General features: G+C 38.0%; 1 protein-coding gene across 3 annotated transcripts; it reads right to left on the reverse strand.

Moving 5' to 3' along the window:
- Window positions 1-33,264: 33,264 nt before the first annotated feature.
- On the reverse strand, window positions 33,265-219,653 carry ARAP2 (ArfGAP with RhoGAP domain, ankyrin repeat and PH domain 2). 3 transcript variants are annotated; one of them, XM_043871268.1, is made up of 34 exons: window positions 219,513-219,653; window positions 219,151-219,230; window positions 203,045-204,093; window positions 194,302-194,360; window positions 193,167-193,243; window positions 192,412-192,503; window positions 190,334-190,687; window positions 175,804-175,873; window positions 168,828-168,948; window positions 159,353-159,531; window positions 147,785-147,900; window positions 143,775-143,974; window positions 137,342-137,427; window positions 136,385-136,567; window positions 133,900-134,074; window positions 133,292-133,426; window positions 125,184-125,328; window positions 120,269-120,371; window positions 118,891-119,089; window positions 118,423-118,486; window positions 104,815-104,978; window positions 99,896-100,108; window positions 96,545-96,650; window positions 93,006-93,153; window positions 91,461-91,529; window positions 88,764-88,838; window positions 84,556-84,673; window positions 74,958-75,086; window positions 61,710-61,849; window positions 53,719-53,801; window positions 52,229-52,264; window positions 50,309-50,372; window positions 43,951-44,085; window positions 33,265-35,742 (listed from the first exon to the last, which is right to left on the reverse strand). In XM_043871268.1, the coding sequence occupies exons 3-34, from the start codon at window positions 203,947-203,949 to the stop codon at window positions 35,362-35,364; spliced, it is 5,124 nt and encodes a 1,707-aa protein (XP_043727203.1). In that variant the 5' UTR covers window positions 203,950-204,093; window positions 219,151-219,230; window positions 219,513-219,653; the 3' UTR covers window positions 33,265-35,361. The 3 variants fall into 3 exon arrangements, with proteins under 3 accessions (XP_043727203.1, XP_043727205.1, XP_043727204.1); XM_043871270.1 differs by lacking the exon at window positions 91,461-91,529; XM_043871269.1 differs by lacking the exon at window positions 219,151-219,230 and having other exon boundaries at window positions 219,513-219,650.
- Between the last annotated feature and the right edge of the window lie 26,097 nt (window positions 219,654-245,750).

A 245,750-nucleotide genomic window follows, 5' to 3' on the forward strand; every position in this document is an offset into this window, starting at 1 on the left:
TGGAAGACTTGGAATAAATTCTCAGGATGTCTTACTGCAGAGATTTTCTATTTCAGTTTTACTCTATGTTGTCTTTCCCTGAAGAGGGGAGAGAATAAATAATCAGCTCACTATAAGCTGGGTATATGCCCCAAAACACTTCCTAGCAGCCTAAAAGTAAGAGAGTTCCTAATATTTCCTACCATACATTATTTTATAAACCTCAGGAGAGAATTCCTATGTGGATTTTAGGAGAAAACATTATCATGAAGACCAGAGGAAAAAAATTTTTTTGAAGTTTTGTGGGAAAGCATAGGCCACTGTTCCCAAAGAGTTAGCAATGATGGTGAAAGTTCTATCTGCAGGCCTTGCCCGTAGGCATAAGAAAAACCCTCACTAATCACAGTATTGAACAAGGAAACCAGAAAGTTTAAGCATTTCCCTCTGCTTGTCCAGGTCAAAACAGAACTAATTCATCAAGTTCAGCAAAAATCCAAAAACAGTGAACGAGAGGCACAGAGTTTGTAATATCTTTAGGTCGGGAAGATGACTTTCATTAGATAGAAATATGTGAAGAAACTATGTTCTGATCATATTAACATATAAATAAATTCACTGAATGCAAATAATTCTTTTACATGAATAGTCAAGCAGCAGACCATTCAGGGACCCACCTCTGTGGTGATCCTGTTCAAGCTGGCAGCACCTACAGAGTCTTACATGACTTCAGAGATACATGCTGGAACTCTCACGCCATCCAGGTGATGTGGATTTCTAGGACTGACTTGGAATGAGTGAGTCTTCATCACCTGTAGATTCTTTCCACCAAGGTATGTGTCTCCCAGATCAGCATATGGAGGTCAGGTCTGCAACTGCAGACTGCAGTAAGCATTCTCCAGCCTGAAACAGCTCCCCAATACCTAGACAAGAAATGCAGCCTTTCACTAGGTGTCCCTCATCCAAGAAAATCTTAACAGTTTTGAGAAGGTATAGTCTATTCTGGACACAGCTTAGGTCTAAAGCCAGATAGGTCTAAACTCATTCCAGTGACTATATTAACATTAATATGTTTTCCACCCTCATAGTTTTGATCATAATCAAAATTATAAACCACTATAGTCATCTGTTCAAACAGGGCTTCCAAGATGGTGCTAGTGGTAAAGAACCCACCTGCCAATGGAGACTTAAAAGAAGTGGGTTCAGTCCCTGAGTTTGGAAAATCCCCTGGAGGGAGGCCTGGGCAACCCACTCTAGTATTCTTTTCTGGAGAATCCCATGAGAGAGGAGCATGGAAGGCTGCAGTCCACAGGGTCACACAGAGTCGGACACGACTGAAGTGACTTCGCACGCACTAGTCATCTAGTCTATTCAATACAAACATCCTGTTTTGTATCAGTTTTACTTTTATACTTTCCCTGTTCAGTTCAGTTGCTCAGTCGTGTCTGACTCTTTGCAACCCCATGAACCGCAGCACGCCAGGCCTCCCTGTCCATCACCAACTCCTGGAGTCTACCCAAACCCATGTCCATTGAGTCAGTGATGCCATCCAACCATCTCATCCTCTGTCGTCCCCTTCTCTTCCTGCCTTCAGTCTTTCCCAGCATCAGGGTCTTTTCAAATGAGTCAGCTCTTTGCATCAGGTGGCCAAAGTATTGGAGTTTCAGCTTCAACATCAGTCCTTCCAATTAACACCCAGGACTGATCTGCTTTAGGATGGACTGGTTGGATCTCCTTGCAGTCCAAGAGACTCTCAAGAGTCTTCTCCAACAACACAGTTGAAAAGCATCATTCTTCTGTGCTCAGCTTTCTTTATAGTCCAACTCTCACATCCATACATGACCACTGGAAAAACCATAGCCTTGACTAGATGGATCTTTGTTGGCAAAGTCATGTCTCTGCTTTTTAATATGCTGTCTAGGTTGGTCATAACTTTCCTTCCAAGGAGTGAGCGTCTTTTAATTTTCATGGCTGCAGTCACCAGCTGCAGTGATTTTGGAGCCCAAAAAAATAAAGTCAGCCACTGTTTCCACTGTTTCCCCATCTATTTGCCATGAAGTGATGGGACCAGATGCTATGATCTTAGTTTTGTGAATGTTGAGCTTTAAGCCAACTTTTTCACTCTCCTCTTTCACTTTCATCAAGAGGCTCTTTAGTTCTTCTTCACTTTTTCCATAAAGGTGGTGTCATCTGCATATCTGAGGTTATTGATATTTCTCCCAGCAATCTTGATTCCAGCTTGGAATCTCTGGAACCAGTCTGTTGTTCCATGTCCAGTTCTAACTGTTGCTTCCTGACCTGCAAGAGGCAGGTCAGGTGGTCTGGTATTCCTATCTCTTTCAGAATTTTCCCTATACTAAATTCCAAATAGGTTCCAAATAGGAAAAGGAGTATGTCAAGGCTGTATATTGTCACCCTGCTTATTTAAATTATATGTAGAATACATCATGGGAAATGCTGGGCTGCATGAAGCACAAGCTGGAATCAAGATTGCCAGGAGAAATATCAATAACCTCAGATATGCAGATGACACCACCCTTATGGCAGAAAGTGAAGAAGAACTAAAGAGCCTCTTGATGAAAGTGAAAGAGAGTGAAAAAGTTGTCTTAAAGCTCAACATTCAGAAAACTAAGATCATGGCATCTGGTCCCATCACTTTATGGCAAATAGACGGGGAAACAGTGGAAACAGTGGCTGACTTTATTTTTCTGGGCTCCAAAATCATTGTAGATGGTGATTGCAGCCATGAAATTGAAAGACACTTACTCCTTGGATGAAAAGTTATGACCAACCTAGACAGCATATTAAAAAGCAGAGACATGACTTTACCAACAAAGATCCATCTAGTCAAAGGTATATTTTTTCCAGTAGTCAAGTATGGATGTGAGAGTTGGACTATAAAGAAAGCTGAGCCCTGAAGAATTGATGCTTTTGAACTGTGGTGTTGGAAAAGACTCTTGAGAGTCCCTTGGACAGCAAGGATATCCAACCAGTCCATCCTAAAGGACATCAGTCCTAAATATTCATTGGAAGGACTGATGTTGAAGCTGAAACTCCAATACTTTGGCCACCTGATGTGAAGAGGTGACTCATTTGAAAAGACCCTGATGCTGGGAAAGACTGAAGGCAGGAAGAGAAGGGGACGACAGAGGATGAGATGGTTGGATGGCATCACTGACTCAATGGACGTGAGTTTGAGCAAACTCCAGGAATTGGTGATGGACAGGGAGGCCTGGAGTGCTGCAGTCCATGGGGTCACAAAGAGTTGGACATAACTGCGCGACTGAACTGAACTAAACTGATACTGTCTTATTGAAATTTCCATTGTGCTAATATGTACATCAATTCTGTGACCAATTCCTCTACTCCTCAGTATCCCTTGACTATTTCCTACTGGCCTAACTGAAGTCCATCTCATTTTTGAGCATACTGATTTTTCTCCCATCTTCCACACATGAATACTGCTAATTCTCTCGTGAATACCTATCTTAAGACCCAGATAATAATAAAAACTAACCAGTCAATCTTAAGGAAATCATCCCTGAATATCATTGGAAGGACTGATGCTGAAGCTCCAGTACTTTGGCTACCTATGTGAAGAGCGGACTCATTGAAAAAGACCCTGATGCTGGGAAAGATTGAAGGCAAAAGGAGGAGGCAGCACAGTATAAGATGGTTGGATGGCATCACTGACACAATGGACATGAGTTTGAACAAGCTCCAGGAGATAGTGAAAGATAGAGAAGCCTGCTGTAGTCCACGGGGTCGCAAAGGTTTGGATATGAATTAGCAGCATGACAACAACAATAATGTTTAATAGGCACACAGTGTAATGCATATTATGAAAATTTACTTTTATAATCCTATCAGTATTTTGATTCTCAATTTTCAGATGAGAAAATGGAAGCAGACACATGAAGTGAATTTCGAAAGCCACAGTTGGTCAACTGTGGAACCAAAAGGCTCAAAGTGCCTAAGACCAGACCTTGTGGGCAGTCAGAAACTTTTTTGTCAACATGTTCTTCCTTTTTATACAGACTATATTAGAATATATATTAAAGATGCCCCTGAAAACTCAGTGAAAATGGATCAAACAGTGGATATTTCTGGATAATGCTATGTCTGTCTGATATATATAACATATATGAAAGTAAACATTAATCAGAGTTTACTAGATATATTTATCTATACCTGTAATTTAAAAATATCATGCTGGGAAAACATCCATTTCCAAATAGAGGTTAGGTTCTTGGGCTAGGTCTCACCTCCCCCTTTTCTCTACTTTCATGATAGGCTAACCCCTGACTTGCATATTGTTAGATATATCAAATACATTTTTCTTTTTTTTTAAATGGAAGTATACTTGGTTTACAAAGTTGCTTTTTATTTCTGCTGTACAGAAAAAAATGATTCAGTTTTGCATATTCAGTGATTTACATGTATATGTAAATCATATTTGGGGATTTACATGCATATATGTAAATCATATTCAGGGATTTACATATATATGTACTTTTTAAAAATTTATACTGGAGTATAGTTGATTAACAATGTTGTGTTAATCTCAAGTATACAGAAAAGTGTTTTAGTTATCTGTATACATGTATCTATTCTTTCTCAAACTGTTTTCCCGTTTAGGTTCAAAATATTGAGCAAAGTTTCCTGTGTTATATAGTAGGTCCTTGTTGGTTATCTATTTAAAATATAGTAGTGTGTCTGTGTCAATCCCAAACTCCCCATTTATCACCCCCCTAACTTTCCCCTTTGTAACATAAGTTTTACTGTTTTTATTTTGTAAATAAGTTCATTTGTATCAGTTTATTTTAGATTCTTCCTATAATCATTTTCATATGATATTTGTCTTCTCTATCTGACTTACTTCACCTAGTATGAATATCCATGCTGCTACAAGTGGGAAGCTTTCATTCTTTTATATAGCTGAGTCGTATTTAACTGTGGCTTCCCAGATGGCTCAATGGTAAAGAATCCACATGCAATGCAGGAAACACAGGTTTGATCCCTGTGTCTGGAAGATCCCCTGGGGAAAGAAAGGGCAGCTCACTCCAGTATTCCTGCCTGGAGAACTCCATGGACAGAGGAGCCTGGTGGGCTACAGTCCATGGGGTCACAAAAGAGTCAGATACGAGTTAGTGACTAAACAGCAGCAACAATATTCCATTCCATGTATGCACCACATCTTTATCCATTCCTCTGTGGATGGACATTCAGGTTGCTTCCATGCCTTACTATTGTAAACACTGCTGCTGTGAACATTGAGGTGCGTATATCCTTTCAATCTATAGTTTTCTGCAGATGTGTATCCAGCAGTGAGACTGTAGGATAATATGGTAACACTGTTTTTAGATTCTTTTTTTTAGGAATCTCCATAATGTTCTCCTTAGTGACTGCAGCAATTTACCTTCCCACAGCAGTGTAAGAGGGTTTCCTTTTCTTTACACCCTCTCCAGCATTTATTTGTAGACATTTTTATGTTGGCCATTCTGACTAGTGTGAGGTGGTACCTCATTGTAGCTTTGATTTGCATTTCTCCAATAGTTAGCAATATTGAGCATCTTTTAATATTCTTTTAAAATATTCTTTTCTATTATGGTTTATTATAGAATATTGCTATATGGTAGGACTTTGTTATTTATACATTTTATGTATAAAAGTTTATACCTGCTAATCCCAATATCCCACTCCCTCTTTTCCCCAAAACCCTCCCCCTTGGCAACCATGAGTCTCTTCTGTGTCTGTGAGTCTGTTTCTGTTTTGTAGGTAGGTTTGTATGCTCAGTTGCTTAGTCATGCCCAGCTCTTGGCAACTCCATGGACTATAGCCTGCCAGGCTCCTCTGACCATGAGATTTTCCAAGGAAGAATACTGGAGTGGGTTGCCATTTCCACCTCCAAGGGATCTTCCTGATTAGGGGTCAAACTCACATAGATAGGTTTATTTGTGTCATATTTTCAGTTCAGTTCAGTCACTCAGTCGTGTCCGACTCTTTTCAACCCCATGAATCGCAGCACGCCAGGCCTCCCTGTCCATCACAAACTCCCAGAGTTTACTCAAACTCATGTCCATCGAGTCGGTGATGCCATCCAGCCATCTCATCCTCTGTCGTCCCCATCCCCTCCTGCCCCCAATCCCTCCCAGCATCAGAGTCTTTTCCAATGAGTCAACTCTTTGCATGAGGTGGCCAAAGCATTGGAGTTTCAGCTTCAGCATCAGTCCTTCCAATGAACACTCAGGACTGATCTCCTTTAGGATGGACTGGTTGGATCTCCTTGCAGTCCAAGGGACTCTCCAGAGTCTTCTCCAACACCACAGTTCAAAAGCATCAATTTTTTGGTGCTCAGCTTTCTTCACAGTCCAACTCTCACATCCATACATGACCACTGGAAAAACCATAGCCTTGACTAGATGGACCTTTGTTGGCAAAGTAATGTCTCTGCTTTTTAATATGCTATCGAGGTTGGTCATAACTTTCCTTCTAAGGAGTAAGCATCTTTTAATTTCATGGCTGCAATCACCATCTGCAGTGATTTTGGAGCCCCCAAAAATAAAGTCAGCCACTGTTTCCACTGTTTCCCCATCTATTTGCCATGAAGTGATGGGACCGGATGCCATGATCTTAGTTTTGTGAATGTTGAGCTTTAAGCCAACTTTTTCACTCTCCTCTTTCACTTTCATCAAGAGGCTCTTTAGTTCTTCTTCACTTTTTCCATAAAGGTGGTGTCATCTGCATATCTGAGGTTATTGCTATTTCTCCCGGCAATCTTGATTCCAGCTTGTGCTTCCTGCAGCCCAGCATTTCTCATGGTGTGCTCTGCATATAAGTTAAATAAGCAGGGTGACAGTATACAGCCTTGACATACTCCTTTTCCTATTTGGAACCAGTCTGTTGTTCCATGTCCAGTTCTAACTGTTGCTTCCTGACCTGCATACAGGTTTCTCAAGAAGCAAGTCAAGTGGTCTGGTATTCCCATCTCCTTCAGAATTTTCCACAGTTTATTGTGATCCACACAGACAAAGGCTTTGGGTTAGTCAATAAAGCAGAAATATACGTTTTTCTGAATCTCTCTTGCTTTTTCGAAGATCCAGCGATTGTTGGCAATTTGATCTCTGGTTCCTCTGCCTTTTCTCAATCCAGCTTGAACATTCACAGTTCACGTATTGCTGAAGCCTGGCTTGGAGAATTTTGAGCATTACTTTACTAGCATGTGAGATTAGTCTAATTGTGTGGTAGTTTGAGCATTCTTTGGCATTGCCTTTCTTTGAGATTGGAATGAAAATGGACCTTTTCCAGTGCCGGGGCCACTGCTGAGTTTTCCAAATTTTCTGGCATATTGGGTGCAGCACTTTCACAGCATCATCTTTCAGGATTTGAAATAGCTCAACTTGTATTCCATTACCTCCACTAGCTTTGTTCATAGTGATGCTTTCTATGGCCCACTTGACTTCACATTTTTTAGGTTCTCCATATTATGTGTCTGACTCTTTGTGACCTAGTGAACTGCTGCATGCCAGACTATTCTGTCACTATCTCTTTGAGTTGCTCAAATTCATGTCCATTGAGTCAGTGATGCCATCCAACCATCTCATCCTTTGTTGCCCCCTTCTCCTCCTGCCCTCAATCATTCCCAGCATCAGGGTCTTTTCCAATGAACAGTCTCTTCACAAGAGGTGGCTGAAGTATTGGAGCCTCAGCATCAGTCCTTCCAATGAATATTCAGGGTTGATTTCCTTTAGGATTAACTGGTTTGATCTCCTTGCTGTCCAAGGACTCTTAAGAGTCTTCTCCAGCACCTCAGTTCAAAAGCATCAATTCTTTGGTGCTCAGCCTTCTTTATGGTCCAACTCTCACATCCATACATGACTACTGAGAAACCATAGCTTTGACTATGTGGATCTTTGTCAGCAAAGTAATGTCTGCTTTTTAATATGCTGTCTGCGTTTGTTATAGCTTTTCTTCCAAGGAGCAAATGTCTTTTAATTTCATGGTTGCAGTCACTGTCTGCATTGATTTTAAGAGCCCGAGAAAATATAGTCTTGTCACAGTTTCCATTGTTCCCCTGTCTATTTGCCATGAAGTGATGGGACCGGATGCCATAACTTAGTTTTGAATGTTAAATTTTAAGCCAGCTTTTTCACTCTCCTCTTTCACCTTCATCAAGAGGTTCTTTTGTTCCTCTTCACTTTCTGCCCCAAGGGTGGTGTTATCTGCATATCTAAGATTATTGAGATTTCTCCTGGAAATCCTGATTCCAGCTTAAGGTTCATCCAACCTCGCATTTCACATGCCAGGACTCTGCATAGAAGTCCATCATGTTTACTGATTTATTTATGCATCATAGCCTTGTTTAAGCAGGGTAACAATATAAAGCCTTGAGGTACTTTTTCCAATTTTTAACCAGTTCGTTGTTCCCTGTCCGGTTCTAACTGGTGGTTTTTGATCTGCATACAGATTTCTCAGAATGAAGTTAAAGATGGTCTGGTATTTCCGTCTCTTTAAGAATTGTCTACAGTTTTTTATGATCCACACAGTCAAAGGCTTTAGTGTAGTAAATGAAGGAGAATTAGATATTTTTCTGGAGTTCCCTTGTCTTTTCTGTGATCAAACGGATGTTGGCAATTTGATCTCTGGTTCCTCTGCCTTTTCTAAATCCAGCTTGAACATCTGGAGGTTCTAGGGTCATGTACTATTGAAGCCTGGCTTCAATGATTTTGAGCATTACCCATGTAAGTGATATCATACAATGTTTGTCTTTCTCTTTCCTACTTACTTCACTTAATATGATCATGTCTGTTGCATCCATATTGCTGCAAATGGCATTATTTCATTGCTTTTATAGCTGAATAGTATTCCATTGTATTTATGTGTCTGTGTGTGTTATTTGCTCAATTGTGTCCGACTCTTTGAGACGCCATGGTCTTTAGCCCTCCAGGCTTCACTGTCCATGTAATTATCCAAGTAAGAATACTGGAGTGGGTAGCCATTCACTTCTCCAGGGGATCGTCCCCACCCAGGGATCAAACCCATGTCTCCTGCACTGCAGGCAGATTCCGCACTGTTTGAGCCATCACAGAAGCCTGTATGTGTGTGTATGTGTGTGTGTGTGAAAAGTGAAAAAGTGAGTTAGTCACACAGTCATGTCTGACTCTTTGCAATCCCATGGACTGTAGCCTGCCTGGTTCCTCTGTCCATGGACTTCTCCAGGCAAGAATACTGGAGTGGGTTGCCCTCCAGGGGATCTTCCCTACCCAGGGATCAAACCCAGGTCTCCTGCATTGCAGACAGATTCTTTACCAACTCAGCCACTGGGGAAGCCCACACACACACACACATATGCCACATCTTCTTTATCCATTCATCTGTCAATGGACATCTTGGTTGTTTCAATGTGTTGGCTATTGTGAATAGTGCTTCTATGAACATATAAGGGCATGTATCTTTTTAAATTATAGTTTTACTCATTATATGTCCAGGAGTGGGATTCCTGGATCAGATAGTAATTCTGTTTTTAGTTTTCTGAGAAATCTCCATACTGTTTTCCAATGTGGCTACACCAACTTACATTCCCACCAAGAGTGTAGAAAGGTTCACTTTTTATCCCACACCCTCTTCAGCATTTGTTACTTTGTAGATTTTTTTTAAACGATGGCCATTTTGACCTGTATGAGGCGGTACTTCACTATAGTTTTAATTTGCATTTCTGTAATAATTAGTAATGTTCAGCATCTTTACATATGCCTATTGGCTATCTATATGTCTCTCTGAAGAAATGTCTGTTTAGGTCCTCTGCCCATTTTTTGATTGTTTTTTTGTTGTTGTTGTTGAGTTGTGTGAGCTGTTGTGTTTTGAAATTAGGCCCTTGTTGGTTGCATCATTTGCATACATTTTCTCCCATTTTTTGTTGTTTTGTTTGTAGTTTTCTTCACTGTGCAAAAGCTTGTAAATTTGATTAGGTCTCTCTTTTTTTTTTTTTTTTTCTATTGCCTTGGGAGACCTACATAAGAAAACATTGATATGACTTATGCCAGAGAATATCTTTTGCCTGTGATCTCTTTTAGGGGTTTTATGGTATCATGTTTTATGTTTAACTCTTTAAGACATTTTGAGTTTATTTTTTATTTTCGTGTATGGTGTGAGGGTGCATTCTAACTTCAGAGATTTACATGTGACTATCTAACATTCCTAAAGCCACTTGCTAGAGAGACTGTCTTTTTCCCATTGCATTTTTTGCCTCTTTTGTTGAGGATTAATTGTTAACCTCACATAGGTTAAGTGAAGTGAAGTGTTAGTCACTCAATCCTGTCCAACTCTTTGTGACCTCACAGACTGTAGCCCACCAGGCTACTCTGTCCATGATATTCTCCAGGCAAGAATACTGGAGCAGATTGCCGTTCCTTTCTCCAGAGTATCTCCCCAACCCAGGGATCGAACCCAGTCTCTTGCATCACAGGAAGATTCTTTACTGTTTGAGCTACAGGGAAGTCCTGACCATAGGTGTGTGGGTTTATTTGGGGGCTCTCAATTCTGTTCCATTGATCCATAAGATCTGTTTCTGTGCCAATTCTGTGGTTTGATTACTGAAGTTCTATAGTATTGCCTGAAGTCTGGGTGGGTTATGCCTCCTGCTTTTTCTCTTTCTTCAGGATTGCTTTGAAATTCTGGATCTTTTTTGGTTTCACATAAATTTTAGGATTATTTGTGCTAGGTCTGTGAAAAATGTCATGGGTAATTTGACAGGAATCACATTAAGCCCATAGGTTGCTTTGCATCATGTGTCCATTTTAGCAGTATTAATTCTTCCAAATCAAGAGCATGGGATATCTTTCCATTTCTTTTAATCATCCTCATTTCCCTTTATTAATGTTTTATAGTTCTCACCATGTAAGTCACCCTGTTGGCCAGGTTTATTCCTAAATATTTTATTTTGGGGGATACAATTTTAAAAGGTATTGTCTTTTAACATCCCCTTTCTGATATTTCATTGTTAAAGAAGTGCAACCAACTAGTTTATGTTAATCTTGTACCCTGCTAATCTTGATACTGTTAATCTTGTATCTTGCTGAATTTGTTTATCACTTCTAGTAGTTTTTGTCTGAAGTCTTCAGGGTTTTCTATATATAGTATCATGCCATCTGCATATAATGATAATTTTACATCTTCCCTTTCAACTTGCTGTGGCTGTGACTTTAGTACTTATGTGGAGTAGAAGAGGTGAGAGTGGACATCCTTGTCTTGGTCCAGAGTTAAATAGGAATGTTTTCAGTTTTTCACAGTTGTCTATTATATTGACTGTGGGTTTGTAATACATAGCTTTTATTATGTTAATGTGTTCACTCTATACCTACTTTGTTAAGAGTTTTTGTCATGAATGGGTGTTGAATTTTCTCAAATACTTTTTCTGTATCTATTAAGGTGATCATGTGGTTTTTGCCTCTTCTTTGTTGTGTTATATCTCATTGATTTTGCATATATTGAGCCACCCTTGTGAACCTGGGATGAATCCCACTCAGTTGAGGTATATGATCTTTTTTATGTATTGTTGGATTCAGTTTGCTGATATTTTCTTGACAATTTTTGCATATATATTCATCAAAGATATTGATTTAATTTTCTCTTTTTGGTGGTGTTCTTGTCTGGTTTTGGTCTCAGGGTGATGGTGGCTTCATAGAATGTCTTTGGGAGTGTTCCTTCCTCTTCAGTATTTTGGGAGAGTTTGAGAAGGGTCATTATAAGTTCTTTGTATGTTTGGTAGAATTTGCCTGGGAAATCATTTGGTCCTGGACTTTTGTTTTTAGAGGGTTTTAAAAAATTACACATTTTATTTCACTTTACTGATTGGTCTGTTCAAGTTATCTATTTCTTCTTGATTCAGATTTGGTGGGGTGTTTATTTCTAGAAACTTGTCCATTTCTCTAGGTTGTCAAATTTGTTGGCATATTATTGTTCATATTATTCGCTCATGGTTTTGTATTTTTGTGGTATCAGTTGTTATATCTGTTTTATTTGGGCTGTATGTTTCCTTCTTGGTAAACCTGGCCAGAAGAATGTCAATTTTGTTATCCTTTCAGAAAAAAAAAACAAAAACAAAACCAAGCTCTTGGTTTTACTGATTTTTTTCTATTGTTTTTTAATCTCTTTTATTTATTGTCTCTCTGATCTCTATTATTTCCTTCCTTCTGCTGACTTTAGGTTTTATTTGTTCTGCTTCTTCTAATTCTTTTAAGTGTTAGGTTAGATTATTTATTTGAGATTTTTCTTGTCTTTTGAGGAAAGCCTGTATCACTCTGAACTTTCCTCTAAGAACTGCTTTTGCTGCATCCCACATATTTTTTGTGGTTGTGTTTTCATTGCCATTTGTCTGAAAATATTTTTTAATTTCCTCCTTGATTTCATCATTGACCCACTGGTTTCTTAATAGCATGTTTAGTCTCCATGTAATTTTTTCTCATTTCTTTTTGTGGTTGATTTCTTGTTTCCTGCCATTGTGGTTAGAAAAAATGCCTGAGATAATTTCTATTCTCAAATTTTGGAGTTATTTTGTGCCTTTGTATGTGATCCATCCTAGAGAATATTCCAAGTACACTTGAAAAGAATGTGTATTCTGTCTGTTTTGGATGTGATGCTTTGAAAATATCAATTGGGTCTAACTGTTCTGTTGCATCACTTAGGATCTCTGTTGCCTTATTGGTTTTTTGTCTAGAAGATCTGTCCTTTGATGTGCTGCTGCTGCTGCTGCTAAGTCGCTTCATTTGTGTCCGACTCTGTGCAACCCCATAGACGGCAGCCCACCAGGCTCCCCCGTCCCTGGGATTCTCCAGGCAAGAACACTGGAGTGGGTTGCCATTTCCTTCTCCAGTGCATGAAAGTGAAAAGTGAAAGGGAGGTCGCTTAGTTGTGTCTGACTCTCAGCGACCCCATGGACTGCAGCCTACCAGGCTCCTCCGTCCATGGGATTTTCCAGGCAAGAGTACTGGAGTGGGGTGCCATTGCCTTCTCCGCCTTTGATGTGAGTAGGGTGTTAAAATCTCCTAGAACTGTTGAATTCCCATCAATTTCTCCCTTTATGGTGGTTCACATTTGTTTTATGTATTTGGGCACTGCTATATAGGCACTTACTCCTTGGAAGGAAAGTTATGACCAACCTAGATAACATATTAAAAAGCAGAGACATGACTTTGCCAACAAAGAGTCTGTCTGGTCAAGGCTATGGTTTTTCCAGTGGTCATGTATGGATGTGAGAGTTGGACTGTGAAGAAAGCTGAGCACCAAAGAATTGATGCTTTTGAACTGTGGTGTTGGAGAAGACTCTTGAGAGTCCCTTGGACTGCAAGGAGATCCAACCAGTCCATCCTAAAGGAGATCAGTCCTGAGTGTTCATTGTAAGGACTGATGCTGAAGCTGAAACTCCAATACTTTAGCCACCTCATGCAAAGAGTTGACTCATTGGAAAAGACCCTGATGCTGGGAGGGATTGGGGGCAGGAGGAGAGGGGGACAAGAGAGGATGAGATGGTTGGATGGCATCACCAACTCGATGGACATGGGTTTGAGTAAACTCCAGGAGTTGGTGATGGATAGGGAAGCCTGGTATGCTGTGATTCATGGGGTCTCAAAGAGTCGGACACAACTGAACTGACTGACTGATATTAGGTGCATATATGTTGAGTGCAAAATCCTCTCCTGTTTTGATTCTTTTATCATGTAGTGCCCTTAATTATCTTTCTTAATGACCTTTATTTTGAAGTCTTATTTTGTCTGATATGAGTATTGTGACCCTGCTTTCTTGTCATTTCCATTTGTGTGAAATACCTTTTTCATTTCCCTCATTTTCAATATATATGTGTCCTTTGTCTTAAAGTGGGTTTCTTGTAAGTAGCATATTGTAGGATCTTGGTTTTTATACAGTCTACCCATTTGTGTTTTTTGATTGGAACATTTAGTCCATTGACATTTAAGGTAATGATTGATAAACATGTATTATTGCTATTTTAAACCCTATTTTCTCAATGATCTTATATTTCGCCCATTCTTTTTCTTTTTTCCTTTTGTGTTTTGATGATTTTGTTTTGTATTATATTCTCTTCTGTGGGCTTTTGTGGATCTTTTGTATGTTTTTAATTTGTGGTCACCTGTTTTTCAAGAATATAAATTCCTTCCTATATCTATTTCCCTTATATTGGTCATCATATAGGCTCAAACACATGCTAGGAAATGAAACTCTCTTCCTACACATCTTATGATTTTGATGTCCTCTTTTACATCTTCATGTTCATCCTTTTGCTCTTCATTGTGGTTATCTTCAGCATCACAAAAATATTTTTTCTGTAACCTGTGTACTGGCTTATTTAGGTGATTTGCTTTCCAACCCTATAGATTCTTTTTTTTTTTCTATTTAGAGTAGACCTTTCAATATTTCCTTTATGATAGCTTTAGTATTGCTGTACTCATTTAGTTTTGGCTTGTCTGAGAAATTTATTCTCTCCTTTTATTCTGAATGATAATCTTTCTGGTTCTAGATTTTTCCCTTTTAGGGTTTTGAATGTATCTTGCCACTCTCTGTGGCCTGCAGCATTTCTGTTTAAAAAAAAATCAGCTGATAGCCTTGTGGGGGTTCCCTTCTAATTGTTTTGTTTCCCTCTTGTTGCCTTTGGAACTCTATTTTTAACTTTTGCCATTTTCATTATAAAATGGGTTGGTGTAGATGTGTTTGGGTTCAGATTGTTTGGGACCCTCTGTACCTAGATCTGTTTCCTTCTGTAGTTTTGGGAAATTTTTAGCCATAATTTTTATCTCCTCTTCTCTTTCTTTCCCTTCTAGGATCCCTATTATTAGTAGATTGGCACACTATATTATCCCACAAGTCTCTTATATTGCTTCTGTTTTTTGGTTTTTCAATTGGCTTTCTGTCTGCTGTTCTAATTGGGTTGTTTCTATTATTCTACCTTCCACAACACTTATTCATTCTTTTGTATTATTCATTCTGCTATTCACTGCCTTTACCTCAGCTTTCAACAAATGAATTTTCTGATTTTTCTTGGCTCCTCTTTATATTAATAGTTGGTTTCCTTTTATAGGTCTCTGCATTTCTGTTGATAGCCTTTCTTAATTCCTTCAGTATTTTCATTATCTCCTTTTTGAAGTTAGTATCTGTACAACTGAAAATGTCTGTTTCGCAGCTTATTCTTTCAGGAGAACTCTCAGTCTTTTAACTGGGAGTAGTTCCTTTGCTTCTTCATTTTGCTTACACCTCTGTGAGTGTAGGAGAAACAATGATCTTCTGTGGTCTTTGGGGGTTATTCATATGTGTGGTGCCCCTGTGTAGTTGTATGGATTTAATAATTTTGGTGCAGGAGCTATTTTTAGTACAGATGCATGATGCCTCTTTCCTCAGAGTGTGAAAGGGAAAGCCACTCAGTCATGTCTGATTTTTTGCGACCCCATGGACTGTAGTCCGCCAGGCTCCTCTGTCCATGAAATTCTTCAAGTCAGAATACTTGAGTGGGTAGCTGTTCCCTTCTCCAGGGGATCTTCCCAACCCAGGGATGGAACCCAGGTCCCCCCAGGGCAGGCAGATTCTTTACTGTCTGAGCCCCCAGGAAGCCCTTCCTCAGAGTGTACTGGCCATTATCCCCTTGATCGGGGTGTGTTGATGCAGCAGCTGCTGCCTGCTTCTGGGGTTCTTGGTGGTGGTGGCCGCTTATGTGTGCCCCTGGAGCCCAGGAGGCTAGTGATGGGGGCTCATGACCACTCTTATTGCCCAGGAGGTTGTAGTGGCAGCTTGTGACTACTCCTGAAATCTGCAGTGGCGACTCATGCCTGTTTCCAGAGCTTACGCGGGCATCAGAGCACACAGGGAGAAAGGCGATGGCAGGTCTTGCCCTCCCCTCACTCACCTCCCAAGCAATGGTTCTTGGTCTCTAAGGCAGGCCAGGCTTCCTGCTTGTACACCCTCAGTTGTGGTCACACCAGATCCATCCCCTTCAGGCAGTTTCTGTGCCACCAACCTCAGTCCCCTCCTGGGGTTTGACCCGCAGCACCTAGCCCCCATCCACACTGGTGGGCACACCTCCCAGTCTGGGGCGTGCAGGGCGGCAATCTGACATCTGTGCAGGTTTCCCTGTGTTCTGGCAGCCCTAGACTATTTGCTGTGCTGTCCTGGATGCTCTGAAGCTCTCCTTCTGTCCCAGCAGTTCTCCCTGCCAGTATGGGAGATCCCATGGCGTGAGAACCTTTCCTCTTTTGTAGCTCCCTCCCAGGGATGCAGGTCCCAGCCCAACTCCTTTTTCTATCTCTTTTTCTTTTCTTTTGTCCTACGCAGTTATGTTTTCTTGCCCTCTTTGAAGTGTGAGGTCTTCTGCTAGTGTTCAGTAGATATTTGTTGAGAATTATTCCACATAGAGGTGTATTTTTTACAGATTTGTGTTAGAAGGTGAGCTTCATGTCCTACTACTCCACCATCTTGAGCATATAATACATTTTTTCACATCAAAAGGCTTGACAAATCTACCTCTAAAATATATCTCTAATCACATTTTTTCCACTGCCACTGCAACAGTCTAATCCAACTCTGTATCATTTCTTTTCTACATTACCATAATATTCTCCTTTTATTTTTCTCCCTTTCTTATTCAATCCATTCTCCATATAGTAGCTTCAGTAGTATATTCTGAAATGGGCTTCTCTAAATGCTTCATTGGCGTTCAGTTAACCTAGTGAAAAATTCAAAAGCTTTAAATGTGTAACATCAGGACCTTCATGACTGAGCTACTGCCTATCTTTGCCTCAGCTTTTATAAGTCTCATCATGGATTCCTAGGCTTCAGACACATTGATCTTTCAGATTTTCTAATAAAATAATTTCCGGTTCAGGATGCATTGATCTTTGGGGTATGATAGCTAATATATTGATATATGAAGAGGAAACATGCAAAACATTTTTATCTCATCCTTTATTAGTGCCTATTTTGTTGAAACATAGTATCTGTTTCACTAATAAATAATACGTTTGAATTGAAGTAAGGAGAAAGAAAGGAAGGGAAGCAGGGTGGAGGAAGAGAAAGAAAAAAAGGCTAGCTAGCTGTTGGCACTGCATGTTCACAAATTTTTTATAAGTAGAAGTGTAAAATTGAAGAAAGTTGAAGGAAATTATCCTAATGCTTCAAATTCTTTCCTTTTTCTGATGTTTCAAACTTGTTGTTCTCTGCCTGGAGCATTCTTCATCTAATTTTCATCAGGTTAACAAATTTCTCACGATCACAACTCAGATGATCATGATGGTGTGATCACTCACATAGAGCCAGACATCCTGGAATGTGAAGTCAAGTGGACCTTAGGAAGCATCACTATGAACAAAGCTAGTGGAGGTGATAGAATTCCAGTTAAGCTATTTCAAATCCTAAAAGATGATGCTATGAAAGTGTTGCACTCAATATGCTAGCAAATTTGGAAAACTCAGCAGTGGCCACAGGACTGGAAAAGGTCAGTTTTCATTCCAATCCCAAAGAAAGGCAATGCCAAAGAATGTTCAAACTACTCCACAATTGCACTCATCTCACACGCTAGTAAAGTAATGCTCAAAATTCTCCAAGCCAGGTTTCAGCAATACATAAACCTTGAAATTCCAGATGTTCAAGCTGGTTTTACAACAGGCAGAGGAACCAGAGCTCAAATTGCCAACATCCGCTGGATCATCGAAAAAGCAAGAGAGATTCAGAAAAACATCTATTTCTGCTTTATTGACTATGCCAAAGCCTTTGACTGTATGGATCATAATAAACTGTGGAAAATTCTGAAAGAGATGGGACTACCAGACCACCTGACCTGCCTCCTGAGAAACCTGTATGCAGGCCAGGAAGCAACAGTTAGAACTGGACATGGAACAACAGACTGGTTCCAAAGAGGAAAAGAAGTACATCAAGGCTGCATATTGTCACCCTGCTTATTTCACTTATATGCAGAGTACATCATGAGAAATGATAGGCTGGAAGAAGCACAAGTTGGAATCAAGATTGCCAGGAGAAATATGAATAACCTCAGATATGCAGATGACAGCAGCCTTATGGCAGAAAATGAAGAACTCAAGAGCCTCTGGATGAAAGTGAAAGAGGAGAGTGAAAAAGTTGACTTAAAGCTCAACATTCAGAAAACTAAGATTGTGGCATCTGGTCCCGTCACATCATGGCAAATAGATGGGGAAACAGTGGAAACAGTGTCAGACTTTATTTTGGGGGGCTCCAAAATCACTGTAGATGATGATTGCAGCCATGGAATTAAAAGACCCTTACTCCTTGGAAGGAAAGTTATGACCAACCTAGAGAGCATATTAAAAAGCAGAGACATGACTTTGTTAACAAAGGTCCATCTAGTCAAGGCTCTGGTTTTTCTGGTAGTCATGTATGGATGTGAGAGTTGCACTATGAAGAAAGGTGAGCTCTGAAGAATTGATGCTTTTGAACTGTGGTGTTAGAGAAGACTCTTGAGAGTCCCTTGGACTGCAAGGAGATCCAACCAGTCCATTCTAAAGGAGATCAGTCCTAGGTGTTCATTGGAAGGACTGATCTTGAAGCTGAAACTCTAATACTCTGGCCACCTAATGTGAAGAACTGACTCATTGGTAAAGACCCTGATCCTGGGAAAGATTGAAGGCAGGAGGAGAAGGGGACAACAGATAATGAGATGGTGGATGGCATTACCGACTCAATGGGCATGAATTTGAGTAAACTCCAGAAGTTGGTGATGGACAGGGAGGCCTGGTGTGCTGCAGTCCATGGGGTTGCAAAGAGTAGGACCTGACTGAGTGACTGAACTGAACTGATTTATTATAGAGTTTATTTTCAAAACTTTTCAGTGACATTGCTCTTAGGATTTTGTTGTTGTTTAATCCCTAAGTCGTGTCCAACTCTTTTGTGACCCCATGGACTGTAGCTCGCCAGGCTCCTCTGTCCATGGGATTTCCAAGGCAAGAATACTGGAGTGGGTTGCAATTTCCTTCTCCATGGGATCTTCCCAGGGATCAAACCTGCATCTGCTGCATTGCAGGCAGATTCTTTAGCACTGAGCAACCTGGAAAGTCCCTTCTTAGGATTAGTTATGGATAATTAAAACAATTAAGGAAGAGGAGATAATAGCATTTTTGGATTATATTTGAAACTGTATATTAGTTGTTAATTCGTTGATTTGTTCATTGATTTTAACATGGATTTATTCAGGGTGTACTTTATGAGAGCTTAAAGGCTGAGAGTTCTTTTCCATGCCTAGAAAGGAATCTCTGATGCTTGGTTCTGTAGGTTGACAGAGTTGCTATATTTTAGAACTCCCTCACTTAAAACTCTTACCACAACAGTGTAATCATCCAACTGCTTTGTTTTGAACACATAGGACTGTGATCCACAAATGTTTTCACACAGAGTATCTGTAGCAAGACTCTGGAGACGTTGCTCCGGTCAGAAAGTCAGAACCACCTCAGCTGAAACTCATGACTGATAATGTTTGTTGGAAGTTTTCACTTTTAGGTTTAGCCAACTAGTGTAAAATTAATGTGAAGGTAATTTTGCAGTATTTCTTTAGAATTCCATCACAAAATGAGGGCATTTCCAGCTGAAGCATATCCACCCAAAATACATATCCCAGTGCAAAATCTTGTCTCTGAAAAAGGATGAAATGAATTCATGTGTGATTCTCTCATCCTGGACTCCTCTCTTCATTACAATCAAATATGCTGCTCCACGAGCACTTGTAGGTATTTCAAGAAAGATGGATTTTATTAGAGCCATTATTTAAGATCTATTTCTCCTCTATATTTTTCTTTAGAGGATCACAGAAAGTGTAGTTCTTTATGTATTTCATTCAGTTCAGTTCAGTTGCTCAGTCGTGTCTGATGCCTTGCAACTCCATGGACTACAGCATGCCAGGTCTCCCTGTCCATCACCAACTCCTGGAGTTTACTCAAACTCATGTCCATTGAGTCAGTGATGCCATCCAACCATCTCATCCTCTGTCGTCCCCTTCTCCCCCTGCCTTTAATCTTTCCCAGCATCAGGGTCTTTTCAAATGAGTCAGTTCTTTGCATCAGGTGGCCAGAGTATTGGAGTTTCAGCTTCAACATCAGTCCTTACTGAAGTGAAATCTAGAAAATACCATAAATTGGATTATAATTGAAATATGGATATTTTCATCAACTAACTTCTATCCCTGCCACCCTTGTTTGTTCAGATCTTCTGGAAATTCATTTTGGTCTTCTAATTAAATGCATTTATGTTTGTTTGTCATGTATTACTCCAGCCCTCTACCACAGAAGAACAAGTCTTTGTTCAGTTTTTTGGCAGTTTTCATATCTTTCACTCAAAAAAGGCTTCTAAAAATTTACAATTTATGCTAAATTATGTAAAGTACAATATTACATATCAAATGACTTTTAATATCCCATTTAAAAATTGCAGACCCGGTTGTGGAGGGCATCATGATGGGCGGAGTGGGGCATCTGTGGTCCTCCTGGAAATATGGATTCCAGGCAGTTTTGCAGAACTCTGATGTACATGCTAACGTTTACTTCATTTAAAGAAATCCACGGACAAAAACATGAATCAGTTTGTATTTTGGATTCAAATCCTAGCACTTCGGGAAAGCATCAAGTACAAGTCTTTGAAGACACTGGGGCCTACCATGATTATGTGTTCAGGATTTGAGTTTGAATCACTTCATCAAGACTTAGATCTGCTTCAAAAGCCTCAAGTGTCACCTGTATTAAAGCTCTTCTTTGAACACTCTCACAAAAATAAAAGCTTAAATGACTAAAAAAAAAAATTGCAGAGATTTGTCTTCATTTTCTCCATGCTTAAAAAGTCTTGATCCCATGAACACTTTATACTATTATTAGTTATTATCTCACGACATGAAAATTCCTTTAGGGCAAAGTTCATCATTAATGGTAGTGCATATAATTTCAAATAGTCTTCTTCTTGATAACTATACTTTTAGGTGACTTTTGGTCAGATCACTTTAGAATATCATCTTTATTGCATAATGAGGCTCTGAAGTGCTCCAATTTTGTGGCTAGGAAGATTAGTTGGTTTTATCATTTTCTCATGTTCACATTTATTAATATTACTTTCATTTCACAGATGGTTTTTCCTTCATTTCTTGCCTGCTTTTTAAAGAAATCTTTTAAACCAAGTGTCTTCTATGAGTTTTCTTAATTAAAAATTAATATTTATAAATCCATTTACAGTCAATTATGAACTACAATATAAGAAAATAACATAACTGGCAACTCTTCCACATTGCATATCATTCTTTTGCAAGGAAATTCAACTATCTGCATGTGATATATGACTGATAAAGACCAAGCAAGCATGTGCTGGTCAATCAATAGACTAGATGTGAATAAATATTTTTTTAATATAAATAAATTCAGATAGTAGTTTTCATATGTTCTTTGGACACCTTCAATGAACCTAACCATTTTCTGGATCATTAGCTAGTACTTCGTATTAGAACAGTTCATATCTGAAAAATAGGGCATGGTAGATTGTTGAACTATGATTTTTTTTAAAAGTTAAGTTTTGAACATCCAAGTAGAGTCATTAAACTCTTAAATAGAAATAACAGACAATAAAATCTGACATTTATTAGGAAATATATACTTTTTAGTAATGTGGTAATTTGAATATGAATGAAAAAATAAAATTGCCAGGAAATACAAACATTAATAGCTTTTAATTAGAACACATTTAAAGGAAGTAGAAATGAAAGGAGCAGGTTATTGAACTTATTCATACAGAGCAAACACTAATTTATTCTAAGTTGTTAGTATTAATACAGTCTGCAGCAATGGAGAAATCAATGTTAATTGAGTTCTAAAAGAAACCCATGCAGGTAACTGCTTTCACTATTATGAATAGTGGGTACATATGAAAAGGCAGAATTGAAATTAAATACAATTTAATTCAGTCTCTATTACTTTCATTAACATCAAAAATGCTAGACAGACTGAATAAATCACATGTGCCTTTTATGCTGCATTTTTCCACCTCCTTATTATGCAAACTCTTGAACATGTCTCAAAGTTGAAAAAAAAATATTTCAGTGAACCGCCGCCCCCGAAAAGCTACTACCTAGCATATGCCCATTACATTTTACTATGCTTGCTCAACTATCCTATCTGTCCCTCTCTATTCATCTGTTAATTCACCTTATTTTCTACTCATTGAAAGAATGTTGTAAACATCTCACCAACTTCCTCAAATATTTTAGCATGCATTTTATATAAAACTTACATAAATTGCACATATTTTAAGTGTATCTTCCATGAGTTTTGATAAATGCATTCACTTATGCAGCCTAAACCTCTATCAAAACTATAGAACATTGTGGTCCATCCATTCCAGAAAGTTACCTCATTATCATTTCATGCTCTCTCTGCTTTCTCCATGCCTTTCACTATGGATCTCTCTCATTTGGCTATTCCTAAATTATGTCCCTCTATAATTAATCTAGTAAGTAAGTAGTTTAGACAGCTAGTTCTTTATTAAGTAAAATATTTGAGTTCTGTATACAACCCAGGGAATGGTGTCATTTGAACTTTCAGTCTTTAGCTCATGGGTCAGAAGTGTACTTGGTCACTTGGTCTTATGACTTATCACTCATCTGAAGCAGAGAGTGCGAAGCAGTCATGTGGGATGAGCACTCAACTTGTGGGATCTGATGCTATCTTCTTTGGCTAGATAGTGTGGGCATTGAGTTGAATTGCAGGACACCCAGCTTGTGTTGGAGAACTGCCTCTTGCTATGGGGAAAGCCTGTGACACACTCACACACTGGGAATCGGTGCTCTTGTTGCTGAGTCGCTCAGTTGTGTCCAAGTCTTTGCAAACTCATGGACTGCAATACGTGAGGCTCTTCTATCCCCCACTGTCTCCTGGAGTTTGCTCAGATTCATATCCATTGAGTTGGTGATGCTATCTAGCCATTTCATCCTCTGTTGCTCCTTTCGCCTTTTGCCTTCAGTCTTTTCCAGCATCAGGGTCTTTTCCAGTGAGTTGGCTATTTGCATCAGGTGACCAAAGTATTGGAGCTTCAGCTTCAGACCTTCCAATGAATATTCAGTGTTGATTTCCCTTAGTATTGACTTGTTTGACCTCCTTGCAGTCCAAGGGACTCTCGAGAGTCTTCACCACCACCACACTTCAGAAGCATCAATTCTTCAGCACTTAGCCTTCTTTACGGTCCAACTCTCACATCTGTACATGACTACTAGAAAAACCATAGTTTTCATTATATGGACATATCTCAACAAAGTGATGTCTCTGCTTTTTAAAATGCTAAGTTGGTGGTGGTTTAGTCGCTAAGACGTGTCCTACTCTTGTGACCCTATAGACTGTAGCCTGCCAGGCTCCTCTGTCCAAGGGATTCTCCAGGCAAGAATACTGGAGTGGGTTGCCATTTCCTTCTCTGGGGGATCTTCCCAACCCAGAAATTGAACCCAGGTCTCCTGCATTGCAGGCAGATTCTTTACCAACTGAGCTACAAGAGAAGCCCTGCAATGCTAAGTTAGTCATAGCTTTTCTTCCAAGGAGCAAACATCTTTTAATTTCACAGCTGCAGTCACTGTCAGCAGCAATTCTGGAGTCCAAGAAAAGAACATCTGTCACTGCGTACAGTTTTCTGTTTCTGTTTGCCATGAAGTGATGGAACCAAATGGGTTGACCTTCATTTTTTGAATGTTGAGTTTTAAGCCAATTTTTTCACTCTCCTCTTTCACCCTCATCAAGAAACTCTTTAGTTCCTCTTCTCTTTCTGCCATTAGAGTGGTATCATCTGAATATCTGAGGTTGGTTATATTTCTTCTGGCAATCTTGATTCCAGCTTGTGGTTCATCCAGCTTGGCATTTCACATAATGTACTCTGCATAGAAGTTAAATAAGCATGGTAGCAATATACAGCCTTGACGGACTCCTTTGCCAGTTTTAACCCAGTTCCATGTCCGGTTCTAACTGTTGCTCCTTGACCTGCATACAGGTTTTTCAGGAGGCAGGTAAGGTGATCTGGTATGCCCATCTCTTTAAGAATTTTCCACAGTTTATTGTGATCCACAGCAGTCAAAGGCGATAGCGTAGTCAATGCAGCAGAAGTAGACGTTTTACTGGAATTCCCTTGCTTTCTGCATTATTCAATGAATGTTGGCAATTTGATCTCTGATTTCTGCCTTTTCTGAATCCAGCTTGTACATCTGAAAGGTCTCAGTTCACATACTGCTGAAGTCTAGCTTGAAGGATTTTGAGCATAACCTTGCTAGCATGTGAAATGAGCTCAGTTGCATGGTAGTTTGAACATTTTTTGGCATTGCCTTTCTTTGGGATTGGAATGAAAACTGACCTTTTCTAGTCCTGTGGACACTGCTTCATTTTCCAAATTTTCTGACGTGTTGAGTGCAGCACTTTAACCACATCATCTTTAAGGATTTGAAATAGCTCAGCTAGAACTCCATCACCTCCACTAGCTTTGTTCTTAGCAATGCTTTCTAATGCCCACTTGACTTCACACTCCAGGATATCTGGCTCTAGGTGAGTGACCACATCATAGTGGTTATCCAGGTCATTAAGAACTTTTATGCATATTTCTTCTGTGTATTTTTGCCACCTCTTCTAAATGTCTTTTGCTTCTGTTCAGTCCTTACCATTTCTGTCCTTTATCTTGCCCATCTTTGCATGAAATGTTTCCTTGGTGTCTCTTATTTTCTTGAAAAATCTCTAGTCTTTCCCATTCTGTTGTTTTCCTCTATTTCTCTGCATTGTTCACTTAAAAAGGCTTTCTCACCTCTCCTTGCTATTCTCTGGAACTCTGCATTCAGTTGGGGATATTTTTTCATTCTCATTTGCCTTTCACTTTTCTTTCTGCAGCTCTTTGTAAGGCCTCCTCAGACAATCACTGTCTTTTGCATTCTCTTTCTTTGGAATGGTTTTGGTCACTGCTTCCTGTACAGTCTTAGGTATCTCTGTCCTTTGTTCCTCAGGCACTCTGTCTTTCAGATCTAACCCCTTAAATATATTCGCCCCTCCACTATATAATTATAAGGGATTTGATTTAGGTCATACCTGAATGACCTAGTTGTTTTCCCTATTTTCTTCAATTTAAGCCTGAATTTTGCAATAAGGAGCTCATGATCTGAGCCCCAATCAGCTCCGGTCTTGTTTTTGCTGACCGTATAGAGCTTTTCCATCTTTGGCTGCAAAGAATATAATCAATCTGATTTCAGTATTGACCGTCTGGTGATGGCCATGTGTAGAGTCATCTCTTGGGTGTTTGGAAGAGGGTGTTTGCTGTGACCAATACACAAAACTCCATTAGCCCTTGCCCTGTCTCATTTCATACTCCAAGGCCAGTCTTGCCTGTTATTCCCGGTAGTTCTTAACTTCTTCCTTTTACATTTCAATCCCCTAAGATCAAAAGGACAACTTTTTAATTTTTTTGTGTGTGTGTGTTAGTTCTAGAAGATGTTGTAGATCTTCATAGAACCATTCAATTTTAATTTCTTTGGCATCAGTGGTTGGGGCATCATTCAGTTGCTCAATTGTTTTTGACTCTCTATGACCCCATGAACTGCAGCACACCAGGCTTCCCTGTCCTTCACCATCTCCTGGAGCTTGCTCAACTTCATGTCCATTGAGTTGGTGATGCCATCCAACTATTTCATTCTCTGTCATCTCCTTCTCTTCCTGCCTTGGATCTTTCCCAGCATCAGGGTCTTTGCCAGTGAGTTGACTCTTCACATCAGGTGGCCAAATATTGGAACTTCAGCTTCATAGACTGGGGCATAGACTTGTTTTACTGTGATGTTGAATGTTTTGCCTTAGAAATGAACTGAGATCATTCAGTCGTTTTTGAGCTTGCATCCAAGTACTGCATTTTGGACTCTTTTGTTGACTATGAAGGCTACTTCATTTCTTCTAAGGGATTCTTGCCCACAGTAGTATGTATAATGGTCATCTAACTTAAAATCACTCATTCCCATCCATTTTAGTTCATTGATTCCTATGATGTTGATGGTCACTTTTGCCATCTCCTGCTTGACCACATCCAGTTTATCTTGATTCATGACCCCGACATTCTGGGATCCTATGCAATATTGTTCTTAGAGCATTAGACTTTAACCACCAGATACATCCACAACTGAGCATCATTTCTGCTCTGGCCCAGCCTCTTCTTTCTTTCTGGAGCTATTAGTAGTTGCCTTTTGCTCTTCCCCTGTAGCATATTGGATACCTGAGGACCTGTGGGGCTTATCTTCTGGTGTTATATCTTTTTTGCCTTTTCATACTTTCCATGGGATCTCTAAGCAAGAATACTGGAGGGGGTTGCCATTTCTTCCTCCAGTGGACCAGATTTTGTGAGAACTCTTCACTGTTACCTGTGCATTTTGAGTGGCCCTGCATGGCAATGCTTCACTGAGTTAGGTAAGCCCCATTGCCATGACAAGGCTGTGATCCATGAAGGGGACCTACTTCACATATGATGTTTTTCCACCACAATGCTGTATATTTCTAAAAGTGAATGCCATTTAAAAAGGTACTACCATACATTCAACTAGCTGATGTTTCATTTACCAAAGACATTAACAAAAATGTCTCTCTAATTAAAAGAAAAATATAAAAATATTTCAAATTGTACTTATAAAATATTTACACACCTTTTGAATAGCTGACTAAAACTTGAAGAGTTCTTAAAGTAAAAATAGTTTCTTTGAAGAGAGTTTGCATTTACCTGGAGGTGGAGTGGATCATCAGGCAACTTACCTCAAATTTCAGAGAGCTGGCAAGCTATCAGCATTGTGGATGAACCCTGGTCCCATTTCTTGTTCTTCACCTGGTTGATTATCTTATAAATTTATATCCAATTATGGGATTGCTAACTAGCTTAATACCAGCTATAAAGTAGATATCATAAATCATTGTTAAGTGGAATAAAAAAAAGTGAATACAATAGAATGAATAAAATGGAAACTAATGTTTCCTAAATATTGGTATTTGGGAATGTGACTAGCAAAATGTTAACCTTATGTTTTATGAAAACAATCTTGCAAGTTATATATCCTTAGCTAATGCTTTGCACTTGGTAAATGCTCAGTACATGACTGTACTGATGAAATGTACAACTTTACTAAGGGGTTTTCATCCCCAGAAACATCAGAGCAGCACCTGGATTATTCGTCTGCAGTAGTTTTAGCAATAACCTTTTTATATCCCCAAATTCTCTTTGTCTGGAACAGAAAGGCATAGCTCATGTAACTGTTTATGAATATAAACCATTGGCATTTGATAGTCAGTTATTGCTCTATTATTCTAAAAACTGGAAAAATTAGCAACTATATTTCACAGTCAAATTTTTTTCTATTATAATTGGTAAGTAGAAAAGCTACTGAATTTCTATTAAGTGGGACATTTAAGTTAAAGACAAATTTTAATCTGTTGCAGAAGTACAATAACAATTTATAAGGATATATATCTTCAGAAACCAAGCTGAGAAGTGAATTTTAATCAAAATTGAGACCAGATTTAGACTTCCAATATAAAATGACATTTATATAGAACAAGTGGAAGAGACTCTCCCAATTTTCTATTTAAATACCATTAACAAATGGAGGGAAAAAGCCAGCAAAAAGGCAAAATAAACAACTGAATAGGCAGAGTAACACTAACCAAAAAACATTACATGATTACCACAAACTGTTAGATAAACATTTATCAAAATCTGGAAATAATTTTCAGTGTAAAGCTGATGACTGTTCTTATCCATGCAGTCATTCAAGAAATATTTATTAAGCACTGTCCTGCAGCAAAATGGGAAATCCCTGAGGGATTTCGGGCCTGTAGGCTACTTATAGGACATTTCTAATGACTGCTGATTGCAGATGAGGACAGGAGTTTGTTTTGCAGTAGTATTTTAAAATGTATATCACCAGGAATTTAGTATTCAAGTTTAATGACTTTAACTGATTGACAGGTTACCTTTTAAAATATACAGTAACTCCTGGTGTTGATTTTGTCATTTGAACAGTCAACTGATAGAAATGATTTAAATGTTTCTGGTATTTAAATTGTATTAATTGTGTAAGAGCTCATTCAAAATATTTAAAAAGTGTTTGAATCCCTCTGTAGACATGAGTACAACATCTGCCAGTAAATTAGGTTTATTATTCCACTAAAATCTTAGGAAGAAGCCTCAGCTCTGATAATTCTGTAATATAATTTTAGTATCTTAGTTAAGATCTGATTTATCTGGAATGAGTACATAGCATTCTTTGGCTTTCAGTTCAGTTCAGTCGCTCAGTAGTGTCCAGCTCTGCAACCCCATGAACCACAGCACACCAGGCCTCCCGGTCCATCACAAATGCCCAGAGTCCACCCAAACTCATGTCCATTGAGTCGGTGACGCCATCCAACCATCTCATCCTCTGTCGTCCCCTTCTTCTCCTGCCCTCACTCTTTCCCAGCATCAGGGGCTTTTCCAATGAGTCAGCTCTTTGGCTTTGTGCACACACTATTCTTCATGAGGTGAAGTAAAAGAGGTCATTATGTTTTATAAAATATCTATAATCATAATCACATCTTTATAAATTTGATATAGCATATCAAATATGTTATTTCTAACTTGTTCTAAACTACTAGTTAGATGTGTAATTTCATTATTCAACTGGGTAATTTTATGCATTTGGAAGATTACCGATTACCATTCTATTCCATTTGCTTGTGTAATTTCACAATTCTGTTTCACGCAAACAAAAGAATTGGTCTGTAGTTAGAATGTGCTGTGTGTCACTTAGTCACTTAGTGGTGTCTGACTCTTTGTGACCCCATGGACTGCAGCCTGCCAGTTTCCTCTGTCCATGTGGATTCTCCAGGCAAGAATACTGCAGTGGGTTGCCACACCCTCCTCCAGGGAATCTTCCCGACCCAGGGATTGAACCCAGGTCTCCTGCATTGCAGGTGGATTCTTTACTGTCTGAGCCAGCAGGGAAGCCCATAGTTAGAATGATGCATTAAAAAACACAAACCAGACAGATTCCTTGGAGGCAAAAGTTAAGTTCATCTGCCAAAGAATAAATCCTCACTAAAGGATTCCTAGTCTCTTTATTAGCTAGTTGAGCAGTTGGGCAGAAAATGATTAGAAATATTAGGATCAATACAAATTTACTCAGGCATCTTGGTTACTTCCAATAGGTTCCAAACAATTTTCAATTAAAAAAATAAAACATAAAAATCCTTTCATTGGGGGTAAGCATCTGTAGAAAGGATGTGAAGGTACAGATTACTGCATTGGAACCAGGGCTCATTTATGCTATTTGCTTTTGTTGTAGGCAGCACTTGTAGGAACAAGAGCCACGGACACTCCCCTGTGGGAGCTATGAGGAACCTGATAAAGGATCCAACGTGTAGAATGAAGTCTTAAGTGAACTGTTGAACAATGTGTTGGCTTATGTTGCTAGGATTTAATAAACAAAAGGGACTCAGCAGAAATGAGCTGAAAGTGCCAGGTTTTGGTGTTTGTCCAGAGCTTTGGGTGTTGTCACCAGTCATCTCTATTTTTGGAATGGAAATTTTTATGTTTCTGGAGTGGGAAATCACTTCTTAGCCTTTCAATGCAATGGCAGCAACATAGTGTGGGCTTGGGAGGATGAGTGTGTCAACCACTGAGGTTATTGGTTATTGCAGTGCATGGATGATCCCAATAGTTGTTAGGTGGTAAGTCTTTCCTCAAAAGAGGAAAGTCATTGCCTAATTGTTCTGTCTTTATTCAGGTGTGTCCCTAGATCATGTATAACTGTTAGAAAAGGGTTCCAAGACATTGTCTGTCAGTGGAGAGGTTAAGAGTACGACTACTTTCTTATCATCATAATCCCTTGTCCATGCTTATGTTATTGTTCAATCGCTAAGTTGTGTTCTACTGTTTGGGACCACATGGACTACAGCATGTCAGGCTTCCCTGTCCTGGAGGTTGTTCAAACTCATGTCCATTGAGAAGTGATGCCATCTAACCAATTCATGCTCTGTCAGCGTTCTTCTCCTGCCCTCATCTTTCCCAGCATTGGGGAATTTTCCAATGAGTTGGTTCTTCACATCAGGCGGCCGAAGTATTGGGGTTTCAGCTTCAGCATCAGTTCAGTTCAGTCGCTTAGTAGTGTCCCAACTCTTTGTGACCCCATGGACTGCAGCATACCAGGTGTCCCTCTCCATCAGCAACTCCTGGAGCTTGCTCAAACTCATGTCCATCAAGTTAGTGATACCATCCAACCATCTCACCCTCTGTCATCCCCTTCTCCTCCTGCCTTCAATCCTTCCCAGCATCGGGGTCTTTTCCAAAGAGTCATTTCTTTGCATCAGGTGGCCAAAGTATTTGGAGCTTCGGCTTCCACATCAGTCCTTCCAATGAATATTCAGGACTGATTTCTTTAGGATGGACTGGTTGGATCTCCTTGCAGTCCAAGGCACTCTCAAGAGTCTTCTCCAACACCACAGATCAAAAGCATCAATTCCTCAGCACTCAGCTTTCTTTATGGTCCAACTCTCACATCCACACATGACCACTGGCTAAACCATAGCCTTGATGAGACTGACCTTTGTTGACAAAGTAACGTCTCTGCTTTTTAATATGCTGTCTAGGTTGGTCATAACTTTCCTTCCAAGGAGCAAGTGTCTTTTAATTTCCTGGCTGCAGTCAACATCTGCAGTGATTTTGGAGCAGAAGAAAATAAAGTCTGTCACTGTTTACATTGTTTCCCCACCTATTTGCCATGAATTGATGGAACCAGATGCCATGATCTTAGTGTTTTGAATGTTGAGTTTTAAGCCAGCTTTTTCACTCTCCTCTTTCACTTTCATCAAGAGGCTCTTTAGTTCCTCTTCACTTTCTGCCATAAGGGTGGTGTCATCTGCATATCTGAGGTTATTGATATTTCTCCCAGCAATCTTCATTTCAGCTTGTGCTTCATCCAGTCTGCATTCCTCATGATGTACTCTGCATATAAGTTAAATAAGCAGGGTGACAATATACAGCCTTGATGTACTTCATTCCCAATTTGGAACCAGTCTGTTGTTCCATGTCCAGTTCTGTTTCTTCTTGACCTGCATACAAATTTGTAAGGCAGCAGGTATGTTTGTCTGGTATTCCCATCTCTTTAAGAATTTTCCGCAGTTTGTTGTGATCCACACAGTCAAAGGCTCTGGCGTAGTCAATAACACAGATGTTTTTCTGGAACTCTAGCTTTTTCTATGATCCAACGGATGTTGGCAATTTGATTTCTGGTAGCTCTGCCTTTTCTAAATCCATGTTCTCAGTTCTCAGTTCATGTACTGTTGAAGCCTCGCTTGGAGTATTTTGAGCATTACTTTGCTAGCATGTGAGGTGAGTGCAATTGTGTGGTAGTTTGAGCATTCTTTGGCATTGCCTTTCTTTGGGAATGGAATGAAAACTGACCTTTTCCAGTCCTGTGGCCACTGCTGAGTTTTTCAAATTTGCTGGCATATTGAGTGTAGCACTTTCACAGCATCATCTTTTAGAATTTGAAATAGTTCAGCTGGAATTTCATTACTTCCACTAGCTTTGTTAGTAGTGATGCTTCCTAAGGCCCACTTGATTGCACACTCCAGGATGTCTGGCTCTAGGTGAGTGATTACACCATTGTGGTTATCTGGGTCATGATGATCTTTTTTGTATAGTTCTACTGTGTATTCTTGATACCTCTTCTTAATATCTTCTGCTTCTGTTAGGTCCATACCATTTCTGTCCTTTATTGTGCCCATCTTTGCATGAAATGTTCCCTTGGTATCTCTACTTTTCTTGAAGAAATCTCTAGTCTTTCCCATTCTGTTGTTATCCTTTATTCATTTCACCCAAGAAGGTTTTCTTATCTCTTCTTACTATTCTCTGGAACTCTGCATCCAGTTGGGTGTATCTTTCCCTTTCTTCCTTGACTTTCACTTCTCTTCTTTTCTCAGCTATTTTGTAAGACCTCCTCAGACAACCATTTTGCCTTCTTGGCATTTCTGCTCTGTATACTAAAATCTGAAGATACCCATAGTCAGCTTTTCATCCTCACGGGTTAATATCTGTAGATTCAGCCAATTATTAATAGCATGTTAAGTCTGCAGTCCACAGTGAGCTGAATCTGCTAATGTGGAATGTGTGATTACCAAGGGCCTACTGAATATTTATTGAAAAAATACACAAAAAAGTGGACTGTGCAGTTCATTCCCTTGAACAATGTGGGGGATAGGGACGCTGACCTCTACCCAGTTGAAAATCTGTATATAACTTAGTCGCTCCCCCTGTCTGTGAAATCAATCAACAGTAGATCATGTAGTCCTGTATTATTTACTGCTGAAAGTAATTCATGTATAAATGAACCAGCACAGTTCAAACCTGTGGTGTTCAAGGGTCAACTGTATATAAGTCATCATAAAAAGCCCACAAGATTGGTTATTCCCACTTCTCAGATGAGAACATTTAGATTCTGAACTTTAATCCAGTAATTCACAAAAAAGTCTCAAATCTATACAGATATGTCAGTTATTAAAAACTTTACATTAAACATTAGTAGCCATGCCAGAGGAGATAGGTATATACAAAATAATTTACAACATTTTCAACACAAAATTGTTAAAAATAATAACTAAGGGATGTGAAGAAGATAAATTTTAGTTAACTACAGTATTCATTTCTGTGCTGTTTTCAGATGATTAGAAATAAATTTGATGATTGTACACATAACAGGATATTGTTCACATTTTGTCTTTTGTTGAGCAAATAATATGAAAGTTTTGGTGCAAATTTTGATGAGCTTATGTAAGCTTTCATCATCTCCTCAAAGTAATTATCAGAAGTGTGAGAAATGTGCAAATATTTGGATACTACAGTCTATCCAAATAAATTTGGTGAATTTTCAAAAATATTACTTTCACAATACAGTTTGTATATTTTAGCATTAAAAATTATCAAATATAAATCCAACTTAGCAAATAATATAGTTGTATGGACATCATATTTTTGCTTCAATTACTTTTGCTTAATTTTATTAACTTTAGGGCTACAGAAGTGAAAGAGTACCACCAATTTGTTTCTTCATGTCTGCATATATTCATCATTTAAAAGAGAACAATATTCATACCGACATGTTAAAAAACTAACAGTTTGAAGTATATATTGAAAAATTTTTAAAAATGCAATCTATTTATTTATTTTCAAAAGATGAAGGTGGTTAATTTGAAAAAAACAGTCACATTCAGGTGGACTTGAAAAACAATTTTAATTTTTACTCAAAATATATGAGATGTCATCATTAGCCCTTATCTTACACTTGAAAAATGGAGACAGTTGTACAGGAAGGGAAATAGAAGTTATTAGATTTTAAGCTCAAATTTCAAAAGTATTCAAATAAGGCAGGTAAAAAAAAATCCAGATACTGTTCCATTATCCAGCATAATTTTCATGTCCCCTTATTTCATAAAACATAAATATTACCATTTACTAGAAATAATAGTTTTAGTTTTTTTTTTTCTAAACACCATGATTCTTGCTTTATAGCTATGAAGGCTTCCCAGCGGTGCCACCTATTTCATAAACTGACCAGCAGTTTCTCTCTTAAAAAGAAAATTCCAACCTATGTGGATTTAAAGAATAAATATCACATATCCTTGGTAAACTATTTTGTCACCACCAGGTATAAGAGATCAGTATTTTGTAATGAAGAAATTCAGAGCATTTAACAGCATATTACTGCACTATGATGGGACTGAAAAAAGTACGGGCCTTTGTATACTGATAAATTCTGACAAGACACCTGAAAAACAGAGGTGGGGGTAGGAAATGGTAGGAATAAAGCTTGGCTACCTACTAGTAAAATAATTTTGATCAAAACTCACCAGACCTAATACAATTCTAAAGAAACTGATGAAAATGCTACCCCTGCCAACTATAATTTAGATGGTATTGTTTGAGAAAAACAGCCAACCTAGTAGCTGCTCTTTATGTGGAATTAAAAATAGAGGGCTTTGTCATTATTTATTAGGCACAGGAAGAAGATTCCTGCTTTATTAAAAAGAAAAAAAAAAAAAAGATTAGGTTAAAAGGGAACTAGTAGCTCCCAAAAGTATAGTAATTAATCTAACTCCTACCCCCAGATGGCCACATGTTGTACAGTTTCAGTAAATTGCGACTCAGTCTTACTTCAGAAATGAATATACAAAGTAAAACAGTAATAAAAAAACAGTAAAACCCTGTGAGGATGACTGTTGCTCGTACCAGAATGACCAGAGTTCCAGTAAGGAACTCTTTATTTGTTCGTACATAGCAACAGTGCAAGTGGCATCCATGCCCGGTCCCCGATTCATGATCCCTTCAATGCAGTGTAAGTCTCCCCTCGGCAGCCACCTGCAGAGAACTGAAGTGTAGTGAATGGGCTGGTACTGCGTTTGGTTCACTGACACCACGGGAACAGTGGCCAGTGCCTTTATTCATGTGTGTTGGCTGAGTACTAATCTTGGGAAATACGTAGTCCTAGATTATTTTCTTAACAAGCAGTTTCTCATGAACAAGGTCTGGTCAACAGTAACCTAGAATGAATTTCAACCTGACCTCCTTGGCTTTTAGGACGTGTTAATTCTTGGCCTCTTTTTTAAAACCTCAGTGTTGTTTGATAGGCAGCCACTAAAATAAATCCTCCCCCTTTTCAACTCACTTTCCTTTCTTTTCCCTAAGGTTGGACCCTATGTAAACCTAAAAACGTATGATAACTTTAAATACAAGGTTTCTCAAAGTGCAAAATGTGTTACATATAGTTTCATAGGCTTCATTTACACACAGCATTTTATATAATACAGTACAGTTTGCAATTTCTGTTCATAAATTTACACCACTTAACAGACACCTACAGTTGACCCTTGATCAATGTGGGTTTTGAACTGCATGGGTCCACTTATATGTGGATATTTTTAAAAAGTGAGTCCTATAGCACTACATGATCCACAATCAGTTGAACCTACAAATGCAGAGGAATTTCGGATACGGGGGCTGACTATAAATTATACACAAATTAACACACTAACCCCTGCCGCATGTTGTTCAGGGGTCAACTGTACTTCAAAAGGTTGGCCACTCAAAGTAACCCAGTGCCTTCCTACACAAGGTTAACAGAGCCGAACTGTACAAGCTTTGTTCAGATCACAACACAGTGAATCTTACACTTATCGCATATATACAAACATATTAATAGTTTAAAATTGCTCTTTAAATGGTTAAGGATAGCTAAACACATCTCACCCAGCATGAAATAGTTTGGTTTCAGATACTGTACACAATATTTAAAAAAATTATTTGTAGGACAAGTCATTTTATTTCCTTCTGCACCACCTGCTCAGCCTGTACCTCTTTGGGAACAGTTCTTGATCGCTGGAGAACCACGCTAAGCTCTTCGATGACTTTTGGTGGTAACTTATTATTGCAGTCCAAAGTATCTTTGCCATTCCTGTCCTCAGTCTTCCTCAGTGTCTTTAGGCCTTTATGGCCTTTCTGTCGCCCTGGAAAGACCTCAGCCTCTGTGTCCTCCAGACAGTTGAAACTCCGGTGTTTTCTGGTTCGATTTCGAAGTTTCTCGTCCTTCTGCTCCAGGCACTGGGCCACGATGGACGCTTTCTCCTTTAAGGTGCCATCCCCACCTTGGTCACGCTTGGCCCCGAGCCACAGCCTTTCAAGTTCTGCTTTTGCACTCTTGAAATAAAAGAAAACATCTCAGAGGGAAGCAAGATCTGGCCTACTCTGCCTAAAGAATATATGGCACGTAAAAGTTGATGCTGCTTTTATTAGTTTATTTCTATGACTTAGGTTCTAACTTGACTTTTGGCACTAGCAGCAGGTCTGAATTTATAGATGGATCTCAGAGCTACAAAACCAACTGAAATGGAGATCACGGAAATTCATTTTAACAAGCATTTAACATACCACTTCAAAGATGTCTTTCAAGCTAGTTATTCAAATTGACTCCCATTTTAAACTTGCCTCTTTCAATTCACTGCTGCTTGGATGTGTCACATGTTCATGCATCTGTAATTCCTACAGTGCTGTACCCAAAGTACAGAGGAAAACGGGGGTCTCTGTGGCCATAAGTCCAGGAAATACACTTTGTAATAGATCCCTCTTTGAGATTCACAATACATATTAAGGAAGCTGAGAAATACTTTATAAGAAAAAGCTGTTCAACTTACTTTTTTTTTTTTTCTCTCCTCCAAAAATATTTGACTAGTGCAATCTTTCCCCCATATAATGCCTATTAGAATCCTACAGATATTTGTGAAAACACTGAAAGGAATATATAGTTATGTATTAAAACCCACTTTTGTATCAGTGGACTAGAGTACACCCTGTCAACTGTGTCTACAAGCACCAGAAATCCAATGAGACAACCTGCATTGGGACAGAGGTGTGCTTTCATAACCAGTCATCCATGGCATCTTGTGACTGGGCAAGTATTGTCATCCAGAACTCTCATCAGATTCTCAAAGGGGCTTACAACCTAACCAAATGTGAGATAAAAGAACCAACAACAGAGAAGCAAGCATCTCGTGGGTACAGAGCCACGGGGAAAGGCTACGCAAAAAACTGAGTTGGGGCAAGTGGGAAGGCATAAATCGTTTTCCTTTTCACAAGCAAGAGTTGAAGGAATTTCTTCAAAATTCCCTCATAAAAACTGCAAAGCACAGAAGAAATCCAAGGAAAAATTTTTATTGTGTTATAAACGAGAGAAAGATGAAATGAAAATGGTGATGTAACATGAAGAATGGGACTATTTTGCAGATGGCAAGTAGAAGTATGTGTGCTTACTCATTCTTATGACAACGCCAAAAAACTGAACAGCCACTGACAAAAACACACACACACTCTGAAACCTTTAAAAGATACCTACAAAAAAAAATAAAAGATACCTACATCCAAAGACAAAAAGCCACGAGATGGTAGGAAGAGTATAATCATGATAAAATCAAATCTCATATCTACTGGGTGGGTGATCCACAAACTAGAAAATAACTATACCACAGAAGTTCTCCCACAGGAGTAAAAGTCCTGAGCTTCACATGACGCTTTCCAACCAGGGGGTCTGGCAATGGGAAGAGGAGCCCCCAAAGAATCTAGCTTGGAAGGCAACATGTTCTTGGGTTGGAAGAATCAATATTGTTAAAATGACTATACTACCTAAAGCACTGCTGTACTTAAAACAGATGACCTGTATAGCAGAGGGAACTCTGGTCAATATTCTGTAATAACCTAAGTGGGAAAATAATTCGAGAAAGGATAGATACATATGTATGTATAGCTGAATCACTTTACTGTAGACCTGAAACACAATACAGTGAATCAACTATACTCCAACATAAAATAAAAAAATACTACTTTGAATAAAATGGAACTAAGTAGCATAAGCAGTGTTTTGACTAAGGATGTCCAATGTAATGTTCAAAGGGCAACACCTCACCTCTTTATTTTTCTCCGTCGTGCTCTTTCTAGTATTCTAGTAAGCTATTCATACCTCTTGTGATTGTCTGAATGCTGCTGGAAACTCAACACACTGCAAGGAGGGTTTTGTTTTTAGCTTTTGTTTGATTTGTTCACTAATAAGTGAACTTATCACAGTGGCTGCAGATGGGAAATTACCAATAAATATTTTCTGAATAAGGGATGAAGAAAGGTTAAAAAAATTCAAATGTGTAATATTTTACCATATTCTGTTTTATCATATTCTGTTTTATCTTCCTAAAGTCCAGCAGACTGGGACATAATTTTACAATTTGGAATTTTCTGATAAGCTCATGATTATACATCTCAGAGAAATACTTCTACTCTAAACCTGAGAAGAAGAAATAGTTAGTTGTTTAGGTTTATCTACCTTAATTCCAAAGTTTCATTAGAATAGGTTAGAATGGCTCAACAGCCATGTGAATGTAATTAATGAATTGTGCATGTAAACTGCTTAAAATGGAAAATGTATTTTATCACAGTACAAAAAGAAAAATGAGAGAGGATTAATAAAAATGATGGCTATTTAAACATAGGGATGTGATGGGGAGTTTATAAATCAATATGAATCTTATTAAAAGTTTCACTTGGTATCTACTACTCAGGAAAATCAAGGATCAATATAGAGTGGTTTTATATATCATAATGGCAGTTCTCTTTTCAACTATTGGCAGAGAGACATGGGGATTCTGATGTAGTAATTTAGAGGCCAATTATGGGCTTCTCAGGTGGTGCTAGGGGTGAAGAACCCACTTGCAAATGCAGGAGACATAAGAGATATGGGTTCGATCCCTGGGTAGGGAAAATCCCCTGGAGGAGGGCATGGCAACCCACTCCAGTATTCTTGCGGGGAGAATCCCCATGGACAGAGGAGCCTGGCGGGCTACAGTCCATAGAGTCGCATAGTTGGAAACGACTGAACTGACTTAGCATGCACTAGTCATCTAGTCTCTTCAATACAATCATCCTGTTCTGTATCCATTTTACTTTTATACTTTCCCTTATACTACCTATAGATGACAATATACTACTATAGATGACAAGAGTGAACATCAACATTCTAGGAATCAGTGAACTAAAATGGACTGGAATGGGTGAATTTAACTCAGATGACCATTATATCTACTCCTGTGGGCAGGAATCCCTTAGAAGAAATGGAGTAGCCATCATGGTCAACGAAAGAGTCCAAAATGCAGTACTAGATGCAATCTCAAAAATGACAAAATGATCTCCATTTGTTTCCAAGGCAAACCATTCAATATCATGGTAATCCAAGTCTATGCCTCGATCAGTAACGCTGAAGAAGCTGAACTGTTCTATGAAGATCTACAAGACCTTCTAGAACTAACACCCAAAAAAGATGTCCTGTTCATTATAGAGGACTGGAATGCAAAAGTAGGAGTCAAGAAACACCTGGAGTAACAGGCAAATTTGGCCTTGGAATGAAGCAGGACAAAGGCTAATAGAGTTTTGCCAAAAGAACACACTGGTCATAGCAAACACCCTCTTCCAACAACACAAGAGAAGACTCTACACATGGACATCACCAGACGGTCAACACCGAAATCAGTTTGATTATATTCTTTGCAGCCAAAGATGGAGAAGCTCTATACAGTCAGCACAAACAAGACCAGGAGCTGACTGTGGCTTGGGTCATGAACTCCTTATTGCCAAATTCAGACTGAAATTGAAGAAAGTGGAGAAAACCACTAGACCATTCAGGTATGACCTAAATCAAATCCCTTATGACTATACAGTGGAAGTGAGAAATAGATTTAAGGGATGGATCTGATAGACAGAATACCTGATGAACTGTGGATGGAGGTTCGTGACATTGTACAGGAGACAGGAATCAAGACCATCCCCAAGAAAAAGAAATGCAAAAAAGCAAAATGGCTGAGGAGGACATACAAATAGCTGTGAAAAGAAGGGAAGCAAAAAGCAAAGGAGAAAAGGAAAGATATTCCCATTTGAATGCAGAGTTCGAAAGAATAGCAAGGAAAGACAAGAAAGCCTTCCTCAGTGATCAATGCAAAGAAATAGAGGAAAACAATAGAATGGGTAAGACTAGAGATCTCTTTGAGAAAATTAGAGATACCAAGGGAACATTTCATGCAAAGATGGGCTCAATAAAGGACAGGAATGGTAAGGACCTAACAGAAGCATAAGATATTAAGACAACGTGGCAAGAATACACAGAAGAACTGTACAAAAAAGATCTTCATGACCCAGATAATCACGATGGTGTGATCACATAGAGCCAGATATCCTGGAATGTGAAGTCAAGTGGGCCTTAGAAAGCATCTCTATGAACAAAGCTAGTGGAGGTGACGGAATTCCAGTTGAGCAGTTTCAAATCCTTTTAAGGTAATGCTGTGAAAGTGCTGCACTCAATATGCCAGCAAATTTGGGAAACTCAGCAGTGGCCATAGGACTGGAAAAGGTCAGTGTTCATTCCAATCCCAAAGACAGGCAATGCCAAAGAATGCTCAAACTACTGCACAATTGCGCTCATCTCACATGCTAGTAAAGTAATGCTTAAAATCCAGGCTTCAGCAACATGTGAACCGTGAATTCAGATGTTCAAGCTGGTTTTAGAAAAGGCAGAGGAACCAGAGATCAGATTGCCAACATCCACTGGATCATCAAAAAAGCAAGAGAGTTCCAGAAAAACATCTATTTCTGCTTTATTGTCTATGCCAAAGCCTTTGACTGTGTGGATCATAATAAACTGTGGAAAATTCTGAAAGAGATGGGAATACCAGGCCACCTGATCTGCCTCTTGAGAAACCTATATGCAGGTCAGGAAGCAACAGAACTGGACATGGAACAACAGACTGGTTCCAAAAAGGAAAAGGAGTACATCAAGGCTGTATATTGTTACCCTGCTTATTTAACTTATATGCAGAGTACATCATGAGAAACGCTGGGCTGGAAGAAGCACAAGCTTAAATTAAGATTGCCAGGAGAAATATGAATAACCTCAGATATGCAGGTGACACCACCCTTATGGCAGAAAGTGAAGAAGAACTAAAGAGCCTCTTGATGAAACTGAAAGAGGAAAGTGAAAAAGTTTGCTTAAAGCTCAACATTCAGAAAACTAAGATCATGGCATCTGGTCCCATCACTTCACGGGAAATAGATGGGGAAACAGTGGCTGACTTTATTATTCTGGGCTCCAAAATCACTGCAGATGGTGATTGCAGCCATGAAATTAAAAGACGCTTGCTCCTTGGAAGAAAAGTTATGACCAACCTAGACAGCATATTAAAAAGCAGAGACATGACTTTGTCAACAGAGGCCCATCTAGTCAAGGCTATGGTTTTTCCAGTGGTCATGTATGGATGTGAGAGTTGGACTATATAGAAAGCTGAGCGCCAAAGAATTGATGCTTTTGAACTGTGGTGTTGGAGAAGACTTTTGAGAGTCTCCTGGACTGCAAGGAGATCGAACCAGTCCATCCTAAAGGAGATCAGTCCTGGGTGGTCACTGGAAGGGCTGAAGCTGAAGCTGAAACCCCAATACTTTGGCCACCTGACGCGAAGAGCTAACTCATTGGAAGAGACCCTGATGCTGGGAAAGATTGAGGGCAGGAGGAGAAGGGGACGACAGAAGATGAGGTGGTTGGATGGCATCACTGACTCGATGGACATGGGTTTGGGTGGACTCTGGGAGTTGGTGATGGACAGGGAGACCTGGAGTGCTGCGGTTCATGGGGTCACAAAGAGTCAGACACAACTGAGCAACTGAACTGAACTATATTACCTTATTGAAATTTCCATTGTGCTATTCATCAGGTACCTCATTTCTGTGACTAACTTCTTTACTCCTCAATATCTCTTGACTATTTCCTGTTGCTGTAACTGAAGTCCATGTCATTCTTGAGCATACCAATTTAGCGCATACACATTCATTAATACATATAATGTTAAAATTTCAAGTAAAACTATGATATTAAAGTAAATAATATAACTTTATATGAAGGTGGGGAGGGGTGGTGAAGTGAATTGATAAAAATCAAGAGGATGTGAAAGTGAGTGCTTTGTATGATGATATGGTATGTGGAGTGCCATGTGTGTTGTGGGGAAAAAGGCATCCTTTATGTGCTTCACTGTCCTTAAGGTATTAATAATTCAAAAAGAAATACTGATAAACTATGAAATTAGGAAAGCAAGAGGTGGCTTGGTCCAGAGGATGCCAGTTTATGTCAGAGAAAGCTGTTTGAATGGAAATGAGGATCTGAAATGGAGTTCATCTCCCAGCAGAGAGAATACTACCCTATGTAGTAAGGGCTTTTTATTATCCCTAGGAGCTTACAGATAAAAGCTGAGCACAATGTAGACAAGTTAAGAAGGAACCCAAGAAGTAGGAGGGCCGATCATCGGTATCATTTAGCTTGTGTGTTCTTAAGCACTGTTTGCCTCTTCATGTATGATTTGTCAACAACCTACTTCCTCTAACTCACTACTAATTTACTCAATTAATTTTAGAAGTTACTGCCTCCAGGAAGCCTTCCTTGCTTGGAGGGGAGGTATTCTCATACAACTTTTAAATGAACCTCTTGAAAGCAAGACAGCTCATGAAATGGGAAGTCACCAAATGCACCAATCTGTCAACAATTTTAGAAGCAATTTTCTTGACTATATCCATTGACTGACTTTAGACTGTATATTAAGCTAGCTAGTAATATTGTCATTTATTAATACACTACCTATTTACATAAGCTCAATAAAAAATACTTTATTTGGTTCATGTGAAAACTTGCAATTTTAATTTTTCTTTTTTTAAACTTTAATGGTTTTCAGTGAAAAACATTACCAAATAAAACTTATACCAATTAAAACATTATTTATCACTGAAAAACATCAAACATTTAAAATTTTTCTTTGTCAAATTTGTTTAATTCCCACACTTACGAAAAAGCTTGCTTTAGGTTTACTAACATTTTCTAGAAATTAATATTTCATAAAATTGTTTTCAAAACCTTTGAAATCAATTTGGTTATAGCTTTTGTTCATCAGTTTTCTGATCTCAAGAATGTTAAAAAAAATTGCCTCTGAAATTCTGGATTTGAGGTTAAGTTACAAACAATTGTGTATTCAGTCATCTCAATTCTATACTGGATACTGGTTAACATATTTTGATCCTAAAATTTACTTTTGCTTTGCTCCATAATTGATCCTGAGGCAATGTCAGGAGAAGCTACGGTCACAGCAGGGCATATCTATTCCCTACATTTCTATGTCCCCTAAACTGGGTTCCCAAACATGACTCTTAAAATGAAGATTCTAGATTATTTGAGGAATCCACAGTTCTGCAAAGCAGTTTATTAGGAAGAAAAACCTTTTAAGTGCAGAATGGCAGAAGGGACAAGCTCCTGAGTTTTTGCTGTCTTAATTCTTCCCTTTGATTACATCAGCACAGAAGGCAACAAAGTAAATAAACCATTATTTTCAAAGCTTTTATCTTTTAGAGAAAAGGGATAGTACAGTGGGATAAATGTTTAAGGAAATAAAGTGATGGAAAAACACTTTTTAAAAATCTGATCACTAAAATGGCTTTTGTCTCTCAAAAGTTATTCCTGTTACACTTGAAACTAACACAACTTTGTAAATCAACTATATTGCAATAAAACTTAAAAAAGTTATTCTTGTTTGGAAGGCAAGAAACTCATACAGCTTAATGCCAAATCTGGGCTCTAAGAAGAAACAACAATGTCTTTTGCGTGCTTTTCTTCTTCTTTTGAAAGACTCATTTAATGTTCTGAAATGCACATTAGCTGCAAATTGTCTAGTGAGTTTCGAGATGTACAGCGTGTGTCTTTGTCTGAATCAAGACCATTGCTACTTATGTTCACCCTACCCTTCAAAGTGAAAAGGAAAACATAGTTTTCGTGAAAGATGCCAAATCTTTATTGATGCTCAAGGGTCGTCCTGCCCCTGCCATTCCTTAAATTAACTGAGCTACCCCATGGGTTCCCAAACCACTGGAATTTGATTGTGTTACTGCTAAGTCTTGTTACCATGGCTCCCGACATATTCTGCTCTGGGCTCATTGTAAGGAGGTTACAAGTGTACTTGTAAGGCTAATTTGAGACTGATTTTTTACCACCAGAAACTTCTGTATACATATTTAACATTCTTGGCCACTTTAGGGATAAAAAAAATCTAAGTGGTATCATGCATATTTAATTGAGTGATCAATAACATTATTAAAATTACTTTTATTTAAGTTAACAAAATATAAAACCTCAAAGAGTGGCATAGGATTATTCATACAGTTTCTTGATGGATGTGATTTTTCCTGTGCTCTTGAAACCAATGAGGTAACTGATGCCTTTAACCACATTAAGACATAAGAAAACACATGTTATTATGACTGATGTAAAAACAAACCTCCTAATCTTACCTCAATCTCTCTCCGGGCTTGCGTTGCATTTCTGTCATGCTGGATGGGAATCAGAGGCAAACCTCCAATTTTGGGATTTTTGGTTATAGAACGTTTTCGTTCCTTTCCAGCTGGTGGCCATATATCATTTTCATGCTGTGGAAACACAATTTCTTGCTGTGGGTGTGTGACTTTATTATGTGGTCCACCAAGTTTACAGTCACTGGGCTCCCTTCCCATCTATCCAAGTCAGGTGATCTGCTTTTCATGAGAAGGTTGTTTGTAATTATGATGTTGATTCTCGTGGTAGCACCGCTTGAGGACGTAAAACTCTTAAGTGAACTGAGCTTTGAGGTCTCAGTTCAATTTCTAAGCTTCAGAAATATGCGTTCTGTACTACTTATCAAACCAAAAGGGGGAAAATATTTACAGAAACCAGTAAATCTCTTTGTAGAAGAAAAATAATATACCTGTCTACATTTCTAGGCCCTGTAATCAAAATGACTACACATTCATTTTCTCTTGCCACTGAAGATAACTTTCAGTGTCAAAATAATTTGACATTATATATACCCTCAAGTCAACCTAAGGCATGGCTAGCAGAAAAATTATCTTTATTTTATGACCTTTTGAAAAATGTTTCTTTTTCACCTAATTGAATTCCTAAGAAATGTTACCTTGTACACAAACATTTCTACTGAAAATCATTGTACAACAGAGAGTGTGACGTTATTTGTGCTCAAAGTGTTGACTACATATTCTGGCCAGTGAGCAATTATAGATATGACTGGAAAAAAGGTAATTTTGCAAAGGGGGTAAACACCCATGGGTAAAAATATAAGCTCTTGAATGATAAATCCTTAAGATACACATACAAAAGAAAAATCTTTTAAAGACTTTTTATACTCCTCAGGGTAGATTAATTTTTAGAAGCTGGGAGAGACAAATCGATTTTCAGACAGCAATCTATGAAAGAAATACAAAATATCAACCACACACAATGAGAAGTTTACAGATGTTATGATGAAATGAAAACCATCTGGTAAACCATATAGCTAAATGCCTACTCATTCTTTTCCTCTACTCAAGACTGAACAGAGTCGTATTCTTATGTTGCAATTAGTATTTTAATGTCGTGTTTTATAGCAAAAGAACTATTTCAACAAACTTTATACTCACTATAAAACAGCAGCTAAGTTATATTGAAGGGCATTCTGCTACACTGTGCTTACCAATACACAAATATTATCTCATCCCGTCCGTAAGGATCCTACAGTGTATGTCCTGTCATTAGCAGTTATTGCCTTGGCATCAAATCTACCCTTGAGTGTCAGTGGAGTGCTTACTTTGGTTCAGCAAATCTGCAATGGTTATGCAATATTTCAATCAGAAAGTTATAAGTTTCATATTTTTATATCACAGTCTTAAACTCAGTAAAACAACTCATATTACAGAATTGGGACATTCCCAACATGTAAAGCTGGGAAAAAATGGATGGGAAGGAATTAGGTAACCCTATGAATGAAGGCCTAGGCTTTTACTGACTGGTATATAGTATATGTATTAAATGGTATTGCAAGAAATCTAAGAGCAAATGTAGTTTCTAAACACACTATTTTTTTTCTGACATGATATATATATATATATATATAATGCTGTGAATACTGGCTAATTAGTTCTCACTGGATTGATCCAAGAGGTAGCAATATTTTTCCCACCATAAATCTTAAGACATAAGTAATATGTTCTGATAACATTTATAGTTATGTATAAGTGACTTCAAAAAATCATCTTTCATGGAGCATACAGATGAGGATCTCATTATTATAACCAGTGATCACACCCTCAAATCTTCATTCCTGCCTCTAACTGTCTTTTATAATTTTCCTCCATGGCTTTACTGAGGTATAATTGACAAATAAAAGATGTTTAAAGTGTACGGCATGATGACTACATGCATACACTGTGAAAGGATTCACCCCATCGAGTTAACCAACACATTCATCACCTCACATATATGTATTTACCCCAACCCCCCAACTGCCTTTTTGGTTAGAATATTTGAGTTCTATTCTCTTAGAACATTTAAGTTTTATAATACAGTGTTATGAACGGCACCCACCATGTCACCTATTAGATCCTCAGATTTTATTCATCATGTATCCAAAAGTATATACCCTTTCACCAACCTTACTCCCTACCCCCCACACATCCCCTGGCCATCACTGTCATATTCTATGAGTTTGACTTTTATATGGGATACCATGCAATAATTGTCTGGCTTAATTCATTTAGCATAATGCCTTCCAGGTTCATTCATATTGTCCCAAATGATAGATTTCCTTTTTTAGGGCTGAATAATATTTCAATATATATATATGTATGAATACACATTTTCTTTATCCATTCATCCATCCATAGGTTATTCCCATACCATGCCTATGGTGAATAATGCTGCCATTAACAAGGTTTTGCCTCTCAATTTCTGACCTTGGCATCTTTCCAGATAACTTAGTTTAGCTTCATTCACTCTGAATATACCTTAGACTTCTTCAGACCTTCTATCCATTCTACTTTTCACATTTTTCCCCACTTCTTTTACAGTCTGGCTTAGGTTTAATGGTCAATCAGTATACTCACATCCTTATAAATCAAGGCTGGGCTGCTTCTCCTATCACACTTGCCTGATAAAACCCCAAGGATAGTAAAACCCAATTCTACTTACTCTGTGGGTACCTCCAAATTGATGGAAGCAAAAAAAGAACAGATCAGTCTGGAGATTCATCTCACTTTAAACTTATCCTAAAATTTCAAGTGAGCCTTCAGCACTCCCTGGACTTTCTACTATAGTACAACTAGCTTCCTCACTCTCTGAAGGTAATTTCTCACCTTTTATTTTGTCTCTGTATATGTAATATCCCTCCCAGACTCACATGTGGTGACCTCACTGATATAATTGAAAAATTATTAGTAATCATTCAATTTCATTTTCCCACCATGAGATGTACCAATCTCTCTGCATCTCTAGCCATATAAACAAGGCTTCCTTCCCTTCCAATAACTATTTCCTCTGATTATAAATAACTCTTCCCCAGTCATATCTATAATTGCATAGTGGGCCAGAATATATAGTCAATAATCCGAGAACAAATATGTCACACACTCTGTTGTATAATGAATTTTTTCTGCAGTGATGAACACATGCACTTGATCACATTGCTTCCCATCTGCTCAAGGCCCCTGCTGCTTTAATATTCTCTCCTCTGATTCCTTGATAGAATTCTCTGCACCTATCACCTGGTTTTCCTGCTTTCTCAAAGCTACTCATTTCTTTTGCTCAATTTTTCTCTTCTGTTTGACCTTTAAAGTTTGGGATGTCCTAGGGCTTATTTGTCTGTCCTTCCTCTCTTGCTACAGCCCTCCTCTCTCCAATTTTGTATTCTAATTCTCTCTGTATATTCTCTCTCTCATCTCACTGGATCCTCTCATGGCATTTAATATAATCCAAATGCTGACTTCTGTCAAATTTACATTTCAGCCCCAAAGTTTTGCCTGAATTTTTGATCCATACATCTAAACCTGCTATTCAGCGTATACACTTGTATGTCTAATGCACATCTCAAATTTCATGTGGCCCAAATTGAACTCTGTCTTCTTCTGTACTTCTGATAATATCACTTACATTCACCAGTTGCCAGAGGCCAAACAACTAGGACTCTTCATTTCTACTACTCTCAAACTGTACTCTCAAACTGTATAGCTGATCAATTTTTAAGACTTACTGGCTCCACCTTCAAATATTCCTGAATCTGAATATGTCTTACCAGACCCCCCGATACCTAATCTGAGCTGCTGTCTTCTTCTACATGGCTATTCTTCCTGCTTCCATCTTTGACCCCTAAAGTGCAGCTCAGCAAAGGAACCATAATTACTTTTTTCCCGTAATAAGAGCTGATTATATCTTTCCCTTGTTTCCCACTAAAACTCCTAAACTGGGTCTACGTCATCTGTCCCCTGCCTTCCTCATCTCTTATGTCCTCTCCAAGATAGGCTTTCCTGATGTTCATGGAATAAGTCAAGATTATGTCCTTGCTGGCCCCACCCCCTGGAATGGTCTGACTGTCCTGCATACTTGGCTTCCTTATTTCACACAGGTCTCCGCACACCTGTCAGCTACTCACAAAGGTGTCCCCTGAGACTCCTTCTCAGTTAATGTCCTCCTTACGTCAGTCACACTGGTTTTCCTTTCCCTAGCTTATTTTTTTATTTTACCACACTAATATCTATTTGAAATTTTACCTGATTATTCTCTTTACTAGTTTAGAATACTAACTTGAGCATGTACCTTGTAAGATGTACTGGATCCCGTGATGCAGATAAACATGTAGTTCTAGTAAGATTGAGTCCTTCCTGTCATGGGGTTTACATTTTAGTAGGAAAGACAGACATAAGAAACTTAAATACACAAATGCTTTTTAGTTAGTATTACAATGTTCAAGTCCAGGATGCTGAGGGTTCCTATAGCTCTAAGGTCTAATTGTTCTGAAGGTCAGAGAAGTTTTTTTCTGAGGATGTGACAGACAAGCTGAAGACTTTTGTTGAGGCAGGGGTGGGAGTGGGGATGGATATTAGAAAAGTATCTGGGCACCAGAAAGAACTCATTGTTCACTGTTGGGTTTCGTGTGTGTGTATTAACATATATATTAACGTTTGCTACATTCCTGTCTCTTTCCCCATGGAGGTGAACCATTAAATCCTCAAATCCAAAAGGACCTTTGTGTTTACCTTAGTCCTAAGAAGTGGAATGAACTGAAGAAATATAATTGGACTGAGTCTCTGGGGCCAGCAAGGCAAGGAGAAATAAGTTGGTGGTGAGAGCAACCTCGGTTTCCTGGCTATTTACACCTTGATTTTCAACTACAGCATCTAATGACTTCAGTCATAAAAACGAAAACATCAATTCAGTTGTGCCATAACCAGATACTGTAACAGTTTTAGACTCTGTGGTTCTAATTTTACTATTACTTCAAGCCTTCTTTCTTTAAGGTAGGACTTGAATATCTAAATTTTTAAACAGTCACAAAAAAAAGAAAAGGCTCTAAAAAGCTAGCCACTGGACTTTTTCTGGAAATGTATTCCCAGGTAGTAGTAGTAGGGTCAGGCTGAGAAAAGCAGTGTTTATTAACCACTGGAAAGGTTAATAAATTAAATGAACAGAGAAAATGGTTTTCAAAACAAATAAGGACAAGATTTGAGGGTGAATTAACTTCTCACTTGTAAGAGAAACAGGGAAGCACACCCTTGGTAATAAAGAGTGGCAACTTAATCGTTACCAGTGAATTTCAATGCTGGAGAAGCGCTGCTGGGAGTCTGGCCAGACAAGGTTGGGGAAGAAACCAGTCCTATTAACGGGACTATCTTATCCTTCACTGCAGGAGTGAGTCCTCCAGTAGGGAGGAGACTAAATGGGGAACTGAGGGTAAGTGTTGGCCTCTGGGTTAAACCACTAACTAAATGTATGGTCCTAAGCATCATGGAGCCTTTTGTAAACTTTTGTTGTCTTATCTATAAGCAGCGTCATGTACAATTCATCGTGAGGAAAATACATGAATTACACAGTATGTATTAAAGAAATGTAGGTTCCCATCCTTGTTTTAGAAAAAGCAGGAGCACATGGGGAGAACAGGAAGGAAAAGAGCAAATAAGATCATCTATACCATTTTTCTAGATGATCTTATTTGTAAAGCAGAAATAGAGAGGCAGACACAGAAGAAATACATGGATACCACGGGGGAGATGAGGGTGGGCTGGAGCGGCATGGGAGGAATTAAGAGATTGGGATTGACGCATATGCATGGGTTTACTGTGTGTAGAGGAGATAACTAATGAGAACATCCTGGATGGCACAGGGGACTCCACTCAATGCACTGCGGGGCCTGAATGGGCAGGGAGCCCAAGAGGGGGAAAGTGCATGTATGGCAATTAACTCTGCTATAGTGGAGACTAGCACACATTGTAAAGCAACTATCCTCTAATAAAATTGGGAAAAATGAACAGAACACATTTTCTAAACACAGATCCAGTGGGACTCTGAAGGACAAGAGCTCAGCAAGACCCTCTTTCTTATTCCACCATCTTGAAGCCAGACGCCACCCCAAGCTAAGGAGCCGCTGGCTGGGGAAAAAAGATGCCTCAAGAGCTAACTCTATCTTATAGAGTAGTGGGTAAATCTGGGTCCTCGTGTATTTAAAAAATCATGAATGAGAAAATAAAAGTATACACAAAAGACTCATTAAAATTCTTTGAAAACTACCACCACACTAACATTTCCTATAAACAGTTGTCACACTTTACTAGATAGTTGAAATAGGTATCATACCTGGGCAATAAAGATATTGGCCATCCACTCCGTTTGAGTTTGTGAACTCTCACAACACAGGTGCCTGTAAGACAAGGTTTATAAAATATATAATTCAAAAGGACAAAGGAATTTTCCAGTGTATTTATTTGGCAAGTAAGTGATTAAGTGATCAGAAATCTCTCTGGGTTTCTCCCAATTAATGACATAATGCAATCAAAATGGAAGTATTTCAGTACAAGTTGCTTCTGCTATCAAAACAGTAGTATAAATATGCTAGTTTAACCAAAATATAGCTAAAGGCTTTGATAACTGCCGAAAAATGATAAGCAGTATTTTTTGGAAATGCAGAAAGGTCAATGTCATTTATTTTTTCAGGTACATGATGGTAAAAGATGTTTTCCCCCAGAAACTGAGCCTAAGAAGAAAAAATGTGTATATTTTCTTAAGAGCAGATTTTTTAGACAGTCACAGTCCATGTGATTATAAATATTAATACCCAACAAGACTCCTGAAAAATGAGCTAAATAAAAAAAAACCACTGCATGTCCAGTAACATTGATTCAGCAACCTACTGAAAACCTATGCAAAACAGAGGTCTTGCCTTCAAGTTTCACATAGTCTATTAGGAAAGGCAGGAATGTAAACAAACTATAACAAGTGAGGGGAAAAAAATGCAAAGTTGAACATAAACACAGAAACAGCACAATTGGGGATGAGGTGGGAAATCTTGCTAACTGACGTTAGAATTTCAAAGTAGTTATTTTTATACCCTTATTAATAATTTAGAAAAATGTTAGAATGAAACGTCTAAAAATAATCCTTGCTTCTGCCATTAGATTCTCATGAAGACAGTATCCTTTCCTATTGCCATGTCCAAGAAAACTGTTCCTTCTACAAATCATGTTAGTTATGGATCCACCAGCACAAAATACCATAGATGTAAAGAAGAAATAAATGGATTAGAAAGGAGAGTTATCTGATAAGACTTTCTCCCTCATTTCAGCTATGGTTTGAATAAAAAGTGACAGCTGAGTCTGCCAGATCAGCAGGAAGAAGATAAAAGGGATGAGGGAAGGGGAGCATACACTATGGAAGAAGGTATAGTGAAGACAGCACGGATATTAAACATATGATATGAAGCAGCAAGGCACGTATAGTGAATTAAAAACAGATTGTTTTATCATTAAGTAAAAATGTGGGAAAGTCACGGGAGATACATATTAAAGGACTTAGTATGCTGTGCCAACAACCCTATACTTTACTCTACTTTTTAGGATTCACAGATGAGTTAAAGCAGAAAAGAAATATGATACATTTTAGAAAATCTCTTCAGTGCTGGGTGGAGAATGTGCTGGAAACAAAAATCAAAGTCAGAGGCATGAAGAGCACTTAGGACTCCTGGACTGATCCAGGCAGCTGGATGAAGGATCCAAAGATAGAGGGTATGGAGGGATCAGAGAATTAAGAGGCAGATTAGACACACGGAGATGGGGGAGAAGGAGACATCTAGTCCAATCTCTGAGAGTGGCTAGATCCTGGTGACATCAATGGAAAGAAGTACTCTACAGAAAGAACTGGTTTGAAGCCAAGGTCTTTTCTTTAAATTTGAGTTTTAGAGAGTTCTTATCCTTAATTTAAAACTGAATTTTGTCTGCTTATCCCTTAAAACCAGAGATTCCACATTTATATAATAACTAGTAAGAAATCATGTGTAGTTTTTCTTGAAGTGTTGGCAAATAAGATACATGAGACTTAAATAGACCTAAACCCTGAAGCAAATCTCGTATTCTCTTTTTATGCTCAAGGTATTTAGAAAAGAGTTTAACTTCACTTAAAAGAAATGTTTCTTGTCTCTAGATCTATCTGTCAAATAATAACATTATTTACTGTTGTTATCATCAATATATCAAATCCAAAATCTGTTAGCTGTTAACTTACCAGTGATGTTTCTCAGAATATGCTGTCAATCCCCAGCTGCATCATATGGGGGGAAAAAGAAACAAATATACATATTAAAAATGATCCATTTTACAAGATAATACACAGGATGAAATTTTAAGGAGGTAATATTTAATGGTGGGAAAGCATAACAGAATTGACACACACAAGTGATGATTCGCTGGGTATGATACATCTAGAGATAAATGATGGATATTGAGGGATTTGGCTATAAAATTATAGATATGTTGAAAGAACACAGGGGGAAAGGGTCTCATGATGTTATGAGGCAGTGGGGATATTCTGGGCTGAGTAAGGACAGATGTCTAGAAAAATGGCCAAAATAAAATACACATACTGACTTATTGATATTGTGAGAAATTTGAAAGAATGTACTAGTCACAACACAGATACATGTGCTGGGCTAAGAAATTAAGCACAGAGGCAAAAGTGAGTACATTTTCAGTAATACAATCTGAAATCATATACAGTTCATTAAAATGATGTTTCATGATATTAAAAGTATTAGTACAAACTTTAATTAGCTAATCAAAGTAATCCATGATGAATAAGTATGGTATAACTCAAATGCTGGGTTGGTTCAAGTGCTAGTGAGAAGCATGATGTTTAAAGAGTGCACTTTCTACCACCCATGTGCTGTGAGTTTATTACCAAGTTCAGTAAAACAAAGAGGGCAAATTATAGATCCAGGACCAAGATGTCCTAAAAGCAACAAATATCATATATTAATGCATATGTATGGAATCTAGAAAAACAGTATTGATGAACCTGTTTATGAAGAAGAAATGGAGACACAGATGTAGAGAATGGACCAGTGGACACAGCAGGGGAAGGAAAGACAGAATGAGGAAGTAATATTAACATATATACACTATCATGTGAAAAATAGATAACTAGTGGGAAGCTGCTATGTAACACAATGAGCCCAGCCTGGAACTCTCTGACAGCCTAGAGGCATAGCATGGGAAAAGGAAATATATATATATATATATATATATATATGTATTAATATACAAAAACAAATATATATATGTATTTCTGATTCACGTTGATATATGGCAGAAACCCCCACAACATTGTAAAGCAATTATCCACCAGTGGGGAAAAAAAAAAGCCAAGAAGGATGGAGGGCAGCATTTTTCTTCCTCTGGGTAGACTGACAGACTGGAATATTCTGTGACTGAGCAGAGAATGGGATGTGGAAAAACCCATGTACTTCCCAGTCCTGAGGGCCTTCTGGGGATTTCTCGTTCTACACAGAGGAGATGCAGTTCCCCAGGAGCTTGACTTGAGTGGAAACATCATCATCTCTCCATATCCACCCACCCAGGTCCCCTGCCACATGTTCGTGGCAACTTAAGGAATCTAAAGCTTAGCTTATAAAGAGTCAGACTAATGCCATTGATCCCTAAATCCTTGGACAGGTTTTCCTGTAACTTTTTCAACAGCTCTGCCCTTCCAAACTTTACCTTGTTGGAGGCTTCATCTTCTTTTTCACTCCAAGATAAAACTTCACAGAACTGAGAGAAAACATTTTATCAGGTTTGCTACTCTGTAAAGGAAAACAAAATAATTTGTAATTAAACAGATTTTATAAATGTCCTGTTATTTTCCTTGAGTATTAAGAATAGAATTTAGAATGTTTAGTTTCACAAATGTTTCATGAATGTCATACCAAATTTTTGGTAAATGAAGATTGTGTTGGTTGCAATGTTGTAAATTTAAATAAATGATCCTGGATATATATATGATTATATATGTGTGCATATGTATGTACAAACACACACAGTAATTCCTTATTCAAAACACTTGGGACTTATGAGAACTGATGATAGTTTTTTTTTCATATTTAAAAAATACATATGCAGTATATTTTGTTAACTCCACAATATCATCAGTGTTGCCTGGGGTAGCACCACCCTATATTCAAATAGATTCATATTTCTCTACAAAAATGCATGAAGTTTCATATAATGTGAATAAGTAAAGGCCATAAGTATTGTTATGGTCTGAATGTTCATATCACCCCCAAAATGAAATATAATCCACAGCATGAAGGTATTTGGAGGTGATGGTTTTGGGTGGTGAATAAAGTCATGAGATTAACTCTCTTTTCACCCCGTGAGGATATGAGAAGTGGGCAGTCTACAATCCGGAAGAAGATTCTAACTAGAACCTGACCACACTGGCACCCTAATCTCAGGCCCTCGGCCTCTGGAACTGGAGAAATAAATTTCTATTTTTATAAGCCACCCAGTCTATGGTAGTTAGCCTGAACAAAGACAAATATCTTCATGTTGGTGTAGGTCAGGTTTTGCCACCAAGTAAGTTATGATTTTCTATACTTTTTGGCTTTTGGAACTACAAATCTATGTAGGCATAGACTAAACTATCTCAAATATCCATACTGAAAATTTTCACTAATAACTCACAAAAGGAGACTATTAAAAAGAATATACATTTGCTTTTAGGTCAATTATATATTTTCTGTACACATCCCAACATATTTATCTGATTAATATGAAAAAATTCAAATCCTTAAACCATCAGGAAAAGTATCTGACAGAGGCAAAACTTAAATCATTATATTCTAATGTAATATCAAAGCATATACATATATTATTGTTGGAAAGCCTGCAATAGATTTTATAAAGATAATAGCCATGAAAATAATACTTAGAAAAAGCTTTCCCAATATCCTAAACATTTTTCAAGGAAATCACTTTTTTCAACCTGGGGGGCAGGGGGTCTTGGGTCGGAGACCGGGGTGCAAATCTGGCTTGCTACCGACTAGCTCACCTTCTCATGACTGCTCTCTGCTCTTGTATCTTACTTGTAAACAGGAATAATAAATATACTGACTATCTCACAGAGTTATTATGAAGATTAAATGACAAAGGGTTACTGTGAAGGGTTATTGTACAAAGTAAATAAGAAAAGTGCTTTTAAAGAGTTTAGTCCAGTAAACAGCCAAATACTCAGGGCACAGAGCAAATTACAGCTATTACTACAAATTTAGAATACATTGCTTCATAGAAATCGATAGACAAGTTGTTAGAGCCCTATATAGCTCAAATCAGTCTTAAGTTTTGTAAAAGTTAAACTATTACTATAAAGTCTTTTCCTTATGAAAGCAGTTGAATTTGAAAGCATAAAGGGTGGAAAATATGGCAATTTTTATAAAATTAAAAATTGGTTTCCATGGAGAAAACAGGTTAGGAGAATGCAGAGGAAATGTAGAGAAAAAAGTGAGCAGGAAGAAGGTCTGGTGACCAGTGTTCTCTGTGGCAGCGATGATAAGGCTTGAAATTTACATGGTGAATTTATCCCTAGTCACCCTTATCACTGAGTTTGCTATTATCATGGCACATAATTTAAAAAATACTTTGGTTCCCGCCCCTTCCCTCCCCCCCCCCCCCCGTATGGCTAGATTTCTTGAAATGGTATCACAGGGTCAAAGGCTAGGAACATGATTAAGAATAAGATTTTGCAAAATTGATAGGGTATATTTACTTACAGTTAAATGTATATTTCTGCCTTTGCTAGCAGTTTTCAGTTTTGACTTGATGAACAATTTATCCATTTATTTATGCATTTACTTATTGACATTAGTTTTTTATATATCAAATAGGAAATTGCCTTATCTTTTTTTTAAAATTTTTTCATTTATTTTTATTAGTTGGAGGCTAATTACAATATTGTAGTGGTTTTTGTCATACATTGACTTGAATTGGCCATGGATTTACATGTATTCCTGAAATAGTCTACACTAATTGGTCACTGTTTACTTTTATTTTTATAAAGTCAAGTATGTTGATCTCTTTTGAACTATTGCTTCCAGTTTAAAGGGTTCCCACATAGCTGGTAAATACTCAGCTGCATAGCCATGGAACTTGAAGGGTTGCTATTTGTCAAGTTTTAATTCTTTTATCAATCTGGTATATTTTACACACAGAATAGATGAGAATTTAAGTTGAAAAATTTTTGTTAACAATTGGGCTTCCCTGGGGGCTCAGAGGTAAAGAATCCACCTGCCCAGGCAGGAGACTATGCAAGAGACACAAGTTCAATGCCAGGATCAGGAAGATCCCCTGGAGAAGGAATTGCAACCCACTCCAGTATCCTTGCCTGGGAAATGCCATGGGCAGAGGAGCCTGGTGGGCTCCAGTCCATAGGGTCGCAAAGAGTCAGATATGACTTAGCCACTGAACAACAAAACAACTTATTATAATAAATTCTCTTTGGACATGCATTTATGACAGTTATCAAAACAATTATGATAAACAATTACATTTTTTTACCTCACTTTATGTTACCATTGCTATCTCTGTTCATTTTTATGCTACAATATGATCTAAGCTATTTTAGTTTTATTGTATGAATAAACAGTCGGGTGCAAAATACTTGAGTTATTTTACCTTTTATATCTCTAAAACGTTTGCAAGTATTCCTATCTGTTTACCCATTGAGATGAGCTGTCAAATAATTTCTTCCAAGTTCTAAAAGTTATTCTCTTTGGGATATTGAAAACATTAATAATTACATTAAACCTACAGATCAATATTAGTAGACTTTACATTAATTTTCACCCATTTCTATTAGTGTAGTTCTGTAGCTTTCTTCATGTCAGCCTCTTCTTGTTAGGTCATTTTTCTGGCATTTTATGTGTTGGTTTTGGGGTATTGGTATTTTAGTCTGCTACTTTACTGAATATTAAGGAATAACACTTTAAGACTGATATGGAAGAGTGAGGTAGTTTTTTAAGGCAGTAAGTTTTCTACACGGGAAACAGTCAAGGAGAGGAGAAGATAGGCGTGTACAGGGTAGCAGAGACTCCTGGACACCTTCCTCAGAGGTTCAGTCAGATTATAGCTGAGGTTCGCGTCCCTCCTCAGGGACGTGACTGCTTAGACTGCTGGTCCCTTGGGCTCAGTCCCAGTGGAGGCAGCAGCAGAGCCAGGCGAGAGGCTGCAGTTCTGGCAGGACAGGTGAGGAGGGACCTGCACATCTGAGAAAGAGAAGCACTTGTGTCTGATCCAGGTGCGTGCATGTGTGTGCTCAGTCGCTCCGTGGTGTCTGACTCCTGGCAGCCCCATGAACTGTAACCCGCCAGGATCCTCTGTCCATGGAGAGTCTCCAGGCAAGAAGACTGGAGCAGGTTGTCGTGCCTTCCTGCAGGGGCTCTTCCCAACCCCGGGATCAGACCTGGATCTCCCGTGTCTCCTAAACTGGCAGGCAGATTCTTTACCTCTGCACGAGCAGTCTTATTTATACTGGACATTGGTAAGCCCAGGACTGCCTACATTTTCAAATACTGTTGGCAAAAGATTGAGAGTCTGAAGTGATACAACTGATTGCCAAGCCATTCTGGACACTCGAGCTCATTACTTTATGTTCTATCCTGTGCAGAGAACACAGATGACAAAATTTGAGAGGAGTTCAGCCATGGTCGAAAGAAACCCTTTTCAGTTTCAGTCTTCAAAATGAATAAGCATAAGCAGGACCTGTTAGGATCCTAATACAAAGTTTTTTAAAAGAAATCTCATTTACCGTGATAACTTTACTATTGGTTTATTACAACTCTTTCGGTATATGTGCTTTCTGGAGAATTTCTTCAAAAAGTTCAAGTGTTATAAAGTATGTAATATGTTGCTTCAGGCACTGTATTTCAAAGTAAAATTTTTAATTGAGCCAATTAAATTAGTGTGCTTAAAAAATTATCCTTGTTACTAAGAAGAATTTGCTTATTAGTGCATGTAACTTTTAACATCCGTCCCCTCCCCATTTGCTTTTTTTTTCACACCATTAACAGTGTAATGGTAATATTCTTTGAAACTTCTCACCTTTTATGTAAATCAAGTCTGGAAACATTTTAATTAATATTTTCTGTGCAGGAAAAACTCTCAAAACAAAATATATCTCCCCCTGTGTATTACTCTAATTTGTTGTTAATGAACATTCATAAATTATCTCTAATTAACACATAGTCTCTTTAAATATACTTTTCAATTTGTAATTTCTGCTCCCTTCTCAGTAAATCATTTTCTAAATATATGCAAGCACACATATATTAAGGGCAACTGTCAAAACCAGAGCCAAATCTGTATTCAGATAAGTTTGAGGATTTTTACTATTGATTATTTACTGTAAACTCATTTGAAAAGCAAACATTGCCGATGACTTGGCCATCAATATTAAAAGTGAAAGACCAACAACATGCAGAAATAACCAACAAAATAACACCATATGTTGAAAATAATAGTGGTTTGAGTTTAAAGGAGAACCATAAGCCCCTCATCTGCCTGCTTTACTGTGCAAAATGAAACTATCAGTCGCTTTAATTGATTCTGACAGATGCATAAAGACAACTTTCAAACAGTTAACACTATAATTCCATAACCTGAGGTCACTGTGATAGAAACAAAATGTGTTCAGTGTCTTTAAAGAACACTCTTTCTGAGAGATACTATATGATCTCATTTACATGTACTGAACAGAATCTAAAAAAAGTCAGACTCACAAAGAAGCGGGGAGTAGAATGGTCGTTTCCAGGGACTGGGAGAAATGGGAAAGTGTTGATAAGTGGGTACTAAGTTTCAGTTATGCAGAAAGAATAGGTCCTCGAAATCTAAGTGTAGCATGGTGACAACAGTTAATAGCACTGTATTGTATACTTGAAACTTGCGAAGAGAGTAGATCTTAAATGTTCTTACCACAAATACGCACTAAACTATATGAGGTAATGACTATTAATTCATTAATTAATTAGCTTAGATTGTGGTCATCATTTCACAATGTATATGTATATCAAAAGCATCTTATTTTTTATAACAAATGCAATTTTTGTTAATTATACTTCAGTAAACATGGGGAAAATATTTCAAATGTCAAAAAAAAAGAACTTCTTTCAGACATGCACTCAGTCCTACTACTGTCTACCAATTTGTATGAATTATTTTAGATTAAGCAGAATGATCCTTTCAAAAAGATACATATTCTTAAAAATCATTCTGTTAAGGGATGAGATTCTTTAACTCAATTATAAAATCATTTCATCTAAAAAAAAAAATATCTCCATGTACAGGCTTCCTTGTGGCAGATTTTGAAATTTACACCAGCTTGGGGAAAAACATTATAAGAAACTGAATTGTATGAAGTGTCATATTTGAAAATAGTTGGTACTATTAAAATGAAAAACACTATCCTCTTTAAAACTCTGTCAGAAAAAAACATCAGGCTAAAATAATACAAACATTTTTTTTAGTGAGTCCATGCAGAAAACCTTTAGAATTAGACACCAGGGAGTGAATTCTGACTCTATGACTTACTGGCTATGTGATCCTGAGCAAGTTATGTAATATCTTGGTAGAGTACATTTCTTCATCTGTCAAGGGAGATAATTATAGTACTACTTTTATAGGATTATTGAAAATATAAAGTGAGAAAAGTGAAATGTATAGAACTCTTTGTGGATTTTTGTGGCTTTTTGTGGATTAACCACTTGAATGTTCGTTGGGGCCATTATGACTGCACTTCTATTGATACTAGTGGTTTTTAGAACTGTCTGTTGCTACACAGTGGGTGTGTCAGTTCCTTAATGAAACTAAAAAGTCCAGGATGATTTTAAGGTACACTAAGTAAATATCCAACTACAAAGGTGACCATTAACCAACATATAAATGGAAGGAACGGGATGAAGGAAATGAGTCTAAGGAAGATGAAGGTGGATGACTCATTGAAGAAACCCAAACAGAATTCAACCAGATTCAGTTCTTAGAGGGCTGGAACTTCAGTTGTGAGGTCTAGCATTTCCTTTCACAAACACAAACCTACAGTTCATGAACTTTAAAATGTGATGTGTTGGGGGCTTCCTGGGTGGTCTAGTGGTTGAGAACCCACCCGCCAGTATGGAGGACACAGGTTCGATTCCTAGTTCGGGAAGATCCCACATGCCACAGAGCAACTAAGCGTCTGTGCCACAAGCACTGAGCCAGCGCCCTGGAACTCACGAGCCTCAACTGTTGAGCCCACATGCCACTACAATCCAGGCCCAAGCATCTAGAGCCTGTGCTTGGCAACAAGAGAAGCCGCCACAGTGAGAAGCCTGCGTACCACAACTAGAGAAAGCTCACACAGCAACGAAGACCCAGCACAAAAGCAATAAATCAATCTTTAAAAAATGTGATGTGTTTGTTTCACATAACTTAGAATTCTTAAGTGCCTTATTTCTGCAAACTTCACTCTTCCTACGCTGAAGAATGTGAATAATGATATCAAACAATAATAAATGATAACAATCACTTGATACCTACACAGACTCCCCACCAACTCTATCAGCAGGAACGACAATGTGGGATTTCCAGTATATAATACAGCTCTTGGAAGAGAGGGATAAGGGCTGCAGAATTCAGTGCTGTTTTGTTAGCTAACTGCCTGGACATTCTGCTGTCCTTGAAGAATATGAACATTAAATGGATAAACAAAGTAGGAGGCTAAGATTTATTTATGCCCACCTGAAGGCTTCCTTGCTAGAGGAACATATAAGACAGTGGTCAGTGTGTGGAGAGCTCAATAAAAGCCACAGCAAAATGGGGCTGTGTAACTTTGGAAAGCTACTTAATAACTCTTCCTTCAAAACAATATTAAATGACATGTTGCTAGTCTGGTCCTTTTTTATAGATCTCCAAAACACAACAGAGTAAAGCACCATACACCTGAAGTATGCAAGCGGTGTTTATTCCAGTGAATTTTATAATTCAGTGGAAAAAGCATCTTTGGGTCCTGTGGTTATTCCACATTCAAAATAACTGCTTGGATATTTCTTGAATCTCAAGTAGAGATGTTATCCATGTAACAACCACCCAAAACTGGATAGAGAACATTTATTTCTGTCATCCTAGAAAATACCCTACTGACTGTATCTCTGTGCTTCTGTAGCAATGTTACTCCATACCCCAGGCAAACACTTTCTGACTATTATCACCATAGAGGATTCTGCCTCTCTTTGGAATGTTTATGGATAGACTCATATGGTACTATTTTGTGTCAAACTGTTTTTACTCAAAAAGGATTTGAAGATCCTCCCATGTTGCTACATTCATCAGTTTTATTGCTGAGTAGCATTCTGTTGTCTGAATATGTCATTCTCCCATTGATGGACATTTGGAATGTTGCCAGGTTTTAGCTTTTATGAATAAAGCTGTTTATGAATATTCTTGAACAAGTGCTCTAAGAACAGAGTTGCTGGATCATGAGTCAGAATGAATAACTGTTTTAAAAGCTGCCCAAAACTTCTACATAGTGACTATGTGATTTTACCTTTCTGCCAGCATCCCAGAGGTTGAATGCAGTTTATTTACTATAGGCCTTGAACTCCAGGAGACAGGGCTTAGAGGTGTGAAATAAGAATGTTAACTCACACAAAAATATACACATATTCAATTAATATATAAATAAATACCTTCAGATCCTTGTAAAGAAGGAGGTACCCATCTCGTAAAACACAATACCGATCTTGAAACTTATTTCCAGAGAGTATTTTAGATGGTTCTTCTTTGACTTTCAAGACTCCCTCTTTGATATTTTCCAGGGCCTTCCTCTCTGTAAAGTACAACATTTACTTTTGCAAGTTAGGTATATTTTCATTTATTTGGAATAGAATATAAAACATTTCTGTATTTTCAATTTTGATGATACAAAATAATAAATTCTTTCCTACAATTAAGAAGCCTCTAGTTAATTTTTGGGAACACCTTGTATCAGGGGAGTGTCATACAAGCTACAGATCCAGTGACCAGATCTATTTATATCTCTTTATAATATACAGGCCTGCCTATGCTGTTCAATTAGCTACTGGCTAATGAGCACCTGAAACACAGCTAGTCTCCACTGAGATGTGCTGTGAGTATAAGATATATACCATATTTTGAAAATTAGTACCTAGAAAGGTAAATTTATTACAATTTTGTGGTACCAGAAAAGGTAAATATATCACAATTTTATAGTATTGATTACATGTTGAAATGATATTTTGGATATGTGAGTTTAAACAGAAGACATAAGTAAAATTAATTTCACCTACTTATATATATGTGTATTTATATATGTATATTTTAAATGTGACTACTAGGCAATTTAAAATTATATCATCAGGTTGCATTTTACTTCTTTGAATGAATAGCACTCATATAAACAATGCAAAATACACAGGTAAAAGAGAAATCTCTTCTGGAATTCTGACTCAGGAATTCAGTAATTCTTCAGACATTAGAAAAATTCCTATATCTATGAAACAGGTAAGGGTAAAGAAGGCAAAATGTCCGATAACACTTATGCAATAATGCGTCTACCACACTTAGAAATCATTTCAACAGTTCCATTAAAAACCACATTTTTGATAATAAAATCATGTTGAAATCTATAAATTTATCACTATATCTCCAGTTTACAACTTTCTTTTTGAAATCTCAACAGTATTTCACTGTCTGCTTGAGAAACGAGGAACAAAGGAAAGAAAAGGAACCTGAAGCCAAGCAGTCATGGCATGCTCATTCCGAGGTCAACTCCTGCTCCTTCTGTGGCAGGAGTAATGACACTTACCCTGCAGACTGCTGTGGCCCTCACATTAGATGGTGTCCTCAAAAGATGTAGGGAGGGACACCACATCAGAATCAAGACCTTCAGCAATTTCCTGGTATTAAAGTGATGCAACTCTTAAATATTCACTCATAGTTTCTAAAATTTATAGGTAACTTGAATGATTTTAGAAAAAGAACTTTTTTAGTTTTAAACCTAGCAATCCCTTGGTTAGGGAAAACCTCTACTCAAACAGCAAATAATACACAGATGTTCACAGTTATAGTTCGTATAAGAAAACAAGTTAGAAAAATTTGAAAGTGCCTTATAACTCAGATACGAGCATGGGATGACAACCTGGAAGCAAAAATCAACACGCTGAGTCACTTCACTGATTTTAACCATAAACAAACAACAGTAGTTTTCATGATCTGCATACTACCACAGATAACACTCTTTTCATCATGATGCCACACTAAAATAGGTTCTTTTAGGGAGTCTGTGGTTTTAAAATAATTTCTGAAAAATACACTGCTAAAATTTGTCTTCTGGAACAATCTCTTAATAGTCACTTTCATAGAAAAAATATTTCAAGTAGTATTTTATAGCTAACTAGCTTCTATTTAAATTAAAAATAACACTTTTCCAATTAAAAGACTTGAAAGATTATTTTAATGCAATGAGAAAATAAAGGAAAAATATACATATAACTAGTGTTAAACAAAATTCATATGACATCAATTCATTTCTTCATGAAGTATTCAGAGTCTAGTATGCATTTGATTCTAATTATATATAATATTACCCGAGGAGATGGTTTCTGGACTTGCAGTGCAGTGTTAAGAGGCAGAGTAAACATAGGTTAACAAACAATGCTTATACATCCCGATAGGAGAAATACAGTAAGCAATTTAGAAAACACTGGGTGGGCTTAGAGATTCCGCTGACTTAGAATAAGAAAGTGAAAGTGGAGAAAGATATTTATAATACTATTGATTTAGAAATAGGTAAAGTATTTTAAAAGCATTAAATTACAATGAACTTGTGAGATACAGATGTTACATTTTGCTTAAGCCAAACCAATTCCATTTACACCTTCTGATTATACCTTAAGATTTTTGTTCAGTTTAATAAAGCTTTCTAATTTTACCCAATAAGAAATAATCATATGTCTAGTGTTTAAGTAAACCACTCATAGGTCAAAAAGAAAATAGGCTCAGGACAAAAACATTGTTGTCACCTTTGAGTGCATATTTATTAAAATTTATTTTAATAAACCATATGTAATTGAGTACGTACGGCTTCCCTGGGTTTCCCTGGTGGCTTAGTGGTAAATAACCTGCCTGCAATGAGGAGACCCAGGCTCAGTCCCTGGGTTGGGAAGATCCCCTGGAGAAGAAAATGGCAACCCACTCCAGTACCTTTGCCTGGAAAATCCCATGGACAGAGGAGTCTGGTAGGCTACAGACCATGGTGTCACAAAGAGTTGGACGTGACTGAGCGACTTCACTCACTTCAAGTATTCTTGCCAGGAAAACTCTATGGACAGAGGAGCCTGGCAGGCTATAGGCCTTGGGGTCACAAGAGTCAGCCATGACTGAATGACTAAACTACCATTACCAGTTGAGTATCTTAGCTAAATCTTCACCTTCAATTTTTTTTTTTTTTTTTTTTGGCCACACTCCACAGCATTTGGAACTTCCCTGACTAGAGGTTGAACCCAAGTCCCCTGTAGTGGAAGTGTACAGTCTTAACCACTAGACCACTAGGGAAGTCCTCTTAGCTAAATCTTGATGCATATATTATTAAGGGACTCATAAAGAAGGAAAGAGCAAAAAGAAACTTAAAATATAAAGTTCTATGATAAATATAGAGGGCCTAAAAGAATTTCTAAAAGCTCTCATGACAGAATTTCTGTATGCTCTAACAACGTTAAGATAAGCAGTAAAATTATCCACCATTTAAGGGCCAAGATGAGACTATACATTTTGGGGACATAGTGAGTGACTCAGTGTGTAACATAACGAAGGGTATAAATTAAATGGCTTTCAACAATTCACTTTTCCAAACTTCTAGTACTACGTGGTCTCTCAATCATGGGGTACTTTGCTTTTATGTTTTCACTTTCTCAGCCTCATCCTGGGCAAAAAAGCTTATTAAGATCTAGGAAGCCTGACGTGCTGCAGTTTATGGGGTCAGAAAGAGTTGGACATGATTTAGGAGTTGAACAAAAGAATAATAACCAGAGAGTCAAACCCCTCCTGGTGTCTGCGAGGGCAAGAAAGGATCAGTAGGGGCTCAGTGAGGGTTCTTTAGAGTTAACCCTAGGTAAGAGAATAGACTGGTATCCTTAGTTATATTGGGCTGTACTTCTGCTATTAATTAGAAAAACCCTTGTATAAAACAACACAGAATGGTCAAATTTATAGTTATTTAAAAAGAACAGACATATTACTAGGATTATGAAACAGATGCCCCTCAAAAATACTTTTCCAAACCATTTGAAAACCTTAAGTTCTTACACTTTGCAATCCCATGGACTGTAGATTACCAGACTCCTCCGTCCATGGAATTTTCCAGGCGAGAGTACTGGAGTGGGTTGCCATTTCCTTCTCGAGCAGATCTTCCTGACCCGGTGATTAAACCTGGGTCTCCCACATTGCAGACAGACACTTTACCCTCTAAGTCAGCAGGGAAGCCCTAGACAAAAACAGTATTTCCTAACTAGTGGTCCCTGATCCCAATAAAAGCTCATCTGTAGAGAAGCTGGGAGGGTCTTGGGAAGAGAGACAGAGACAGACAGAGAAGTAGTAGGGGTAGGGGAGAGGGGGGAACACAAACCCGAGAATATTTCTAAAACACATACTATGCTTTTATCCTTCACGTCCAGTCAGATAGCTCAGACCATTGTTCTCTCAGATGTTTTCTCTGGGGTTCAATTCCACTTCTTTGCCATTATCATCTCTCTGACCCCTGCCTTTTCTACTTAATATCTAGATTCCAGGTTTCTAAAACTTCATGGCCTGCTTGTCTAATGACTCCATATAATTCCAGATTGGTGCTATTCAAATACTGTTTTATCATGCTAATCCCCTTTCCAAAGCTCTATTTTTCTACTGCTCAATATCTCACTTGCTTAACATGAAAAGTTTAAATTTCTCTCCTTGACTTTTCAAGGGCTAAATAAATTAGATTCCTTCTACTCATCTCTATAAACTATTAAGTTAAAATGATATTTATTTGTAAATCAGTTGATCACAATACACTCTTTGGAAAGCTGATCTTTGTCTCTATGGCATGACTTATGTTGATCAATTTCCCTCAAGTTGGATGAATTTGAGGGAAATTCCATTCTTGTTTTATGCAAATTCTATTCCTACTTCTGGACCCAACTCATCCATGAAAATGTTTTTCTAACTACTCCCAGTCCATACTTGTTATTCATGTCTCTAAAACTCTAAAGATAAAATTTAGGCATTGAATACATGAAAAGTCATGTTTGTCTCATAATTTAGCTCTTAAAAATAATAATTTCAGTCTCTGGCCATACTGCCCTGAATGTACCCAATCTTATCTGTTCTTGAAAAAATAATAATTTCTTGTTTGCTTTTTTAAATAATATAGGTTTTGAATTTTCCTTCACAACCTATGTGAGAACTAACATAGCAAGTTAGTTAGAGGCTTAGAGAATACTTATAAAAAAGCTCTTAAGACTATGAGGAAGATTAAATGAGATGCCATATGCAAAGCCATCAGCCCGGCATCTAGTGCCCAATAAATATTATCTCTTATCTATGATCTGAGCAATGACAAGGGAATATACAACAAATGGGTCTATTTTCCGTGGTCTCTATGGATCTCCCTTCTTCTTTCACTGGCAAAGACTATTTCCTCAAGCCTACATATTATCTGAAAAATCAAGTTCCATCCCTGCTTGTGTATGCTAAGTAGCAATTTCATGAGACTTTCTTGAAAGTGAAAGTCACTCAGTTGTGTCCGACTCTTTGTGACCACATGGACTATACAGTCCGTGGAATTCTCCAGGCCAGAATACTGGAATGGGTAGCCTTTCCCTTCTCCAGGGTATCCTCCCAACCCAGGGATCCAACCCAGGTCTCCTGCATCACAGGTGGATTCCCTACCAGCTGAGCCACAAGGGAAGCCCTCTTTTCTCTTGAAAATATTCCACAAATTTGGCAATATTTGCAGCCTGACATCTAAAATCGCTTTCAAATTAAAAATTATTTGCATTCTTTGTTTGATATTGATTATACAGAACACATATCCTGTAATTTGGAAGAAGCAGAATTTGATATAGTTCGCTCATGACATTCATTCACAATACATTCAATAAAACTTAGTTCTATGACTGAGTAGAAGCCAAACTCAAGAACTGTTTGAACATAATCTAGAAAAAGTCAAATATCCCCCTACTTCCCAGTGTGTTTCCCTTTGTTACTTGTATTGAAGAAGTAATGCTTAATAGAACAAGCACCCTGAAGACACCCTTCTGTCATTAGATTATTCATAAGCAGTAAAACTGTAAATACGGTTTCTACTGGAGGATTTACTAGGAAAGTTCCAGAGATTCCATGACATTTTGATGACAACACAGCATAATGTAAAAAGTAGAGCACTACTTACTTTTCTATTCTGTTATCAATTTCTGAGAAAATACCTCCACTCGAAGTAGACTGGATTTACTTTCAACTTTTACACATCTTTGGCTTTGAAAAGATTCGATGAGGAATGGAATATAAATTATTTCAGCTAGACTAAGATGTATGAACTCCTGCTATTTTTGCTGGAATATTCTTTTATTTTTTAAGTCAGTCCACAGTGGATGGCTCAGCTTCCCAGGTCTGAATTTGCCAGAAACAGTTGCATTTTGATCTATTCTATTCTAATGCATATTTGATTCGAAAGCATCTGTCATAAGTAAAACCCACAGGCATCTGCATTTGGGTTACATCTTCTATCTTAAAAGTAGTTCTTAAAAAAAAAAAAAAAGTAGTTCTTCCCCACTGAAATCATTAAAACTTGATTCTGTTGTTGTATATAGACTTCTATTGGGGTAATATTAAAGAAGTTTAGTGCTTAAAGTAAGACTCCTGCAACATAAAATTAGTTAGTCTGGAACCTTACAGAAGCTATAAATGTATGCCTAACTTGTAAAAGAGACGTTAAAACTAATATGTGCTTTAAGTAGAGACAACAGACAATTCCTTTACTTTCATATACTTCCATAAAAGTAAAGAATATTTCCTCATTACCTTAAATGAATTAGCAGAAATTAAATGTTGGATGCTTCTAAAATCTATTCTTTCTTGTGATGTCTATATTTTAAACTCTTGAGATAAAGTGAGCAAATTGAGAAAATTAAATCCCCTAAACAACTTCAATGGAGAAGGCAATGGCAACCCACTCCAGTACTCCTGCCTGGAAAATCCCATGGACAGAGGAGCCTGGTAGGCTGCAGTCCTTGGGGTCGCTAAGAGTTGGACATGACTGAGCGACTTCACTTTCCCTTTTCCCTTTCATGCAATGGAGGAGGAAATGGCAACCCACTCCAGTGTTCTTGCCTGGAGGATCCCAGGGATGGGGTTGCACACAGTCAGATACGACTGACATGACTTAGCAGCAGCAGCAGCAGCAAACAACTTCAACCCCCTAAACTTATTATTTGATAAAATTCTCCATTAAGCAAAAAGGTAGTGAAAATATAATGTCAAACAAAAGTATATGCCTCTAATTTGTTACATAAAATCAGAAACATCATCATATAATTAATGAAATGCAAGTCATGAGTGTGTGTGTATAGACAGGAGAGATACGGATAGGTAGAGAGGCACTAAAATTTGTGGCAACTTGGTATCAGGTATGATGGGACAGGATGTAAAGGTGGTGGCAGAGCTACTTTATGTTTTAATGAAATACTAACACATAAGCAATTCGTTATTGGGAGGAAAATGTGGTTGTAACCAACCACCCTTGTTTAAAACTCTCCTAATTTCTACTTGGCCTGCAGGTTAGAATAAGAAAATCTTAAGAAAGGAAAAGAAATCCTTAACCAATGTGTTTCTGAGATGATTTCAGTTTTTCTGCTAACAAACTGACAGAGGAATCACACTTACTTTCATTATTTTCCTTTTGGGATTCCAATCTTAAGGAGTAGTGCATGTAATGAATGAAGCAATAATTCTGGAGAAAGTGGTCCCTGTGATTGATTTAGGAGACATTTGCCAAGACAGAGGCAAGTAGACTGCACACCTAGCCAACCTAAAATCTACAACACAGGGCACCCCATAAGTAGTACTTGCAAGCCCAGGATGCTGTGAGACACAACTGGGAAAAAAAATGATGGCTGAAGAAATTGTTTTTAAAAACAAACAATAGGCCAAACCTTCTTTAAAATGACAGTCCTAAAAGAAGATAGATGCAGAACCAACCATAATGAAAAAGATTATTTTACTTCAACAATCTGAATATAAATCAAGCTCTCATTAAAAACACCCTGTTTTTGACCAAAAATATACATAACTACTAACCTGAAACAGCCTAATAAATGTATTTCCTGAAGGGGTTACTCTAAAACTTTTTTTTTTTCCATGCAGAGGGACATAATTTCCTGGTAGAAAGAACTGTAGCTATCATAATAGCAAGGTGCATACTGCTTTGCTGAACGGAGGGAGGAGAGTGCAGGGCAGAGGTAACTCTAGAGAATATTCCACCATCCAAGTCGCTGAAACTCTCACGTAAGCTGCTTTCCATTGCTTGGATTCCCAGGTTTTATGAAAGTTGCTTTATCTAGACCTTACAGAAGCTTTATGCTTTCATGACAGGATGCAGTCATAATCCCCAGAAGAGGAAGTATACAATAGGTGAGGCATCCCATGCCCAATCTTCCTACCCAGTTTGTAGGTAGAGCCAATTAACAGTCTGTCACTCAACCACTTCTTCTTGCCCTTAAACAACAGAAAGATTTTACTTATATGTGATTGCTCTAAATTCGCTCAATCTAACATTAAGATCTTATTCTCGTCTGGTTTTATTCAAGTGGCTAGTCTATTAGCATTCAAGTAAGAACTAAGTTATTATGTCTGTGTGTATGTGCCCAGTCGAGTCTGACTCTTTGAGACCTCATGGACTGTAGCCCGCCAGGCTCCTCTGTCCATGGGATTCTCCAGGCAAGAATACTGGACTGGGTTGCCATTTCCTCCTCCAGGGGATCTTCCTGACCCAGTTATTGAACCTGCGTCTCCTGCATTGGCAGGCAGATTCTTTACCGCTGTGCCACCTGGGAAGCCCAAGTTATTATATATAAGTGTGGGATTTTAAATATTTTGCAACATGGAGAATTTAGAGACATTTTAGAGGAATATTAAAACATTAAAATTCTCACCCCAAAATATGAAAATATCACTTATTTTCTAAAAGAAAAGCCATGAGAACCTTTAATATATTTTATAATGTTGACAGGACTTCGTTCATAAGGTCAAAACATTTATCTCAACATTAAAATGAAAGAATTACCGAATTTATGAGCTAGACCAGATTTCATACATTATCTAAATCAGAGATTCTCAGCATGACACCACTGACTTTTTCGGCCAGATTATTCTTTGTTGTAAAGAGATTTCCTGTGTATTGTAGGATGTTTAGCAGCATGTCTGGTCTCTAACCATTATATACCAGAAGCCTCCCCCCCGCCTCAACCCAGTGTGACAGAAATATCTCCAGATATTGCCAAGTGTCCCTGGAGGACAAAAGCGTCCACCACCCAAGGACCACTGCTATATGACAGGGAAGACTGTCATATGACTAGAGAGAACTTCTCCTGCAATCCTTAAGCAGTATGTGGAGGACGTAATCAAAATCATATGTAGGAGGAAGAAAGAAATTAAATAAGGTAAAGGTGTCTAACAGGTTAATTTCTACAGCAAAATGAACACCTGTTCTATTTAGATGCTAATAAGACCAGAATGACAAAGAAGTTTGCATTTTGTAAAAATACTTTTATATAATTATAAGATATGAAGGGTAGAGTTAGGACCCAATATTTATGCTTCTCCAAATTCATGTGTTGAAATCTACCTACACAGTATTAGGAGGTCTGGGGCCTTTGGGAGGTAATTAGGATTAGATGAGGTCATGAGGGTGGGATCTTCAGGAATGGGACTCACGTCCTTGAAAGAGTCACAGAGGGGCTTCCCTGAGGGCTCAGTGGTAAAGAACTCGGAGCCAATGCAGGAAATGCTGGGTATACCTGGGTGGTGGGGGGAGATCCCCTAGAGTAGAAAATGGCAACCCACTTCAGTATCCTTGCCTGGGAAATCCCATGGACAGAGGAGCCTGGCAGGCTACAACCCATAGGGTCACAAGGAGCTGGATATGACTTAGCAATTAAAGAACCACCACAACAAAGAGTCACAGAGAACTTGCTACCTCCCTCTGCTCCCCACCCTGGGAGGATACAAGAAGTCCCCATCTGTAGCCTGGAAGAGGACTCTCACCAGAACTTGCCCAGGCTGACATCTGACGTTAGACTTCTAGTCTTCAGAATGTGAGAGATTAATTTCTGTTTATAAGCCATCCATCTGCCAAAGCAGGAGATGCAAGAGACTCAGGTTCGATCCCTGAATTAGGAAGATTCCCTGGACAAGCAAATGGCAACCCGCTCCTGTATTCTTGCCTGGAAAATTTCATGGACAGAGGAGCCTGGTGGGCTACAGTCCATGAGGTCACAAAGAGTTGGACACGACTGAGCACACATATACCGTGAGCCACCCAGTCTACTGTAGTTTGATGTAGTAGCCAGAACATACCAAAGCATCATCATGAAAACAGAAACGTATCAGACTAGTCTGGTATAATTAAGAACTTGCTGACTTGTCACTACTAGTTAAGAGTCTGCAATAGTACCAGTTAGCTTTACCACATTTAAGAGCTGTACCAACCTCCCCAACTTAGTAAAACTAACCTGTACGCAAATCCAGTATGGTAAGCCACTACATACAAAGGGGCTCTGTTCCCAGAGCACATTCATAAGTCCAATTTGTTCATAAGCCCAACAAAGTTAGCCTAGATACCCAACCCAATGAGCTATGCAGGACTGTGCTATAATAGGTGTATAATATTTTTGACACAAATCATACATAAAAAACAAAGTCAAAAATAAAACATTTTTAATCTTACAGTACAGTACCTTGAAAGGTACAGTACAACGGCTGGCATACAGGGGCTGGCATGGAATAAACAGGCAAGAAGAATTAACTAATGGAGGAGGGAGAAGAGGTGGGAGATGGTACAGCTGGAGGACCATCAGCAATAGGAGGCAGAGGGAAAGCTGAAATTTCACTCATGCCTGATGATGGCACAGGTTCTGCTTCCTTGCTGGATTCAATTCCATCTACTCTCTTGAAAAAACAATCCAGTAATGGCTGGGTGGTAGCTCTTTTTTTTTTTTTTTCTCATCATAGGTGGCATGGTAGCCCTGCACTGCATTCTGAATGGCTGTTGCAAGATTGTGTACCATTCTATGTTGAGTCTGGTGCCTTAAAAACTCCTCAAATAAAGAGAACCCCTTGCCATTTCCTGAATTGTGACTCTCTTCGGTTCTTCAATTACTTTTTCTTTCCCTGGTCTCTCTTCATTGTTTTTCTGGGACTCCAATTCCATCAGGTCTTCATTAACAAGCCCCTTGCGTTGCACAGCAAGTTCAGTGAAGTTATCTTTTTGCAGATCTAGCTTCAGCTTCTCACTGAGGGTCACTAAGTTGCCAAAGATGGACTCCTCATCTACCTTCTCAAATCCAAGAAAATCGTCAACAAATTGTAGGCAAATGTTCTCCCAAAACCCATTCACAGTGACAGCAGTAACCTCACGCCAAGGGAAGTAAAAACAAATTAATGGCCTTGTAGATGTTAGAGTCCTTCCAAAATTGTTTCAAGGTTGTCCCTGATTCATCATTTACCTTACTGCCTGATGAAGACTGTGTCATAAGTAATATTTCTTGAACGTTGCTATAATGGTTCACAGGTTGGGTGAGCAACATAGTATTCAGTGGAAGATGCACTGCTTTGAAGATGGGATGAAAACTGTCCATGAGTGGGGAGTGGCCTGGAGCACTGTCAAGCCACAAAAGAATGTTGAATGGGACGTCCTTCAAGTAATATTTCTCTCCCTTTGGGATACTGTGGTGGAAAAATCTATCTTGGAAGATGCCCTGTGTAACCCAGGCTTTGGGGTTACTCTTTCACACAATAGGAAGAGAGCCCCTGGCTATGTTTTTAAGGGCTCTTGGTTTCTCTGAATGATAAACTAAGAGAGGTCTCAGCTTGATATCAGAAGCATTGCCACCAAACAACAGAGTTAGCCTATCCTTTGCTGCTTTATAGCCTGGCATCAACTTTTCTCCGTACAGATGTAACTTCAGTCTGGCATCCTCTTCCAGTACAGCCCTGTCTTGTCCATATTAAAAACCTGCTTGGGTAAACATGTGTCTTCAGCAGTAATTCCCTAAAGTATTTCAGGAAATTCCCAGAAAGCTACAGTATCTGCACTCACTGCCTAGTCACTTTTATGTTGTGAAGGTTGGCTCTAGCCTTGAACTGATGAAACCAGCTGTTGCTAACATTAAAAAATACACCCTCTAATTTTCACCGTATTTCTTCTTCAAACCTTCATAAAGGCTTTTCACTTTCTCTTGAATCGGCATTAAACTGCGTGGCCCTCCACGCTGATGCTGATCCTGCATCCACACACCGAGAAGGTTCTCCATCTTCTCCATCCCTCTTGCCCGTTTCCTTGGTATTATCGTTGACATCATCGCACAGCAGACTTCACATGTTCCATGATCTTGTCCTTGCTCTTTAGAATTGTGCCAATGGTCAAACAATTCAAGTCATAAGAATGAGCAATGTCTATCATCTTTTCACCTCGCTCCACTCTCTCAATTGTTTTCACTTTTGTTTCCATGGTTATCGCTTGGCACAGACTAGCAGTACCGTTACATCACTGCTGCTTTTAGGCTTTGCTTCCAGACACCGTGGGCTTGAAATAAAGATGCTGTACTGCTTACTCTATACAGTACAGTAAAGTGCACAAAAGCAAAGCCAATGGTAGAGGTTGTATGCATGGGACAGTGTATGCCAGACGCAGGAACTAACTTACGTGATTGGACATGCAAAGGCACATTCACATTTTTGAAAGTTCGCATCTTGCACATTCATATGTAGGAGACTTACTGGATTTAATAAATATGTGAACTGGAGGCAAGTTACTTAATTTCTTTGAGCTCTTTCCTCATTTGTAAAATTCAAATGATAATATAACTCATGGAAAGGTTAAAAAAAAAGTTCTAAATGAGTTTTGGTATGTAAGGAGCTCAGTTAATAAAATACATGATTAATAAATAGTAATGGTTATTATGAATGTGAATTAGAAAAGCTGTGGTAAATTTCATCTAATAAAATTTGAATCCTCTGCTTTCGGAGTTGGTTTATAGACTGTGCCAGAAAATCTCTTTCTAATCTGTCAGCTAATGTCAACATAACAAAAAAAGTTTCAAAATGAAAGTTTTCTGATATGTCAAACATCGTTCCCCCATGTTAGCTAACTTCTGACTTAACCTTACATGTGTACATGTCTTTTCCCAGTTGGATGGCAAATACCATTATTAAAAGTATTTTTTTATATTTGTTTTCCAATATTATGGCAAAATAGGTGAGAATTTTAACAAGCACACAATCTCAGAGCTTGCACTTCTTGAGTGCCCAGAGAACTTTCAAATGTAAACATAACTCAGGATGATTCACCATCTATCCAAAAATTAGGAAAACACCCAAGCATGACTATAAAACAAACAAACAAAAACTTAAAAAGAATCATTCCTGCAGAATGTTTAACGTGATACTATCAAATTAACCAACTAATATCATGGTGCTACCCACCGGGAAAATCTGATCGTGGCACTTGGTCTATATATTCTTTCTATTCTGCAATAACATGTTAGTAGATTCTGCATTTAGCTACCCATTTTTTACATTTTCAAGTAAGACTTGTGCCATAGTAATTGTCCTTTAACCACTTGAATTTTCAATCATAGTTGGACATGTGAAATAGCAGCACCTACCATTGTAGTGCTTAATCGTGTCAGTGGTTAAGAATCTCTTCACTACAAGATAAGCAGAGCCAGGTTCAGCTAATGAGCTCCATCGAAGCACCTGTTCCAACACATTTTCCGTGTAGTGAAGAGGACGTTCTGCAAAAAAAATAAATAAAACAAAATCAAGTTACCAAAAAATGTTACCATTTTTTATTATAAAATTTAAAATGTCCTTTTAAAAAGCTCTGTGCATTACAACAAGCATGACTGTATCTTATAGTACACAAGAATAGTGCTAGGACTACAGACAGGATACCCTAAGACCTGGAACAGCATTAATCATGTAATAAAATTCACTGTGTAAATAAATCTGTGCAGAGACATCTGTGTGTTATTAAACTACATTTAAAAAAATTCAGAGGTGTTATTCTTTAGATGGGGCTTCCCTGGTAGCTCAGCTGGTAAAGAATCCGCCTGCAATGCAGGAAACCGGGTTCGATTCCTGGGTTGGGAAGATCCCCTGGAGGAAGGCATGGCAACCCACTCAAGTATTCTTGCCTGGAGAATTTCCATGGACAGAGGAGCCTGGTGGGCTACATACAGTCCATGGGGTCGCAGAGAGTCAGTCACGACTGAGCGATTTGGCACAGCAGAGCAGAGCATTCTTCAGATAAAAATCTCAGTTAGTGAATTACTCTACTTTTTAATTTAAACAACATTCTGGTTTGCTTATGCAAAAATGCCTGTTTGCATATACAATTAAATAATTGTAAAAGTACTAGTAATTGGTCCAGTACTAAGTATAAATCCTTTGTGTATCCCAACAGGACTAGCGTAATTTCTGATCAACACTACTGAACAACTTATAGCTGATAATCAACTTGTATGAAATTATAAAGTATAACTTCAAAAAGAACAGAAGATAATCTTTAGCAAACAGTACTGAGTAATCTCTGTTTATTAGTGGAAATATCAATCAGAAACATTATGCAGCAATATTATCCATTAACAGTTCATATAATAGGATAACAAGCAAAAAGTTGATCACATCTTCACAATTTCTCCTTGATAAATACTCATCCATATATATTCTGTTTTATGCAGCCATACTTTCAAATATATCACAAGTTCTTAGCATAGAGTTAACTAACCAAAAAACCCCACAGGTTTTTAGAATTACAATCAAAATTTCATAGGAAAGTTTTTTGCTGATCAAAATATGCATGTGTGCATACATGCGTGCTCAGTCACGTCTGACTCTTTGCAACCCCATGAACTGTAGCCAGCCAGTATCCTTTGTCCATGGGATTTTCCAGGCAAGAATACTGGGGTGAGTTGTCATGTCCTCCTCCCAACCTAGGGATCGAACCCGAGTCTCCTGCATTGGCAGGTGGCTTCTTTCCCACTAGTGCCACCTGGGAAGCCTAGTCAAAACATTCCAATCACTTAATAAAATCTTGTAACAGAAGCATATGCTGGGGGAGAAAAAATCAAGTCTTTTCATAGTGTACTGAGAAGAGCAAGAACATAAGCTCTAGTGTGAAGATGCTGATGTAAGCTTCCTGGTACCACAGCCTTTATAAGTCAACTCGACTCTTTCATGACCTCCTACTAGGGCTTTTGTTTTTGGTTAAAGTAGTAATGCCAATAACAAACTTCAAAGTCTATGTCAACAGCATCACATTTGTATATTACCCATGCTATACACACAAGTCACAAGTAATAAAAAAGACCAATTGTATCACATTCTCTTTAGTACTGGTCTCCCTTTTATTAGCACAGCATTCTGGAACTTGTTTTTTTTCCTTCCAGTGTAAATAACTAGATTTTTTGCTTCCTCTTCAGTACAATGAAATGCAGTTCTGCATTCTGTGCATCTTGGTGCAAGCCTAGGCATTGTGATGGTGATTGCAAACAACAACAACAAAAAAACCAGGGCAACTAAGTCATACATCTTGGAGACAAACCTATTTCTTATTTATAAATATATCCCTTTCACAAAGCAGAGTGCTGAGTACATAATAGATGTTCAATAATAAATACTTGGGGGATAAAATACCTTACAAATTTCTATGGTAATCCAGAAATGAACAGTAAATAATTGTAAATGGACAAGCAGACATATATACTTCTTTGAAAATCAGGCAAAATCTTTTGTGCTACATTAATCCTGTTTTTTAAAATAAATTTATAAACAGTTTGGCAAAAATCATGGGACACTACTTATCCTGTTAACAGTTGCCATTTCTAGAATAACTATGTATCAACATAATATATACTGGCTACCTTATATCAGCTGCTGTTTTCAACTCTTACAACACACTTCATTATAAATTATCATTATTTATATACATGTAAAAGAACCCAAGAATCAGAGACGTTCATCTACTTGCCTAAAATCAAACAGCTGCTTCAAGTGAGGGACAGAGATTTGATTCTCAAATCTATCTGACTTTATAGCCCCAAGCTCCAAATCATAAGTATTACACTTGGTTTTACTTTGTACAGATATGTAAACCTCCCCATGATGATTTTCACATATGTAATTTTGGGGAAAAAGTATCAACTCACCAAGATATTTCTGAGGACAAAAGGTAATATAGGCAAAGTGAAAAACAATGTCAATTCACACTTTGTCCTTCACTTTCCTATCCTTAGTGAGAAGATAGTAAGGAAATAAGATAGTTTTGACATCCTTTATGTCAGGAAATTCATCATACTGCAGTTGGCTTGGAGGTAGGAATGCTATTCTTAACCGCAAAACTACCTGGATTGAAATAAAAGCTTACTCTCCTTTATTATAAGAATTTGTAATGAGACCTCCAAATATTAGAACATTTGTATTGAAGAGTGTCACTGTTACCAGTAGATAGAATAGTGAAACCTCAAAGGTACTCCTAGGTATACTGAAATATATCACAGCAGAGAGGCAGGCAAATATAGATTTACAAAAATTAGCCAAGTATGTTTTTCACATCAATATTAAATAATTCAAGGGAATGAAAATCCTGAAGACCCAAGTTCCTGCATAAAAACTGAGCTGAAAAATAGGATGAAAAGATAAATACTTATCAGACTGTCAAATGACACAATTATAAAAGAGGTAAGAGGGAAAATGGACTGAGTCATCAAATGTTGTTGGAATATAAATTCCTATAAGTAAACAAGTTTTTGTTAATAGTTACATTTACAACCATCTGTCATGATAAATTACATAAGTCAGCTGGCATTAGGGTATTACTAGGGGAAAAAAAAAAAACAAAACAAAACCTGATTTGTACACTATTTATCCCCGGAGGAGGGAATGGCAATGCACTTCAGTATTCTTGGCTGGAGAATCACGTGGAGACAGGAACCTGGTGGGCTACAGTCTACGGGGTCATGAAGAGAGGGACATGGCTGTAGTGACTTAGCATGCATGCACTCACACTATCTACAGCATTAAATTTTTTTTGCTGAAAATTCAGCATAATTATTTAAGAACAGGGTGTGGAGGTGGTTCTTTAGCTAGGTAAGTCGTGTTCTCAATATTTTAAAATCTTGTCCGTAGAATTAAACCTGGCCTCCCTTGTTAAACAGAGAACAGTGCATTTCCACCTGAAACAATTGGTATTATCCTTAAATTTCTGGCAGTAATGACATAGGATTTCCAGAGACAATTATGACTTCCTTAATAATTAAAATTTTAGTGTCAAATCTAGAGCCATGCAAGTCTCTCAGAGGATGACAGCACCCTGTCAATCAAGAGAAGGACCAGAAAGACTCTGAATAAAAATGAACTGATCTTCCATGTCACGGTAGATATGAGAAGAAAGAGAGCTTTTGTTATGATGCTGCTGTGTTGAAAGTAGCTACTTCACCAACTTGAGCCTCTCGGTGAGGAAGCCCACCTAAACGAGGCCCCATGAGCACTTAACTTGTTTCAGCATGTGAAGGATCTAAGGGGTAGAGTGCTACATTGGTAGGGTACCGGTTCATTCTTAAAGTGAAGCATTAAGATACCGGAAGTATGGTAAAAAATGATACCCCCTCCTGAGGTGGGTTTCAGCTTGTCTCCATGGCCGCCATCAGGACCCACTGGTGGCAGTGGGTCGAGAACGCTTGGCATCGTTCAAAGGATGAGACAGAGAAAGACTAGTTTTCTGTCTAGTACACGTTTCCAATGCCTCAGACACTCATTTCAAAGGAAATCCTACTTATCAACTAATAGCTTAGACTCTAACTAGCCTTAATATAAATTCTCAAAATATTTTATATGGATTTAACATGATGTATTTTTTTCCATGAATCTTGACTACTACAAAAGCAAAAAAACAAAAAATAATAATCGTGCTTTGTCAGAATTTTGCTAAGAGTTGTTCACCTGCTGTGGCTTGGATGTTTCCCCACTCCCCCAAGTCACAGGTTGAAATCATTCCCAATGTGACAGTATTAGATGGAGGGGCCTTTGGGAGGTGATTAAATCATGAGGGCAGAGTCCCCGCTAAATGGGTTTGTTGTTTAGTTGCTAAGTTGTGTCTGACTCTTTGTGACCCCATGGACTGTAGCCCACCAGGCTCCTTTGTGCATGGGATTTCCCAGGCAAGAATACTGGAATGTGTTGCCATTTTCTTCTCCAGAGGATCTCCCCGACCCAGGGATTGAACTTGTGTCTCCTGCAGTGGCAGGCAGATTCTTTAACACTGAGCCACCAGGGAAGCCCCAATGGGCTCGATGCTCTTATATAAAAGGAATCCCACAAAGTTCCATTTCATCATGCGACGATTCAGTGAAAAGCTGGCCATCTTTCATCCAAGAAGCAGGTCCTCACCAAGCAACAAGTCTGCTGGCACTTTGGTCTTGGACTTCCTAGCCTCCAGAAATGTAACAAATAAATTTCTCCTGTGTAATTCTGTTATGAAGTGAAGTGAAGTCTCTCAGTCATGTCTGACTCTTTGCAACCCCATGGACTGTAGCCTGCCAGTCTCCTCCATCCATGGGATTTTCCAGGCAAGAGTACTGGAGTGGGTTGCCATTTCCTTCTCCAGGGGATCTTCCCGACCCAGGGATTAAACCCGGGCCTACCCACCTTGTAGGCAGATACTTTACCGTCTGAACCACCAGGGAAGATCCCAATTCTGTTAACAGCAGGCTAAACAAACTAAGACACCATTTCACCAGTGATGGCAATTCTGCTAATGATACATGAGTCACAAATTGACATGCTTATATCAGTCTGAATTTGTAGCTATCCCATCTATGATAATTCCAATTATAAACTTAAGAATCTGTTTTCATTATATTCAATCATATAGGAAGCCCAGAGCACTTATATGGGCTTCCCTGGGGGCTCACATGGTAAAAAAATTCTGCCTGCAATGCAGGAGACCTGGTTTTGATCCCTGGGTCAGGAATAGCCCCTGGAGAAGGGAATGCTACCCACTCTAGTAGAGTCTCTCAAGATAGTAAAGGGAACAACAAAAAAAAATCTATTATACAAAGGAGGCATTGGAAATGACTAGGTAGAGAACTGTTGTTTTAAAGTTTACAGACAGTGAAAATAAAATCAGCACTTCTGGTTCACTTGCTTATTTATTCATTTACTTATTTATTTTTGGTTGCTTTGGTTACTTGGAGGGTTTATATTTACATTAGAAAAAGCACCAATTCCCTGCTGACATTCTTCCTATCAACCACAATCTTATGGACTACCAATGCCTTCACTTTTATCTTCTTTTTACATTTCACTTTATCTTCCCTGCATGTTACTAGAAACAAAGCTCTTAACATTTCAGAAGGTCAGGTGGCTCCACAGGTCCCATCTGCTCCAGTAAGTCAACATAATCACAGGTCCCTTTGTTGCTTTCTTAGCTCTGTTCCTCTAAAAGCAGTAAAAATAATCTTAGTTTTCTCTTCTGGCAATTTCAACTTGAATGGCTGACCAAACATTAAGACCATGCCAAATCTGAATTCCTAACTCCATCAGATGTACTCTTTCTTGATGTACATGGGGTGTTCCTTTGATTATATACCTGGACATTTACCAGTCAAAACAGCTTGAAGCCTCCTAGTCTTTTTATATTTTCATCAACTTTTCTTTAACTAGTGAGAAGGAACCAAAAAAAAAAAAACAAAAACAACACCTGACTCCAATGTTACCATTTGTGATATACTAATTGGCACATGCAAGCTGATAATTAGTCATTTTCAGGATAAGCATCCCTTCATTTTCCCAGAAGAAATCTAAAAAGAGTGTTTCCAGATATAGTGCAATCTCTGTACCAGCTATATATATATTTCCTTCCTATCCTCACCTATCTGGCTTATTCCTCTCATTTTGGAGGACAAATGCCCAAAGGCACAGACCTCCAGAACTGAGACATGGGGATATCCTTTAACTCAACCCTTGAGAGAATAAGGGGTTGGGAGAGGATGCCTACCCCAAATCCATGATTCATTGTTCTGCTGTTGACTTCCTAAAAAATCAACAGCAACAGAAGCATAGAGGAGACCATCCGCTATCTAAGAGCTAAGGAGGCCTTTGAGATCTCCCAGCGGTTCCTCGTCTACAAGCATATTTGTAAATAATGCCACTATCAACATTGGGTAGCATGTATCTTTTCAAATCACATTTTTTGTCTTTCCCAGATAATGTACCCATGAGTGGAACTGCTAGATCAGACAGTAATTCTATTCTTAGTTTTTCTGAGGAAACTCCACACTGTTTTCCATAGTGGCTGCACCAATTTAAATAATCAACAGTATACTAGGGTTCTTTTTTCTTCACATCCTCACCAACATTTGCTATTTATAGACTTTTTGATGACAGCCATTTTGACAACTGTGAGATGATAGATCATCGTGGTTTTGATTTAGCAACACATTTCCCTGATGATTAGTGATGCTGAGCATCTTTGCATGCGCTGGTTGGCCATCTGCATGTCTCCTTTGGAAAAATGTCTATTCAGATCCTCTGCCCATTTTTAATTGAGTTGTTTGTGGATTTTTGTTGTTGTTGTTGTTATTGATTTGTAGGGGTTCTTTAGATATTTTGGCTATTAACCTCTTAACAGATGTATGATTTGCAAATACGTTCTCCCATTCTGTAGACTGTCTTTTCATTTTGTTGATGGTTTTCTTTGCTGTATACAAGCTATGAAGTTTAATACAGTTCAGTTCAGTCGCTCAGGCATGTCTGAATTTTTGCAACCCCATGGACTGCAGCACGCCAGGCCTCCCTGTCCATCACCAACTCCGGAGTCCACCCAAACTCATATCCATTGAGATGGTGATGCCATCCAACCGTCTCATCCTCTGTCGTCCCTTTCTCCTCCTGCCCTCAATCATTCCCAGCATCAGGGTCTTTTCCAGTGAGTCAGCTCTTCACATCAGGTGGCCAAAGTGTTGGAGCTTCAGCTTCAGCATCAGTCCTTCCAGCGAACACTCAGGACTGATCTCCTTTAGGATGGACTGGTTGGATCTCCTTGCAGTCCAAGGGACTCTCAAAGAGTCTTCGCCAACACCACAGTTCAAAAGCATCAATTCTTCAGTGCTATTTATTTTTTCTTTTATTACTTTTGCCTTGGAAGACAGACCCAAAACATATTGCTACAATTTATGTCAAAGAGTGTTCTGCCTACATTCTCTTCTAGGAGTGTTAAGGTTTCAGGTCTTACATTTAAGTCTTGAAACCATTTTAAATTAATTTTTGTATACAGTGTAAGAAAACGTTCTAATTTTATTCTTTTACATGCGACTGTCCAGTTTTTCCAGTACAGCTTATTGGTGAGACTGTCTTTTCCCAATAATGAAAGGGTTTTAAATGATTTTACAACAATATGAACCTATTTGTGATTTACAAAGATAATTTAGGCAGTAATGCTGACAGTTATCTTTTACTCACAAATGAAGCTGGTAACCTACCCACTTCTCCTTAAAATTAAACAACCAAAGTCAAGACTTTACCACGACTGAACTATACAGTAATACAAAATTGTGCTTCACTTATGCAGAAGATTTTAATTGTATAGCAACTGTTATTAGGCACTGTTGTCAGAGATAAAAACTGTCCTAGAGATAGAAACAGAGTCCCTTGTTCCCTCTAAAGATCTCTCATCAAGAAAGACAAAAATAAATCCATGTGATAGGCACCATAAAAAACAAACAAAAACAACAAGACAAATGCGATGGAACCTTAGTCTGGGTTTTAAAGGAAGTAAACTAGGGGCCAGAGGGGCAGGAATAAAGGTGCAGTTGCGCAACACCTTTTTGCATGTTAGTCAAGCACGAGGTATAGAAGTGATTGTCTTCTTTAGTGACTGTCTTCTAAAGAAAGCAAAAGGAGAAAAGATGGTAAAAAAAAAAGATCAGCGCAGCAGCAGAAACTCACTATTTGGGGATAGACAGAGGAAGAAGAATTGACAAATGAGATAAAACAATTCCAGCACTAGGAAGAGAATCAAAGCAGCAACGAAAACAGAGTGAACGCGTTTCAAGTAAAAGGGAATGGTCATTAGCAATCAATGCTACAGTGAGAACAAGCAAAGTCAAGCCAGAAGCAAATCCACTGGACTTGGCAGGCGGAGGGTTGTTGGAATCATTGGGCAAAACACCTTTTATGAGAGGCCAGACTGGGCCTGACTATGGGGGAGACAGTGTGAACTGACGCCAAAGGACCAGTGTCACTGAATCCTGGCGATGAATACTGGAAAGTAGTGTTTTAAAACAAATTACATTTTTAAAGAATAATGCACAATAAAAAGAATAAAGGAATAAAAACATCAAGGTGGAACAATGAAAGACAAAGTATTTGATAACCCCATTTCATTCTAACACTGATTATAAGACTCTTAATAATACACAGTGAGGTATTTTTAATGTTCAATTTTCATTTTTGTATTGAGCTTGCAGGTGGCAAGATTTTACTTTTGGCAGTTTGACATCTATACTTGAAAGAGTCCCAAGACCTAAGCAGGTATCAACTAGACTAGATGGTCAAGATACAAAGACATTCTGCATCTTTTTTTTTTTTCCCTAGAGGTCTTTAAAACCAGATGGTGTCGTAAGAATGTTAGGCTTATTATTCTTGGGGTGGTCAACGCATTCTAAAAGCTCTCTTTATTCTTCTGTACCTGAGATTAAAAAAAATGACAAAATATCTGATCCATTCCACTAAAGATAGATGAAAAAGAAAAAAACTAAAAAGGAACCTTCTGCTAGGCTTAAAACAAAATTAGCTTTTAAAATAATAATCTTTTAAATCTGTATCCTTGTTAAATAAGCAACATACAGGAATAAGGTGGAATAAGCTAGATGGTGGTGGTAACATTTAGAATATTGTTACAAATAACACTGCCTCTTCTTAAAAATGAGGCCTTATTTCCTGAGGCAGCAACATACATGACTAATGTTTTACACTATAAACTTACAGTCAATAAAACAATCTAATTATTTTAATAATGAAATCATAGGAGGGCAACCTCAAGTAGCATGAACATATATCAATGCATGCACTGAAGTAGAAGGGGAGTCATAATAGGGTGTGAAACTTTAGAAAAACATAAAATGTTAGTAATGATTTTTCACAAAAGTAGCATTTCTTCACACTCTAAGGAATTTAAAAATTCCTAGCATGAGAACCACTTACCAAGCTCTTCATTTTCTATGACTTCAAATGTGGCCCAGATATCATCTTTTGTAGGAATTATGTTTTTTATTGCTAATATGTCATTAGTTAACTCTTCTGCTTCCATCACAGGAGATATCTGCAAGAGAAGCACAATTTCTTCAGAACATACGTCAAACACAGAAGTGGCCTTATGCTAGGGCGGTAACACCTGCCCACCATCTACCACCTAAAGATACTACAAGTGTCCTCTTAGTACATTTAACTAGTTTCTCTAAGCACCTAGGGGAAACAGCATATTCAGATCTTCTCCATAATGTAATGCATTTTCATGTATGTGTAAAAAGTGCCCATATAACCGGGAAGACTTTTTTTTTTTTTTTAACTCAGTGAACAATTAAATAACTCAAAAAGGGAAGAATATACCTATTCATACTCAGAAAGACCTTCCACAGATATTGGATCCTATGGCCTTCTAGGCAAAAATCTTTTCACTCAGTTCTATAACTAGGAGTTCAGAACGGCTCAGTTATTCAGTTTGGGCTCTAAATTATATACACACAGCTGACTGCTGTCTACCATGCCAAAAGCCCCAGGTTTAGCGGTGTGGCCCGCCATGCCAAGTGACAGATGCTGGGACGCCAAAGTCTGCTTTCAGGCCAAGGGCAGAGTCTTCAGCGTCAGCCTGGGGGCCGGCTCTCTGAGAGTCTCAGAGCCCCGGGCCACTGCATAAGCATACCACCTTCTTCAGGGACTTTGGGGATTTTTCATTTGTTTTCTTCCTGTTTTCGTTTCTACCAGTCTTACAGGCATGCTGGCCACAAGCAAGTTGGCTTTCTCCAATCAGAATTTAGTTACCATGCTAAACAAATAGAACATGATTTAAGCATTAGAATACTGCAGCTGCAACCTCATTTCCACATTTTCAGTACAAGTATGTACCTATTAAAAATTTCTTAGAAAATGTGCTCATTTACATTTCTCCTGTCCTTTATTGATCATAAGCATATTGCACATATATAAATAACATAAAACATCTTTCATTAGAGGTGACTCATATAGTCTGTCTTTTGGAGTTCGTGGAATTTCGTGATACCTTTGGAATATATTAGGCTTCCCTGGTGGCTCAGATGGTAAAGAATCTGCCTGAAAAGCGGGAGACCTGGGTTCAATTCCTGGGTCAGGAAGATCCGTTGGAGAGGGGAAGGGCTACCCAGTCCAGTATTCTTGACTGGAGAGAGCCTAGTGGGCTACAGTCCATGGTGTCGCAAAGATTTGGGACATGACTGAGCGACTAACTGACTTGGAATATATTAATGATGCAGTTAAGTCCATTATTTGCTGTTTAGAAAAGCTCAATGTAGCACAACCTTAAAAAAAACTAGCATATGGCAAAAGCAGAGAATTTTAAGGAGTAGAAACCTTAGTAGATGAATGACTTCAGTGATGTCACTCATCAGAATGGCTTCACAATTTTTTAAGATGTATAGCCCTTCCTTAAAAAAATAAATTACTGAGAGACCAAACTAGTGAAATAGTCAGCAGGGAGGTCCTCAGGGTGACATAGGAATGGAAAATTGGAACTCATTTCCTTGTTCCAGGTGATACCCAAGGCACCTCTTCAGAACACCTAGAAGTCTACAAAGCACACTTTGGAATTAATTACTCTAAGTGATACACAAACCGATATAATGAACATCAGACTTGGAATATCATGACTAATGTTTGCATCCAGGCCTTAGTGTTATAGCCTTTAATTCCCATTTCTACCCATATGAACATGAGACATCACCTGCTTCACCTACCTCCTTGGGTTGAGGTAATGACTGGCTGAAATAAATATAAGAGCTATGAAAAGTCTTAAGCACTAACCGGATGTTTATTTTTGTATAGTTTTTGCTGTTTTTCAAGAGAATTTATAGAGTTTTTGTAGGTGAAACTAGATACTCTTTTATGTGAATATACTTAAAGTATGAATTTTGCTCAATTTTAATAACTTGTTATGGCTGTATTAGATAAAATTAAAATGAACTAGTGAAGAGTTTATGGGTAAGTGGACTTAAGTCATGTGCTTCGACTGTCCCTTTCAGCGTAAGTAACAGACTTAGGCCGAGATATCTCTACCACTTCCTCATGTCCCCTGTGATCAACATCACATGTTCAGCATAACAGACAGATGTGGCCGTGGAGCGCAAGGCAGCTCCTGTCAGTTCCACAGCTGAGTGACCATTGTGAAAGAATCACACGTAATCATCTGTGCGTGTGCGTGCTTAGTCACTCAGTCTGTCCAGCCCTTTGCAACCCCATGGGCTATAACCCCAGCAGGCTCTTCTGTCCATGGGATTGTCCAGGCAAGCATCCTGGAATGGATTGTCATTTCTTCCTCTAGGGGATCTTCCTGACCCAGGTATCCAGTCGAACCTGCGTCTTCTGCCCTGCAGGTGGATTCTTTACCGCTGTGCCAACTGAGAATATCCCCGTATGTAATCATTAAACATATATAAAATATTACAGTGTCTTTGACATAACTAGATTCCAGAAATATTTAATGTTAAGACTCTGTTTTATCTTGCACTTTAAAAAAAGCCAAGAAGCTAAAGCTGAATTCCTACTGTTAGATGGCAGCATGTCTATCCTATGCACAAAGAAAGCAGTCTTACTCTCTTAAGGCTGACTAAGTACAGACTATGGTAACATGAGAAGGATCTTTTAAATTCAAAACAAATAGTTAACTAAAGTTACCAAGGAAAAGAAGAGTTATTTCATATTCTAGTACACTGAAATATTGGAAGCTAAAGTCTAGGATCGGCTTTCCTGGTGGCCCAGCAGTAAAGAATCCACCTGCCAATGCAGGAGATGCAGGTTCAATCCCTGGGTTGGGAAGATTCCCTGGAGAAGGGAATGGCTACCCACTCCAGGATTCTTGGCAGGAGAATCTCATGGACAAAGGAGGCTGGTGGGTATGGGCCAGGGGGTTGCAAAGAGTCGGACACAACTTAGTAACAAAACAACAACAAAGTCTAGGATACAGGGGTGGGGTTTATACTAGTTGTTGTTTATTAAGCACTTATGTACCATGTGGCCATGGTTTTTCCAGTAGTCATGTACAGATGTCAGAGTTGGACTATAAAGAAAGCTGAGCGCCAAAGAATTGATGCTTTTGTACTGTGGTGTTGGAGAAGACTCTTGATAGAGTCCCTTGGACTGCAAGGAGATCCAACCAGTCCATCCGAAAGGAAATCAGTCCTGAATGTTCGATGGAAGGACTGATGCTGAAGCTGAAACTCCAATACTTTGGCCACCTCATGCCAAGAACTGACTCATTTGAAAAGACCCTGATGCTGGGAAAGATTGAAGGTAGGAGAAGAAGGGGATGACAGAGGACGCGATGGTTGGATGGCATTGTTGACTCAATGGACATGAATCTGAGTGAACTCCAGGAGTTGGTGAGGGATAGGGAGGCCTGGTGTGCTGCAGTCCACGGGGTCGCAAAGAGTCAGACACGACTGAGCGACTGAACTGAACTGACTATGTACCATGATATCTGCTAAGCGTTTTACCCGCAGGATCTTACCAAGTCCTCAAATTAATGCTATTACATAAATACTGTAATTTTCCATTAGAAAGGTAAGAAGATAGAGACTCAGATGGGAGTATATCCGTGGCCTCATGTCAAGAAGGTAGGACGATGAGTAGCAGATGTTAGAGCTCAGGCTGTTCTATAGAACATCCTGCTGCTGCTGCTGAGTCGCTTCAGTCGTGTCCGACTCTGTGCGACCCCATAGAGGGCAGCCCACCAGGCTCCCCCGTCCCTGGGATTCTTCAGGCAAGAACACTGGAGTGGGTTGCCATTTCCTTCTCCAATGCACGAAAGTGAAAAGTGAAAGTGAAGTCGCTCAGTCGTGTCTGACTCTTAGCGACCCCGTGGACTGCAGCCCACCAGGCTCCTCCATCCATGGGATTTTCCAGGCAAGAGCACTGGAGTGGGGTGCCATTGCCTTCTCCGATAGAACATCCTAACCGCAACCAAAAGAACATAGGGTGGTCTCCAAATGACTAAAACATGGGATTCCCAGAGGATATTGGCAGGAACAGTCAAACTTGTCATGATTTGAATTGGACATATAAAATAAGACAGAAAAATACAATGGAAAATTCAAGATATACAGACTAATGCTAACATTTATGATTTTCAACAGTATTCTTTGCATTCCGTATCTGGGACTCACCCGAATTATGATACTGCAGTCAGGCTCCTTTCTTTCTACATATACTTCAATTAACAAATCTCCGGCCTGGGAAACCTAAAAAGGGCAGATGCAAAGACAGCAAATGTAAGTATGCTGCAAGAACACACACAGTACTTAAGATGGCTCAAAAGTCCTAGTCATATTTCTAAAAATTTTATAATAATGAAATGGGATCAATCTCCCTATTAACAACAACATAATACCCATTTTCTGGGTATAGTTAAGGATGTGGAGTCTACACACATGTATAATCAGCAAACACAATCACATACCATTTTTCTTATCTTTTACTCAAAAGGATAGTGTCCTCATATACCCTTAACATTCTTATTGAAGTAATGCATCTGGCTACAGGAGAAACTGAGATGGTAAGGCCAAAAATTGAAATCTGAAGATAAATTAGGTCAGAGCTGTATTAAAACTACAAATAGAAAATGTATATTTAGCAACAAAAATTAAAAGTGAAGTGACAGAATATAAGAAGATAATAAAGTTTTTATTTTAATTACCTTTAGCCAAACATCAAGTGCTAGGTTATCTGGGTCACTATTATACCTAAGAAGACACATTATGTGAAGAAAACAGAAGGCAGGGAATACAAAGCGTTAAGATGTCACCATGTAGATTGACAGAATAATGTGAAGAAGATTAACAAAGAACCAAACAAATCTATGGAAAATATTCTGAGTTGCTTTTTTCAGAAATTCCCTTAAGTTATGTAATCACTTCGAAGCCACACCCATCACTCATTTTTAGAAAAAGATCATAATGGAGAAATGATCATTTCAAAGTTAAATTTGCCTCAGAATAAAACCTGCTGAGTAAATTTATGGGGCAAACATTAAAAACGTACTTTGAAGAGCTGTTCATAGTTATTCTGACACTACAGGCTTAGAAAAGCTTATTTCCGATTTTTCTTCCTTATGTTTAGAGCTACATAAAAATGCTACGAGAGAAAAGATACAGTTGACATTTTTACTTTTCCCTGTGTTTGTATAAACAACTCTCCGGGAAGGACACATTTTAAAAATTAAAAAAGCAAACACAAAGAATTCATAGAGTGTAGCCAAAAACAAGAATAGCTCAGAAAATCAAACAGGGATAAGACTTAGAGTCTGTCAGAAAACTACTTCAGAGAAGTTTTGAATGGACTGGAGAAAAACTCCAGCAAAACAACAGATTTTTTCCAAACTGTTCTACTTTTCTTCCAAATTGCTTTATTTTATAGACAATTCTTTTCTTATTTTAGCAATACTTACTTCTACTTAATTAGAAAGTATTCAAGACTCATTTCTTTATTGTAGTATGAATACAAATGATAAAACTGCAGAATGGTACTCATACTTTATCCAATAACAATACAGATAGTGCTGCCAAAGATTACCCTTAGGCTCACACAATCCTTTGTTTCATATCTGAAACTCTCTCCAAAAAGCAAGAATCCAAGAGATCCAACTGCTAATGAGCCACATTTTTTTAGTGTTACTGCTAAGTCCTCTGGAGTCTGCATTAATTACTTTGGTTCAAAATGGAGGAAACACTTTTTTACGCAATTAATCTCACAGTAGTGGGCTTCCCTGGAGGCTCAGACGGTAAAGAATCTGCCTGCAGTGTGGGAGACCTGGGTTCGATCCCTGTGTCGGGAAGAATCCCTGGAGGAGGGAATGACTACCCACTTCAGTATTCTTGCCTGGAGAATTACATGGCCAGTGGAGCCTGGCGGGCTATAGTCCATGGGTTCACAAAGAGTCAGACAAGAGTGAGTGATGAACACTTTCACTTTTCACTGGTACTAGGGGATCCACGCATTTGAATGAACCTTTCCTCATCTCCCTCATATGGAATGACAGCTCTGACAATTTCTCTGAATTAGTTGTGTGTATTTCAGGAATGAAGTGAACTTGGGGGTTGACTAATAAGAAAGCATTCACCTCATACTCCGAGTGTACCTACAAAGAGAATTTCTTTGACCCATTTGTCTAATCTACATTGGTACCCTGAATCCACTATAATTTCTAGTTATTAGAAGACAAAGCCAGCTTCAAAAAAGTCCAGTGACTATTCATCAAACAAGGACAGGTACCCTGGAAAAGCAGTAGTGAAACCTGAACACACAAACCCAATGTGATGCAACCGAGGAAAGTAAGGGAGATCTAGAAAAGTCAACTTAAGACATAAATTAACATGTCACGAAGTGCAGAACAGAAGCAGTCCCACTAGTGCAATCATCCAAGAGCATGCAGAGCAAAAGCATGTAAGAAATAACTTACAATTTCAAAAGCATAACAGAAAGAATCATTAGGGAGCCTGAATTTTCTGTTTATTTTAGTATTTGACTTTAAATGCTTCCTTTGAAATCCACTAGTATTTTCAATAGTGCTTCATAAATGAAAACTGATTTCAATAAGGACATTGTGTTAAGATTAGAACTGACTTTTCCATCTATGTTTTGAAAACATTACATTAGCATACTTTGGCATCTCGTTATGTGTCATGCTACAGAATTTCATAACTGTTTTATCTAGGTTTTTTCCCCCATTAATTTTACTTTGCTTCAAATAGGAATTTGAAAATAACACAACAAATGTTTACTTACAATGAAAGGTTTTGTTTTGTTTTGTTGTTGTTGTTTTTTTTAAATTTTTTAAAATTGGAGATCTAACTATTACTACTCACTTGAGTGTCTTTCCACTTGGTAATAAAGCTATTCTCTATGTCCATTTGTTTGACTTGGTCTTCTTTAACCTGTTTAAAATATAATTTGGGACATTCTAATAAAATACACGGAGTGATGGTACTCATCCTCACATAACTTTCTTCAGGAATTTAAAGACTGACATGTTCAAAATAAATGAGAATGGCCATCTTCATCAGCGGGGGCCCACACAGCTGGGGCAGATATAAAGCCAACAACATAGAGGCTCATAAAGTTCAGAATATCTTATGATGATAGCACTTTAGGCTACACATTCCATCAGTGGCATCCCCTTTGCTGAGGTGCATTAATAAGCAAAGTGGCTGATGAAGGATTCAGCAGAGTTTATGTACGTTGAGAGTAAAGACTTCTTTTATCAGAAATGTTCATTAAGGGCTTATGAAGTTTCCACCATTTGGTTAAAGCTGGACTTAACAAAACTATGTAGATAAACATTTTTCTACTATAACAGTACAAAAACAGAAAATCAAGAGAGCATGCAAAGCCACACATTTATTTTTCAAAGTCTTTCATTTCTCAGCATCAGAACTATTGTAAAGATGTTGCTGTTGATCAAAAACAGTGGACACATAAAGGAAGAGATAAAGAGGAGATCAAGGAACAAAGAGAATTCAACAATTGTTCATTCCTACATAAATTAAGATATGAACTTTGTTATTTTATTTAAATATACTTTCTTTTCCTTTTTTAAGCAATCTTGTGATGAGTTATTATAAGAATGTATGAACTACAAAAGTTAACCTATTACATTAACCTATTTGATCATCTGGTAAAGACACAATTCTGGAAAACACGGGATCTTGTACAAGACTATTGAACAGAATGCCCAGAAAGGTTTAATAACAATATTGAGATGACAGAATTAGTCAAGCAGTGGAAATGGACCTTTGACCCAGGTCCCCTATATCCACCCCACCATATTCAAATCCTAGGCTTATTTCCTCTGTTTTTACTCCTTTGAAATAAAAAATTATCCCTATTCCAAGAGTTTTTTGATGAAACATGAAAATATGAACTTCATAAAATAGCAAATTGAAAAGTCAGATAATTAGAATAGAGATGACTTAATAAAAACCACAGAATATTACTTCAGAATTTTTTTTCCAATTCATGCACAACTAAATGAAAACTCTAAAATGCTTTCAACTGCAAAATTTATCAGTCTGATGTAATTTACTGAATTTTTGAATTTCATAATTTCACACCTCTAAATAGACATACTTAATGCATACACATACTGAGAAAAAAAACATAAAAACACTATAAATAGAAATATTCTGTGCAACAGACACCAGATGGTAAGAAAGCTTTAGAAGCAGCCAAATTTAAATGAATGGCTATAGCTTAAAATGTTAGTTATATCTGAAAAGTGAAGGATCATGTACCTATCCTTCATTTTTAAAAATTCCTAAAGACGTGAATAAAGACATTCTAAAATACATATTTTTGTTTGCAAACAATAACATCAAAACTATTTTAACAAGGGCAGGATATAAGATATTTACCTCAAAAATTTCAACATAATTATTAATTAAGTCCTCGATTACATTCACTTCTTCACTAGTTTGTCCCTTAGTTTGAAACAAACAGGAGGAAAAAACCAAGGCCAAATTGTGGGCACTCATGTGATTGATTTCTGAGCATTTCTGAACCCTGTTAGAAAAAAAGCAGTGCTTGTTACAACACATTTCTGTGTGAACATTTCATAAAACTTACGGCTTCATGGTCATTTATCCTCTTTTATTTTTTAAACACAAACATATTGAAAGTTACTGATACTAAAGGTGGAGTGGTGATCTAAAGAAAAATACACAGTTCTTTCTTCCAAGTTTCCTTCAGGTTTAAGAACATTAGAAAAGACTACTGTCAAAGATATCACTACAAGTTACAAAGCAGTTCTTGATCATCGCTTTAGAAGAAGGACCCCCCTCCCCAATATCCAGACAGTTCTACAGATGGGACAACCTGTAGCTAAGGCACAAAGGTGTGCTTGCAGAAAGGTGTCAAGTGACTTGCAGGATGGAAGCATAAATAAAAGAGGGACAGGGGGCAGTAGGTAAGCAGGAAATAAGGCAAGAATGGCAAATTGGGAGGCATAAAGAGTTCCAAATTCAAGGTTCAGGGCAACTGTTGAATTTCCCAGCACATCCTTATCAGGTGAGAAAACGCCTGGTCGAAAGTGTTTGAATGGTTATTCAAAATAAGACACCTCTCAGAAAGCAATCACTTTTTACAATGAACAGACATGAAAAGAATCAATTCTCCCAATCAGTAGGCTATAACACCAGTTTTACAAAGAACTTTCAAGTGTTCACAAATGTTTAAGTTCAAAGTAATTAAGGAAAAAACCACAGCCATCACCCCAATAAAAGGAAATTTACAATGATAAAAATGCAGAACTCTACCTGATGCCCATGGAAATATCAGTTAATTTTATCACTGACTGTAGACATAACAGCTGCTTAATTGACTGTCTAATTAATTACATTTGTGAATTTCTAAAACACATGCTAAAAAGGGAAATCAACTCTAAGGAATAAAGCAAGACTAGGTAGGTACACCGGACTATAAAGGGCAAAGATTCTAGTAGGTACAAGAAAAATAAGGAAATATGACAGCAATATATATGATAGTGTAAGAAACTCACAATGAAATACCAAATTGCATAGGGGAGACAGAGCCAGTTTGATCATCATGTATGATTTATAAAATGCAAAAGGCATTGCAAGTTAATAGAGGAGGATGTCATAATTGTGGGCATCCCTCTCAAAACCACTCTGTACTTTTTTTTTAATCACACTAAACTGTAAATATTTGGAAATTTTATCTGCAAGTCTGCCTCTGTTACTATTAGAATCTAAGCATCTCACAGTCAGAGACTTCGTGTTAATCATACTGTGGTGGTGGCGGTTTGGTCATAAGCTGCATCCAACGCTTTGTGACCCCATGGACTGTAGCCTGCCAGACTCCTCTGTCACGGGTTTTCCTAGGTGAGGACACTGGAGTGGGCTGAGGAGTGGGTTGCCATTTCCTTCTCCCTGGGGATCTTCCCGACCTGGGGATCGAACATGCCTCTACTGCTTGGCAGATGGATTCTTTACCACTGAGCCACTAGGAAAGCCCCTAATCACACTGCAGTGCATAACATAAATATATACAGTGAAGGGAATTAAGTCAATATCAGTCATGGAGGAAGTGATCTGTTATCTAGGGCACGGATAGAAGTAAATGCTAGATCAATCTGACTTTATCCACACTGACCTCTCAAACTTTGATGACACTATCAAATATTCTCATCTCTCCTGAGCATTCTCCTCTAGCACTTATTTATCACCTCTTTGGTTTCTGTAGCTGCCTGAATTACTGACATAAATATGTCCACTATGTATTTTCCTTTTCTTCCTGTATTTCCCTGCTCCCACACTAGTATATGCAAGTGTCCCATATTCAGCCAGGTTACTCTCTTCCCACTCAGCTTTTCTCATTAGAAGTCCACAGAAATTGTGTCTTAAGTAGGTTTCTCTGTCTCTGTTCTAACCTCTTCCCAATCAATCCCAGGACATGGGTTATTATCCTAAAACAGATTGGATCAGTCACTCCTTATTATGTAAAGGAATGAAATCCAAATGTTTTTGCACAATGAACAGAGCCTTTCACAGCCTGATGCCAGCCAGCTACAAACCATCTCATCTTCTAGCACACATGTTTCCTGAAAATATCCCTCACTCATGTCTCGTACTTAATTTTCTGTCATGCCCAGTTCATTTATCCTTTTAGATCTGAAGCATCCCCTGGATCTCAACACACAATGATGTATCACTCGATCCTTCCTCTTTAATTTCATGTCATATGCTAAAATTCTGTTTCAAAATCTGTGCTGACAGGGTTGTGTTTTCCTAATATGTATAAAACGCCCTGCAGCATCCCTGCAAGTCCTCATCCCCACTGTGATATCTCAGGGTTCCTTGGTGCTATTTGGAAACTGCAGTCTTAAGACTATTTTTGCTATTCATGCACTATTAGCAATCATTTCTGTTCACATGGTCTCTTAATGGGCATTGTATATAGTAGGAGCGAAAATAAATATTAGTTAAACAAAGGATAGGAAGTAGCTCATTATCTGAAATTCAAGTATGCATTAAGAAGTTTAAGAATTATATGCAACTCAATGTTTTAAAATATTAACTGATAATTGTAGCAGCAGGTCACATATTGAAATTTGTGAAGAAAAAAAAAATCTGTCCCAGTGTCTCTTGGGCATAGAGGTAGGACCGTACGGTATATCAACTATATTTGTGTGACACAATAAGAAAATCAGATGCATAGTAATGGAGTTTACATGCATGAGAAGCAGTGATTGGAAAAGTAAGATAAAGACAAAAGACAAATTGTGGAGATTTAGGAATCTAAACTTCAACTAAGGTATTTTCAGTAGAATTCAGCTTCACAGAAATTTATTCAAGGGAACATTTCATCCATGCAGAAAGCTGCCAACAATATATTCCTTAAGCAATATTTACTCTGATTTAAGTTTTTGTAATAATTCTTGCTCATAGCAAAATAAACAAGCCTAAGTTTGTTGACTTAAAATGTTATTCCCAGACACCCTGATTTTTCAGATGTCATTTCTCAAGCTACCGTTTTATTCCTCCTAGCCTCCCAAATGCAGGGGACTACATGCCCTGACACAGAAAATGGTTTTGGCTTTTGAAATTTCCCTTATCTAATCAATAGTCTGACATCAAAATGTTTTAAAATTCTTAGTTTTAAGTACTGGATGTATCTGAGAAGGTGATATATGATTATTTCTAATCCATTTAAGAAATTCTCCTGGGCTATTTATTTGAAATGCTTCTTAACTGCATTAAGAGACACTAAACTGACAGTTTATGGGAATTCCATTTTGAAACCATTCTTAAGATATGGTGGAAGATTTACATTCACAAATAGAAGAAGGTTAACCACAGTACTTTAAATTAAAAAAAATAATGACTTACTGAGTGCCATATCTGAAATATCTAGAAAAGTTTATGAATCTACCCACCTGTAAAGGTGTTCAATTATAGCTGCCAAGGTTGCTTGGTTCACCCCAGGAAGAGTACGTATAAATGCTCCATACTTTTTAATTCTCTCCTTGTCATCTTGGGTATCTAGAGGTTAAACACACACACGTGAAACTTTAGGTCTAACTAATCATCTACATACCAATTTGCCTTTTATCAGTATTTTAAAACAATATTCACAACTGTATTTCACTGACACAATCAAGTTTCAAAACAGAAAACACTCAAACTTCTCTAATCCTGGAAAAATATTTGGTATTTACATAAACATTCCACGGCTATATGTCATAGCTCTTCTATTTTGTAATTAAAAATAAAGTACTTTTAAAACCCAGGTCTGTATTTTATCTTCAATGCTACATTCTACTGAACTTCAACTAAAAGGACTATTTTCAAGTAGTAACAAATTAGCCTACAAATTGAAGAGATGAGCCAAAAGTATTTTAACTATAGCTATGGAAACATCTCACTATTTGTTATTAGAAAATGACATGTGTGACCATTTTTCCTTGTTAGCATCACAAAAATCTTCCCTATACCAAGAACTATGAACTGTACATTAACCCCACAGATCCATGCAAAGGGCCTTTGGCCAGCCCTGGAAATTTCAGTTCTTTGGAGAGGGTCAGGGGGGCAGTGGAATAAGTCATGTGTAGGCCCCGGTAACAGTGATACAGACTGAGAGGAGGATAGAGAGATCCTCTGCTTTTGGCATGGTTAGAACTTAGGCATGAAGAGGAGGACAAGAAGGAACTACTCTCCTCCACTCTCCGAACCCCAAGAAGTCAAATGCTTAAAAGCAACTGCACAGGAACCCCAAAGTTCTAGAGTCCGGAGGCTGCGCAGTGTGGTCTGGTCTAACCTATTCTTTCACAGGGGAAATAAGAGACCTTCCTTCAAATAAATAGCTTGTGCTGACTCTGTAACTCAAGGGGACTGCACTTATATAGTCCCTCTCAATTCCCAGCTACCTTTGGAAACAAGGCTTTTTTATTTTCTGCTTAGCCCTACGCCTTCTATTCACAGAAAGCCAGAGGCACATTAGTGATTCTTTCAAAGTACACAGTCACTTGTAAAGGGCATTCAGATCCCTGGGGAGGTAAGAAATTCTGTGACACATTTCTGAAGCACACTCCTATTTAAAACAGGAACTCATAGCTCCTTTGTACTGATTTCACCTGCACCCTAGATCTATAAAAGTAAACATGGTTATATTGACTCAACCATGCTGATGGATGACTGTCTAAAAGCAAGAGGGGAAGACACCCCAGTAACATTCAAAGACTAGAAGTGAATTAAGAATTAGCTGTCATTCTTGGTATAATCCAAATGTTTCCCCTCATGTCTTCCAGTTTCTAACTGTAGAGGTAATTGTATTTATTCAATTAAATGTAATTAATACTACACTACTATGCTTCTAACAAGCACATGCTAGTATAGCCTATTTTCACAAATCTTATAAGAATAAAATAGATGATATTTTCAAAATGAAGTTTGAGTAACTGGAAAGGAAACTGAAGATAGATTTTAGGTCATATAGAAAATACAACTATTCAACAAGTCACAGCCTTCAGACAATTTAATAGCATTCTTAGAAGAAGTCATGTATATCCTATAAACATGTACTATGCAACTGTAGGATTTTCTTCGCCTTGGGCACACAGGACCCAAGAGAGCTCTCCAATGAGGTCATCCAGTAAGTTCTGGTTGACTTTTGTCAGATCCAACAAAGGGTACTTTCTGACAGGTCAGGGTGAGCTACAACAGATCTGAAAGCAAAGAACTTTCAACACTAGTAGTTGAAGCCTTCTCAAAATAATTTCTCAAGGATTCACATCCAAATGGAAGGTGAATACACTCCTCTCTGACACATGCTGTTTCTCAACTACCTTCTCCTGTAGTTTAACAATGAAGACCTCTTTGCCATTAAATTTGACAACTTCAGCAAAAGCATATTTGTCATAGGTTTTTGATGACTGATTTTACAATAAAGGCAAATTTTAAGTCTTTATAAAATAGAGGTACTATAAATAATTTCATAGTTATGAAATACAATAAAATCTTAAAACAAAAATGAGGGTGACAGGGCAATTGTGCTTAAAAAGATGTACTACCTAATTCTATATTCCAGAAAATTATACAATCAACTCTTATTGTGATTAGAATTAAAACTATTGATTTGAAAAACATAGGCAACAAGGAAAAGACTTCTGAATTAAGTAGTTACATTGTGAAGAGTTTTATTTTAATAACAATACTACTCTCTTCTTGCTGAGACAAAAAGGGTCAATCTTGGGATTATTTTTCAACTATAGATGTTCTGTGGCATTTCAAAATTAATCCCTTCAAATTTCATATTTATGTTTTAAATTAAACAAATACTTTCAACAGAAGAAACTATTTCTCAACAGAAAAACATCATATAGTCAATAATGTGAAAAATGAAAATAGCTCTATTAGAAATCTGGGATTAAAGGCAAAATTTATATTTTAAAATATGTATTATCATGTTTCTAAAAAAGGAGTTACTTTGAATTAATGGAGGTAAATATAGGTTTTACTGAAATCAATTTGACCAATTATCTGATTTAATAGGGCTTCCCAGGTGGTGCTAGTGGTAAAGAACCCACCTGCCAATGCAGGAGACATAATAGATATGGGTTTGATCCCTGGGTTGGGAAGATCTCCTGGAGGAGGGCTCGGCAACCCACTCCAGTATTCTTGCCTGGAGAATCCCCATGGACAGAGGAGCCTGGTGGGCTACAGTCCATACGGTCACAAAAAGTCTGACACAACTGAAGTGATTTAACACACATGCAGCTGATTTAATAAACTGTTTTTCTAAGATTATTTCTTAAATAAGTTCTCTTAAGAGTGTAGCAAAGATATTTTACTTCATTAGACAGAATCTGAAAAAAAATGAAGAGTAAAAAGGTCTTTTGTCATGTAACTCTAAAGAGACAGAATGAATGAAAAAAGAAAGCCAAAAAGCTATATGTTAAAACCATGTAAAACCAATGTTGTAATAAACCTTTCATTTTAATCTTAATGAGAAATTAATAGCCTACACGGACTTGACTAGTAACACTTCCAAAGTTAAGGCAAAGTAAGCACTAAGAAGTCTACCAAAAACTAAATATTATCATAAAAGACTTTAGCAACTACCACCATAAGTTTCTTTTGAGGCATATATAACAGCTATTTTACAATTCCTGTTCTAAGCCATTATGTACACTGTTCCTTTCAATTAAATGTTCAGATTATCAGAGGTGATTTTAAAAATCTATTATCAAATGAGAAGGCAAGCCTTTATTTTGTAATTTATGTATTACCTAAGGCAGAGATCCAATACGGGTAGAGCTCCTTAGTGAGAAGTGCATCATCAATGTCAGAGAGAAAACTCTTCAATACGCCTGTCACATCTTCAAGTTGATGTTTTCCAGCCCTCAATTTAAAGCTTCTTGCATCCTTTTTGAAACTCTCCAGGAGTTCACTTACATGTAATGGATCACCATTCTTTTGATAGATATTTTTGTATCCTAAACCTTTGTTAAAAAAAAAAAAAAGAAAGAAAAAGATTATATGAAAAAAGTCTCAGGTCAAAATCCATTTTACTATCTCAAAAAAAGAACTAATTTCTGTGTTCGGATGATGCACAAGACAAAGTCATCATCTAAGAGTTTATATAAACATGCATGAGAGTAAAAATCTCCCCACCTTGCAAATTTTATAATGTAAAATGCAAACCTGATGAACAAACTATTCCATCCTCAATTTTGAGTAGGCCCTAGGCCAGTCCTTCCTCCAGTTCTTCATAGCATCTTTCTCAAATGATCTTTTACTGCAGGTGCCCTTTGCTCAGTCTCTCAGAGTACAGATTTGCCTTCAGTTTCACTGACAAAAGTAAGACTCTGGCATAAATTTCCTTAAGTCTCTACATTCATATGTGCATATTTAATTCTGTCTGTTCCACACCTTCTTCTAGATGGAAGAGTTGGGTCATAACTTTTCAGAATTACATACTGATCAAGTTTCCCACATAAAATAAGAATAGCAGCAGTTAACAGGAGGAAGAGGAGTGGTGGTGGGGATGATGATGATATGCAAATATTTTTTAATCCTTTTTTGCCCCCTCCCTTCAGGCCTCTTGTTTTTCTTTCTTCCAAAACTAATCTGAGTCTTCTATATTTATTCTTTCTACCATCTTGCATCCCTGTTGATCCTTTAACTACTTACTCTTGCTTCAGGCCTAATTCCCACTCTGTTGGGACCATCTTCCTCAAGAACATGCTTTCTAGATGCGTTTCAATTTTTATATAATAGGATCCCCTTGCAGTGTCTAATACTCCAGTGAATCCTGGTTAAAATTCTGTTAATCTCAAGCCTTTCATGATGTTATGACCTCATCTCTTTTGACCCCTTTCTCTATGACTCCTCTTCTAGTCTTCTATTTATTCTGCTATCCAGTCTTTACTGATGATTCCAGGAAACTGTCCTCAACTCTCTTCTCTGATCCCCTACAAAATTTTCTAGATGAACCCATCCATTTTCATCACTTCAACTAAGACATGTATATTTCTACTCAGCTTTTAATTTTGAAAATTTCAAATGCACATGTGTGTTATATATCTAAATCTATATATAAATACAGGGCTTCCCAAATACAAGCCACACAGACTATACTTATGCATATGAATGAATTAATTTTCCTACCCCATTCAGTACTTCACCTCCCAATCCCAACATGCTTTTTATCTTGTTCTATACCTCAATATGTGGCACTGCCTTCTCCCCAGTCATTTATAAGCCAGAAGTTCTCTTTCTCACATATCACATCAAAAGAATAAAAATTTCAAAAAAACTGTCACATATATTTTTCATCATGACTTCTCTCACAAAACTGTCCCCTTGCTCCATCACCTGCACTATTATAATTTCAGGCACCCACTTCCTCCGTATGTTATTGCACCTCTGTCCCTGTTTCCACCGAGCCCTCCGGTCGGTCTTGAAAATGATAATAGAATGATCTGAGATACAAGTCTGCTGATGTTACCAAAATGCTTAAACAATATGGATATAGCCCCCTACCACTGACTAGAGGGCGAGTTTTTGGGGAGATTGAAGGCATGAGGAGAAGGAGACAACAGAAGATGAGATGGTTGGATGGCACCTCCAACTCAATGGACATGAGTTTGAGCAAGCTCCGGGAGATGATGAAGGACAGGGAAGCCTGGCGTGCTGCAGTCCATGGGGTCACAAAGAGCTGGACATGACTGGGCAACTGAACAACAACAGAGGCCAAGTTTAAGGCTTTTATTATGATACATAAGACCCTGGGCTTCCCAGGTCGTGTTAGTGGTAAAGAACCCACCTGCCAACGCAGGAGACATAAGAGATGTGAGTTCGATCTCTGGATTGGGATGATCCCCTGGAGGAGGGCATAGCAACCGACTCCACTATCCTTGCTTGGAGAATCCCATGGACTGAGGAGCCTGGTGGGCTATTGTCCATAGGGTCACAAAGAGTTGGAAACAACTGAAATGACTTAGCATGCAGGCATACATACAAGACCCTATATGAATGTCCTAACTAGTCCTCCAGCTTCTTTTATTTTCCACTCTTCTCACACTAAGTTCTGACCACACTTAGCTACCCAAAGTTCCCTGACTAGACAACTTCCTTCATGACTCCACACCTGGCATACACAGTTTCCTCTGTCTGGAATCCCTACTCCTTCCTTCTCCCAACAAGCTCCCATTCACTCTTAAAACACATGGCAGGTTCCATGCGTGACCCATGACACCCTCCGTGACCACTGCTACACTGAGTGAATTTCACCTCTAAGCCATGGACACCTGGACCAACCCCTGAACCTCTCTGCCACGGAATTTTATGCAATTGAGATGTAAATGCCCACTTATTTTGATCCACAATCTATAAGCTCCTAGAAGGCAAAGATCATGTCTTATTTTCTGTATACAGTAGTTACACAGTACCTCAAAGAACTCAGTGGATACTCAGTAAATGACCACAATAGAAGAATAAGCAAGTTCTACCAAAAAATTGATTAAGTTTCTGAGATATCATGTTCCTAGTTGAGTGAATTTTTAACAACTGGTACAAGGTAACTAAATGTGAATCTGAACACAATTTTGTTTACAAAAATTAAATATATCCCCCCAAGAACTAACTGCTGTAACTCATTAAAAAAATTAACACTCTAAGAATTACACTGTGAATTTTGTCAGGTTCAGATTTTGATACCATGAGCACAAAAATTCAGCTTTTAGATTTTATACCAAAGATTAGGAAATTCGAAATAATTATGATCATATAGGCCCTGAGTCAATCACTTGCATCCTAAAATCACTGGGCATTTTCTAAGTTCATATAAAATCTTCCCTTCTACACATACTGGTAATATTGAGGTTTTCACATGTTTTACTCATTAAAAAAACAAAAAGCTGGAAAAATCATTAAGAGTCTTTTATTGGCTTTATTACTTTAATATGGAAGCTAATGTACCTTATGCTAGAGCTACAAGGTAATTATAATATACGAAATTTAGTTGAAAAACAATCTAATGCTTAATGATTTTAAATGCAAATAAACACCACAAAGAAACTTCTGATTTCCCTAGAGAAACATTAAATTGGATACACTGGGAGCTAGTCAAGCTATTTTAATCATTTGTCAGCTTAAGAAAGACCTTATACCATTATGAAACTAACAAGATGTGAAAATTCCCAATGAGGTTATGATCTTGCTAAAACATAAGATGTGTGCAATTTATTTATACCTGCACAATGCAAGTGCACCAATACTGAATTACTACTAAATGAAGATGATAACTTTCCTCCCCCATTTTCAAACAAACAGATGATGACAGTTGATAAGAAAAATATAACCAGACTATCAAGGAACTTCACAGAATAATCCCACATAATGTGATTATATACATATTTGTAATGTATATAATTCAAACACAAATTAATATTCAAACTTGAATATTAATCGTAATTTTACTTGGATAACTTTACTTGGATAATGAAATGAGTGAAATACTTAAAATGGCACTCTCCCTAGGAGAAAACAGATTAATATACACACATTCTAGACTTAATTTTCCCTTATTTTTTTTCATAGCATTTGTTATTTCTGGCTTTGTGTTCATAATAGTTCACTGTTAGTTCTCATACTGGAAGTCAAAATTTATGGTTCTTTCACTCTTTACTACCACTGCTCAATTTCCAGTGCTAAGCTCAGCGGCTGGCACACAATAGACAATAAATAAGTAAAAAAAAAAAAACAACTCATAAAACAGTGTTTTTCTACAGCTCTCTCACTGATTACACTTTCTTTTCAAATTAAAAATACCCAAAGATATATTTAAGACTAGGAGAACAATGAAAAGCTAACACAGCTTCCAAAATATAAGATAAACCATTTTACTTTTTCTCTGCATGTACAATCTAAATCAATGCTTTTTATAGACAGATTGAGAGAACACATTTTTATATTAAAAATACAGTTAAGCAATTTATTTATCTTTCAGCGTATTAAGGGAACATGTAATAGAAGAAATTTTAAGAATGAGTAGTAATTTGAAAATAAGTAAAAATAATAAAGATATACTTCATTTACTTTTTAGGCATGTGTAAAATACTACCACAGCATGTTAAATTAAAATGAAGCCTGATTCAAGTTGGTTTTAACCTGCAAACTATTCATAAAAATGTTACAATTAAGTCAAACCAGCAGAATTAATGACCACGTTTCTTAATATAAACATGTGACCAAAAACATGCTAAAGGGAATAAATACACAGACACTTTGCATGCAGGCCTACAAAAAAGTAAAGTCTTTTACACATTGTCCCATCATTTACCACTTCTAAAACACAGTCACCACTACATTCCCCAAGACTTTACTGTAAAGTTAGAACCTCTGAAAAGTACAACCTTTAATCATTTTTTAAATATACATTTTACAATATAGATTCTTCTAATATGTCATTTAAAAATTTTATGCATTTAAAGGAAGAAGGAATTTGTAAGGCATGTGATATCATTTAAATGAACTTTACTGTGAGAAGGAATGGCATTTAGGCTGAAGAAGGACTACACTTTTAATTTTCACTGATGTTCTTAAAATACAAAGGGCTCTCCTTCAGTCCAATGGAGGTACTATTTCAAAACTGTAAGAATGCTACTATAAGTTCTTGGGGTTGAATAAAAACTCTGATACTTACCATACTGTGTAACAAATGCTATACAGCTGTTCACGATAATGGGAACGTCATTTTTGCTGAGCTGCTGGTCTTGTAATGCATTCCCATCTGTACCTGCTGCTTTTTCAATTGCAGTATGCCAGACTGTGAAATCCAACTTGGTATGCCCATGGATGTATAATGTTCTGTAAAGTTAGAAAAGTATTTCAAATGATAATTTTGTTTTTTTTTAAAGCCTTACTTCTACAGAGAATATCCTTAAATCCATATAAATGTGATCTGATCTCATCCATCAGAAGAAAATCCCTCTGTCTACCATCAGCTTCCACTCACTTGATCCCTTTTTTGCTTTGGAGTCACACGTCTCTCTCCATAGAGCCCAGAAAATTCCCTGAACTTGTGGTCTTAATGTCCTCGCCTCTTTTTTCATTCCCTCTTTCATTCTGTTTCTGAATAACTGAACTGAAACCCTTCTGGCCAGCATCACTTGTAACTTCTCATGGATATTTGGGGGTTTATTTTTTAAGATTTTAGAACTGTTTGATGACTTTAGGACTGTTCTACCTTTTAAAGGTTAAAGAGAGAGAGAGAGAGAGAGAGAGGGAAAACAACCACCCAAGTCAGCTTTGGTAGACAGTTCTTCCTGACTTTTCCTCCTATCTTTCTGGTCCCTCAGTTCTTTCCCAAACTCACTTTCTCTTTCTAAAAATGAACTTGTAACTTCCGTGCACTCACTTGAACTCCAAAGACTCTCCAAGAGACATGTCATTCAGGCCAGTGATTTCATCTCCCATATATATAAGCTAGTAAGTCTCACATTCCTATCTCTGGTTGAGAACTGTCTCACAAATCAGATCTCCACATGATTGAAAAGCAAGAGCATAAAGAAGTTAACAGAAAGGAAATCAATTCCTGAACTCAAGTTCTAGCTCGCACTCACTTCCTTTATGACCTTGGACAAGTTATCAATCTTCTTTGGTTGTCAGTTTCATCAAAGGCAAAAATGAGGATAATGATAGCACCCACTTCAGCACTCAATAAATGTGGTATTAGTAACGAATAAACCATAATACTAATTAATGTAAATTCCACAAGCATCTCAAATCTTTATCCCTTCTCATACCAAACTGGTACTACATTCTCCACTTATCCCACCAGGAATTTAGGATTCATTACTGTGGACTGATCCCCCCGATCCCCACCCCACCCCTGACATATGAACTCAGTCACAGATTTCTGTCACATCCAGTTCCCTGACATACTTGCTTTGACTCCTCTTTATTTGAACACTGCCCTCCTTCGGGGCTTTCTATTGCTCCTTAAAGTCACTTAAGTCCCTCCAAACAAAATTCCTTTCCCAGTTCTCCACCTTCTCCTCAAGACTGCCAGAATGATCTTTTTAAAATACAAAACTAATGACATCACTTCCTGATAACTGTCCTTCCATGGCAGTTCTAGAGGTTTCAAGATTAAAAGGTCTTCAAGATCTGTCCTGTATTTTCCATTCCAACTGTGCCATTCCCAGGAGGAAGGGAGAAAGGAAGGGAAGAAAAAAGAAACTAACATGTTCTTCTCTTTGCAATAAGTATTTCCTGCTCTCCAACTGCTTAGTCCAGCTCCTCCCCCATTGGTATATTCTAGGTAACCCTTTGTGACCCTCCGTTCCTATCTGCCTCCATCCAATGTTTCTGGTGTAACAGGCCTTCTTCTTTAATCCTAAACACCCACTCCACCCTCCATCACATCACCTGTTGTGTCTGTGTGAATTTTTTAGCCACCTCACCACAAACTTCATACAAGCAAACAAAGCAAGCATTTCAGTATCAATAGCCTTTAGCATAACGCCAGATATTTAGTGGATGCATTGTTTTAAACTTCTATTACTAGATAAAAACTTTGATTTGAAACACAAATTAATCATTGATGCATTTAAGTATAATTATACTGAAGTAAGAGGAAACAGCAACCCACTTCAGTCTTCTGGCCTAGTTGATCCCACGGACAGAGGAGCCTGGCGGGCTGCTGACCACAGATGCACAGGGCCGGACACGACTGAAACGACTTAGCATGCATGCAGAACAGCGTACAACTATTTAATTTTGATTTCAGACTACAAAATGGCTACTTTGGATTCAATCTGAAGAGAAAGGAATGAACTGCATGGACAATCGGTCGTTATGGTTTCTCTTTTGAGGGGACTGAGAGAGGTAATCTTTTAGATTCCTGGTAATTCATTGGCCCTAATTTAAGAAGAAAACAACAGTCCTTCTTTCTTTCCTTTGGTTTCTTTCCTTGAAATGCTCCTGTACGAAGATAAAGCTACTAGCACCCCACTCCACTCACCTCTAACACCTTCTGAACCTGCCATAACTACACCTTCACTGACAATGATGCCCATAATCTTCATCTCTTGCTTCCTGACATCTTTATTTATTGCTTTTATTTTCCACACCCATCACGGCAGCTCAGATCTCAAGGTTTTGTCATTTCCTTTTTGAAGAATTCTGACACCTGCTTTAATACTGACATGCTTTTGCCTTTTCACTGATCTCATGTCATGTTTAACTCAAAAGCATTCTACTGCTGGGTTTATTTGTTTAAACGAAACTATCTAACTTGGGTAATTTCCCTGAGAAATCAAGCTCCTACATTATGAAGACAATAAAAATTACAGCTTGTTAAATTCAGGAGTTTAAAAATATATATTTTAACTTCTCTTGAGTCTCAATTGCTTTTTTCATCTGATAATTAAGCTCTGAATAGGCGACAAAATCTTTGAAAATGTGTGTGTATAAACAAACAACGACCAATTTTTGAGCAAGCAGTTAAAGAAACCCTAAAGGGAACGGCCTGCCTATAATAGCAGTATAATTCTGCCATTAACTGTAAATGTTTCTAACTTCAAATTTTCTTTCTAGTCAGAAGAAATGTTGTGATGACAAGTTTAACTGTCTGCTTGTGAACTAGTGAAGGGTAGAATCAGTAATGACAAGTTAACTCCCAAGTCAACTTGTCAAAGGCTGAATCCTAAAATACATCATCTTGTGCAGTAGATGTCTGACATTTAACAGCATCAGTTCAACAACTTTCCTCTCTGATGTTACCTAAACTCTGCACATTGAATAAAGCATCAAAAGATATTTTCAACACAAATGCTGGCCAACTTTATTATTTCAAATGTTACTGAACAATGGTTTATCATTCCTATTTCAAGGAATTCACATCTTGAAAATCTGAAAAGTTATTCTGAAGAACTCTAATTATAGAGAAACACATTTTACTAATTGTTCATTCCTTAAGCCTAATTTTTAAAGCCATATTTAAAAAAATCCATATATCCTATAATAAGATAGTTCAATAAGACATAGAAACCAAGTCCCCAAAATAATAAAACAATTTTCTCAAATTTGTAATATAGTAACCACAAAATATAGACTACCATATTTGAGCCTAGTCTACTGACAAGACCCAGGACAAATGACAGGATCTATATAAAAACTGAAATCATCTTTATAAGAATATTTTAAACACAACTAAAAAGCAAACAACCCATTTCAAAAACATAACTAAAAAAGATAATATCTTAGGCATTTATAAAAAATAAAAACACTGAGTCTTGTAGTATACGTTAGCATTTGTTGGCCAAAAAATACTTTATTTTGCTTTCATTTCTATAAGATATTTTTGCTGGATAGAGTACTTTAAGCTAATAGTTTCTGGTTTGGCTATTTTTTTCCCCTAACACATTAAAAGATTTCACTATATTATCTCCTGGTTTGCACTGTTTCTGCCAATACAGTCTCATCTTTGTCCCCTATTTTTAATGTTTTCTCTCCGCCTCTGGTACTTTTATTTTTCCTCACATTGGTTTCCAAGAATTTGAGTATGATATGTCTTGATGTGGTTTGTCTTTATCATGCATGTTATGTTGATCTTAATATATGTGTATTTATAGTTTTTATGAAATTCAGAAATCTTTGGCCATATTTCTTCAAATATTTTACATATATATATATATATATATATATATATATTACTCCATCTTTCTCTTGTCTCATTTTACAATTCTAACTATGTTTACATAAGAATGCTTAATACTGTCCCACAGGTCATTGAGGCTCTGCTACTTTTATTTAGTCTTTTCTCTCTGAGCTAAAGTTTTGATAATTTCTATTGTCATGACTTCAAGTTTATTGAGTTTGTTTCTTTTAACATGGTCTACTCTTGCATTTAGCTGATCTAGTGAGATTTTCTTTTCATAAAGTGTATTTTTCAGCTTTAGAAGTTCCATTTGGTTCCTTCTTTAGATCCATTTTTCTATGTTTATGTTTTCCTTTACATCTTTTAATATATTTAGTAATAATTCAAAATTAGTGTGTATATTCTTTGCTAATTCCACTGTCCTTCTCATTTCTAGGTCTGTTCTCATCATCTAATTTGCAGCTTTCTCATATCACCAGTAATTTTAACTCTGTGCTAGATATCATGAGTGTTAAGTTCATGTCAGGGTTGTGCTGTCTTCCTATAAAGGGTATTGATGTTGTTTTGGCCCCTTTTGCCTATTTGACCCTGGGTAACTAAACTACTTGTGGAGAGGTCTGTTTTTAAGCTTAGCAGGGCATAAATGGAGCAGCCTTTACCTGAGGGCTGGTTTAGCCTTAATATTCTGGGATTACCTCCTGCAGTCTTTAAGAATGCTCTATGTGTTTAATGAAGTCTGTCTAACCTGGCTAGATAAAATTTAAACACACTCAAATAGTGTCTAAACTCTGGGAATTGTTCAACTCATAGCACACCCTGGGAGTACTTTTGCCTGGAGTTTTGACCTGCAAATATTCAGGTTCATACTGAGCTGAAGATGGAAGGGAACTCCTATGAAGATTTCTGAAGCCCGTGCTCTGTACATTTTCCCCTCTGCTCTGAACTCTATTTTGCAAAGTTTAGCTACTGCAGATTCTCCAAACTTCTAGCTCCACTCCAACATAGCAAAATCACCATATTCTTCTTGGATCCCCCCATTCCCTGGGCCAAGTACTGACAGGAAGCCAAGGTGATCTTAGGCCTTAAGTCACTTGTTTCCCTTCTCTCCATGGTCACAATACTGGGAAGCCTATTGTTCCAAAGTCTGAAAATAGTTCGTTTGGTCCAAGTTTCTAGTAGTTTAAAATAGGAGGGCATATTCCATGCCAGATCTTCATGGGCAGATATGGGAGTCCGGCACATAAGTCATTGCATCCATAAATCACCCTCATTTTCGTTTATAGAAAAACAGTATTTCTTTCCTCAGCAGATAAGAAACTGCTGCATAGAGATGAAATTTCAGCCAGAAACAGGCAAACAATTATTAAATCTGTAGATGCAGAGACTGTATCACAAGAATAATGGAGAAAGAAATATTAGCTTAAATAATTTGTTTCTTCTGAAGCCAACCGTTCAGTAGTGTCAAGGCACGCTATTCCCTGAGAAAGCAAGCCTCCAGGTTTTCAATTTCATCTCTACACACCATTAGGCAATTACCTATAGGAATGTGAGAAATAGCCCTGTTTCAAGTCTGCCAAAAAAAAAAAAAAAAAGGCTTCTGTACCCTCGTAAAGAACCTGCAATCCTTTCCAAAACAAGACAAGTTATTACTTACATTTAATTGATAATACTAATATGATATCAATCTATCTCTCCAGGTCCACTGTCCCATGCTTCCTCCTCAAGAATTGAAGGTTAGGGCCAACCTGAAGTGAAGTTTTACCCCAACCCATCCTATTTCGCTAAAACTATTGTTTCCACCTCTTGGAATATCTTCGTGTCTCAACCCCTCATTTTTTTCCTACTCTAATCCTCCTTAGGATTCCAGAGCCAGTTAAATAGACTTAAAAAATAAAAATGATTATCTTGATCCCATTATCTAGAAGAGATCTTTTCATTCTGTATTTTTTCACTCCATATTGCATTTATATGCTCACAGGTTTACATCTAGTATACAGGAAGTGTCCTGAACTGGGGAATGAAATACATTTTTGAAGGAAATAATAAATACTTCAAAACCCATCTTTTGTTAAATAGTCACACATTCCCTTTATCATAATTCTCTATAAAAAAAAATCATCTTATACCATAAGTTTGAATAGTTCCTTTCTTTTGCAAAACCAGTGATGGTGGTGAGAGAAGGGTCTATCTCATTTGCCTTGGAAACATTCAGATTAAACCATCTCTACAAATTAAATGATCAGAAAGTTACAAAAGCAGTCAAGCTGATATTGTGGGCAATCGGCTACTGTTTAATTTGCAATTACATGCACAATTTAGAAACCACTTTAAGATAATTCACCCTAGACAGTACTGCTAGCATATCAGCTGCTATAAAACACAATTCAAGTACGGAAAAAAAAAAAATCACATGTAATAAATTGATATGAAATAAGGATCTTCAACTTAAGAGTGTTAATCTACCAAATTAAGTAGTCTGTCCCATAATTGCGAAACATATTGATAAAATGTTTATTCCCCAGTGTCAGCTTCTTTATGTCTGAAATTTGCAGTTAAAACTGAATGCAGTCAGGCTTGGGAGCCATCAAGTGCATCATACTTTACTATAGGCCAATAAATCAACCTTAAAAAAATTAAAATAAAAATCAAACAACAAAATTAAAAAAAAAATACTAGGCTGTTCTGTTTCTGATAACACAGCTGAGTTATTCATACTGTGCTTATTACAACTAACAGCCTTTCAGTAAAAGCTTAATAATAGGTATCTTTGACAAACGAGCATGAAGCTACAGAATGTGAGATAGTGAACACAGTAACTTATTTATCAGAAAGAGATACACAGAGAATGTGGGCCAAGTGCAGAAATAGTTTTCAAATTTTATGAAAAGGATGTTGTAATCCATTGAACACTTCAGTCACAGTGGATATATAACCTACTGTCCAAACAAGTGCCTTCTGACCTCACTGGGGTACAGGACATTCATTGACTAACAACGGATATTCAAAAACATGATTTCTTTTCTTTTTTCCACACACAGAAACCCTAAGACCTGAAAGAAAAGCACAAAATCTAAGTTCCAATAACAGCATCAAACATCACGGTAGAAAGCCTTAAGTGTAATCAAGAAAGTTTTATTTTCCAAAATAATAATTTTTAAAGTATACAAAGAATACACATTGAAGCGACACCATCTGGAGCACCTTCTGCTTAGAGCTTTTCACAGCAAAAATGCTCTGCATGTGGAAAATATTATTGCAATATTTTTCTGTCTAAAGACACTCATGCTAGGTATATAAGGGAAATTACCATGAAGATTAAAATATACATCTAAATAGTGACTATATTCAGTGATGGTTATCAATTCATGAACTTTTCTAGGTCACGGAGTTCATTCTCTTGCCTTTAAGAAGTATTAATATATTTTAACAGTTTAACCAAAGGTAGACAAGGAAGGAGCAAATATGTGAAATTAATTCATTAAGCTTATTTATGATTTGCCGTTCTGGTTCAAGCTGTTAAAGGTTAAAACTTACAGCTAGTTGGTTTCTCTTTCAATTATTCTTACTATCTCTATATAACTAGTTTTTTATCTCTATAAACTAGTTTTTATCTCTATAAAACTAGAAGATGTTTTATTTCTTAAAGCTACAGTTTTGTCTTTCATTGACAAGTCTAACACAGCCTACTGTACTGTACAGTCATTATTTCCCAAGGGACTAACAGGTTGAAAGAAAGATGAAAAACAGGACAATGCAATGAAATTCTCTTATTTCGAAATGGTATTAAAACAGCTCTTAAACAATCCCATCTAAAATTAACTGGCCCAGTTTGAGTATTGGGAGAAAGGATCTATTCCCTCTTCTGATATGTGATAAAGCCACTCAAAGTCATCCAGGCCAAGAGCTCAGAAGTCATCCTTATTTCCTATTTCATACAGCAATTGAAAACCAGCAGACTGATCGAAAACCAACAGATTGGATTCTCCCTCAATAGCCTGCCACCAGATCTAGAAAGACCCCAATATCCAAAACCACCCATCAGTTCCTCTTTCCTTGCTGTTAGAACTGAGAGACCTACCCTGTTGCCCTCTCTCTTATACCTTCATTGTCCATCCCCCCACCACCTTTTCTTAAATATGTATCTCCGCCCCATCAAAATGTTTTGAATGTCACAGGTTCAAGTCATCTAAAACAAAACTGCACATATATTCACTTCCTGGGTCAAATTCCTTTCACCTCATTAATCCTATTAACTTCCAGACATCCTTGACAAACTGTTCTCCCCAGCTGGTTTATCTAGTCTTATCCAGGTCTCAACTTTAACCCAGTTTCTGCTTTATCGCTTCTGTTCTTCTTAAAAATCACCAGACTGGACTCCCCATCACTGATCCAATGGAGTATCTATATCATCAGACAGCACCTGGTATTTCTGACTATTCCTTCCTTCTTGCAGCGCTCTTTCTGGGCTTAACGACACATCCTCTTGGTTTCCTGCTTCTCTCTCTGAAGAAACCACCTTTATACCCTGGGGCAGCTAATCCCCCCAAACTGCCCCCACCTCCAACATGCTGTGTATTCAAGTCCCAACACACTACCTCTTCCCTTCTCACTCTATAGACCCTCCCTAAGTGATTTCACCTTCTTCATTCTATATGTGGGTAACTCCAATATTGATATCCCCACTAACCAATAATGAGTATCAGATCCATAAACACAACTCGCTCTCAGCAATTTCTCAAGTGTTTATAAGCACCTCGTGTTCAAAATGTCAAAAATCACACTCATCATTTCCCAAGCTCTCTTCCAAACCTGCTCTTCTTCCATTTGTTTCTATGTATTTACATATGTGTATACATATCCACATATATGTACACACATGTGTGTACATCTGTGAATAAACACATAGGTATATAAATATGAGACACTGTTCTTCACCATACAAGGTGCCCTGGACACCTGCATGGCTTTTTGTTCCATAAAGGTTTATAACCCAGTGCACTCACCATCTTCCAGATTGATTCTTTATTCCCACTTCTGACCTCTCTTCTTTCTGCTTCATCTTTAATTAGGTAACCACTGGATGGATATATTTTTTCTAGTAAAATAACTTTTCAAGTTTTCTAATAAACTTTTTTACTTTCTAATAAGATGCTGAAATTTAAATTCTAGTGACATATTATTTATCCAGGATATATATTATTATATATCCTAATATATTAGTAGACTTAATTTATGAGAGTGATATTGGTAAATTAATATTACCACTTATTTTAAAAAGAAATGGTTATGTTGTTAAATTAACAACTGTCCTTATCTTGATTTCAAATTGGATTATTCCCCACAGCATCATATATACACTGGAAGGCTGTACATAAGTGTTTAAAATAGTGCCTGGTACACAGTAATTTTTATACATTGTCATCATTTTATTATTGCTATTATCTGAAAATTATTGATTTGGAGAAAACAGGGAAAGCAAGTAAAACCAATATATAAGCGTATGATAAACATAGCTGTTTTCCAATGGTTCCTTTTGTATGGCAACTATTCAAAGAGATTCAAGGAAAATAACTTGGTTTTATATTTATCCTGTATTTCTCCTACTCTCATCTTGACACATTCTCTATTACTGCCTTTCATAAAAATTCTTTCAACATAACTAGTCGATAACACATGTAGATAAAAACAGTCTTCCCTGGTGGCTCAGCAGTAAAGAATTGCCTGCCAATGCAGGAGACACAGGTTTGATCCCTGGCTTGGGAAGATACCCTGGAGAAGGAAACAGCAACCCACTCCAGTATTCTTGCTGGGCAAAACCCTAGGGACAGAGAGATAAGGAAGCTGTGGTACATATACACCATGGAATTTTACTCAGCCGTCAAAAAGAATTCATTTGAACCAGTCCTAATGAGATGGATGAAACTGGAGCCCCTTATACAGAGTGAAGTAAGCCAGAAAGATAAAGAACATTACAGCATACTAACACATACATATGGAATTTAGAAAGATGGTAACGATAACCCTATATGCAAAACAGAAAAAGAGACACAGAAATACAGAACAGACTTTAGAACTCTGTGGGAGAAGGTGAGGGTGGGATGTTTCAAAAGAACAGCATGTATACTATCTATGGTGAAACAGATCACCAGCCCAGGTGGGATGCATGAGACAAGTGCTCGGGCCTGGTGCACTGGGAAGACCCAGAGGAATCGGGTGGAGAGGGAGATGGGAGGGGGGATCGGGATGGGGAATAAGTGTAAATCTATGGCTGATTCATATCAGTGTATGACAAAACCCACTGAAATGTTGTGAAGTAATTAGCCTCCAACTAATAAAAAAAAAATTAAAAAAAAAAAAATAAAAGTAAAAAAAAAAAACAAAAAAACTTTATTCTCAAAAACTAAATGAAGCAGCTTTGACCATTATTTTGGAATCCTGCTAGTTTTAAACTATTCCATAAACTTAGAGTACTTCTGAGTTCCCCTTCTGATTCCTGTTGCCCAGAGTAAAGTTCAAGATGTCATAAAGTAATGAAACATTTAGTCTTCTGCCTCCCTTATCTTGCATTCATGAGGGAGTACACTGCATGCGGTTAGCACTAAATAAAAATTCAGATTGAATAACACTAATCCACATTTGGCACATTTTAATTAAAATCTATGTACCCCTGGTCAAATCCTTATAGACGAAAACTGGTAGAAAAATACCTTGGGTACAGTAACATGATTTTTGCAAATTACATACATATATATATATAATAAATAAAATAAATTTCACTGGCAAGTTTCTGTTTGCTAATTTGTTTAAGAACATCAGCTCTGTGAGCTCAAGCAACAAATCTGTATTTTTGACCATTTTTTCTTGCCATGTAGGTAACAGGCAGCAGGCATTCCATAAATATTAATAGATGAAGCACAGGCTGGAATCAAGATTGCCGGGAGAAATATCAATAACCTCAGATATGCAGATGACACCACCCTTATGGCAGAAAGTGAAGAAGAACTAAAGAGCCTCTTGATGAAAGTGAAAGAGGAGAGTGAAAAAGTTGGCTTAAGCTCAACATTCAGAAAACTAAGATCATGGCATCTGGTCCCATCATTTCATGGCAAATAGATGGGGAAACAGAGGAAATAGTGACAGACTTTATTTTCAGAGGGCTCCAAGAGTTTTTCCAGTCATGTATGGATGTGAGAGTTGGACTGTAAAGAAAGCTGAGCGCCGAAGAATCGATGCTGTTGAACTGTGGTGTTGGAGAAGACTCTTGAGAGTCCCTTGGACTGCAAGGAGATCCAACCTGTCAATCCTAAAGGAAATCAGTCCTGAATATTCATTGGAAGGACTGACGCTGAAGCTGAAACTCCAATATTTTGGCCACCTGATGTGAAGAACTGACTCATTGGAAAAGACCCTGATGCTGGGAAAGATCAAAGGTGGGAGGAGAAGGGGATGACAGAGGATGAGATGGTTGGATGGCATCACCAACTCAATGGACATGAGTTTGAGTAAACTCCAGTAGTTGGTGATGGACAGGGAGGCCTGGCGTGCTACAGTCCATGGGGTCACAAAGAGTTGGACATGACTGAGTGAATGAACTAAACTGAAAAAGTGTATTTGTGCTAGTCTTCTAATGCCATAACACTATCTACTCTCATTATTATTTCTGAACATGTATGGAATGTATTCGGAGAGAACAGTACAACTATCATCTGGTAGCAAAATTAGAACCTAAAATATTATTAGTCATTCTAAGTCCAGAAATAAAAAAGAAAAAACATAAAATTCTGATTATGTCTGTAAGTTAAAAACACATTCTGACATACGTATCTAATCAGCAATACATTTGCTGTCTAAAGCGGTTGGCATCTTCCTGTGAAGTTCAAGAAAAGACAGGTTCAGATAATGGCTCAGTCATCATCCTTGTCACTAGCATGGAAGTTCACTGGAGGGAAGGCTAATTGAGCTTTGCTTTTATATTTATCATTACATATATATATATATATATATTTACAAATACATATCTTGTACTCTTGAAGAGCTAAACATTCTAATTATGGGATTTGAAAGCAAATGGTAAGATATAAAGAGAAAACAATTTGTTCAGGAGACTATGCCATCCTAGCTGTTGTGATCTGACTCTTTCTGCTCCTTCTCAGGCTCTTTTGCCAGATCATTCCTCCTCCAAAACTGAATGCCCTGGGACTACCTCCTTGTCTCTTTTCTACCTACAGTCCTCCTCTAGGTGAATCTGATCTGTTCCTTGGCTAAATAAGTCAGTCAAAATGTATGCTGATGACTCTCAAATCTTTATCTCTGGCTGTAACCTCTCCACTTAATTCCAGGCTTGCATATCCACTTTGCTTTCAAATAGACATCTCCAAGTAATCATTGCCAAAACCAAATTCTTGATCTACTGCCCTAAATGTACTAATACCCCACCTCTACTCTCCATGTTATTTTATCTCAAAAATAGCACCATAATTCACATAAAGGCTCAGGCCAAAAACTCTGGGATCATCTCTGACTGTCACAGTCACTGAATTCATCAACAGATTCACTGACCTCTACCCACAGAGTATATCTTACCACTCAACACTATGTCATTAGGAAGTCACCTTTTGCCTGGCCTCTGCAGCAGCATCTTACCTGATGCTCAAACTTTCACTCATGCCCTCTGAAAGCTATCCATCTAGAGTCACAGTAGTCATTTAAAAACCTAAGTCAGATGATTGCATTTCCTGGCTCTCAAATCAAGGGGTGTCTCACCATGCTTAGAATAAAATTCAAGTCTTTACATACCATGGCCTGTAAGGCTCTATAGTCTGGCCCAGGGATATCTCTGTAATCATTTCTTCTCTCACTCACTGAAGTTTCCCTAGCCACAGGAGCTTTCTTCAGACCTTGAACATGCCAAACACAACTCACTCTTGGGGTCTTCAAAATATCCTTGCCCTTGTGCCTCGTACATTCTATTCAGACTGCTGCATGTTTTTTGTTTTTTTTTCCCTCCACTCGATACAGATCTCTGATCAAAGATATCTTCTCTTACCACCCTATTGAAAACAGAATACCACTCTACCAGGTACACTCTCTTTACCTTATTTTTCTTCAAGCACTTAACACTGAGGGACAGAATACTATGCAAATTTTTTGCCTGTTTATATTGTATATTGTTTCCCCCACAAATGTAGATGCTTCATGAAGGCAAAGACCGTATGTGTTTTATTCACCACTATATCCCTAGTACCTATAACAGTACCATAGAGTAGATGCTTAATATTTATTGAAAAATTGAATAAATTCAAGAAATCAGGTTTTAGCTATACATGATTCAGGGTATTATTTATACCTATCATGTATCTACACTGATAATATATTTACAAATGTCAAAGTGCTTCCAAAGGAAGCAAAGGAATCTAGGTCTGCAGAAAACTACAATAACTGATCCCACTGAGTTTCTCATAATATAAAAATAGGCAAGCTTCACTGGTCTGCTCCTTCTACTAAAGAGAATATATACATACACACACACAAGATTCAGAAAATTTCCAACAGTTTATAAAATAATGGGTTCTCCTCCAAGAGGATAACCAGAATATCCAACTCCATAGAGGCATTGAGATAAAGAACAAAAAGCAAAAATGCACTTACCTCCCTTTTTCTACCAAGAGCAAAACATCCAATTTTTCCCCATTTTGAACCACTGTGCTAATTGCTGGAGGGAAAGAAGAAAAGTATGAACATATTATTTTAAAGCATTACACTAAATACCTTTATCAACTACTTACTCACTGTTTAGAAGTGAGTCCTCATAATTTTATGTGAAATCTACTATTTCCATATGCAGCAAAGAACTCTGTGCAGATATAAGTGAAGTGAAGTGAACTCGCTCAGTCGTGTCCGACTCTTTGCGACCCCGTGGACTGTAGCCCCACCAGGCTCCTCTGTCCATGGGATTCTCCAGGCAAGAATACTGGAGTAGGTTGCCATTTCCTTCTCCAGAGGATCTTCCCAACCCAGGGATCGAACCCAGGTCTCCCGCATTGCAGGCAGACGCTTTATCCTCTGAGCCACCAGGGAAGCCCGCAGATAGAAGGGGAGGGGGAGAAAAAAACTTACTTAGTTCTTGTAGTCTCCTTAAGTGCATTCTATCCTCTTGACCTTCTTGCATTTGAAGGCAAAAACGCAAATTAGATTTGTCCATTGCAAACCAGCCTTTTCTCCACTGATCCAGGGCGTGGCAGTCTTTGTAGAAGAGTTGACCAATCAAATCATAGTCAGCTTCTGTTAAGTTTTCAGCAACAAAGGGAACAAAATGCTGTTAAAACAAATACAAAAAAGTAATAAAGACAGTGAAAACAGGAAATCCCTTACATAGCTAAAGATATGAGGGAAAGGGGAAAAACTTGTTTTTCTGTATTAAAGATTTAGGAGTAATCCAGATTTCAAAACAATTATTTAAACTTGCCATCAGTCTTAAAACTGAAGAGCTATAAAATAATGCAATTTCAAATGGCAGCATCTTAAACCGTTTTTCTTGATATATACAGAATTGAAACAGGAAGACATTCTCTTTGTCAGTTTGTGGAATCTTTTAAAATGTCAACCTTCAATGTCTGTCTTCATTTGTATCTTTTACTGAATCTGTTCTTTTCCTGTTTGTGTACACTATGAATAAGAAATCTACCTATAAAAAGACATACACAGAAATGACTTCACAATAATGAAAAGATCTCCACCATCAAGGTATGGCCTTAATTTTAAGAATGACCTCTCCAAAATCCTACATTAATTTCTTCTCTGCTTAAGGCTTCAGAAAGGTAACTCTTAACCTCGTTTGACTACAACCTGTGAAACCCTAATTAAGTATGAACATGCTTTCTGGAATCTTTAAAAAAATTTTCATGAACCTCCAAAGGTAAAGACGCTTCTCTGGATTTAGGTAATAAAACAATATTTAAATACCTTGGTCAGATGGAGAGAATAAATGGATACCAAGGGGGAAAGGAGTGGTGGGAGGAATTAGAAGATGGAGAATGACAAATATATACTACTGATACTATATATAAAATAACTGATGAGAACATCCTGTGTGGCACCGGGAACTTTACTTACTAAACTGCCGTGACCTGAAGGGGAAGTGCCAGAGGGACGGGATGTATGTGTGTGTCCGGCTGATTCAGTCTGCTGTGTGGCAGAAACTAACCCAACACTGTAAAGAGACTATGTGTGTGCACAGGTGCAAAATCACTTTAGTCGTGTGTGACTCTTTGCGACCCCATGGACTGTAGCCTGCCAGGCTCCTCTGTCCATGGGATTCTCCAGGCAAGAAGACTGGCGTAGGTTCTATGCCCTCCTCCAGGGGATCTTCCCAACCCAGGGATTGAAGCCATGTCTCATGTCTTCTGCACTGGCAGGCGGGTTGTTTACCACTAGCACTACCTGGGAAGCCCAAAGCAACTAGACTCCAATAAAAAATTAACAAAAAAATAAATACCTTGGCTATTGCTTCTGTCCATTTTCTTTGCACTTGAGATGTTTCAGCTCCAAATAAAAATGCACGTTCTGAGGGTAAATAAATCTCAAAAGTAAAGATGGGCCTACAGGACATAAGAGTAAAAAGGTACTGCTGGTTATGTGTGGCTTTAATGATAAAAAAAATAACACAAAGATCAAGTCTTCAAATAAATTCCTTTTGAAAACTGAATAATAGTGTGAGATCTACCTACCATCTACCTATCATATTTTTCTGTTGCTGGTTTGTACTTTATCCAAATGAATTAAATGGAACACACTGGATCAGACAGAAATAATATTCTTCTGACAAACCATCTATGTATGGCATGACTTTGCTGATGTCTTGATGTGGCAGGGGGCTCTCTTCTGTCTCCTCTTCCCTCTAAGATCACTCCTTCTTGATTTATTCTGATCCTGTTCAAAGCAAACATTGTCCCAACAATTCTCTAAATAGTTCTCATCTTCACAAATTTCCCTTCCATCATCTCATCCTATGCCAAAATGTCATCTCCTTAGTATAGATAAAAATAGGGTAATATCACATAACTTGAATTTTTCCTTCATTGCTCATCTATAGTCCAAGTATTTCTTGGAACACACTAAGTATATATGCTCAGTTTAGTTCAGTCGCTCAGTCGTGTCCGACTCTTTGTGACCACATGAACGGCAGCACGCCAGGTCTCCCAGTCCATCACCAACTCCTGAGGTTTACCCAAACTCATGTCCATTGAGTCAGTGATGCCATCCAGTCATCTCATCCTCTGTCATCCCCTTCTCCTCCTGCCCTCAATCGCTCCCAGCATCAGGGTCCTTTCAGATGAGTCAGCTCTTCGTATCAGGTGGCCAATGTATTGGAGTTTCAGCTTCAACATCAGTCCTTCCAATGACACCCAGGACTGATTTCCATTAGGATGGACTGGTTGGATCTCCTTGCAGTCCAAGGGACTCTCAAGAGTCTTCTCCAACACCACAGTTCAAAAGCATTAGTTCTACTGTGCTCAGATTTCTTTATAGTCCAACTCTCACATCCATACATGACTACTAGAAAAAGCATAGCCTTGACTAGATGGACCTTTGTTGGCAAAGTCATGTCTCTATTTTTAATATGCTGTCTAGGTTGCTCAGAGCTTTCCTTCCAAGGAGTAAACGTCTTTTAATTTCATGGCTGCAGTCACCATCTGCAGTGATTTTGGAGCCCCCAAAAATAAAGTCAGCCACTGTTTCCACTGTTTCCCCATCTATTTGCCATGAAGTGATGGGACTGGATGCCATGATCTTAGTTTTCTGAATGTTGAGTTTTAAGCCAACTTTTTCACTCTCCTCTTTTGTTTTCATCAAGAGTCTCTTCAGTTCTTCTTCATGTTCTGCCATAAGGGTGGTGTCATCTGCATATCTGAGGTTATTGATATTTCTTCCCACAACCTTGATTCCAGCTTGTGCTTCTTCCAGCCCAGCATTTCTCATGATGTACTCTGCATATAGGTTAAATAAGCAGGGTGACAATATACAGCCTTGACGTACACCTTTTCCTATTTAGAACCAGTCTGTTGCTCCATGTCCAGTTCTAACTGTGCTTCCTGACCTGCATACAGGTTTCTCGAGAGGCAGGTCAGGTGGTCTGGTATTCACATCTCTTTCAGAATTTTCCAGTTTACTGTGATCCACACAGTCAAAGGTTTTGGCATAGTCAATAAAGCAGAAATAGATGTTTTTCTGGAACTTTCTTGCGTTTTGATGATCCAGCGGATGTTGGCAATTTGATCTCTGGTTCCTCTGCCTCTTCTAAATCCAGCTTGAACATCTGGAAGTTCACGGTTCACGTATTGCTGAAGCCTGGCTTGCAGAATTTTGAGCGTTACTTTATTAACGTGTGAGATGAGTGCAATTGTGCAGTTGTTTGCGCATTCTTTGGCATTGCCTTTCTTTGGGATTGGAATGAAAACTGACCTTTTCCAGTCCTGTGGCCACTGCTGAGTTTTCCAAATTTGCTGGCACACTGAGTGCAGCACTTTCACAGCATTATCTTTTAGGATTTGAAATAGCTCAACTGGAATTCCATCACATCCACTAGTTTTGTTCGTAGTGATGCTTTCTAAGGCCCACTTGACTTCACATTCCAGGATGTCTGGCTCTAGGTGAGTGTGAGCGATCACACCATCATGATTATCTGGGTCATTTAGATCTTTTTTGTACAGTTCTTCTGTGTATTTTTGACACCTCTTCTTAATATCTTCTGCTTCTCTTAGGTCCATACCATTTCTTTATTGAGCCCATCTTTGCATGAAATATTCCCTTGGTATCTCTAATTTTCTTGAAGAGATCTCTAGTCTTTCCCATTCTATTGTTTTCCTCTATTTCTTTGCATTGATTGCTGAGGAAGGCTTTCTTATCTCTCCTTGCTATTCTTTGGAACTCTGCATTCAAATGGGTATATCTTTCCCTTTCTCCTTTGCTTTTTGCTTCTCTTCTTTTCACAGCTATTTTTAAGGCCTCCTCAGACAGCCATTTTGCTTTTTTGCATTTCTTTTTCTTGGGGATGGTCTTGATCCCTGTCTCCTGTACAATGTCACGAACCTCTGTCCATAGTTCATCAAGCACTCTATCAGATCTAGTCCCTTAAATCTATATCTCATTTCCACTGTATAGTCATAAGGGATTTGATTTAGGTCATACCTGAATGGTCTAGTGGTTTTCCCCACTTTCTTCAATTTAAGTCTTAATTTCTCAATAAGGAGTTCATGATCTGAGCCATAGTCAGCTCCCAGTCTTGTTTTTGCTGACTGCCTAGAGCTTCTCCATCTTTGGCTGCAAAGAATATAATCAATCTGATTTTGGTGTTGACCGTCTGGTGATGTTTTTATATAGAGTCTTCTCTTGTGTTGTTGGAAGAGGGTGTTTGCTATGACCAGTGCATTCTCTTGGGAAAACTCTATTTATTAGCCTTTGCCCTGCTTCATTCTGTACTCCAAGGCCAAATCTGCCTGTAACTCCAGGTGTTTCTTGACTTCCTACTTTTGCATTCCAGTCCCCTATAATGAAAAGGACATCTTTTTTGGGCGTTAGTTCTAAAAGGTCTTGTAGGTCTTCATAGAACCATTCAACTTCAGCTTCTTCAGCTTTACTGGTCGGGGCATAGACTTGGATTGCTGCCATTACCTAAAAACAAAAACTCAAAATACCCTATATTAAACTGATCGTCCTTCTTTCTCTTTCTTACCCCACACCTCTTGCTATCTCCTTTACATTCCAGTTACAGGCATCACCATCTGCCTCATCAACAAGAACAAAACCTTGGAATCTTAATTTATCTTCCCTTTGACATCAGCATTTCATTCAGTCACACACTGAATGCTACCAGTTCAATCTTAAGAGTCTCTCAACTCACTGTTTCTTTTTAATTATTTGCTCCTCTAGCTACACTCTCTTAATTATATCTTTCTTCTTCCAATCTCTTCTTTAATACTCAGCCATCAGCTTTCTTCTGAAAATTCAATGTGTATGACTCCTCAGTTGCTATATCATCAATTTCAAATTCTGTAATATGCTATTGAAGGTGACTAACAATCTGGCTGTAGTAAGTATTTTTTAAACACATCTCATTATAAATGCTTTCATTTGCACATCTACTTGTATCAGTAACATTCTATCAAGAATGTTTTATTTTCGAATATGATTATATGCTGACATAAACTAATAGTAATTATTTGAATTGTTTAAGCAATTTAATACATAGAGTACACTTAACATTCCATCAGTTGCTCAGTTGCTCAGTCAGTTGCTCAGTCGTGTCCGACTCTTTGTGATCCAATGGATTGCAGCACGCCAGGCCTCCCCGTCCATCACCAACTCCGGGAGTTTACTCAAACTCATGTCCATTGAGTCAGTGATGCTATCTAACCATCTCATCCTCTGTTGTCCCCTTCTCCTCCCACTTTCAGTCTTTCTTAGCATCAGGGTCTTTTTTTTTTTTTTAAATGGTAAGCCACATTAAACTGTTTAATCATTTAGAATAAAAGCACTATTAATATTAAAGTAATAAATCAACACATAACCAGTTTTGTTCACAAAACGTTAGATTTACTAGAAAACAGTAGTCATTCAACTATCATGTACTGGTCGTTATGCGATAACAGTAAAATGTTTCAGTATTTCATATAATTTTATATAAATGACATAGCTTTACAAATCTCTTCCCTTTCTCATATAAAACTTTTATTGAAATACTATGCTCCTTTATCAGTTTCATAACTGATTTTGCACATTTTAATATTTTTATTTTTAAAAAAACTACATTACAAAATGTGATAAACTTTCATACCAAATATCTTAGAGGGTCAATTTCTAAAAGTCCTCACAGAATCCTACTAAACTATTTGTGAGTCGAATATGTTAAATATTGTCTACTCTTTAAAACTTTTTGAGACCATAAAAATGTCAAAATAGATCTAAGAAATCTAGTATTTCAATATGCTATTCAATATGCATAACTTATTTTATTGTGAACATTACCACTGCACTTTTTTGTCATCTATTTTAACCATGATACATTTAATGAAAGCCTAAATTTTGTCATTAAATCACTATATTAAACAGTGAGTGAATCATAAAAATTATCGGACTACATGTGCAAGAATGGAATGATGTAAACTTACTTAAAATTTGACGTGAAGATGTCAACCTTTCATATTACCTAATGAAATATCTTAATTTTCCCACATTTTAGTGAATTCCCTAAGGAACTTTTAGAAGCTGAAAAATGAGTAGGCTTCAAGAAACCGCCAAACTCTTCTGTAAGAAGCAACTGAAGAATTGCAATGATGATAAAACACTTATTAACTGGTATGATACATATCAGAAAATACTTTCAGCTCCTACTCGTTTAATGATAGACCTACCCAGTATTTAAACAGAAGTCTTCTTTGTGCACAGCCAGGCAGATGACTTCATTGATATTAATGGTGCCATTAGGCGTGGTAGACTTATCATTTTCATAGTAACTCAAGAAGCCTCCTTCCAGAACACACCACTTTTTATTTGTCTCTAGGAATTTAAAACAAAACAAGTGATAAATTGAGCTATACCATAAATCAAAATTTAAAATATATGGTCTTAAATAACTGGATTCAAATAAATGGATGTATTAGTTTCCTATTTTGTATAAAGAGCATGATACTGCTGCATGGGATATAAAACTGTCATACTTAATGCTCTCAAAAAATTTACAACCTAGTAGCCAGGGATGTGAAAGACAAAAATAACTGTGACACTGATGACCAGACAAACAGGCAAATCGATAAAGAGACCACTGCAAAACGATGCTGAAATGGTAAAGACTGATGTCTATACAGAGCATTAGGAAGGGAAAATGTAGGGTAAAAAGCATCACTGTGGCTGATGTTAGGTAAGTGTACAAAAAATAAATGTCCTTAATGTCCTGTTTAGTAGTAGTATAGTAGCTCAGCTGTGTCCAACTCTGCGACCCCATGGACTGCAGCCTTCCAGGCGCCTCTATTCATGGGATTTCCCAGGCAAGAATACTGGAGTGAGCAGCCATTCCTTTCTCCAGGGGATCTTCCCTACACAGGGATTGAACCCAGGTCTCCAGCATTGCTGGAGAAGACGATGGCACCCCACTCCAGTACTCTTGCCTGGAAAATCCCATGGACGGAGGAGCCTGGAAGGCTGCAGTCCACGGGGTTGCAAAGAGTTGGACATGACAGTCCCAGGGATGGGGGAGCTTGGTGGGCTGCCGTCTATGGGATTCGCACAGAGTCGGACACGACTGAAGCGACTTAGCAGCAGCAGCAGTTCCAGCATTGCAGGCAGATTCTTTACCAACTGAGCCACCAGCAAAGGCCTAATGCTCTGTTTGAATGAAGTCATTCAGTTGTGTCTGATTCTTTGCGACCCCAGGGACTGTAGCCTACCAGGCTCCTCTGTCCATGGGATTTTCCAGGCAAAAGTACTGGAGTGGGTTCCCATTTCCTTCTCCAGGAGATCTTCCCGACCCAGGGATCGAACCCAGGTCTCCCGCATTGTAGGCAGAGGCTTTACCATCTGAGCCACCGGGGAAGTAAATGCTCTGTTTAGAGGATTTGAAATTCATCTTTTAAGAGTTCAGCACACTATGGCCTGCAGGCAAAATGCAGATCAACACCTGTTTTGTAAACAAAAAATTTTACTGAGAAAGGGCCACACCCATTCATTTGTGGATTGCCTGGGGCAGCTTTCTTGCAACAAGGGCAGAGACTATCTGACCTGCATGCAGAGCTTGAAACATTTACTATCTGGCCCTTTTCAGAAAGTCTGCTAAGCTTTGCTTTTAGAGTTGATGGTAAGCCACTGAAATGGTTTCATCAGAAGGAAACTGCAGATTTAAATTTTATACACTTGCTTTCTGTGCAACATGGATGTGAGAAGGTGAGGCTGAAGGCAGAGACCTGTTGGGACTCTGCCAAACGTGAAAGATGAAGACCATCCGAGGCAGGTAGTACCACAGGGATAGTAGGATAATGGGTGGGTAAGGGGGCGATGGGATGATAGGAGAGGATGGGGACAAGACAGACAGGGAGGAGGGGAGAGAGCAATGCATACATGCACTTGTGTATTCTAAAGGGATAAAACATTTATTGATGGGACATAGGGAGTAAGAGAGAACTTATTAATGGTTATTAATCATTTTTAGCTTTGATTACAAGGTGGGCAGAAATGCCTATTTTTACCTAAAAGGAAATAAAGTAGAAACAGTTTTAGTGCATGTAATCTGAATTTCCTTGGACACGCACTACATGAAAGATATCTCCTAGAAATTCAAATAGGAATACCTATTAGGCAGATCACCCTGTGGATTTGAATCTTCAGGGCAAGAAACAGCCTCAATAACCAGAAAGTCTTTAGAGTACAGGTAGTAGTTGAAAATGCACAGTAACCAAGGATAAAATCTAAGGGAACTTAGGGAACAATGGGTATAGAAGGGTTCACAAAGGCAGAGTAAAACAAATGAGATGAGAGAGTGCATAAACAAAAAAGGGGTGAGCATTTCAGAAACAAATGACTACCAACACCAAATACAGAAAGAGATTCAATAAAATAAGGGCCGAAAATATCAGCTGGTCTTACAATAAGAAGGTAACTTCAGTTCAGTCGCTCAGTCATGTCCGACTCTTTGCGACCCCATGAACCGCAGCACACCGGACCTCCCTGTCCATCACCAACTCCTGGAGTCCACTCAAACCCATGTCCATTGAGTTCATGGGGTTCTCAAGGCAAGAAAACTGAAATGGTTTGCCATTCCCTTCTCCAGTAACTGCCTGTCCTTTAACCGAGAATTCTGTCTCTCTCATCCTTATCTGAGGTGGGCCTTTCAGAGACCAGACCCATTCTGAAAGGAAGCTACCCTCAGACTGAAGTGGGAAGAAAGAACTTCACACAAATTACGGCTTTTGAAATAGTCATTTATGTGGAAAAGGTGTGTTTCTAAAGTAGCAAAAAGCGCACACTGAGCTCCCAATCATTCCATAATTCTGAGAAAGAACTGTGAGGAAAGTCATGCGAAGGGGAAACTGTCAAAAACCTATCTGGCCAAAGAAAGAGATTACATCTGAAATCAGGACTTGGGAAACAAGACTGCAGGCTCACGGCAGAGGCCAGGCCCCAGGAGTCTTCCATGATAGGTATTCCGGAGTTTGCACCTTTCTCAGTAGACAAGTGGGAGACATTGGAAGGTCTTAAACAAGTGTCAAATGCATGATCCACAAAGTAAATGTAAATGCAGAACCTAATTATGCTAATTCTAATGGGAAACAAATGACAGACCTCTTGAAAAAGGTGAGTACAAACTCATTTTAAGTTAGAAATATGGGCTTGAGGAGATTTAACCTTGTAGCATCATCACCATAATCCTTGATGAACTTCATTTTTTTAAGTGAAAATAGGCCAGAGGTCAGACAAAGCAGGCATAGATATTACCTCTGAGGATTTATAACAACAAAGCCATGATAGGAAATTTTGACATTTCTGTTCATCTGGGAAGCAATCAGAAAGCTTTAACAAAACTACACTGGATGGCATTGGTCTGCTTGAGCTAATTCAGACAGGACACCCTCTCTGCCACAGAACAAGTTTTACTGCTTAATCAGTTACCAGAAGATGTCTACCAGAAGCAAGACTGGGGCCACAGAATGGACAACTCTCAGGACACAAGGTGTTTATAAGACAAGAGGTCATGTTTATTATGGTGGTTGGATCAGCTGGAGGGGTTGTTCTTTCCTTCTATTCAAACCTGACCTTTAGATCAGGGCAGAAAAACGTTAGTGCAATTTACTCATGCACAGATAAAGAATTCCAGAGGTGACCTACTGAAATATTCCTATGAAGTGATATGGTTACTAGAGTATGGTTACCTTGATTGTTAGCTTACCACCAGTAGGATATTCCTAAACCCAAAGGCTAACTGGAAACCAGAAGCAAGTTGTGTATACGGATACCTGTGTGTCTCTGCTACCATTTCTCCTTGTCCTCATCCTCCTAGCATCAAATGTATGTGTCGTATGTTCTCCTGTGCATCTTATATGCATTAACTCATTGAATCCGCAGAACAACCCTATTAGGTCAGTTCTATGATTGTGTGCTCCTTTCCTTTTACCCTGTTCATGGGTACAAGATGGTTGATGGACTTTACCAACATCACGTAAGTACTCAGCATCACAGCTGGGAGTAAAACCCAAGCAGTCAACTAGGGAAGGTATGTTTCTATCTACTTCACAACCTCCCTGTCCGTGCCTGACACATGCTTGAAGCATGTATGTCCACTGTTTAAATGTGCCAGGGTACAGCAGAGGCCCTGCCTTCAAATACATATGTGCATGATAAATGAGAGAGAGTTCAGGTGAAACTATTATTTTTTTAAACCATAAAGTTGTTTCCTGATGAAGAATTTCCCAAACTGATGGCATTCAGCATCCACAGAAAATAGAAATATTCACTAGGACTCCTTTCATTTAAAATAAATGTTTCAGCCTTGAAGAAATATTTTTAAACTATGCGAGCTAGGCATTTATGGAACAAAGGATCTTCAAAATTCCTCAATACTAACTCATAAAATTAAATATAAACAGATAATACAGAGTTTCTAGTAAACCGTATCAACCACTTTCTCTTTAAAACTCAAACACTGTCAACAAATCAAGGTAAGATACCAAGGGAAAATAATACAGTTGAGGGGAGAAAACAGAAAACAAAATCAGGATGCTATTATTCAGCTCTGCACTTAGGTTTAACAAGAGCTATCAATCTTTCCTTTCATGAACACTAAATTGGGGAGAAAAAGAAAAATACAGATCAGTCTTCATAACCAGAGGCTAGAAGAACTTCAAATCCTGAAAATCTGAACTGACAATTTGAAGCCTCTGTAACTCTCTGAAGGACTTGCATGCATTTTATTCCTTGACTTTTTTCTTTGTTTTTAATCAGTCTGCTCTGTGGCCATCCTGACAAGCCCTGATGGAGTGATGCAGTCCAGATGCTTGCTGTTCCGAGGCAAAGGTGACAACCACACTTTAATCTCTAAATCTTTCCAAATAATTCAATTTTTCCATAAAGCTGGTGCTCAATAGGAGTACCACTGCTGCAGAATCTTGATGGAAAGAGAAAAGAAAGAAAAAAAAAAAAAACCCACCAAAACTCTCTGCTTCTTGTTAATTCAACTTTTTCTTCTATGTTTTTAAGTAGGCTCTTCCCAAACAAAATGTGTTTTGTGTCAGCACTTATATATTTTTATATGCAGGTGAAAAAATAGTAACTAATAATTATAAATAGAGTTTAATCTTTAAAAATTGTGAATTGCTATATCATACACCTGTAAACCTTAAACAATACCATATAGAAACTATACTTCAATAAAAATTTTATTATGTATATATAAAGTCATCTGTGCTTTTACACTGGCAGTAATGTGGTTAGAGCAATGCCCATTTATTCAACAAATATTTGCACATGACTAGTTATGTGTGGACACTGTATTAGGCACCAGAGATTTGATGCTGCTGAATAAACCAGAGAATGCTGAGGCCTCAACGAGCTTTCACTCCAGAAGGAGGGAGAAACAGATCACACAAGGATCCAGTTCACGCACCGAGAGCCACAGTGGAAGCGAGCAGCACGTATGAGAGAGAAGAACCAGCAGTGGGCCCACATGTTAGGAGGCTGCCACGGAGGTCTCCCCGACCACGTGGCCCGGAAGTGACCCCCTAGAGGTGAGAGGCAGCCAGGCTGAGGAAAGTGTGCTCTTTGCAAAGTGAACAGCAACTGCAAAGGTCCGGAGCGGGCACATTGCAGGAACAGACAGGAAACCAGTGGGGCCAGGCAGGTAGGACAGGAAGGAAGGATGTAAGATGAAGAGGGGAAAGGAGGAGAAGGGCTTTTAGGTCAGATAAGGAAAAGGCTTATATCCTGTCATGGGAAGCCACTAACTGTACTTGAACAATGGAAATGCATGGTCTGATCTACATTCTCAACAATCACTATGTCTGTTTGGGGGAACGGTTTGGAGGGCAGCCAGGGGAGATGTTAACCAGTAAACAGATATGGGCTGGGGCAGAGGATATTACAGCCCAGGCAGGACACGATGGTGACTGAGGTTCAGATGCAGTTAGTGAAGATGGAGAGCAGCCAACTGATTCATGGTCTATTCTGAGTTAAAATGACAGACCTTGCTGACATATTGGATGGAAGAAATGAAGACCATCAAAGAATACCTTGCTGTTAGATTATTAGATTGTTATCCAATGAAATCATTTCTGTGTGCTCCATCGTCAAAGTATATATCACTTAAAACAGAATGCTCCAAAATGAGAAAACATCCCTAATTAAATTACAAATATGGAGAATGCACTGGTTTCTGTTTTTTGAAATAAATTTCAACAACAAAATCCATTAGTGAACTTATCTTTTATAAAAGGAAAAACTGATTTAGTTACAAATTTGAAACATCAATTCAGTTCTTAAGTGATTAAGAAAAGCAATATATTTCAAGAAAACAGTAAAACAAATTGATAAGTTTATAAATATTATAACCAGAGTTGTCAAAAAATAACTAAAAGCTTATTTTTAGCCTGCAGAATACTTATGATATATTGAGAAGCTTTAGGAAGAAAAGCTCGTATTTCAGATTTCCTTCCTATTTCATCTTTGTATAAGTGGTTAGAAGGGTAGATTAATATATCCTGCAATTTAGAAGAAACATTCTAGAAAACTTGTACACTTCTTAACAAGTACACTAAGTGCCCTGTTACTCAATTATTTTAATAATTGCTATCATCTTTTCACAGATTGTTCTGGTACTTCTTCCCTCTTGATCACTCAACATTCAACTATATAAGTATTAAAATACTGATAAGGAGCAATGGGAAGATGAGAAAATCTCTAAAATTCATCATTTATTATTGGTCACACTGAGAAAAGTAAGACATGAAAATAAATTTGCTGAAAGAACAAAAAAAAAAAACAAAAAAAAACCTAAAAAAAAAAAAACAAACCTAAACTCAAAGAATAAAGATGCTCTGCCCTCTAGTGTCAGCTGGTCATCGCCCTGACCGAAGCCAAAGTCACACAGTAACAACTATAACACAAATCAAATGCAAGACTCCGCTTCATGCTGAGCTCCTCCACTGTTCATGTGAAACCAGCATAACATCAACTATCCTGCAGAGCTTTTATGAGAATTACAATGAACATATAGAAAAAGCCTAAAGCAATGCCTTACACATAGTACATGCTCACCAAAGGCGAGCTACTGTTTATAGGTTTTTGTTGTTGTTTAGTTACTAAGTTCTGTCTGACTCTTTGCGACTCCATGGACTGTGGCCCGCCAGAGTCCTCCATCCATGGGATTTCCCAGGCAAGAATACTGGAGTGGGTTGCCATTTCCTTCTCCAGCAAATCTTCCCAACCCAGGGATCGAACCCATGTCTCCTACATTGGTAGGCAGATTCTTTACTACTGACCCACTAGGAAAGGCCAAAAAAGTAATAAAGTATAGTTTATCCCAGTATAATTCTGCTAAAGGTTATAATTTTCTTTTTTGGACAAATAAAGCCTGTAATTGAAATAATCTCTTCAAATGTATGAAGATCAGGATGAACACTCTAAAGTGAGTTTTTCATCCTGTTATTCCTCTGATCAAGTAATCAGAGAGAATCACTAGGGAATTAATACCTGTCCTCCGAGTCTCTGAAGTCCACCATCAATTGGCCTGCATAACTTAATCTCTCTTAAATTCTTTCTGTTCTAGTAAGACAGAGCACATTATATTTTTCCTGCCTACATTTTTAATATTAGTTTGAATGTATATAACATTAGCCTGGGTCTTACTCATTTTTGTTTTCCTAATGCCCAGCACATGCCTGACACAAGGAGTGAAATGGATAGATTTCACCTACTATGATCCTGCTAAGATCAATGCCACAAACCTACAACAGGTTGTTAAATCAATTAATTCACACCATTTCTTAGAAACCATCCTTAAGCTTTATTTTACTTACATAGACACGCATAATTACAATCAGAACAAACTCAACTACTTGAGACCACTTAGTATGCTGACAGAATATAAACCAAAGACTTGTCCGTTCATCCTACATGTTGACATTTATCTATATTATCTCCCCAGCTGGTGGGTCTGTCCCGGAGGGAAGGGGCTGAGTTTCACATTTCTTTGGAATACCTCTTAAATCCTGAAGCAGAATTGGTTGTCTCTGAGGTAGATGTCAGAGAATTCTGCTGAGAATTCACTCAGCATTCCGAACCAGTAGTAAATCTTTGCTGCAGTGCATGAAATAATATCTGTGCCTGGAAGCATTTATAAATCCTCAAAAAATAAATATTTCTCTACTGCGAGATCAAATCTAACATCTCACGGGGAAAAATATCAAAACTTAAACCTAATTGTTTTGATAATGAAATAAAATTTTATCATGACAAAATCTAAAAGGAGCAGAGAAGGTACCTTCAAGCAGTTTTTTTTCTGAAGAGAGTTTAGAAGCACCAGCAGGAGCCTGATACAAAAAGTCACAGAGGAACGTAGACTGGGAGGACTCTTGATTTAATCCACCTTCAGAATATGTGTCATGTTGAGGGAAATCTAGAAAAATTATAGAAATATCACATCTGAAATCTGAAATGTAAACAATTTTCCCTTGGCTTATGAATATGTTGGTGAGTTCTGAGGTAGAAGAAAAACTACTTCAAATATACTGCAGAATAAAGATACAGAAACATTTATTTTGCTTTGCATAAAATTTGCAAATAAGCACTTTGGTTGTGTTTATTATTCATACATGAAAACTGGATTTTAGTGAAAATGATTACATGGGATTAACTATTTTAATCTTCCATTTAGATGATTAAAGGCAAATAAAAGATTGATTTCCTAAACTTTTCCTTGAAAGGAACTAAAACATGGGTCTTAAGAAGCATTTTCCGTCTTTCTGATAATTACATTTTCTTTTCATCCTAATAGTGTTTCTGATTTGAGAAATTTACAGATTTGAGCTTCAGTCCTTTTAAGGATCTATCAGGAGAGACCAGGTTAATGGAGGTATGAGAGGGCCTAACCTGAGAATTTGTTATGGTAGAGAAATTCCATCTGCAGACTCTGCCCTGCCTTCTTGGCCAGCAGATAGGGGGTGCTGTGGTCAGGATCACCTGTCGCGCACATGACATCTGCCCCACTGAACAGCAAAGCCATTGTTTCCAGAACATCTGGTTTCACCACAGCGGCACACAGAGCCTGGTCGATAAAAGAAAATACAACTCTAAGTGAAGAAGATACAATTCTAGCAATTAAAATTTAAGAAAGTCTGCCAATTCATTTATGAGATGAAGTCTACATTTCTTTTTAACAAAGAAATCTAATAATTATTACGCCTTGAACTAACCAACAGGTAACAAAGGCCTGGTTTACACGAATTTAAATTTCAACAGAAGATTACCAAGTGTCTATTCATTGTTTTACTGCGGTGATGTTCCAAATCTTCAAATCCATTATATCTGCCATAGAAGATATTTTCTGTATTTTACATACTACGATAATGGCAATGCTCAGAAACTTCAATATACTTCAAATGCAGTAACAAAGTATCCACTAAATATTTTGTTTGCATGAATGTTTCTGCACGCACGCTAAGTCGCTTCAGTCGTGTCCAACTCTTTGCAACCCTATGGACTGTAGCCCACCAGGCTCCTCTGTCCATGGGATTTGCCAGGCAAGAATACTGGAGTGGGTTGCCATGACTTCCTCCAGGGAATCTTCCCGACCCAGGGATCAAACCCATGTCTCCTGCAGCACTTGTTTTGCAGGTGGATTCTTTACTGCTGAGCGACCAGGGAAGACATCAGTCGTGGCAATGATTTTTTGGATATGATATCAAAAGCAAAAATCAATTAAGTGGAATTATAGCAAACTAAAAAGTTTCTGCATAGCAAAACAATCAACAAAATGAGACGGTAAAACCCACAGCACAAGGGAAGATATATTCAAACCACATACTGCATGAGGTTTAGCAACCAGAATATACAGATAACACATGCAACTCAATTAGAAAGAGACAATCCAATTTAAAAAATGGGTAGAGGACCTAAATATACAGTTTTCCAATGAAGACACCCACAGAGCCAATTTTTAAGCAGTATCTCCTCAATAAAGTAATTTTTAAAAATTATTTGCTGATGTTAAGAGTACCATTTTTAAGCAGCCCAATGTGGTAGTAAACCCTAACAGACAGACATCCCTACATATCTTGAAGAAGAAAGAAACAGCTAGTAATTAAAGCCAAGCTTATCTAATATCTTAGCTCAGGGTATCTATATGGTGTGGCAGAAAAAACCTCCTTTGGGGTCATTAGTATTTACCCTCTGACAAGATTCCTGTCATTATCAAAAAGAGAGAATCCACTGGGGGGAAAATATGCCCTAGTTCTCCAATCTTGCCAGTTACTTCCCCAAATCCACAACTTATTATTTATGTACTTATCTTTTATGGGCCTCCGGTGCATAGAACTAGATTAATTATAACCCTTGGTTATACCCTGTTATCATTATTTCATGCATGTCTTGTATAAATGGGTCCGTTATTTTCATAGAAATTAGCATCTATGAAACTATCACCCTGAACAAAACTAAATGACTGAGTAATAACCTATATATGATTGCCTACCCCTCTCCCATCTCTCTGACTCTCCCCTACCTTAAGTATAGATTCCGCATTCTGCATTTATTGTACATCCTTGCTTCAAAATCCATTGGTGGCCTCGCTTTACTAATACCAAAGATGTATAAAGAAGCAAGAACCTAATTTATGGGAACTAAACCAATAGAAGAGAAATATAAAACAACTGTATAAATCTTATCATTTCTAGAGAAGAATTGAAAAGATCTTCATTTTCCAAATTTTTCAGCATAATGCTATGTAGTTGGGAGTGCTTATCCAATAAGCATTGACACTGAATGCATTCTAAAGATCTGAGAACCAAGAAAGCATACCCTAGGCATATAAAAGTATATGTTTTAAATATCTATACATAGAAGAACCTTCTGACACACAAGAAATTGAAGCAGTTGATTTTTTTTTTAAAGGAGGGCAAGATATTAAACAAATTCTTTGCTAAAAGGGCAATATAGAATGGTCACAAGAAGACCCAGAATCACTCAGCAAAGGCCACTTGCAATCAATGGCACTGTCAGTAACAATAAACTAACAAATGAAGTCCATTTTGCTGACACCAAGTCAGCAGTGCACAGCTGAAGTTACCATGTTCAGTATCCTGTCCCTAATATGGGGAAAGTTGTTCAAGCTTTAATTGGGGTGGGTGTACATCAGATAGAAACTTCAGTGAGGGAGGAAAAGTTTACTTGCCCTTGATAACGAATCCTCAAGTGAAATGAAGGTAAAAGATCTAAGGCGCAATGTTACAAAAGGAAATAAAATTAAACAATAATTTTATGAAACAGCAAAATATTTTTTTAACTTTTTTTCAAAACCCTTGGCACACGCTTAAAAAGACCTTAACATCCATGTCTTTTGTTACATTTCATTGGTTACCTTATTTAATTCTTCCTTGGTAAGAGACGCCAAAAGGGTTTTTCTGAATCTTCCTTCTTTGTACTTCTGAGTGATAAAATTTTTTCTCTTTTCTACCGAAGAGTCCATGTGTAATTCTTCATCTTTTTGAAGATTACCAGCCCAAAAGTCATTAGCTCTTTTGTTTCCAATGACAATAAAAAGCTGAATTATCAAAGAATTACAAAACGTATCAATTCAAACAACATCTTTGAATCTGCAGAAAACTGAGTCACGTGACAAATTAAAGCACAGCTTAGTGTAAAATATGCAAAAATACAAAAAAGACCCAATTTTTTCTGGAAGACGGAGTGTGAAAGCAGACAATATTTCTATTTAAACAGCCTAGCTCCTCTTAATAATGGTAAAAGAGTAACTAGAAAAGAAACTGCAAGCAAGACAAATTGGAGCAAAAGCATTATTACTTTTTGAAGCTAGCTCGCACTGAGACAGATTCATTTAAAATGGCTGAGTAGGTGGGCTAATATGGTTGAGAGTGTTACCGACGCCCGAGCACAGAATAGATGCGGGAGACAGCAAGTTAGACAAGATTGCAGTTAATGACAGAGTGTGGCCGAGATAAGAATAGTCAATTTTGCCAAATGTTTTCATTCACCGTTCTGTTATTTTATCCATGCTGGGTTAAAAAGAAAGAGAATAAGTTCTGGCTTTAAAAAGAGCTGCCAAGCCTTTTAAAGTAGTTATTACCATTAGAGCTCCTTGCATTTTTTATTTTTATTTTTAAAATAACCACCTCATTTAGGAAGCATTCTGAAAGTTAAGATAGAAAGTTACCACTATACAACAGGCGATAAGTCATTTTTTATACTGTGCCGAGATCTTGATCAGAGAGATCCTAAAGTAACCTCATCCCGCCACAAATGCACATTTCCTCCCAGATTCTGGCTGACCACTTGACCACAGTCAAGTCAGACTCACCTCAATGAGCTCATTGCTCCAAATGCTGGCATCCATTTTCAGACTTCTAACCTTGGAATCTTTTGGTCCTAAAGATCTATGTTGCCCTGTAGACCAAAAAAAAAAAAAAAGTAATTCTCTTTGAATTTCTATGTACATGTATTTTACCATAAAAAGTATCTATGTATATATACATGGCAATCTGTATTAACATTAAAACACATGGACATCACCAGATGGTCAACACCAAAATCAGACTGATTATATTCTTTGCAACCAAAGATGGAGAAGCGAAAACAAGACCTGGAACTGACTATGGCTCAGATCATCCATTCCTTAGCAAAATTCAGACTTAAATCGAAGAAAGTGGGGAAAACCACAAGACCATTCAGGTATAAATCAAATCCCTTATGATTACACAGTGGAGATAAAGAATAGATTCAAGGGATTAGATCTGGTAGACAGAGTGCCTGAAGAATTATAGACTGAGGTTTGTAACACTGTATAGGAGCCAATGACCAAAACCTACCAAAGAAAAAGAAATGCAAGAAGGCCAAGTGGTTTTCTAAGGAGGCTTTACAATAGCAGAGAAAAGAATAGAAGCTAAAGGCAAGGGAGAAACAGAAAGATATATCCCACTGAATGGAGAGTTCCAGAGAATAACGAGGAGAGATTGGTAGAAAGCTTTCTTAAATGTACAATACAAAGAAATAGAGGAAAACAACAAAATGGGAAAGACTACAAATCTCAAGAAAACTGGAGACATCAAGGGAACATTTCATGGAAGAATGGACATGAAAAAAGACAGAAACGGTAAGGATCTAAAGGAAAGCAGAGAGATTAAGAAGAGGTGGCAAGAATACACAGAAGAGCTATATACAAAAAAAGGTCTTAATAACCCAGATAACCACGATGGTGTGGTCACTCACCTAGAGCCAGACATCCTGGAGTGTAAAGTCAAGTGGGCCTTAGGAAGCATTACTATGAACAAAGCTATTGGAGGTGACTGAATTTCAGCTAAGCTACTTAAAATCCTAAAAGATGACGCTGTTAAAGTGCTGCACTCACTATGCCAGAAAATCAGTAGTGGCCACAAGACCGGAAAAGTCAGTTTTCATTCCAATTCCAAAGAAGGGCAGTGCCAAAGAATGTTCAAACTACCACACAGCTGTGCTCATTTCACATGCTAGCAAGGTTATGCTCAAAATCCTTCAAGCTAGGCTTCAGCAATACATGAACCAAGAACTTCCAGATAACAAGCTGGATTCAGAAAAGGCAGAGGAGCCAGAGATCAAACTATGAATATTCACTGAATCATAAAGAAAGCAAGGGGATTCCAGAAAATCTGGAAACCTTCTGAGAAACCTGTATACAGGTCAAGCAGCAACAGTTAGAATCGGACATGGAACAACGGACTGGTTCCAAATTGGGAAAGGAGTATGTCAAGGCTGCATATTGTCACCCTGCTTATTTAACTTATATGCAGAGTACATCATGTGAAATGCCAGGCTGGATGAAGTTCAAGGTGAAATCAAGATTGCCAGGAGAAATATCAGTAACTTCAGATATGCAGATGACACCACCCTAGTGGCAGAAAGTGAAGAGGAACTAAAGAGCTTCTTGATGAAGGTGAAAGAGGAGAGTGAAAAAGCTGGCTTAAAACTGAACATTCAGAAAACTAAGATCAAGGCATCCAATCCCATCACTTCATGGCAAATAGATGGGGAAAAAATGGAAACAGTGAGAGACTTTATTTTCCTCGGCTTCAAATCACTGCAGATGGTGACTGCAGCCATGAAGACACTTGCTCCTTGGAAGAAAAACTATGGCAAACCTAGACAGTGTATTAAAAACCAAGATACCACTTTGCCAACAAAGGTCCATATAGTCAAAGCTATGGTTTTTCCAGTGGTCATGTACGGATGTGAGAGTCTGACCAAAAAGAAGGCTAAGCACCAAAGGATTGATGCTTTGAGTTATGCTGCTGGAGAAGACTCGAGAGTCCCTTGGACAGGAAGGAAAATCAAACCAGTCAATCCTAAAGGAAATCAACCCTGTATAGTCACTGGAAGGACTGATGCTGAAGCTGAAGCTCCAATACTATGGCCCCCTGACGCAAAGAGCTGACTCATTTGGAAATACCGTGATGCTGGGAAAGAATGAAAGCAAGAAGAAGGGGGCAACAGAGGATAAGATGGTTGGATAGCATCACCAACTTAATGGATACTAGCTTAAGCAAACATCAGGATATAGTGAAGGACAGGGAACACTGACGTGCTGCCAAATATGGGGTAGCAAAGAATTGGACACAACTAGGTGACTGAACAACAACAAGAAATATATGTATGTCTGGATTAATATATCTTTTCAACTTAAACTATTACCTACTTTTTTATACCACAGTAGTGGTAGTAATCAAACAGAAATCACAACCAACAATAAGAAAGATTATGGAAATCACCTGCTCAGTCGTGTCCAACTCTTAGTGACCCACAGACTATAGCCCACCAAGCTCCTTTGTCCATGGGGATTCTCCAGGCAAGAATACTGGAGTGGGTTGCCATGCTCTTCTCAAGGGTATCTTCCCAACCTAGAGATCACACCCAGTTTCCCCACTGCAGGTGAATTCTTTACCATCTGAGCCACCAGGGAAGCCCATGAATAATGGAGTGGGTAACCTATCCCTTTTCCAGAGGATCTTCCTGACCCTGGAATTGAACTGGTGTCTCCTGCATTGCAGGCAAGATTCTTCACCAGCCGAGCTACCAGGAAGCCCTTTAAAAGTATGTATTCATGTATTTGTGTTTATATGTGTACATGTATGTATGTGTATACATATATAATTTTTTCATTGTTTGGTAACTGACTAGAAATTGTAAGTCACTGAAAACTCTTTATAATGGGTCTGTGTAAATTACATATATGTGAATACAGATATCATCCCTTACTCTTAAAAAATGACTAGCAACATACTAGCTAATGAATGCATACTTAAGAAATCTAAAGTGAATTCTTTATTCTATGATTATACCTGGAAGAGAGTAACAGCCCAGCATTCTAGTATCATCAATTTAATTCTGCTGTATAAATCATCATTCAGACTTTACTGGGCATCCAGGCCTATGTCAGACTCTTTCTAAGCTGAGAAGGAGAAAAGAACACAAAACATCATCTTTGGTCTTAAGGATCTTCTGCCTAATGATCATGAGAAAGTTCATTCCTCTCTGTACATTAGGTAGGTTCCTTTCCTCCCTTCTCTGAGAAAAAAATTACTCAGAGCACCATGCCCTAGAATTCCCATGACAAGACCTGGCATACGTTTGCATTTACAGAGACTACAAAAAGGCAATGCCAAAAGCAGTAAAGCTCAAAGGCAGGCAGGAAGAAAGGATGCTGGAGTAGCCTAAGGTTCTGAGTTGAGGCAGCCGGAAAAAGAAGTGAAGTGGAGAACAGATTTAGAGATACTTAGAAGGTAAAACCGGGATGGAATCTGGCGGGCTTTAAGGAAAGGGGAAGGGTCAAGAGGGACTCTCAGGTTTTAGGCTTGAGTGAAGGGCAGAGTGGATCACTTCTGATCAAGATTTGTAATACAGGAAAATATTCCTGTAGTGAGCTGGGAAGCAATGAGAACTCCGTACTATCATGTTCATTTTGAGGTATCTTGAGCAAACCCAAGTGGAGACCCTAGCAGGAGATACAGGAGTATGGTTTCCAACAGAGTAAGAAACACCTGCTTAAAAAGACTGTGGGATTCAAATGATAAATAACATCACTCAGGAATATCAGAATGAAAGAGATCTGAGGATACAACCCAAGGCAGCACACATGTTTTAGGAGCAGGCAAAGGATGAGCAGGATAACAAGAGCATACTAAGAGAAAACGGCCTGCTGGAAATTGAGGAAGGACGGGGAGTCACTGAGAGGTAGACTGGTCAAGAGTGTCAAATACTCCAGAGAGTGCAATGAAGATAGGAACTGACCGCACGGAAGCTGAGAGGTAAAATACACTGTAAATGTGGTGAGATGTTTTTATTGGAGGTGAGGTAGATGAAGACTGATTACAGGATGCTGATGATTGCCGAGAGAAATATCAATAACCTCAGACAGGAAGATGACACCACCCTTATGGCAGAAAGTGAGGAAGAACGAAAGAGCCTCTTGATGAAAACAAGAGAGGAGAGTGAAAAAGTTGGCTTAAAGCTCAGCATTCAGAAAACTAAGATCATGGCATTCGGTCCCATCACTTCATGGCAAATAGATGGGGAAACAGTGGACACAGTGGCTGACTTTATTATTCTGGGCTCCAAAATCACTGCAGATGGTGATTGCAGCCATGAAATTAAAAGACGCTTACTCCTTGGAAGAAAAGCTATGACCAGCCTAGACAGCATATTAAAAAGCAGAGACATGACTTTGCCAACAGAGGTCCGTCTACTCAAGGCTATGGTTTTTCCAGTGGTCACGTATGGATGTGAGAGTTGGACTATAAAGAAAGCTAAACACCGAAGAATTGATGCTTTTGAACTGTGGTGTTGGAGAAGACTCTTGAGAGTCCCTTGGACTGCAAGGAGATCCAACCAGTCCATTCTAAAGGAAATCAGTCCTGGGTGTTCAGTGGAAGGACTGAAGTTGACGCTGAAATTCCAATACTTTGGCCACCTGATGCGAAGAGCTGACTCATTTGAAAGGACCCTGATGCTGGGAAAGATTGAGGACAGGAGGAGAAGGGGAGGACAGAGGATGAGATGGTTGGATGGCATCACTGACTCGATGAACATGGGTTGGGGTGGATTCTGGGAGTTGGTGATGGACAGGGAGGCCTGGCGTGCTGTGGTTCATGGGGTTGCAAAGAGTCGGACATGACTGAGCAACTGAACTGAACTGAACTGATGATATACTAGAAAGTTAAAGAAATGAAAACCTGCATAAACTATTACTCTTGAAAGTATCTTCTCTATGAAAGGAAAAAGGAACAGAGAATTATATCTAAGGGAATAGTAAGTTTTCAGAGATCTGGTGTTAATAGAACAGAATTATGCAAATTTATATGCTGAATCAAATAAACCATAGTTGAATATGGCTGTCCCTCAGTATCTCAGAGGATTGATACCAGAACTCTCCACAGACACCAAAAAGCAAGTATGCTCAAGTCCCTTGTATAATACGGCCATAGTATCTGCAAATAACTTATACACATTCTCAATTATATTCAATACTTTAAATCATCTCTAAATTACTTAAAATACACAATACAATATAAATGCTAAGTAACAATTGCAGGTACATGCAAATTCAAATTTTACTTTTTGGAATTTTTTTTCCACTTACTTTTGATCTGGAACCCGTGACTGTCAAAGGCCTACTGTACTTAGAGAGTGAATAAGTGATGGGGTAAGGACTCAGAGAAGAGAGGAGAGAAAGGGAACATAAGAAGACAGAACAGCCTTGAACAGACACTCTCTCTTCCAATGAGACTGGAAAGAAGAGGTTGGGAGAAAATGCAAAGTCAAGGAGGATTAACTGAGGCTTTTCGGTGGCTATGGCTGTAGTTGACCAGCTTGTGAGGACTCCTACCTCAGAGCTCCGGAAGGCTCTGAAGGGTCTGAAGCAGCTGTCCTATCTTGGCTCTGTTTGAGACAGAAGCTCTCCCTCTGCATTCTCTCAGTGAAACCTGTGCTCAACTCTATTGCTATCCTTATCATACTCTATCAAAATGACTATATATTTTTGCAGGATATGTCATATCTTATAGATTTCTTTAACTCCCAGGACCAGCACAGTACCTGGTAGAGCTGAAGAGCTGAGGAAAGTTTAGGTTGTAGCTAATTTCTCCAAGACCTCCACAGTCACATACCTACGCTGGGGTCCATTCCCTTCACTCACTTGGACAGTTGCCTTACCTCCCAAATATGAGATGTCAAATAGTCCGTAAGGTTTAAGGTCACAAGGAGAAAACAAGTCACAACATTGGTTACTTTCATAAACTTCAATATGCCTGGAAAATGCTTCTATATAATAATTCTCATTATAAGAGAGAACAGATCTTGCGTAACAAGATTAGAAAGCAGAGCAGCCTTGAAATGTGAAAAATACGTCTTACAAAATATGATTTGGGAAAAGGGACAAGTCATACGAACAGTGAGTGTGTTCAGGGTGCGTTCTGAAACACATTCATCCCAAATCTGAAAATTTCAGTATTGTCTTTTAAAAATCCATACATGGTCCAGTAGGCACACACACAAAAAATGATTACATGCTTTAAATCAATTTTTATCTCTAAGCCATGCATAAGAGAAGTATAGAATGATATTTCTCAATTTGATTTAAATGCAATAAGCTTTCTCTGCTTTTATTCTTCATAGCCATTAGCAGGGACACAGTATATACGAGACTAAAGAGCATTCGGTGCCGATCTGCCATCAAACAGCGATGAGCGTAACTTATCACTAATTACCTGCACACTTCTTGCAGATGACAACGCAGAGATTGATGGAGGCCCAGTCAGGATCTGGGGCTTTGCAATCTGCGCAGCTCCTGTTGGCCTCATTGTACCAAATCTTCTCGGCTACTTCATAATCAGAGAGAGTTTCTGCTATTGATTGCTGCACGGCGTCAATCCACTCTTGTTTCTCTTTTTCAGACTCAGCGGTAAAGCTGAAACAATTAATGTTTCTGCATTATCGATCTCCCTTGTAAAGGCCAATTAAGCAGTATGTTCAGTTTGTATATTCATTTCACTCACAAAGGAGACAGCAGCTGAAAAATATGCCTTCCAGGCCATTGCAGAGCCTTTTCTGTTAAAAACCATCTCATTGAGAAATCTATTTTTTTCCTTTAACTTTCCACGTTGCTTATGACTTTGTTTACCTATCTTGAGCCAAAATTAACATACACATTTTTCTGACCAGGATATAAAAATCACCTTGTTAGGTCAAAAGCTTAAAAGTGAGGCCATGTTTTCTAAGCAGTGGTTACATCATAATCAATGAGAGACTGGCAGAGTTTCAAGACTAAGTGGATTATTTTGCCAAGAAAATATGCCACAGTCTGAAAATAAGTTATCAAAAACACCCACCAGAAATTTGATTTTTTTGTCTTAAAAATAGATTTTTTTTAATTGGAAGAATGTCCAGATGGCTTTCAGAAACTGAGAAATCAAAAAAGTTTTAAGTGATTAGTATTCTAACAGAATGCTAACTCATTTTTAGCCTCATTCCTATTTATTCCAATTCTTAGTGCTTATGGAGTACCTGAGTGGAAGAATAAAACATTAAAACATCAGTTCACTCCTTCAAGAAATATTTACAGAGTACTTATAATAAACCAGAAAATGTACTACACACAGTGCCCCAGACTCAGACAATGACCCATAGAATGATGCTTCCCACTACAATTTTCTGTTCTGAAGATGAAAATGTTTTGAGATACAACGAACATAACAGAGGACATAATCTATATCTATTATCCTACATAATCTATAGAGAAATTGAGTGGCCTCCATGGATTATATGTTTTTAGTCACTCCGTGTTTCATTCTCACTGTAACACCTATAAATCCTTTAGTGGTTCCCTTCCTGCTTCTCTAGAGAAGTCAGAGACGGTCAGAGCCCACGGGGTACAATGGAAAATAGGTTGGTCCCTGTCCCTGGTTCCAGGTGTATAGTTTCTCAGATCCTTGGAATCCCCTGAGTGGCAAAAACCCTTTATATGCTAATGGACAGCTTCCGACTGGAGGCTAGACAGCTTCAGCATGGGAGCTGGTCAGCAGAAGACCACGATGGGACTAGAGAGCTGGAACGTTCCTATCCCTTGACCTCTGGGAAGGGGAGAACTGCGGTGCTTGATCATGTTTGACTCTTTGCTACTGCAGCCCACCAGGCTCCTCCGTCCATGAAATTTCTCAGGCAAGAATACTGGAGCAGGCTGCTGCTTCCTCCTCCAGGCGATCTTCCCAACTCAGGGATCAAACCTGCGTCCCCTCTATTGGCAGGTGGATTCTTTACCCCTGGTGCCACCCGGGAAGCCCCTGGAAAGGTGAGACAGGCTGGTAATTGACTTAATTGTCAACGGCCCAGGGTTTCAGGGCTTCCCAGGTGGCAAAAGGGGTAAAGAATCCAACTGCTAATGCAGGCGACACAGAACATGAGGGTTCGATGCCTGGATTGGGAAGATCCGCTGGAGGAGGAAATGGCAACCCACATCAGTATTCTTGCCTGGAAAAGCCCACGGACTGAGCAGCCTGGTGAGCTGCAAGGAGTCAGACACGACTGAGCACGCGCACACGCCCTGGGTTTCATCAGTCTCGCCGATGAAATGAAACCTCCGTAAAATCCGCCAGACAACAGGGTTTGCAGAACTCCGAGGCTGATGAACACACGGAGGGGCCAGGAGGGCGCTGCATCCAGAGAGAGCTTCGGAGCTCCTGCCACAAACCCCCTGAACCGTGCCCTCCAAAGCTCTCCCATTTGGCCACTCCTGAGCGGCGTTTTTTATCATAAGCTGGTAATACTACTGGAACTCTTCTCCTGAGCTCTCTGAGACATTTCAGCAAATGATCAAATCTGGGGGAGAGAGGGTAATGAGCACCCCACTGTGAGCTCAGCGGGGCTGAGTGAGGGTAGCCTGAGGACAGTCTTCCGGGACTGAGCCCTGAAGCCCGTGGGTCTGAGTCTCCCTCCGGGAAGGTATAGGACACCCAGTTGGTGTACGGGGAGGTGGAGAACTGGTTGGTGTGAGGACAAACGGTGCAAGTTTGACATAATATAAAGCATTTTAAGTAAAAACAGCTTAGACAATGTCTATATTTTCAGTTAAGGTTTGAATTTCCTTTATGAAAAGAAAGCTTGTTATTCTTTTTCAAGATTCCAGCCAGTAGACATATTTTAACAGATAATATGGGTACTACATTTGGTATTAATAGCATTTTTGAAATCACAAAGTAGTTCATTGCTAGACCTTCAAAACCCTGTGACAATTGCCTCTAACCCACATACTACCTTGTGGTATGTTGATTATTTGTGACAAATTAACGTGGTTGAACTCAACAGATATGACTTATGCCCCTCTAAAGCAATGGAGTTACTATAGATTATTAACACATACTCAGAACATACATTAAGTTTTCTGTTTCACTGTCATAATAAAGTAATTAGTAGAGGACCATAATACAAGATATATATCAAAATGCTAAGATATTTGATCAATAAGTGCTATGAGTCATTAAATTCGGCAACAGTTTAAGCTGGAATTCCTTTTAAAAAATCACTGAGCAACCATAATTAGGGATTAATCTTAAAGGAGAGATTGTATTTGATTAGGCTAAAAAAAAAGGCAAAATAACAATACAGCTTAAAGACAATGCTATATCTATTTTTATTCTATTCCCTCACAACAATTTTTCATGTATTTGTGAATCAAAAATCATCAAGTCTTCTAAGAAAAAAGATATTATGAAAAGAAACTATTAAATCTCAAGAAATTAGTATCTTTGCAGGTTGTATGATTAGTCCAGTCACTTTTGCAAGGTGTTTTTATATACTGGCTAACAAATTACATGATCTGAAAAAGTAAAAATGCAATTTTTTCTGTTTCAGATATATAGCAAAGTGATTCGTTTCATATATATGTTCATATTCTTTTCCATTATAGAGTTATTACAAAATATTGAATATAGTTCCCTGTGCTATACAGTAGGGGCTTATTGTTTACCCATTTTATATATAACAGTGTGTATATGTTAATCCCAAATTCCTAATTTATTTCCCCTTTGGTGGGGATGTTTTCCCATAAGTCTTTTCTGTGAATCTATTTCTGTTTTGTAAATAAGATCATTTATATTTTTTTTACAATCCTACAGAGAAGAGATGCTATATGGTATTTGTCTTTCTTGTATATACATATATACACACCATATCTTCTTTATCTATTCATCTGTTGATGGATATTTAGGTTGCTTCCAAGTCTTGGCTATTCTAAATAACACTGCAGTGAACACTGGGGTGCATACATCTTTTTGAATCAGAGTTTTCTCTGAATATATGCCCAGGAGTAAGACTGTAGGCTCATATGGTATCTCTATTTTTAGTTTTTTAAGGAACCCTCCATAATCTTTTCCATAGTGGCTGCATTAATTTATACATCCACCAAAAGTGTAGAAGAGTTCCCTTTTCTCCACACTCACTCCAACACGTTATTTGTAGCCTTCTTAATGATGGCCATTCTGCTTGGTGCAAGGTGGTACCTTGGTGTAGTTTTGATGTGTATCTAATAATCAGTGTTACTGAGCATCTTTGGTGCCTATTGGTAAATTTTTACACACTGGCTAATAAATGACACAAAATGAAAAAGTAAGAACGTAATTTTACTGTGTCCTGTAAGAAGTCAGATCACGACTGGCAATGTAACAATGGGTCACCCAAGCTTTACTGTAATAGTACAAACAAAAAATATTTAAATATAACTTACCTAAAACTCCTATAGGGAGTGATTATTTCAAAAGACTGTTTTACAGTTCGGTCCACTTGTTTTACATTTGCTACATTCATAGGGATTATGGTAATACCAAGTCCACTCTTAAAATCCTAGTTTGGAGAAAAACAAAAAGTCATAAAGAAATGAAAATATGGATCTTGAAAATAAAATTCTCTTCTCTAACATTTAATACATCTCATTAAATTTTACTACAACATGTAAATATGGAATTAAGCAATTCATTAAAAATGGATTGAGTGGTTTTATTTCATAGACATGATATATAAAATATATATCTTATTTTATACACATGATATATACTTTAAATACATGATAACATGATAGCATTTGAAGCTTGACAGGCTACTAATAAAGCAAAGCTTTTTCGCACGCAGTACATAAGTTGACTAGGACACAGATCTTGAGCTACACATGGCTTGCTTTTAACAGTTAGGCCCTTTTTCACCTTCAGCCATTTAGTAAAGGGAACTAACAAGAAACTAACCCTTCCCATTTTCTAGGTGGGGGAGTCAGATGACACTGTGAGGTTGGCATAATGACTCTTTAGATCAGAAGAAGGGAAAACCACGACCCAAAGAGGCAGAGTAACGTGGAGAGGAGACGGCTGTGTGTGGTAGAAAAGGATGGAAGCCCAGGCCGCCTGACGCCTGGCTCTCTCCGCTGTGTGGCATTACCTCTGCTCTATCACACTACCGTCCTCATTTGCCCTCAAACAAAAGAATTACTTGCTTTACAATTTTATCTCATTTCTACAATTTTATTAGTTTCTTCTTCCTTCAATTAGATTCTTAAAAAGCTCCTCAAATGCTATTTTCGTATGAAAAATGCCATTTGTTCAACACCTGCAGCCACTGCGTTCAGCCTGTCCCACCAAAATTAGAGAGTGTTCAAAAAGGTACACAGTCTACCATCTAAAAGCATTAAAGTCTGTAATATATTATCTAGCCATAAGGTTTTTGGAATTTGATTTATCAAACCATCTCACACCTTAAAAATATAATTATCAAAAAATGAATTATCTCTGTCAATAGGTTCAGATTAAATGTGCTCTGAATTCCTAAATTAAATTATGACTGGGAAAAAGTATCCATACTAAAGATAACTGCAAAAACTATTGGCCCACTTTCAGGAAGGACCCTTTCAGCAGAGACTGCGAAAGAAACACCTCAGGAGCTGCCTTCTCTTTGTCTCGCCTGTTGTACAAGCTAAACGTAAAAGTACTATTTTCCTATCTCCCTTGCAGCTAGGAGGGGCCATATGTCATAGTTTTGGTCAATAAAAAATATAAGTAATTTCCAGCCTGGGGGGCAAGGGGGAGAGACAAATCTTGGAAGAAAAGACTTTTCACCCCTTTCCATCTTCTTGGGAAATAACAAAGTCATTTTAGAATGTAAGCATCCTTGAGATGAAAAGCCTGAGGACAAATTCTTGTACTGTAAGGATGTCAAAGTGAGGGAAAAAAAAATAGCAAAATCTTGTTCCCTGATGGCCTCAGCAAGAGATTTGTTAAAACAAACAAGTCCCTAATCTATTTACGCTATCCTTCAGTTTTTCGTCATTAGAGACACTAATGCATTCCTGGTTGATAAAATAAGTGGAATAAAACAACAATGCAACAAATTTTCCACACTCATAAAGGGTTTCCATTCACAAACTGCAGAGAAGTTTTGCTTCATGTTTTTAAAAATGTACCCATTTTTAGTTAGAATGAGGAAATGACTCATTTGTAAACTGAATATGATTTTTTCCTGATGAAAGAACAAATGGCTCCTTCTGTTGGGAGAAACAAACCAGGAATTGAATCAGTAATGTAAAAGATGCAGGGACATGCTAGGTGTTGTGAAATACTTAGAAGAAGGTGACATACTTCCATTTTGTATTGTAAGCCCACCTAACAAAAATCAGTACTTAAATGATATATATGCAGGAGGGAAGCCAAACTTTTCCAACATGCTCCATTTTAACAAGTTCTAGCATAGTATGTCAGCACAGTTGTTAGTATCTAGCATACTATGAACACTCTCCCGCCGCATACTGGTGTGCCCACAGCCCTCAGTGCTAGTTCTGGTATAGTATGCTAGAACTTATTTACTTAAAATAATTAACTTATAATTATTACAGAAAACAAATTCTCAATTATCCACACCAATGTTCCTGCTGGATAATGCAAGTGTTGGACCAACTTTCAATGTTTAAGTGATTGGAAACTCAAACTCTCTTTTATAAATGAGGAAATAACAGTGGGGCTAGCAAGGTAAGACACTTTAGAGAAACAGCTTTCTGATGACCCATATCAAAGGCGGGTACCTCTGGAATAAAATAGGCTACATCTCCTCAAACAATTTTCCATGATGCAATTCTACCAATAGCTGGCTAACAGACTACTCTGATTATTATTCTCTGATGGGGGCCTGGTCTGCAGGTACTGTTACTAAGGGCCGAAATATACACTCAGACCAACAGATGCTAAGACTGACTGACAGCCCTGGATAGAAACTGATGAGACTCATCAAGGCTTCAGCCTAAAGAGATGGTGCCTCATTTCTACAAGCAAGTCGTGAAATATCTACATATAAAGAGGCAATTTCTGTTAAAAAATAAAATAAGTGAGGTTCAGCTCAAGGCCCCAAATTTATCCCAAGCAAGGCAAAGATGATTTTTCAGCCTGGAAAGAAACTGTAACCCATTTATCAGCTGCCTGCCAAGGCCATATGGTTTTGAGTAATTAGAGTACCCACTGAACTCACCGGCACAAATGGTCTGTAAAATGTACAGCAGAGTAACAAAATAAATGTCAGTGCTCTCGAGAGCTATTAAAATGAAATGACTGCATTTCTTATTAAAAAAATATTTGTGGTGACATTAAGCCATCTTGTCACATACCCTTTAGAACATATTTAGAATATATCTCATTCCTAGAGCCTCATCAAAATTACCTGTGTTGAATTCTCCCTCCCTCCACTCTGAGATTCTGATCCCAAGAATCAGAAGACAAAGCCTGATCATTTTCAGGTAAAAAACAAAACCTAACTACCACCTTATGATTTTCATATGTAACAAATATTAAGAAACACTGAATAAGACAGCATAACCAGTTGTAGAATCTAAACAGCACAAATCTACATCATCTAAATATCAGGATATAAACATTTCTCTAGGCCTTCAGCAGAGCGAAAAAAAAAAAAAGCACGCAATCAGATTATGAAAAAAGAACTTGAAGTTATTAACACTACTGGTTAGAAATGGGATGGTCAGAATACAGTTGACACATTGGATTGTGAAGAACCTATGTGTCCTGCATGCCAATCCTTTTGCTAATATCCAAAGGATGTAAAAGCACTGGTCTTCATTAAGCACACACACTCCATAATTGATTTAATACTTATTTGCTTAGTGCTCTGAAGCTTACAAACAGCTATGAACTCTGATTTTATTTTCCTAACAATTCTGTGAAGAACGGAGAGAAGATACAGCCATTTTTAAAATGAGAAAATATGTCCCGGGAAAACTGTGTTGAGTAGGTACCTCACGACAGCCAGAAATTAGGCTAAGTGGTGGGCCTGCTCAAAAGCATGAGATGGGGTACTTGGGGAAGCTTACAGTCTAAGGAGAAATGAGAGAGAACTGCAACATGTGCAATAAAAGAATAATTCATGTCTGTAGGGTAAGCACTGAATCCGATTCAAGAAAGAGAGTGTTGAGTTCATCTTCTTCCCAAAGGAGGTGACACTTGACTAATCAAACAACAAAGTCCAGACCAGGCTGATCAGGTGTACTCGCTTGCTTCAGCTCACTTGTCTGCAAATCAGGGCTACCAGTACCACCTACTGCATCACGGTATGAGGATTAAATTAATGCATAAAAAGTGCTTAGACGAATGCCTGGTGCAGTTAAGTGCTATCTAGTCCCAGTTAGCTATTATTATTACCGTTATATTATTCCTCTTGAATTTGAAATCAAGTGAACATATTACCTATTAAAAAGTTAATTACAAGAAAATGCATGCTTAAAAATAACTATCAGGCGTATATAAATTTTAAAATAAGGAATGAAATGTGAATGTTAAACTTTCACAAAAATTAAAAATAAATTACCCATTAAGTACAGTCTGATTGTCAGCACTATTTTCATTTTGAAATATAGGGATGAGTCAGGAACATGCCAAACTTCAACCTTTAAAATCCTATACACTGTAGTGAAAAAACAATAGCATAGAAGTTCCATAGGTAGAAATACGTTGTTATGGAAAGCACAAAGCTAAAAACAGACTCTGGAGGAAGCTATATTTTACAGTTAATTTGCTGTCACACAATGTATGATCCCAAAGAGCGTGAATGGCCATGCTTGGCAGGACAGGTCTGATGGTGCAGGGGTAGTAATGACATTGTGAGCACCAGGAGTCAGAACTGGGCAGAATCCTGGCGGATCCATTTACTGGCTCTATGACTACTGGCAAGTTCCTTAATTTGTGCAGACCTCAATTCCTCATTTACGAAAAGACAGTAGTATCTACCTTTTATAGCACTGCTCTAAGAATTGAATGAAGAAATACAAGTTAAGAGTCTAATACATCCAGACAGTCCTCTCATTTGAAGGTTCTGAATACAGAATTTGTCTTCAATAATATATCCATTTACAGTGACTGGAAGTATTCACACCAGTGATTCCATATTCAACGTTCAGGTTAGAATAAGTGACAAATGTTTACCAAGACAGAGAAATGGGTTATTTGTACAAATTTCTAGTAACAGAGCCTGGCTCAAGCTACCTTTTTTTTTTTTTTCCCATTTATTTTTATTAGTTGGAGGCTAATTACTTTACAATATTGTAGTGCTTTTTGCCATACATTGACATGAATCAGTCATGGATTTACATGTATTCCCCATCCCGAGCTACCTTTTAAAACTACAAAGTGAAAGGGCAAAATAATGGTTTCATTCCTAAACAGAAAAATTAAAGAAGGGTTTATTAACCCCAAATTTTCTGAAAGCTCAAACCTATTTTTGGAAATACGGATGCCAGGTTTCCCTGCCAGGAATTTAAGAACTCAGTGCCTAGACATTTGTGGAAAACAGATGTGGCATTGTGTGACATTGGCACCAGACTTCCGGGCAAACACCAGATGCAGAGTTTGGCCAGATATAGAACCCAGAGAATTTGAGGCCACCACCTCCACCCTGCTGCTGCCTCCTGCACCACGCAAGCAGGCCAGAGCCCTATTTAAATTCTATTAGAATTTCATTCCCATACCAGACACAGGGGGACATTACATTGGGGGAATGAATCTCTTGTTATACCCGGATTTGAGAATCAAGTGAGTGTAGTTAAAACCTCAATGCCACAATTATCATTAAATGGATACCAAACCCACCAGCAAGACATCTGGTTGTAATGAAGTCCCTGATATTAACATGATATCCAGAAACTCATCAGGAAAAGATGGGAGGTTGACTGTCAGGACGACATCACAAATAGAAACCAAAGTCAATTATCTTCAGTTTGCCTCGTATCTATTTGCAGAAATTTCACTCAAGCAGCAATACCTTATATATAATACTACATACATATATACATCAGTGAATGTTCTTATTTCATTATCTATATAAAATTTTAAAATACTGGCTTATATCCTACACCCACATCATTTCAAGATAAATAAATGTATGAAATAATTATTTCCAAAATACAGAAATCTGTAAGCTTTGAACTGATTAAAAAACCCCATAATTTATTTCTATAAACAAAATTTCTATGCAACAAAAATTAAGTGAAAATGCAAAAGAAGCAACAGGTTAGAAAACCAGTTGCAGAAAATATGACATGAAGATTAATATCTATATTATATGAAGAGTTCAAATAGTCAGAAACAACAAAATAATTCCAATAAACAGGAAAAAAATGAAAATTCATAAAGAAGAAATATTAAAATAAAAAATGTTCTCAACTGTAAGCTCTCTAGTCCTGAAAACAGCTATCAATTCAGTTCAGTTCAGTCGCTCAGTCGTGTCTGACTCTTTGCGACCCCATGAATCGCAGCATGCCAGGCCTCCCTGTCCATCACCAACTCCCGGAGTCTACCCAAACTCATGCCCAGCTATAAATGACTATTAATTCATCAATTTCATTCTATAAATGTTTACTGTCAGCTACTTGCTTGGAACTCCTATGCGCACTCAGTGAATAAAGGAAATTGTCACAGTCTTAAGTTGGGAATATAAAAATTTTAACACTGTCAACGTTAAAATGAAGCTAGTACTTATTTATGTACCTAAGAGCATTTTAAATACAAGCAATTCTAACAAAAGGGGTCATAGGGATTCTTGCCCAAAAAGTTAATCAAAAAGAAAGAAAAGGCTACAGACAGACAGAAGGCTCTCAGAAATCTTGCTCATTTATGTATCACGATGTGTTACTCCCAAGGGAAGGTAAGTTCCCAAAGAGCAGGGACCTTGTGAGTTACCACTGAGCACTTAGTATCTAGAGCAGCACTCAGGAAGGAAGAGGTAACCAATAAATTTTTGTAAAATGGACGAACAAATACAGAAACATGGTGAACTATAACATAACCTCTACAAATTCTATCACACAATTCATGTTAAACAAAGTTGAAATAACAATATGGAGAAACTATCATAATTACAATATATTGTAGGTATATAAATGGAAGCAAAAACAAGGAATGGAAGAAAATGTGCAAAAATTAAACACACAGGTGTGGGTGGGTTTTGAGAGGGTGTAAGCATTAAAACAGATAACCTTCAATTTATATAATAATAATATATATTAATAATATAATTATAATAGCACCACTCTTTTGCCACTAATCAGGTAAAGAATTTTGGTATCTGTTTCTACTTTGCATCTTTCTCTCTAACAAATGTTTTTATACATATCTTCATATAGCCTATGTGAAAAAAAAAAATCCTAATATTCCTTAAGGCATTTCTCCTACTTTGAAGCTACTTCAAGTTAATTTCAACAATCTGCTAAAAAATGAAAGGGAAAGAAAGATATTAAAAAGTGAATCTTTGAACTGGGCAACTGATAAAACGAAAAGCGAAGTGAAAGTCACTCAGTCGAGTCCGACTCTTTGCGACCCCATGGACTATACTGCCCTTGCCAGGCCAGGATACTGGAGTGAGTAGGCTTTCCCTTCTCCAGGGGATCTTCCCACTCAGGGATTGAACCCAGGTCTCCCGCATTGCAGGCAGATTCTTTACCAGCTGAGCCACAAGTGGAAGCCAAGAATACTAGAGTGAGTAGCCTATCCCTTCTCCAGGTGATCCTCCCGACCCAGGAATCAACCCGGGGTCTCCTCCATTGCAGACAGATTCTTTACCAACTGAGCTATCAGGGAAGCCTGATAAAATGAAAAGCTCATGTTAACTGCGTCGAGTTTAGACCTGGCAGTGAACTGCTGAGAAGAATGTGCAGACGGCTACCCCCTTGCTATCATCATGCTACTTTTTTTAAAAAGTAAAGAACTTTAAAAATATGACCGTAGTTTGGATAGTCCATTCTAACAGCCATTTTAACTTACGAAACTTAAGTTCTTGATTTAGTAGAAGAGATGGACCCAGAAAAAATGAAAAAGTACTGAAAGTATGTCTGTACAGATGCTTGACATGGAAATCTTAATGCCACCTATTGGAAGTAGAGGAAAAGCACTAGCAAAGATGAACAATAATCCACAAACTCAGAGTAAATGTCCAGACACACATACAGAGTTAAAAGAACTTATGTGAACTAAGAGTTTCAAATTGTTTTTCAAGCACTTTGTTTTATGCTGACTTTGCAAATGGAGTTTTAATCTAATAGATCACGCTCTGATAATAAAAGTTTGCATTAAGAAAAAGGAATTATATAGTCATCATATAATTTATAAGCTGAAAAATTAAAATTTTACATAAAAATTATTGAGATTGTAGAAATTAAAAAAAAAACAAAACCAAACCCAAAAGAGCAGCTATAGTTTACAACCCTACACAATTTATTGAGACCAGTTCTTCAAAATTTAAAAATGTATTACCACTGATAAAGATTTTCTTAACTTTCTACTTAAATGTTCCCACATTTCAAAATGTTCCATCAGGAAAAAGATTCACTTCCAAATGAAAGTTAACCACAGAAAGAGGTATAGCAAGCCCAGGATGAGAAAGGACAAACAAAGGAAAGCTCTATACATTTTCCAGCTCCAGAAATACCTTCTCTCTTTCGCTGGGTGCTTATAATTTTTAAAGAAGAAAAACCCACAGAGCAGGGTTTTAAGTGTGTGGTTTTTGTCAGCAGTCACTGAGTCAACTGGGATGCTTTACAGGAATGGAGATTCCAATTGCAAGCCCCAGGAATTCTAAGTCAATGGGTCTGGAAAGAGCCCAGATATCTGGAACGTTAACATGAAATGTGAATAATGGTCTTAAGAGATAGTAACCCCACTCTCTTTCTCACAGGATGCCATTCAAACAGAAAGAGATTAGTTTAATTATCTGAGCCAATCAGTGGCAGAGCAAGAATGAAAACCCAGAACTGCTACCACCCAGCTCAATCTTCTTTGCTCTAAATAAGCTTCCGACCTTGCATTTTAATAACGCTTCAACATAAGCTGGAGCAGCTACGATTCCACCTCTATCCACTGTTTGTTTACTCCCTCTGGAGAGACTTCCAAAGTAAATTAGTAAAACTATTATATGTATAAATAGAGGCAGCCTACCACACTCCTCCATCCATGGGATTGTCCAGGCAAGGGTACTGGAGTGGGTTGCCATTTCCTTCTCCAGAGGATCTTCCTGACCCAGGGCTGGAACCTGGGTATCCTGCATTGTAGGCAGACGCTTTACTGTCTGAGACACCAGGGAAATAGTTCAAATAGAGGCAAGAAAAATGAAAACAGTTCATATGTGAGGGAGGGGGGTATATATCAGCTTTCTTTCTTTATTCTATTTATACTTTAAGTTAGGTGGGCAATAAAAATCACTGTTTTTAAAATTAAGTTTTGATGCATGAACTTAAATTAGATCCAATACAAATTAAGTTACAGAGATGCAAATCTAACACCTCTTACATCTTCACAGTTTTTTTCCTATCACTTAAAAAAAAATAAGATTACTTCATGTATTGTGTGTATAAAACTTTTACATCTATTTCACTATCTTTTAATGCTTTTCCTAAAACACAGCTTAAAGACCTCTGCATTCAGGAGAAGGGCTCCTTATTTAGTCCATCACTCAAGCTCTTTATACAATCTGCTCAACCACGTGAGAAAACCCATGAGCAACTTTCCTTTCGAAAGAAAGATAAACACCAGGATATAAAGTAGATGAAACTGGAATATGTCAAGGCTTAACCATGAAGGGCCTTAATTTATCAAATTAGTCTTGAGCCAACTAGTTCCTGAAGACATGACTCAAAACCAAGTCCCTTAAGACCTAGCTCCATATAATATGATGCAATCTTTTAAGACCACATATACAAACAGTAGTCTGCACTTTCTAAGGGTGCATAAATAGGCATGTTAATGCACTGAAAAAGTCTTTAAATATACGCTCATTAAAAATAGGTTTACTTCTTGAAAGATGAGGAAGAGTCCGGCACGAATAATTTTTTAAGAAGATTACATTTATTACTTGCATATGAAAGTGTTTCTAATTCCCAGACTTCATTAGATGCCATTAGACTTTTCTTCCTGGAAAAGAAGTCTGTGTCCCCCTCAGTAAATGCGTTGCTTTAAGTGTATCTGACATGTTTACTGAATGCATACTCTGAACCACCTAGGCAACTAAGTTATTCAAGGAAAGAGTCCTTAGGCTATTTCTAAAAGGTCATAAGCCAGAAATTTTCTTTTCAACATACACTTTAAAAAGACACTTTGATGTAGTGACAAAGAAGTTAAGCTTAGAGTTATAAAGTTCTTGTCTTAAATTAAACTCTGCGTGATGAACTGTAACCCTTTAACAAGTTACTTAATCCTCATTCTCCTCATCTATAAAACATGGATGAGAATATCGTCTCCTACGTTTGCGGAGAAGATGAAAAAGAAATGTTTATAAATCAATTAGCACAATACCTGGTACCTAACAAATGATGGTCATTTGTTTGAAATATTAATATGAAAGCAAGAATTTCATATAATTTCTTGCTAACAAAAAAGTATTAACAAAATTTTAAAAACACCTACTTTTAAAGAATAACATAAACTCAGACAATCTAAGCAAAGTAAACAGTGAAACTAGTAATTTCAAGTCCATCAGGTCTGTGCAAGTAAAAAATGAAAACTTCCATTAGTTTGGCAGAGAAACTTCCATTCTGATACATGCAAATTATGTATTTCTAATCTTTATTCCATTTTTTTTTAAAGTTTTAATCATCTTACTTCACAGACTGAAAATGTTCATATTCAATTCATACACATTATTAGGCTGTACATCACTACTCTTCTTGAAGAATATGCTAACTATCCAACTTATTAATATGCCAACACTGCTCAATGATGCTTTCCACAGTTAATTGGCTAAGAAATCTTATCCCCAAAACTGTAATGAAGAAGTTCAGACTGAAGTTCACAGGAAAGCTTGGATAAAGATCTATAATTTTTTTTGAAACTACTATTTATTTTGAGTTGTTATCTCTATTTTGTTATGAAAATAGTCAGCATTTATATTTTACCTTACCATAATCCATTATAATTTATCACAAAGTAACTTCATCTTAGATCAGATATCCAAACACATCACTTAATTCCATAGATAATGATTTAGCATCTAATATAGTCTAGGCTGAAAGATTAAAAATTCATTCCTAAAAAGGGGTAAGAAAGTAATTTTCTTATACTTATTAAAAGCCAGATATGTTAGAGAAAAAGTCTACAGAATCAAATGAAGTTAACAGAATTTGCTAAAACTTTAACGTCAGTCTCCTGAAAACGTTTAAATTCTCCACTGAACCCTTTGATGTTAACCAACATTAATACCCCAACAATTTATCTTATTTATTTATGTGATAGGGGTATGTATGCGTGTGCACACGGGTGTTTGTGTGTATATCAACCACTTGCAATCTCCTCTCCAAGTGACATATCTGCTACAAAACAAATAAAGCAAAATCCTGTAAATTCAAGAAAGTATGTCACCTGTGCCTCCTTTATAATTTTCTGTCACAAAATAAAAGAATTACAACAGGCACAGAACGAGGTCTATTTCTTCAACAGCTCTAATAGTTAACTGGTTCTTAATTATTCTCTCAAGTAGTTTTGTAATGTTACTTCAGCTAAAGAATACTTTTCAAAACTCAATTTTCATTGATTCTATTTCCTCAGTTCTTTCAAAGAGTGACGTCTAGTCTCAAATTGGATGTAGATTACCTTCTTGCTGCTAGTGGAGCTGAAAAAATTCAACAGAGCAACTCTTCGTTACATTTAGCGGCATATACAAAGCAGACCAAAGCTTCATCGGTGAAACACCAGTAAGTCAAACAAAGCATGGCTGTGATTGTAGTTTGTGATCTTTGTAAGGGACCACAGTCTGCAAACACTGTAACATGGCTCACCTGTTCATTTTTGCAAAGCCACACACTGTTTCCACTTAACACAGTGAAAATTTTAGCTTTATAGCCTCTCAGTTCAAGATATCCACATTTCTCAGGTGCAATAGCAGCTTGAGACTGCGAAGAAAGGGCCTGTAACTTCAGTGCATTTAATAGTAGGCTGATCCAGTCATTTCTTTCCTCTGAAAATAAAAACAGGAGAAAATATACACCCATGCTTAATAAGTTATAAACACAAAGAAGTGTGCAACAAGACTGACTTTCTCTGGAACAGATCATTTACAGATCCTTCCCCAGAATCACAATCTAAATGCTACTGTTGGCAGGACAACAGCCCAATTCTGTTAGGTTATTAGTCATTCCTTGGTATAACTCCACAGATGCTCAAGTTCATAACAGGGAGCCCTGTGTATCCCCAAGTTCAGCAACTGCAGATTCCACCAACCAAGGATCAGAAACGTCCTTGCTGTGGGACCCACGGTTACAGAGGGCCGAGTGTACTCCATTGTCCTGTAACCAGCATCACTGGCTTCACCTGGAAATTGAATAGAAATGCAAAATCCTGGCCCTCCTCCAGAATGGATGAATCAGAATCTTCATTTAAAGACCTCCAGATGATGCATATGCATGTTAACATCTAAGCAGCATTGTTAGATTACTCATGAGATTGGATTGTCTTTTTTAATATAAGAAAGTAATATGGCTACTGAACAAGTAACAGATTGTACCCAGCAATACAGTTACTAAAATATCCAGAAAAGCTTGCTTTCTAGCAGGCATTTGGAACCGACTCAAGAGTGCACTTGCCTTGATATTCACTCACCCATACCTTTCACTAACAATAGCATCTCATCTGTTAAAACCTGTTCTCTCACTCCTTCCACAAAAACTACATGACCTTCAACTATAACACACTGTGTTACAGACATAGGAATTCAATCCAGTCCCCTAAGTGCAATCAAAGTTGTAAGTCAAGTTAGATATGAACACATAATAGAACACAGAATACTGTAAATGTCATATCAATGGTATCAAATAATATATGAATCAACTCAACGGAGGTGAGTGATTTGCTGAAGGTCATGTAGCAAGTAAGGATTAAAATTAGGAGAATCAAATGTTTTAAGTCTCAGACAATTGTTCTTGACACTATGAGGGGGGAAAAAAATGGATATTTGTTTGAGGTCTTGAGGATGAGAAGGAATTAAAAAAAAACAACACTGGAATTTGGAAGAAAAACAAGCAAAATAGTATTTTAAGCAGAGGAAACAGAAACAATGAACATCTGCTAGGGATAATTTATAAATAAGTAAATTTATAATTTTGAACTCACAAAGAAGTGATGGGAAATATGGCTGGAGATCCTACAGTGCCTAGGGTAAGGAATTTGGTCTTTATTATGGAAGGAAAAGAAAACCATTTCCAAATTCTTAGCAAGAAAGGGACAAGATTAGGATGATGACAGACCAAACTGGAAGGCAGGAGGTCAGGAATAAGGCAAAAGAGACTTAAAGTACAATCAAAATGGAAAAAAAACAGCTGTGGTTCTGAATATGCTTGAGTATGTTTGACAGGTGTTCATCAAAAGGTGAATTAATTACTCAGAATAAAAGGTAGTTTGGAACCATGAATCTACCAAAGAAAATGGAAGGTTCTATTAACAGAGCCACCTGAGGTTTTCAGCACCCTAGCATGAGCATCTAGGTAGATGGATAGCAATATGTGAATAAAGGCAATCCATACAAGAGAATCAGAGAAGGCAATGGCACCCCACTCCAGTTCTCTTGCCTGGAAAATCCCATGGATGGAGAAGCCTGGTAGGCTGCAGTCCATGCAGTTGCGAAGAGTTGGACTAAACTGAACGACTTCACCTTCACTTTTCACTTTCATGCATTGGAGAAGGAAATGGCAACCCACTCCAGTGTTCTTGCCTGGAGAATCCCAGGGGCGGGGGAGCCTGGTGGGCTGCCGTCTATGGGGTCGCACAGAGCCGGACACAACTGAAGTGACTTAGCAGCAGCAGCAGCATACAAGAGAATACTCATGAATGTGGATAACTGTTTAATGTAAAAGGAGAATAAATGGTATACATTTGAGGTATAACTGATTCTAGGAGGCTGGAAAATGGGCTGGGGGTAGCGGGGGAGACAAATGTGAAAGTGGTTTTATCAAGGTGAAAAGGGGAAAAAAAAAAAAAAAGACTGAATTCCAGGTAGGAAAAATTTTTGAGAAGGAAAGAGTAAGGTGGATCCAAGTTTGGGAAACTGCCTGGTATCTCAGATCCTTTTAAGACAGGTCTGGTTAGAGGTAATGTCATTGTAGATTGAAATTAAGTCTCCATATTAGACCTACTTACATTTCAACATGGAACCCCAGTTACTTTATAATACAACTCTTAATTTTTAAAGTTTCTTCATTCTTGCTCATCTTCAAAACTACCAAAGCTATTTAGGTGTATCTTTACTGACCAAGGCCAAAGTATTTATTAAAAACTCATTTAATGATATTTTATTGCAGGCATTACATAACCCCCAAGTGCTTATTCCTATGTACCAGGACAAAATATCTCTCAAGTTTCTCCAGCATCATTATAAAGTAAAAGACATGAAAATATTCAGGAAACTAAGCCTATGTCAATCCATAGTAGCTACTCTACATTTTCTTATTGTTTAGTCACTAAATTGTGCCCAACACTTTGGGACCCCATGGAATGTAGCCCGACAGGCTCCTCTGTCTATGGGGTTTCCCAGGCAAGAATACTGGAGTGGGTTGCCATTTTCTTCTCCAGAGGAGCTTCCCAACCCAGGGATCAAACCCATGTCTCCTACACTGGCAGGAGAATTCTTCGACACTGAGTCACTTGGGAAGCCCTACTCTACATTTTACATCTGCACGGACAGACTGCTCTGGGATAATGTATTACATTTTCAGTAACAGCAACACACTTTCCACTTGGTGATTATTTGTGATCATTAAGTACACACAGATACTCCTGCCAAGTAAATGGTATACAATGTTTTCTGTTTATTTATGTTAATCCACACAAATCACTGACTGAAATGTAGGCCATGATTTAAAGAACTGGGCCAAAGTGACTTTGGTTTTCAGACTACTATTAGCAGATATCTCAGTTTATCAGGAAACAATTTGAAATTGACAATTGTATTAACTGTTAGTCTTAAGTATATTATGACTCCATCTCAACAAATGGTGCCCTTATAGCCTAGAAGAATTCTCTAGCTCCTGAGGTTCTCACTTGCTAATAGAAAGTAACAATCATGAAGAACAGGATTGAATACTAATGTGCAGTTTATACTTAATAACCCATGCCAAAGGAGATAAACAGTGAGACAGACAATTCAAACACAATAAAAGAGATTACAAGTGTCATTGGTATTTGCAAAGTGTGCATACTTGGACATGGGGAATATGCTTTGATAAGTTACAACATCCCAAAACAAATAATGATTTCCCTTTGGGCACAGGCATAGCTGTATACTGTGCTGGATTCTGCCTGCTATTCACACCTTCATTCTGTCCAAAAACAAACGTTTATTGAGTGTCTATCTTGATCTTATTAGCACTGTGCTAAGCATCATTCCCTCTGAGGATGTGCTCTGACTGGGGCATGGCTTTGCTCTGAATAGAGCATTTCAGGTTGGAAAAAGAAAATAAATAAATAAATAAAAAGGACAGAGGAAAACAAAATTGCCACTTTCTTGTGGTTATGCTAGAATGTAAATAAAAACCATTAGCGATCCTCTCAAACCTCAAGCTAGTTAAGGTTTGTTGGAATGTCAACTCAAAGTACACAAATAAAAAGGTTAAAAAAATCAACCAAGGATACTTAGCATCCTCTACATTCTACTGGATTTAGCAGTAGGCACATTCATTAGCAAAATAAGATTAATTAGATGAGGGATTGCTACACAAGGGCCATGTAAAACATGAATAAAAAAATCTAACAAAATTCATATGTACTCTTAAAGTTTGATATAATCTAAAGATTCCTCAGTGTGACCCATGATCAATATTAGAGAAGGAATTATTACATACTATGGTTATTCTTATAATGGATTCATTCATACGAATGTCCACTTAGTTCCAGCTATGTTCTAAGCCCTATTCTGAATACCAGGAATGAAGCAGTGAACAAGACAGCTCCTGGCCTTCATCTCCAGAAGTTTACATTCTTGTGAAAGAAGGCAGGCAATAAAACATATATATCACACACTGACAATGCAATGGGATAAAATACAGCACAGGAAGAAGGGCGCAGAAAGTACTATTTTATATAGGATAACAGAAAAAAGCTCAGGAAGAGGGTGATGATTTTGCAAAAGCCTAAAGGAAGTGGAAGTAGGCAAAGGGGGAGGATGACTGGAGGAGGAGTGTTCAAGGACACAGAAAGCAGAAATGCCAAGGCAACCACAGGTCTGGTGTGTTCACAGGCCAAGAGGCCCCTGTAGTTGCAGCAGGGTGTGTGAGGGTGAGCGGAGACGAAAGAAAGATAGGTGAGACCCTGCATGGGCATCGGGACCTCACAGAGACCACTCTCGGTAAGCTAGAAAAATAAAGAGCATCTGAAGTGGGAGACAGGACCTGACTGTCTTGCTGGAGGCGCTCTCTGACAACCGTAATGAAAACATGATTGCTGTTGATCATGGGAGGTTATGACCGTCATCCCAAAAAAAGGAGGTTTGTGGGAGAGTGAGGACAGAGGAGGCGCTGAGAACTGGGTGGAGCCCAGGCATATTTCCAAAGTCACGCTGGTGAGATTTGCTGAATCTGGCCTGGATGGAGACAAGGTAGGAAAAGGTTCGACAGTGACCCCAAAGTTTGAGGTCTGTTATATTATGACAGGCAATCAAAGGACACCAAAGAGAACTTTCACTCCTCTAGTTATTCCTCCAGATGACAAATGCTCCATGCCTTGCTTCTGAGAACAAGGAAGATTTCCAAACAGGTAAGTCTGTTTGCCCAAAACAGGTAAGGAAAATTTATATGCTTCTCATCCCGAACTCCCCAGTGTTCTTTAAAAAAAAAAAAAAGTTTAGTTTTGCAGTTTCACAGCTGCCACTAGAGGGCTGTACGATGCTTTACAGAAACAGAATTAAGAGACTGACTCACTTGCCTCCCAGGAGTCTAAAGCCGCTAAGGGGGACACCTACCATGGAATCTGCAAGTAAGGGGCGGTACTGAAAATGGTCCTTGAAAGGGAATGACTGCTCAGAATTTTTTTTTTTTTTTATTGAAGTATAGTTGATTTACAATGCTGTGCTGATTTCTGCTGTGTAACAAAATGATTCGGTTATACATATATACACATTCATTTTTAAAAATATCCTCTTCCATTGTGGTCTATCCCAGGAGACCAGATATAGTTCCCTGTGCTATATAGGATTTTATTATTTATCCATTCTAAATGTAATAGTTTGCATCTGCCAACCCCAAACTCCCAGTTTATTCCTCACCCTCTCTACCCCTTGGCAAACACAAGTCTGATCTCTACATCTGAGTCTACTGATGTTTTGTAGACAAGTTCATCTGCACCGTATTTTAGATTCCACATATAAGTGACATATTGTATTTGTCTTTCTCTTTCTGACTTTTGTCACTTAGCATGATAGTCTCAAGTTGCATCCATGTTGCTGCAAATAGCATTATTTCAATTTTTTTTACGGCTGAGTTCCACTGTATATATTCCACTGTATATATGCACCACATCTTCTTCACCCATTCATCTGTTGATAGCCATTTAGATTGTTTCCATGCTTCAACTATTGTGACTAGCGCTGCTATGAACACTGGGATGCATGTATCTGTTTGAATCATAGATTTGTCCAGGTATATTCCCAGAAGTGGGACTGCTGGGTCATATGGTAGTTCTAGTTTTCGGAGAAACTTCCATACTGCTTTCCACAGTGGCTGCACCAATGTCCATTCCCACCAACAGTGTAGAAGGGTTCCCTTTTCTCCACATCCTCTCCAGCATTTGTTATTTGTAGAGTTTTTAATGGTGGCTCTCCTGATGGGTGTGAGGTGGTGTCTCATTGTAGTTTTGATTTGCATTTCTCTAATAAGTAGTGATGTTGAACATCTTTTCATGTGCCTCCTGGCCACCTGTATGTCTTCTCTGGAGAAATGTCTATTAAGCTCTTCTGCTCATTTTTCGAGTGGGTTTTTTGTTGTTAAAGTTGTATGAGCTGTTTGTGTATTTTGGAGATTGAGCCTTTGTCAGTCAGATCATTTGCAAATACTTCCTCCCATTCATAGGTCTTTTTTTCTTTTTTTAATGGTTTCCTATACTATGCAAAAGCCCGTAAATTGGATTAGGTTCCATTTGTTTATTTTTGCTTTTATCTCTATTTCCTTGAGAAACTAACCTAAGAAAACACTGGTATGATTTATTTCTGAGAAAATTTTGCTGATGTTCTCCTCTAGGAGTTTTATGGTGTCATGTCTTATGTTTAAGTCTTTAAGCCATTTTGAGTTTATTTTTGGACCACTCAGAATTCTTAAGCTTTCTTCTAATTATGAGAACTACCCACTGAAAACATCCCCTGTTTCTTAAAGAACACAACACCTGTGTTACCACAGGTGTCAAGGGAATACGTGTTAACTGAAGGATCATTAGCTGTTAGAATCCTCTGAGCAATTCCAGTAATTCTGCTTGAGGAGGAAAGGAATCAGACTAAATTTTCTAGGTTGAGGAAGAGAATTCAAGACGTTATAATTTCAATAAAATTAACTTGCAGCTAAGAAAATAACATTCCACTAGGAAACCCAGGGGAATTGAAACCTTAGAAAATCTGTGGGGAAAAGCTGCCAAATTGTAATCTTCTCTTAGCAATGCCAGTGGGTGATGGGGGAGTCTAGAAATTCTGACACTGGTTTCCGGGCAGACGAAGGGAGCTGTGTATACAGGTCACTCGGAATCTTTCCACCAACAACAAGGAGTTCATCTCTGTTGGATGTGAAACTACTGCCCCTTTCTGTCCTAAACTTTGATTTTGCTTCTTAATAAGACTGAAGCAAAGTTTTCCATGAGCAACTATGATTGATTTCTCAGTTTCCACCAAATAAAAACTAATCAAGCATTTCTATACATGGAAGGAGGACAACAAGACAAACACTTAATAAAAACACATGCAGCATCTTGCTGAAGGTTCCCTAATAAATATATAGACACATGTGCCATTGACATATATATACATATATATATCTACACTTATCTTTAAAAAATGTGAGATGTTACTATGTAAAAACAACTTTCAATGAAAATAACATAGTAATTCTATGTGGACAGTCTGTTTTCAATGAAGCAGTATTTTCATGGTTTTAAAAATTAAAGACGTAAGCCTTATTCAACACACAAAAATTCATACTAAAGTTCATGAAATTTTTATACTAAGCTTACATCATAAAGATGAACTCCATACCACAGAGGGATTTATTGGTCCATTGTAAACATGTAACTTTTAAACATGTGTGGGTTGATACATTTTATTTCAATAAAATGTGTCTGTTTAATTTTTAACTGCCACAAGTAAATATGGCTAAACAGATTTTCACACAAGTTGCAGCTTTATTTAGTACATCTATCTTAAAATGCAGACTCTGTGGCATGTGTGAATTTTACTATGAGAAGCCAAGGGGAAGAGGATAAGCACCTCAAAGAAAGAAGCATTTAGCTCGGCCAGTGGAGGCCAGAACATAAGGACAGACCATTCTGATAGCCAGTTGACAGGAGCAATGGTGTGTGTTTTAAGAAAATACAGAAACAGAGAAACTGTGATATCAAATATATTTCTCATATTGAGTATCACAACAATGGAAGACTTTCTGAATTTCAAGCAATGAGTCACAATACATACGTCTGTATCAAATACTCTAGGACAGGGGTTGGCAAACTTTCAGTAAAGGGTCAGAGAGTAAATTTCCTAGGCTTTCCTGGCCAGACCGTCTACAGCAATCACTCAACATGACACCGCAGCACAGAAGGAGCCACAGGCAACATGTAAATGAGCGCACGTGTCCGGGGACTGGGAAGGTAGTGTTTACAAAAACAAGCGGTGGGCCAGATTTAGGTTACAGGCCAATTTGCCAACCTCGGCTCTAGGCGATGGTTCGTGACACTTTTTAAAGAGCAAGTCAAGTGAGAAACACTTTTTACACTACACCTGGGCAGCATATACAATCTACAGTATGATGCGTGCATTCACGTGTGTTTCACAGGATGATGCGCTTGCGGTAGGCACCGCACTTTGATACTCCTTATTCTATTTTATGTTTGTTTGGTTTTTGTTTTGGGGGCTTTGGGGGACACCATCTGAAACCACTAAGTTGATCTCATACATGGATAGTCAGTGACTCACAGTCTGAAAAAATGTGGCTCCAAGGTGAAACAGCATTGGGACTTATCCATTTACTGACTATCTCAGGTAATAATGGAAGCTTTCCAGTGACATATAATATTTACTGAATGTGTTCTACATGCCATGCATTGACATATATTCAAGGAATTTATAAAAGAGAAATATTGCCCCATAATAGCTAATATTGTTATGTATAAAATGTATAAAATAGGATACTAACTGTAATACCTATGAACCTCGTAAGACTATTTTGAAAATGAAGCTTTTAGCAAATACCAGATATTCAGTCATTTTTCCAGGTCACCAATATTCAAATAGTTAAGTACCAAGAAGTACTTTTAAAAATCAAGTTATTATCTATATTAAAATGAAAAAAGCCTTTAAAATCTAATGCTTTAGGTAATGAAGATGGCCTTATCTATATTATTTAAGAGCAGTGAGGTTTATAGGACTGATATATTGACAAAGTTACAACAGAGAACTTTTAACTCCCCTATCTCTGCCTCTCCTGCACGCTTCCAAAAAAGATAAGATACAAAGGTTTAGAATCCATCCACAAACCACATGTCATTTTGAGATCAATTTTAGCCATCAACTGACCCACAGGATGATATAAGGTGGAAAAAAAAAAACAAAAACAAAACTCAAGGAATAGAAAAGACGCTCCAAAATCTGTATTAGAATGATTACTATGCCTGCATGTTCAGTTAAAACCAGCCACAGATAAACTTTGTAAAACCAATCTTTCAATTGTTATTTTCCACAATAAATAACTACTCTGCATTATCAACAGCTAAAAGTGAGCTCCACAAGAGCAGAGATTTTTGTCTACTTTTTTTCATTGCTATATACCCCAAATTTAGAAGAGTCCTTGGCACTTAGTAGATTTGCCCTAAATATTTGTTGCATGAAAGAACAGTGAACAAACAATACTGACTTGTCATCTTGTTTATGTTTTGACATTATGGCATTCAAAAACTAGTAGACAAGGCAAATTATTTAAAAGCAACATATTTAAAGATTACCTGCCACTTCTAGCATGTTTATTAAATTTCTAACCGGGAAGAAATTCATGTGAACATGAAGAGAAAGACTCTTACCTTCTTTTTCTACTCTAAAAACAAAAGTTCTTTGTGTTGTAACAACTTCAAATTTGTTGTCTCCTTGAACTCGAACCGTAGATATAGCAGAAAGGGGGATTATTCCTTTTGAATACTTCTCCTGTATTGGTTAGAGGAAAAGATACACAGAGAAGATACATTAAAATTCCCTTGATCAAAAATAGAATGGCATGGTATTTATAAGTGCTCCTTTCATAATCTCAATCTAAATTTTTAAAACTCACATACAAACAGCATATATCCTCATATACACTTAATATCCCAGAAAGGAAAATATTAAGTATCTCTTCCAAGTGAGATGTCTTTTCAATTTTCTCTTCATCTGCAATTAGGCAATGAATCACATTACAAACAATCGTACTAGAATAGCAATACATCGTTCTGAAAAACAGCAGTATGTTCTTTGAAAACAGTCTGGTCAAAATGATTTTATGGTGTTTGCAGGCATCTGCTGGCCATTACAGGTACTGTAGCTGAACCATTTCAAAACCACTTGATACACACTGCGAGCAAAAATATTATCTAAGAAACCAGACTATTGGATTCTATCAATTAACCCTATTATCCAATGCTCTGATGACAAAGATGTTAATCTCACACTGCATCACTTTTTAGTCTCCAGGGGCTAAAGAATAAAAAGATATGGATTCGGCTGTTTGCAATAGGTATATACACATTACAGTTTTGAAGGTCATGCCTCAGACTCTCAATGACTTTCTTAGTCTGTGCTTTCCTGGACCGTCCTAAACCATTTGGCATAATAATCACCCCACAATTTCAACTACTTCCCCACAATGTAATATTGACTGGGCCCTGTGCTGGAAAGAAAAATTCAGAGTGCTTGTACATTCACATTCATATAGCCGCAAAATGAAAAACAAAGATGAGAATTCTCAGTTCTACTTACAAGAAATCAGACATATTTTCACAGAAGTAGTGACATTTGAATCTGACATTAAGAAACCTTAAGTTAACCAAACAGATAAGTGAGGAGGTGGGGTGGGGGTTGGGGGGATCCTGGCTGGAAAGACTGAGTCATAGAGATGTCAAGTAAAGAAGGGCTGCAGTGTGGAGTCAAAGAGATGAAGCTGAAAACATCCATCAAGGCCATATTATGAAAGGTTTTGAGCATCTAAAGAATCTGGACAAAGATGAGGCTGAAAATATAAATCAAGGTCACATTACAAAATGTCTTGGATGTCAAGAGAGTTTGGACACAGCTTAATAAGGTTTCTTCTACAATTCTCTTCCAGCATCCATAGAACCATTACTTTTGAGTCAAGTCCCAAGGATCTGAAACAACTGGTTAGGAAAAGAATGTACTAAGTCATTCCATGCAGAGCACAAGTGTATGTTCATATTCCTCCCAGCAGCAAACTCCAGCCATACATAGCAGATGGGTAAAAGACAGCTGCTGTGAGCAGTAAGGCGTGTCTACTGGGAGGTTTCTCCTCTGCCAGTTAAGGACATACACTATATTCTCATGGTATTCCCTCTGACTTATTTGACAGTTTCGTCTTCTCTGCTGTCTTCCTCTATCCCCAATCCCTGACTTCATGTATCCATCAAAACCCTATGCATCTTTAATGCCATCTTCAATAACAATGCCTTGAAAATGTCCCTTTGTCCTCTCAAGCAGCCAAAATCAAGTAAGATATTTGAACTGTGATTTAGGAATATGAGGAGATAACTTCCTAGAAAAAGGAGAGGGATGTCAAGGAATAAGTACTTACAGAATAACTTTTTCTTCTCCTTATTTTCCATTTTGGGGGTTTTAGCTTCTCTTCCTAAGGGAAAAAAATCCCTTCTTACTATTTCAACTACCAATTTTATGGGGAGAATTCTAAAATCTGTCTTCCTCTATCCCTTGTCTATTTCTATCCATTCCACTCCCATATTTTTGCATCATCCATGGTACATCTAACTGTCCCATAAGCACCTCAAACTCTAAAACTGAATTATCTCCATCTGTAATGGTCTATTATGATATCACTTCTTGGTCAATCAGTCTTCACCAGAAGAGCCTTTGACCTGGGCTGCTCTTCTGCACCCACATGACTTGGGACTCCCCTGCAGCTACAATTTCAACTTGCTCCCCGCCACTTCCGGATTCTTTCCAGTCACATGAGCCTTCTTGAAGCTCCCTGACACATCATGGTTCTGCTCAATCCAGTGACCCTGCAAGGCACCATTTTACATATCCATCTTCACATACTTACTGCTTCCATTTCTTGTCCTGTTTCAGCATATATATTCCTAAAAAAATGTCCTCCAACTCAGCTTTTCTCTCAGGCCCCTCATCCTGACCCAGGAAGAAAACCTTAATTTAATAGGAACCTGTGCTCCTCTATAACAATTACTAACTCTAACTTAAATGATGATCTTTATATTTACTTGTGACCATCTGATCAATACAATCTTTCTAAACTGACTGTGCATCATAGTTCTATTTCCTTCATCACCTTTCACATAATCAATTCAGTTCAGTCGCTCAGTCGTGTCCGACTCTTTGCGACCCCATGAAGTGCAGCACGCCAGGCCTCCCTGCCCGTCACCAACTCCCAGAGTTTACCCAAACCCATGTCCATTGAGTCGGTGATGCCATCAAACCATCTCATCCTCTGTCGTCCCCTTCTCCTCCTGCCCTCAATCCTTCCCAGCATCAGGGTCTTTTCCAATGAGTCTGCTCTTCACATCAGGTGGTCAAAGTATTGGAGTTTCAGCTTCAACATCAGTTCTTCCAATGAACACTTAGGACTGATCTCCTTTAGGATAGGATCAGTACTGTATATTTTCTGAATGAATGAATCTCCTGCCCAATCAATCATAATTATACAAACTCTGACAGTCATTTTTAGTATTTTTCTAAATTTATTTTTTAACATTTCCACTGGCCTATACAGCCTACATCCTGATAAATTAACGCCTGACTTACTTCACACTCTCCTGATTAGCTTCCCTACTTTCAGCTAGAGTTCCTCCTCACTTTTCCTGCATATGATTGTTCAAATGCCATCGTTGGAGAGAATAAAGGAAAGATTCATGAAGAAGACCAAGATGGGCCTTGAAGTTTGCACAGGATTTTCATGGACTGTAATGTCTAATGGATTCAGAGGGAAGAGCAAAATCACAGAGGTGAGACTACAGGAAAAGATATGCCCAAGTTTTTCGCAGTTGTACCCTGATACTATTGAAAAAAGTCCCTGCAAAGACAGACACGACATGACTGGTTTAGCAAAGAAAAATCCAATAAATACAGGCAGGTACCAATCAGTATTAGACTACTAAGGGCTCTGGGAATTGATAGGAGGGAGAGGCTGTCTCTCCATTGTCAGGCAGCCTGAGAGATGTGAAGGGGCCCGGCACCCTTGGAACAGCGGAAGGGTCTATCTGACTGTAAGTCTGTACTTGCTGAGACCAGATAATGAAAAATTCAGAGTATGCAAAAGCATTTATCACTTCTAGGTGGTCTATTCTAAAGTGGCAGTTTGCCTAAGAATTAGAGGAGTTTATAAAAATATATCTCTAATGGGATAATTAACTATTTGTCAAATAAAATTTTACCATTAACCCATTTTCAGTAGAGAAAAGTCAAGCAGCATTGTGGGGAAAGACACAGGAATTTTAAAAAGGAGATTTTCCTTCCGCTAAATCTCTTTAGAGAAATTTTTTTTTAATTCCTTAAAAACATAATAACTCACCCACATATCTACAATAATGTTGTTTAACAGGTCAGTACTTATGGAAGAGTAATAGAAAAACGAATCCCCCAGAAGTGATCAAAATGTACTTAAGAAGCAAAGTACTATGTCACTTGAACTTTAGGAAGTTGCAGTTTCTCTAAAAGCTCATTTATAATCTATTATGAATTATCAAGGTCAATTTCAAAATTTTTTTTAACACTGTAGAGGTGACTTTACATTTCTCTTCCAACACAAGATAAAGACAATACAGAGGGGGAAAAAAAAGGAAACTCAATGACACCAGGCTCAAAATGACTGCATTTTTCAGAGTGGAAAATTTTCCTGAAGCAAAGAAATTCTAAAGCATCCCCGGAGCCTCTAACACACAGATATTTAGGTCAAGTTTGTCATTTATCTACCACTTGCAGACAATGAAAGGACCACGGGGCAATGCTGCCCACAGCTGAGTGAGAGGGGGGTGAGTCAGATCTCTTGGCAGGTGACAAGATATCAAACCTGCTGGGATGATGCCATTTTCAGCAATACAACTGAAAAGGCCTTGCTGAGACATGATTGAGTGGCACAGAGAAAAGCAGAAGAAAACGAAGGGAATAGGCAACTCTGCAAACCTCCTCCGGAAAGCCCAGCCTCATGCCCTCAAGTGTATATTTAAGGCCTGGAAGGGGCTCCCCTGGTTGGCTCAGAGGTGAAGAATCTGCCTGCCAATGCAGGAGACACGGATTTGATTCCCAGGCCCAGGAAGATCTCACACGTCACAGAGCAACGAAGTTCGTGTGCCACAATTACTGACCCTGTGCCCAGGAGCCCAGAGGCTGCACCGAGTGAGCCGAGGGCCACAGCTCCCGACGCCCGCGTGCCCCAGAGCCCCTGCTCTACATGAGGAGCTACCACGGGGAGAAGCCCGCACACGGCAACGGACACCCACTACAGTGAAAAAACAGGTTCTTAAAAAACACTGAAAGACCCAACTCATAGGTGCTCGGGACCATGAAAACTCCACAGCCCGCTGAGATGCCAGCTGTGGCCCCAGCTGTGCCCTCTTTTCGCCGGCCTTACAATCCTCTCTTCCCAGTCCACCGATCCAGCCCTTCAGCCAGCAGCGTCACAACCAAAACCACATCTCCTTCTAGCAAACACCTAATCTAGTGGTCTTGGGGTTCTTTTGCCAACATGACACCAATCATCTGAATAGTAAAAGAACAAAATGCCATAGGAAACAATTTAACATTTTTAAAAATTCTAATGTAAAGCTAAAGAATTTATAATATATATATATATATATATTTTTTTTTTTTTGGCCATACCACACGGCTTAGGATCTTAGTTCCCCAACCATGGATCAAACCCAGGCCCTTGGCATTAGGAGCATGGAATCTGAAGCACTGGACCATCAAAGAAGTCCCTGTAATAATTCGTTTTATCATAAACTTTTTGTCTCGATTTCAAGCCAAGGCTGCATCATCTTTATTGCATCAAGGCAGGTAGGTGCTCGTCTCCTCAATGCAGTTGAGATGAGCTTTTAAAGGACAGAGTGAGTCTGGTTGGTCAGAGATACTAGACATTCTCTCCCCCAGGAGGGGATAATGAGCCTGATGACAGGGAAGCCTGCCTCACTTCTGAATAGTTTACTTCCTCATTTCAAGCAAATCAGAGAAGGGCACAAGTGACGAAGAGAACCAGGGGTCAGATTGCATCAGGTACAGAGAGCACATTATAGCCACCCTACGATACAGAAATTGCCTGGATATTCAAACCAACAAGCAAACTAAAAACAGCAGCTAAGGTAGAAAACCAGCATTTACAAATATCCATCTCATCATCCCGCAAACATTAAAGAGGTCTGCTTACCTACTTGATGGTTTATAGGGATCCCTGCAAAGTAAAACCAATGAACACTTCTCTCAACTTTCTACTATCCTTTGTGTTTTAGCAGGCAGTGTGTATTGCTTTCTTTCTAAAAGCTTATGCTCTTCGTCCTGCAGCACTGAAGAATGGATATATGAAAAGGAATCTACCTCAATGTTCAAGCCAGAAATAACACCAATATAAGGCAGTGAAACATCTCTAGTGAGAAGATGATGTTAGATTATAAACTTTAAATAAGAGAATGTCGTTAACTGTTGTTTGTATATTAAAAGAATGTACAGTTAACATTTTAAAATTGTATGATTCTGACTAACAAAAAATCAGGTAGATTTATTAGTACCAACTTTTTATTAAAGGAAATTTTCAAACACATAGAAGTTGAAAGATTAGTACAATGAACATTCATAACCTCTACCTCAATTTGACATCTGCTAACATTGCAACTTTTTTGTTTTACCTAACTATGCATGTGTGCATACACATATACATATATAACATATAAATATGAAGTGAAGTCGCTCAGTCGTGTCCAGCTCTTTGTGACCCCATGGGCTGTAGCCTACCAGTCTCCTCCATCTGTGGGATTCTCCAGGCAACAATGCTGGAGTGGGTTGCCATATACTTATATATAAAGTATATATAGGGAGGTAAATTTGAGACATTTGTAGGTTTCATGACACTTCACTCCAAAATATCTCAGTCTACAGCTCTTAAGAATAAAGACATTCTCATACCTAATGAAGAAGCACCTGATGAAAACAGTACATGTCATTAAGATTCAACTGCTTAAAGGATACACTTTAGGCCCTTGCACTTTAAGATTTTCAATGAGCTGGAACTCCAAACCCAACCTTCTTAGCTTCATCAGCCATTAGTCTCCCTCACATCCACTATTTTCCCATCAAAGAATCCGAGCATCTCATTCTATCAGCTATCAAGTCCTGTTCTTTCTGCTTACTCTGTGTACAAACTCCTCTTTCTTCAAAACTCAGGGCCACTAGAAATCCCGTGCAAGAAGCATCCCTTGGTTCTTTCACAGCCCTTCTAGAGAACAAAATAACTTCTCCTTTGTGCTATTGTTTTCTAAACATTCTTAGTGCTGCCTAGGGTAAAGGCAATTTCTTATATATCTGTATATCATCTATAGCAATTCCAGTAGTTTGCAGGAGATTCTCCACAAATAATTGTTAGATACATAAGTTTTTAAAAATCTCAATGTTATGCACCACAAAAAAGTTAACCTATGAAAAGAGTTAAGTGTTTTACCCTATGCAAATTCTTTTCATCTTTTCATCCAACACCTAAAGACCAAATCATGTGCTTAATTTATTGAAACAAATTCAGCACACACAGGACAATCTTTTAAAACTGTGAAACATACTTACCTTATCGTTATTGTAATAAGAAATGCTAAGGCCATCAAATTTCACCCATCTCTTCTGAAACATGCGTTTTCTGTAAAACATATGAAATTGTCATTTCACATTTTAAGAACCATGAATTTGGATTTTAAATGCATTTGTAACATAACTGTTCAGTACATTCCCATTTGCTGTTAAAACAGTCAGGAAAACAATAGGCTGTGATGATGCAGTTTAGGCAATGGTACAAAGCAAAGAAAATACATAAAATGATACTTTCTAATCAGCTGACCTAGGTGTTTTTAAAAAAGATAACTTCTAACAGTGTCATCATTTTTTAAACTGTAACTTACAGTGGCATCTCCACACCTGTAAGGTTGAGTGGAAAACAAAGTGTGGACAAAAACACTATCATCATATACCCATCAACACCCATATCCTTTAAAGCGATAATCCCTTCATGAAAGTATTAATAATAAAAATTTGTATCTTTAAGATTATAACATTTCATCTTAGTTTTTTAAATCTCTGCTTTGGAGCATTAATAATGTTTTGCTAAAATAACAAAGCTTTGTCAATTGGATTTACATAGATATATTTAATTCTGATCAAATAAGCTGAAAAGGCCCTGTCTAAATATAGAGAATCATTTGCAATCATCCAAAATTCGCTGAAACATTAACATTTTGAGAAAAAGAATCATATGAAAGGCAAATGCAGCTTAAAATGGTTGTTGACTCGAGAAGCAAAGCAAAATAATGTCATCATGTGTTCTCTATTTAGGCAGCAAGGAGAAAAAAAAATCATCCTGACTATATAAGGGAAAACTGAAGACCCACTTCTACTTGGGCTTGTTTTTGTTTTCCAGTCCCTTTCACCAGCCAGTCCTGAAGGTTCTGACTGTCTGTTCTCTACATGACTCAGCGTGAACTGACACAATCGAGATACCTTTGGCCTTTATCACAGATAATACACAAAAACGAACTTCCTATTTTAAAAGTCATCTCTCAACTAAGCGGATAACCAGGTCTACCTTTTCCTTTTGCAGTTTTCTAACACATTTCAAAGGAAATTGTATAACTTTCTGTGGTTTTCAGAAGACTTAAAGACAGAAAAAGCACTTCAGAAATGTGGAGAACTTGTCTTCCGGGCTACTTCCTGGGCCCACACACTTGTTACTCTAATGAAATACAGCAAGCCGCCCACGTTGATCACTAGCCAAATTATTCTCCTTAGACAAAATTAGAGCAAACTGATCTGAGAAAAGTTTCAAAATCCACTGGTGTGGACCACATGGTCACATATAAGCACTCAGTTAATCATGAAGTAGTAAGACTATGACAAGACCTTAAAATTATATAACCACAACCAACTACCTTGTTCTTTCCAGCTTATTCCCTCAAACTTCTGCTTCTTCTTAACTTCTCTTGGTCCATCACGTGTTCTCTGAACCTTACAACATCCAACAGTGTTGGTTTTTACTTTCTTCACAGACCCAAGGGTTCTTCAAATTGCCAGCATGAAGACTTACAAGGTAAAGAAATACTAAGCAAATACACAATAATTATACATTGAGTAAAATCACTTAGCTCATTTCATGTTGATCTGTGACACTTAAAGGCAGGTAACTAGACATCCTCCCTCCCACACAATCTCAACACTAATTCAAGAAATCAAGATTTTGTGCCAGGCGTCTGCCTACCTTACATGCTGAATAGTAGCAAACTAGAGCTCAGTAGTGCATATAATCTCCCATTTTAGAATAAAAATAATCAACACCTGTAGGAGATAAAGGCCGTAGGACCTTCCATTACCCCTCTAATTCCTTGGCTAACTATTCCTTATCTTTCAGAGTTCCACTTAACCACCTACACAGACATTCCTACCCTGACCAATCAATCCAAAGCAAATCACAAAGTTATTCTCTGAAAGCACCCTCTCCTCTTCCTCATACCACTTAACACAGTCTGTGGTTATGTTTGTTGAGTTGCTTAATGTCCTTATGCTTTACAAGGACAAAGTCCAATGATATTTCATTCTCTACTATACGATCAGCAACACACACAGAGACAAATATGGCACTAAAAAAGAACCTGTTGAATAAAAGAGCGACATAATTAAGCAAATGTCCCCTTAGCAAAACAGCAAGATGACAAGTAAAAACTTCAACTGACCAGCACTCAAATAATCCGTGTATTTTTAAAGAAAGGCTGGAAGAAGGCAGGAAAATGTCTGAAACCACAGAGTTAGATTCAGAGTTTCAAAACCTGCCAAAGCACAGAGTAAAAAGAAGTTTAGCTCAATTCCAGAAAAATAAATGACCCAATCCAAAAATGGGCCAAAGAACTAAACAGACATTTCTCCAAAGAAGACATACAGATGGCTAACAAACACACGAAAAGATGCTCAAGATCACTCATTATCAGGGAAATGCACATCAAAACCACAATGAGGTACTATTTCACGCCAGTCAGAATGGCTGCTATCCAAAAGTCTACAAGCAATAAATGCTGGAGAGGGTGTGGAGAAAAGGGAACCCTCTTACACTGTTGGTGGGAATGCAAACTAGTACAGCCGCTACGGAGAACAGTGTGGAGATTCCTTAAAAAACTGGAAATAGAACTGCCATATGACCCAGCAATCCCAGTCCTGGGCATACACAGCGAGGAAACCAGAGATGAAAGAGACACGTGTACCCCAATGTTCATCGCAGCACTGTTTATAATAGCCAGGACATGGAAGCAACCTAGATGCCTATCAGCAGATGAATGGATAAGAAAGCTATGATACATATACACCATGGAATATTACTCAGCCATTAAAAAGAATACATTTGAATCAGTTCTAATGAGGTGGATGAAACTGGAGCCCATTAGTAAGTAAGTAAGTCAGAAAGAAGAACACCAATACAATATACTAACACACCTATATGGAATTTAGAAAGATGGTAACGATAACCCTATACACAAGACAGAAAAAGAGACACAGATGTACAGAACAGACTTTTGGACTCCGTGGGAGAAGGCGAGGTGGGGATGATCTCAGAGAATAGCATTGAAACGTATATTATCAAGCGTGAAGTAGATCGCCAGTCCAGGTTGGATGCATGAGCCAAGTGCTCGGGCCTGGTGCACTGGGAAGACCCAGAGGGATCGGGATGGGGAGGGAGGTGGAAGGGGGGTTCAGGATGGGGAACACATAGTAAATCCATGGCTGATTCATGTCAGTGTATGGCAAAAACCACTACAGTATTGTAAAGTAATTAGCCTCCAACTAATATAAATAAATGAAAATAAATAAATAAATAAGAAGTTTAGAACCTACTTTAACCTGTCTTACTTATGATTGTTTAGCTGCAGTCACTTGGACTTTAAGTTTTCTTAGAATTCCATTCGCATCTGGACAGTTTGAGGTCTGAAGCATCATCCAGGAAAACGAGTGGGGGAAGAGGGAAGGCAGACAGCTCAGAGATCAGAGATGCTACCACCGGCCGAGCTACATTTCTCCTCTTAGGCACTGACTACAAAGAACGCACTTAATACTCGGCTTTCTGAGGAAAGTCTCTGAAGAAAGTCAACCGAAACCTCGGCCTTGGAGAGACTCAACTCCTAAGATGCTGCAACCATTTTGACTTTCTCAACTACCAGGTGACCACTGCTGTGTTCAGCCACCATAACCCAATATTTTTGTTTACCTTTTTATCTCGTATCGGGGTATAGCTGATTAACTATATATATATATATATACATACATATACCTGTAACCGTTCTCCCCCAAACTCCCCTCCCATCCAGGCCGCCACGTAACATTCAGCAGAGTCCCGTGTGCTGCACACACGGTCCTCGTTGGTTACCCCTTTCAAACACAGCAGTGCGTGCAAGTCCATTTCAAACTCCCTAACTACGCCTTCCTCCCACTAGCCGTAAGTTCACAAGACATGTATTTTTAATCTACATAAACGGCATGGTGCTATAGATCTCACTGTTTCTCACTTTTTTTTTCACTTAGCACTGTGTTTTTAAGATGCTGTGAGATGTGTATCTAAAGGATTAGATATGTCTCTAGTCCTTTGTTTCTAATTGCTGCGATACCACACAGTATAAATCTCTTGTACTTTAAAGGTTAAGTCTAATAATCTATGGGAGATAGGGAAATAAGACAAAATCCCAGCCCACAATGAAATGGAATGAGTGTGTGGCAGCTGAAAAGTCAACTGTTCCGTAGTTGAAGAGAGCCACTTTGCAATCCTACCATTAAAACATTACTTCTGCTATCATTCACTCATCCAGCCAGGCATCAAATCTGTGGGGACCTTTTCTGTGGACAATGCCCCCCAACCATGCTGCCTCCTCTCTCTAGATTCTTTTTTGCCTCGCGGCCTTCCCATATGCCAAGAAAATGCTGCCTGCTCCTCACATGGCTGACTTGTCCTTGAGATCTCAGCTCAAAAGTCATTCGCCTAAGTGGCCACTATTAAGTAACACAAATCCTTCAGGTTCCTTTGGTCTCTTGCTTCATTTCTTTACTTAATGACACTTAGCAGAATTTTCAATTATATATTTGCTTTGTGTCCTCCATCTCCCATACTGTTCAACAGATACTGAGATTCTTGAGCTCAGAAACCATGTCTTTTTAATCAATGTAAAACCAGCGACTACCACAGTTTCTAGCATATAAAATATGCTCAATATCTAGTGCATATAACAAATAAATGTATTTCTCATTGTAAGATGCTTCCTCAAATTCTCATTTTATGGATAGAGAAAATAAATTACTAACCACTTTACACTTAATTTCCTTTTTTGTTCTTTTCAAATATTAAAGATCAGATTCTTATGACAAAAACTTTGTAATTCATCAGTATTTCCATGTAATTTTAAAATACATTTCACAGTTACATCTTTTTAAAATATATTCTTTAAGATATGTGCATTTTGTATCTTCCTATTTAAAGATGCAAATTAATAAATGTTTCTAAAATTACACATATAATCTATTTTATTCATTAAATGTGTCAATATTAAATTAGCTATTTTCTGCATGTGAACTTCAATACTAAATTCTACCAATTGGTTAAAGATGAGAACTTGTACTTAGATACTGTCTCACAATATAAGTCCCCTTTCTGCCAAATGGACACTTGGATTTAAACAGGCAAACTCTAAAATTTAATCAAAATTTCAACTGCATAAAAAGGAGAGCTTAAGACGCACTATGTTTCTAAATGTCAATACAATTTTAAATTTTAAAAAAGTTATGAATAGTTGATTTTTAAGAATTATCTTTTCTGTGTAAGAATTAAGTATTTTTCTCATACATTTATAAAAGTCTACTCAATATCCAGCAACTAATTCCAGGGTAAGTATGTAAAATTAATCTATTACAGACAATTCGAGGTTGCTAAAGTACTTTAAAAGCTTTCTCTAACATAACTTATGCCTTCCCCTTAAATTTCAATTAACAATTTATTTAGTAAAAGTTGAAAAAAGACAAGATATAAAAACAATGTCACTCTAGTCTGTGTTCCTACCATCACATGACACAAATTAGATCTGAAATACTGATAAATTATTACACACAGATTTTAAAACCTCAGTCAAGAGAGAACTTATTTGGCACAATAATCTTCATAATAAAAATAGCAAACACTTATATAGTGCTTTGTTCTAGACACTGCAGCAAGCTATACATAAATATTGATTCATTTAATCCTCCAAACAACCATGGGAGGCAAAAATATTCCCATTTTACAGATGAAGGCGCTGAGGGACTGGCAGGTTGAATAATTTGCCCAAGTCACACAATTAATAAAGATCATTTCTATGGAGAAAATTCAGGCAGTCTGGTCCCTAAGTGTGTGCTCTTAACAACTACACAAAACAGATGCTGGTACAGTTTCACAGCAAAGCATCTTGCATACTCCTTCAAGTTGTGGTTAACATTTGACCTCCACCCATTTGAGATGTGAGTTCAATTCTGCCAAGTACTTCAGAATTCCTTCAGGAAAAAAGGTTAAAAGCAGACAAGAAAAATATTAGCCTAGGTTTTATACTATTTTGTAGTTAGGATCCTAAAGGGAAACATTGCTTTGAGAAGTTTTCTTACAATAATGTATGAGACAGGTGCAGTGTTATTGATTTCTACAAGCTCCTCCCTTGAGTGCTGGTCGGGCAGCTGGTGTATCTGAAATACGGTCTCGCCACCTGGTGTTGGCCTTTATTATCTCAAACAGTGTATTTTAAAAGTTCTTTTTAAACAACCATGTATATACAAACAATTAAATCTCTACAAAGTACTTACATGAAGGCACTCCTATTTAATTTCGATCAGAAGTGCCAGTAAGGTTTTTATTTTTTTAATATATCTTTTAACTTTAAAAACTGGATCAGTATGCTAACCAATGACATTAAAGTGGTTCAGTTCAGTTCAGTTCAGTCACTCAGTTGTGTCCGACTCTTTGCGACCCCATGAATCGCAGCACGCCAGGCCCCCCGTCCATCACCAACTCCCGGAGTTTACTCAAACTCATGTCCATCGAGTTGGTGATGCCATCCAGCCATCTCATCCTCTGCCGTCCCCTTCCCAGCCCCCAATCCCTCCCAGCATCAGGGTCTTGGTAGAGGATACCAAATTGTCATCTTTAAATACCACACAACTGAAAAGTAACCAAGTCAAAATTTATGACTTTTATTAATCATCACAAACATACTTCTCAATTATTTAAAAAATATCTAAGATATCATAAATATGCTGTTTCAGATTCACCTGCCTTATTTACATAATGCTGAAGAAGTCTATGCATATTTTATCTTATTTTCTGCTCTAACCCTAACTAGACTCAATATTTTTGGCACAATTTCCAAAAATCTGGATTTTTATTTAACTGATCTTTTTTAATTTAGCTAATCATTTAATCTCATAGCTCTTAGGTACAAAGGTTTTAAATCCTACAGTATTAGTATAAAGTATTTTATAGATACACATGCAAGGAATTATATTTCTATAAAATATCAGCACTTTTCTATTCTAGAGCGTATTGCTAGAGTGCATTTCTTCACTTTTAAGCAAACCAAAATGATTGTTTCCAAGCTAATATGAACCAAAATGAGTTGAGGCCAAAAACACAAAAACAAAACTTTTCTGAAATCCCAGCTTCTGTCTCTGCTTTAAATGAGGAAAAAACAAATTTTAACATAAAATCTCAAGTGCCAAAAGGAGTTTTAGAAGTCAACGATAAAGGACGAATTTCAACGTGTGACTCACAATTTTGATAATATTTACAAAGAGTTTTGTTCTTACATGACATGGTATATGTAAAACTATGCTAAAAGACTCAGACCTCTCTATTTAATGGAGTCATACTCTGTAAAAATGAATAAATAACACAACTCAACAGCTTCTAGTTAAGATGATCACTTAAAAGTTTGCATTTATCTCTACTTCTCCTAAAATCTCAAAGGATGAAAAAAGCAAATAAAAATAAATAAATACCTACAAACTAACATTGAACAGAGATGTAAAGAACAGTATCAGGCAATCAGGAAGCACAAGAAAGGATGGAACCAACTCAGGAGGTTTCAGAGAGCTGACTGCTAAGCCTGCAACAGATCAAATTGAAGGGAAAACGAGTTTACTCACAAAAGTTCAGAGTCTCAGGAGATACACAAGTGACTCTGGAGGTGACTATAAAGGAAGGGCAGGTGGTTGAGAATCAGAAGATGTGTGGAAATGCAATCGACCTTACATTTTTTTTTTTTTTTTTTTTTACCTTACATTTTTATGTGTGGGATATAGAGGTTCTGAAAAACTGAGTCACATAGGAAAGGAGCAATAGCTTGACAATTCTAATTTGTCTGATTCCAACATTCTCATTCACTTCGCTAGCTAGACTGACTGAAAGAAAATAGTTATGCCATTTTAATAAACACTAAAACTAAAAATTCTCTCCTCAAACTACAGATAGAATTGGGAAACTTTATTTGCTTGGCACATTCTTCACAAGTGATGTGTGGTTTGAGAAATGGCCAACTAGTTTCCAGTATAAAAAAATACTTTCTGTCAGAGATTTAAGATTCGACTTCAAGTTCAAAAGGTGTGGGTTTCCCTGATAACTCAGCTGGTAAAGAATCTGCCTGCAATGCAGGAGACCCCAGTTTGATTCAGGAAGATCCACTGGAGAAGGGATAGGCTACCCATGCCAGAATTCTTGGGCTTCCCTTGTGGCTCAGCTGGTACAGAATCTACCCGCAATGCGGGAGACCTGTGTTCGATCCCTGGGTTGGGAAGACCCCCCTGGAGAAGGGAAAGGCTACCCACTCCAGTATTCTGGCCTGGAGAATTCCATGGACTACATGTAGTCCATGGGGTCACAAAGAGTCGAACACGACTGAATGACTTTCACTTTCACTCTGGTCAGAGACTTGTCAATTTTCCATTACATCTGCTTTTCACTGAAAGGCTGACTCCAGGACAGCAGTCTGGGGAGGCTGGAGGTCCTCACCCAGTACAGGGCAGGTAGAGAGTCACTCCACAGAAGCGCCTTGGAGACTCTGGGCGCTGTCTGGGAGTCAGCACTGACAAAGGAAACTACAGTATTAGCTCCAATATCCTCCAAGTCCTGGGTTACTGGCTTCTAAGTGGTGCCTCAACCACTGCTTGGGATTTGCCCCTTTTTTGAAATCTGACCTCTGGCTTCTTCACTTTCCCTAGTTCTGTGTTCAACCTGGACATGTAATTCTCTGCCTGATTTTCCCTCCTGATCCTAGAGCCTAATTTGTTTCTTCCATAAAATAACTTCAACTAATCCCTCTATTTATCTCATAGACTTCAGGACATCCAGATATCACCTATATCCGTGCCTTGTCACTCCCTCTAGCCTGAAAAGTACTTCAGCTAAAAATGCCAGTTAAAATGGTATCCATTTTCCAAAGGTCATTGAGCTGGTATTCCTCCTCCCGAGATGATCTTTGAAGAAATGTTTTCTCAGCCCCTCTGTAACCTCATGATTCTGTACTCTGTGGACCTTTCTGTACCAACTGTTATACTTTGTCTTTTGAGTTTATCTTGCTTTGTATTTTTTCTGCCTTAAGAGGAAGACACAAAAAAGACAAGGAACACATTTTGCTCATTGTATTCTTCCATAATTTAAGTGTATTATATTCACACATTGCTGGATTAACCTTAAATTTTCAGCTCCTGCTGCCCCAGATTCATATTTCTACACAATGCTTCTCTATAGTTAAAAAATTAATAATTTTTTAAAGAAGAATTAAGCCTGGTGTGCTGCAGATCATGGGGCCACAAAGAGTCGGACACGACTTAGTGACTGAACACCCACAACAGGAAAACAAAATTCTTAAACATCTTGGCAAATAAAATGTAAATTCCTTGAGATATATTGCATTTTTTTATAAATATGCTTGGTGCATTATACCAAACACTGAACACACAAACATCTTTAGGAAACAGCAGGTTAAGAAGTCAAAAGGGTTTTCTAATTGCAGATATCTTAGATATTTCAATTGTGCTTGTCCCCAACGCACATTCAACCATGGTTCTCTTTTCTTTATAGCAATTCACAGGACTCTTTCTCTGAGTTCTATATTCAGGAAATTTTATAATAAATTCTATCCAGTCTTCCATATTTGCATCTACTCAGACTTACCGAAAAGCTTGAGCTTATGAGTTACAAATAGGAAAGAGGAAGGAAAGAGACTTGGTATTTTATCCTCAAAACCAGTAGTTTGTTTTTTTTTTTTTTTAAAACACGAGACTATTAAGTTTTTCATTTGCTTGACCTGTTTGAAACACTAATAACAGGCCCAAGTTCAACATTTTACTAAGTTATTTTTTTTCATTTATTTTTTAAAACCAATAATATAAATCTATATTATAATTAGTTCACTCAAAAACTTAAATAAATTTTCGTACTTTAAGCTCAGCTGGAAGCGTTTCCATATTTCTCTGGTTGCATGGTGTTACACAATTATTTTCTTACTAAATACTGGGCAGTTTTCACATACTGTGTATTGATTCAGAACTGGCATTTCCATTTCAAAGCAAACACTCGATCATGTGAAATAAATCCAGATTATGAATTTGACTACTTTGTTTAATGTCACTCATAACTGAGGACAGTTTCAAACATTACTTGGAGAAGGATAACTGAGTATGCCTATTATTTGCTTTAAACTGTGTTCTGACAACACTTGTACTTGTCTTAAGGGAGTAAACAGAATTTCAGTAAGCACGCTGAGAGTCCATAGAACAGGCAGATCTCCAATCATTACAGTGTTTGGAGTTTAGTTTTTATTACATTACTATAAATTTTAAAAAATGGATGTTTTAGGAAAACTGAAAAGAAATTATGTCTAACACTAGGTTTTTTACTAATTCATTCAACAACAAACACTGAGTTATCTACCACTGCCAGGCAACCCTCCAGCTGCTGAGGATACTGCAGTAAACAGAACCCAGTAGAGATGACCGTCCCCATGGAGCACCTATGCTTTAAATAAATCACCTAGTGTCTGAGCGATGAGAGAAACATAACAGTTAAGGGAGCGATGGGGTGGTGGGAGAGGGGGAAGTGAAAATATTAACTTTAGTGTCAGGGCCTCAATGCAAAGGAGACCTTAGAGCAAGGCCTTGAGGAAGGTAAGGTATAAGCCATGTTGCTCTCTGGCTATAAGCACACAGGGATGAAAGAAGAACAAGTGCAAAGGCCCTCAAAGAGGGATTCTGCTTCTGATTAGATCTAGACTTGATAGAATAATAAAGCAGCTTTTCCCTTCTATGATCTAGGTTATAATTTTCAACAGGGGGCCCAAGGGAGATGGAGGAAGCTGGTATGAGCTTTCAGCCACACCACTGAATCAGTTTTACGCTCTTACGTCCCAGAAGCCAAGCATGGCCCATTAGATGTGTTTATAAATAAAGTTTCATTGAAACACAGCCTCATTCATCAGTTTACACCTTTGCTCTGGCTGCTTCCATGCTCCAGTGGCTGAGTTACTGAGCTCCCAGACATCATACGGCTATAAAGATTAAAGTAGGTATTATCTGAGCTTTTACAGAAAAAGGCTGCTAATACTTTCTCTACAGAATTTAGAACACCATCAAAATCACTGCCACCTACACCAAAGAGATGCGTGGCCATGAGATAAAGCTCAGCAACCTCTGTGTAAGCAATGGATAGGCATCATTTTGTCTAAGTAATGAGCATCAAACGCTCTTTCCACAGCCTACAGAGTCTAATTAGAAAAAGGAAAAATGGACATTCTACTCATGGTCTAATAAACACAGGCTTCTTGGCCAATTACACATATTTCTCTTAAGTTTTCGTAATATAATCATAGAAAAGAGCTTTCAAATTTCTTGGTGAGAACAAGCTCCTTTGTTTACTTTCCTAGCTGCCTCCTGGTCTACTGGGAAAAGACTCTAAAGTCAGAAAACTCGATTATTTTTCCCTAAAATGGAAAAACAAAAATCTCAAAAAAATTACAGCCTCTAACCTTAGGCTGGTTCAGAATAGAAAGGATGAAAGTCAGAGTTCTGATAAAGAGAGACATAACGTTCTAACTGTCCCAGAGGTGACCAGTAATGGTGAAGCTTTCTCAGGTGCCTGGAGCGTAAACATACTAATCCTGTCAAGAGCAAGGTGCCATCAGAGATCACACAGGAAACCACAGCTGCTGGGGGCTCTGTAAGACTTTGCTAAATCTTCCAGTGATGCTTAGAGAGGGCTGGGATCTCCCTAATCATTTAAGTTCTACAGAAATGAGAGATCGGAGACTATTCCAGCTCACTGCTTCAATTCCACCAGGGCGTATATTTGAGTAATGACTCATACCTTTGCAATCTGACTATGCATTTACCAATAATATCGATGATTGATGAAAACGGACACATTTGACTATTTTGTCACCCTAGTGGAACCAGAAAGGAGACAAAAATACCTGATACTAAGAAGTACTCTGCTTCAGTTTGGTCTATATCTGGTTTTGTTGAAATATTAACTATATCACTGCTAACCACAAAAGACCTCACCATTTTTTTTTTTCTTTCTTTAGAAATATTCTTCCTTCTCCCATTAGTCAACTAATTCTGGTAAATTTTTTGCTAATATTTATTTTAGGTAAAAACAATGCTTTCTAGAAATGATGCATCTTTTCAAGGGAAGAGTAGAGAAAACCAGCACAACATAAGGACGCATACGACATCAACTTAAACAGGAGAGACTTCAGTTCAGTTCAGTCGCTCAGTCGTGTCCGACTCCTGGCGACCCCATGAACCGCAGCACAACAGGCCTCCCTGTCCATCACCAACTCCCAGAGTTTACTCAAACTCATGTCCATTGAGTCGGTGATGCCATCCAACCATCTCATCCTCTGTCGTCCCCTTCTCCTCCTGCCCTCAATCTTTCCCAGCATCAGGGTCTTTTCCAATGAGTCAACTCTTCACAATAGGTGGCCAAAGTATTGGAGTTTCAGCGTCAGCATCAGTCCTTTCAATGAACACCCAGGACTGATCTCCTTTAGGATGGACTGGTTGGATCTCCTTGCTGTCCAAGGGACTCTCAGGAGTCTTCTCCAACACCACAGTTCAAAAGTATCAATTCTTCAGTGCTCAGCTTTCTTCACAGTCCAACTCTCACATCCATACGTGACCACTGGAAAAACCATAGCCTTGAGTAGACGGACCTCTGTTGGCAAAGTCATGTCTCTGCTTTTTAATATGCTATCTAGGTTGGTCATAACTTTCCTTCCAAGGAGTAAGCGTCTTTTAATTTCATGGCTGCAATCACCATCTGCAGTGATTTTGGAGCCCAGAAAAATAAAGTCTGCCACTGTTTCCACTGTCTCCCCATCTACTTCCCATGAAGTGATGGGACCAGATGCCATGATCTTAGTTTTCTGAATGTTGAGCTTGAAGCCAACTTTTTCACTCTCCTCTTTCACTTTCATCAAGAGGCTCTTTAGTTCTTCTTCACTTTCTGCCATAAGGGTGGTGTCATCTGCATATCTGAGGTTATTGATATTTCTCCCGGCAATCCTGATTCAGCTTATGCTTCATCCAGCCCAGCGTTTCTCATGATGTACTCTGCATATAAGTTAAATAAGTAGGGTGATAATATACAGCCTTGACGTACTCCTTTTCGTATTTGGAACCAGTCTGTTGTTCCATGTCCAGTTCTAACTGTTGCTTCCTAACCTGCATACAGGTTTCTCAAGAGGCAGGTCAGGTGGTCTGGTATTCCCATCTCTTTCAGAATTTTCCACAGTTTAATGTGATCCACACAGTCAAAGGCTTTGGCATAGTCAATAAAGCAGAAACAGATGTTTTTCTGGAACTCTCTTGCTTTTTCAATGATCCAGCGGATGTTGGCAATGTGATCTCTGGTTCCCCTGCCTTTTCTAAAATCAGCTTGAATATCTGGAAGTTCACGGTTCACATATTACTGAAGCCTGGCTTGGAGAATTTTGAGCATTACTTTGCTAGCATGTGAGATGAGTGCAATTGTGTGGTAGTTTGAGCATTTTTTGGCATTGCCTTTCTTTGGGATAGGAATGAAAACTGACCTTTTCCAGTCCTGTGGTCACTGCTGAGTTTTCCAAATTTGCTGGCATATTGGGTGCAGCACTTTCACAGCATCATCTTTCAGGATTTGAAATAGCTCAACTGGAATTCCATCACCTCCTCTAGCTTTGTTCGTAGTGATGCTTTCTAAGGCCCACTTGACTTCAGATTCCAGGATGTCTCGCTCTAGGTGAGTGATCACACCATCGTGATTATCTGAGTTGTGAAGATCTTTTTTGTACAGTTCTTCTGTTTATTTTTGCCATCTCTTCTTAATCACAAAATAAGTTAATAATTCATGAGAAACATTTCCAGTAAATATTTAAAAAGGACACTCACAATTCAGAAAACAATTCTAATTAAACATAATCCCTCCCCAAAGATTTCTCAGTACTGTAAAATGCTTAAGGACAGAAGTTTCTTTGTCAATATCTGAAATGATAAATCTGTTTTAAAAGTATAATATTCAAGGGACTCTGACCTTTTGTGCAACATTCAAAACTCAAAACAATATATCTATAACAGTGAAGCCTAAAATCTAACAATGACCTACTTTTCCCTAACTACAATAAGCCTTGTATTCCCAAACAGAACACTGTTATAATATGAGCAAAAGCCAAACAGTGTGGGCCGAGTAATACTAACTCAATCTGTGTTGTTTTTCTTTGCTACAAATTGAGACACAGGATAGCGCATTTTGGTGCAAAGTTAGAAACTAACATTAAGGATCTAGATGTTTAATCATCTAGTTTTAATTTGCTTTCAGAACCTTTTAGCCCAGAATTCCATACAGTGCACATGCCCCTCATATATCTGAAAAAACAGCATTTGCAAAAATGCTATCAAGTCTCTCAAAACTCTGTATGCATACGGGTGGGGTGGGGAGGAGCTACAGCAACCTAGCAGCTTTAGAAATGGATACACTTGAATTTTTTCTTAAACAAGCCACTTAAGGAAAAAAAGAAAGAACACATACCCTTGGGGACAGAGTTTGTCAAGCCATCCGGATTTAACCTTCCTTGTAGATGATCCATAAAAACAGGCATAGGGAGATATTACATTTGAGGAAATAACTGGTGAGTCAGCATTTCCACTTGTTGAGCTTAGTGGATAACTGTGCCTATTAACAGGGTCCAAATTCACTGCCTTTTGGGTCCTTGATTTAGATGGCTTTGAATTTTTTCTTCTTAAACTCTGAAAGCATTCTTCTACTGTTGAATACTCTGATTCTGAAGCAGAGTCTATAGGAAGATTGCTTTTATCCTCTCGAGGTATCCAAATATCTTCTACTTTGTCTTCACTTATATTTTCTGTCCTGTTATCATATATGCTAAATGAAAAAAGAATGGTGTTAATACTTCCTAGTACTATATGTAACTTAAGCCATTGATGACTTTTTCTATTTATAAACAACCAACTACAGAAATTTAAGGCCAAGAAAATCTGAGTTCAATTAATGCATCTGGATAATTTTTAAAACTCTTTGAGAAGAATAGAACTCTCTCATTATCTTAAGACATATTTGAATATGTATTCATACACTACAAGTAGTGTCTTTTTTCTCTTATGTATCATTTAATCTGATCTGTTTATTTTGGGAGTTGAGAGTAAGTACTAAGGATGGAGACTGCCATGTTCTCTGCATCACAACTTAAACATCTTCCCCAGCACCAGTATGTGGTCAGCCACGTAACAGGCAAGATCGTGAACCACAGCATCGTGGAGAGAGGCTCTGGAGATCTCATTTCCACTTGTCATCCTTTCTCTGCCTCTCCACAAAAGGACTCCAAAGACCCTCTGCTCCATCATCGTGTGATAAAACAAAGTGAAATCTTTAGTATTATTTTGCACGATTAAGGAAAAAAACTAGATGAGGAAAAACTAGACTTAGAAAGTAGCTAATAAAAAATTAGAAAGGTTCAGGATATCAGAAGGTAAAAGCTGTGTAATGTGTAATATTTACAGGAATATCACAATTGCTGATTATTTTCCTCTAGATTTAAGGAATGACAAAACAGACATGCTCAGCCATGTATGTATAACAAAACTCAGTACAAAGAAGTTTTTGCTCATCAATGAAACAGATAGACTGAGGGGTCAAATTACATCCTTCTGGACGTGGAGTTCTAAAGCCCACTTCTTTCCTGTGTGCATGTTTGAGGGCTCAGTCACTTCAATCATGTCCAGCTCTTTGTAACCCTATGGACTGTAGTCTACCAGGTTCCTTTGTCCATGGGAGAATCCATGGGGCTCTCCAGGCAAGAATACTGGAGTGGGCTGCCACGCCCTCCTCCAGGGGATCTTCCCAACCCGGGATCGAAGCTGCACCTCCTGTGTCTCCTGCCTTGGCAGGTGGATTTCTCAACACTGAGCCCCCACTGCTTCCTTCAAGAAGGATTAACTTGGCTCCTTCCATATTCTGCATCGTAATAGGTTCAAATGCTTAATGAAGATACTCAATTATTTATTCCAACTTAAGGAAACCCTCAACAGTGTCAGCCTTTGAGAATAAACGATAAACTGGAAGACAAATGTCAGGTAACGATGCACTATATCAAGTGCTAATAAAACTGAGAGGAAAAATAAAATTTAAGTTGGTGCCTTACATACTCTGCTTAACTTCATGTTGATCCAAATAACTGGATAATGATAGAGATAACTGGATAATTTTCAAGCTGTTTATCACCACTCAGCTTCTACATTACATCTGTAAAAATTCTGTACATCACATAGCGACATTTTTGGCATTGCCCCCCCTTTCTTCACATTGAGGTAACTTCCTGTCTTTAAAGTGCAAACATAGTTACCACATATTTGCCACTTTGAAAAGGGGAGAATGGTTTCAATTATAAAAAGACAAAAATAATGTGCTACAGATTATAGAATCAATTTACAGACTCTAAATTATTAAAATGAGTGCTGTTATCAAAAGAAAGGATTTGAACTTTCCAACATATATTTTCTTAGAAATATAATATGAACAAGAGTTGAACAATGAATCGTGTATAACATTCTATTCAAAAGAATTAACCATTATCAATCATGCCCTCATACCTTGATTTGACAAAAAATGAGTTTCTTTCAGTAGTTGTTTCCCCTTTGAGTGTTTCTTCCTGGGTCCAAAATTCATTCTTTATAGATCTCTTCTATAAAAAAGAATATATATATATTTTTTTCAGGGTCACAATATTCTACAAAGATCCACAGCATGTGCGTTTAGTTTTATTAAACAAATGTCTACTGTTTAGCTCAATATTCAACAAAAACAACTTAATTAGCAAGACAAAAGTAAACAGTCTTTTGATGCATTTTCAGTATTTTATTTAAATCATTAGTACCTATTTTCAACTAAGAACATAAGATGCTAAAAACTGATTTACTTTCCCACTTATTTTTTGTCTTCCAACTTAATCTTGACCAAGAAATAAAATACCAAAAGAGCAAAAGTTCTGGAGAAGAAATAGAGGTCAGTCTACATTTGGGTATAAGGAAAAGTAAAATCGAGGGCTTTTGTCAGTCTGCTTTTCTTTTTAATGGGGGTTTTTCTTTTGTTTGTTTTTTTTTTAAGTAGCTTGTGGTAAATTTTGAAAACTCATTGATCTGTATCCCTAAAAAACTAAAATGTGTTTTTGTGATATATATTTTAAGATATCAATTTACCATGATTCTACTGAACAGAATTTTACTGACTAGAAATTTTTCTTCCATATAACACATTTTTCAAACAGCTTAAAGGAAAATGAAGAGGCATGTAAAGGCAGAAAAGCAAAGAACTGAATATGGAAAAAATTAAAATGTATGGGACTAACCTTGGAATTTTCTAGTCTCTGGAAAAGAAAGGTCTCTCCATAAGGTAAAATGGAAGATGAATTCTCCTCATTTGTATCTTTTGGGGGAATGACAGAATGAGATGGAAAGATGAGAATAATGTGAATTTTTTTTTTTACAAAAGCATGTATTTAATTATTTCATAACAATATCACAATTTCAGCTTTTTTCTGAATCCAAATTATGCTCATAATTCTTATCTCCAAATCAACTCTAACTGTGGTTTTCTTTCTGTATACATCCCTGACTTCACAACTAAGACGTATCACAAGTGTGATGTGTCATATTCGTCCTTGCTAACCTCTAAGATCCACATTAATATAACTAAACACATTTCCCCATACAATGGAAATTGTCACAGTATATTTATAATGCTAATTCCTAAATAATGGCAGAAAGTTAATGTTAACTCTACTGTAATTTTCAACAAATGATCATTAAAAGTTCACTGACAGCTAGATGTTAATAGCATTCAAAATGCCAGAATCCACTTAATCTAATCCCTCTAACACCATAACTGCTAGCATACCTGGAAATAAATTATTTCAAGAGAATTTCCACTATCCCTGAATTACACAGATCTACAATAAAGAATTCTTAACATTTGCATTTTCTGCTGTTGCAAACTCTTTTAAAGGCTCACTAGCCAAGTGCTTGCTAACTTAGCATTGAGAAGAATGTTCCTGAACTTGCATAAGCAGAACTTTCAAAAAGAAGAAAGAAAAGCCTCTGTCAGTGAGCGGTTGACCAGAGCTATGAATGTCACCCTTCCCTGTTACCATGGCAAAATTACTTTCCATAAATATACACCCTGTAGTTCAGACTCAGAAACCACATAACTTAGTTAAATGTCTTCAACTGTGGTTAATGATAAACGAAGACTGTAGAAAAAAATCTTACACTAACATGTGCAAATTTCCAGGAGTCTGCGTGTATATTACTGTTTTTCATTCATTCACTTTTACAAGTGTCTGAAGTGCTATGAACCCTGGTAGACGGTTATTCCCACAACTCCCTATTCCACAGGTGGGCTGCCTTCTTGATCATGATTTTAATACATGCAAGACTATCAAATGAGTACTAACTAATTTACAGACTTTAAAATAGGAGACTCACTTTGCTGTGTCACAGATTTTCCAGTTGAGGTAGCAACATTTCTTCTCTCGCGAAAATAGCTTAAAGCAAAGGGAAAAATAGAGCCATTAAAACACGTACGTAAACCAGATGTTACTATCTTGAGTAAAGGATTAATTGTAGGCACATATATTCTCTTCGGTAGAAAAACCAATATTCAAAAATCAGTTTGATTTTAATAAAATACAATGGCCAGATTCCATAAATGCGCTTTTCTAAATAGCCTTAAAGAAAGTGATTTTAATGGATTTTACAAGTATTTGCTTCTCACTTTTTATAATTCACAAAAGTAAGTGAACATATTTGCTCAAGTACTTATGACATTTTTGTCTTAGCTTCACAATACTCACTCAAAAATCTGTCTAGTTCCAAGAGTATAATTGAAAATATGTAAGACCTTTTCTCAAAGATCTTACAGCCTTGGGAAAGAGATACTACAGGTAATTAATTAGAATACAACATAACAGCAATGACAGAGGAAAACACTGTAGAAATAGGATAATACCTGCTACTATATGAAAGAGTTCTATTTTCCCAGTTAAATATAAGAATCAGGACAGCGTTCTCAACTTCTCTTAAATATATTATGCCCAAATAACTACAAGAGATATATATATATACATATGCATATATATATATATATGCGCACACACACACACAGTAATGAAATAGGCTGTAGACAAAAATTTAAAAATCACTGTAACCAAAAGCTGGTTCTTTGAAAAGGCCAGTAAAATTGATAAACCTCAGAGAAGGAAAATACGAGTGACACACAGGGGAGACAAGTTATCAGTATCAGGAGTGAAAGAGAACACATCACTACAAGTTCTACAAACATAAGAGGGATAATTACAGATTATTAAGAAAAACTTTACCAATAAATTCAATAACTTAGATGACATGAAAAAATTCTTAGAGACACAAATGATCAAATATGACACAAGAATAAAAATTCTTAATATCCTGGATCTATTAGGAAAACTGAATTTAACAATTAATCACCTACCCACAAAAAGCTCCAGGCCCAAATATTTCACTGGTAAGTTTCACCAAACATTTAAGGAAGGAATAACACGAAGTCTACATAAACGTTTTCAGAAAAGCGAGAAGGAAGAATGACTTCCTAATTCATTCTGTAAGGCCAGTATTACTGATACACAACCAGTCAAAAAAAAAAAACAACAACAGATAAATGTTAGACAAATATTCCTCATGAACATGCAAAAAAATCATTAACTATTAGCAAATCAAATCCAACAATACATAGAAAGGATAATATATTATGACCAAGTGAAACTTATCCCAAGAAAGCAAAACTGATTTAACAGGGAAAAATGAATATAATTCACCAAATTAAGAAGATAAAAGAGAAAAATCACATTCTCATTGCAACAGATTCAGAAAAACCAACTGCCAAATTCAACATCCATCCATCACTAAAACTCTAAGCAAACTAGGAATTGGAAAGAAGAAAACTTCCTCAACCTAATAAAGGGCATTTATTAAAATAATAATAATTGTCATCAGTGATTAAAGACTGAACATTTCCCTAAGACTACAAGTAACATAAGGACGTGGGCACTCACTAGTTATGTTCACATTAATTAATACTACACATAATATGAATAAATCTCAGAATCATCATGCTGAGTGAAAGAAGGCTAGCAATTCAAAACCACTCCCTTTGCCTAAAATGGGTAAATGACTTCAAAAGGCACCACATAAAAGAAGACAGAAACTGGCCAGCTGCCAATAAATGCATTAAAAGATCCTCAATTTCACTGGTCACCAGAAAAATACAAATTAAAATCACAATGAAATATCACTACCCACCCACCTATACAGCTAAAATTTTTTAAATAACAAAATGCTGTTGCGGGTATGAGACAAAAGGAATACACATACGCTGCTGGTGTTAAAGGAAGTGAGCATAATAACCATTCAATGGTGAAAACCACTTTGTATTACCTTCCAGAATGGAACATAAGCAATATCCTACGACAGCAACTCTACTCTTAGGTATATATTCAATAGACATGCATGTCGGATGTGCCCCAAGAAAAACCACCCAAGTATATGTCAATATGCAAAAGTTAAAAGAAGTTGTGGAAGAATCACAGAAAAGAACAACATTCAACAGTCACAACAAACTGACATACAGCCACGTGGATGCATCTCAAAAACATCAGGTTGAATAAAAGATATCACACACAACGTTACTTGCTGTATGACGTCATTTGTATGAAACCCTAGAACAGGAAAAACTAATTTACAGTGAAATCAGCGGTTGCCCAATGCAGGTGATAGAATAATCTACTACCTATGTGCACAGGTGACTTTTGAGGAGTGATAGAAATGTTCTCTCATTGTGGTAGTGCTCACACGGGTATTCGTACTTGTCAAAATTCATTGACATATATATTTAGCATCGGTCTATTTTATTATGTAAGTTAGTTATAAACTTACACATATAAGTACATTGTTTATATGTAAAATATTAGACTATATTGAGCATATGAAATATAATAGAAGAATGGATATCATGGGATATAGCCATACAATGAATTATTATACAGCAATGAAAATAGTCTGCAACTGTATGTATCAACATAGAGAAGTTTCAGAGTGAAGCAAAATGAGCTTAGTAAGAAGAGTTACTATATCATTGCATTTTTAAGTCCACAAGACAGTCAAAACTGTAGCATATTGTTTGGAATATACTTAAGAGGTACAATATTTTTTTAAAGCGTGAGTGTAATAACCATTCTTTAAAGTCAGGATAGAAGCTGTCTGTGACAGGAGAGGGCATATATCAAAGTGTTCCAAAATAATTCATCCTTTATTTGTTCATGATCTCCACATTCTTGACACTGTGATAAGGCTATAATCATTTCCTCAAATTTGTATGTCACTGACACAAATATATATTAATAATTTGAGCCCCTGAGTAGAGCAGCAGTCAAATTTTCTACATCTTTGACAACCTCTGGTAATAATAAACACTGCGAATTCTTTTTTTTTTTTTAAACACTGCTAATTCTTATTGAGCACTTACTATATATCAGACACAGGTCCCAAAATTTTATAAATACACACACTCACAATGTGTATGTGTGTGCATTTAGCCACAAACACCCAAAGAAATAAGAGCTACCATTATCTGCACTTTTTAAGAAGAAAACTGGCAAAGCAGTTACTTCCCAAAAGTCACACAGCTTTCAAGTAGCTAACCTGGGATTCAAACTCAGGCAGCGTAGCTCCGTGAGACCTATTCAAAACCATCATGCTTAATAAAAAAACTTTAACTTACTGGGGGGGGAAATGCAAATTAATTTTAAAAAAAAGATTTTGAACTCTTTTAAGTACATCCATTAGTGGTATTTTAAAGCATATTTTGTTGGCTTAATTTTTATAAAGAAAAAAGTATGCAATGATTTGTATTGATTTTGCAATTCAATATCCACCTGCAAGCAACTACCAAATCTATCAACCAAGTTCATTTGATCTACTGAAGATGAAAATTAGCTCAACACAGAAAACAAGCTGTTTTTAAAACTGGTGATTATCCATTTATATTCTCATTTATCTATAAATAAATTATCTCAAGCTATTTTATATTCTAATATTTATTATGCCCAAAGCATTTTGTTAGGGGTTTACGTATCTACATCTCATATTTCATCTCCTTAATAGACTGATGAGGTAGAACTTGGTGTCCTAACCCTACCAATAAGGAAAGGAGATTCTCTGGCCCAAGTGGCATAGCCAATAGAAGGCAAAAACCAGCATTCAAGGTGAATTCCATCCTGAGTGCAAAGCCCATGCTCTTTCCTTTCTGCTCTATTATTCTCCCATCGATTTTCCTAGAAACTGCAGATTTCTATTAAATTTGAAATATAAAGCATGGATGACTTGCAAAAATTAAAAACCCATTAAGAAAAGCAGTAGTTATCATCCTATTTTGTTATTATGCTTTGGTGATCTTGGTCAAGTTATTCAACAGGCCTGAGTCCAATTTCCTCATTTACTAAAGGGGAATAAAAACAAGGTCTGCTGCCTAGGAATATCATAAGAGCTAATGAGATGATGCTTTTAAAGAGCATAAGGTGTGCCTTATACAACACAAACACTCAGCTAGAATGAGACAACTGTTTAATTAGAGAAAAGAATGTTTGGTCTTCCTGGTAAACTGATAATATGCACAACTGTTTCTTAAAGTCCTTAAAAGTATGAACACTCTTCGTTTGAAAGAGTAAAAAAAGTGTCACCAACGTAGTAGCAGAATAAACTATTTTTTTTTCATTTAGTATAATACTACACAGCAGATACTGCATAAAATACATGCATGGATGTGAACAACCTTTAAAATAACATTATGTGAACCAAGTTTCAAAAAAATAACAAGTGAATCTTCAACTACCTATAGATGTTATTTGTTCTCACATTTTTAAATCACTAAAATTGCCATGAAAAGCAGTGGCATAAATGCTAATTAATGTTAAAGATCTCTCTTTATAATCTACACTTACCCATTACGTGGGCATGACAACCATGCCAAAATAAAATCAATTACACGCCCCAAATGGACCATATCATTACACAGAATGTTTGTTTTAAAGAAAATACAATTCTTACAAATCGTAACAGACTAACTACAACAGACTAGCTACAGGTCATTATACAACTGAATTCAAAAGAAAAACACTGGAATCATTAGCAGCAGGGGAAAGCTGTTTTGAGGTTACATAATGTCTAACCAAATCACACAAATCTGAATTCAGAGAACATGAGGGCACATTAACTACAGCTCAGATGAAGAATATGAAATGTATAATGAACAAATAATTGAGTCTCAATTTACAAAATTCCAAAAAAAGTCCTCAGGATAAGAATAAAACATCACAGAAGGATTACAACACAAAAGCCTACATCATTACTGTAAAACTTTTTTCATCAACTAGCAGAAGCTATAGTACAAAAAACTTTTTTTCAAACAAAGCAAGGCTTTCAAAATGATGAATAAAGAGTACAAATGTAACGTCTCTTCACTTGTAGAAAGTATCACACAGATAGACACCTTTATACCCTAATAGTAAGTCAAGCGATCAACTATTAATTTTGACTCATTATCTAGAAAAACAGTACTGATGAATCTATTTGCAGGGCGGCAACAGAGATGCAGACAGAACAGACTTAGGGACAGCGGGGGAAGGAGAACGTGAATGAATAGATAGTAGTATTGAAACATACATCACCACACGTAAAACAGACAGCCAGTGGGAATTTGCTGTGTGGCTCGGGGAGCTCAACCCAATGCTCTGGGACAATCTAGAGGGGTGCGGTGGCGTGGGAGGGACGTTCAAGAGGAAGGGAACACACAGATACCTATGGCTGATTCATGTTGCTGTTTGACGGAAACCATACATTGTAAAACAACTGTCCTCTGATTAAAGAGGTTTTAAAAAGTTTGATTCACTGTTATTGACAGACATTCAAGTCAAAATTTTGCAAATACTGAAATAATCTAAAAAGAGGTTTTAAAAAGTTTGCTTCACTGTTATTGATAGACATTCAAGTCAAAATTTCGCAAATACTGAAATAATCAACTCATTTTCATAGAATTTGTAAAAAGCCATTTTAAAGGAAAAAAATCTGAATTTTATAATGTTAAAGCACTTTTTTTTTTGCTATTTACATGAAATATAAAGGTTTTCTTGAACATGAGGATGGGATGAATTTCAGTATTTTTCTAATTCAATGTAGCAAACAGTTGTGTATTTGTATGTTTTTGTTCATATACGTTTCACCATTAAAGTCTAAAACAGCAGATCCATTTTTAATGTCTATATCATGTCTATGTACATCCAGAGAAAAATATCAACGATTTTTACTTTTAATAAAAAGTTCACAGAAGGCTGGTGACTTCAGGTTTAGAACTCATACTTTTGAAAAATGCCCTTAAACAGTTAACACAGGTCCTCAGTCTTATGTTACAAAAGATGTACTCCAACCACAGTGCAACCCTGCATACCACCCTCCTCGCCTTTACCTCTGCTTGTTTACTGTTCCTTCCCCAAAATACTCAAAGGGATGACATCTAAAAGACAGGGTTTTGTGACTTGTGCCTAGGATAAAACAGTCCATGAAATATGTATGAAAATCATTAAGCTAGGGAGGAGGATAAGAAAGGTACCTCTTTCGTAGCAAAAGATACCTGAATCCTTCCTGCTTTGAGTACGAAGGAGGATCCTCCTGGAAGGATCATAAAGACTCACAAGACACATCTATGACTCCCAGGGAAAGGCAGCTGGTGGGACTTGCATTCTACTTAGAAACCTCTCTAAGTCTCCTTACACAGGTCTCCTCTATGGGAGAGCCTACTGGTGAGCTGATAAGGAAGGAACCGGCTCTTCAAGGCTAGCTCTGACCTAGCCCCCAAGAGATAGGACTTGCAAAGAGATCCTGAGGTCCAGTGTCCAGCACAGCCCCACCCAACCCAGCCTTCCCAAGAGGATCAGACAGGAATTCAAGGGAGGAGCCCAAGGCAAGGACAAAGAGAACCCATCAATTGCATCAGATAACTTGGCAAGGGGTAAAGGCTGGGGGTACATGTCCAGGGAGATAGAAAGCAAGCACCTCACATCAGGAACACATAGCCAGAATTGTTTTCAACAATTATACAAAACCTTTAGTGAGTAAAGAAATTAGGATAAAATTGCTGGCCACAAAGAAATATATTCTATGGTACATCAAGGCATATACTAAATATCATTTAGATGTTATTTGACTAGAGAGAATCTTGGATTATATAATCTACAGTTTCATTTATAACACTGTAGAATCTTGCAATTACTATTTGCAATTCAGGCAAGGACCACAAAGAAAAACACTGACGTCTGAAAATAATTTATTTTCTCCTTTTATAATTTGATCACCAGAAATACATAGATACCATTTACTGTCATAATCAGCTCCTACTAAGCTACTTACTACTAATTGTACCATTATTTCAATTCTCATTTTCAAAGCCTCAAGGATCACAATGTGAATAACTAGCCTTTCACATGATACAAAGCTTACACTTAGAACTAAATGAACATCAAAAGATTCTCAAAAATGTGTAAAAATAATACAACTTAAGTAAAACCTGAGCCCAATGTTTCTTATCTGAAGTTATCCTTATGGCTTCCAAAAGGATTCCATTCCTGCAAAGACACAGCAGACCCCTCTCATTTAAGTGTCGAAAATTAGCAAAATATGCTGAAGCTACAATGGTATACAAAAACTGGTGACTTTCTACATTCCTAAGAAATACTCCGTTTCTTATATACGCCATCAACATTTTTAAGAACATTTACTAAATGAGTGGTTAAAAAAGTGTGCTATAGAATCAAATGAACTGGAATGAAATCCCAGTTCACGGCCAATGTAATCCTAGAAAAGTTAACCTAAGGCTTGGTTACCTCATAAGAAAATGGGTGAATAGTACCTATTTCAAGGGCCAGTGTGAGAATTAGTTTATAATTTTATGGAAAATTATAAACCAAACCATATTCCAGGTGTTCAATAAATGACAGTGCCAACTGATTTCCCAGTAAGTACTCAATACTGCCACTGGCAGCAAGGATGCCAAGATAAAGACAAAGTGATTAGGGCCTCTGCCCTCGAGGAGTTTACACTCTCCTGGAAGACACTCAACATGGTCTGGTAAACTGCCATGTTTTCTCTCGCGTATACTAAATTTCCGTATTTTCTCTTGTCAATACAACCAAGATCCAGCACCGGGGACAGAGTGGCTTCATGGGGATACAAGCAGGGGAGAGAGAATCTTGCAGAAATACACAGCCTACACCCTGCACAGGAATATGTCATTGCATTTGGTGCCAGAGCAGTAAGGGTTGAACTTAACCTCATGATTCCTAGCAGAGACAAGTGTTAGATTTTAGTGAATAGGGAAAAAAAAAAAAAAATCTCACCACAGCCCTGGAGGAAACCACATCTTAGGTGTAATTTTGAGAAACGGTTGAAAGCAGTCTCTGCAATAAGCCAGCTCCTCTCCGACTCCACAGTTACCCCAGGGAACCACAGACCCAACAAGTCGTTAGGACCCCTCTTTAGAGCTCCAGTCTCCAGCTCACTTGGTCTCACATTGTAATGCTACTACTGTGTACAAGTCTTCTGCGTTACACTTCAAGCCCCTTTATCCCTCTCTACTTCCTCCGCTCCTAGTACTGTGACCAGTATCAAGTAGGTGCTCACTAGATGTGTGTTGAATGATTCATTGGTGCCAGTCATTGCATTAGGCAGTAGAGACACAATCATAGAAACATGGTCCTCCCCCAAAAAGCACATAGTGTCTCCTAGGGGAGACAGAGTCAGCAATTCAAATATAAGTGCACTCGTGGAAGAATGTCATACTAGATACGGTGGAAGGTTCCTCATACTAGATATGGGATGGAATATCCAGGTAGAATTAGTGGAAGGGAATTCCACCAATTAAATAGGAGAAAGTTAGAGAGTCCCAGGCAGTTACAAGTTGGAAACAGACTCTGGGTAGCGGTATACAAGAGAAATGACATGATGAAAAGTTTTAGAAGAAAGAAAAGGTTGGTTGAACGGGTAAACTAAAATGTCAAACTTAGAAAGGAACACAGAAAAGAAAATTGTTAGAACTAGCTACATTCCCCCAAACTGAATACACACAGCCTATCATAAAAACTCCTACCTCCCTGAAATTCCCTTCGTTGATCCTGGAATCTCTGGTACCGGCCGATGTCTTAGCAGAAAAGATCGAGATGGTCTTGAAACCAACTTGCTACGACTTCTCATAGGTGTTAGGACTGGCGATGATGGCACGTACAAATCATTTACAACCATTTCTCCTTGGAACTGAAAGAATGGTGATGGTGGTGAGCTTTCTAATAAAACGTTAGTTCCATTTCCAGAATTTGCTTCTGATACTGAAGAGTCATGGGAGGAAAGGAATTCAAGGTCTGCATTAGGAAGCTTGCCTACATTTTCTGAAATCAAATCAACTCTTTCTGTTTGTTCTTCAGTAGTACAGCCCACAGTCTTCTCTGTTATCAAAGATTCTACTTTGGCAATTTCACTACCAAGTAAAGAATCTTGAAAAGAACCTGAATTCGAGTGTGGTTCGTCTTCTGGAATGGGAAAGTTGTGTGTAGGAAGAGTCAGCTTATCATCTGATTTAAGAGACTGGCTATTTTCCACACAAACCTCATGTTCTCCAACATTTTTTGTAACAGTCTCCAACTGTATAGGGCTAGATATCTGAACACTGTGTGAATCTGAAAATTCTAAGCAGGTATTCTGAGCAGAAGATGGAGCCTGGTGATCCTTTGAAGTCTCATCATTCTTCTTTGTCTTGTGAATATTTGCATATATTGGGATATCTTGCATTTTTGACAGGATTATCTGTAACTGTTTAAGTATCCTCCTCCGGTGTCCTGTAGGTGATATTCCAACTTTGAGGAGCACGCTGTCATTTATGTCTGCACAGTCCCTCACATTATTAAAACCAAATTCACGGAAGTTTAAGAGGTACTGCTCCAAATTAATGCTCATGAGGAAATCTCTGATATCAACATTCACTTCGCTGACTGAGGACATAATGGTGGCTTCATCACTAGGCAAAGTTTGAAGAAGCAGTACCACACAACACACACATGGGAGGTGCCCTTCTGTAGTGGGTTTCCCTCTGACTTATCTCAAAAATGCTCTTCTCTCCACAGTGAATGCTTTATGTGCTTAAGCCTAGGAAAAAAAGAAGAAAAGAAAAGCAACTTATTAGGACATTTTTGGCAATAAAACTAGTTTTACATTATAAACGTTCTCTGAAGAAACTCACAACAGAAATAAGGATCACTACTTGTACTGGCTAAGTTTGGAAACTTTGCATGCCCTAGAAAGTCACTTCCTAGGTAGAGTGTGAAGGGATGGGACAGAAATGCTATAGTAGTACCAAATGATGATTTTCAAAACGGTAAAAAAAAAAAAAAAAAAAATTCTTTAATGTAAATTAAACATGTGTCCAAAACTTTTATTCACTAATTAATGAGGGAACCAGTAAGGTGGTAGGGCTAATTCCAAGATCGTTTGTTGAACAGGTTTATATAGTCCATCAGAAAATGTTTTTGTTTGTTTTTTTTAGTTCTAGAATAATATGGGTAGGTTATATATAAAAAAAAAAAAACCCTGGTTAGTGATCTACAGGGCAATAAAACCATAACCTTTGGGGATATCTTTCCATTGGACAAAAATCTATAAGCCAACAGGTAACTTCCCAGTTCAGGGTTCTAATCAAATAGTAAATAGCAGGTGAACACAAGAATTAGAATATCCCTGGGGTGTGCCTGTTAAACACCCTCAAGGAGGCATCCCAGGAACATGCTATACATTCTTTTGATTTCCAAATTTTAGAAAATTTTTCTTAACAGTACCTAATAGATATGAGCAACTTCATCCTTTACTTTCTTCAAAGACTCACTCCAAAAGCATAGTTAGAACATATTTCTCAGTCAATGATTTTCACTTCAAAATTGCAGCAGCATTATATGCACAATATTATATAAGACAAGACTAGATGAACAACTTTACGTTAGATAACAGGAAGTAAGTTAATATGAAAGGAAAAGGAAAAAGTTTAAAGGTCACATTTTCCTTTATACACAGCAGATTCACACAAGTTCACTTTTCTCACAAACATTGTTCAATTGTTTAAAAAGTTGATTTTTCCAGCTGTTGTTTATATGGCTGTGTTGAGTTTGTAAAAGTGTATGGTATATGCAGATTTCTATACATTATGCATCAGGAAAAAAGGAAAAAAGTACAGAATATGCATGACGACCATTGTTGTTTAGTCACCAAGTCATGTTTGGTTCTTTGTGACCCCGTGGACTGTAGGGGTTTTCCCAGGCGAGAGTACTGGAGGCGCCTCTGTCCATGGGACCTCCCCTACCAGAGTGGGTTGCCCTTCCTTCTCCAGGGGATCTTCCCAACCCAGGGATCAAACCCGCCATCTCCTGCTTGGCAGGTATATTCTTTACCACTGATTCACCTGGGAAGTCAGCATAATGACTATACCCTGAAGTAATAAAATGAGACACAGCGGAATCAGGTATATTCACTGGAGCAAAGCAGAGATGCAGTGTTTCTGGAAAAAACTGCATCTCAAAGTAGCTCTTCAGAAGACACAACTCAAGAGTCTCCATGTGATATATGCCAACTGCCCCTAAGATGTTGCCCCAACTATTCTAAAACTTTAGCCAACACTGACAGGTGAGTACACCAGAAATAAAAGGGAAAACATATACTATTTAGGCAGCACCTCAGAAACAAAGAAATAAAAGTCACAAACAAGAGAGGAAAGACCATATACAGCTATGGCTGATTCATGCTCATGTCTGACAGAAACCAACAATTCTATAAAGCAATTATCCTTCAACCAAAAAAAAAAAAAATTTAATTAAATAAAAAAAAGAGAGATGAAAGACAGGAAATCCTGCGCCCAACAGGCATCCCTCTGTCACACTCACAATAACAAACGCCAGGGAAAAGCGGGAAGTTGAACCTCAACGCCATAGATGAACCTGATTCTCAGATACATTATTCCTGTTCACATAATTATTTTTTTTAATCCCATTATTTAGTTTTGTCTGCCCATTACAAAATGGAAATAATTATTACCAAAGTGGCAGCAATTTTTGATACCGGGCTCTAGAACTGTGAGAAAACATGAAGCAATGTATTTCTCCACCTTCCTCACCACAGTTCAGGCCCTCCTGTGTTACATCTCCTGTCTAAATCACTGCCATCATCTCAACAAACCCCTCAGCCCATGTACCCCTAAACCACTGGAAGTCCAAATCTGGCCTGTCATTCCACACCCTGAACAGAAGAGGCTAAGCTTCTTGGGGTGCCATACCACCCCAAGCCTGGTCTCAGCTCTGAAAATAAAAAACAACAGTAGCTACTATTGATGTAAGTGGCAACGATGCTCCAGATACTGTACCTCAGATGTATTTCTACTGCTAGGGAGACGTTTCCACTACTAGCTTCAGGCTCAAGTTTACCCCGTGTCACTTCACTGACTTCAGCTCATCATTATTAATTATCACTTCCCCCAAGCAACAAAGTGTTAAATAGCCCCACACCTTTCACCTACGCTGTAAGAGCTGGCAGATCTACACACTTGGCCAAATCCCCTGCACCATTTACAATTTTGGACAGGCAGATATTACTCCCTCTCGGAAAGCTTCCTATCAACCTCTTGAAATAGAGTGAATCACTCCTTTCTCCATCTCCTATGCTAGGATTCTAGAGATCTGCAAAGCACTTGAAACATGTTTAGGAGATGGGACACAGACCAGTAGCAATGGTGGGAGTGGTTCAGCAGCCCATTTTGTTATTTTTTTTAATGTGTCTGCATGTGTGAACCTTTACGTTGTAATATACCAGCCTCTTCTGTCTCTTACACATAAAGTTCCTGAGTGGCTGACTCAAGCATGGATATACCAAATGTTCGAACCAATACCACCTCACTCTGGTATCATGGGCATGCTGAATAAGGTTTAATGAACTAGATTCCTTCTTGTGACCTGGAAGAGGCTCTCTCCCACAGGCCCCACCTCTCTGCACGTTCATGTAGGCTCCATCCTCCAATCATTGGGCTTTTTAACTGTCTGACTATCCAAAGGTGTTCACAGACCCACTTCTTCAGAGGCTTCAGGCCCCCAAACACATCATCAAGCTGCAAAGAGATGGGCACCCCTAACTACAACAGTCTCGCAGACAAACTCCTTAACACAACATCAAGCCCTCCATGTTTTGACTTCCACTTGGGCACCAGACACAAATGCCATGTTCTAGGTTCATGGCTCTCCTGGTCTCAGTGAGTGGATCTGCTGTACCGCAATGACTGTATATAAGCCCTAGAATCGATGTTAGTGACACATGCCAAAGATGACTGAGATGCACAAAAAAAAATTTGGTTCGGTTTTCAATTCCTCACACCTGAGCTGAAGTACATCACTTCCCCCACCCCAGGAGATGGATGTCCTTCCTAAGAGAGTGCCCAGGAGTCTACAGTTATATTCAATTTCCACCCTCCTCCACTTTCACAGGCACATATCTGTGTGTCTGTTTCCTTCCCCATAAAATAAACATGTTCAAAGGTACCTCAGTGCTGGTGAAGATTACATGAGACAATCCACTCCAAGTGCTAAAATAGTGCTTAATCCCCATCAAGTGCTTAGCACATATTCACTTCCATCATTATAATTACCTATTTTCATCACTAAGTCATTAACTTCCCACAGTTGAAATCTTTCCCATTCTTTGAAATGTAACTCAAATGCTATTTCCTTCATAAGGTCTCTACTGAGCAAGAAATAAACTCTCTTCACTGCATGACTATAGCATTTACTGCTCAGTATTTAATCACATTCTGTTGACTCCATGTTAACCTATAGAAACGGGATAGTGCAGTGTGATAGCCAGGATTTGGGAGCTGGGCACCTTTGGTCAAATTCCAGTATTTAAACTCTCTGTGCCACAGTTTTCTCATCAGGAAAGGAGAGGTAAGATTACCTAGTTGATGAGGCTTTTTGTAAAGCGTCAAGAATACCAATGGCACACAGCAAATGTTAAATAAGTATCTGTCATCATAATTATGTTTATTATCTCACAATAAACTAATAAACCTGCCAAGATGATGACTAGCCAGTATAAGCTGCCCAATAAATGCCAAATTACTTGTTTGTAAACATAGTACATGATGTATGTATACAGTACACATTTAGAGAATACATAAATAGTTGGCATTACAGATGTGAATGTACATTTGCCCATGCTATCCTGACCCACTTCCAAGAGAAAATAAAAGGAAAACAGAAGTAACATTTAGGAGTACCTTCTATATGCCCAGCTTTTAGTATCACTTAACAACCGTAATCTTATCTCCCTGGGCTCTACCTTGGAGGCGCTATGAATACCAACTGCTTCTCATCACCACTCCTGCTCACATTCTAGCCCAAGCCACTATCTTGTCTTTCTTAGACCGCTGCAACAGCCTTCCGACTGATATCCTAGCCTCCTGCCTTCACAAGCAGCATATTCTCAACACAACAGCCAGAATGATTCATTTTATAAAAGTCACATCACATCACCCTTTGCAACTACCTAACTTCATCTTCCCTGGCTTTGCCTGAAGCCCCCATCACTCAATCGTCACCAAGCTGGCTTCAGTCCTATTTCTACCACATGATTCCTACTTCTCACTCATCTCTCTCTTTCAAATCTACTTCCCAACATACTCCCATGGCTCATGGCTCACTCCATCACTTGAGTAGGTCTATGCTCAAATGTGTGCTCGTTAGAGTGGCCTTCCCTAGTGCCCTTATGGATACAGCATGCTCTGTGCCTCAGCATTCCTTACTCTTGCTTTCTCTATCTTCATGGCATTTGTTACTACATGACATCTGTAGACTTCTACCAGAGGATAGAAATCTTGTCTATGGTTCACTGCTGAAGGTCTTAACTTTGAACACCATCAGGCACATAAAAGGTGTTCAACAAATGTTTGCTGAAAGACTCCCTCTCAACTTTGAGATGATTTAAAGTAACAAGTGGAAAGTACAAAGTTTTAAAGTTTTGTCTATTTAGGTCACCAAGCTCCAAAGGAGCTCAAATACAGATTTCCCCAATCCATCTAATCACTACAAGTGATCCTAGAATCAAGAACCAAGGGGAGAGAAGGGTTGGTAGTAGGGAAGCTGGAAGCATTCCAACCAACCTAAAGGACTTTTAAAAATTCATCAAACAGAATAAAATATCTAATAATAAACTTAACCAAGAAGGTGAAAGATCTATACTCTCAAAACTATATAATACTGATGAAGGAAAATGAAGATGATACAAAGAAATCCCATGTACATGGACTGAAAGAATATCACCAAAATGGTCATACCACCCAAAGCGATATACAGATTTAATGCAATTCCTACCAAAATACCCAATACACCTTTCACAGAACTAAAACAAATAATCCTAAAGTTTACATGGAACCACAAAAGACTCCAAATTCCCAAAGAAATCTTCAGAAAATGAACAAAGCAAGAGGTATCACATTGTTTGACTTCAGACTATAGAACAGAGTTATAGTCAACAAAACAGCATGATACACAAAAACAGACACATAGGTCAATGGAATAAAATAGAGAGCCTAAACACAAACTCATACACTTATGGCTAATTAATCTATGACAAAGAAGGCAAGAATATACAATACAGGAAAGACAGTCTCTTGTTTAATAAGGAAGTGCTGGAAAACTGGACAGCCTCACGAAAATCAATGAAATTGGAGCATTTTGTCACACCATACACAAAAATAAACTCAAAATAGATTAAAGACCTCAATGTAAGACTGGAAACCATATAACTTGAAAAGAACACAGGCAGAACACTCTGTGACATAAATCATAGCAGTTTTTTTTTTTTTTTAATCTGTCTCCTAAGGCAAAGGAATCAAAAGCAAATATAAACAAATGGACTTCATCAAACTTAAGCTTTTGCACAGCAAAGGAAACCATCCACAAACTGAAAACACAACCTACTGAATGGGATAAAATATTTGCAAATGATATGACCAATACAGTTATAGCTCATATATTCAATAGTAAACTCAATATCAAAAACACAAATAACTTAGTTAATGGCTATAGCTCATACATTCAATATTAAACTCAGTATCAAAAAAAATCAAATAACTCAGTTAAAAAGTGGACAGAAGACTCAAATAGATATTTCACCAAAGACGACTTATAGATGGCCAACAGGAACATAAAAAGATGCTCAATATTGCTAATCAGAGAAATGCAAATCAAAACCAGAGTGGGATATCACCTCACACCATTCAGGATGACTATCATCAAAAAGAACCCGAATTACAAACGTTGGCAAAGATGTGTTAAAAAGGGAACTCTCCTACACTGTTGGTGGGAATGTAAATTGGTATAACCACTGTGGAAAACCAGAACGAAGGCTTCTCAAAAAAACAAAACAAAGAACTACCATATAATTCAGCAATTCTACTCCTGGATATATATCCAAAAAACAAAACACTAATTTGAAAACATACATGCACCCCAATGTTCATAGCAGCATTATTTATAATAGTCAAATACAGAAGCAATCTTCGTGTCCATCAATAGATGGATGAACAAAGAAGATGTGATATATATACACATGGAATACAAAGGAATGTTGCTCGGCTATACAAACAAAGAATGAAATTCTGTCATTTCCTACAACATGGATGCACCTAGACGGTATTAAGCTTAGTGAAAGAAGTCAGACAAAGACAAATACTCTTTGCTATCTTATATTCAGAATCTAAAAAATGAATGTGACAAAACAGGGACAGATTCACAGATACAGACAGGAAACTAGTGCTTACCAGGGAGGGGAGGGGAGTAGGAAACGGCAAGACAGGGGTAGGCGATTAAGAAATATAAACTATCATGTGGTGGCTTCCTCGCTAAGATCTTCCCAACCCAGGGATGGAACCCTGGTCTTCTGGATTGTAGGCAGTCTACTGCACAACAGGCAGATTCTTTACAAACTGAGCCACCAAGGACAAGTGTAAAATAAATGAGCAACGCAGATATATTGAATAGCATATCCATTAGTTTGCAATAACCTTAAATGGAGTATAACTCATAAAAATTGTACAACTGAAACTAATATAATATTGTAAATCAAGTATACTTCAATTAAAAAAATTTATAGGTTGGGACAGCCACCCTATCTCCAAATACCTCAAGTTAGAAAAACCACCACAGTAAACCACTTCCCACTACACATCCCCCCACCCATTACCAGTGTAACTTTGTCATATTCCCCAATTAAATGACGAAAGAAAATAACTTAAAAACTTGGGTCACTTCATTAAATCATAAAGGCATTAAGTATTCAGTGCTGACAACTTTTAGAATAACTTCTGCCTGATTTTAGCATCTTTGGGGAGGGAAAAAGTAGCAATAGTATAACTGAATTCACTAAAAATACCATTTAAAAATCATAAACATAACCTTACAGTATTTAGAAACCTGAAAATGTGTTGAAATAGTAGACTTAACAATCATAGGATCACAGGACCGAAAGGAGCCTTAAAAATGTAAACTAAATAAGTTAGGCAGGCACATGAATACAGAGACTCTTCAATGTCATCAATTCAAGTCTTACAGATTCGAAAAACAATGGAAGTTTATTGTATACCAAAACAGTCGTCCCCAGTTGAGTGGGAATCAAGAAATGTGTGAGAAATCACTTTTGTTGCTCACAGTGACTGAGGGGTACCAGTAAATAGGAGAGTTGACTGACGCAGGACATCCTAGTGGTAAAGAATCCACCTGCTAACCAGGAGACAGAATGAGGTGTGGCTTTGATTCCTGGGTTGTGAAGATTCCCTGGAGGAAGACATGGCAACCCACTCCAGTATTCTTGCCTGGACAACTCCAGGGACAGAGCAGCCTGGCGGGCTACAGTCCATGGGGTCACAAAGAGTCGGACAGGACTGAAGTGACTTAGCACGCATGATGATACCCAAGGTAGAAACCTCAGGCACCATTTTTATTCCTCCAAATCTCCAGAGCTAATCAGCTATCCCCAAAGGATACCTGGCACTATAGATGATGAAAGGAAATGTCCCTGATTTCAAGTGATTTATGTGGAGAAATAGCTTATCTTTTACAAACTTCGGGAGCTCCATATAAATAACACACTGAATTAGTGAGTTCAGGCTACAGGTCTTAATAGAATTCTACTTTTGCTTCAGTACAGAATATAGTCACAAGAAGGAGGTATCACTGTATTTCACATCAAACAAACTTATTGTTTAATACTAAGATGTTAACTTCACATAGTCATAAAGACGAACCGTTCCACTCTGCTCCCCACAACCATGCAGAAGAGGAAGTGGTTTTGAGAAAGCACGCTTGCTGTCATTACTCTCTCCCATCGTATAGGGCAAATTACAAAGGTCAGAGATCAAGAATTCTATTCTTCTAGTCTAAGTCCTTACATCCTTGGTGTCAAATTGGTTGGTCATTTAGTATGCCTGTCCCCTACCACTGGTCACCTACCTTATCTTGCGATAACACTGCCCCCAGTTAACCCCTTACAGAAAGCCCAGTTCCCTCAACTCTGAACCATGGTCATCCACAGGCTCTTTCCTCCACTGCCCCACGTTCTCTACATTGAGCCCTCTTTCCCCTTCATCAAAACATATCCATCCTCTTTCATTCTCCCTCAGACTTCTATTGCTAATGTTAACAGCCAATATCTGTGGAGTGATTGCAAACCAACTTTATAGGATCTCATTTAATCCTCACAGTTGCTTTAGGAGGAAAGCCCCATGCCCAAAGCCAAACAGCAGGAAAACAGTGGATGTTTCAGAATTCCAAGAGTCAGACTCTACAACCTGTGCTGTTAACTGTGATGCCTCCTAATACCTATGCAATCGATTTAACAGCAGGAAGGGATCAAGGACTTCCTATTTTCCCTCTCATTTGACTGTTCTACTATACACAAGCGTTTAGAGTCTCTAGGGAAATGCTGCTGCACTATACCATCCCTTGCAAACTCAAGTTATATAAGCCTTTGCAGCTGTGAGCATATGCGTCCATGTAAGTAAGTAAATACGGAAGCCTGAAGTCATTTACTTTTAATTGTTTGAGATACTCAGGCCACAGTACACAAAGCACGGTGCTCTAGAGTCAGGCTGCCTGAACTCCAACCCAGCCTTTCCCACTCGTTTTCTATGTCCCTGAAGATAGTTGACTTCCCTGAAGCTGTTTCCTTGTCTGTAAAATGAAGATAAAATAGCTGCTAGGATTTCTGCTAGAATTAAACAAGTCAAATACATAAGGCATATAGAAAAGCACCTGGCATGAATTATAAGCGTCCAAAAAATACTGGCTAATTCATCCGTGGCATATAATATTGTAGTTGATCATATTCATACTGTATTATGGCACTTGGTGTGATTGGTACTTGGTGTGATTCTCCTGCCTGCTTCATAAAATTATATTCCTTTCAATTAGCACCATCAATTATTCTTCTAATAAACCTACAAAGCACCTCACACAGCAGTAAACAGTTTCATTAATTTAGTAAACTATAGATGTCGTTATAGTAGTGAGAATGAAGATTTTCACCTGAAGACTTTAGACTTGAGAAACAGCACAGTGATGTCCAGTGATCATAGCTCTGCTGTGTAATACCTGCATGAACTTGGGAAAGTTCCTTTATTTTTCTGAGATACACTGTGGTCATCTTTAAGCACTGACACAAGACTCTTTTGAGGATGAAATGAGTAAATATGCATAAAGATCTTAGTTCCTGGCAAGCAACAAGCACTTAATTAGTGGCTGCTGGATGGAGAGTAACAGAGGTTTGAGCTGAAAATAGCCAGGCTCCAGGCAAAAGCCTTCCACAGCTTGGATCAAGGAGAAAAGACTGTTCTAAGTCTTGCTTTGATTATTTTATTTTCTGTGTAATCTGAAAGACAACTCTTTCAAAATCAAGAATATCCATTTCACAGCGAGTGAAGGCCAGTAGTGACCATTCCTTGACTTTGAATGAATTTATTACTAGCCTAAGTAGTACCTGGGTTTAGGTGTTTTCGATAACATCTCAATAAGTTATGTGGCTTGAAACACTCCTTAGCTTCAGTAAGTCCCTTTTCTTTCAAACTGTCTATCCAGATTTTAAGTTAATTGGCTGATGTTTGAGACTTGTTTAAAATTCAGAGATCTTTAAAGCAGGGCCACAGTTCTTAAGCAAGCATTTCCCCAAGTTCCTACAAGAGCAGGAGTGGGGGAAAGTCATAACAAACCAAAGCCCACACGGCAGGCAGCAGAGGACACCTACCTGAGTACCCCTGAAACCTGCTCATTCCAGCTCCCTCCCACCCACATCTGTGTCCTGGCAGCTGAAAGGACACTCAGACCCTTTAGGATTCTTGATAGAAGCACAAGTACATACATATTCTTCAGGATTCTGTTCTATTTCATGCTACATTGAACATACCTTTAATGTTTAATTGGCTGAGATAAAAACTTGTGTGATATTATACTTCAATAAAAAGATTTTAAAATGTACACTTATGATACATGCACTTTTATATATCAATTTTTAAATTGGATACAAATGTATCTAAGTCTTGCTTTGAGTATTTTATACAAATACAAAATGGAGATACAAATGTATTCTCCACTATTTCTCTGAATTTGAGTCACATTTTTTGACTAACAACCAGATGTTTCAAAATAGCCTACTGTGAATGGCTTCCTCTCTTAGCATTTATAAATAGCACCCTGACCTCTTTTCCAACTGAATTTGAGGGCTTGTTCCTATTGGCTCTGTAATTATCTAAGTCTCTTTTTTCTTAGGTAAGAGGATATCTCAGCAAGTGTCTCTTAACTGATTGACTCATTTATTAACATTTATTCATTAAATAAATATTTAAGGATCGCTAACTACTCTCTCCAAGATAACAAGAGAAACATTTGCAGTTCAAGATAACACCTATCATCTCATTTGAGAACAGTGCTATTTTGTGTGTGTGTGTGTATATATATATTCTAATCCTGAAAGACGATATTGTTAAAGTGCTACACTCAGTATGCCAGCAAATTTGGAAACCTCAACAGTGGCCACAGGACTGGAAAAGGTCAATTTCCATTCCAATGACAAAGAATGTTCAAATTACTGTACAATTGCACTCATTTCTCATGAAAGCAAGATTATGCTCAAATTCCTTCAAGTTAGGCTTCAGGAGTACATGAACCGAAAACTTCCAGATGTACCAGCAGGATTTAGAAAAGGTAGAGGAACCAAAGATCATATTGCCAATATGCCCTGGATCACAGAAAATGCAAAGGAATTTTTTTTTTTAATCTATTTCTGCTTCATTGACCACATTAAAGACTTTAACTGTATGGATCACAGCAAACTTCAGAAAATTCCTTAAAGAGATGGGAATACCAGACCACCTTACCTATCTCCTGAGAAACCTGTATGCAGGTCAAGAAGCAGCAGTTAGAACGAAACATGGAACAATGGACTGGTTCAAAATTGGGAAAGCAGAACATCAAGGCTGTAAGTCATCACCCTGCTTATTTAACTTCTATGCAGAGTGTATCACCTGAAATGCCAGGTTGGATGATTCACAAGCTGGAATCAAGATTGCCAGGAGAAATACCAACAACCTCAGATATGCAGATGATATCACTTTAATGGCAGAAAGTGAAGAGGAACCAAAGAGCCCTTGATGAGGGTAAAAGAGGAGAGTGAAAAAGGTGGCTGAAAACTCAGCATTCAGAAAAAGAAGATCATGGCATCCAGTCCCATCACTTCACGGCAAATAGATGGGGGAAAAGTGGAAACAGTGACAGATTTCATTTTCTTGGGCTCTAAAATTACTGTGGATGGTGATTGCAGCCATGAAATTAAAAAACACTTGCTCCTTGGAAGAAAAGTTATGACAAGCCTAAGAAGTGTAAAAAAGCAAAGACATCATTTTGCCAACAAAGGTCCACGTGGACAAAGCTATGGTTTTTCCAGTAGTCATGTATGGATACAAGTTGCACCATAAAGAAGACTGAGCATCAAAATTGATGCTCAGATTGAGCATTTGAAATTGATGCTTTCAAACTGTAGAGCCGGAGAAGACTCTTGAGATTCTCAAGGGACTCTTCAGAGTCCCTTGGACTGCAAGGAGATCAAACCAGATTTCCTAAAGGAAATCAACCCTGAATATTCATTGGAAGGACTGATGCTGAAGCTCCAATACTTTGGCCACCTGACACAAAGAGCCATTGGAAAAGAACCTGATGCTTGGAAAGACTGAGGGCAAGAGGAGAAGGGGACGACAGAGGATGAGATGGTCGGATGGCATCACTAACTCAGTGCATACGAGTTTGAGCAAATTCAGTGAGATAGTGAAGGACAGGGAAGTGCTGCCGTTCCTGGGGTCACAAAGAGTCAGACTCGACTTAGTGACTAAACAATTATATATATATATATACAGTACTAAAAAGAAAGTGAAAATGCAATGTCTTCTCTCCAGGAGTTTAAAATCTAAAGGAGTGTATTAAACATGTCTGTAACCATGTTACAGCCACATGCATGTCAAGGGAAAAAATGGCATGCATATGGACTGCTGCTGCTGCTAAGTCGCTTCAGTCGTGTCCGACTCTTGTGCAACCCCATAGACGGCAGCCCACCAGGCTCCCCCGTCCCTGGGATTCTCCAGGCAAGAACACTGGAGTGGGCTGCCATTTCCTTCTCCAATGCATGAAAGTGAAAAGTGAAAGCGAAGCCGCTCAGTCCTGTCCAACTCTTAGCGACCTCATGGACTGCAGCCCACCAGGCTCCTCCGTCCGTGGGAGTTTCTGGGCAAGAGTACTGGAGTGGGGTGCCCTTGCCTTCTCCAATGCATATGGACAGTTCTTTATAAGTCAGTAAGAGCCAGTAAAAGAGGAACACCAAAATTGGAAGACTCAAATGTACCCAATAAAAACACTTAAAGACTAATGATGAGAAAACTTAAGTCTTAGGAACTTGACTTTCACATGGTTCATATTTTAAGTATTGTTTTATGTATAATTACATAGAGAAGTAGCACCATCATCTTTCAAGAATTCCAAGGAACTCTAAAAACTTCAAACTGACTCCGTAAATGTAATTGAAATATGCAGCAATTCAGAACTCTGAGGATGGAATGATCAGTGAAGGAGCTGCAGAGGGGAATGTCAAGATGAATGGGAATGTAGTATGTGGAGACAGCAGTTATTGCCACAAAGTGGGGCAATGAGGGAGGTGTCTTTAGGCAATCAAGCAGACGAGAAAACATCTCACAGCCTCCAGTTTCTCATCAATCACATTTGATCAAAGCTAAGAAATATTTCCAACATTAATAAAATGTTCCTTACCTAATATTTTCCAGAAAATTCCCCAAATTCCTCAGTTTAGAAAGTGCAAAGATTGGATTCAATAAACGATTCAACAAACAAATTAGAAAAAAAAAAACTTGCAAAAACATTAAAATAATTTCTTCTTAAAAGCAATGACTGTCATTCATAAGCAGCATTTTTATAGCATCTTTCACTGAACTTTCTCAAAGTTGCTAAGAGGTAGGATAGAAAGAAACAAAGCAAAAACAGAAAACTTCCCAAATATCATGATGTTTACAATACAGAGTTCTAAGCCGGTTTTTAAAACTTCACAGTCTTATGGTGCTAGTTTAAGACTTTCTTCCAAGAAAATTGCAATTCATTATAATCTTAGCCCTATGCTGCTGATGCTGCTGCTAAGTCACTTCAGTTCTGTCCGACTCTTTGCCACCGTATGGACCCTAGGCTGACAGGCTCCTCTGTCCAAGGGATTTCCCAGGCAAGAATATTGGAGTGGGTTGCCATGCCCTCCTCCAGGGGATCTTCCTGACCCAGGGATCAAACCCAGGTCTCCTTAATTGCAGGCAGATTCTTTATGGTCTAAGCCATCAGGGAAGCCTCTTAGTCCTCTACTTAATCACAATAAGTAAGTAGCTGAATTGAAAAGTACTCTATCTAGAAGGCTCAAACTGCAGTGGTATGAAATGGTTAAGAAATTTGTTTTTAGAAGCAGACACAGATACTACAGAGAACAAACTACTGATCACCAGGGTGGAGAAGGAAGGGGGAAGGGGCAATGTGGGGGTAGGTGGGGGGAAAAAGAGGCTATTATTGGATTAAATGAAATCATGTGTGAGAAAGTTTTGAAAAAAGAAGCACTATAGAATTCAAAGAAACTTTCATTAAAAAATTTAATATTCAAGAGACAGGAAAAATGAAAAAAAAATACATATTTGTTTTAAAATGTACCAGTTTCTCCTTTCATGGACTATCCATATAAAATCTGACTTATGGAGGAAGGAAAAAAATGCAAACACACACACCCACATAAATAAGTTTTAACAAGTCATTTGACCTCCCCTCTAGGTATCTTTTAATTTAAACAAATCTTTGAGTACTGACAAATCAAGTCTATATAGAACACCCTTGGTGTTAAGACCCACCTTAAGTGTATATTTGTTAAACAGCTGTCTGAAAAGTAGCCAGGGAGATATTTCCACTTTAGGCTCTAGCCTAGTTCCATGACCCATTTTACTTTTTCTTTCTTTTTAAAACACTGTTGAACAGTGGAAGGTCATGAGAATTTTCCCCTCAATATTTCTCTTGTAAGTGTATTGAAGTCACAAATATAAGTTTAGAAGTATTTCTCTTTTCCCCTTAAAAAAGTTACCTTCCTTTTTAAAATAGTCATAACTTCATCTTCCAATTACTTACGGGCAATGTTCCCGTAAACTCATGCGGGGGAAGAGCGCTTAAGTGCGGGAGAAATCAATACTGAGCTTGTAAATACAACACTATTATTGGTAATCACAATGACATCCGATTATATGTACTTTTAAAAATAGCTTATTTTTCGGTACTTTTTTTTTAAACCAAAAGGATATATTCCACTAAGCAGACTACTTCAAGGACACCCTTGCACACACACACACACAAAAGTTGCTATCACCATACAGGCTTGCAACAGCCTAAAATGTCATTATTCCAAACAAACTAGCTTCTAATTTGCCTCTAATTATCAAAGGTTATAGTTCACAATATATTTTCGCAAAGACTTTCCCCCAATCAAAATTACTCCAGATCGCCGCAAGGAGGTGAGGCGAACGTTTAAGAAAAGAAGCAAGGATGAACTTACCTCGTTTAATGAGACGGGCACCCATTCTCCCAGGAGACCTGTCTCCAAACGTCAACGAGAAAATCAATCTGGTAAACTCCCTGTCGACAGTTTTCGAGTATGAGGTTAGGTTCAGGCAGGTGGAGGCCAAATGATTGTAATTAAAGTTAATTAACAGGCCTGCGGTCTCAAAGACTAGGACAAGTAGGGTGCGGGGGAGCACAGGGATCCGAGCGAACTCATTCTCTCTCCCGAGTAATTAACTGCTGCCCGAAACTCACTGATCGGCAGCTCCTTTTCGAGGAAGGGGTCTTAGCTGTCTATCCGGCTCTTCCCACTCCTGAGTCAATCCCATTACTAAGTAGAGTTTTTGTATCACTTACCAGCTTCTGGTTTCCTTTCAGACGCCCACATGCGGGAGCGAAATCCAAGCGGGAGAAACCGGAGCCGAACACTTGGCGCTCTGGAAATTTACCCAGAGAGTGCCGGAAAGCCGCGGCTCAGACCAGACGGTCCTCACGCCCGACCCCGGCCCCGCCGCCCAGCCCACCGCAGTCCGCTGGACTCGCTTTGCGCGCGGGCAGCGGAGCTGGGGAGCCGAGGCGGGCGGGGGGGAGCCCGGTCGCCGGCTTCTCTCCCGGCCCGGCTCGACCAGTCCTCACCCGCCTGTCCCCGGCGCGGGACCTCCTGCTTCCCTCCCCGCCGGCTGCCCGCACGGCCTCTGCAGCCCGGAGGCGGCCGCGCGGGCGGCGCTGTCACCGGGGCCAGCACGCCGCGGCCGCCGCACCTGGAGGCGGGGAGCGCGAGCCCGCGCGCAGCTCCGGAAGCGCCGCGCCCGCCGCCCGCGCCCTGCCCAGGTGCTCCGGCGCCGCGCCTCGGCCGCTTCCTCCAGGCCCGCGGGGGCGGGGAGAGCCGCCAGGCGTGGGGGCAGCGAGGCTCAGCGGCGGGGGTAGCCGAGCCGGCCGTCCTGGTTCCGCAACATAGCTGGGCGGCTGACTCAGTCCGCCCCGACTTGGCCGCGCCTGGCACCCTCGCCACCTGGCGCACCTCGGCCCCGAGGCTCCCGGCTCGGCGGGGTTGGTGAAGCCGCGAGGACGCGTCCCGCAGCCCAAAGCGGCGAGGGCATGGCCCTCCCGGGAGAGATGCTGGTGACCCTACCCCGGCTCAGCCCGGCCTTCTGGTTGGTCATTGCTCACGGACGGGTGGGTTGTCAAGTGGGCGGAACCTCAGCACCACTGATTATTAATTAGTATTACTCTACTGAGTAGTTTCCAGGTTGCCTCAGCGTTTCCCGAACTTAAGACTCATCTAGGGCGCTAGTGTTCCCAGGCTGCTTCTGCGTAAAGTTGCACTCAATGGGCCCGCGAATCTGTTTACCAAGCTCAGTGCTGATTAGGCTCGACCCATTCTATCGGACTCTCCTTCTAGTTGTCTCCTTGAGGGAAGGACGAATATTCCCACTTTCTAGTTGAGGAGTTTGCGGGGGAGAGCAACTTGCCCAAGCAGTCATAACTTTCAGGGGTGCAGGGGATTTCCCATTTAGATCTGAACTAATACAGCCTCCTCACATGTTTTAAATCCCCCCTTCTTGTCTCCACGCCCCCCTTCTTGTCTCCACCCCTCCGAGGGGAGGGAGAACCCTGCTCTAGTCCTTCTGGCCTCTGAGATTGTTAGATCCCAGAAAGACATTTCTCCCTTGGACTTGGACCTTGACACTCGGCTCTTGGAAGTAACAATAAGGCAGCAAGAGGACACGGAAACTGAAACAGAAAAACCCTTATGCGCCCTGGAATATCGATACTTAAAGTGTCCGTAAAATCTTATCGCTTGCCAGTGACTTCAAGGACAAGCTCCTCATTTTTATATTTTAGTTAACACCTTTGTACAGACTGTACCTGAAATTCTCTCCCTTAAAAGATGAAATGTCCTTACCTTTGTCCTGTTCGTGTTGGTGAAAGTAAAACAATTAGGGAAAGGGCTGCTTATTATGAAAATGAAATAATTGGTGAAGTCTGGAGCGTGGGAGGCTTCCCAGGAGCCCTGGTCCTTGGGAGGCTTCATCTTCAGCGAAAAATCTGCCCATCAAAAGGCACCCTCCTGCCCTGGGAGACTCTTGAGGCAGCTGTGGCAAGCATGCTCCAGAGACAGCAAATCTTCAGTTTCTTTTGAACTAAATACTTTAAAGCAAGACCTATTTTCACCAGAAAAGTTCTCTCGACGTTTTCCAAATCTCAAGAATTCTTTTTTTTTTTTCCTGTAGAATTTTATTTTTGTGGCTCTTTTTGACTTCCTGTTAAGTCCAAACTCTTTGCGGGCTTTATTTTCCCTCTCCCTCATAGTTCTCACATACTTGTCATTTATTTTTATCTTTGTAAGCCATCTTAAATCCTTTTCTGAGCAAGGTGGGTTATAAATAAACAAAAAATCTTACATCAGTTATGGTATGTCTCAGTAAGGCAAGCACTGTTAACTGGAACACTGAGTCCTCAAATTATTTCTCTTGGTAGATTTTATAAAATAATTGAGACTTTGTGCCTTTTTGTAACAATATCCTAGTTCCTCGATTAGCATTCAGTCATTTGAATTGTTTAAAATTTTTATTTTAAACAAGATAAAAGTTTTATTTTCAATAAACAAAATTGAAATTACAGTGATTAGCAAACACAGTGAGACCCCCAGATTTACAGTCTTCTCTGAGAAGAAATAAAAGCTGTAAGGCTCACTGAGGATTCAATAATAGCTCTGGGAAGTGAAAGAAAAGCAGTACTCCCTTACTGAAAGTATACATTGGTGATAAGGTATATGCTGATTTTAAGAACTTTAATATATGAAGGAATAAAATATGGCTGAAGCAATATGGCACAATCTTTTCGTTAACTGTTCACTAATCATACCAGGTTCTGGCTGAACACCTAGCATATATGTTGTGTTTGTACAACTCCACGAGTTGGAATTCTTTTTCCAATTTTACAAAGGATTGAGACTTAGTTTAAGTAGTAAATAATGGATAAATCAAACACTTCTAGGCTCTATTCATAGCCTATGCCTAATGTATTGATATGTAGCAGCCCTCATAGTTAGGCATTCAGGGAGAAAAGTGTGCAGGAAAAGTAACTTTATGAAAATTGAAGTATGAAAAATCTGTTGACTGTCAAGGCCATTCTACTATATAGTACCAGTTAATGTCCATCTGTTTATTTCATATATGTATTTGGAATATATCTTTTTATCTCTGTATTTATTCCAGAATGACCCATTCCAACCTTTATTTCCTCCATTTTCAGAGGGAGAGCAGGCATAGCTCTGCCCTTGCCAGATTCTGTCTCTGCTCCCCCCATCTCTCCTACCCAGAATGCACTCTGCTTCTGAAGGAGGCAGCTGGAGAGCGTGGAAACCATCCTCCTCTCCTCCGCCTTTTCCTCCTTCCCCTTTTCCTTACATCATCAAGGCTAACACCCATAGAGCATTTCTGTGCCAGTTGCTATTCCCAGCATTTTACTTGCAAAAGCTCATTTAATTATCCCAACAACTCTTTGAAGAGATAGTGTTATTATCCCCACTATAAGAAAGGAAACTTAAGAAAAAGATGTCGAGTGATTTACACCAATTATGCCATAAGGCAGAGAGAATTCCAGCCCAGTCTTCTCCAGGAACCATCCTCTGCACTGGATTGCCTGTTTCGGGAAGCACGCAGTGCTGAAATTGCAAAGGTCTGTGCTCAAAATGAAGCCTGATCAGTGTAGGTTGTGGCATTTTGAGCAAATTCAACTTATCTGAGCCTCAATTCAACCATCTGTAAACCCTGATTACCTATCTACGGCACCGAGAAAATAGTCATCTCTCAATACAATTAATTCTATCCTTTCTCCAATTATTCTTCAACACTAGCTTCAAATACTACCTCCCTCTAAAGCCTTTCCAAATCTCTGATACCCAGAATTATTTACAGAATTTAAAGTAATCCTTCCATTTTTCTATGGAAAATCTAGTGTTTTGCAAAACATAAAATTTTAGGAATGTAGATAAAACTAGACATGTCTACTTATATTTAATTCATCATTTTAGATAAATTATTCATGAAAATAAAATGATATAGTATATATACTGCCTTTTCAACTCATATTTTATGAAATAATCTTATTGAGATTTTAACTTGCAACTTTGATGTCAGTGACTTCACTAGAACCTCACTTTGAATCACAGGTGTTTTGTTTTCAGAGAATATTATTTTCACTTCTATCTAAATTTTTGAAGGTACCTAATTTTCTGAAATCTTTTATGATCCTGTCATTGGGAATTTCATTGCAAACCAAAAGTTCCTACTTGCTTTATATTAAGAAGTCATTTTTTCTCATTCATCCAAAATACATATGCTAATGATCTCTACCAGATTTTTGAGTGGTTTTGAAAGGATCCTTGCACTAACATGGTACACTTAAAACTGTGAGGTCACATCCCCAAAATAATTCCTTAATTTGTTTTTAATATCTTCACCTCCTTTTAACCAAGTTTATTGGATGGCCTTTGTGTACATCCTAAACTAGGATTGCTTGAGGACATTTCAGGCTATGCTCCCCATCCCCCATGCCTGCAGTTCTGTAGTTGGCAGTTCAGATTAATGAACAATAATTGCAAGCAGGTGGAGATCCTGTGATACACAGGTTCTATGCACCAGGCATTGTTACGCATTATGAACTCAATTCTCTCAACGGGTATGGGGTAGATACTATCATTATCTCCTTTTTTTTTTTTTCTTTTTAGCCAGTGAAGAAACCAAGACACAGAAAGATTATTCCATCTAAGAGCCCACAAATAGTAAATAAGGAAGAAAGTATTTGAACTCAACTAATGTGGATTCAAAACTTATGCCTTAAGCATTCTGCTAGAATGCCTCGAAGAAAACTTACCATAAGGACCTTTCTTTCCAATGCCTAACTTTGGGGGGAAATGATATACCATATATTCAGACACATACAATACTCTCTCTTGGGTTTTCCCATGGTCCTTTCTCGTAACTGCTATTGAAGAGGCTTTATCAGTAGGACTTGCCTTATGGATATTGAGAAGCTTTTCTTATTACTATTTGTATTCCTGAAGTACCATAACCTCTTTATTCTTGTCAGTCTGCCTTGCATTATGGATCCTTAGAATCTTGTTATTTGAATCCTCTGAAGTACTTACCATAAAGCTTTAGATAAATGTTTGTTTTATTAAACTGAAAAGAGTATATATTCATTAGGTTGACTTTTTTCAGTACTTTGTTACGAGTTTTAAGAGTTGCTTTGAAAGTTCTTTTTAACTCTTTCTCACCACAAGGGAATAACTTGAGTGGATATCTACTGTAAGGTAGACAAAAGAGCAGTGTAAAATATTCAATCAATTCAATTATTGCCTAAAAGTTGATGGTATTATGGAAATAATTTACTTTAAAATATGTTTTTCAGAAACCACTAATAATATCAAGAAAAAAGTGAACATAAATTTTCACATAAAAGTAATATTTAACTCATTTAGGCTCTAGGAATTAGTGTGTTAGTTGCTCAGTTGTGTCCAACTCTTTGTGACCCCATGGACTGCAGCCTGCCAGGCTTCTCTTCCCATGGAATTCTCCAGGCAAGCATACTGGAGAATATTGCCATTTCCTACTCCAAAGGCTCTTACCAACCCAGGGTTTGAACCCAGGTCTTCTGCATTGTGGGAAGATTCTATACTGAGTCACCATTAGAACAGAGCCTAAATGAGTTTCTGAAATATTACTTTTATACGAAAATTTCATTTTGTATTTCATTAATGTGCTCAGTCATATCCAACTCTTTGTGACCCCATGAACTGTAACCCACCAGGCTCCTCTGTCTGTGGAATTTTCCAGGCAAGAATTCCTGAGCGGATTGCCGTTTCCTACTCCAGGGCAATCTTCCTGGCCCAGGGATTGAACCTGAATCTCTTGCTGTCTCCTGCATTGGCAAGCAGATTCTTTACCATTGTGCCACCTGGGAAGCCCATTTCTTTGATACAGATACACATATTTTGACACTTTACTACTTTTGAAATGTAAATTCACCTTAAAATGAATTGCTGTTGGCTAACAACAGTCATAGTAGTCATTGCCTGCATGTTCATGAACTTGATCATAGATGCTTATTTTGTCCTCACTTCATTGAAGTTACTTGCATTGACAGTGCTACACATGTTTAGTTTAACTGTCATATGAAATGTCATCAAGGAGATATTAGCTTTCTTTGTGAAAAGGCAAAGAAATGGGAGTACGAGATTTGATAAAAATAAACTGTGTTTAAATAATTCTCAAAGAGCATTTTCACATACATATTTATATACATATATATGCATATTTAAATACATAATATAAATTCTAAATGAACAGTGTTATGTCATAGTTTAATAGTGAGTTTTTTTTCTTGTGGTATAGAAAATAATCACATATCCAAAAGTAGATTACATTTTAGAGTTGCAGATATCCAGTACTTTTTACAACTGCTAACATAAACATCTAATTTTACTTTTATACGGAAAATAGTTCCTTAAGAAAATTCAGTGTTAAGTCCAGAAATCCTAACTATGACTCAGTGGATTTGCACAGGAAATACATCAGCTGAGAGTAAAATCATTGCTTTCACTTTATTGTGTCCATTTTCCCCATTTCTGAAATTTATTTCTTCATGCCATAGCTTGAAAATACTGTATAGTTTCATTTTGCCCCTTTGTGCTAAAAATGCTTCCCTTATAATAAATAATTAGCCTTGAAAGTTCTTCTCACATAAGAAAAAAAAAAGTGGGGAGGGATTTGCAAAATAGGTAGAAATATACAAGCAACAGCTAAAAATAGATCTCTTATAAAGCAAATTAACTGTTACAAAACCAATTTGAAAAGCACAGACTAACAATCATGTAAAGGGCAAATTTAAAACATGAAAAGGATTGATGAGACCTCATACCACAATTAACAATCACAAAAGCAGAGGTCACGGACTTCCTGCACATGGAAAACATGAAGTCTGAGTAGCTTTCAAAGTACATAGAATTTAACAGTATTTAGTTACTCAAATTTAGAAGAGTTTACATTAAAATATGAATTTTTAGCTTCTCTTGAAAAATCAGTGTGTCTGATAATGCTGAATTCACATTCCCACAAAGCAAGTGTGAACAGATTGGAAAACTGGCTGCCATTTTTGGACAGGAATACACTCCCTAATTTGCTGTAGTTTCTCCTCACCCTAGTTCTCCTTGGTTGTAACTTAGGAGCTGTGGAAATTGCAGCTTTGGGATGTTGCCTGAAATCATGACCAGTGAAAGACACACTATTTGAGTGAGCCTCGAGGAATGCTTATGGATTTCTGAAGTAGAAATCTTAGAAATGTAGAACCCAGCTCAAAAGTCAATACCCAACACATTAAGAATGTTTTACCAGCAGAAGCAGCAACTAGTGTTGTCATCATAATAGCTAGCATCTGTTGAGTTCTTAAAATAAGTCAAATATATTAAACACTTTGCAGCTATTATTTATTGAATTAAATATTGTATTGGGTTGGCCAATAAGATATGATGAGTCACAGAGGTGGAGAGATAAAGTAGATTTATGTCACTATCTTTCTGATGGTTGCAACATGATAACAGGGGAAGATATTACCCAAAGAATCACACAATATATATATACAGTATGGACCTGGGTTCAGTCCCTGGGGTGGGAAGATCCCCTGCAGAGGGGAACAGCTACCCACTCCAGGATTCTGGCCTGGAGAATTCCATGGACAGAGGAGCCTGTCAGGCTACAGTCCATTGGGTAGCAAAGAGTTGGACATGACTGAGCAACTTTCACTTTCATGGTACAGTATCCTACATGTATACAGATATGACATATACTACCAGTATATCAACACATGTATATACTGTATTTGTATATTTACATGTGTATACTATTTGTACATGTACGATTTTACTTAAACCATATGAATTTACTGATATTTGTCTATATTTAACCTCAGAAATGGTCATTATATATGGTTCATATTAATACATTTTAGTTGAGAATACAGGAAATGCTTTCCCCCTATTCCCAATCTTTCCTTCTTATTTACAGCGTTTCTAACCCTCCTAGTTCCCTCTCCCCACCACAGACACACTCTACTCCATGGCCTGTAGTAACTTATCTATTCAGTGTTTTGGGAAGCAGAAAACGGCCATATGAGCCCTGCTTTTTCATTCCCTCTTTCTCAGAGGGAGCCAAGTGACAAAAAGAGTGTGTTTCTCTTCCAAGCTGTAAAACCTACGGGAGGTTTGAATGTATTCATAGCTTCCACAGCCCGGCATGCTGTCAAAGGGAAATCAAAGTAATATTTGATTCCCTATCTGCCTGATTTCTATCTTTCCAGCCATTTCAAAGTACCCCAACATTTGTGGCTTTAGAAAAGAATGAGATTCTATGCGAGAGAATATAATAAGGGGAAGGAAGGTATGGTTTTGATTGGTAAATCAGAAGATTCCTCTTTACAAGTGACGTTTAAACTGAGAAGTACAGGCTGAGTGGGAGTCAGCGTGTGTGCTGTGCATGTGTGTGGGAGAGCAGAGGTGTGTTCTAGACCAAGAAGGGCCTTTGTAAAACCTCAGAGGCAGCAGAAGTCAGGAACTTTTGAGGAAATGAAAGAGGGTCTTTCTGCGAGATGGTGAAAAAAGGACAAGATGAAGTTGAAGGAACAGACAGGTATATTATGTATAATTATATAAGTCATGTCAGGTTTGGGGATTTTTATCAGAAGGGTGATCAGAAGTCATCAAAAAGATTGAAGCAGGGGAGAAAGTAATCATTTCCTTACCTTATATAATCTTCAAAATAACCCTCGATGGAATGTATGACCGCTATGTTCTTACATCAGCTATATAAATTGAGATGCAGAGAAGTTAAACTGCAAATGTATTATTTGATAGAACATTTATATGATTCTAGGGGCTGTCTTTTTTTCTTCTAATGCAGTTTCCCCACGTTTAGATAACTTCCTTGTTCAGAAGCACGCTAGAGGGATGACATCAAGAGCCAACTCTCCTGAAGAGGTGAAAACAATGCTTTGTAAGAAAAACCAAAGTGACAAAAAGAGTATTTTCAGTAAAACAGTGTTCTAACAGGGACCATCCTTTTAGTCACTCTTACATTCCACCTACCCAAAAAGAGTGCACAGTCTATAGAGATTCCAGAGTAGAGATGGACCCACCCTATATGTCCATCTCTAGACTGTGACTTACAAAGAGAAACGACTAACTCACAGCTTTCTTAGGGATTTACAAACATTATTTGATACTTGTCATTTGATATCGTTGTGTTTAGGGAAATAAAATGGACAATCAATTCAATTTATCCTTCTAGTTTCTACAGTAGAATCCTAATGTTAGGAAAATTTTAAGTTTTTAACTATGAGGTGGCTTTTTTGTATCATATAAACAAATTTAATATTTTTTCATAAACCAAGTAGTTAAAAATACATTGGTAGAAGGGGAGCAGAGGTTAAAAAGTGTCTCAGCCCTTCATAAAAATGTGTAGGTATATTTTAGAATGAAGCTGCTAACCAAGTTACTCTCTCTAACAGTGCCAGCCATGAATATATGATTTAAAAGATCATTCACCACTGACCTCGTGTGCTGTGTGTATACTGGTGACTAACTTCCGTGCCATCCATGTCTGCTGTTCTGACTTAAGGAAATAAGATCCAAATATCCTGTTTCTCTGTCTGAAAAGGTAGTGTTCTCAGTTTTTTTAAAAAACACATTTTTAGAAAAGATGTCTATCTGCCATTTGATCATTTTCTATGTGTGAAAAATGACATACCATCTCAGTTATGCTCCACAGCAGGTGCATACACCTTCAAAGACCCAACTCTCAAGTCTGCATTTCCTTCACTCCACATGGCTTCTGCAGCATCCTGTGTGATGGTTTTATATTTTTTCCTGTGGAAACACTCATACCCACACCACTGCAAGTTCAGCCTGGTTTAGCAATCAGAATACACTGTGTCTTCACAGTACGTTTTGCAAGCATATTAAGGAGACCATGGCTGTCATGCTTGACTGAACTTTGCTTTCTTTCACTTATAAAGGGACTACTGCTTATGCATTCATTCAGCCATGAATGCTTGGCTTTTTCATTACAGTTACTAGGACACTATAAAAAGGAAGGTTTTTTGGTTTTTCATTCATCTTCAGAAAAACAAGAAAATAAAGCCTCACTGGAAGCAGTACTTGCCTTTATACCCAAAGGTGGGGACAATTTTTTTACTAAAGTAATATTCAAAAAAAGACACCAAGTTAATTCATTAGATTAGCTTTGTAAGTGCAGAGAACATTTTTAAATAAAAAGCAAAACATTTATACAATCATCAGATAGGTAAATGTTTTGTTGAACCAGTGGAATTCAACAGGAACACTTACATATAAAGAACTTTAGTTTTTCTTCCATTGCCCCTTTCCAAGTGTGCTTTTGGACTTACTCTGCTCCTGCCCCTGAATGAAATATATGATGAGAATAGTGTACAAGAGCCTGTGGCCAAGCATATCACGTGGTAGATGCAAATGACAAAAGGAGCATGCTACTACATCAAGAAGGCTGGGGTCTTGCATTTTTGCAGGACCGCGAGCATGTGTGCGTGGACATATGTATTAAATATTACCTATATGTACAATGGACATGAGTTTGAGCAAACTCCAGGAGATAGTGAAGGACAGGGAAGCCTGGCATACTGCAGTCTATGGGGTCGCAAAGAGTTAGGTACAACTTAATGACTGTACAACAACAATATGTTTTATTATTGGGGTCATATTTATCAACCCACACGCAATCTCAATATATAAGCCCTCTCCCTTAACCCTCCACCAACCCTATGAATTGGATTTCAGTATTAGCTTCATTTTACAGATGAGGTACTTAGAGGTTTAAGAATTTAAGTAACTTACTCAAGGTCACACAGTTTATAAAAGGTAGAGCTGGAATGCAAGCTCAGTACGACTGTCAGGCCTAGCTCACTGTAAATACTACATAAGGCCATCTCCCCTTGGGCCTGGAGTATTATTAGCTTAAGTAGTGACTGGAGCCAGGCTATTAAAATGGATTCTTGCATCCTTAGCCAAAGGTTTGCCCGGACAACAGACTTTAACGGCAGCTTTCATCTCTGTGTTATTGATGGAAATCTTTCACTGAGTGACTTGGGTACAAGCCTATACAAGACTGTAATCATCCCATTAAACAATACAAAACAATAACAACCCGAGCCTTCAAGGTAGTCCACCCACTCCCTCACACACCTTCTTAAATATTATATCAATAATAGAGCCAACAATGTCTTGATTCAAATTTCTTCTGCACAGTTTATGAAATTTGTAATTTAGTTATGATTTCTAGGACGCGTGCATTTTGAATTCCAGTTTTCAAAGTTCCTTGTGGCAACTTTGAACATTAAAGAAAATCTTAATACTCATGATAACTTGTGAGAGGAAAAAAAATTATTTGGTCAATAAAATTACCAGGCAAGTCATTCACCAGCTATGTTACTAATATGATGAATTCAGAGCAAGTAGATAAGCCCTGAAGAAAAATGAAGTTTCTTGCTATTAGGCCCATTCAGTGGTCCAAGGCCCTCCTCAAGCAAATCACAGAGTTAACATTTCCAAACTAGAGTTTCATAAAAGGTCTAAATAATGTTTTAAGCTACTTGACCAAGTAAATTTGGAAAACACATCAATCAATATTCTCTCCTAGAGATTTATGACAGATGTTATCTTACTAAAGTATTCATGGGACTCCTGCAAGAAAGAAACCTGTTTAACCTTGTTCAACTTAGCATTTCCTAAATTTATTCGATCAGAAAAACATCTTTCTGTGTAACACCTTTAGTTTATGGAAACATTTTCAGAACTTTTAGAAAAGCTGATCCAGTATAATTAGGGAACCTGTATCTGATAGATAATGCTCAAAGATTACTGACTATTGCTTCCTGCAGCAAAATTATCAATAATTTTTTGGTGGACATGGTTTAAGGAAATAATCTTTAAAATGCTACCAGCATGCATACATTCTAGACATATGTTCCAGGTCCATAGACTTCAAACTGGAAAGAAGTTTGGAAAACTTCAAAGAAAATTATAGTGCCTCTAGAAGATGGACTTGAAAAAAAGTTCAGCCTACCTTTTAATGAAAATGAAACAAGATGTCCTTATGGGTAAAGTTAAGATTTTCACTTAAAAATCAATAGCAGAATCCAATCCAACTCACAACCAAAGCATAATAAAGATCCCTAAGTTCTATACTGTGTTGTTGTTGCTCAGTACTATGTTATAGAAAAATTTAATTTAGGAAATTTGTGGATGGTAGCAAATGCTCATACAAGCTCTGAAAAATCTCACTGACATACCCTTATGACATATAACTAATTTAACAAGTTTAACTAGCAATATAACTTCCAACGAAATTCTTGAAAGTTATTTGCCAAAAATACATATATATAAATATGTATTATATATGTGTGTGTATATATATACATATCACAAGTAAATGGCTCAGTCTTTGAAGACTAAAATTTTCCCATATTTTGCTTGTTTTTAACGAATAAACACTACCATATAGGAACTTATCACTTTGCTAGAAATAAGCCAATTTTGAAAAAATCTTGTTTTCATGCAGCTTCCACTGATACAGTTGTGATTTCTTTTAAATTTTTGTTTTTTTCAATTCCTTTTCTTTTCTTTCTTATTCAATAACCTTTTCAAGTATCTTCCCAGGTATTCACTTTTATTGAGAAGAGCATTCCAAATATCCACAGCTTTCTTTTGATAGTATTTTATGGCTTTCAAATCCCTTTCACGTGCAACTTTCATTTATTTTGCAGCTAATGCATATTAATGAAAAGTACAATGTTTTCTTAGAGATCTTTGAAGCTCAGCACATTTCTTCATTTTCTTTTGTTTAACTAGTGAAATCCAGGGGTTCCGGTTTATGATCTTTTTCACTGATGGCAGTTCTCATACTCTGGATCCTCCAAAGCACAACATATAACTACTACACTTTTTCTAGTAAGTTCTTTGGACCCACAAATACAATTACCAGGAATGTAGGCCTTGAGTTTCCTTGAAGATCACGCACACATATTTTTCAACAAATAAGGGAGAAATTTATTCTTTTTCAAAGTTCTAAAACTTGAAAGAAATTTTTATGTTGAATCCTATGAATCACAGGCCATGCAAGTATTTTTTACATTTGTAGTAGTGGTCTTTAGAGTCACACTCAGGAATTTTCACCAATGAATTTAGATACGTCTGGGCACATCTGGAGGTTCTATGCTAGCAGTTTCGAAAATCTTTTTGTAGCAGAGGACTCCTTTGTGCAAATGAAATCTTCAGAGGAAATGAAAATAAAACATAAAACGGATGACACTCTGGCTGAAATAGGGCAGGCGTGGGGGTGGGACTCTTTGCCTCTGTGGGAACGTGGGTAATTCTAAGCAGTTCCTCCATCAGGGACACAGACTGCCCTGCAGCTCAACCCCGTGACTCAAACTTCTGCCATGGGGAAGGCCGTGCCGTCAAAAAGACGGTAAAAGTGAAAGTTGTTCCCCACATGTTTAAGAGGTAAAGAGAGACCAGCACAGAAGTGACATCAAAGAAAGCAGCCCGGGAGGATGGAAGCTGTATTACGCTGGGTATTTTTGGAACTAGGGATGGGCACAGTAGAGTGCGTGGCAGAATGAGTAGAATGTTAGTCATATTTGGATCTTCAGGGAGGACCTCACCTTCAAGGCCTGTCAGCAGGACCTAAGTTTCGTAGCTGTAGGGACATTAGCAGCAGACATCATAAGGAACTGGGAAGAAGAAGGAAAAAACTGTATATAACCCGCAGTAGCTGAGAGGATGTCTCTTGATGACATTTACAACTTACCTTAGAAACACTCATAAATAGCTGAGGGAGAGGAAAAGGCAAGGAAGAAAATATAAGCCCCCTTTATTTGCTGGAAGCCATATAATAGCGACTGTGACATAGTCCAATGAGTACAACAATTCACATCAAGAGTTTCAAGGAAGAGTTAATGCAAGGAATGATGATGTAGGCTTTGGAGGCCCTCAGAGCAAGAAGGGAACATGGGTAAATGCAAGAGCTAATGAAGATAAGCAACTCCTGCCCCCAAAGGCTCTGGAAACAAAATGGAAACACAGAAGTTATCAAAGTAGCAGCTTAGAGGGGAGGCCTCATGGAAAGAAGGCTCAGCTTCTGATAAGGAGTCCCCTTTGGCTGATGTGGTTTCACTTTGGCATGTGATGGAACTTATTCTGGAAGTGCCAAAAGGAGTGGGAATAAACAGTCAGTCTGCGGGTAGATTACTGCTGCCAGACTGCTTAGAGAAAAGGCAAGAAAGAGGAGGGAGGTCTTCTCTGCCTTTCCTGCCCCATCCTCCCATCCTCTCTAGTGACCCCTATTGGCAGAACCAAATAGGACATCAAGCTGGCAAAACTACCATACAGAAGCATATGGAAGGATAAGATACGGGTAAAAATACAATAGGTAAACAGAGCAAGCACAGAAAAACACCGTGTACAACTGTAATTATGGACCTATGTCCTTCTCCCAGGTTGGTGTGACGACACAAATGGTGATATTTTTTCCTTATTTAATTTTCTATTGTTCAAAATTGGGCTTCCCTGGAGGTTCAGCTGATAAAGAATCCGCCTGCAATGAGGGAGACCTGGGTTCGATCCCTGGGTTGGGAAGATCCCTAGGAGAAGGGAACAGCTACCCACTCCAGTATTCTGGCTTGGAGAATTCTATGGACTGTATAGTCCATGGCGTCGCAAAGAGTCCGACAGACTGAGTGACTTTCACTTTGATTGTTCAAGGTTAAATTTGAAAAGCATAAAAAAGATAAAAATGTCTTGTAAAAATACTCTCAGGAAAAAGTTTCATATAAATTATGGAAAAGCCATCATTTTTGAAAGATATTTCTCAACATTCAATTTTATATATTGATGTAGTAACATTAAATTAGCACCATTCAGTATCTTGAAGATACATTTTACAGACAACTTTAAACACATCAGGGCTTCCCAGGTGTCTCAGTGGTAAGGAATCCACCTGCCAATGCAGGAGACCCAGGTTTAGTCCTTGAGTCAGGAAGATACCCTGGAGGAGGAAGTAGCAACCCATTCCAATATTCTTGCCTGAGAAATCCCATAGACAGAGAAGCCTGGTGGGCTACAGTCCATGTGGTTGCAAAGAGTTGGACATGACTTAGGAACTAAACAACAATTAGACACATTAGAAATGAATTAATATTAGGGGCTTGACTCATAGATAATGCCTGCTCTTAAATTCTTTTGATTAAGGTGATATTCTTTGCTTTTTAGGACACAAAAATCTAGGATCCCAACCAGATAATGATTATAGGTGTTCATATTTATTTAAATTTTTGGACAAAATTTTTGCTGCACATATTCTACACTGTGTAACAGTGGGATGTTTATCTATCTAAAATATCATCATCATCACTTTTTGGATATTCACCACATGACAGATACTGTTAAAACACTTGAAAACTACAAGTGAGAAGCTTTAAACTGTAAGGGAATTACTTTAATCTCAATAACTTCTGGTTAAATTTTCTTTTTGCATATTTGATATTTGAAACAAATGGATCATGCTTCCTGTAATCTAAAACACAGGATATTAGACTCTGAAGCCTCACTGTGTACCTCTCAATCCCTAGGCTAGGCCTCACTTGCCCATTCATTTACTTTGCTGTTACTCTATCAGGCCAGGTTCAGTCAGGGCAGGAGACTCACTATGCATTCTGGGAAAAGGAATTAACTATAAGAACTATACTTTACAATTGTGGGAGGAGCTGGGGAAATGAAAGTCTGGTAGGGAAACTTTAGAAGATAAGAGAAGTTAGCAAGCTATCAATCTAAGAAGCCAAGTACATCCCATTACTAAAACAGACCCAAAAGGGGATCCCACTGGGGAGCTTTATAGAATGTTCTTTCTGTGGGTCTGCAGCCAAGAGTTTCTGGGTATACATGAGGCCACCTTTGATATTCAGGGCTAGTAAGCTGCTAGGAGACCGATTGTCAGAGCAGAGGAGAACTAAGACACTGCAACCCACTGAATCACAACTTCATCTATCTGTTATCTTGTCTGGCTGCAAAACAACTTTCAGAGTAAAGTCTGTGGCATCACTTCCAATTTGCCAATGTCTTGCAAGTTCTTCTTTTGGCAGGGGGACCAGAAAGGTGAGGGGATTCTGGGAAACATAGGTCTCAATTTAATAAGGATGATGTAATAGTCCTTTGGCAGCCAGTTCATGCAAGAAACCCATTAAGTAATCTTCTGTAAAATGGGAATAATGACAGGGTGTTTGTGACAATGAAATGACAGAATGCATGTAAAGATTTTAATAGTGTCTGCCACCTGGTGAATATTCAAAAAGTGATTGTCATTATTATAGATTAAACAGATAAAAATAGAAAGTAGAATGATTAACTCTGCTCAAGGTAAACTGAGGCCATTAAATGTACATTGTTTTGGACACCCTGAGAAGGTGTCCCTTGGATCTCTGACTGCTAAGAGTATAACTCACTAATGGACCCAGCTGCTAAGCTTTGAAATCCATCACTTCAATTCTTTTAGGGTCACACCTTCCCACTGGCCTCCAGGCAATGATTGGGTGTGGTAGCAATACTAAGGCAGGTCTGCTCCTGGGAGACAAGAAACTCCTCTCACAGTAGAGACTATGCTCAAAACCTACCAGATGACCGTGATGAACTTTCTTTAGAATGGCAAGGCCCATCTAGAAGCAGTACTTTTCTTTCCTTCCTCCATCCCTTCCTCCTTCCCTCCCTTCCTTCTTTCTTTCTTTCCTTCCCTGTCTCTCTTCTTCACCTAAGGTCAGACCAAGTTTCTTCCAGCTCCTTCCCCTTTTTTCTCATTGGAAGTTCCCTGAATGCATTTCTAGCATGCTTAATCTGGAACTGGTGTTTGCTTCTTAGAGGGCATAACCTAACACGAGTGCAAAAGAAAAACGTTAGTACCTTAGGAAGATAAGATCTAGCACCAAAAAGTGAAGAAAGGAAAAAAAATTAGTAAATAGATTAATTTAGACAAGCAAACCTTCATAAATTTATTACATCACCAAAAAAAGCTGTCTGGGTATTAATTCTAGACTTCTTTCTTTACAGAGTTTCAAGATAAAACTTTTTGTTTCTTTTTAATTCAATATTTTAAGAGCCCCTTCAAATTATTGTCCTTTTTGCTTAATTTAACAGAGACAAGCTAATCCTCATTTCTTCAAATGCTTTAACCTCTACTTCTGCTTCAGTAGAGGTTATTGGTAAATATGCATATCTAAGCAACCACTCTGTTGTCCTGAGGTCAATTCTTTTCCCATAATATAATTTGATGTACAAATATTTTCACTGATATAAGGACCATGAAGAAATTTTGATACTTTTTCAAAGCCTCTTTTGAAGAATTGATCATTGTTTTATCCTCTTTACATAAACATCAATATGTCAAAATCAGCTAGGACTCAGTACTAGAAGTGTTTTATATACCTCCTTCCATCTAAAAATAAAACCACTAGAATTCATCCCGCCATGGCCTTGATGGAGAAGAAGCTCAATGTTACAGTAAGTTCAATGCTTAGGAATGATCTTACCTTTTTCTACTTAGGAATGATCTTATCTCTTTTGTAGTAACTTATTTTCTTTTTTGCCCCGAGTCTTTTCTATTTTTTCTGGTCTTATTTATAATGATCATATATTCATGAGTTTAAGTATCCTAAAATATCTGCATTTTGGTGGGGAGGGAACTACAGAGGCCACAAAATTTTAAATACTCTGTATATTCCAAACACACATCTATTTACAAAAACATGCTCAGGAAATGGAGCCTCATCAAGCATTTTCTTTCAAATTAGATTTGCATGTTATATATCACATAATGAGCCTTTTGAAGTTCCAAGAAGTCAAAATTCCATCCAGTGACCTGACATCATGAAAACAGATTCTTCACCAGTCAAAAGAGCTAATTCATTATGGGGGAAAAAAAGATGCTAAAAATATCTGCACTGTCTTAGTCACTATAGTTTTGCTGAAACTATAACCAGTTCAAAACATACTTTTTTTTTTTATACATTGTATAAAACAGATACTATCAGCAATAGAGAATGCTCTTAGTTACAATTTGGAACTAGAGGAATTTGTTTTCTTTCAAGCATAACTGTTAGCAATTATATTATTCTAGCAGTCAAGATAAACAAAGCAATCAGATCTGAAAGAATTAGGTATTAGCTTTATTGTGAAATATCAGAGAGTCTTTGCATGCTGCAACAGCCTGGGAAATGGTCTTTTACCTGTAGCTCAAAGATGAACTCAAAAAAATACATAATAAAGATAGATTATATAGTATTAGAAGTTGTTTATGTCTATCTTAAAGAGTTGGCTAGCTAGCCTCTTCTAGTAATCTAAACTAAACAAACAGGATATATAAGTCACACAATTGAATATCAGATACATGAGGGACGGGACTTGGGTCTCCCAGTGCCTAACACACAATAGATGCTTAGTAAATATTTTTTAAATGAATGAACATGTTTGTAAGTTATCTTGCTCAATTTAGGATTTGTTGTTGTTGCTGAGTCGCTAAATCGAGTGCAACTCTTTGCAACCCCAAGGACTGGAAGCATACCAGGCTTCCCTGTACTTCACTATCTCCCTGAGTTTGCTCAGACTTCTGTCCATTGAGTCAGTGATGCCATCCAACCATCTCATCCTCTGTCACCCCGTTTTTATCCTGTCCTCAATCTTTCCCAGCATCAGGGTCTCTTCCAATGAGTCGGCTCTCCACATCAGGTGGCCAAAATATTGGAACTTCAGCTTCAGCATTAGTCCTTCCAATGAATATTCAGGGTTGATTTCCTTTATGTTAGATAAGTTTGATCTCCGTGCTGTCCAAGGGACTCTCAAGAGTCTTCTTCAGCACCACAATTCGAAAGCATCAATTATTTAGCTCTCTGCCTTCTTTATAGTCCAACTCTCACATCCATACATAGCTACTGGAAAAACCATAGCTTTGACTATATGGAGCTTTGTTGGTAAAGTGATGTCTCTGCTTTTTAATATGCTGTCTTGGGTTTCCCTGGTGGCTCAGACAGTAAAGAATCTGCCTGCAAGGTGGAAGACCTGGGTTTGATCCCTGGTTGCAGAAGATCCCCTTGGAGAAGGGCATGACAACCCTCCAGTATTCTTGCCTGAGAATTCCATGGACAGAGGAGCCTGGTGGGTTACAGTCCATGGGATCACAAAGAGTCGGACACGACTGAGCGACTAACACTTTCACACTTTTCACTTTCACTAGGTTTTTCATAGCTTTTCTTAAAAGGAGCAAGCATCTTTTAATTTCATGGTTGTAGTCACCATCTGCTGTGTTTCTGATCCCAAGAAAATGAAATCTGCCACTATTTCCATTTTTTTCTGCATTTATTTGCTATGATGTGATGGAACCAGATGCCATGATCTTTGTTTTTTGAATGTTGAGTGTTAGGCCAGTTTTTTCACTCTCCTGTTGCACTTTCATCAAGGGGCTTTTTAGTTACTCTTCAATTTCTGCCATTAGAGTACTATCATCTGTGTATCTGAGGTTGTTGGTATTGCTCCCTGCAATCTTGATTCCAGCTTGTGATTCATCCAATCCAGTATTTTGCATGATATACCCTGCATATAAGTTAAATAAGCAGGGCGAAAATATACAACCTTGACATACTCCTTTCCCAATCTGGAACCAGTCCAATTCTAACTGTTGCTTCTTGACTTGAACAGGTTTCTCAGGAGGCAGGTAAAGTGGTCTGTTATTCCTATCTCTTTAAGAGTTTTCCACACTTTGTTATGATCCACACAATCAAAGGCTTTAGCTAGTCAATGAAGCAGATTTTTTTTCTGGAATTTCCTTGCTTTTTCTATGATCAAACGGATGATGGCAATTTGATCTTTGATTCCTCTACCTTTTCTAAATCCAGCTTGTACATCTAGAAGTTCTCAGGTCCCATACTGTTGAAACCTAGCTTGAAGGATTTTGAGCATTATCTTGCTAGCATGTGAAAGGAGTGCAATTGTATAGTAGTTTGAACATTCTTTGTCATTACCCTTCTTTGGGATTGGAATAAAAACTGACCTTTTCCAGTCCTGTGGCCACTGCTGAGTTTTCCAAATTTGCTGATATATTGAGTGCAGCACTTTCACAGCTTCATCTTTTAGGATTTGAAATAGCTCAATTGGAATTCCATCACTTCCACTAGCTTTGTTCATAGTTAATGCTTCCTAAGGCCCACCTGACTTCACACTCCAGGATGTCTGGCTCTAGGTGAGTGATCATACCATCGTGATTATCTGGGTTGTGAAGATCTTTTTTTGTATAGTTCTTCTGTGTATTCTTGCCACCTCTTCTTAATATCTTCTGCTTTCTGTTAGGCGCTTGCCATTTCTGTCCTTTATTGTGCCCATCTTTGCAAGAAACATCCCCTTTGTATCTCCAATTTTCTAAAAGAGATCTCTTTTTTTTAGCCTTTTAGTCTTTCCCATTCTATTTTTTTTCCCCTCTACTTCTCTGCATTGTTCACTTAAGAAGGCTTTCATATCTCTCTTAGCTATTCTTTGGAACTCTGTTGGATTTATGTTTCCTAAATTAGGCTTTAGAACAGAAGTAATTAGCACTCACCAAAATGGATGGATTTTATTCCTCCACAATGGATGGAACATACTTTAAAATGTGTGTGTAATTATGTATGTATATTTAGATGCCAGTGACATTATATTTCCGGTATAGTCCACAGTTGAGGTGGCTGATGTTGTTATCTTCTAAAATACTAAAAATGAATGCTCAACTTGTGGGAAATCCTTGGGTGTGAGCTTACAAAGTGCTAAAAGCTCTACTTTATCTTGGTACTGAGGTTCTCCAAAGAACATATCTCTCAAAACCTCAAAAGGAAACATTTTACAGAGCAGGCACAATCAGTTACAGCACCACCGCAGCATTTTTCTGAAGTTTATGAGAGATTCAAAGGCTTTGAATTTGAAGATTTAGCTGAAAAGGGCTACAGGTAATTGCCTGACATTGTATACTTACACTGGTTTACATTATTTGTATTGAAGAAATTCATTTGAGAAGAAACAGGGGAAGTGTCATGTAGGCCAGTAACATAGAGTAGTACAAACCTCAGGATTCATGAGAAAAAGAAGCAGGTTCCGTGGGGATGGTTTCACCAGGAAGTTCTCCTGACTTATGTACTCCCAGTTCATCTGTGGTTTCACTGTCGTTTCTACAAGTTGGGACTTTGGCACAGGTTTGACTTTGCACCTGAGGATACCTCAATAACATCCACCATTCCAGTTGCCTGCCTGTGCTATTAGCTATTTTGTTTTCTTTGTCTAATCCATGGCACTAACTCTTTTAAAACCCAGTTTAACACATGGCTAGCTTGCTCTTTTAATTTTAATTTTTTTATCACCAAAAACATTTTGTGTTGGGGTATAGCTGATTAACAATGTTGTGATAGCTACAGGTGAACAGTGAAGAAGGGACTCAGCCATACACATACCTCTATCCATTCTTCCCCAAACCCCACTCCCATCCAGGCTGGCACAGATTTGATCCTTATCAAATGTAATGTTTAGTCACTCCTACGACATTTTTAAGATCCACAGGAATAAAAGCTATCTTTTAAGCCACCCGGATATCAGGACAATGCTTAGCAGACAACAAATCCATGTTAGTTGATGGAAAGGCAAATATCTCACATCATGGCTTCCTTCTCTGCTGTATGTAGATGTAACAGGTCAATGGTAGGGCTTCCCAGGTGGCGCTAGTAGTAAAGAACCTGACTGCTAATGCAGGCGATGCAAGAGACTTTAGTTCGATCCCTGGGTTGAGAAGATCCCCTGGAGGAGGGCACGGCAGCCCACTCCAGTATTCTTTTTTTTTTTCCTATTTATTTTTATTAGTTGGAGGCTAATTACTTTACAATATTGTAGTGGTCTTTGCCATACATTGACATGAATCAGCCATGGATTTACATGTGTTCCCCTTCCTGAACCCCCTTCCCACCTCCCTCCCCATCCCATCCCTCTGGGTCATCCCAGTGCACCAGCCCCCAGCACTTGTCTCATGCATCCAACCTGGACTGGCGATCTGTTTCACACTTGATAATATACATGTTTTGATGCTGTTCTCTCAGATCATCCCACCCTCGCCTTCTCCCATAGAGTCCAAAAGTCTGTTCTGTACATCTGTGTCTCTTTTTCTGTCTTGCATAGAGGGTTATCATTACCATCTTTCTAAATTCCGTATATATGCATTAGTATACTGTATTGTATTCTTGTCTGGAGAATCCCATGGTCAGAGGAGTGTGGTAGGATAGGGTCTCAAAGAGTCAGACGTGACTGAAGTGACTTAGCACATGCACACACGGGTGGTCCTTATATTTATTCAGCAGAGGTTTGGTGATGAACTCCTGGTTTCTGTAGATTATCATTGATCTTGTCTTGCTGCTTGTGCTAGTCATGGCTCATAAGTGATGCTGATTACAGTTGTTCCAAAATGGGCCACAATATCTACTATTGACCCAAATTTCACAGCTAAATTGTAGGGAGGATATCACCACTACCACATTGAAATAGTTAACATGTGTGGAAGCCAAAGCTGTATTCACACAGCAAACTTTCTCATGAATTCACTTGCCATGTTATACTCTTTGTTTATTTTGTATCATACAAAAGGGTATTGCCACAGCTGTTGGATTAAGTAATGCCTCAAAACATCAGTCTTCAAGGTCATGAAAATACACTATTTCATCCTTTGTGAAAAGTTGATAAGGATTTCAACTTCTGTAAAAATCTCCTGTATATTCAAAAATAGCTCTACCATGAATCACCTCTTCTCTCCAAAAAGCATATTAAAGACAGTTTCTTGTTTTTGTTTTTTAAAATTCCTAGCATGTCCCCTTCTACCTCTCCTTGAAGTACTCTACTTTCTGGGTTCTTAAGAATGTTAAGATTGTTTTCCAGGTATTAAGCTTATAGCTTGTTGCTGAAATGAGAGTAAGTGAAGTACAAAAATAATTTGGGAGTCTAGTACTTCAGAAAAAGTAGAATTTCTTAATGAGAATATTTTGAATGTGTAGAAAATGCATATTTAAAATCTTCCAGCTTATCACACAAGCTAAACTCTGAAGGCCCCTGTATTTCCAGTTATTGGATTAGTAATTATCAATTCTTTAGAAATTGTTCCATTTTTACCATTCCAAGCTATCATTAACATTTTGAAGATTTAACAGATGAAATTGTGGTTTTTAAAAAGTACCCAAACAGAGAACTCAGTTCTTTCAAGGATGAATACATTACTTCTTTTGTACATTGAAATAAAAGAAGTCCTCTGATCGTGATCATTCGGGCATATTTCTCCTAGTACCACCAGTCCTTCTCAGGACATGAATAAGGCGCTGAGGAATTAACTCCTTCAAAACCCAAGGAACCCACTTCCCATACAGAGGCATTAATTTACTGTACCATCCTGTATAATCAAATGACTTCATATAGCATCTTTACTGAAATGCAATTAAATTATTAACCCCCCAAATAAACCAATAACTGGTTTATTTTCTAGAGGCAACATAAACATAGAAAAGTACAAATCAATTTTAGACTAAGGAGAGATTATAACCACGTATTTGCAGCCAAAGGAGGTAGGAGAGAGATGGTGGGGAAGACCAATGGGAAAAATGGCATACAGCACTGATTGTTTATTACAAGTTTTACTTGTAAAGCAAAACTAACATTCTTAAGTAGCATACACACATGTGCGCGCGCGCGCGCACACACACACACACACACCCCTGATTTTTTTAAGACCTGCTTTTCAAACAGCACTCTTAATGTCTTTGTAGGTAGCAGCCAAGAGTTAAAAAAAAAAAAAAAAACACTCTCATCTTGTGTTAGATAATACCACAGAGAGTATTTCTAACTTCAGCTTTAGCTTCTGACTACGGACTAGACCTATTTAAATTTCCTAACCTTTTTAATGAGCTCCAAAAATAAACGTATATTATAGAGAAAGTGAAGAAAACGCTCACTCTTTACAGAGAAATGACACAGACAGGGCATTTATGCAGTATGCAACCTAAATAACCTAGATCAGATTTATTTCAATATGGGAGCCTGAGATTACAGGAGGGCTGTTATCTGGGTCTACCAGTAACTGTGACAGCATCTTCAAAATGTGGTACAATCTTGGCTCATCTGTGTCCTAACAAAGAATGAAACCTTCGTAAGAGCAGAATTTATTCTTGTTCTCAATTTTTTAAAAATCAAATGAAGTTTCTTTAAAATTTTATGGCTGTTTCTACATTAAGAAATGAAAATTGTTTAAAAAATGATGCATTTTTGACAGTGCTCAGAAAAACAGAAAGAACTATTCCCAAGGACTGCCTTTCACGGTGCAGACCCAACACTTAGGCTGAGAGGTACCCGGAAAGGCACTCCATAGAAGCTTCAATTTTATCGCCACAGATTCAGTCTTAAAAAATTCAAGTAATGCTGGTGAGGAAACTCACAGACCTGCCAAGACTCGAGTGCAAATGGGTTTATCCAAGTGATTTTTGGCAGATGATTCAAGGCAGCAAAAGAAAAAGAACAACATGGAAGATATGCTGAAAGGGAGAGGTGAGTGGGAAGCAGGGCCAAAAAGAAGTTGCCAGTGATTATTTCATAATAAAAATGCTTGCCTAGAGCCAGCTATGGCTGTTCCTCCCACCCACTGCCACTCACCGAGATCCTAGGGTACCTTGAACCTACTGATGAGATCAACGAGGAGGGGAAGTGAAGCGAAACAGAAAAGTTGGTAACACTGTTCTGCTGTTGAACCTGGTTAACACCTGTAGGGGATACAAATAATTTAACACAGCAGTTGATTGCATAAGATCAAATATGTCAAGATAACAATAGTCTAAGTGGAGAGAAAGTCATGGTTCTAAGGAACTCGATATTTTCCATTTATAATAAAATTTACTTCTGAGCAACAAAGACCTACAAGGATTCAACGTGCAACTGTAAGTGATGGACACTGGCTGGGGAGGATCCTCAGGCAGTCTCAGCTCAGGCACATTTAGTTCAAAGAGTTCAGTTACTTCTGAAGAGCAGCAAATTGGAGCCTCTTAGTATCCTTTCCCCACTTTATAGAAGTGCCCACGATGCTGAGGGTGCAGTTCATCCTGAAGAATTAGTTTCTTGTAAATTTATTTTTGCAGTGTGAGGAATAAGACTTCTGATGATAATTCTACTTTCAAAGAGATGAGTTCTGGAATGATAAGTCTAGGAATAAGGTCTGTAAGAGATACCAGAGTGTGCGTAGAAGGGCATTCTGCGGAGGTGATGTCTAGAATCCCACAGATCTGTTCCTCTGGTGGATCTCCTTGTGACTGTCCAGAGGACAGGAGGGAAACCCGAGGTGAACTTAAAGGGTATATGTAGTGTCAACATGTATCAGGCCCTCCATTTTTTCCTTTCTTCTTTTAAAAATATTACTTTTCTTCTTTCAGTTACTTCTTGTTTCTCTTTACCAGAACTATATCTCCAATTTCTAATTATACCCTGGTAGAAATCAAGCCTTGAGGAAGGTATAGAAACACATTCTAAACTGGGATACCACACACTCCACAGTAGCAATGCACCTGGCTCACCCCCGTTTGAAAATCTGTCTCTGAAAATTTTGGCAGAGAAGAAGGCTGTCTAGTTTTCATTTCACATGAAAGTCTGCTTCACTGGTTTCATGTCATAGGCCCATGACTATATAAAGAGTCATAGTTTTCATAAACACAACAATGACTCAACAGAAAAAGGCTGTAAGCTATAATCCAAACACTGATAGTAATTTCAGAGGCCACTAAAAGGAGAGGTTTTACTAACCAAAAAAATTGAAAAACAGAGTTCCTGACACCCGGAACAAACCATTTTTGCTATATAGTGACTGTAGAAGTCACCAATAAGAACTTTCAACACTAAACCTTCAGGTATGAAAAAACATATTAAAATCAATAGTTACTGCAATCAGTTGGTAACGATCGGGAATTTACTTAAACACAAAAGAATGAAATGATCTCTGCAAATATGATGGCTATAGTTTTCAAATCTGGTGACTTAGTTTGAACTAACTCCTTTGCTGCTACTTCTCATTAACACATAAAAATAACAAAAATGAAAGGTAAGCTTCAAATTTATGAGGAAACTGTTCTATCACCATTTTTGTTGGCATAATTAAAAAAATAATTTATTTATTTTAATTGGAGGCTAATTACTTCACAATATTGTAGTGGTTTTGGCCATACATTGACATGAATCAGCCATGGGTGTACATGTGTCCCCCATCCTGAACCCCCCTCCCACCTCCCTCCCCACCCCATCCCTCAGGGTTGTCTCAATCCACCGGCTTGGAGTGTCCTGTTTCATGCATTGAACTTGGACTGGTGATCTATTTCATACATGATAATATACACGTTTCAATCCTATTTTCTCAAATCATCCCACCCTCGCCTTCTCCC

The sequence above is a fragment of the Cervus elaphus genome, chromosome 17, assembly GCF_910594005.1.
Source record: "Cervus elaphus chromosome 17, mCerEla1.1, whole genome shotgun sequence".
Lineage (NCBI taxonomy): Eukaryota > Metazoa > Chordata > Mammalia > Artiodactyla > Cervidae > Cervus > Cervus elaphus.

What these genes read in the sequence shown, in the direction of transcription:
- ARAP2 (XM_043871268.1), bottom strand. Translation starts at nt 203,949, where the DNA reads ATGTCCTCAGTCAGCGAAGTGAATGTTGATATCAGAGATTTCCTCATG. An exon ending in TCATTTTTTGTCAAATCAAG is followed by an intron (nt 190,688 to 192,411) that starts GTATGAGGGCAT and finishes TTTTTCATTTAG; the next exon opens with CATATATGATAACAGGACAG. An exon ending in ACTGCAGTATCATAATTCGG is followed by an intron (nt 84,674 to 88,763) that starts GTGAGTCCCAGA and finishes CTTCTCTTGCAG; the next exon opens with ATATCTCCTGTGATGGAAGC.